Raw genomic sequence first — 288,358 nt, forward strand, 5'->3', positions numbered from 1 at the left:
GCAACTAACCCGCGGTGTTATTGACATTTCCTATCATAGTTTGGAGACTAGCTCACATAGAGTTTTGCCTTAGGTCTTCCTTGCTGCAAGATGGCGGGGCGACTAACCTGCCATGTTATTGGCATTCCCTATGACAATTTCACAACACCCTTTGGTTAACACAGAGAGTTGACCGTGAGATAGTGATAGAAATAACACGGTGTGTTATGCTATCCCTGCAATAATTTGCAACTAACATTCCCTGTAATTGCACGCGATGAACACTGTGTTAGCACAACTACAATTGCACTTTTTCTTGAGTCAAACCAGTTTTCTCAATGCCTTACCAACTCAAAGGCCTATGTTTTCTTGTCCAATTACAATTCCTAATAACACACTCCATGCTTGTCTTTAGTATCTTCTTGTGTGACTAACACAATGTGTTATGTTATCACGCAACAACACTTTTTCTGAGTCAAGTCAATTTACCCAATGCCTTACCAACTTCACGACCTTTGTCTTCTTTGTGCAATTACAAATCCAATAGCTAACTCCAATTATATTCTTTATCTTCTATGTGGCCTTTGACTACTTGGAAACTCATGATTGTTTAGCTTGCACACATACACATAAATCTGCTCACCTTTGCCAACCTAGGACAACACTATCTCTATTAATCTAATCTTTCTCTATAGCACTCATCCTCCTGCATCTTCTCAACTATTGACATCAATGACAATCTAATGCCAACATGCAATTCTTGCGGGACCACACAAATCAGTGTGTATCAACTCTAGTGGTTTCGTGCTTGAATATTCTTTTGATTTGAAGCTCCTTTGAGTTTGTTTTCCTAGTTGGCATTCTTTGCATACAATATCAAAGGTTTAGTGAGCCGAGGCATATCTCTAACCACTTCTTTTCTGTTGATTTGAATGAGACTATCAAAGTTCATGTGTTCCAATCTCCTGTGCCATAACTATGATTCATTAAGTTGACTCAAACAACAAGTTTCACTCTTAACGTCATCAAGAATGTACAAGTTATTTGTTGCCCTACTAGCATCAACAATGTGAACACCATCTTTATTGATTTTACAACAATCTGAACTAAGAATTAAACTATGTCCCTAATCACATAACTGACTAATACTCAACAAATTGTGTTTCAGACCAAGTTCTACAAATAACACATTCTTAACTTTCGTTTTGCCATCATTCGACATAAGTGTACCTTTACCTGCTATCTTTGTAGATGAATTGCCTCCGAACTTTACCTTGCCTTCATTATTTCTTGAGAGTGAAGAACTTACTCTCATCTCTAATCATATGTCTGGAGAAACCACTATCCACATACCAAATGTCTTTCTCATTTTGTGCAAGAAGGGTTGTTTTCATAATCAAAGATTTTATTTTCAGCTTGTTTCTCCTTCTTTCTCCAAACTTTGGTACTTTCCTTTGCATTCTTCTTTAAATCTTTCTTGGAAAAATCTGCCATACCACTTTTGTAAACTCTTGCATTGTGTCCAATATTATTACACTTATAACAAACAACATTGTAATTTCTCAAAGGAGCAAAAGAGTTCCTATTCACAGGTCTGAAATCATTTCTAGTAGACACTCTACAGTTCATTGCCTTGTATCCAAAATAATTACAAGCATAACAATAACCATAAAAGGTGTTGTTAAACCTGGTCATATGTGCTTGTCTAGAGGTAGGAGGCCATTTGGAAGCATTATTTCTAATTTTTGAAGGAGAACCCTTTGAGCTACCGCCATTTAATGTTTGTTCGTCTTCTTTTGATGATTTAGAACATTGACCTTCTTCAAGGCCAACTCCACCTTTATCAGAAGACTGATTTTGTGAGGCTAAGAGATCATCCAAAGATAGAGAACTTTTCTAATTTATCTTTTCATGGTTCAACAGTGTTGAAGATTTTCCTAACTTTTGGAGAAAAACAATCTCAACTTCCAATTTCTCACAATTTTCTTCTTTCAGCTTGATCTGATTTTTTAGTTCTTGAATTTTTTTAGCTTCTTCATTTTGGTTTTTTAGATCAACTAAGAGTTTTTCAACGTCCTCAAGAGCTTGATATTTTCTTGATTTTTCTTCACTCTCTTCTTGGAGCAACAATTTCAAATTCTGATTTTTCTTCTTTAGTTTCTTGATTTTAGCTAAGGCAACTATTAATTCTAACTCAAAATCAACTCTTTCTTCTTCATCATCAACACGTTCTTCATTCTCTTGAATGTGATTTTCAACAATGCTTCTTCCATGGCAATAAATATAATTTCTTCACTCTAATATTCTTCATTACTTCTTTATGATGAATCACTTTCTTCTTTTGACTATAGACTCCTTTTGGATTTTAGAGTCTTCTTTTCTTTTCCTTTATACTTCTTGATATTGTGTTTTGATTTCTTCTCATAGCTACTATCATCAACAAATGGACATTTAGCAACAAAATATCTCGCCTTTCCATAGTTAAAACACTTGAGAGACATCTTCTTCTTGTATTTGTAAGAATCCTTCTTCAACTTTCTCATGAACAATGCTTCTTCTAAATCAGAATTATCATCCGTACTGTCACTTGATACTTTCTTCTTTTGTTTTCCTTTCTTTGATGCCTTGAAGGCAGTCTCTGTCTTTAATGAAGACTAGGTGTTCGTCTCATCTCATAAGCTGTCAATATACCGTGAAGATTGTCAATAGACACTTTATCAAGGTCAACCATTTCTTCTATAGCTGAAATTTTTGTATGAAATCTTAAAGGTAGAGACCTTAAGATTTTTCAAATAACAACGTTGTCATCAATGTTTTCACCAAGACCCTTAAGAGAGTTTACAACTTCATCAACTCTCAAAAAGTAAGTAGCCACATTTTCATTTTGTTTCATCTTCAAACTTTCAAATTGCATTCTATGAGTTTGAAGTTTGGCTTTCTTAACTTTTTCATCTCCTTAATATGCGTTTTGGAGTTAGTCCCACCTGGCTTTAGCTGTATCACATTGCATAACCTTCATAAACTCTTGTCTTGAATAATCCATACAAGACTGCATTCATAACTTTGGCATTGCTTTCAAAAGCTTTCGTTCCATCAACATCACTTGGAGGATTTTGAGGGATAGTATAACTAGAAACCACGTTGTTCCAAACATCAAAACCAAGAGAAATAAGATAGGTTTTCATCCACACACACTAGAAAGCATAATTCGAGCCATCAAACATGGGTGCTCTATTAGTTGCAAGTCCTTCAAGAGTGTTCATCTTATGTGTTGACATGACCAACCTCCAAGATTTTAAGCTCTACTCTGAAGGTAACTTGGCTCTGATACCAATTGAGAAGCACACAGGAAATGCATAGAGGGGGGGGGGGGTGAATTAGCATTTCATATAACCACAGTACTTTATTGACACTGCTGCCTTGATAACATTCATGAGTAATTATACAACTATTGTACTTTATTAACATTATAGTCTCGATAATATTTAAAAGTAATTATATAATTGTGGTTTCTTTTTGTCTCTATTTTAAAAACCATGAACTGGAGCAAACTCAAGATTACTTTACACGTCTTCATCTAAAAATAACTTAAAAAAAAACCTCTCCATCAAGCATATAACTTAGGAGTGGATAGGAGCAAAAAAAGTTAAAACGTGAGTCATAAACGATATCACCCACCACAATCAATTAGCGCCAAAAATAGGATCCACAATAATTGTTGCACCCGATCTATGCCAATAAAAGACGTCACCATACCCTTGCATGTGGTATTAATTAGCACTTCCCTATTTAAGGGCTACACATAAATCAAATATAAGTCACGATTCCTCGTATTGGTAATCACTGCATGTGAAGTAGACAAGTTGGTAGGTCAAGTGGACAAGCAACCTGCTCAAGTTGACATCCAAATAAATCAAACACACAACCAAGTAGCTCAACCAAGCAAGGAAGTAGCTCAACTAGGCATACATGTAGGTCAAGCAAGAAGACAAGTAGCTCAAGCAAGTAGACAAGTAGCTCAACCAATTAGGCAAGTAGATCAAGCGACTCAAGCTAGCAACTGAGCAACTCAACCAATTAGGCAAGTAGATCAAGAAACTCAAGCTAGCAACTGAGCAACTCAACCTAGCAAGAAAGCAACTTAACCAACCAAGCAAGCAGCTCAGAAAATAATTGCTAGACAACCTTGATCATCATTCTTTGACATCAATGATAAATTATCCAACAAGATTCTCTTGTTGCAATTAATGGTTATTTTTCAGATGATTTGAATTTTGATGCCCTTGTTGCTCATCATCTGCTTCAATGGATCAAAATTTGGAACCCAATGTTTGATGAAAAGAACCAAACCATCCATTAGGTGAGGTTCACTAAGTAGTTCCCTTTTGCAGTTCAACATATATGAAAGAGTCATTAGGAAGAGCCCTAATTGACAATTTCCCCCCTCCTTTCTTCATCCACCAATCTATTATATTAGATCTCTTTAGTCTCCTTCCTACCCATTTAGTGAGAAAATATGTCTTTTAGTTGGTCCTTGATTGGGTCCAAAACATTTGAAGAGATGACTATTGTTTTTCTATTTGGCATCCTCAAATCTATGAACCCTTGCCTCTTCCTATTTTTCACAAAGTAAGCAAATTTTTGGAACCTCCCATCCCTATTTTTGATCCATTGTCGTTGCTTCATTTCATAAAAATGCTTTCCATCCTTCATTGTTGAATTACTCATGATCCCTAAAAGGATTCTATTGATTCTAATTACGAAGGGCGGTATACTATGATCCTATTAATCCCTTTTCTTTAAATCTTGATAGATCTAGCCTCAAGCACTACTGCCATCGCTCTTTGCCACCACGAGCTTCTCTTGCCTTGCTGCTTTCGTTGAGTTCTCCTCTGCACACCATTAACATTTTTTTATTCCTTGTTTCTCTATTAGTTTTTTAGTTTTAATTTTTTGCTTTAGAACTAATAATGCATCACTTTATGATATGAAAGTTCCTTTGAGACAAACATTTATCACTCGTTAATGTACAAATTTTCTTTGGTGAGGCTTTGGTTGTGTTTTTCTATAAATGACTATGGTTATGAGTGATTGTAGACACTTATGGCTAGGTGATTTCATTGATAGTTTGAGGCATGCGATTTAAATTCTATTGTATAATCCCCTATTTTTGATATACAAGTAAAGGCACTGAGGTAGATGACTCTTTAATCAAATGCCTTCATACAAGGTAGCAACTATTAAACTATATTGTTGCATTGCGAGGACCTATCAATGAGTTAATTATAAGATAGTTTTGTGGAGACATTTTTGAAATATTTTACATACATATATGTCATTACCACTTTCAACAATAACAATGTCGTCTTTAAGAAAATCCTATTTGCAAATCTTGAATTATTATTTCCCGAACTTATTGTTTATAAATTTCATGGCTTTTGAGAATTCAAAGACAAATGACTTAGGTATAACTTACTATTTAAGCTTTATCTTGGTCGACCGACATGGTTGTGCCATTTTTACTGTATGGTTTCAAATTATTTTGAAAATCTTTTAAACACCCATACTAAAAATTAAGTAGTTTATGTGGTTTGTTAACCAAAATTTTTAGTTGAATGGTTGTTAGTTTTGATATCTTTTTGTAAAACTGGTTATGAATAGATGGATGTATGTGTAAGCTTGGTTTTGTAAATATGTCTCTTCTCACCCAAAGATTGAACTGGTAAAAGGATTTTTTTCAAGCAAGATCATGACCTAGTGGGGAGTTTCACGTAGTTGTTTGAGTTTTAAATTTCACATATGTAACTTCACATTTTATTTTATTTTTAAATTTCTTATGCCCTATTTTGTGACATATTGTTCATTCCCTTTTATATTTTAAGTATATGATCCATTATGTAGAAAAGAAAAAATATGTGGCTTAAAAAACTAGGGATTATGATATAATCCAGTGAGTGTTTTAGTAATTGTTTCAAATATTCTACCATTTTGGATTTTAATGATTGTGCTGAAAAAATTTCTTTTTGTTAGAGCATAAATGTTGAGAACAAATTTTATTAGCTTGGCACATCTCTTAAGAATTTTCTCTTGAGATTTAGATCATTTGAGTTTGGACAGGTTTTGATTTCCATGTGTAAGATACAATTCATCAAAAGTAGTTTTTAATAGCTGGGTCTTCTTGTCGGGTAGACTTCTTATGGTAATTTATCTTATTAGCATTGTTCTTCAAATGTTTCATGGTAAATAAAGGAAATTAAAGATTCATTTTATGCTTATTATGATCATATAGGTTTTTTATTACTTGCCCAAACTTTCACATTTGTACCATGTAGGTATTGAATTGTTTTGTGGTATATTCTAGTAAAAAAGAAAAGGTGTAAATACAATAAGATATGGTCATCAAATTGAGCCTTTGCTAGGATCTCATAAGTGTAATCCAACATTATAGTGTTGCAAATTTCTGGTGGAGGGCATTGTATAGATTCTATTACAAAGATTGATTTTTGGATGAATGTGAACACATTGAAATTTTGATTCTTTTTTTTGTTTATTACTGAACAATACACATCCTCATTGTACTTTTATGTATAAATTTCTAATTATTTATTTTGACGTCAAGATTAAGATTTAAGATGGATTGTTGTGATTGGTGTATTATTGAATAATATTTAGGCTTCTAGTAACCATGAATCATTTACAATGGATGATGAAATCGATACATAAATATTTTAGAGAGAAGAAAGTGTTTTTTATTAGCCATTCAATTGGAGGCGTGATTGTCAAATGCTTTGTCTTTTTATAGTGATGTAAGCATAATGTGTATGCCATATGCTATTTTCTTCTCTTCTGAGTTGTATTGGGAAAAGATTGTATGTATGCTGTTTGTTTTGACATGAATTTATTTTAACAATATTATATCTTTGGCAACACTTGAGATGACTGCCAAAGAACGTTGTAACTTAAGAGCTTAGTTGGGATTTAGAAAAATTGCTTTTCAATATAAATATCTCTCGACATTTTTTACATAGAATTTTCTAAATATAGGTATGTTAGTTTATCTTTCTTACTCAAAATTCACATGGATCACAATGTGGTTGTCTTTAACAACTTGAGACCATGTAGTATCAACTTGTTTAGTTATTGAATATTTTTTCTTAATCTATTTGAGAGGCACCTAAACAACATCTTTGGAAGAAATTTTGTGCATCGGGTTTACATTTGTGGTGCTTTTGGGGGAAGAGGTTTTAAAACATTAAGAGTTATTTACTCAAAAGGGGTTGATTTGCATATTTGATAAATGTTGACCTCAATTTGACGATCTAAAATTATTAGATTTTTGAGCTGTGGAGGCTTATTATAGAAGGTAAAATTAAAATCCTACCTTGTGCCAAATTGTGTGAGTAAAAATGTGAGTGCAAATATAACCAGTTTGAAATAACAAATATAACAATCTAGAAAACACAAATCAATCAAACACTCGAGATAAGGACGCTAAAAGGAAATAAAGAAAACAAATGAAAGCAATAAAATTAACAAACTCTCTCTGAAATCCTTAATTTGGTTGTCCTTAGATTTGATGTGTGCTCAATCTGGTGCTTCCAAGGGTGCTAGATGTGCTCCATGATGATGATTGTGCAAATTAAGCTAAGATGAATACAAATGATAGATAGATGTGGTTGCAAATGAAAATGATGTCAGTAATTAATTTAGCATTACGACAGTATGATTGTGTAAACATCCAAATAACAAAGATTATTTTTTAAATATAAAAGATATTAGGAATGTGCACACATGTATGCGAGGGGGAGGTTGGAAGGGATAAGGTTGGTTAGAACCCATGGGTGAAGTAGTGGGTTGGATTAGAAGAAGGGTTAAATGAGGGTTTAGTTTAGGAGACATGTGAGGAAATATGATTAATTAATTTAATTAATTAATTCTATAATTAGAGGAAAAGGAGGAAAGTGAATGAAATAATAAAATCATGTATTTGATCTATTTAATAGAAGGAGGGGGAGCTCATTTAATTAATTAAATGATTTATGGTCATCAAGTAATTAATTAAAAGGGGACCATAACGTAATTACTAAAGTTAATTAGCTAGACACAGGGAACACTAATTAATTAAACAATGTGTAATTATTTAATTTAAAAGCATTCAGGATGGCTAAATTCAATTCATTAGACTAATCAAATTTAGGTGTCTACATTTTGCCCCTTTTTATGGTGGCGCTAAAATAGCGTCGGTGCAAAGACAATAAGACACTGGTGACTTGAAGAATAAGGTGCGAGAAACTAAATGCCCTAGGCAGATGAAGGAATAGTTAGTGATGCCCACTCGAGAGGGTGTACGAGAATCAAAAGCCTAGGTGATGTCTGGAAAGGACATTTGCCCTAGTAGAGGAAAAGGAGGGCAACAAGAAACATGACCAGTAGGTAAAAATGGCACACAAAAAGGATACAGCGGGAAGAAATGGGAGGAAAAATGATCCCAAAGGGACCGAGACAGTGAAAAATTGAGAGAATTAGAGAGCCCTTTGCATTTGCACAGTGCATTCTAGAGCATTGAGTGCTAAGGATGAGATGGCAGCTAGGGAGATCCTGAGGCACCGCGCGGACGTGGTCGTGAGTGTTAGGCGGAGTTGACAAATCGATCGCTAGGTATGATAAAAAACCGAGACCTTGCATTGAGTTTCCATGCATTTGTTATGCTTAGAAGGTGTAGAAAGAGCATTCCTGTTGGTTTGTGAACCGTAGGAATGTGCAACCGAAGTGGCAAGAACGCATTCTCACCGCTTGTACTAGGCAACGAGTTTGAGTTAGAATAGGTTAGAGTAGGGGGAAATGGGAATGTGATCCTGCGATAGCGGGTGCGCACACTGAAGTAGTGGAAAAGGATTCCCACGGTCTTCAGGCCAGCGGGATTGCAATCTTGCAACTAGGCAAGGGGAAAAGGGAATAGTGTAGAGCTGGAGACATGGGATCGCGTTCTCATGTTGGTGGGTTTATGGATCAGGATACTAGGAATGCATTCCCGCGATCCAAGGACCAGCGAGAATGCATTCTTGTGGTTAGGAAAAGGGAAAATTGCCAAAAATGGCAGGATTGGGAGATGAAAAGAAGAAAGCGCGAGATAGAGAGCCAATAAGAAAAAAAATAGATAGAGGAAATTAACCTAACATGCTAGTTTTGCGTGAATGCAGTGGCGTGTGGACATCTTATTTAGCTAGGAGAGGCAATCGTCGATTCTTCGGGTTGAAAAGGGATTTGGAGTTTTAGAGTGGGTGAGGATTGATGCTATCAAATTAGGACAACTGGTGCAGATGCCACAAATCAGGTTGCATATGGCCATGCTAACAACACTAGCAGAGAGGTGGAGCAACACCTCTACCTTTCATCTACCTATATGAGAGATGATAGTGACTGGGGAGGATGTGTACCGCAGCCTGCAATTATCGATCAAGTGTGTTTGGGTGATTGTGGAGTGGGCACCACCAGATGATGAAAACTAGAGATTAGCGGGGGCAGGAGTGTAGGTGCGACACAAGCAATTATCACTGGATTTGGCACTATAGCAGGCACCTCCAGACAAACAGATCTACTTTTTTGTGTGTGCGCTAGTGAGCGGCTTCATTTTTCTACATCGAGGTGGCCAATCAGTTGCACTAGAGATGATTCAGGTTTGCATAGATGCGGTGGACATAGGCCAACCTATGGCTTGGGGCACCCTAGTTTTGACAGAGCTGTACAAGGAGCTCCATGCAATATTCTACCATCAAGACCACAATTTTGGGTACGTGATTCTACTCTGGGTATGGGCGTGGGAGCACATTGTGGTGACTTAGCTAACAAGGAGGGTAGATCGAGTAGTGGACCTGCCAGTTGTGTACAATTACAAAGATGGGCTCCATTATGAGGATATAGAGGATGTCAACTATTGGAGAGTTGTTTTTGATAGGTTGGATGCTACACACATCACATGGAAGCCATATACATGGGTTTAATAGGTTGGTCAGAGGATTAGAGGCATATCCCCTATGTATATTATCGGCAGACGGGAGCATGTGATCGAGAGGTATAAATTTGATAAGGTCCGACGTCAGTTCGGTTTTGTACAAGATACATCAGAGGGTCCTCATAGATTTAGGAGGATTACCAAGGAGCGGGCTATAGAGTTTGGGCCATTTTTGGAGGATAGATAGGCTCTTATTGACCAGTGGAATTGACTGGCAACCACAACATGGGACCCTCAGGTAGGAGTAGTAGATCCCGGGGTGACAGATGCACAAACAACCTGGTGGATAGAGCATAGGCCCATAATGGTCGACAAAGTAGGGATAACACTGCTAGGGACATAAAGAAGGGTGGCACGTGCTAGGAGGGTTAGAATAGATGCATATCAATCGGTCTAGGGTAGAGCAAAGGCAACAATAGTGATAGTGCTTTGGAGGGTGAGGGGGATAGGTCGAAAGTGCCAGCTGCACTAGCCAGGAGAGGACAACAGAGGGTATGAGGAGGAAAGGAAGGGATAGGAGGGGATGGAGGGATAGGAGGGGAGGGTGCCCAGGCTATGGATGTGGATGCACTGAAACCAACATAGGTGCAGGGGCAGAGCACACTGAGATAGGTGTGCCCCAACAACAAATGAGGGAGGAGAGGGGAGAGGGCTCATCTACACCATCGGATCCAATTGCGCAAATTCCGTCCCTCGAGGAGACATGGCTAGAGCAAAGGCACAAATATAGGAGATCACTACTAAGAGGGAAAACCTCAGGCAAGAGTGGGACAAAGAAGAGTAGGACAAAGCGTAGCTCTAGGTAAAGAGGTATATATTAATCTAGAAGAGGGACACAACGAGAGCTGCAAGGGATGCCATGGAGAATGTACGACTTAAGAAAAAGGAGAGGGTCTCCCGCTATTAGAGGGAGAGGGATGAGGCATAACGCTTGGCCGATAGTGAAGGTAGAGGGGAGGTAGTCCTGGCAGGTATGGTGGAGAGGCAGCTAGTTGAGATCTAGGCACTGTCGCATTAGGAAAGATGGTATGGAGCACAATATGAGTGAGCCAACCCTCTCAAGAAGAAGGAGACCTACACAGTGCCACCCAGAGCCAGAGGAGCCAACTCATCACATTGTGGAGTATCCAGTGGGTGGAGAGGGAGATGCAATCGGAGTACTAGTGGATCAGGTAGGAGGACCCACACACAGAGCAGTTGGCATAGTACAGGATCAACATTAGGATTCACACAGGGGTCCTAGGGGTAGGATCAGGGACAGGGACCTGCAAGATAGGGACTGACCTAGTATTCCCTGAGAATTTTGACACAACTTGATGTAGATGAGATAATTATTTTTGGTATACCATACACAATATTATTGATTCAAATATATTGTATTGATTCTTTGCACCCCATGCAATTTTTTAAGCATGAGTGGTGATCTACATTCTTTCATTTACAATGATCCAAAGATGTACATTATTCTTTCATATCAGGTATACCATATGCTGTATACATTTACACACTTGCACATATATTATTTGATAGACATTTTGATATATATATGATGAAGATTGATTCGATCCCAATGCATGGTACTTTTATGTGTTTGATGTATGCATGTATGATGTATGGATTCACATGATATGGGACACTAACATGTTTGTGATGTAGGATGTGATGTGTGTGCATAGGGATTATACTATATGATGTTATTATGATATGATATGTATGTCATGTACTAAAAAAATTGTGATGTAGGATGCGATGGTTGCATGATGTATATGATGTGATGCATGTTTATGTGGATGATGTGTATTTATGCATGATGAAATTATGGATGTATGGATGCCATATGATATGACTACGACCCTATTATTATGATGTAGTATGAGATGTATGAATGTATATGAGATAATCATGTGATGGATGAATATGCATTATGGACTAAATGATCGATGATGCAAGATGCAATGTATATGAATGAGTAACGAGATGCGATGTATGGATTATTTGGTAACCTGGTTGTGATGTAGGATGAAATGTAGTGAAATGCAAATATAGTGGATGCATGACTACTATGACGATGAATGCAGAATGCTCCAGGGATGTTCGGTGAGGACAACAGGACAAACAGAAGAACCAGGGACGTACGCACATTCCAGCAAAAACTTTAAGAAACCCCCCCTCTAAAATGGTGAAAATAATGGCGAATGTTTTGCTAGTCGGAGATCGAAAAAAAAATTGTTGGCAATTTTTTCATTTTTCATGGAAACGTAATATAATTTTGGTTGGCGAATTTCTTGGAATCAGGAAAAATCAATAGAAAAAGTTGACAAATATTTATCTTAATTTTCCAATATATAATAATATTTATCTTACTTTGGCAAAAGAAACATTTGATATAAACCAAAAATTAATATTTATGGACGAAATTTTTGAAATATATAGAACTGTAAAGTTTATCTTAGCGAATCATGCTTCGAAAAAAAAAGATAAAATAATTTAACTGGTGAATTACATCACTATAATTATATTAATATTGAAAAACCTTGTACAAAGTAGATATTTCAAAACCACATTTATAGATGCCCATTAACAAAAATGGAAGCCTCGACTTCCCTAACGCAAAAGACAAAAAGAGTCATAGAAGAAAATAGTGACATATCCAGTCTCCATGTATTGTTCATTGGTATTGGGGCTCTACTCTTTTTGTAATAATACATAAACAATTTCCTTCCACTAATTGGGATGTAAGGATCCCCACAAGATGTTGCCCTGTCCACAAGTCTATCAGATACAATACCCGTAACCTGGGCATGCTTTCCCTGTTTCGAAGATCCGGGCAATTGAGAAATAATATCTTCATCGAGGGCCCTCTTATTATTATCTCTTTCTGAATTTCACCCCATCTTAATAAAAATTAGGGTTTTAAGAAAATGCAGAAACTAACCTTCTTGGGGAAATTGAATAGTCAAAATTTCTTTATACAATCTAATGAATCTCTAGCCTCTAGACTACACAATTTCAACAACTAAGCCATAGAAAAATGAGAAGATCCTTTAGCATCTAGAAATGAACAAACCCTATGGAAAATCAAAGTTCAAAACCTTGTAGTCACAGGTTACCTGTAAATTTGTAATTCGTCGCATTGCTTCAATTACAGTGTACACTCACTCTTCTTAATTCTTAGCTTTCTGATTAGTAATAGCAATGGAGATGATCATTAATGCGCGAAGCAACAACCACTAACTAAGTCATAGTTGTTCGAAGATTTAAAATTGAACTGTTTGATCTTCATCGACATTATTTCACATGATCGCATATTGTTTTGGATTAAAGCAAAAACAAGTTTTGAAGGGGCCCCAAAACCCTTTACAAAATGATTCTAAGAGGATTAGAATCAAATAGCAACTTCCAAAACAAAATGGGCTACAAGGATAGGCATAGAAATCGACAACCAAAGAGACAACAAAAGCCCAACCGGACACAAAAAGACAACAAAAAGATAAAACGTAGACACAGGAAGAACCAACAATAGAAAACAACTCAATTACATTAGGATTTTGAGGGTCTCAGCGACCTCAGCCTCTAGGGTTTTCATGGTGTCAACGACAACCTACATAGCATTATGATCCAAGTTTTGAAAGGCCACCTTCTTCTTCATGTTCCCTCGAGTTCTTTTGTAGGGTCCTTCACCACCTTGAGTTGCCTCAGCTTCCTCACCAATAACAACAACAACCTTATCCGGTTGGTTCAGATTTTTCACCATGGTATTCATAACCATTGCATATTGTTAATATGACCCACCATATGAATATGCGATAGACTAAAGCAATGTGATCTGATGGATATAAAAATGAAATTAAGTTGTTTTTAATAAACTTTAAAAAACTTTACTCCGAACTAGTGTCCACCTTGACATGTGCTTCCATTCTGGCTACACTTTGTACGGGTTTTGTTTAGTCAGATCTTAAACCTGAAAAATGGACCTAAAGGTTAGTCCCACATGTGAAAGGTCATCCACGGCTCACGACTCAACCAATAATAATTCATCGCTAAGGCTATCACGATATAATAGAAAGATGACAGTTGTCTAAGTTCCCGAAGATGTGGTGTATGGACTCCATTGAGGATGACAATGCACACTTGGACTAATAAACGAGCTTTCATAATTATAAAGTTCCGAAATAAAAGCTTAGTAATTGACAAAATGACCCACCATATTTTTGGAATACAAAGAACCCAAGAACACTGAGAGGGGGGGTGAATCAGTGTTCTGCCGGTAACACAAGATTTTAACCTTTTATAACATACAAATATAAACCGGTAAATGAAGAAACATATAACATGAACCAAATAAACCAGCCATATGAATGAACACCATAACGCACAAAATTTATACGTGGAAAACCTCAAAGAGGAAAAACCACGGTGGGATTTGTGACCCACAATATCAATTCACTGGCCATATGAAAGATATTACATAGCATGGAGGCCTGCACATGCAGGAAGGCACACTGCCTAGAGCACACTGCTTAACACAAAAAAGTCTCACCGACTACAAGCTTCTGCTGAAATAAAACAGTACTGGTGAACTCACAAAACGCATCTGCAATGCCAAAAATAGTTCTGGTTAAAGCTTTGTTCTATACCGGTTCATAAACCCTGAACCTTCTACCGGTATCTCCTCTTCCTCCAAGAATGATTTTCAAACTATCTACTTATATACCCAACAAACTGACTTATATGCACTTACAAACAATATGCCTTATGTTGGCTTACAATACAAAAGATACACAATGTCAGCCCAATACAATAATTACAAAATGATTTTACAATAGAACCTTTCAGATCCAGACTGATGTCGGCTTCACTAAAATACTAGATGCCGGTGTCGGTGATGACCCTGACTACTCAATGTTGGTATCCGTCGGTGTATTCCTCCAAGTGTCGGTATATGCCTTCAATAGAATCTTGTTCCCATCAATGAGTGTCAATTGCCAACACATATGAATATACGATAGACTAAAGCAATGCGATCCGATGGAAATAGAAATTAAAATAAATTCTTTTTAATGAACTTTAAAAAACTTGGGGTCCACCTTGACACGTGTCTCCATTCTAGCTACGCTTTGTACAAATTTTGTTTAGTCTAATCTTACGCCCAAAAATGGACCTAACGGCCAGTCCCACATGTGAAAGGACATCCATGACTAATGGTTCAACCAATAATAATTCATCACTAAGGCTATCATGATACAATAGAAAGATGACAGTTATCTAAGTTCATGCAGATGTGGCGTATGTTCCCCATTGAGGATGACAATGCACACATGAACTAATAAACAAGATTTCATAATTATAAAGTTCCAAAATAAAAGCTTACTAATTGATAAATTGACCAACCATATGAATATGCGATAGACTAAAGTAATGCGATCCGATGGAAATAGAAATTAAAATAAATTATTTTTAATGAACTTTAAAAAACTTTACTCCAAGTTGTGGTCCACCTTGACACGTGTCTCCATTCGAGCTACTCTTTGTACAAATTTTGTTTAGTTGGATCTTACACTCAGAAATGGACCTAAAGGTTGGTCCCACATGTGAAAGGACATCCACGTATTACGGCTCAACCAATAATAATTCATCAATAAGGCTATCACAATACAATTCAAAGATGATAGTTGTCTAAGTTCCCGCAGAAGTGGCATATGGGCCCCATCGAGGATGACGATGCACACTTGGACTAATAAACGAGCTTTGAGGTTATGTTTTATGCCTTCTGAAAAATTCTGAGCCAAATTTTTTCGTTTGTACAAATTACAAATTACATTCAATGCACCCGTTAAGGTTAGAAGATAAACCAAAATGTGTTGAAGCAACTCTAACCAGAATGTACACCAGGATCATGTTGTGGGCAAGGTGTGAGCATTGGTCAGAGGATCTAAAACAAATTGCTTATGCAGTAACTCTAACCAAGAATGGCGCCGATGATGGCGAGCATATGGTCAGAGGATCTTCTACCCTAAATACTGAAAGGGAACTCTACACCAAGTATGTGCTACCCAATCCAAAATGGAGTGAGGGGCGACCATATGGCGGAGTGATTACAAAACAATGCTTGAAAAGAAATGCGGAAGCTGGAAATACTCAACACCCAGAATGTGCTTGCTAACCCAGAATGGGAAAGTAGCTACCATAGGGCGGAGGTCAATTAAATACAATATCAAATGCTGAAAGTAAGAAGAGCATTACAATTTGATAAAGCAAGATTTTACTCTGCTATCAGTACTACTGCCAGCTTACACTATGAAAGATGAAATCTTGCAAACAATACGTATCAGCATATAAATAAAGAGGTACAATATTAATGAATTCCTTTGCTGAGAAGTAAGATTAATGGAAATGGCAATAAACAGATCCAACCTTTTCTCCAGACTTGAATAAATCTTCAATGAAGCATTCCCATCGCTTTCAAAGAACTTTCACCACCATCGAATAAAGATATTGCAGATTTCTCCAAACTGATTTAACAGACCTGCACCTTTCAACAAATAACCAGCAACATAGGATTCCTTTGAAATGCTCGGAACTCACTCTTTACTCATTCAAAATGCTTGATATCAATTGAAAAACTCTAATAGAAAGGAGGCACTCAGACTAAGAACAGAAAACAGACTTAAAAAGCATCTAACACTCAATGCACAATTCCCAAGACAACAAAGGTACAACCCAGCTGGAAAGGGCAATTTCTCTTTTAAAAATCTGATGCTTCACAAATAAATCTACAAATTGGCACAGATGGGCGCCTTTCCTATATGGAAGGGAATATGCAATACCCACAACGAATTACTTTGTCTTTTTTGATTTATGAATTAAACATCCAATCTGCTGAAGCTAACATGCAAAAACCAGGAACTTCTAATATGCAAAAATCAGAAACTAAGAACTACAATGCTGATTACAATGCACAAATTTCAAGGAACTCACAAACTAGACTAAAATCACCACTAGTTGTTGTCTTACAAACAAGAAGCGATGCCCGAGCTAGGAGGCCTTCATTCCTCGAAGCAAACCCAGAGCCAAACCGGCAACATAACAGTACTGTAGACCAAAGATGTGAAATGATGCTCAAAGTCTTCCTTTTATAACTTCCTGTTGACTTCACGAAACCCTAAAATCCACTTCAATATCCAAACCCTAATCCTTTCTCCAAGATGGCATCCTTTTCCTTTCAAGCTTAATATTGATATTTTAATTAAATTCAATACATTGATAAATGCACCCACATTAAGCTTGCTTTGACTTTGGAAATTAATAAAATAATCTTTAATGAAGGCGCCACCCTCAAAAAGCCCACTTTTCAAAACAACATAAAGTCAATAGACTAGGCCAAGGGGTCAACGTTCGAATATAATATTAAAAAGTGACCTTTTAATTAAATATATCAACTTAACTCTTCAATCATGCCCTGAAGCCAATAATGACCAAGTCAAAGATCAGGTCTGAGAAGGGGACATTACAGTCTGCCCTCCCCAAGATTGCTTGTCCTAAAGCAATCGCAAACCAGTATGCTGCAGAATCTCATCACTTTCCCAAGTCGCATCCTCCATAGGCAGGTTCTTCCACTTCACCAGGTATTCTCTGATAGTTCTTTTCCTCAAAGAACGTTCTCTGAAATCAAGTATCTCCTCTGGAATTAGAACTAACTGTCCCTCCTCATCCAAAGGCGGCAACTGTGATGAAGCAACCACATTATGTCCAAGTGCCTTCTTGAGATGAGACACGTGGAAAACATTATGCACTCGGCTATTAGAAGGTAGCTCTAACTCATAAGCTACTGCCCCAACTTTTCTGATGACCCTGAATGGCCCATAGAAACGAGGTTTGAGCTTCTCAGCTCCACTCTTCTTGAGAGTAGACTGTCTGTAAGGCTACAATCGGAGATAAACCATATCCCCAACCTCGAAAGAACGCTCAACATCTCTCTGATCAGCATACATCTTCTGCTGATTCTGTGCAATCTGTAGATTATCCTTCAAGGATTTCATGATGTCTTGACTTTGTTGCAACAAGTCCTTGGCTTGGGGTGCGCTGCTCTCACCAAACACCAAATCGACAAAGCTAGGTGCTTCATACCCATAAAGAGCCAAGAAAGGAGACATCTTAATCAACATATGAAAAGAAGAATTGTAGCAGTACTCGCCTATATGCAGTCACTTGACCCAAGCTCTCTACTGTTCTGACACATAGTTTCTCAAGTAGCCTTCCAACCACTTGTTCACTACTTCCGTTTGTCCATCAGTTTGGGGATGGTAACTAGTGCTTGGAGTGAGCATAGTACCACTCATTTTGAAGACTTCTTGCCAAAAAGTACTTAGGAACTTGCTGTCCCTATCACTCACAATGTTCTTTGGCAACCCATGCAGCCTAAACACCTCTCGAAAAAACAGATCTGCAACTTGGGCTGCAGAAAAAGTGCTGGTAATGGCAAAGAAATGAGCAAATTTGGTTAGCCTATCCACCACTACATAAATACAATCCTTCCCTTGGGCCTTGGGCAACCCTGTGATGAAATCCATCGAGATGCTTTCCCATTTTTGATTGGGAATAGGAAGTGGTTGCAGCAAACCAGCTGGTAATGTATGCTCATTCTTGTTCACTTGACAAACAGGACACTCCTGAATGTAGCGTTGTACTTCTCCTTTCAACCCTTTCCAAGAAAACCTTTCTCGAATCTGCCTATATGTCTTGAAAAAACCTTGGTGACCAGCAACCGGAATATCATGAAATGTCAAAAGAATCTTCTTCTTAAGCTTAGAATCAGCCACCAGAAAGATTCTTCCCTTATAGTGTATCAATCCCTCAACCACCTTGTACCTTTCATCATGAAAAGTACCCTCAAGAATGCTGGTTGCAAACTGATTTTGGGCATAATCAGCAAGCAATATGTCTCTCCAATCTGCAGTAAGCTCACACAATGAGCTAAGATGAGGTCTCCTGGATAAAGCATCAGCCACGATATTATTTTTCCCTTTGACATATTCAATGTCAAAGTCGTAAGCTTGAAGCTTACTCACCCATTTCTGTTGCCTCTCATTTAGGTCCTTCTAGTGCATGAAATGCTTGAGGCTATTGTGGTCAGTCTTAACCACAAACTTGTTCCCCACCAAGTACTGCCTGAACTTGGCTAATGCATGCATAATGGCAAGCATTTCCTTGTCATAAATTGAGTATGTTCTTTCCACACCCCTTAATTTTCAGCTCTCAAACACAATAGGGTGTTTGTCTTGCATCAGGACAACCCCAACTCCTTCACCTGATGCATCACACTACAGCTCGAATGGCTTGGAGAAATCCGGAATAGCCAGAACCGGGTACGAGCTCATGATCTTCTTAAACTTGTCAAAAACAATTTGAGCCTTTTTTGACCAACAAAAGGCTCCCTTTTTGGTGAGATCAGTAAGGGGAGCAGCATTATGTGAATACCCCTTTACGAATCTCCGATAAAAACCACAAAGACCCAGAAAACCTTTCAACTGAGTTAAGTTCTTAGGAGGTGGCCACTCAACTACTGCCTTGATCTTTTCAGGATCCACCTTTACTCCGTCAACACTGATTATGTGGCCAAGGTACAGTAACTCCTCCATTCCAAATTCACATTTGGATGCTTTTGCGAACAAACTCTCAGATTCCAGAATACTGAGCACTTCCTCCAAGTGCTTGAGATGATCCTCCCAAGTCTTGCTGTAAATCAGTATGTCATAAAAAAAAATCAACACAAATCTCCTTAACTGATTCTGAAAAACACGGTTCATGCAAGACTGAAAGGTAGCCGGAGCGTTAGTCAACCCAAATGGCATGACTAAGAATTCGAAATGGCCATAGTGACATCTGAAAGTTGTCTTCTCCACATCCGATCCTCTCATTCAAATCTGATGGTAACCCGATCTCAAATCGATCTTCGAGAAGAACTTGGCCCCATGTAGCTCATCAATGAGCTCATCTATCCTGGGAATGGGGTATCTATTTTTTATGGTGCTTTGATTCAAAGCACGATAGTCCACACACATGCGCATGGTACCATCCTTCTTCTTCACAAGAACCACGACAGATGCAAAGGGGCTCTTGCTTGGGCAAATGAAACCCATCTCCAAGAGTTCTTGAATATTCTTCTCAATCTCATCCTTTTGCCTCTTCGGGTACCGATATGGAGTTGTAATCACCGGTTTAGCTCCTTCCTTGAGCTCTATGATATGTTCTGAACCCCATTCAGGTGGTGGTCCAGGAGGCAAGTCTGCAAAGACCTTTCTCTTCTTCATGAGTAGAGACTGAACATCAGGAGGATGGTCTCGTTTAGTCTCAACTGGACTAGCAGGAAGGATCATGCACTCTGCAACCCACTCGGCTTGATCGTGATGGATCAGCCTTGCCATTCTTTTGAATGACACAACCCGAGGGCCCCCATTGGACATTCCTCTTAGAACTATCTTCTTCCCATCAGATTGAAACTTCAGCTCCATGGTCTGCAAATTCAAGGAGATCTCCCCAAGAGAACGTAGCCATTGAATGCCTAAGACAACATCACTATCTCCAATGTGGACTACATAGAAGTCATCCTTGACTTCGTAATTCCCCAATTGCATGGTCAGGTTCGAGATTTTCTTAGTACATGAAATATGGAATCCATCGGCAACCATGACCTTGAAGCCCTCAAACTCCTCTGTTTGCAGCCCCTTCTTTGCTACCACAACTTCATCAATGAAGTTATGTGTTTCTCCAGTGTCGATCAAGGCAACGATTCGCTGCCCTTTGATCATCTCTCGAACCTTGAATGATTCGTTTCTTTGGAAGCTCGAAAGCTGAGCCAAAACTCCACCACTTTCCTTCTCATCTCCGGACTCTTCTGGAGCTCTTTCTACCTCACTTTCTTCAAAATCAGATTGCTGGTCGGAAAAATCAGAACTACTTTCACCAGCAGAATAGCACTCAATCTGATTGAATTTAACTCCCTTAGGGCAAACATGATCTTGAGACCATTTTTCCCTACACCGGAAACACAACCCTTTTCTTCTGAGTTCATTTAGGGTTTCAGGATCCAACCTAGTGACATGGGGATTGTGATGTTTGAACTCCTTGTGCTGAGGTCTCAAAGGGGGTCTATGTTGAGGTCTTTTCCCTTTATCCCTTTTCTGGAAGGGGGAATTTGACTGAAATTTTGCCTTAGGAGCAGCCCACTCCATGTTTCTTGCCTTCTTCATGGCCTCCTGCAGGGTTGGTGGATCAAAGGCTTTAATCCAACCTTTGAGTGGTTCTGTCAACCCTTCACTGAAAAGGATCACCAATCTCCTCTCCATGATTCTAGTCACCATGACTGAGAGTCTCTGAAACTCCGCAATATAGGCATCAACAGTGCCATACTGTTTCAATTGTGCCAGTTCTCTGAAATGAATTTCAGGATCCTTCTTTTCAAACCTCTCGATGAGCCTAGTAGTGAACTCATCATAAGTTGTGATAGACCGATGACCCAGAGTAACTAGGCCATGGTACCACCATTCATGCGCCACCCCATCAAGGTGTAGCATAGCGAACTTGATTGCTTCCTCTTCTGCCATAGGTCTGAGAGCTAGATAGTTATCCAGCTTCTGAATCCAAGCTCGGGCTGAACTGGTATCACTCCCGTCAAAGTGTGGAAGTGTCACCTTGTTGACAGCTTGGTACAAGTCTCCTTGATTTGATGGTCTTCTTTGATCATAGTGTCTCCCTTGTCCTTTGTTTTTCCTTTTATGATCCATGAAATCGTTATAGGACATATCCATCTTGATGTCGTCAGGTAGAGAATCATACTCTGGACGACCAAGTCTCAACTACTTCACGAATGAAGCATTCTCTTCAGGCTCTGGCTGAGTGTTTTCAGGTGCCAAAAAGGTGGGTTTGAATGGCCTGGAAGAAATATAAGTGTTGTTTGACACAGTCCGGGCTGCATGTCCATCATGCTGGTTGGAGGCACTATGCTCTCCTCTATGCCCTGAGTTGTTTTGTGGAGTGGTATTTTGACCCACTTTCCCCATCATGAGAGATACCATGTCCATCAAGGCATCCATCTTTCTTTCAAATCTCTTTTCGGGACTCATAGATCTTTCTCTTCCTTTCCCACTGTCATCTCTGTTGTTGGTAACTCTCTCGTTACCCCCAACTGATCTCTCACCTTCTGCCATATTTGATTCCTGAGAAGACTCCCAATGAGCCCTCAAGATCTCTGAAGCTGTCTGACCTTCTGGAGCCTGATAAGGCTGGAACTGTTTTCCAACCTTCTTGTCTTCCCTTGCAATGTACCTCTTTTCTCTGTCACTCATAAATAGATTGTTCACAAGATGGCAAGATCTTGGCTCTGATACCACTGAAATATTTCGAGCCAAATTTTTTCGCTTGTACAAATTACAAATTACATTCAATGCACCCGTTAAGGTTAGAAGATAAACCAAAATGTGCTGAAGCAACTCTAACCAAAATGTACATTAGGATCCCGTTGTGGGCAAGGTGTGAGCATTGGTCAGAGGATCTAAAACAAATTGCTTATGCAGTAACTCTAACCAAGAATGGCGCCGATGATGGCGAGCATATGGTCAGAGGATCTTCTACCCTAAATACTGAAAGGGAACTCTACACCAAGTATGTGCTACCCAATCCAAAATGGAGTGAGGGACGACCATATGGCGGAGTGATTACAAAACAATGCTTGAAAAGAAATGCGGAAGCTGGAAATACTCAACACCCAGAATGTGCTTGCTAACCCAGAATGGGAAAGTAGCTACCATAGGGCGGAGGTCAATTAAATACAATATCAAATGCTGAAAGTAAGAAGAGCATTACAATTTGATAAAGCAAGATTTTACTCTGCTGTCAGTACTACTGCCAGCTTACACTATGAAAGATGAAATCTTGCAAACAATACGTATCAGCATATAAATAGAGAGGTACAATATTAATGAATTCCTTTGTTGAGAAGTAAGATTAATGGAAATGGAAATAAACAGATCCAACCTTTTCTCCAGACTTGAATAAATCTTCAATGAAGCATTCCCATCGCTTTCAAAGAACTTTCACCACCATCGAATAAAGATATTGCAGATTTCTCCAAACTGATTTAACAGACTTGCACCTTTCAACAAATAACCAGCAACATAGGATTCCTTTGAAATGCTCAGAACTCACTCTTTAGTCATTCAAAATGCTTGATATCAATTGCAAAACTCTAATACAAAGGAGGCGCTCAGACTAAGAATAGAAAAAAGACTTAAAAAGCATCTAACACTCAATGCACAATTCCCAAGACAACAAAGGTACGACCCAGCTGGAAAGGGCGATTTCTCTTTAAAAAATCTGATGCTTCACAAATAAATCTACAAATTGGCACACATGGCGCCTTTCCTATATGGAAGGGAATATGCAATACCCACAACGAATTTCTTTGTCTTTTTTGATTTATGAATTAAACATCCAATCTGCTGAAGCTAACATGCAAAAACCAGGAACTTCTAATATGCAAAAATCAGAAACTAAGAACTACAATGCTGATTACAATGCACAAATTTCAAGGAACTCACAAACTAGACTAAAATCACCACTAGTTGTTGTCTTACAAACAAGAAGCGATGCCCGAGCTAGGAGGCCTTCATTCCTCGAAGCAAACCCAGAGCCAAACCAGCAACATAACAGTACTGTAGACCAAAGATGTGAAATGATGCTCAAAGTCTTCCTTTTATAACTTCCTGTTGACTTCACAAAACCCTAAAATCCACTTCAATAGCCAAACCCTAATCCTTTCTCCAAGATGGCATCCTTTTCCTTTCAAGCTTAATATTGATATTTTAATTAAATTCAATACCTTGATAAATGCGCCCACATTAAGCTTGCTTTGACTTTGGAAATTAATAAAATAATCTTTAATGAAGGTGCCACCCTCAAAAAGCCCACTTTTCAAAACAACATAAAGTCAATAGACTAGGCCAAGGGGTCAACGTTCGAATATAATATTAAAACGTGACCTTTTACTTAAATATATCAACTTAACTCTTCAATCATGCCCTGAAGCCAATAATGACCAAGTCAAAGATCAGGTCTGAGAAGGGGACATTACACCTTCCCACATCACCCCGCAAAATTCATTTGGCACTTAAAGAAAGCATCGCGGGATAGCGAGATACACAGTAGCAAGTAAGAAAACATATCCCGCATGGTCCCTTCATCATGCAGTTATGTCTCGCGGGGTAGCAGGATGCCTATGTTCCTTTTACCAGACTACCAGTATCCATTGTTCAATGATATTAGGGAATAAGTATAATTTAGGGGAGAGATTAGTGTATACACGATGCACATTAGTTTCAGACAAATAAAAAAATTATGTTAAATAAATGAAATTTGAAGACAACTTTTATAATTTAAATTATGCATTGAATCATAAAAAAATTGAAAATTGCAGTTGCCTATAAACATTCATTTATACGATAAAAAGGTATAAAATATCATCAATTAGACAATTACAGTTTGCATTTTGCAATAGCCCATGAGATTCAATATGAATTGAAGTAAAAACTATAAATACCATGAAAATGTTGTTTTCTCAATCGTCAGTGCCAGCCAATTCAAAATTTGAATTGGAATCCAACTCCTCCTATTTTGCAGTTTCTTCTACACCCTCTAAATCATCTTGTTGCGTCTGCGTACCTCCGCTTAAAATAAAATCATCACTGTCATTCGATCTGCCACCATCAATTTATCCACCAAAAATAGTACCAGCCTTTGAAGTGTTGCACAACCCTCTCCTCTCATGAATAGAATTCCAGATTGTTGGTGCCCTTTCATAAGGAAAACTCTCAACATCATACTTACTTGTATACACCCTCAAACAATTTTCCAAATTCTTGTCTAGTTTCCTTCTTGTCTTTGATTTCAAGAACCCCAATGCACTGAAAACTATCTCATCCTCAACAGATCCCAATATCATGGTTTGACATAAATCAACAAGTTTGATGAATTCTAATAGTGCATCACACAATACTGCGCTCTGAGTTATTTTTTCCCAAACCGTTGTTATTGAGCTCAGTAGATGGGGAGTTTCCAATGCCTTATCCCGCTCCATAATTGTTATTGAATATTTGGATGATTGGTGTGAGAGATTATGCTTATCTAAAATTCCTTCAATTTTTATTTCCTTTCCATTGACATTGCATATGAATTTCTTATAAAAATGATCAATCATGCATTGTAACTTGTTGAAATAATCCTTTCTACTACAACTGACCTAATAATTAGGATACACAATAGACATGGCTTCTAGTAGATCATCTTGAGGGAATTGACTTACAATCTCATCTGAAACCTCTTTCATTGTACTCTTTAAAGTATCTTTTACATAACTGACGATTTGGTTAAATGCTTCCCTGGTAATAGGTACATCTCTCATTCTACTTGAGTGCCTGCAACCACTAGTGGTATACTGGTGCATTGGTACCTCATATACACGTACGCACATACATAACTCTCCGCTAGTGTCAAACTTTAAAAAATTGTCAAGATTTTCTAGATCTATCTTCAGATGCCAGCGAGCAAATTATTCCTTTACAAAAGGCTCTCATGATAGATACATATTATCAAGTGTCATTATTAACCTTTTACGAAGTCTAGTATATTCCTCAATATACAGAGTTCTTTCTTGAGCTCATTTCACAAGCTTGCTCATTTAATTCAAAAGGGGGAGAATACTAGCCAAAGTTAAGAGTGTCTCTACATCACTTAACCCATGTAAATACTCTGAAGCTTTGTCTACTGATGCTTGTTGTTCGTACATTAATCCAATCACGAATTTATATTCAGAGAAAATTCTTTCTGTTGGTCCCGACAAGAAGATCCATCTCATGTCAACATCCTTAAGAAGCTTGTTTCCATTAGTTATTCCCTCGGCAAATTTTGAAATTCTCCAAATCGTTTGGGACTTCGACAAAAAAATGAGTATAGCTTGCGAACGAGATTTACAACTCTAGCTATTGATTCAAATTTTCTGACAATTCTAAAAGCTAAATTCAGTCTGTGGGCCATGCAGTGAATGCAAATCACGTATGGTGAAATAGAAATTTGTAGATTTGCGCAAAGACCATTTCTATGACCTTGACACACTGCAGCTCCATCAACTCCTACACATACCAACTTTTCGGTAATTGATGTCATGCATACCGCCAAACTATTTTAAATATTTCTTAACTATCTCAAATATATTTTGCGTTGTGGAATTCTCCTTCATTTTAACAACACATAGTAAATCAGATGTGCGTTCATGTTTCATTACACTATACACAACCATAGGTATCCAATAAGTATTATCTACTATTGTAACTTCATCTAAAGATAATGCAATAAAGTTTGACTGTTTAATATTTTCCTTTATCCACTATTTTTTGACCAATGTGTCTGAGGATATTGTTATCACAAAATTTTGTATCCTTGATGATCCAAAAAAACTCAATCATGAATCATGTGAAACATTGAATAAACCTCTCGAGTGTGGGACCTTGCTAAATGTGAGGTGGAATCTTCGGAGAAGGCCGACTTCCTTTCCAATCTAAGTGCAGGTGTTGGACCAACCCAACACTGGTAAAACTAATCTATGATTTGACAGGTAAAAGGGAGAGAGAGAAGGGTTGCATAAAAGAAGGGAAATAAGCCTTGCGCCTAGACTTAAAGCTTATCTATCCCCACTTGTAACTGCATAAAACATCAATAAAACTACCTAGGTATGCACAATATTCTATTCTAATAGTTTCCTAAAGAAGGGTGAAGGTCGGAATTCTATAAGATGAAGAGAGGAAATGGGATAGTTCACAGTCAACATTGACAGAGGGACCAACACAATCACCTGCAACTAAAGAAAAACAAATGAGAACGCATTCAAGCAAGGAGGTAACATTACACAGATTGCTAAAACTAAATACAGGCAAGAAGACCAATTTTATTAATGTAAAGGAAAGGTAATTTACAATTGCAGAAGTCATAGATTAATGTACGAGCAAAAGAGGAGAAGATCCAAATAATATGTTACAATATTGCTTTTATAGTTTAAGTATAACTCAAATGGTTTCCATTTGAGAAAACCCTAACCCCACCCAGGTTAGGTTACAAAAATATCAGAGGGGAGAGAGAGACCAGATTGATAGATCTGATGGCATGGTGAAAATAGCTCTGAGAGCATTCTCTACCTCTAAAGAAACAAAAATCCCCACAAATCAGGGAAAACCCTGCATCTGAATGCGTCTTTGGGTACCTGCAAAGCCAAAAGTTTCTGAATTGCATTGAAGAGGCATGGGTAGAGTTTGGAATCGAATGTAGGCATCATGTATGAAGTTATGGTGGAGAAATCTAGTAGCGGGAGTGAGATTGGGTCCAAAATTGGGTGTCGAATGAGAAAAGAACAACCTCGACCATCGGGTCGACAACCACCCTGCACAGAGCATTCAAAACTTAAGGGCCATTGCAAAATCAAAAGTCCATCGTCGATCTGAGAGATTCGCGTGAGGATGGATGTGTGATATCTCTCCACATAAGCATTCAATAGGCCCAATAGAAGATTAAAACATGGTCGTCGGATCAAGACTTTATGAAGATCCGACGACCGTTGGTGGCTGACGTGGCACCCTAGGTCCACGTTTCATTCATTGTGTTTGACCACTAAATGACCCTACATACCATGCAAGATAAGGGGGAACAACCATCCCCTTTGGATTTTCTTTGTCTTCTTACCCCGCGAGGCCCTTTGCACTTCTTGCTTACCTCGTAGGATAAGCCTTCTTTGTTTCTATCTCGCTTTCTTATCCTATAGGCCTTTCATGACCTCAATTTTACCCTACGGGATAAGGTACTACATTAGCTGTAAGAATTAACAATATTAGATATCTTTTCATGTAATTCCTTTAACCTCTAATCTACATTGGTTGTAAGAATTTGTATATTACAAAAGATCCTGTATATGTTAGTACACTATTTCAAAGAATTTACAATGAGTACAAGTTTCTCTTCAACCTTCTTCTTCTCTATCTCAATAATCAGGGCAAGAGCTACTTTCTTGGCTAGAGCAAATATTTCATGTGCTTTCTTGTGTCTGAAATTTGCTGCAATGAATGAAAGTTTTTAGATATGTGTTATGTTAATACCTTAAGCTTGTCGGAAGGGCTTGCTTCATTTTCAATCATACAATCAAGAATCAATCTATGCAAAACTATTATTGATTGATCTATTATTTATTTGTCTATAGATCCCTCCTTCATTAGCTTCTGAGTAGCCATCGTCATTAGCTCTATGGGACTCATCTCTATAATTGATTTCTTCTCAACTTGAGAAGTGTCAATTTCCAAAGATTTTGCAGGGAAACAACTACCGGTTCAGTCTCCTTTTCATTATCTTCCTTATCCTCTATCGGTGAATCTCTTTTCTCCCCCTCTAATGCAACGGTGACTTCGCCACTTGGTGCAGTATCAGTTACTGTCGGTGGAGTATTGTCCATAATCTTATCTGTAACCTGTACATTATCTATATTATCTTGCCCAGACTACACAAATGTAGTCTTTGTTGGTTTAGTCTGTACACTCTCATCTGTTTTGGGTTTAATTATCGGTTCACTCAAAATTTGAATCAAACTTCCCAAAATTCCTTTCCCTTTAAACTTGTCCAGAATGGTGGGAGTTGTTGCCTTAGAAAATTCTTCTTGAGAGGTGAGAAAATCAAGATTCTTTTGGAAGAATTTGGTCTAACCATCTTTGGTCTCATTTACTATCTCATTTACTCTACCCATCATTAGGCCTATTTGCCAGTTTTTTCTACTAAAGACTGTTCTATTAGCAACATATATACATCTTTTTATTTCCTCATTATTTATAGAGCCACACATATTCAAAAGTTCAACTTCTTTGAATTCCCAGTCCCTTCTAATTGCATCTAATCTCCTTGCATCTAACTTATTGTACAATGAATTTCTTTCAAAATCTCTACCAAAGCCTTCTTATATATGTCTAGATATAACAAGATTGCTTCTTCTATTTGATTTTGCTCATTATCTTCTAAATCTTCATAGAATTTTGACACATTTTTCAACATTCCATCTTTAGTTATCTCATCAATTAACTCAACACAAGTTATTTTACCAGATTCAGTCGCTTCATCACTCTTTTTCTTCTTGTTGGGAGTTGCAGGAGCGGATGGAGCAGACTACCTCTTCTAAGTAGGTTTCCTTGCTGGAGGTGTGGGTGCAGTTGTTACCTTTCTAACTAGATTCCTCCTAGGTTCCACCTTCTTCTCCTCTACCGAAGGCTTGTCAATTTCCTTCCTTTGTACCCTTCTGAATGCAAGAGTTTGATTATCCTCTGGATCAGAATCATAAGTGATAGAAGAAATACAATTCTCAGGCTTCTTCACCTCAGGAGCACTAGCTGATGCCGATTGATCTACTGGTTTAGATCTAGAACCTAATTCTGTATCTATCCTGTGCATTACATCCTGAACAAATGCAAACATTTTGTCTATCTTCTTTTCTCTTCTTTTTTCTATTGAAACAAGTTTTAACTTCAAAAGTCTTTTCCTATGCAGTGCCAAAGTGTTCAACCTTATCATCCAAAGGAGAATCAATCAAGATTTTAGTATATAACTTCAAAATGATGTCATCTACCTCATAACCCAATTTAGTGACCCATATAGTTCTGGGTTCCACTGCTTCCATCGGTGTCTCATCTGTTTTGACCATAAAGTAGATATCAGTGAAGTATTTCTCCACAATGTGCTTGGAAATTTTTTCCTTCAGTCCATGTTCTCCTGAAAAGTTTTGAAATAGGCCCATAGCTTCTCATCCCTTTTACTACCAAGACTGGTGATTGCTTCTTTGATCTACATACCTATTGGTATGTCATGTGCCCAACACTTCTTTCCCAAACCCGGTAGCTCATTCATGAAGTATAACATCAAGGAGACAATAAGATTGCCAAACCTGAAAGTTCCTTTCTTAACCCCTTTAATTTTGCCTAGATTAATCATTAAATCACTCCTCAGCCGTTCACACAAATCATACTTTCCATTATTGTTTATCATCTAATAAGCAGCATGGATGCAAGAAATAGCAACAAAGTTCAATCAACTTGATTGAGTTACCTTGTAGCCGATCATCATGCTTGCAAATTTCACATTAGTGTCTTTGATGGTGCCGACCATCATAGATCTTCCATGATGGGTTGTGCCGGTGAGCTTCTCAACCGCAGTGGTGGAAATATTATTTCCTAGTTCCTGTCCAACTTTAGGTAAGTTGGTGACTGCTTGGATAGCTTCTTTTGTAATCATGTGGGGCCCGTCCAGCTAGATACATTCATTATGGACCCTTCTCAAAACATATCTGATCAGTTCATCCTTGAATTTTGGAATGTACAAGATTCCGGTTAACCCTAGATCCTTAATGATTCGATATTTTGGTTTGATAGTACCAGAGCTTCCTAGTATCACAGATTGATACATCCCCTTGATTTCCTCAGTACCTAAGTCCTCCAAGGTGCAGTGAATATAGGCTCTGACATCTTCTACATAAACCACACCATCGGGAACCCTTGAAAACGTGCTAGTAGAATCTTCCTTCATAGCAATTTGGGGAACTTCCTTGAAAATAGGCCTAAGCCTATCCTTGACCTCAACAATAGTGGGGTTCACAATGAAAGTAGGAGAAGATGATGATCCAGATGGCATTTCAAAGAAATACCTAGATAATAGTCGTCGGTTGAAGGGTTGTGATTACCTCTTAGATGACTGCTAGAAATTCTTTGGAATGCCTTTACTTTCTCTTGATCGCCTATGATTGGCCTTTGCTTTGCTCTGGTTTGCTCGAGTGCTGGGTGAGTGAAAATGAGTCCATTTTCCCTTTTTATCAGCGAGTAAACCCTAATTCATCATTGTCATAAATTCTTAGCAATGTTCCCTACCGGATGTTGGTTTCACAGTTTCATGCCGGATAAACCTCCATCAATGATCAATACCACTCTTCAGATCTCTTCTAGATCTCTTCTGAGGAATATGAAATATTTATAATAAATTTCCCAACCCCTGCTTAGTTACCAGTCGAATGCCCTGCCGGTGCAGAAGTGCTATGGTCTACCAGTGGAGTTATAGGTGTAGTTATCGGTGTAGTTGCATCTCCACATGGTTCTTTAGATTTTATAACCCATCTATTGGTGTGATCTTGTTGTATTTCATCTACTTTCTTCTTTCCTTTCTCATTTGCTTTATCATTGCTAACCGGTGTAGACTTGCTTCTGCAGTACTTAGCAATATGACCTATTTTCTTGCATGCATAACATATAAATTTTTTCTTTTGAATTGCTTTGACATATCCGGTGTCATTCCTTGACCTACATTTATTAGCCAAATGACCAAACTTTCCACATGCATGACATTTAACATTCATCCTGCAATCTTCTGACTGATGACCATACTTCTTCCAATTTATGTATTTATCGGGAACTGAATTATAGTTTTGATTTGCTCTATTTCTAAATTGTCTAGCCATATGCCCAAATTTAAAACAATTAAAACATATACCATTGAATTTGTAAGCATTAGATTGCCTTACCGGTTTCCTCTGGTCTGATGAGTTCTGCATACTGATTGTCTGATCTTCATTTGTAGTACCAAAGCTTTCACCTTGTACAAATCCAAGTCCTCTAGAATCTTCACTCTACCTTTGTCTTTTCAATAAATCACCCAACTGTGCAACACTAATCCTGAAGTTTTCTTTATACTCACTTGCAGTAGTAAGATAATCTCTCAGAGTTGTTATTTGTCTTTCAAGCTCTTCTTCATTATTCCAGGAGTGTACCAAATCAGTTCTCAACAGATTATTCTCATGAGTCAATCTACCACATTCATCAAATTTCTTCTTCAGAGATATAACAAGATTTTCTTCCTTTTTCTTTATGTCCTCAATATCTTTTGATAACCTCATAGTCAGGTCTTGCATTTCGTTCTTCATGAGCATGTTTGCTTGACTCAACTTCAGACATTGTTCCTTAAGTGAATTTTTCTCTTCATCATCCTAGTTTTGCAAAAGTTCCTTTCTCTTAGCTTGAGAAGCTGATAACCTTTCGCGCAGAATAAGAATAAATTCATTAGCACAATTCAGTTCATCCTGCAGTTTTAGGTTCTTCATCCGTTTAGCATCATAGTCCTCAAGTGCCATCTTAAGTTGCTTCTCCATAGCCATGTTCAATGATTTAAGTTTCAAGATCTTCCTCAAGCTGTTAAACTTCCTTCGAGGTACCAAGCTCTGATACTAATTGTTGGAATACAATGAACCCAAGAACACTGAGAGGGGTGTTGAATCAGTGTTCTGCCGGTAACACAAGATTTTAACCTTTTATAACATATACATATAAACCGGTAAATAAAGAAACATATAACATGAACCAAATAAACTAGCCACATGAATGAACACCATAACACACATAATTTATACGTGGAAAACCTCAAAGAGGAAAAACCACGGTGGGATTTGTGACCCACAAAATCAATTCACTGGCCATATGAAAGATATTACATAGCATGGAGGCCTGCACATGTAGGAAGGCACACTGCTCAACACAAAAGAGTCTCACTGACTACAAGCTTCTACTGAAATAAAATAGTACTTGTGAACTCACAAAATGCATCTGCAATGCCAAAAATAATTTTGGTTAAAGCTTTGTTCTGTACCGGTTCATAAACCCTGAACCTTCTACCAGTATCTCCTCTTCCTCCAAGAATTCTTTTCAAACTATCTACTGATCATAGCATGATATTACATTCACATACAAATGATCTACATACATATCCTTCACATCACACAATTATGCTATTATTCTCCTATATCACTTTTCCTCAAAATGACCTAACAAATTGACTTATATACCCTTACAAATAATATGCCTTATGTCGGCTTACAATACAAAAGATATACAATGTTGGCCCAATACAATAATTACAAAATGATTTTACAATAGAACCTTTCGGATCCAGACTGATGATAGCTTCACTAAAATGCTTGATGCCGGTGCCAGTGCCAGTGATCATCCCGAATACTCAATGCCGGTATCCGCCGATGTATGCCTCCAAGTGTTGGTATATGCCTTCAATAAAATCTTGTTGCCATCAATGAGTGTCAATTGCCAACACATATGAATATACGATAGACTAAAGCAATGCGATCCGATGGAATCATATGATTCCAATGAGTGTCAATTGCGAACACATATGAATATACGATAGACTAAAGCAATGCGATCCGATGGAAATAGAAATTAAAATGAATTATTTTTAGTGAACTTTACTTCAAACTGGGGTCCACCTTGACACGTGTCTCTATTCTGGCTACGCTTTGTATGAATTTTGTTTAGTCGAATCTTACACCCAAAAATGGACCTAAAGGATGGTCCCACATGTGAAAGGACATCCATGGCTCATGGTTCAACCAATAATAATTCATTGCTAAGGCTATCACGATACAATAGAAAGATGACTATTTTCTAAGTTCCTGCAGATGTGGCGTATGGGCCCCATCGAAGACGACGATGCACACATGGACTAATAAACGAGATTTCAGTATTATAAAGTTCCAAAATAAAAGCTTAGTAATTGATAAATTGATCCACCATATGAATATTCGATACACTAAAGAAATGCGATCCGATGGAAATAGAAATTAAAATAAAATGTTTTTAATGATCTTTAAAAAACTTTGCTCCAAGTTGTGGTCCATCTTGACACGTGTCTCCATTCTGGCTACACTTTGTAAATTTTTTGTTTAGTTGGATATTATGCCCGGAAATGGACCTAAAGGTTGGTCCCACATGTGAAAGGACATCCACGGATTATGGCTTAACCAATAATAATTTATCGCTAAGGCTATCGCGATACAATAGAAAGATGACAGTTATCTAAGTTTATGTAGATGTGGCATATGGGCCCCATTGAGGATGACAATGCACACATGGAATAATAAACGAGATTTCATAATTATAAAGTTCCAAAATAAAAGCTTAGTAATAGATAAATTGACCCACCATATGAATATGTGATAGACTAAAGCAATGTGATCCGATGGAAATAGAAATTAAAATAAATTGTTTTTAATGAACTTTAAAAAACTTTACTCCAAGTTGTGGTCCACCTGTTGGCATTTTGAGTTTGTTGGCATTTTGCATAGAGATAGCATTAATGATATGTTGTCATTGATGTCAATTGAACCAGTAATGGTATTCATGTTATTTCTTATATTGTTGTTTTTGATATTGGCTAGTAACTGGTAAGAAGAGCTTTGTCGAAGATGTTGTAAACTGGTATGTAAAGTTTGTGAGTTGAACCGGTGAACTAGTGTAAAGTGTTAAAACTTTCTATGTAATGAAACCGGTAAACCCTAACCAATCAATTTGTTGGTTTATTATCTGATAAGCGGTAATGATGGAGACACGTGTGATCATTGTATGAGGATATGTTCAAATTGTTTTGGTGCGTTTGTTTTTTGTCTAGGGAAGGAGAAAAGTGGATTGCATTTAATGCATAGCGCATGATGAGTTACAAAGTCCGATGAAGCGGTGATCATTGAGTGGTTGGAATTTTCTTGAAGAATGTGAAGAGATTGTCATGATTTCTAATGGTCAAGATTGTACCGACTTGTTTGTAATCTTGATGATGAGAATCAGGTTTTTGCTGTGTTACCGACCTAATTCATTTGTATTTAAGGTTGATGAAGTTGTTTGTAAAGGTTGTTGGAAAGATTGATAGAAATCTGTTGAGTGTGTAGTTGCCTAACCAGTGAATGGATCTGCACTTTGAGTGAAGGCAGATTGAATCTTAGAAGGATCTGATCAAGCAAATGTAGTGCTACTTAGACAGATCAAGAAAATATGATGTTTAACTAACAATTACAGCAGAAGTGAAATCCCTTAACCGGGTAAGCTCTAACAAGCTTGGTTACTCATTAAATCCTGTAACAAGGTGGTCCATTAGCTTGGATTCTTAAATCCTCCAGCGAGGTTACTCCTAATAGGGTATTGCACTTTTCATCAAGGCATATTTGTAAATCCCTTAACCGGAATTAGTTCTTAACATGACTTATTGTAAAGCTTTAACAGGCTTGGCTCCTAACAGGGCGAACTTCAAAAGAGTTCAGATAGCTACCCTTATGAGTCTCATCTCATCGTGGTTTTTACCTATTTGGGTTTTCCATGAATAAATATTTGTGTCAAGTGGTGAATGCTTTTGTGGTTGTGAGCTTATTTGTTGATTTGGTTAACTTCTAATAAGGCATGTTAAGTAAAATCTTTGAGAGATGAATATTTTGAGTTATGATTAAGCATTGTTGATGTTTACAAGATTGAAGTTGTTTACTATTAAAGTTGTCATAACAGTTAAACTGGTTGATGTCAATTATTCTTATAAATATTGATCTTGCTTGAGATATGTTTACTTTGTTTGATTGAGTTTGAGTTTGGGAAATTTGTATCAGTTTTTTAATATACCAATTCACCTCCCCTCTTAGAATTCTACCAGATACTTATTATTTCATCATACCATCAATTGGTATCAGAGCATCCCATGTCCTCTTCATCTAAAAGCCTAACAACTTGAGGAAAAGATATTGTAGATCACGATGAAGAAAGAAGGTCCAAAGTTCAACAAAGATAACTATAGAATATGGAGTGACAAAATGAAAATTTACATTAAGAGTCTTGGTAGTCAGTATTGGGATCATATAGGAACTAAGTATATTACACCTACTAGAATCTTGACTGATGATTAGAAGAAAGAACGACAAGAAAATCACCAAGCATTAGAGGCTATTATCAGTTCCATGTCTGATGCTGAATATGTAGATGTTCATGGTCTTGAAACTGCACATGGAGTATGAAAAAAACTTGAAGAGATTTATAGCGGTGATGAACATGTTAAGACTGCCAAAGAGGAGAGTTTAAGAGGAAAATTTGATGACATGAGAATGTCTGAAGGTGAGAATATCCAACAGTACGGTCAAAGTATTAAAGAGATAGTTGGTGAAATAAAGAGTGCAGGAGGGAAAGTGGAAGATGCCACAGTAACCAGTAAGGTATTGAGAACCCTGCTACCAGTCTATGCTATCCGAGTTGCAGCTTTTCAGGAGCTGAAATCCATTGACAATACAAAGGTAACTCTTGACTCTATTATTGGCAAACTTGCTGCTTTTGAACTAAATGGCTATGACGGTAGTGTACAAAAATTAGAATCTGCATTCAGAGCTTCTGTCTCTAACCCATCTGTGAGAAGAAGTAGAGATACCAGCCATAGCTATGAATCTAGATCCAACAGAGATGCTGAAGATGAAGACAACTTAGTGGAACTTGAAGCATTATTGGTAAAATGACTACTTAGAGGCATTGGTAAATATAGAGGTAAGCTACCTTTAAAATGTTTTGCATGCAACAAGATTGGTCATATAGCAGTAAATTGCCCTAATGGTGAAAATGAATACAAGAGAGACAAATTTAAGAAGTACAAGGGTAAAGGCAAGAGAGACTGTCTTGTAGCTATTGATAGTGGTGTTACTGATGAAGAATCTGATGATGATGCTAGTGAAGATATTGTGTTTGTAGCAATTAAGGAAAAAATATCATATCAAAAGGCACTAGTATCCAGAATGGATAACTCTGATGATTGGATCATTGATAGTGGTTGTTCTCATCACATGACCGGTGATCGGAGAAAATTTCTTTCCCTGAAAGGAATTTGATGGCAATGTTGTCAGATTTGACAATGACTCACGCTGTATGGTTAAAGGTAGGGGAGTTATTTCTCTTAATGGGAAGAGCAGTACTGACGATGTCTTTTGGGTTGAAGGCCTAAATCACAATCTTTTAAGTGTGGTACAACTTAATGACAGAGGATACCTACTAGAGTTTAGAAATGGAATTTGCAAAATCTTTGACAACAAATGTGAATTGATTGCAACCGGGAAACATACCAGAGGTAATCTATTTCATCTCAATCCTAAAGTTAGCAACTGTTTGATTGAAAAAATAGATGATAGCTAGCTTTGGCATAGGAGATTTTGTCATATAAATTTTGACAATATTGTCAAAGTAAGCAAGTCTAAGACAGTAAGAGGTTTGCCTCAACTAGACAAACCGGTTAATGCTCTTTGTAAAGAATTTCAGCTAGGAAATATGACTTATTCAACTTTCAAGAGAAAGTTCTTCTCAGCAGAGCACTTGTTAGATTTGGTTCATACAGATATATGTGGACCAATAAGAACAAGAAGTATTCAAGGTGACAGATACTTCATGATCTTCACTGATGATTGTTCAAGGATGACATGGGTCACATTTTTGAAGGATAAGAATGAAGCTTTTGGTAAATTCAAGGTATTCAGAGCCTTGGCTGAGAAAGAGAGTGGAAAAAAGATAAAATATCTAAGAATAGATCAAGGCGGTGAATTCACTTCTGTGGAGTTCACTAAGTATTGTGATGATAATGGTATCAAGCAGCAACTTTTTGCACTAAGGAAACCACAACAAAATGGTATAGTAGAGAGAAACAACCAGTAAGTGGTTGAAGCTACTAGGACTATGTTGATACAAGGAGGTGTAGCAAAATTTTTTTGGAAAGAAGCTATAAGTACAACTATCTACACAATGAACCGATTTTTGGTGAAAAGAGGTAAGGACAAGACCCCATATGAGTACTGGTATGGGAGATCACTGTATGTTAGCTATTTTAAGACATTTGGAAGCAAATGTTTTATTAAAAGAGCTGATTACATAAGCAAGTTTGAAGCTAAGAGTGATGAAGGCATATTTCTTAGCTATTCCACCAAGAGTAAGGCCTATAAATGCTTCAACAAACAAACACAGGGAATTGTTGAGAGTGCTGATGTTCATGTAGATGAATGTCCTGAAGCTTCAGAAGGAACTAGTTCTGAGAAGAAGGATGAAGATCCTTGCATTTTTCATTTGGAACCTGAAACTGCTAAATTAGAAACCGGTAAAGCAAATCCCGATGTACTTGTTCAATCGGAACAAATAAATTCAGAGGAAGATGATAATGAAGAAGCTGAACCTGATGAGAATGATCATGTTATTCCTAGGTATGTGAGACTGAATCACAATCCTGAATAGACAATTGGGGATAAGGATGTCGGTGAACTAACTAAAGGAGAATAAGAGAGAACTCTTGCATGATCTCCACCTTTGAGCCTAGAAGTTGTAAGGAGGAATTTGGTGATGATCATTGGGTGAAAGCTATGGAGGAGGAGTTGGATCAAATTGAGAAGAACAACACGTGGACCCTAGTACCTCGACCAGTAAAAAAGAATGTTATAGGTACTAAATGGGTGTTCAGAAACAAATTAAATAAAGATGGTGTTGTAGTTTGCAATAAGGAAAGATTAGTATGAAAAGGTTATCCACAAGAAGAAGGAGAAAATTATGGAGAAAATTTTGCACCAGTAGCTAGACTGGAAGGTGTCAGAACATTACTTGCATTTGAAGCTCATAAGAAGTTCAAGGTATACCAAATGGATGTTAAGTCTGCATTCTTGAATGGGATATTGGAAGAAGAGGTTTATATAGAGAAGCCTGATGGTTATGGATTGACTGATAAGGAAGAAATGGTATACAAATTGCATAAAGATTTGTATGGAATAAAGAAAGCACCCAAAGAATGGTATGAACAACTTCATACTCATCTGACGAAGATAGGCTTTTCTAGAACCAGTGATGACAACAACATTTATCTCAAGTCTAAAGGAGATGAAATACTGGTCAGTGAAGTATTTGTAGATGATATTATATTTGGAGGTAATGATGACATGAGTAATTGTTTTGCAGATGAAATGAAGAATGAATTTGAGATGTGATTAGTAGGGGAAATAAAAAATTTCATAGGCTTACACATACAACAAATGAAGAATGGCATTTTCATTACTCAATCCAAGTATGTGAAAGAGATTTTGAAGACTTTTGGTATGAGTGACTGTAAACCAGTTGGAACCCCAATGGTTATAGGTTGTAAATTGTCCAAGGAAGATGCATCTAAGTCTGTAGATGAAAAGGAATACATGTTAATGATTGGCAAATTACACTATATTGTCCACAGTCGATCGGATATTGCCCATGCAGTTGGTATTGTTGCTAGATTTCAGAAGAATCCAAAGAAGGCACATCTGATGGCAACCAAGAGAATTTTTAGATATTTGAAAGGTATTGTTGACTATGGGTTATGGTATCCATATGATGGAAATTTTTATTTGAAAGCATAGATAGATGCTGATTGGGCAAGAAATATTGATGACCGAAAGAGTACTACCAGTGGAGCATTCTTTCTAGGAGGAAGGCTAATTTCATGGAGTAGTAAAAAGTAGAGTTGCACTTCACAATCTACTATTGAAGCTGAGTATGTAGCAGCTTATATGAATTGCACACAAGATATGTGGATGAGGCACATTTTGGAAGGTTTGAAGATGGAAATCTCAAAACCAATAAAGATTTTGTGTGATAATACAAGTGCAATAAACATTTCTAAAAATCCTATTTTGCACGCAAGGACTAAACAAATTGAATTGAAATATCACTTCTTGAGGGAAAAAGTTTAAAGTAAAGATGTTATCTTGGAGCATGTTTCTATCAAGGAGAAACTTGTAGATATTTTTACCAAACCTCTAACTACGATCACTTTCGAGTATCTTAGAAGTCAATTGGGGGTCGTCCCTCTTCATGAATTTAGTTGAGCATGATGCTGATTGCATTAGTCCCTGAACCACTTGCAAAATTTTACATGGATTGATGAAGAAGTGGATGTATTCCACAGGGGGAGCATCAAGTTGCAGAATGATGTTGATGCACAATGAGAGAATAATTACATGTTTTACTTTCACTTTGGCATTGTTATCAAAGGGGGAGAAGAATTATGTGATTGAGGAGAAGAATTATGTGTTTGATTAGGTGAACCAACAACAGGTTGAAGAGAGACAAAGCAAGATGAATACTTAGTAATGTAAACTAGGATTCCTATTCACCACTCTCAACATCAATCAGAGGCGTTGATATTTGTATTGCCGTGAATGCCAAAGGGGGAGATTGTTGGCATTTTGAGTTTGTTGGCATTTTGCATAGAGATTGCATTAATGATATGTTGTCATTGATGTCAATTGAACCGACAATGGTATTCATGTTATTGTTGATATTGTTGTTTTTGATATTGGCTAGTAATCAATAAGAAGAGCTTTGTGGAAGATGTTGTAAACCGGTATGTAAAGTTTGTGAGTTGAACCGGTGAACCGGTGTAAAGGGTTAAACCTTTCTATGTAATGCAACTGGTAAACCCTATCAGCTGTTAAACCCTAACCAATCAAGTTTGTTGGTTTATTATCTGATAAGCGGTAATGATGGAGACACATGTGATCATTGTATGAGGATATGTTCAAATTGTTTTGGCACGTTTGTTTTTTGTCTAGGGAAGGAGAAAAGTGGATTGAATCTAATGCACAACACGTGATGAGTTACAAAGTCCGATGAAGCGGTGATCATGGAGTGGTTGGAATTTTCTTGAAGAATATGAAGAGATTATCATGATTTCTAACGGTCAAGATTGTATAGACTTGTTTGTAATCTTGATGATGAGAATTAGGTTTTTGTTGTGTTATCGACCTAATTTATTTGTATTTAAGGTCGATGAAGTTGTTTGTAAAGGTTACTGGCAAGATTGATAGAAATCTGTTGAGTGTGTAGTTGCCTAACCAGTGAATGGATCTACCCTTTGAGTGAAGGCAGATTGAAGCTTACAAGGATCTGATCAAGCAAATGTGGTGCTACTTTGACAGATCAAGAAAATCTATTATTTTCTAACAATTACAGCATAAGTGAAATCCCTTAACCAGGTAAGCTCTAACAAGATTTGTTACTCATTAGATCCTCTAACAAGGTGGTCCATTAGCTTGGATTCTTAAATCCTCCAGCGAGGTTACTCCTAATAGGGTATTGTGCTTTTCATCAAGGCATATTTGTAAATCCCTTAACTGGGTGATTCCTAACTAGAATTAGTTCTTAACATGACTTATTGTAAATCTTTAACAGTCTTGGCTCCTAACAGGGTGAACTTTAGAAGAGTTCAGATAGCTATCCTTGTGAGTCTCATCTCACCGTTGTTTTTACCTATTTGGGTTTTCCTTGTATAAACATTTGTGTCAAGTGGTGAATACTTTTGTGGTTGTGATCTTATTTGTTGATTTGGTTAACTTCTGATAAGGCATGTTAAGTAGAAGTATTGAGAGATGAATATGTTGAGTTATGATTAAGCATTGTTGATGTTTACAAGATTGAATTTGTTTACTGTTAAAGTTGTCATAACAGTTAAACTGGTTGATGTCAAGTATTCTTATGAATATTGATCTTGACTGAGATATGTTTACTTTGTTTGATTGGAGTTTGAGTTTGGGAGCTTTGTATTAGTTTTTCAATATACTGATTCACACCCCCTCTCAATATTCTATCAGATACTTATTCTTTCATCATACCATCACCACCTTGACATGTGTCTCCATTCTGGCTACACTTTGTACAAATTTTGTTTAGTTGGATATTACACTCGGAAATGGACCTAAAGCTTGGTCCCACATGTGAAAGGACATCCATGGATTATGGCTCAACCAATAATAATTCATTACTAAGGCTATCACAATACAATTTAAAGATGATAGTTGTCTAAGTTCCCGCAGATGTGGCGTATGGGCCCCATCAAGGATGATGATGCACACTTGGACTAATAAACAAGCTTTGAGGTTATGCTTTATGCCTTCCCACATCACCCCTCAAAGTTCATTTGGCACTTAAAGAAAGCACTGTGAGATAGCAGGATACACAGTAGCAAGTAATAAATCATATTCTGCACGGTCCCTTCATCATGCAGTTAATGCTCGCAGGGTAGCAGGATGTGTATGTTCCTTCTACCAGAGTACCAATATCCATTGTTCAATAATATTATGGAATAAGCATAATTTAGGGGAAAGATTAATGTATACACGATGCACATCTGTATCAGACAACTAAAAAAATTATGTTAAATAAATGAAATTTGAAGACAACTTTAATAATTTAAATTATGCAATGAATTATAAAAAATTTGAAACTTGCAATTGCCTATAAACATTCATTTATACGATAAAAAGGTATAAAATATCATCAATTAGACAATTACAGTTTGCATTTTGCAATAGCCCATGGGATTCAATATGAATTGAAGTAAAAACTATAAATACCATGAAAATGTTGTTTTCTCAATCGTCAGTGCCAGCCAATTCAAAATTTGAATTAGAATCCAACTCCTCCTATTTTGCAGTTTCTTCTACACCCTCTAAATCATCTTGTTGCATCTGCGTACCTCCCCTTAAAATAAAATCATCACTGTCATTCAATCCACCACCATCAATTTATCCACCAAAAATAGTACCAGCCTTTGAAGTGTTGCACAACCCTCTCCTCTCATGAATGGAATTACAGATTGTTAGTGCCCTTTCATAAGGAAAACTCTCAACATCATACTTACTTGTGTACACCCTCAAACAATTTTCCAAGTTCTTGTCTAGTTTCCTTCTTGTCTTTGATTTCAAGAACCCCAATGCACTGAAAACTCTCTCATCCTCAACAGATCCCAATATCATGGTTTGACATAAATCAACAAGTTTGATGAATTCTGATAGTGCATCACACAATATTGCACTCTGAGTTATTTTTTCCCAAACCGTTGTTATTGAGCTTAGTAGATGGGGACTTTCCAATGCCTTATCCCGCTTTATAATTGTTATTGAATATTAAGATGATTGGTGTGAGAGATTATGCTTATCTAAAATTCCTTCAATTTTTATTTCCTTTCCATCGACATTGCATATGAATTTCTTACAAAAATGATCAATCATGCACTCTAACTTGTTGAAATAATCCTTTCTACTACATCTGACCTAATAATTAGGATACATAATAGACATGGCTTCTAGTAGATCATCTCGAGGGAATTGACTTACAATCTCATCTAAAACCTCTTTCGTTGTACTGTTTAAAGTATCTTTTACATAAATGATGATTTGGTTAAATGCTTCCTTGGTAATAGGTACATCTCTCATTCTACTTGAGTGCCCACAACCACTAGTGGTATACTAGTGCATTGGTACCTCATATACACGTGCCCACATACATAACTCTCCGCTAGTGTTAAACTTAAAAAAATTGTCAAGATTTTCTAGATCTATCGTCAGATGCCAGCTAGCAAATTATTCCTTTCGAAAAGGCTCTCGTGTTAGATACATATTATCAAGGACCATTATTAGCCTTTACGCTATCTAGTATATTCCTCAATATACAGAGTTCTTTCTTGAGATACTTTCACAAGATTGCTCATTTCATTCAAAAGGGGGAGAATACCAACCAAAGTTAAGAGTGTCTCTACATCACTTAACCCATGTAAATTCTTTGAAGCTTTGCCTACTGACCCTTGTTGTTCGTACATTAGAACAATCATGGATTTATATTTAGAGAAAACTCTTTCTGCTAGTCCCCACAAGGAGATCCTTCTCGTATCAACATCCTTAAGAAGCTTGTTTCCATCGGTTATTCCCTCGACAAGTTTTGAAATTCTGCAAATTGTTTGGGACTTCAACAGAAAAATGAGTATAGCTTGCGAACCAGATTTTCAACTCTAGTTACTGATTCAAATTTGCTCATAATTCTAAAAGCTAAATTCAGTATGTGGGCCATGCAGTGAATTCCAATCATGTATGGCTAAATAGAAGTTTGTAGCTTTGCACAAAGACCATTTCTTTGACCTTGAAACACTGCAGCTCCATCAGCTCCTACACATACCAACTTTTTGGCAATTGATAAGTCATGAATACCGCCAAACTATTTTAAAGATTTCTTAACTATCTCAAATATATTTTGCGTTGTGGAATTCTCCTTCATTTTAACAACAAAAAGAAAATGAGATGTGCATTCATGTTTCATTACGGTATACACATGCATACATACCTAATAAGTATTATCTACTATTGTAACTTCATCTAAAGATAATGCGATAAAGTTTGTCTATTTAATATTTTCCTTTACATCATCTTTTTCCACATCAACAAGACAAGTTGCCCATTCCCATCCACTATTTTTTGACCAATGTGTCTGAGTATATTGTTATCACAAAAGTTTGTATCCTTGATGACCCAAGAAAAATCGATCATCAATCTTGTGAAATATTGAATCAACCTCTCAAATATGGGACCTTGATAAATGTGAGGTGGAATCTTTGGAGAAGGCATACTTCCTTTCCAATCTAAGTGTAGGTGTTGGACCAACCCAACACTGGTAAAACTAATCTATGATTTGACAGGGAAAAGGGAGAGAGAGAAGGGTTGCATAAAAGAAGGGAAATAAGCCTTGCACCTAGACTGAAAGCTTATCTACCCCCACCTATAACTGCACAAAACATCAATAAAACTACCCAGGTATGCACAATATTCTATTCTAATGATGTTCTTAAAGAAGGGTGAAGGTCGGAATTTTATAGGATGAAGAGAGGAAATGAGATAGTTCACAGTCAACATCCACAGAGGGACCAACACAATCACCTGCAACTAAAGAAAAACAAATAGGAACACATTCAAGCAAGAAGGTAACATTACACAGATTGCTAAAACTTAATATAGGAAAGAAGACCAATTTTATTAATGTAATGGAAAGGTAATTAAAAATTGCAGAAGTCATAGAACACTGTAAGAGAAAAAGAGGAGAAGATCCAAATAATATGTTACAATATTGCTTTTATAGTTTAAGCATAACTCAAATGGTTTCCATTTGAGAAAACCCTAACCCCTCCCGGGTTAGGTTACAAAAATATCAGAGGAGAGAGAGAGATCATATTGAAAGATTTGATGGCATGATGAAAATAGCTATGAGAGTGTTCTCTACCTCTAAAGAAATAAAAATCCCCACAAATTAGGGAAAACCCTGCATCTAAATGCATCTCTGGGTACCTGCAGAGCTAAAAGTCGCTGAACTGCATTGAAGAGGCATGGGTGACATCTGGAATCGGCTGCAGGCGTCATGTATGGAGTTATGGCAGATAAATCTAGCAATTGGAGTGAGATTGGGTCCAAAATTAGGCACCAACTGAGCAAAGAATGACCTCGACCATCGGGTCGACAACCACCCTGCATAGAGCATTCAAAACTCAAGGGCCATTGCAAAATCAAAAGTCCATCATCAATCTGAGAGATTCACACGAAGGTGGACATGTGAGATCTCTCCACATAAGCATTGACATGGCACCCCGGGTCCACATTTCATTCATTGTGTTTGATTGCTCAATGACCCTGCATACCTCGCGGGATAAGGTGGAACAACCATCCCCTTTGGATTTTCTTTGTCTTCTTATTTTGTGGGTCCCTTTGCACTTCCTGCTTACCTCACAGGATAAGCTGCCTCACTTTCTTACCCCGCAGGCATTTCATGACCTCAATTTTACCCTACAGGATAAGGCACTACATTGGCTGTAAGAATTAACAATATTAGCTATCTTTTCATGTAATTCCTTTAACCTCTAATCTATATTGGCTGTAAGAATTTGTATATTACAACAGACCCTATAGATGTTAGTACATTGTTTGAAAGAATTTGCAATGAGTACAAGCTTCTCTTCAACCTTCTTCTTCTCTGTCTCAATAATTAGGTCAAAAGCTACTTTCTTGGCCAGAGTAAATCTTTCAAGTGCTTTCTTGTCTGAAATTTGCTGCAATGACTGAAAGTTTTTAGATATGTGTTTTGTTAATACCTTAAGCTTTCCGAAAGGGCTTGCTTCATTTTCAATCATACAATCAAGAATCAATCTATGCAAAACTATTATTGATTGATCTATTATTCCTTTGTCTGCAGATCCCTCCTTCATTAGCTTCTGAGTTGCCATCATCCTTAGCTCTGTGGGACTCATCTCTGTAATTGATTTCTTCTCATCTTGAGAAGTGTCAATTGCCAAAGATTTTGCAGGGGAAACAACTGCCAGTTCAGTCTCCTTTTCATTATCTTCCTTATCCTCTATTGGTGAATCTCTTTTTTCCTCCTCTAATGCATCGGTGGCTTTGCCACTTGGTGCAGTCTCAGTTAATGCCAGTGGAGTATTGTCCACAATCTTATCTGTAACCTGTACATTATCTATATTATCTTGCCCAGATTGTATAAATGTAGTCTTTGTCGGTTTAGTCTATATGCTCTCATTAGTTTTGGGTTTAACTACCGGTTCACTCAAAATTTGAACTGAACTTCCCAAAATTCCTTTCCCTTTAAACTTCTCTGGAATGGTGGGAGCTGTTGCCTTACAAAATCCTTCTTGAGAGGTGAGAAAATCAGGATTCTTTTGGAAGAATTTGGTCTAACCATCTCTAGTCTCATTTACTATCTCATTTACTTTACCCATCATTAGGCCAATTTGCTGGTTATTTTACCAGATTCGGTCGCTTCATCACTCTTTTTCTTCTTGCTGGGAGTTGCAGGAGTGGATGGAGTAGGCTAGCTCTTCTGAGTAGGTTTCCTTGCCAGAGGTGTGGGTGCAGTTCTTACCTTTCTAACTAGATTCCTCCTAGGTTCCACCTTCTTCTCCTCTACCGGAGGCTTGTTAGTTTTCTTCCTTTGTACCCTTCTGAATGCAAGAAGTTGATTATCCTTTGGATCAGAATCATAAGTGATAGAAGAAATGGAAGTCTCAGGCTTCTTCACCTCAGGAGCACTAGTTGCTACTGGTTGATCTACAAGTTTAGATCCAGAACCTAATTCTGTATCTATCCCATGCATTACATCCTGAACAAATGTAGACATTTTGTCTATCTTCTTTTCTCTTCTTTTTCATTTGAAACTAGTTTTAACTTCAAAAGTATTTTCCTATGCAGTGCTAAAGTGTTCAACCTTATCATCCAAAGGAGCATCAATCAACATTTTATCATATAACTCCAAACTATTGTCATCTACCTCATAACCCAATTTAGTGACCCATATAGTTCTGGGTTCCACTTCTTCCATTAGTGTGTCATCTATTTTAACCATAAAGTGGATATCAGTGGAGTATTTCTCCACAATGTGCTTGGAAATTCTTTCCCTCAATCTCATGTTCTCCTGAAAAGTTTTGAAATAACCCCATAGCTTCTCATCTCTATTACTACCAATATCGGTGATTTCTTCTTTGATCTGCATACCTACCGATATGTCATGTGCCCAACGGTTCTTTCCCAAACTTGGTAGCTCATTCATGAAGTATACACAATGCACATCAATATTAGACAAATGAAAAAAATGTACATTAATCTTTCCAAAATCGGGCGCCGACTGAGCAAAGAATGACCTCGACCATTAGGTCGACAACCACCCTGCATAGAGCATTCAAAACTCAACGACCATTGCAAAATCAAAAGTCCATCATTGATATGAGAGATTCACATGAAGATGGATGCGCAAGATCTCTCCACATAAGCATTCAACATGCCCAATAGAAGATTAAAACATGGTAGTCGGATCGGGCCTTTATGAAGATCCGACAGCCGCTGGTTGCTGACATGGCACCCCAGGTACACGTTTCATTCATTGTGTTTGACCGCTAAATGACCCTGCATACCGCACGGGATAAGGGGGAACAACCATCCCCTTTGGATTTTCTTTGTCTTCTTATCCCGCGGGTCCCTTTGCACTTCCTTCTTACCTCATGAGATAAGCCTTCTTTGTTTCTGCCTCACTTTCTTATCTCGTAGGCCTTTCATGACCTCAATTTTACCCTATGGGATAAGGCTCCTTGAGTTTACCTTTATTTCCTTATCCCGTGAGAATGCGCGAGATAAAGAAGTCCTTCGTTCCCTTAGTTCTTTTATCTTAACGCATCATTTATCTCCACTTTTAACCCTGCAGGATAAGGGAAAAAGCCTATCATTATTCTTCTTATCCCGCGACCCTTTTCTCTTCTTGTGTTAACCTCGCGTGATAAGATTTTTGAGCTTTGCCATAACACTTTCGTATAATGCGGGACCTTTAGTGCCTTTGTTTTACCTCACGGGATAAGAAAGGCTGACCCTCTTCTTTTTTTGGATCTTATCCCGCGAGGCCTCCTTGTTTCTCTTTGATATACCAGGAGCTTGAAGATTGTCACTATGCAGGATAAGCTTTTGCTTATTTTATTCTATCCTCATTACCCCACGACCCTTTCTCGTTGATCTTTTCACCTTGCGAGATAAGAGAAAACACACATCCTACCTTTATGTTTCTTATCCCACGACGTCATTTGTGCCCTCGCTTTACCCTACGTAATAAGAATTTCCACTTTGCTTTGTTATTTATTATCCTGTGCCATCTTTAGAGTCTCAATTTTACCCTACAGGATAATGAGGAAACGACATTCCTAGCATCACTATTCCTTATCCTGAATGGTCTTTGTTACATCTGTTTTACTCCACGGGATAAGGGAGGCTGACCCTCCTCTTAGTTATTTCTTATCCTGAGTGGTCTGCCTGTTGCCTTTGAATGCATAAGGGATAAGGGAAAACCCCCCTTGCATCTGAGAGAAAACCGCCATCGACCGGTAAGAGGGAAAGGGGGAAACTAACCCGCTAATGACTAGGAGCCCTCCAGTCGGTAAAACTTAAGTGAGTTGACCGGCCAACCTGGTGAACTCAAAAATTAAATTGGAGCCCGAAAAGGATGCAAGGGCAAAAAGAGATCCCTTTGTTGCCTGTTGCTCTTATCCTATGCGACCACATGACTGCTTCCAATGTGCTATGGGCTAAGGGAGCAACCCTTAGCAGACTAAAATCCTTATCCCGTGCAACTTCTAAGGTTGGCACAAAACTTGCCAACATTTTTGGCAACTCGACGGGGATGGAAAGCCTGCTTGGCACATTGACCAGATGTCTTTGGGAGTCCATTGGGCATAGAGTCAAGGCCTAAAACCAAAAAATAATCTCTACCCCTGCAACCTAGATTACAAAATTTCTTCTACTCTATCAAGAGAAGAGTGAGCTCATGCACTTCTCAGAAAGCAGAAGAACATAAATGAAATACAATCTACCGAAGCACTTGGAGGAAAAGAAATCCTACACTACCCTACTCTAACCAATCAACTGGAAGCTGCTAAACAAAACCATTCACATATTGGTTAAAGTATCTTCCCGCCCTAAATAAGGAGGGGTGATTTACATGGCTCTCGAATTCAATACAAAGTTGGAAAAGTGAAGGCAAAACCATGAATAGTTGCAAGAAACCCTGCAACTTAGAAATAAAAATACATACCACAATTTGTTGATCAGACACACTGCTGGTCTGAGATACACCTTGGACCCGAGTATGTGGCTCTGCAAATTCTTTCTTGGCCCCAATCATGGAGAGATATCTAATTGGGAAGCCCCTTGATATGCCAAAGGTTGATCTCTCTCTGCTGGCCTACTCTTGCTCAACTGCCTTTACCATCAAAATTTGATCATGGTGACCAGATTGCCCCCTCTAAGGGGATGAACTCAACTTCACAGAGGTTGGCACAAGAAATGTCAATTATATTTGAGAACATGTGGAGATCAAGGTTAAGATCAACCTTGGCGTCTACCACATGTTCTACCTCAACCTCATCATAAAAATCAGAGAAAAGAAAATTTTCTCTCTCAATCAGCTTTGATTCTTGTTCTTGTTCACCTTGGACAACCACCTTATGCAAGTCATCATCTTGACTTTCCAAAAGCTGAAATTCCTTGATTTATTTCTCCTCAATCTGCATAGGACAAGGCAACAAAGTGTCCAAACCTGAACAAAAACCTTCCAAGTCATTCCAAAAAGAGTCCTCTTTCAACTCCTCCTCACTCTTAAAACATAACGGATTGACTTGGGTGTTATTGCAACTCTCTTGAGGGACTAAAAAAATGGGAGTGGGAGCGGAACTAATTTATCCCAATATCCCACCATCACTAGGACTAACCTCTTCAAGTGTAGGCCCCTCCTGCAGAGAATACACCACTGGATCGGTGTTGGCATGGTTGGCATAACTGATGCAAATGAGTTGATGACTGTACCAGTAGAGGAAGATGACATGATCAATTATTTATATTGTCATTGATGGAAACTAGGTTCAACTGATGCTTGATGATGGTTGCAGATGAAATTTGATGTCTGACTTGTTTGATAAGTAATTTGGTCTACCAAATTTAGAATTTTTAAGTATGACAGGGTTTACTGGTAGGACTGAGAATTAGGATTTCAATCAGAAAAAGAAAAGATTTTGATGAAATCGGTAAATTGGTGATGGTTGGAGACTTGTGGTTTGAGACATAAGCTTTTATGATGGATTTGTGTATGTGACCGAAACCGCAACCTATGTTGATTACCAAAAGGCATGTTTTGAATCTATGATGGAGTTTTGCTAGGGTTTTAGTAGGGTTTTAGGACCGGTCATGAATTCTCTCAACCGGTAATGATTTTTGGTTTGGCGGTGATCTACATCAAGTTGATGTGTTGATGATAATGTGGCACAAACTACGTTATGATTTTGAAAGATGTTTTGGCATGTTTGGAGAATGAATTTCATGGGAATCAATGAAACACTTAGTAGAGTGTTTTGAGGAAATAGATCTGATTTTCGTGATGGGTTACGATCAACCAATGATTGATATTGAATTGTAATTTGTTGTAATGATCTGGATATTGATTTGATATGATCTATATTGTAAATTCAAGATGTAATTAGGTTTTATTGCCGACTTCATTTTTATGGCTATTTAGGGCAAGACAACTGATGTTTCATATGTCTGTGGCATTAGGAGAATGAGTTAAGCCATCTCAGAGAAGATAGAGATCTGTCTGAGTGCTATAGACTGTGAAGCATAACTAGATCTGATTTAGCAAGCTGAAAGTGCAAAGTAACAAATCATTTTTCATTGTTGTTCTCTAACAATTACAACAACATAAATCCCTTAACTTGGTAGGTCCTAATAGGCCTTTTCCATCTAAGTCCCCTAACAGAGCAACTCACAAAAGAGTGTTTAAATCCTCTAACTAGGTTGATCCTAACAGATCATTAAGCTCCTAGCTAGAGTGATAGGCAAATCCCTTAACAAGGTGACTTCTAACATGGTATGCTCATAACTGGGCGTATTGTAGGCTCCTAATAGGGCAAAGATCCTTATAGAGCATACTTCAAAAGAGTACAAATTATTGTGGGTACCAATCTCCACCGTGGTTTTTCCCATTTGGGTTTCCACATCAAAAATCTTGGTGTTCATGTGTGGAATGTCTCTTCATAGTATTTATGTTTTCATGCATTATTTTTTATTACTGGTTATGATAAGTTTACTGTTGTTTGTCAAAAATTTGTAATTGGTTATCAGTAATGTTAATGAATTGATAGATGAAGTATTATGATCTGATAATAAGTCACTATGAGTATGTGTTGATCAGATATCTAGTTGGTGAATACTCTAATTAATAAGATTAAATAAGTGGGTAACAAGTGTATGAGATCTGCTAAAGGGATAGATTCATTGATTTCAGATCTGTTGTAAATGGCATTTTGATTTGAAGTTATAAATTGTCTTAATACTGATTCACCCCCCTCTCAGTATTAATTAAATCCTTATAGGATTAACAATTGGTATTAGAGTTGTGGTCCTCTATGTGCAGAAACCTTAACCGCTTGAGGAAAATATTCTGAGGAAGACAAGATGATGAAGAAAGAGGGTCTGAAATTCAACAAGGACAACCATAAAATCTGGAAAGACAGAATGAAGATATTGTTGGTATTTTGGTATGGTTTTGTCATTGATGTCAACACCTACTAAACACTTATCAACTCTGGCACTTTGGAGAATCAACAACATTCACTGGCAAGCAAGTGACTCATGCACAGTCACCAGTATCTGGTACATCAACGTGATATAAAGATCACCGACACTTTGAATGATATGGAAAACACTTGGTAATGTCAAAGACATCATGTGGACACTTTGTCTTGGAGTTTTGTTTATTGGTATATTCATATTTGCATATTTGTTGTTACCGGCAAATAGGTCCAGAGTTACACTGGCAGGATTATCTTTTCCAGATCACCATGGCACGCTATGGAGATGATTAATTATTATTGTAAATGCATCAAGCCGACATGTTGAATCAGTTATTGCATCGGATATTGTATTGTTTGTAAAATGTTTTTATTGTAATATCTTGTAGAGCCGACCTACTAAAATTGGTCTTAGGTTATGGTATAAATGTAAGATCTTATTTGTAAGATCAAGTGTGGGATATGAAAAAGGATTGTGTGAAGGTATATGTGAGAATAAGAAGAGCTATAGACACATACATCATTTGAAGATTGAAGGAGGGTTTTTGTGAAGACAATCAGAACTACATCGGTATTGAATCCAGCATATGAAGATGTTATTTTGTGCAGTACATTCTTATTGGATTTAACCATCCAACTGTAGTCAGTGTGACTCCCATTTTGTGATTGAGCAGTGAGCTCTAGGTGCTTGGCCTTTCTGCATGTGCAGACCCCATTTATGTACACTTACTATTTGTAGTAGTATCATCTGATTGTGGGTAAGGTTTCCCACCGTGGTTTTTCCCCTTATAGGGTTTCCACGTACAAATATTGGTGTTATGTGTTGTGGATGACTTTGTCTTTATGTTTCATGCACTAATTCTTACCGGTATAGCAATTAACTGTTAAAACTGTCTACCGACATATTAATCTAGTTTACCAGTATTAAGCATTAAGTTGGTTAAGTTGTATTTGGTTTGAATTTATTTGACAATTGATTTACCCCTCCGCCCCCTCTCAGTTGCCTCCGAGACCTAACAATTGGTATCGGAGCTTAGTCCTCTTTTGTAGAAGTTTAACAGCTTGAGGAGATCCAATGTCTACTAACTATTTCAGGAAGGACAATCCTAAACTTGATGGAACCAACTATGGCATATGGAAGATCAGAATGGAGACACATCTAAATTGCATTGGGAAGGACATCTGGGATGTTACAAAGAATGGTTATACTGCTGCTGTACAAGGTCATCCTAGTCTAGCTAACTTGACTAAAGATGAGGAAAATGATTGCAAAGCAAGAGAAGCACTTTTGAGTGCATTATCAGATCAACAAATCATGGGACTATCAGATAGGTCTACTGCTAAAGCTATTTGGGATCATTTGGAAACACTGAATGAAGGAGATTCCACAGTCAAAATTGCAAAACTTGAAAGCTTCCGGGTCAGGTATGAACATATGAAAATGGAAGAAGATGAAAGGATTTCTACTTTTATGCAAAGAGTAAATGAGTTTTTTTTGGGTATTAAATGTTGTAGAGGAACCTTAAGTGAAGATGAAATTGTTTCAAAAGTTTTAAGAGGATTGCCACCGGCATATAAAATGAAAGTCACTGCTATAAATGAGTTAAGAACAATGCCTAATACATCAGTTACTAGGGATACATTGATTGGGAAAGTTTTAGCTTTTGAAATTGAAGAATTTGGTCTTGTTGCTACTATAAAGACAGATTTGGCCTTTAAAGCATCAACATCATCAGCTCCATCATTTGACAAATCTGATTGGAAATCCTTTTATGCAAGAGAACTTGAAGAAAGCGGGAAAGAAAATGAAGAACTTGAAGCACTATTTGCAAGAAAAATGCCTAAAGGTCCAGTTGGAAGTAAGTATGAAGATAAAGCACCCTTTAAATGTTTTAACTGCAATAAGATTGGTCATATGGCTTAGAGATGCCTTGATAGACATGCTAGACTAAGAGAAGAAGATAGAAGAGCATACAAGCCTAACCCTAAATATCAGAGATACAAATTTAAGAAGAATAAAGACAAATCATGTTACATTGTTGATGAAGGTGTGACCGATGATTCTGATGAGGATCCAACAGACAATGGATGGGTTTTTGTTGCTATAACAGAAGATCAACCGACACCTACTACTCAACCGATAGTATAGGCCCTGGCAGCTAAAGTTGAAGTAAAGGATGAATGAATCATTGATTTAGGATGCTCACATCATATGACAGGAGACAAAGGTAAATTCTTGAACTTTCAAGAATACAATGGAGGCTTAGTGAGATTTGGAGATGACAAAGCTTGTTCAATCAAAGGTAAGGGTACAATATCTCTTGATGGTAAGCATAACACTGATAATGTTTACTATGTTGAAGGATTAAAGCACAATCTTTTGAGTGTTGGTCAATTAGTTGAGAAAGGATTTCAGTTACAATTTAAAAATGGAAAATGCAAAATCATGAACATAATTGGTTTGGAAATTGCAACCGGTAATCAGACTAGAGGTAATATCTTTCATTTGAATAACAGTGAAAAGACATGCTTGATTGCACATATAGATGAAAGTTGGTTATGGCATAAGAGACTCTATCATGTAAACTTTGATTGCATGGTGAAAATCAGTACTACTAAGGCAATTAGAGATTTAGCTAAAATTGTCAAACCTTAGAATACAATATGTAAGGAATGTCAATTTGGAAAACAAGTTAGAGCTAGTTTCAAAAGTATTCTAGAAAAATCCAATAATTCTCTTGATTTGATTCACACTGATTTATGTGGTCCAACTATAACTAAAATCTTACAAGGTGATAGATATTTCATGCTAATCATTGATGATTACTCTAGAATGTGTTGGGTTACTTTTCTTAGAGAAAAATCATAAGCACTTGGAAAGTTTAAACTATTCAAAGCAATGGTTGAAAATGAAACTGGTAAGAAAATCAAATTTCTAAGATCAGATCAAGGAGGAGAATTTACATCTAAGGAATTTAATACATTCTGTGAAGTGAATGGAATCAGAAGACAACTATCAGCACCTCAGACACCACAGCAGAATGGAGTTGTTGAAAGGAAAAACAAAACTATCTTGGATGCAGCAAGAAGTATGTTATCAGAAGCAAACCTACCACATGTATATTAGAGAGAATTAGTCAGTACAACGGTCTATACATTCAACAAAGTTCACATCAAAGGTGAAACCGGTAAGACCCCTCATGAACTATGGTTTGGTAATACTTCTACTCTTAAGTATTTTAGAATTTTTGGAAGTAAATGTTATATCAGAAGAGATGAGTATATTGACAAATTTGATCCTAGAAGTGATGAAGGAATATTTCTTGGTTATTCATCCAAGAGCAAGGCATATAGATTTTTTAATAAAAGATTGCAGAAAATTGTTGAAAGTACAAATGTAAAGATTGATGAACAATTCAGAGGAACTTCAAGGTATATAGACTTTGAATCGGCAACATAAATTTTTGCAAATGAACCTACTCTAAATCCATTGGTACAAAATGAAGATCTAGTTACCTCGGTATCATCTGAGGATTCCACAGTAACTGAGAAACCACAACAAACAAAGACACCCTGATATGTAAGACTGAATCATTCTGAAGATCAGATAATTGGAAACAAGTTTAAAGGAGTTATGACAAGAGGAAGATTGGAAAATGAAGAGGTATGCCTTATTTCTCAAATTGAACCATCATCTGTTAATGAGGCACGTGAAGATAAATTTTGGATTAAAGCTATGGAAGAAGAATTAGAACAAATTGAGAAAAATAACACTTGGACATTAGTTCCCCGGCCTAAAGATAAAAATGTAATTGGAACCAAATGGGTATTCAGAAACAAACTTAATGAAGATGGTAAGGTTGTCAGAAATAAAGCAAGACTAGTGTGTAAGGGATACTCTTAGAAGGAAGGAGTTGATTACAATGAAACCTTTGCACCGGTAGCTAGAATTGAGACAGTCAAATTATTTTTGGCTTTTGCAGCACACAAGAACTACAAAGTTTATCAAATGGATATTAAATATGCATTTTTGAATGGAGATCTTGAAGAGGAAGTCTACATTGAACAACCTGATGGATTTTCTTTGACAGATGACAATGATATGGTTTGAAGGTTAAGAAAAGCTCTGTATGGATTAAAGAAAGCTCCAAGAGCTTGGTATGCAAGATTGGATAAGTATCTTTTAAAGATTGGTTTTACTAAAGGAAATGCAGACAACAATTTATATTAGACTAGTTTCTTTCTTGGAAATAGACTAGTTTCTTGGTTTAGTAAGAAACAAAGTTGTACATCTTTATCAACAATAGAATCAGAATATGTTGTAGTAGCAATTAATTGTACATAGGTACTATGAATTAAGCAAATGTTGAAAGACATAAAGATAAAATGCAAGGAACCTATTACTATTTATTGTGACAACATTGCAACAATTGATATATCTAAGAATCCGGTATAACATTATAAAACCAAACATGTTTCTATCAAACTAAATTTTCTAAGGGAAAAAGTTGAAGCAAAGGAAATAAAATTGGTTTATGTGAATACTAAAGAACAGATTGCAGATATTTTTACTAAACCTTTGCCTAAGGAGACTTTTGAATATCTCAGAGATCATCTTGGGGCCATACTCCCATTGGTAGAGACTTAGGAAGTTGATGATTGTCATCAACCGACATAATTAATAGAGAAATCTTTTATTCCGGCTTTGATGGGAAGCTACTTCTCAGGGGGAGTAGTTGGTATACTAAATTAATTGGTATTTTTTATATGAATTTGGTTTTGTTGTAACTTTGGCATTTGATGTCAAAGGGGGAGAGATTGGTATGGAAAAACTTTGAAAAACACAAGGAAAACACATGTTGCTCCTAGGGGGAGAGATTGTTGTTTGGGAGAGATTATTACTCTCTGTATATCTCTTTTTGGAGATTGTTGGTTTTTGGTATTTGGCATTTTTGTTTTGGCACTTTGATGGTTTTTCCATCTTGTGTTGCCATCAATGCCAAAGGGGTAGATTGTTGGTATTTTGGTATGGTTTTTTCATTGATGTCAACACCTACTAAACACTTATCAACTTTGGCACTTTGGAGAATCAACGACATTCACTGGCAAGCAAGTGACTCATGCACAGTCACCAGTATCTGGTACACCGACATGATATAAAGATCACCGACACTTGGAATGATATGGAAAGCACTTGGTAATATCAAAGACATCATGTGGACACTTTGTCTTGGAGTTTTGTGTATTGGTATATTCATATTTGCATATTTGTTGTTACCGGAAAATAGGTCCAGGGTTACACTGGTAGGATTATCTTTTCCAGATCAGTACGACACACTATGGAGATGATTAATTATTATTGTAAATGCATCAAGCCAACATGTTGAATCAGGTATTGCATCGGATATTGTATTGTTTGTAAAATGTTTTTATTGTAATATCTTGTAGAGTCAACCTACTAAAATTGGTCTTAGGTTATGGTATAAATGTAAGATCTTATTTGTAAGATCAAGTGTGGGATGCGAAAAAGGATTGTGTGAAGGTATATGCGAGAATAAGCAGAGCTATACACGTAGATATCATTTGAAGATTGAAGGAGGGTCTTTGTGAAGACAATCAGAACTACACCGGTATTAAATCCAGCATATGAAGATGCTAATTTGTGCATTATATTCTTACTGGATTTAACCATCCAACTATAGTCAGTGTGACTCCCATTTTGTGATTGAGCAGTGAGCCCTAGGTGCTTGCCCTTTCTGCATGTGCATACCCCATTTATGTACACTTACTATCTGCAGTAGTATCATCTGATTGTGGGTAAGGTTTCCCACCGTGGTTTTTCCCCTTACAGGGTTTCCATGTACAAATATTGGTGTTATGTGTTGTGGATGACTTTGTCTTTATGTTTCATGCACTAATCCTTACCGGTATAGCAATTAACTGTTAAAACTATCTACTGACATATTAATCTGGTTTACCGGTATTAAGCATTAAGTTGGTTAAGTTGTTTTTGGTTTGAATTTATTTGACAACTGATTCACCCCCCCCCTTCTCAGTTGCCTCCTGGATCTAACAGATATATCTCAAAGGTCTTGGTACTCAATACTGGAAACTTTGTTGAAACTGCATATGTGGCTCCTACTAATGCCCCCTTGACACCAAATGAACTTAAAGATCAACAGGAGAACATGTAAGCCCTTGAAGGTATTGTAAGTACTTTATCTGATTCTGAATATATTGATGTTCAAGGATGGGAAACTGCGCATGAGGTTTGGGAAAAATTAGAAACAATTCATGGAGGAGATGAGCATGTACAAAGAGAAAAAGAGGAAAGATTGAGAGAAAAATTTGATGATATGAAAATGCAAGAGGGAGAAAACATTGCATAGTATGGTCAGAGAATTAAAGAAGTTGTTGGTAGTATAAAAGGTGCTGGTGGTAAAATTGATGATGATGTGGTGGTAAGAAAAATGCTCAGAACTCTTCAACCTCAGTATGCTATTAGAGTATCGATAATCCAAGAATTGGGATCCATTTCAAAGAATAAGGTTGTAGACGTATAAAAATGACCATATTCCTAAATGAATATTTTATGTTCATTTCTCTATTTGATTAAATCCAATTTAATTAAATTATCCACATTCCTCTATTTTATTAAATAAATTACTCAATTTATTTAAATTAAATTCACTATATCCATTTAATGAATAAATCATTTTATTCAATTAAATCCCCCCTATCCACTTTTAATTAAATTCAAATTTAATTAAATAGTTATCCTAAATTGAATAAATCTAATTTATTTAATTTCCCCAAATTGCAAACAAATTGAATTAAATTACTTTATTTCAATTAAATCCTATTATCTCTCCATCCACTTGCAAAATCCCACACCCCTTTCTAATCGCTTCTAATTAACCTAACCCCTCCTCTAAAATTTGTCACATCCCTAAGCAAAGGGAAGTCACTTCTCAAACCCTCAAAGTCTTTGATAACCATTAAAAGCTTTCAACCTTCAACCACTTAATTCCTCAAAGTCTTTGAAAACCATTGAAGGCTTCCAACCTTCAACCACTTAATCCCCAAAGTCTCCAATAACCATTAATGGTTAACTCAAACCCTCCTACATGGTTAAAACATTTGTTTTGACTCAACCTCTATCTAACCCAAGGGTCTCATCAGGCCTTTAATGCTTTGACCATGATTATCTCTTAATCATTTGCACAAAGGTTTATCCTTGGATTAACTCTTAATCCAGTGGGTAAGCCTAACTTAGACTTGACCCTTAGCCTTTAGATAACCATGAGGTCTTCTCAGGCCTTTAATGCCTCCAACCTCTTCTCTTAAGCCAACCCTATGTTGACACTTGTCACCATTTCATTGGTGCCAATTGTGCACATGGATCCCCAACTTTCAAACTCAACCCTTGATTAAACCATTCAATCTTGACCATCCATTGCCCTGTTTATGCTATAAATAGAGCTCTCATTCCTCCATTTTAATCAATCATCTTTCAAATTTGAAGCATTACACTTATGCTCAAATTCTTTCAAGCTTTCATATCATTTTTATGCTCATCATTTAGCCTCTTTTAGATCAGGAATTAGACTAATATGCATGTTTAGAATAATTTCTTTATCATTTTAGCTCAATCAGGGATTAAATATAGTATGCTAGGATAGTATTCATACTAATCTTGTCATCTTATCATTTAGTTTATTGCATTTCTAAGATCATACATAGCTTAACACATCTCATCCTACAAACTATCAGTGCATCTCTCGTTCTTACATTTGCCATCCCTAAACCATTTTTGCTCAGTGATCTGAGAGCAAAAACATTGGTTTGAGGGACATTGTGAGATAGAGAACCATGGGACCCTCCTTGGGAAGCTGAGTAATATGTTATTACTCCATAGCTTGCACCAAGAAGTCCTGTGTGTGTGTGTGGACAAGTCTTTTAGAATATTTTCACATATTGAGTTTTATCAGCCCACTTTTCCCGCATACAAAGGTAATTGTTGACTCTTTGATTGGTAAGCTTACAACCTTTGAGTTAAATAGTTTTGACAATAGTGTGGCAAATTCTACCGAATCTTCTTTTAAAGCTTCTATTAGTAGTTTGTCTACTAGAAAAGGAAAAAATGTATGTCAAAGTCATGAGTGCAGATCTAGTCATGGAGGTAACTGGGAAAGTGAAGAGAATGAAGATCAAGTAATGGAACTTGAAGCACTGCTAGCCAAAATATTTCCAAGAGGCACTGGTAAGTATAAAGGAAAGCTACCTTTAAAGTGTTTCTCTTGTAGTAATATTGGTCATATTGCTCTTAACTGCCCTAACACTGATAAGAAAGATAAGTTCAAGAGATTCAAAGGGAAAGGCAGAAAACATTGTTATGTTGCAGTGGATGAAGGTGTGAATGATGAAGAATTTGAAGATGAAGATGACAATGCAGAGATTATGTTTGTAGCTATAAAGGAGAAATTGTCTGATGAGAAGGCAGTAGTTTCTCGTGTAGAAAATAGTAATTAATGGATTATAGACAATGGTTGTTCACACCATATGACCAGAGATAAGAGTAAGTTCTTAACTCTTAATGAATTTGATGGAGGTGTTGTTAGATTTGGAAATGACTCTCCCTGTATGGTGAAAGGCAAAGGTTCTATTTATTTGAGTGGGAAGAATAATACTGATGATGTATTTTGGGTTGATGGTCTGAAACATAATCTGTTAAGTGTTTGACAACTAAAGGTTATTTGCTGGAGTTTAATGGTGGAATTTGCAGAATTCTTGGAGAAAATAGTGAACTGATTACTACCGGAAAACAAAAAAGAGGTAACTTATTTCATTTAAATGCTAATATCAATAGTTGTCTATTTGCAAAGATGGAAGATAGCTGGTTATGGTACAAAAGATGTTGTCATATAAATTTTGATAACTTGGTGAAGGTAAGCAAGTCTAGTGTTGTGAGAGGATTATCACAAATTGTTAAACCAGATAATGTGATTTGTAAAGAATGCCAAATTGGTAAGCTGACCTCTATTTCGTTTAAGAGAAAGAAGTGTACATCTAAAAATGTTTTGGATTTGGCTCATACTGATCTTTGTGGTCCTATGAGAATAAAAAGTTATTCTGGTGATAGATATTTCATGCTTTTTACTGATGATATGGGTTACATTCCTAAAGGAGAAATCTGAAGCCTTTAGTAAATTTAAAGCATTTAAAGCTCTAGTTTATAATGAGACCGATAAAAACTTGAAATGCTTAAGATCTGATCGAGGAGGAGAATTCACATCTGATGAGTTTGTCAAGTATTGTGATGAACATGGTATCAAAAGATAGATGTCTGCTCCAAGGACACCACAACAAAATGGTCTAGTAGAAAGGATGAACATACCAATTGTTGATGCTACTCGAACAATGTTATTACAAGGTAATATGCCTAAGATGTTTAAGAGAGAAGCGTTAAGTACTACAGTCTACACATTAAACTGGATACTTGTAAAGAAAGACAACAATAAGACACCTTATGAGCTATGGTATGGTAAAACTCCTTATGTTAGCTATTTCAAAATCTTTGGAAGTCAATGTTTTCTTAAAAAGGATAACTACACTAGAAAGTTTGATGCAAAATTTGATGAAAGAATATTTCTTGGTTATTCTTCTAAAAGAAAAGCATATAAATGCTATAATAAGAGAACTAAGAAAATAGTTGAAAGTGTTAATGTGAAGGTGGATTAGTTGTCAAATAAATTTGAAGGATCAAGCAAGTTTGAACTTGAAAAAGATGATAATGAAGAAAGACTGGCAATCTTTGAACAGGAAGCACCGAATAATGATCAACCGACAAATGCAGTACCAGTAAGTGAGGATAGTGAAGAAGAAAGTAGTGAATCGACTGGTGAATCAGACAAGGAAGATGCAAAACCAACATAGACTATACCTAGATATGTGAGATTAAATCACTCTCAGGACCAGATAATTGGTGATAAGAATGGAGGTGTGCCGACCAGGAGGAAGATTAGAGAAAATTATTGTTTGGTCTCTACAATGGAACCCAAGACATTTAAGGAAGCACTCAAAGATGATGACTGGGTGAAAGCAATGAATGAGGAATTAGATCAAATAGAGAAAAATCAGACATGGTCACTTGTTCCTAGATCAGAGGACAAGAATGTGATTGGAACCAAATGGGTCTTCAGGAATAAGTTAAATGAAGATGGAAAAGTGGTAAGAAATAAGGCAAGGCTAGTTTGCAAAGGGTATGCACAGGAAGAAGGTGAAGACTATGGTGAAACTTTTGCACCGGTTGCAAGATTGGAAGGAGTAAGGATGCTGCTGGCATTTGCTGTATATAAGGGATTCAAAGTCTACCAAATGGATGTCAAGTCAGCCTTTTTGAATGGAATTCTTGAAGAAGAAGTTTACATTGAACAACCGGATGGTTTTTCCTTGACCGATGATAAGGACATGGTATGTAAATTGCATAAATCTTTGTATGGTCTAAAGCAGGCACCAAGAGCATGGTATGAGAGATTACATTCACATTTGATCAAGATTGGATTCCAATGTACCAGTGAGGACAATAATATTTATCTAAAAATTGATGGAGACAAGATGCTAATAGATGAAGTGTTTGCAAATGACATAATTTTTGGTGGAGATGATATATGAGTATGGACTTTGCTGATGAGATGAAAAAGGAATTCGAGATGTCTCTAATCGATGAAATAAAGTTCTTTATTGGATTACAGACCCCACAACTAGATGGTGGTATTTTTATCTATCAAAGCAAGTATATTAAAGAGGTGTTGAAGACTTTTGGCATGGAAGACTACAAACCGGTAGGTACACCGATGGTAACAGGCTACAAGTTGACAAAGCATGATGATTCACCTGATGTCAGTGAAAAAGAATATAGGTCTATGATTGGTAAACTACATTATGTTGTACATAGAAGACTGGACATTGCTCATGCTATTGGGTTAGTTGCAAGATTCCAAAAAGATCCCAAAGAAAGTCACATGGTGGCTGTTAAGAGGATTTTTCGGTATCTTAAAGGAACATTAGACTATGGATTGTGGTATCCCTACAAAGGAAATTTCACTTTAGATGTTTTTACTAATGTAGATTGGGCATGCAATGTGGATAATAGGAAAAGCACAACCAGTGAAGCTTTTCTACTTGGAGGAAGACTTGTAGTATGGACAAGAAAGAAACAAACTTGTGTTTCTCAATCTACAGCTGAAGCTGAGTATGTTGCTGCATCCATGAATTGCACGCATGCCATGTGAATGAGATATGTGCTAGAAGGATTCAAGATAGATATGTTGAGACCATTGACTATCTATTGTGACAATACAAGTGCCATAAATATTTCCAAGAATCTCGTACTTCATGCAATAACCAAGCATATAGAATTGAAGTATCATTTCTTAAGGGAAAGAGTTCAGGAGAAGTATGTAAAGATGGAGTATGTGAAGAGTAAAGATTAGTTAGCTGATATCTTTACTAAACCATTGCCAAAGACTACTTTTGAGTTTCTCAGAAGTAAATTAGGGGTTAGACCCCTACACCAGAAGAACTAAGATGTTGGAGTTGCATAAATCCTGTGGATTTCATGTTTATTTTTCATTAAGGATTGATGAAGATGTGAGCTACTTCCTAGGGGGAGCGGCTCTAATGCAGTATGATATGATTTACAGCTCTAGTAAGATTGGAGTCAAGTGATGCATTTTTAACTTTGGCATTGCTATCAAAGGGGGATAAGAAAAATAAATTAGATAATCAATTATGGGAGAAGAAAAAGAAATCTGATGATCAAACTTGAGGAGAAGAAAAGACAGTGAAGACCGACAGATGCAGAGACCAACACTTATTGTGGTAAGATACAAATGATTGGCATATATGATTGTATAATTATTGTATAAATGATTCGTGTTGCCATCAATTACAAAGGGGGAGATTGTTGGCATGATTGGCATAACTGATGCAGATGAGTTGATGACTGTATCGGTAGAAGAAGATGACATGATCAGTTATTTATATTGTCATTAATGGCAACCAGGTTCAACTGATGTTTGATGATGGTTACAGATGAGCTTTGATGTCTGACTTGTTGGATAAGTAATTTGGTCTACTAGATTTAGAATTGTAAGTATGATAGGGTTTATCGGCAGGACTGAGAATTAGGACTTCAACAAGTAAAAGAAAAGATTTTGATGGAATCAGTAAATCAGTGATGGTTGGAGACTTATGGTTTAAGACATAAGATTTTCTGATGGATTTGTGTATGTGACCAGAACCACATCCTATGTTGATTACCAGAAGGCATGTTTTGAATTTATAATGGAGTTGTGCTAGGGTTTTAGGACCGGTGATGAATTTTCTCAACGAGTAATGATTTTTGGTTTCACAGTGATCTACATCAAGTTCACGTGTTGATGATAATGCGACACAAACTACGTGATGAGTTTGAAATATGTTTTGGCACATTTAGGACCGGTGGTGAATTCTCTCAACCAATGATGATTTTTGGTTTGGTGGTGATCTACTTCACATGTTGATGATAATACAACACAAACTGTGTGATGAGTTTGAAAGATGTTTTGGCACGTTTGGAACGAATTTCTTGGGAATCAACGAAATGCTTAGTAGAGTGTTTTGAGGATATAGATCAGATTTCCGTGATGGGTTACGATCAACCAATGGTTGATATTACATTGTAATTTGTTGTAATGATCTGTATATTGATATGATATGATATGTATTGTAAATTCATGATATAATTAGGTTTTATGGCCGACTTAGTTGTTATGGCTATTTAGGGTGACACAACTAATGTTTCATGTGTCGGTGGCATTAGGAGAATGAGTTAAGCCATCCCAGAGAAGATAGAGATCTGTCTGAGTGTTGCAGACTATGAAGCATATCTGGATCTGATTTAGCAAGATGAAAGTGCAAAGTAACAGATCATTTTTCACTATTATTCTCTAACAATTACAACAACATAAATCCCTTAATCGGGTTGGTCCCAACAAGCCCTTGCCATCTAAGTCCCCTAACAGGGCAGCTCACAAAAGAGTGTTTAAATCCTCTAACCAGGTTGATCCTAATAGATCATTAAGATCCTAGCTAGAGTGATAGGAAAATCCCTTAACCGGGTGACTCCTAACAAGGTCTTCTCCTAACCGGGTGTATTGTAAGCTCCTAACAAGGCTAAGGTCCTAAGAGGGCATACTTAGAAAGAGTACAAATTATTATGGGTACCAATCCCCACCGCAGTTTTTCCCATTTGGGTTTCCACGTGAAAAATCTTGGTGTTCATGTGTGGAATGTCTTTTCATAGTGTTTATGTTTTCATGCATTATTTTTTGTTACCTGTTCTGATAAGTTGACTATTGTTTGTCAGAAATCTGTAAGTGGTTCCCAGTAATGTTAATGAATTGATAGATGAAGTATTATGATCTAATAATAAGTCAGTATGATTATGTGTTGATTAGATATCTAGTTGGTGAATAGTCTGATTAATAAGATTGCATAAGTGGGTAACAAGTGTATGAGATCTACTAAAGGGATGGGTTCATTGATTTCAGATCTGTTGGAAATGGTATTTTGATTTGAAGTTATAAATTTTCTTAATACTGATTCACCCCCCCTCTCAGTATTAACCAGATCCTTATAGGATTAACACTCAGATGAAGAAAAAGTTTCTTCATCCTAAATGAAGGAAGGAAGATGATCAAAACAGATCAAAGCTTCCTCCTTGTTGCATTCTTCTTTCTTGGTGTCCAAATGATGCAAGTCGTCTTCTCTTTTCTCCTCCAGCACCTCAGGCTCCACCATGGAATCCTCCTGCAATATCACATACCCTTCAATGTCATCCTCATTAGCAATGGGATTCTTGGTATATATGTGGGGAGGATGAGTTCCATCTTCCCTCAAAACAATAGGTCCATCCTTACAAAGGCCAATCTCAACATGACCAGAGTACTGAGGGGCCTAAAAGATAGGTTCCTCCACATCCAAAGCTGGCATTCCCATGAAACTTGGGTCATTGAAATTAGAGCTCTCTTGGATAGGTTTAGTGTAAGGGTGGATATTCTCAAGGATAGGCTCCTCAACAGATCTAGGAGGGCTCCCGTATCTGAAACTTGGGAATTTTCTTTTAGGGGGGAAAGGAGCAGAGGCCTCTGCATGCATGATTTTGGCCTCTAGGGCCGCCAACTGCTTGATTTCTTCCTCTTGCCTTGCAGAAGCAAGTTGCTCTGGAAGGAAGGCCTCATGTAGTTGTTGAGCCTCAAACTCTTGTTGCTGATGTAGTTGAGCTTGGTAAGAAAGCTCCTCTTGTTGTTGTTGTTGTTGTTGGTAAAAGGCCTCCTCCTACTATTGTTCTCGAATATTTTGCTTGATTTCATCAAGCTTCCTTCTTTATTCCATCAAGGCGTTCTGCATCATATTTTCCATTTCGACCATAGTATATTCCACAAGAAGGGTTGCCTCACTCTTTTGAGGCTGATTAGGAGGTAGGTAAGGGGTGGGTGGGCGGTAAGCATTACAAAAATACCCACCTGCTACTGCAGAAAAAGCATTTGGATTAAAACTAGGAGCAATCCTAGTTTATTCATGTTGATAGAATGGGGGAGGCTGGTTGGTATTTTCAAAAAATGGGGGTGAATAGAAATTGTACCCATGGTAGGAGTTCATATTGAAATCATTTAAAAGAGATAATCTTTGTTACATGAAATGTTTAAAAGGAAAAGGATCTACGTTACCAGAGATCACCAAAATGGCTTTGAAGTCAGGTGCTTGAAGAATGATTGCCTCCAAAGGCTTGAAACTGAAGAACATACCAAGTCTTCAGTTGGTTTGAGCTTTGGACTACTTCACCAGTAGATTGTTGTAGAGAGTCGCCAGGTATGTATTTTTCTACCTCCAAAGGTTGAGTTACTGATGCACATACCAAGATTAGCAAAAATATGACTGGTGAGTAAGTGTTTGTACCCCAGATGGTCATTTATGAACTAAAAGTTCAACAGTCCCACCAGACATGCCAAAAAATATTGTCATAAAATTTTGCACCCTTGGTGACCCAAGAAACCTTGGTCATCAACCTTGTGAAACATTGAATCAACCTCTCAAGTGTGGGACTTTGCTAAATGTGAGGTCGAATATTTGGAAAAGGTCGGATTCCTTTTCAATCTGAGTGCAGGTGCTGGACCAACCCAACACTGGTAAAACTAATCTATGATTTGACAAGGAAAAGGAAGAGAGAGAAGGTATGCATGAAAGAAGGTAAATAAGGCTTGCACCTAGACTAAAAGTTGACCTACCCTCACCTGTAACTGCACAAAACATCAATAAAACTACCTAGGTATGCATAATATTCTATTCTAATTAGTTTCCTAAAGAAAGGTGAAGGTAAGAATTCTATAAGATGAAGAGAGGAACTAAGATAATTCACAGTCAACATCCACAGAGGGACCAACACAATCACCTGCAACTAAAGAAAAACAAATAAGAATGCATTCAAGCAAGGAGGTAACACTACGCAAATTGCTAAAACTTAATAGAGGCAAGAAGACTAATTTTATTAATGTAAAGGCATGGTAATTTACAATTGCAGAAGTCATAGACTACTATAAGAGAAAAAGAGGAGAAGATATGAACACTATTTTACAATATTGCTTTTATAGTTTAAGCATAACTCAGATGGTTGCCATTTGATAAAACTCTAACCCCACCTGGGTTAGGTTACAAAAATATCAGAGGAGAGAGAGAGAGAGATCAGATCGATAGGTCTGATGGCATGGTGAAAACAACTCTGAAAGTGTCCTCTGCCTCTCAAGAAATAAAAATCCCTACAAATCAGGGAAAATCTTGCATCTGAATGCGTCTCTGGGTACCTGCAGAGCCAAAAGTCTCTGAACTGCATTAAAGAGGCATGGGTTGCATCTGGAATTGGCTGCAAGCATCATGTCTGGAGTTATGGTAGAGAAATCTAGTAGCTGGAGTGAGATCAGGTCCAAAATTGGGTGATGACTGAGCAAAGATCAGCCTCGACCATCAGGTTATCAACCACCCTACACAGAGCATTCAAAACTCAATGGTCATTGCAAAGTCAAAAGTCCACCATTGATTTGATAGATTTGCATGAAGATGGATGCGTGAGATCTCTCCAAATAAGCATTCAATAGGCCCAATAGAAGATTAAAGCATGGTCATTGGATTGAGCCTTTTTGAAGATCCGACGACCATTGGTGGTTGACGTGGCATCCCAGGTCCATGTTTCATTCACTGTGTTTGACCGCTAAACGACCTTGCATATCGCGCGTGATAAGGGGAAACAACCATACCCTTTGGATTTTCTTTGTCTTCTTATCCTACTGGTCCCTTTTCATGTCTTGCTTACTTATCCTGCAGGCCCTTCTCTCTCTCCATTTTCCCTGTCAAATCATAGATAGTTTTACTAGTGTTGGGTTGGTCTAGCACCTGCACTCAAATTGAAAAGGAAGTCGGCCTTCTCCAAAGATTCGACCACACATTTATCAAAGTCCCACACTTGAGAGGCTGATTCAATGTTTCACAAGGTTGATGACCAAGGTTTCTTGGGTCATCAAGGGTGCAAACTTTTGTGACAATAGTTTTTTGAAAAATCACAGTTTAGGATTCTCAGAGATGGGCAGAGCCGATGGCAGCAACAACACCAATGGCAGAGTCAGAACTGCTGGCAGGGCTATGGTATCAGATTTTATTCAAAAAGACAAAGTGGATGGCAGAAAACTGATTGGGGTTCCCAGCATGGACTATGATAGAGTGGTCTCCCCAAACCAAGAAATAAGCAAGGCCACCTCCCCAAGTACAAATTCTCTAAACCAAATTGATTGACCTTTCATAGCTTCCCACACATAAACAGAAGGAAACATGAGATATTTGATATCTGTCAAGATGAAAAATATTTTTGGGGATATAATAGGCTCATTTCAAAGCATACATCAGATCTCATTTTCCTAACCTTTCCAAACAACATACCGCTTAGGTGGAAAGATCAAATACCATGCAATCAAGAGGCTTCATTTCAGAATAAGCAGGGCTTCCCTTTGTTCCCAAACAATGTTCCATTGGGATCTCCCTTCAAACCAAATAGAGCAATCCAAAATTCTTGAAAGCATGGTTCGAAGGGTTCTCAATATGCCAAATCCCAACCTCTTCACCATTATCCAAAATAATCTCATAATAAGAGGGAAATGATCAAAATATGGGTCAGAAAAAAGAGAGTTGATACCCAGAAGACGAAGCCTCCTCCTGAACATGCAAATGTTGGCAAAGGTGATCATGCGGGTTCTTTCAATATTGTAGTCCCGGAGGAGTATTTGTCTCCACAAATCAAGCTCATAAGAGAGACTTCCTTAATAGGAAAGCTATCTGTTAACCCTATTTCCATTTATGCTCTACGTAAATGGGCTCTTTAGACCTAGATAGGTTTACAAGATATTTTTTACATTGATAATGTCGAGGGGTTTTTTATTGCTATTTTTGTTTCTCAATATGACTGAGATAGGGTTCACAAATTCAAACACTGGTTCTGTGAAGGATTAGGATTCACAACTCTACCATGGGTGCCTAATTTCAACCCCACAGAGGAGGATATTAAGTTTGTTATGTTGGCTTGATGATGATTGTAATGAATGAATTCATATGTTATCATTGATGGAACATGTACACACACATATGTTCACATTGACTACCAGTATTACTTCTAAAGATTACTTTTATTGCAACCAATATTAGAAGTTTTTCTTATGATGGTGTCAAACCAGTACATGGAGACAACCAGTATATCCAAGAGATAACTTGACATCAAATTGAAGATCCAACAAAGATTATCAAAGAAGCAATGGAGGAAAATTGGTTTACATATTGACAGAGGTTAACTCTAACCGGTATCGGTGTTCCAATTGGTATTCATTGATTGTGTGATGAGTTATCACCGATTATGATGAGTTATCCTAACTAACAAATTTTGGCGGTAATTTGTGATGAGTTATGTTTGATTGTCCAGATACACTACACCTAGGAAATTGTGATATGATTTCCAAGCCCACATGAAATCTAAATGTCTATATAATGAGATTATGATGAACTATTTTAGAGATATGATATGAGATGATTTGATGCGAAGATAGAAGTGTTAAGTTGTAGAATATGTTGGTAATTCAATTTTGAGTGTGTAGAAGAGGATCTACTCAAGCAAGTTGTGCTACTTCTAGATCACACCACCTGTTGTTTTCTAATCATTACAATAGTCAAATCCCCTAACCGAGTAAGCTCTAACAAGCTTCACTATACAAATCCTCTAACCAGGTGATCCATTAGTTTGGATTTAGAATTCCTCTACTGAGGTTACTCCTAACAAGGTACTAACTTTAACAGGGTATAGCTCCTAACAGAGCTTTAAGATTTTTAACAGGATTTGCTCCTAGCAGAGCACTTTTGTAGACTTTAACTTGTCAGTTACCTATGACTGCAGATAGTTAACTTGTGACTCCCATCTCATCGTGGTTTTTCCCATTTGGGTTTTCCATGTATAAACACTTTTGTTATGGTGGATGTTTTTCTTATTGTGGATGCTTTAATATCATTTTGGATTGCATGCATAGTGTTGACTAAACTTGTTAAGTATATCGACCGGTTAGTGTTTAAAGTAGTATTGTTTTTGGTGTCACTGATTCACCCCCCCCTCTCAGTGCTTTATAAGTCTATCAATTGGTATCAGAGCCTAACTTATTTACGGCTTAATCACTTGGAAGGAAACCCTAAAGCCACCATGGGAGATATGAGATACTTTGAGATGGCTATAGTGCTTGAAGCTACTCAGGATGAGCTTGAAACCCTAAGGGTTAGATTCAAATCTTCACAAGTCAAAAGGAGAGAGATAAATAAACAACTATTGGAAATATCTGATAATAGTTCTTCAGATGAAGCTAACATTGATGCATTAGCTGAAGAAGTTGAAAAATTGAATTGTGAGAAGATAAATCTAAGAAGAGAGTTAGAATCCCTAACCATCCGTATGAGTCAAGAGCTGGAAGCTAGGAGGGCAGCTGAAGATCTTGTCAAAGAAAGAGATAATGAGATTGCTAAGATCAAACAAGAGAATGCATCTTTGTATGAGCATTGGCATGCTGAAAAAGAAGAAAAAGAGGCTTTGCGGATAGATCTTGAAATGGCATCATCACTAAGAGAGACTCTTTAAAAACACAATGAAGATCTTACCAAAGAACTCACTGAAGCTAATGGAAAGCTGGAAAAGTTCAACAAAGGTTCTACCATGCTGGATGAGCAGATTCAATCACAAAGGATGAAAGGTGATACATCTGGACTAGGCTTTAACACATCTAAGAAAGGAGAGTCTTCTGGTACAAAGAGCAACATTCATAAGAACAAATATGCTCCTAAGGCTAACAAGCCTACCGGTAAGAATTTTTTAAACCTGTTTGCTTTGTCTGTCATAAGCCTGGACATATTGCAAATGTGTGTAGAAACAAACCCAATGGAAATACAAGCTACAATGCAAATACTAGGTATGTATCTAAGAGATTTGAAGGTCATTATTTCACATGCAAAATGTATGGACATAGATCAGTTGAATGCAGATATGGAGCAAATAATCCAATACCTCACATAAATTCAAGACCTAATGGTAACTAGATGAGAACCTATGATAACTGAGGTAACATGAATTGGCAGAGACCCTATGTCAACCGATTTAGTCCATTTTAGATGGAAAAGGTAACTAATGTTATTTGCACCATTTGTAACAATTATGGTCATGTGGCTATGAATTGCAAAAGGAGAACTGGAAGAGGCAATGCAGGACCTTGGAGATCATCTAGAATGGCCTTCCATCATTGTCATAAATCGGGACACATGGCAAAGTTTTGTAGATCTAGAAAGAACAAACTGGTTAATCATTCTAAAGATTAGAAAGAAAAGCAGAAGGCAAATTTTGAGGAAACCAGAGAAGAGATGAACTGAATTTGGAAAAACAAGAGTGATGATATACTTGTAGAAGAACCTAATCCTTCACCCAGTGTGGAGAACCCTGCACCGATGAACTGAGCCTTTCAACAGGGCTAAGGGGAGCATAGTGGTAAATCTACTTCCAGACCCCTTCAAAGATAAGTGGTAAGAAAGTTTGAATTTTGAGTTGTTATGTGTGAAATCTTGATATCTTTTATGAATTGGTTTTCCAAAATTTTATCAACCAGTTTTTACACCTGTTAATATTGTATACATCGTAAAGCAGTGTATTAGGGTTTGTAACCCTAGTGGTCGAGTATTTAATGCAGTAGGTAAAAGGAATAAAAGAAAGTTTTACTATGTTAATTTTACCCTAAATACATTCGAAAGAGAATTCTTGAGCACTTGCAGAGTGAAGAGAGAATTGCTAGCTGGTTTTAGTCAAATTTGTGTCATGATTTACGTGATTGAAGTTGATTAAAAGGTTAGTGAAGGTTGAACTGGTGTGCATTTGAGTAATCAACCGGTAACCGAGCCAACACGTGATAATTAAGGTATTTCTTTTTAAATCCTGATTTGAATCTAGTTTATCTGAATGGCTTCATCTTCTAAGCAAGTAGAGAGGCTAATGATCACATCAGAACCTATGGAGGTTGTGGAGTCGGAAGGAATTGTGTCTTATAATGCTTTACCTCAGGTTCCTGATGGTGTCATTGTAAAAAGTGATTTGTCTAGCTACATTGATTGTAAAATTGAAGATTTAGGATCATTGTCAGTTTATTCTTAGTTGAAATCCCTTTGCGATAAGAGTGGAAAGATTCAACCCAAGTATATTAGGGTTAATGAGAAAGGTTTTCATAATGCAGCTTATTATCTTGAGGATTTTGAAGAGGAACACATCAAAATTATTCTTAGTCATGTTCATCGTGAAAATATGTATTTGGAAAGGACACACACTATAACCAAGGAAGATATCCAAGTTGTGACTGGTTCTTGGTCAAACGATGAAGTTCCTAAGCTGAGGCGAATTTCTAAAGAAACTGTAACTACTTTAACCTTGTCTACCTCTGATGGGCGTACATTTTATGTTAATAACATTAAGGACCCAGTGGTTAAATTGGCTACTATGGTTATAGGCTACCGTATATTCTATTCCAGTAGAATGAACAGTGTACCATCTGCAATAGTGCATACTGCCTATAAAATGATTGTTGAGAATGCAGATTATGACCTCTGCAAGGCCATAAGGAGTCAATTGATGTTGAATCTACAATTAATCAAGAAGGACAACAGTCATAAGTTAAAATTTGGTCAGTTATTGATTGGTTTATTCTTTTATTTTTAGAATTTCCTACCATGAATTGGTGATCTTGAATGGTCTAAAGACCTATCGATAATTGCTCAAATCAAGAACATCATTAAGGCTGATAAATAACACTTTCTCTATTGCAATGAGAAAATATTTCAATGAATTTTAGAAGAAAATTAGTATGAGGGTAAGGCTACCTAAGGATGTGGTGAAAAACTTTACTAAAGACATCATTTTCATAGTCGCCACTAATTTATGTTTGATGGAAGCTATTGAACCTAGAGAAGATGAAATGGAAGACATGAGCTATGAAGTCAATTATGACATTGATTGGTTATGCTAATAACCTATTGGCATCTCCAATCGACAAGAAGAAGAAAAGACTGATTACAGTTAAGGAGCAAACTGCAAAAGCTGAAACCAGTAGTGGTAAAGGAAAGAAGAAGAAGGTTGAGCAAGTGCCTCCATTGTCAAAAAGTACTAGAGTGACACGAAGTGTCAAAACTAAAAAGGAACCAGCACCTAAGGTATACATAAAGAAGCATACTGCAACAAAGAAAAGAGGTCGACATCTGATTCTTCAAGTAGAATCTGATGATACTGATACTGAGGAAGAACCAAAGAAGGTAAAGGCAACTGGAAATAAGTCCAAACCATTTGAAGCCACCTCTCAGCAGACTATTCCTATTAATTCTTTGTCTTACAAGCCTATGATTGATTTTGAGAGAATGGTAAAGACATTGGGAAGGAATAGATTTGATAATGTCAAGGAATGTTTTGATTCATTTGATGAAGATCAGAAGGAACAAATTGTTCAATAGGTAATCGACCATTTGTGTCATTATAGTCATTTACCTCATGATCTTAAGAAGGATATTTCTAATTCTTTATGTACTATTCTTTTGAATAAATGGGAAGAAGGTGTGAAGAAAGAAAAATAAATTATTGATAATGTGTTTATACAATATTTTCCTGATTTGTCAAAAGATGAGTTAATTGCATTGCTTGATAATTACAAAACTCAATTTCCTTTTAAGTCGAGGAGGTTAAGGCTATTAAGTGAAAAGGTGGAATCCATTGAATTTGAAACTCATCAGATAGCAAAGGAAATTCAGAATATGTGTAAATTGATAGAGTCCCAACAGGCTAATGAGAAAGATATTGTGGATATATCGGAAATGGATGAGGAAGAAATAGTGCAAGCTGATATTGTCTATCCTATCAAGGAGAAGGATGACACTACTTCCCAGCCGGTAATTTTTGTTGATGATATACATGATACAATAGATCTATCTAGAAACATCATTGCACCAGATATGCAGCCACCTAAAATTACTGATTCACAGGTTAATACAGTGGAGATACTGGCAACTCAACCAAGTGTGGATATTCCACCCCCACCGGTAAATGATCAACTAGTGAAATAACAACTCCCACCGGTTTCATAGGATACTCAAGAGGAACTTGCTGAAAAAGTTGTTGTACAAACCTCTGAACAGGAGAAGGAGAAAAAACAAAAGGAAGAGAAAATTGAGAGGAAGAATCTGCTGAACTGGAAAAGGTATTAGTCAAACAATAGAATGATGATGATGATGATGATGACTCATTTGGCATCAAAGGGCCTATAAATGTTGATAATATGAGTGCATCAGAATTGTTAGAGTTTGCAAATGTGATGCAATCTAGAGCTCAGAAGAAGAGGCTTAAGGAATAGAGAATGGAAGCTAAAACCATTCAAAATGATGTAGATATTTTGTCAAGCCTTCTATTAGAAACTGCTATAGGGAACTTGTCAGCTCCCATTGGTAAGCTTGGCTAGTTGTTTGTTGATGCCTCTAACCAACTTAAGTCCCTTGAGGAAGCAACACAAACCTATGCAGAGAAGAGCTACAGGAAGAAGTGAGGAGAACAGATCATGAAGGATATTGATACAGGGAGAATTGTCCTATCCTTGAATAAAGATTTGTTAAGTAAAGCTATTGAAACAGGAGGGAAAATTCTTGTATTTACATCCAATGTTTCATTCTTTTATACTGATCTCAATCAAAGGCAAACAAAGACTGAGCAAGAACTGGAAAAGATATGTAGTGCCTGCATACCTTTAAAGGAGCTAATCTTAGCTTTTGGCAAATCCATGGATGATTTGCAAAACCGGTTAGATGTCTATGATTTTGAACATGCGAAAAGACTCCAATCTCTGAAGGAGTTGAAAAATTTACTTAGACCAAAAGTGGACATGTTACAAAGAGCATACAAGAATGCAGAAGCAATTTTGGCTACTCCAAAGACGTGTACACTTGATTCAATGGAAGAATTTTGTACATAGGTCATGACTAAAATAGAGATCACTGAAACCTTGCTGGAGACATGGGAAAATGATTTTTCTCAATTGAAGCATACTTTTACTGACATTTTTCTGAGAATTGCAATGAATACTCCTTGATTCATATTTTCAAGTTTTTGCATATGTAAACTTTTGATACAAATTTTTCTATATATGTATATATTTTACTTTTCAATTTGGCATTGTTGTCAAAGGGGGAGTAGTAATATGTATGTGTGTTGTGAAAATTTTGTACATATTAAGGGGGAGCATGTATAGTGATATGTGTGGCATATTTTTTTTTATAAGCACACTTAGCTGTATCATTTGAAAATTTTCTAAGTGTTGCCATCAATGCCAAAGGGGGGATTGTTGGCTTGATGATGATTGTAATGAATGAATTCATATGTTGTCATTGATGGAACATGTACACACACATCTATTCACATTGACTACCAGTATTACTTCTAAAGATTACTTGTATTGCAACCGGTATTAGAAGTTTTGCTTATGATGGTGTCAAACTGGTACATGGAGACAACCGATATATGTAGGAGATAACTTGACATCAACTTGAAGATCCAGCAGAGATTATCAAAGAAGAAATGGAGGATAATTGGTTTACATGTTGACAGAGGTTAACTCTAACCAGTATCGGTGTTCCAACTAGTCTTTATTGATTGTGTGATGAGTTATCACCGATCGTGATGAGTTATCCTAACTGACAAATTTTGGTGGTAATTTGTGATGAGTTATGTTTGATTGTCCAGATACACTGCACCTAAGAAATTGTGATATGATCTCCAAGCCGACATGAAATATACATGTCTATATAATGAGATTATGATGAGCTATTTTAGAGATATGATATGAGATGATTTGATGCGAAGATAGAAGTGTTAAGTTGCAAAATATGTTGGTAATGCAGTTTTGAGTGCGCAAAAGATGATCTACTCAAGCAAGTTGTGCTACTTCTAGATCACACCACCTGTTGTTTTCTAATCACTACAACAGTTAAATCCCCTAACTGGGTAAGCTCTAACAAGCTTCACTGTACAAATCCTCTAACCAGGTGATCCATTAGTTTGTCTTTAGAAATCCTCTATCGAGGTTACTCCTAATAGGGTACTACCTTTAACAGGGTATAGCTCCTAACAGAGCTTTGGGATCTCTAATAGGATTCGCTCTTTGCAGAGCACTTTTGTAGACCTTAACCAGTCAGTTACCTATTACTGCAGATAGTTAACTTGTGAGTCCCATCTCACCGTGCTTTTTCCCATTTGTGTTTTCCACATATAAACACTTGTGTTATGATGGATGTTTTTCTCATTGTGGATGCTTTAATATCATTTTGGATTGCATGCATAGTCTTGAGTAAACTTGTTAAGTATATCTACCGGTCAGTGTTTAAAGTAGTATTGGTTTTGGTGTCACTGATTCACCCCCCCTCTTAGTGCTTTATAAGTCTATCATGTTCCTATTTGTATTTCCTTTCCATCATTTCCTCTTGAATACAAAGATCTAGGCCTAATAGAATCCTTTGCCAACCAAATGGGAATATTCATGCAACATGATCTAGTCTCGTATGAATACATAGATATGTAATGGTAACCAAAATGTAATGGTGGGTGAAAAATGTGTGAATGTGAGATCAAGAGGAAAGCTACCCTTTCCCTTGAAGGAGAGATGAGAGTTTCACTATTTATTTTGCTTCTAACACTTTTCAGGGATTACATTGGAAGAGGGGGGACAAAATTCACTAGATTCAACCTCCAAAGAAGAAGATAGAATTCTAAATGAAATGAGAATGATAAGCCAATCCCCACTTCTACTCAGAATGAAAAGGAATTGATTGAATTATGTATTAAGACTAAGTGAAATGAGATGAAGAACTAATTATAACTCAAGGTCAGAGTGTGGGATGAATTTGTGTACCTGAATTTGGCAGTAATATGCCGAGAAGAAGCCGCCCTGTGAATTTGAGGAAAAGTTGCCTAGACCATGGCAAAAGTGTACACAATCCTCTAAAAAATCCATGAAACAAAAAGGGTTTTTCCGCCTCTACAAATGGAGTCCAAAACCGAATGTACAAGTATGCACCTACAACCTACACATAGAAAAGAGAGGAAAAGGGGTTGGGATTGGGGGTTTGCCTTGAGGTCAAACCCCAATTTTGGAATTAACTAATTAATGAAAGAAAATACTTGCAAGTAAATGTAAATGGAAGACTGAAATGTAAATCACCTCAAGGGAGGTTGTTATAGAAATATTGATGGAAATGCTTGTATGAAGTTGAATGTTGAAATGGATCTCCTCTTCAATGGTTGAATCCTTGACTTGAATGCAACACCTAGCCTTGAAGGGAGACTTGAGATGATCAATGCTTGAAAGGGATGCTTGATCGCAAATTTTAACCTTATTAAAATTATGCAAATGAGAGGGAAAATGCAACTTTAATACTTATCAATTAGGTTTAATGAAACTTATTTTCGTCACAGGCCGACATCGAGGAAGTTTTCCCGCTCATTGCACAACCATCAATGCAGACTTAGGAAGGGTCCTACCCCAAAATAGGGTAGGGGACAGGGGTGCCACACCCCTGTCCTACCCTTTTTTATAGGACATGATGCAGGTTAGGTAATGTCGAGGGAAAGGGAGATTCAGTTTTGGGGGGTTGAGAAGTCTTTGGTCTCTGATCAGGCTAGGGGATTCAATTTCGCATGCGTGAGGACCCTAATGTGGTCAAAAATTTCTAGGGCCACAACTTTATGACACTACATTTAGCCCCCACTTTAGCGGGAGTATGAGCATACACTAATATTTCCGGTAAAGTACAAGGAAATAAGATTGAAAGAATTTTACCATGTCAAGGAGGCAAGATGTGTCAAGCCCCCAATGGACTTAGGATCTTATGAATTTGATTGACAAATTAAAAGTGAAGATCGAGAAGGGGAGAACCATGACTGCAAGTAGCAAAGTTCCCCTCACTATGAGTCATGAAAGCAAGGATACCAAAGATTACAAAAAAAACAAAGTTCACTAAGTAATTCTTAAGTATCAAGAAGGAGAATATGAGCAGAGTGTATGCCTGCACGTTAAAGCGATTGCACGCACCTTATCGGGAGTGATTTCTGTAAGGTAGGATACACCTAAGAGAGAGAGAAGAGAGGGCACATGTTATCGCAAGGATTTAGCCCCCAATCAAGGAATAAACCCAAAGATAATGAACACAAAACATGAGGTAGTTTCGCTTTCCTCGGGGACAATATGTTGTATGATAAATTATGTATATCATATATGTATGTGCATATAATAATCATCATTCCCCAAATAAAGGAAAATTCCTTGGAAGAAAGGGAAGATAAGAGTCTGTTGAGCCAACATGAAAGAGACCAAAAGATATCGCAATGCTTTGGATCATCCTCAAGTGGACAATAAGTGGATAATAGAAGAACAAGGATAGACATAGAAGAATAGTCACAAAAGAGCAAGAGAGGAGAGAGAGAGAGAGAAAATCTAAGGTGCCAATGTTTTTAATCTAGCATGACATCCACCTCCCGATCTTATTGGTCACTATTTCGAGAAGGTGAGCAACACGCCAGAGGAGCGACATCGAGCACAACAGATGGAGCTATCACAAGATCCAAACAAGGACTATGCTCATGTGGTAAGTCACTTTGTTCGGATCTAGGAGCTAGGATTAGGGATTTTGAAAATTCAGCTGATAAATGCTTGTCAACATCAACATATTCATAATCACTATCAAAAGCATTAGGAGTTGTATTTTCATCATGAATATCATATTCACTCATTTCCTCATCAAGATTTATAGAAATAGGAGCTCGCACATGAATAGAAGTAAAAACATCACTTGTTTTTTGAAACTTATGATTTGGAGATTTAGGTTCAATAGCTTGCTTAGGAGAAAAGGGAATCATGTCAACTGTTGGAGTTCTAGGAGATTGAATAGTTTGAGGGATAGCTTCACAAGCTTGAACACAACATCTTCATCAGTGTTCTCTCGTACAATGATTTCGTCGAGTCTTAGTAGAAGACTAAGAAGGAGGAGGAATATTTGGTGAAGGAGGAATATTCTCATCTTTGATAGTTGAAGGTTTAGGTTGAAGTCTTTTAGGTTGAATAAGGGGAGAAGCAGGCTTCTTCTCTCTATAAGAGGAAGGAGGTAGAATTGCGCCATACAAAGGAGGAATATTAGGTGTAGAAAGGAGACCAGGTCCATCATGAGGAGGAGGTATGGGTCTAAGCTTAGGAGGAATATTGTTTTGTTTCTTAGGAGAAGGCATAAACACATCCATAGGAATAGGTTGAGGATCTTCCTTAGGAAGAATATTAGTTCTATTCGTTAGGGGAAGAACTTCATCTTCAATAACGATAGGAATGTGAAGTGTTGGGGATCTAGGTTGACTTAAGGATAATATCATATCTTTCTTCCATTTTTGATAAGATTGAAAAAGAGCATTGCTCCTTGATGGAAGAGATTGAAATTGCTTAGGCCAAAAAAAATCAATAGGAACACCGGGGCTTCTTTCAGATGGTTTAAATAAGCTAAGGTTCACAGTTATGATTTTTCCATTGTGAGGAAATTTCAAAAACTTATGGATTGGAGAAGCAATAGCCTTTATGGAAGATAGCCAAGGATACCCCAGCTTCACACGGAATTGCTCAGAAGAAGGAATGATAAAAAGTTAACATCCAAAGATTTAGTATGAACTTCAACAGGAAGGGTGATAGAGACAATGGTAGGACAAGAGAATCCATCAAATAACTTCACAACCACATTAGAAGCATTATATATTGGTTTATGCAATCATAAAGTGAAAAGATACTCCTCAATGATGACATCAACCATGCAAGAGGGATCAATAAGGGCACCACAACAAGGTATATCCTTAACCTTTGCAACTATGTATAAAGGGCCATTGGGTACTCTAATGGTCTCACTAAGGTCAAATGTAATACAAGGGTCCTTAGGTGTATCTTATTTTTCTACCATATTTACCAAGTTCGGAGCCATAGAGGTGAATTATTCAGAAAAGAAAGAAGTAGGCACAATCTCAATCACGTTAGAGGTATGAGAAGGTAAGGGATCAGTGAAAATATTAAGATTTTGATTAGGAGGAGCTATTGATTTATTCCCTTTATCATTCACACCTGCCACATATATAGTATTATTATCAATCGAATCTTGAATCTTATTTTTCAATGCGAAACATTTCTCAGTATCATGACCAGGCTGACAATGAAATTGACAAAATGAATTGTTATCAAAATAAGGGGATGCAAGTTTAGATGGGTCAACTGGTTTTATAGGAGGAAGTTTGATAACATTTTTTTGCAACAAATGAGCCATAATACTATGTAAAGATTCATTCAAAGGAGTAAATTGTCTTTCTCTTTGGAAAAATTTAGAAATAGAAGGCACACCTGTTGTAGCATTCACATTGTTGTTGTTGATTGTATCATTGAACTTGATGAGATTTTTGTTGGTTTGAACTTTGCAAACGGTTGTTGAACACTCTCCCCCTGATCACTCAAAGCCATAGGAGTGGATTGCTCCATTTGACTCACAACTAGTTAAAACTTGTGGAGTGTTGTGCACAACTACGGAAAGGAAGCAAACTCATAAAAAATAAGTTTTTTCCTAATATCTTTTTGCAAATTAGAAATAAAAATTCTTTGAATATCATTATCCGGTATAGGAAAATAAATTTGAGCACACAAATGCTTATATCTACCAATGAAATCACTCATTTTTTCTTTAACAACTTGTTTACAATGCATTAAATCAGTCAAAGTGATTTTAGGAACAACGTTGTTTTGAAATTGTTGTATGAAAGCATTCGCCAGTTGTTGAAAAGAAGTGATAGAATAAGAAGGCAAAGAGAAATACAATTGTAAAGCCTCATCTCTTAGTGTTCTTGTAAACAATTTTGCAAGCAATCTTTGATCATAAGCAAATTCAGTACACAAGGTTTGGAATGTTTTGACATGCGTAGGAGGATCACCTTTTTTATTGTAGAGTTCGAATTGAGGGACCTCAATATGTTTAGGTGGCATGGCTTTAACAATATCAAGATAAAGTGGCTCGCAACATCAAAGGTGGGCACACTAAGCTTGGATTGACTCATAGAAGAAATTTGTTGTTGTAAGGAAGACACGGTTTGAGAAAGATTGTTCATTGTCTCTTCGGTAGAAGAATTGATAATAGACATTGTTGATTGAGAAGGTGGTGTGATGTTATTGAAATAAGCCATGGACTGAGAATAAGGTGGTGGGAAATTATGATAAGTAGGCATAGGTGATGATTGGGTAGGAAAAGGGACACCTAAAGGAGGAACAAAGTTGTTGAAGGAATTGCCCCCTTGTGTCACATCGATTGGTTGAGGCATAAGAGGAACACTTATTGAAGACATAGGTAAAGATGGAGGATTTAATGAAGAAGAGGGATTTCCCCCATGACTTATTGCTGTAGGGATGAAATTTTGAGTTGAAGTAGCCATGATGTTGGAGGTAAAGTAGGAATACTAGTCATAAGAGTAGTCAAAGGAATAGAAGGATTGACTTGTGTTGAAGGTTGTGAATAACCTAGGGTTTCGGCACAACTCTTGATAGGAATGACATTAGTATCAATAATATGTGCAATACCACACAATATATCAATATCATTCTTATCATTTTGAATCATGTGCTTAAGGCCTTCAATTAATGGAAGAGCTTCACTCTTAGGGTATTCTTGGGACATCCATTGTTGAAAGTCATCAAATTGATTGTCCAGTTTGGAAAGTTGATCTATAGAGACCCTAGTTAAAGTTTCTTCTTCATCATGCGATTCATCAATGGGGTAAATAGGCACATTATTAGGATAGGAAGAATTAGCATGATCCTCATTAAAGAAGTTACCCAAATTAGGCCCCATCTCCTCAGTAATTAAACCTTGGGAGGCCTTAATTCTAATGCTTCATCTAACAGGAATAGTATAGGTAGGACTTATAGTGGTAAAAATCATGCACTCGAGGGAAAATTTGAATTTTGAAGTATAGGAACAAAGCTTACAAAATTGAGTAATGCAAAATTTAAGAAAATAATGATTACATAATTTGAACTTTGTTGGAGAAAGAAAAAGACACAATTGGAATTTTAAAATTAGAGCCAAGGGGTTACCACTTAATTTTAAAATTAACAGAATTTTTTAAATTAGGGCAGACTATAATTAACCTCTTAATTTTAAAAAAATTCTTGAAATTTGAAATGTTGAATTTTGGAGGTATTTTCGATTCTAGAGGGATAAAAAATCAACAAAATCAGCCAATCTTATAGATTTAGGCTATTAAATATAGTCATTAATAGTCTCCCAAAATTTTGAGAAAAAAGCCGAGGACGGTGGCGGGAATGCACATGGTCGAACCAACTTTTTCCAAAATGTTCAAGGATGAATACTATGATGATTTCAAATCTAACCCCAAAAAATTGGCGAATTTACGATTTCTGGATAGGCGAAATTAAAGTTCAAATTTAAAAATAGAACCCTATAAAGGTTTTGAAGAAAAAGAGGAATTGAATTGCAAATTTGAAAAAGGTCAAACCTAATGGATAGGGACACCTTGGAAAATGTTTAGAAATCTGAATTTTAATGAAATTGATTGAAATTTGTACAGAATCCAATTAAATTTGAAAATTAGGTTTTTATGACCTAACCACTTAATTTTGAAATTTGAATTTTGGGAAAAGGGAGGGAAATTGAAATTTTGAATTGTAGGAATGAAAACAATTCTGAGAATAAACAAAAATCTCAAAATTAAATGGAAATCCAATTTTTGTACAAGTTCAAGATGATTTTTAAAAATTAGGGTTTTAACAAGTAACTGCTTAATTTTGTAAATTTGATTTGCAAATTGAACAAGATAATGAGGAAATTGAATTTGACAAACAAAACAGTTTTCAGATCTAAGATAACCACAAGCAATTTCTACAAATCACAAGGTCAATTCCATTTTTTTTAAAAACTAGGGTTTTGAATGAATGAACCACTAAGTTTGTAGAAAAATTAAACATGCAAATGAAAAATATGCAATTTTGTTCAAAGGAAAGCATGCAAGATGTCAGGTTCACCAGAATGTAATGGTGGGTGAAAAATGTGTGAATGAGATATCAAGAGGAAAGCTACCCTTTCCCTCCAAGGAGAGATGAGAGTTTCACTATGGATTTCCCTTCAAACACTTTTCATGCATTACACTGGAAGAGGGGGGGAGAAATTCACTAGATTCAACCTCTAAAGAAGAAGATAGAATTTTGAATCAAATGAGAATGATAAGTCAATCCCCTCTTCTACTCAGACTGGAAATGAATTGATTGAATTATGTATTAAGACTAAGAGAAAATAGATGAAGAACTGATAATAAACCAAGGTCAGAGCGTGGGATGAAGTTGTGCACCTAGATTTGGCAGTAATATGTCGAGACGAAGCTGCCTTGCAAATTTGAGGAAAAGTTGATCGGACCGTGGTGAAAGTGTACACGATCCTCCAAAGAATCCGCGAAATGAAAAGGGGTTTTCCACCTCTGGAAATGGAGTCCAAATTTGAAAGTACAGCTGCACACCTACAACATATACACAAAAAAGAGAGAAAAATGGGTTGGGATTGGGGGTTTGCCTTTAGGTCAAACCCCAGTTTTGGAATTAACCAAGTAATGAAAGAAAGTACTTGCAAGTAAATGTAAATGGAAGATTGAAATGTAAATCACCTCAAGGGAGGTTGTGATCGAAATATTGATGGAAATGCTTGTATGAAGTTGAATGTTGAAATCGATCTCCTCTTCAATAGTTAAATCCTTGGCTTGAATGCAACACCTAGCCTTGAAGGGAGACTTGAGATGCTCAATGCTTGAATTCTCTTGAATGTTTGATCACAAATTTTCACCTTATTGAACTTATGCAAATGAGAGGGAAAATGCAACTTTTATACTTGTTAATTAGGCTTAATGAAATTGATTTTCATCACAGGCCGACATCGGGGAATTTTTCCTTCTCACTGCACAACCTTCAAGGTAGACTTAGGAAGGATCCTACCCCAAAATAGGGTAGGGGAAAGGGGCGCCACACCCCTATCCTGCCCTTTTTTGCAAGACTAGATGCAGGTTAGGCAGTGTAGAGGGAAAGGGAGATGCAGTTTTTGGGGGTTGAGCAGTCTCCGATCTTCGATTAGCTAGGGGATTCAATTTTGCATGCGTGAGGACCCTAATGTGGTTGAAAATTGCTAGGGTCACAATTTTATGATACTACAAGATAGAACAGTCAGAGTATGTATTATGATGGATATCTCCAAACCAACTCCACAGAAGATCTCCATTGACTCAAAATTTGGGCTTTGTGAACAAGAGGTTGCAATAGATGAGCTTGATATGGTAAAGAAACACATCTCCATCCTAGGACATCTCACTTCTCAATGTAGACACACATATCATAATAGCATAAGGGCGTGTGAAGACCTTTGTTCAGATCCAGCTAACTATTGTAGGAATTCTGAGTTTTCATATTTTCTGGCAGCTCTCCCCTCCATGACTCTTGTTCAAAATTTGAACCTAGAGGTACTCTATTTTTCTTTATACTACATTTGTTGCATTGCTATGGAATATTTTCTCAACATCACACTACACTTGAGAAAGAAAAACCCAAATGTTTCTCCCCCATTTTAATTAGAAACAAGCAGTTCCCGTTGGGTTTTAAACAAGATTTTCTTATTGGTTCTTTAAATAGTATTATTGAAGATCAACTATTTCAGAGCTTGTGAGAAAATTTTAGCCGAAGAGGAAAATAGGATGTCCCTGGAATCTTTTCCATCCATCCAATGCCATGTATTGCCTCCACAAGATTCTAATTAGGAGAACAAACATCATTTTCTGGAGGTCCCTAATTTGAATAAACTTTGCATTATGAAGGACTCTAGATTGAATTGGTACTCCTTAACCAATTTCCTTAACTCTACACCCCTTCATAATCCACTTCGGGGGGTTCATCTGAGTTTTAGGCCACACAATTTTCTTATTACACTTACCTTTAACAGACTTCTCAACTTGCCTCCATCTATAGACCATTCTTCGGCCTGTGTTGCCTCCTCTACTAGGTGGGATCAACCTTCAAGGAACATGTTATTGGACTCACTTGAGGAAGATGCACCCCAACCAATGGCTTCTATTCTACAAACTCCCTCAACAAAGGTGAATATTCCTACTAAGACTAAGGGTATTGTAGGAAGACCTCCTAATAAAGTCAAGAGGAGCAAATAAACCAAGGAAGATATATTGGCAGGGACACAATCCACCCTAGATGAGAGGTTACGCCTGAGGAAAGTGTGTAACTCTTTAGGCCATAGATGAACATCATTACTTTTAATGTTAGGGGCTTGAATGCCACTAACAAGAGACACCTCATCAAATCTCAACTAGAGAGTTCTAGGGAAGACATCATTTTATTGCAAGAGAATTTTTAGAGGCAGTTCAAGATCAACCTTTCAAAAAATGGAATCAGTGGAAATATTTGGCCTCACAATCTATAGGTGCTTCAGGGGGGTTAGCAATAATTTGGAAAGAAAAAACTGCACAAAATTCACCAATCCTTTCAAAAGAAAATTTTATGCATGTAAAGGTTATAGTCTCTGATACATCTTTTCATATTGTTTCAGTTTATGGCCCAAATTCAACCATAGGAAAAAATATTTTGTGGGAGACCATTTCACAATCACTAGAATTTTTTTTTGATGTTCCAATGATAATAGTGGGAGATTTCAATACAATTCTCTCCCTAAAAGACAAGACGGGGGGCATAGTTCCCCCTTTGAAAGTCATGCTAGATTTCAATGAGTTTATTTCTAATAATGCTTTAAAAGATTGCATCCCTTCCAATGGACATGTTACTTGGACAAATAGAAGGTAGGGTTTCACACACATATTAGAAAGACTTGATAGATTCTTGGTTAACCCTATGTGGACTGCTAAGTTCAGCTCCCCCTCAATTGAAATATTAACACTAATAGGGTCAGATCATTTTTCCATACATGATTATATTTCTTTCTCTCCTTGGTTTCCAAAGACCAAGAGCCCTTTCAAATTTGAGAACATGTGGTTTAGAGATGTTTCCTTCTTGTCACTCCTTATGCAATGGTAGAAGAATGGTCCCTTCTTTCTAGGCTCTAGAATGTATCAGGTAGCCAAGAAATTACATTGGATCGAGTTAAACATTAAACACTAGATAAAACAAGTTTCAAAAACATCTTCAAATAGAAAACACAAGTGGAGGAAATAAAGGTCTTAAATGAGACTATTATTCAGTAGGGCATCAATGATTAGACCTACAAAATTCAAAAACTTGGAAATGCAGAATTGGAAGATTTTCTTTTGCGAGAGGATATTTTCTGGAGACAAAAATATAGAGAGCTATGGGTTCAAGAAGGTGACCGTAACACCAAATTATTCCATTCATTAGTAAAAATGAGGTCCTCTAATTTAATTATTCAGATTCATGACTCTTCAGGTACCATCATTACAGACAAAGAGGGGATTCAAAATGTGAGAGTTCAGTTCTTTGTTGATCTTTTCTCTAATACTTTAGATGTCAATGATGCCATTATGTCTCAGGAAAGTGTCTCAGTCCTAAATCATATACAACTACTCATCAACACCCAAGATAATACAGATTTATCAAAGCCCTTCACACTAATGGAAATAAAGCATGCAGTTTTCTCAATGCAGCCGTAGAAAGCTTGGGCCCAAATGGATTCACAACCCTTTTTTCTAAAAATATTGGGACTTTGTGGGGGATGATATATGGAAACTAATTGAGGAATGAAGGAAACATTGTAACATGCCAAAGAAATTCAACACTACCTATATAGAATTGAATCCAAATGTAGCAAGCCCATCCTCGTTTGCAGATTTCAGACCTATATCCCTTTGTAACACATGTTTTCAGGGGTAAAATAAGCGTAAATTGCATAATTAGATATCAAAGAGCGAATCACAACTCTAATATAATCAATATTACTCCTAAATTACAATAGAATAATGCAAAATCAATTGGATTATGAAATGAAACTAATTAAAATCTCCCTCAATTGACATAGCAAGGCTTCCATTGCTCTTCTCCATTGTTGTTGATGTAGGTGGCTCTTAGGTATTCCAATTGGTTTCCTGCATAGGATGAACAATAATTTTGAAGACTATGATTTTGTGATTCTAGCTTGAATTGAGAAAATGATGTTTAATTTCTATATTTTCAACACAAAGAGGGTTGAGAAATAGAACTCAAGTTTTGATTAATAGATAACTGAAATTGATTGATCAGTTAATAGAGTTGATTGATTTGTTAACTCAATAGATTGGAGAGTGAACTAAATAGATTGGCTAGTAAACTCAATTGATTGATCAATAGACTTAATTGATTAGGGAGATGATGGAACTGATGGATTAGTCAAAAAAAGGTGACTGAGAGTTAAAAGGGATGATTGATGAGTTAATTGAGTTAACTGATTAGACAACTGATTTGATCAATCAGTTCTGATTTTAGCATGTGCTGTAGGATTTTGAAATTGAATTTGATTTTAATTTTCAATTTGGATTTGAGTTTGGTCATTCGAATGCTGAAATGCAAATGAAGTTAATTGAAATTCAAATTTGGTGAAATGTGAATTTGGAAATGTGAAATTAGATGAAATTAGGTGAAATTCGAATTTGGGAGAAATGAATTCAAATTAGTGGGAATTAAATAGAATCATAATTTGGAGAATTGAAGGAATTTAATTAATTAATTTAAATAATTTAAATGAAATTATTTAAACTTAGGAGATTGAATTCATTAAATAATAAAGATGATTTAACTAAGGAAAAAGTCACAATTAATTAAATAATTGATATTTAATTAATAATTGAGATAGGGTTAATTGATTAAATGATGAAATGATAGAAATTCAATAATTAGAATTAATGTTGGATGTGATAATCAAAAGAAATATTGGATGAGACATTTTTAGGTGTCTACATTTGCCCCTCTTTGACACAATGTCAGAACGACATTATTTCAAAGAAAAACGAAAAGAAAACTGCCCCAGTATGCCCAAGTGACACTTAGGGTATAAATATGCCCCCTCAGAAAAAGTGGTCGGAAAATTGTGGAATGAAGACCATTTTTTCAGAAATGTGTTGGATAGTGATAATGTGAAGTTTGATAAGGTTTCGATCTCGTTTGATATGTCTACAACTGCATTGAAGTTTGAGGGTTCCATGAGCATTAGAGTGACAAAAAACCCATCTTTGAGCTATAAATTGAAAATTGGTATTGATTTGAGCTCATTTGCACTATTGTGCTTTGTAAGAAGTCCTTAAAGATATTAGTGCTTTTAGAATCCTTGGAGAGAGATGGTGGGTCACAGAGCGAGGTTGCATTTGTCCGAGCGAGTGCGGTCATATCAGAGACCTCCCGACACTGGTGGCATGGTGAGTTGTCATGATTTTTTGCTCATTTGTATCCGTTTTTTCTAATTTTTTCATCGATGTTTGATAGGTCGAATTTTATGCATTTTGCAATTGCATGTCAATTTTTTCGGATTTGATATTAATGATTCACATTTGCTTTTAGTTTTTCACATTTGATTTTTTAGCTCGCAATTGAAGTTAATGATTTGCATTTGTTGAAATCAGTTCGCATTTGAAAATTTTGATTCGCATTTGTTGAAATTAGTTCGCATTTGCTTGATTTAATTTGCACTTGTGAATATTATCTCACATTTGGTTTAAGTATTTCACAATTGAAGCTTTAAATTGATAATTGATAATGATAGTCATTTATGCTTGCGTCCTGATGATGCAAACGATGTAACTAATTCATTTTTTTTTTCAAATGCAGGAGCGTTGTCCAGTATTGCTTGCTAGACAGATAATGCCAGATGTTCTTGATCGACGTCATGAGTTAGATGCAGAGGATACCGCTCTATTACGACAGGTTGGATTGTATCACATAGTGCATTTGCTTGAGGTTACGACCAACAGGGCCATGACTACTGCTTTGATTGAGCGGTGGCATTTAGAGACATGTTCTTTTCATCTACTGACAGGTGAGGCTTCCATCACACTTGAGGACGTGTGGCATATCTTACACATTCTGATATTTGGTACACGAGTTACTTTTGATTGTCATGATGGTGTATCAGCTTGTTTTACACTGTTTGAGTGTTCGGAGGAGGATCTCCATATTCATGGTCGTTACAAGATTCGTTGAGATAATTTTGATTATGATGATCTCACCGTTGTTCTTGTTTTCACTATTGCTGGATTATTGATCCCTGATAGACATAACCATGGTTTCCCTGTTGGATGGGGATGAGTCATGCATGATATGATTATTGATAGATGGGTGTTTGCTTGGGGTCCCTGTCTTCTTGCCACTTTATATCATCGGATGCATGGGATTGTTTACTTGTGGGAGAAATCAATTGGATGTGGCATTAGTTTTCTCCAGACATGGGCTTGGGAGCACATAGCTATCTTTCATCCTACATTACATGCTGATTTAGAGCCAGATCAACCATATGCTTACAGGTACACTATTGGTATGAGACATAGGGCATCGGGTAACATATTGTATTGGCAACCATCAAATTGATATCTTACAGTATTTCTCATGGAGACCTTATCTTACCTACCCCGGTTGGGTTGATGATGCCCAACATATTCCTTTTTGTCGACAATAGAGATATCTTATTGGCCAAGACGTGGGTAGTCATAGGGTTATTGATATACATCTTCCTGGCCATGTACTCTGATAGTTCAGGGAGATACAGGGTATTCTGGATGTGACAACTTATTTTTCTCACACTACTCGAGAGGTTGGTGATTGGGGTGCTTGCGTACAGCCTCATGTTGCTATTGATGAGTTTGATGCTCTTGCTCCTGTTCAATGGGGATGATGGGTTAGTGTAGCAGATCTAGGTCCACAAAATAATAGTGTATGGTGGATACAACACAGGACTATACCTTTGACAGATCCAACAATTCTGATTGTTAACTAGTAGAATAGACATGGTAGGGGTCCCAAGGGGAGAGGGAGAGATGGTGGGAGAGATGGAGGTGGGATAGATTTGATAGAAGCAGTTGCAGAGTAGGTAGATAGTGGAGAGGAGGATGTGGATATTAGTGGAGAGACTGCATCTATGAGAAGTTTTGATAGGAGCGATAGTGAGGGTGATGAGTCAGCATCAGACTCATCGAACAATGATGGGGATGAGGGTGGGGATAGTGGACATGATGTTGAGATACCCTAGGCTACGAAGTTAGGAGGTGTAGAGAGAGGAGATGAGGAGGGATTGAGAGATCGGGTTAGGCATTTTGAGGAGTTGGTCGCTACTTTGCGGCAACGAAAAATGGAGGATAGAGATCGGTATCGGAAGACGATGGGCGAGTTGACTACAAAGAGGGATCAGATAGCCACTGAGAGAGATTGACTGCATAGGTAGAGGGATGAGGCAATTAGGAGAGGTTAGATCACCATGGATGCATACGATCAATTATTTGGGCCGGTGACAGAGGCACAGAGCCAGGAAAATAGATATTTTATGTTGCATAGGAGGCTATTTACTATAGACAAGCTTATGAGAGAGCCATTCCAGAGGGTCAGAGGGAGCCTAGTTTTAGTTCTTTCATGGGGAGAAGATCGAGTCAGTCTACCTATCAATAGAATAGTAGTGGAGGAGTGATGGGTCCACCTAGGGCGTCATTGGGACAGACTGGAGTTAGGTGAGATGCACCTATTGATAGAGGCAGTATAGGTTGAGAGATTTGATATTGATGTTGATGTTATAGATACAATGTATTTTGGCACATTGCTATATGATATATGATATGCATTCTTGATGAGATATTTGATGATGAATTTCATGGTCTAATGTTTCTTTGTTGTTTTTATGCTATTGTGATGATGATTGCAATGTGAATGTGATATCATGCAGTGATGTGATGTACCTTTATCTTGAGATGTATAATGGTTGATGAAATTATTATTATAATGCAAGGGACTAATATTATGAAGTGATGTATATGAAAATGTAATGTGATTATGTTTATTATTTTGTTGTGTCAAAATAGGTGTTGAAAATCATGAATTTGGAAGAATTGTTAGTTGTTAGACGTAGAATAGATATGAAATGATAAATCAATTGAATCAAGCTTTGTTTATTCCAGAAATTGATAAAAATTTGATGAGAAAGTCTTAATTGCTTTATTCGTAGCGCAATACATTATCATCATTGAGCCTTATTATTTAACAATGGAGCTTATTACACTAGGGTATGAGGAACCAAGATGTATAGATATCTTATTACAAAGAAACAAACATGTAGCAGACAAGGAATGAACCCTCCATTCTGGGAATTACGCTAGGGGTTGAGGTATGTGTGGAGTTCACAAGTTGAATGCTCCTATCATAGACACCCACTAGAGCAACTACCCCAGAACTTCATTGGTTCAAACTACAAATAGAAAACAAAGAAAAGGATCATGCCCATCACAACTTCTCTAGTCACTTTTTCGACATGCTTGAGTAGCTAAAAGCAACGATCTTCACCAATTTTATAAAAAGAGTCAACCAAAATAGACAAAACTTAGCAGTTGGATTGACTGCGCCTTTGCTTTGATATGTTTGATGTGATTTTGATAATGTCTGGTTTTAGAAGTTTTGGACCCCGTTTAAGACGGACCTGTCTGGTTTCAAGTGTATTGATTCTGTTTAAGACAAGATGTTGATCACGTTGATAGTTTGATAGTGATTTGATAGATTAGACAATTGATCAACTTGTTTGCAGATGTTTTGACAAGATAGTTGTATCCTTTGTTTAACTTCATGCGAAGTGTTTGATGGATATTTGCTAGGGTGTTGGATTCTTGCGAGACAATTTATTGCAAGTTTTTTATGTTTTTGGGTTTTTAGTTTGTTTTTGAAGAGCTTTTCGATGTTTAGGGTTTTTTGGCATTTTCTCAATGTTTTTATGCTTTTTTCAAGATCGATATCTGAATGTATTTGTTGTGATTTTGATATTTGAATGTTTTGGATTTGATTTTTTCAAGAATCTTTCTGATTTTTAAAAAAAATTCACTTATGCCCCCAGGTATGTAGCCCTATATAATTATATGCAACATGTATGTGGAGAAAATGAATTTTGACATGAGGTACTAATGTAATATGCAAGATGGAGATTTAGTTCCTATTCATACAAGGATGATTGTTTGTTTCCTTGATTTTGACATGTACTGATTGAATTGAAGGTGTGAAATATTTCAGAGATAGGAGTTCAATCTGTTCTCTAGAAAATCTTAGATCATCCAACCTAACATGCTATGTAACCAAGATTTATGAATGGAGGTGCAAAACAATTCTCCATCATTTCTTGAAACTTTGATCTTCTTTTGCCCATGTGTGTGCATTTGGATTCATTCTGACTCTTATGACCATCAAAGATCCTTGGAATTCTATGTGGCTAGCTACGTGATTTATTCTGACTTCAAAAGTATCCTGGATAGAGCCTTGCTGCCAGCAAGATTTTAGGTCCCCAACAAGGTTATACACCATAATCTCTTGAATATTTCTCCATTCCCAGCAGGCGTCCATAGCCCTGATAGAGTTATTTGCATGTTCCCATAGTCAAGATTTTTGCACTTTTTTTGTATGATATTTTGATATTGATTTAAATGGCATAGCATTTTTTTTTTCTTTTTTGTTCTTGCCTTGACTTGTAGTAATGAAACCTATGTAGGTATGACAAAAACAACGACGCTGAAGTAGAATCTAGATTTTTCACTAGCCACATGACCAGCTAGGTATTTGTAATGACTTAGAGCTATTGATTAATGTGTGAGATATAGCAATTGATAGATTTTGGGTAACAAGAATTGATAGTGAAACCTCTACCCAACCAATAATAAAGCTTAATCACAATGTGATGTTGAAGATGAATGACTAAAGACCTCCTAAAGACTTCATGAACAAGTATCTAGGAAATGAGACAACCTTCGTTCTTTTCAGTCCAGACAGGTGAATGACTCATACAATCCCCTTGATTTACTGATACAACTATATGAGAAAGCAATAATGATATGAAACTATATGTTGTGTAATGGAGATATTCAACTATATGAAACCCACATTTAACAATTTTTGTAGATCAATTTTGACTAACAAGGCTATGTGAGGGTGCATCTTCCTAAGCTTCTGCTTATATGGTTTTACTCCTGGAAGCAATGGAAAATGACGTAAGACCAATTCAAGATCTAATCGAGGCATATCTACATAAGACCATGCAAAATTGATTGGTCTTTGCTTGAAGAATTTGAGAAATTTATCTTTTTCTATTGGATTTAGGGATTTTGCTAGGTGAATGTTATGAACTTTCTCAGCATCACCGATGTTGATTTCCTTAATTTCTTCTACCAATAATGTTGATTGTTCTTTATCAATAGGTAGAGCATCCATTATGTTATGAGGAATGTGTTCTGCTTCATTATCACTGTCTTGATTAGGGGAGGAGCTTGCTTCTCCAAAATATGTAGTTTTGTCTAGATCTATTGCAAAGCCAGCCTTGTGATCATTATAAGGGAGTTTGCCCCTTGCACCCAAGAATTCAGCTATGGCTTCATCATTTTAAAACCAATCTAATTGTATCTTTCCTTTTTGTCCCTAGTCAATCAAATATGGATGTATAAGGGGTAATTCTTTGTTCCTTGTTGTCGTAGAAGATCCTGATACCATGCATATTTGGTTATGACCTGATATGTCCTCATCATAAATTGGTGGTGGGTTGTCTTCATTATCAGATGGAAATTCATAGTCATGAGAATCTGTGACACTGTCTATGTATGTTTCACTTTCTGATTCTATGTCACTCATCTACTCTTGTTCTTGTAACTCAGTTTGTTGTAGATTAGTGGATCTTCTTTGTATTGTGGATACCCTTCTTAAGCCTGGTATCAATCTTTGTAGTCTTTATTCATTTGATTCAAATGTAGGATCTCAAATTGTTTCCTTTGGCAAAAGTATTAAGAGAAACCACGGATTTGGTTCATTTGCTGGTGTTAAGCCTATATCTGCTACCATATCTGCTTGTGCAGATGTTTCGGGTACTGTACTGCTAGATGAATCTGTGCTAGTTTCTTGTAGAAGTTGCCTCATGTCTTCACCATCTGATTCCATAATAGGAGATATTGGTCCTCTCCTTCTTTCCTAAGATGAAGACGAATACATTCTTGTTGATGACTGATTTTTAGGTATGTATTCTGAGGGTAACCTAGGCTTGATCAGTATATCTAATGTACGTTGCTTGGCTTCTATTATTTGTGGTACATGTTTATATACCAAGCCTCAATTCTTTGGGTTTTCATGTGGCAAAATAGGCTCTAATATTCCTTGATTTTGTAGTCCCAATCCTATGGTGCCATCATACCCATAGTTTTGTAACATCTTGAAGTCATTGCCATATTGATGTAGAGGTAACTTGGGTACTGTCATGCCATCTTCTTCTCTATATATCCAGTGATTGACATTCTTATTGTAAGTCTCCCCATATAATGAAAGAGCATGAATCTGAGTACTTCACTATCTCTTTTCCTTTATCTTGCTTCATTGTTGTGTTTTGAGGCTTCCCAAAAGACTTGGGAGAAAAAGATGATTGTTTGCCATTTGAGGTACTCGAAATGGAATATTCTCCACAACCAACTTCCTTAATCTGCAAAGAAGATGTAGTTGGTGTATTTTTCTTTGTTTCTCCAATTGATAATGATTCCATTTGTAAGTGAAGTGGGGCCTCTTGGTTGTTTGGTACTTGACTGTCTATGCTTGCCCTTAAATAATTACAGTGCTGAAAAGGGTTTGGGTCACCATGGACAGTGATCTCTATGCCATTGTATGGGAACTTCACACATTGGTGAAAAGTTGATGGTACTGCTTGCATGGTATGTATCCATGGGTGACCTAATAGCATATTGTACCCCAATTCTCTATCTAGGACCTGAAAGGTGATGTCTGTTGTAATTGGTCCCACTTGTACTAGTAAAGTCACCACACCCTTAGAAGGGCATTCCTTATCATCGTAGGCTTTGATATTGATTCTCTTGGTAGAATCAATATAATGTTTGAAATATCCCAAAGATTTGATCAAATTTTGTGTGCATATATTAAGGCCATCTCCATCATCTATAAGTACTCTTCGAACCTTCTTTTGGTGAACCAAGGCTTCTAAGTGAAAGGGATAATTATGCATGGGTCGGTCTGTAGGTACATCTTGTTCATTGAATGGGACCTTTGAAGCTGCCAAGTTTCCAACCATAGATTGGAATGTGTTCTCATCAATATCTCTACCAACAACCAAATCTTGTAAGGCTTTGTCTATGAATGCCTTATGAGCCGACGAGATGTGCAGTAACTCAAATAATGAAATTTGGGATGGAGTTCACTTCAACTGATCCACCATATTATAGTTGCTAGTTATTGAAGGGGGATTTGAAGGCACCCCTTGTAATGTGACCTTTGATCTTCTAGTGATAACAACACAATCTCTATTTTTAGGATTCACTGTGATTGTAGCCACCATTTCATCTCCTACACTTATTGTGTTTATGGCATAGTCAAATGAGACATTGGTATAGTTGGCAGTATTGTTTTGTGCATTAGAACTAGAAGCCTTTCCTTTGTCATGTTTGATGAAAGGATCTTTAAAAATGGTATGATCTGTGTTTGGTGCCTTATTGGTATCCATAGTAATGTCACCTAGATCAATAAGATCTTGGATGAGGTTTCAACTTGTAGCAACTTGTTTTCTTGTGACCCTTATTGTGGTGATTCTCACATAAATCATTGTCATTCCACCAAGCGGGCTTGAATGGATCTGGTTCATATGACCTAGTTTCAGTAAATTTATGGCATTTCTCTATATCAAATTTTTTTCAATGCTGATTCAATAGGTTCACCGAGGGGTGTAAATTTTCTTTTGGGTGTGCCTATCCTTGGTGGCCCTGGATTGTTTGACTGTAGTGCATTGGTGTTGTTTGTATGAGATTGGTTCTTATTGGCAAAATCAACTGGTCCTTGTAGAGATAGTTTTGGCTGAGCTCTATTTACAACACATGCATCAACAACTCAATCATTTGTGACATTTTTGTTTCTAGGCCAAAATTTTGGCTTTTCATTGTTTGTACTAGTGGTCGGTCCACTATCCTTGTGGCGTTTTAGTATCCCTTGTTCTAATAGGCCTCTCTCATACTTGATGTCTTTTTCTATTATGTCTTTAAAATTGTTCAGGCATTGCATTTTAAATGAATACTTAATTGGAGGCACACGATTTTTATTGAAAATGTGTACTTGCTCAGCTTCAAGGATGTGACTAAGACATCTACAGTATAGGCCTCTCCATCTTTGCAAGAACGTGGTGAAATTTTCACTTTCTTTTTTCTTTCTTGCACATAAATCCATCAAGGTAATTGGATTATCTATGTTGAATGCAAAGTTTGATATGAATAACTCAACCTATTCTCCTCATGAAGTAATTTTGGGTGGAAGGTGTGAAAACCATTCCAATGTTATCCCTCCAAGACTTTTAGAAAATAGCCTCATTAAGTATGTATCATCGTGGGCTACTTCAATACATGTCGTGAAGAATTATCTGATATGATCTCGAGGATCACCTCTCCCTCTGTACTTGTCAAACTTTGGAGTTTCAAAATATGGGGGAAATGGTGGCATGTATAACTTTCTTTCAAAATGACACGGACGAAGGTCCTCTATTGTGTAGCTCTTTTTATCATTAATTTCTTGCATACTAGCCATTTGCTTTTCAAGATTCTCCATTTGTTGAGTCATGATCTCTGTTTGGGTCATGGTGTATTGACTTGATGAGTGTTTCCCACAAAAGGGATAGTATTGGAGTACCTTTGAGCTTTTTGGAATGTAGACTGACCATGTAATGGTGTACCATAAGTTCCACTAGGTAATGTAAATTATGCAAATTATGGACTGACATTTGGTTGAGCTGAGCTAGATGTCCCTTGGTTCACATTCTAGATATTGTAAGTGGAACCAACTAAAACTGAGGGTTGAGTTATATTTTCCAAAGTAGCGTTGTGAGCCATTGTATCTTGCATCATCACGTTGGGCATTGTCAGAGATTTAACATTGGTACTTGTTGATGCCACTGTTGACTATCTTGTGGTTGTAGCCATATGGGCACTTTGAGATATACCTTGTGTTGATGTAGCAACTACGGCTTGAGTTTGTGTAGCCATATTTTAATTCAATTTCACACCTTGCAGTAATATCGCTGAAATGTCTACTCCTGGAGGTAACTTGGCCCCATTCTAGACTAAGAGAGCGAGATATCTGTCTCTATCATTATTGATGAGAGCATTGAGAATCATAAGCATCATAGGATCTTATTGGGCTTCTTCCAACTCTTATTTTGTCAAACTATGTTGTATTTCATCAATGGAAGGAATCCTATTTGTGTTTGTTGACAATGTTGTAGGTGTGCGACCTTGTGTTTTTTGTTCTGTGGATAGATCCATATTCCATGTGGGGTTAACCAAGGGGTCATTGTTAGGATCCATCTGGTGTTTTTCCTTTTGAGCATGATTTAATGGCATGAATATTGTTCCAAAGTGATCTTGACTCTCTAATATGTGGATGCAAGACTCAATTAAATGCAGCTAAGTATGCTTCTATGACTTCCTAAAGACTAAAGTGCAGGCAATGAAATCTATGAATGATGAGTTGCTATCAAGGATTTCCCGAAATTCCGACACAATATTTTAGCGTATTTCTGAAAAGTTTCTAATTCTGCCTCTTCTTTGATTTGATTTTCGAGGTCTATGTCTACTTATACCGACTACCGAACTTCATCATCTATGACAGCTTGGACTATGTCGTATTGGTCTTAATCAACTATTAATTCCTCAGCAAGGATATTCAAACTGTTAATTATTTAGAATTGAACATTGTTTGGCCAAAGATCAAGTTTCTCAAATGGGAATTTATCATTTCCTTTTAGACCCATACATTGAAGAATACTATGTAGACTATGCAGACCCTAGAAATGATTAACACTTTTCTTTTTTAACAAAGCTTAAGCAATGTGGCGATGGTCTTTTCTACCAATTGCCTAATGGCTTCTTTTTGAGCTGCCCTTTGTATATTTTTCCTTAGTTTCTCATCAAGATGAACAGACTTCCAGATTTCATCATCTATGATGGCCTCAACTATGTCATACTAGGCACGATTGAATCTTACTTCCCAAGTGAGGTTATCCAAAACATGAATTATTGCTAATTGGTCATTGTTTGGCCCAAGATTAAGTTGTTTGAATAGAAATTATTCATCTCCTCTTATACCCTTGGACTTAGGTATGATTCCTATACTCTAATGCAACACTAAATTTTAAATGAGTGAATGAAAACTTGATGAAATGACTCATTCCAGGACCTTGTGTGATGATTCTAACAGGACTTCTACATGAATTGAATGTCTAGCATCTAAGATCACTTGAAAGTAACATGTATATCATCTTTGAATTTGTGCAAAGGTTTAGATTTGACGTTTGACGTTAATGTTGACACTTAACTTTGTTGAGGTTTGTTTTATCTTGTTGAACACTGAAACTTTGTTAAGGTTTTGATTGACCTTGTTGAACACTGAAACTTGACTTTGTTGAGGTTGTGATTTATTTCCTGAAATGTTTGAATTTGGTGAAGTGTAGCAAAGGACACAACAGTCAAATCAAAAGAATAAAACCATGAAAAGAACAATTGTTTAAGGAATATTTTCAAATTCCAATGAATGTTGGGATCTTTCTCAAGATCTCATTTTGATTTCGATATATTGGGGCAATTTGATATCATATCAGACAAACTCTCCTAAGGTCAAAAGGTCACAAGTATTGCCACAATCCACATCTTGATACTCCATCAGCTCAAACAACCCTGTCACACCCTAGGGTGTGCCCATTTTTTTGCCTTTTTCTAGAAATTAGACCAAAGAAGATTTCTCCTCAATTGGCCCATTATCCTGGGAGATATATGGTGAGTGTCTTGGGGGCGGATTCTTCCCCACCCTTGCATTGTGATAAAAAAAGTGTCTGGTTACTGACTCAGCTGAGCTTCTAGTTTCTATGATGTTTAGATAGGGTTCCATTCGAGTGGTCACAATCAGTAGTGTTTTACACTCCATTGAGGGAGGTCTCCTAGTCTGTAGAGGTACGCTCTATAGATTTTAACATACCATATAGGAACAGAGGGAGGTATAACATTGTTGTGACAACATTTAACACTCATCGCATATGATTTTTATCACATACGCATTTATTTATAGTGACTTGGATTACTTGGCTTTAGTTGTTGCCACTTAGGTCGTTCCCCTCTCACCGTCCTTAATTGTGCCCTAAGGGAAACTCGGGAGGGTAGGCCTTCTAAAGGATTTAATTGCAAAAAATAAATGAAAGCATGAAAGAAGAGAGTCTGGCTTTTTGATCACCCATTGAAGGGGAGAGCATAATACCTATCCCTTCGAAGACACAAAAAACAAGGGTTCTTTTTACCCTTTTATTACAATGATTCTCTAATCTGTTTGGAGATGTTGCTCCAAAAAAGCATGGGGTTCAATTTTAACTTTCATCGCAATTGTGAAAAAGAAGAAAAGTTTGTTTATGATTTATTTTATTAGCACCAAATTGAAGTGTTTCTAAGCTACCCCTATATAAAATGATGTTAGTAAGCACATGGTGGGCTATCCAGCCTAATTTTCCAATTACAAAGCTCTGTCTTTTTACAAATAGAAAGAAATTCTGATAAAAACCAGAACTGAACTAGGACGGAAAGAGAAAAATCTAATCTAACAATTGCAACCTACTTATAGAGAAAATGTGAATTGATGTAAGATCAATTGCGAATTGATATACCATCAATTGTGAATTACTATTTAAGCAATTGCAATGTGATGATTGATCAATTGCAAATTGATATAAGATCAATTGTTCATCAGTAAAAAAAATAAAAAATTGAATTTTAAAAAAAAAATAGCAAAAAAAGACAGAAGATAGAAGGATTATTCTGCAATGATATTATCCCACACCGCTTGAGCCATCACATCAATGTCATCGTAAAATTTGTACTTGGCTAAGAAATGGTGGATATTTCTATGATATTGAGCAATCTCCTCTTTTTATTCGGTTTCACGGAGCTCCCTTTCTGCCTTTAAGAGCCTTTGATACATCCTTTGTTGTCTCCTATGTTGTTTTGCCTTCCTTGTACCCGACATTCAAAATCTCACCTTTCTTGCCATTGAATTAGATACATTTTATATGCAGAAATTGAAATTTCTAGAATTTGATGAAATTTTTGGGTTAGGTGCGCAAGACCAAGGAATGACAAAACGACATAAGACAAATTAATTTTGCAAATTCCTAAGGCAATTGCAAATTTTTTTTGCAATTGTGATATAGGGGTTGATTAATTGTGGTATAATATGCTATCAATTGTGGTATAATATTGTCAAATGCAAATTTTTGCATAAACAAATGCGGTATTAGGATCTCCTTTTGAGTACGAACCTGCAAAATCAATTTAAACAGACAATTAAAGTTAGCATGTTTTCACATCAGGTTCACCAAATGTTTTCAGGGGTAAAATAAGCATTAATTGCATAATCAGATATCAAAGAGTGAATCACAACTCTAATCTAATCAATATTACTCCTAAATTGCAATGAAATAATGCAAAATCAATTGAATTGTGAAATGAAACTAATTAAAAGCTCCCTCAATTGACATAGAAAGGATTCCATTGCTCTTCTCCATTGTTGTTGATGTAGGTGGCTCTCAGATATTGCACTTGATTTCCTACATAAGATGAACAACAATTTTGAAGACTATGATTCTGTGATTCTAGCTTGAATTGAGAAAATGATGTCTAATTTATAGATTTTCAACACAAAGGGGGTGAGAAGTAGAACGCAAGTGTTAATTGATAGATAACTGAAATTAATTGATCAGTTAACAATGTTGATTGATTTGTTAACTCAATAGATTGGAGAGTGAACTAAATAGATTGGCTAGTAAACTCAATTGATTGATCAGTAGACTGAATTGATTAGGGAGATGACATAATTGAAGGATTAGTCAAAAAAATGTGATTGAGAGTTAAAAAGGATGATTGATGAGTTAACTGAGTAGACAACTGATTTGATCAATCAGTTCTGATTTTAGCATGTGTTGTAGGATTTTGATATTGAATTTGGATTTGGATTTGGTCATTCAAATGCTGAAATGCACATGAAATTAATTGAAATTCAAATTTGGTGAAATGTGAATTTGGAAATGTGAAATTAGATGAAATTCGAATTTTGGAGAAATGAAATGAAATTAATTGGAATTAATTGGAATTATAATTTGGGGAATTGGAGGAATTTAATTAATTAATTTAAATAATTTAAATGAAATTATTTAAACTTAGGAGATTGAATTCATTAAATAATAAAGATTATTTAACTAAGGAAAAAGTCACAATTAATTAAATAATTGATATTTAATTAATAATTGAGGTAGGGTTAATTGATTAAATGAATAAATGATAGAAATTCAATAATTAGAATTAATGTTGGATGTGATAATCAAAAGAAATATTTAATTTAATCAAATAATTAAATAATTACTTAATTAAATAGACGAATGATTAGTGTAAGATCAATGAGACATTTTTAGGTGTCTAGAACACCATATACAAAATTCTGACAAAAGCAATAGCAACAAGATTGGTAAATCTTCTTCCAAAAATCGTCTCACCAAACCAAGGTGGCTTTGTGCCTGGTAAAGAAAATTCAGAAGGAGCCCTCGTAGCTCATGAGATCATTCACTCAGCTTTGGTATATGGTAAGGAAGCCATGATTGTGAAACTGGATATGATGAAGGCTTATGACAAAGTCAACTGAAATTTTCTCCAGCATGTTCTTCTTAGAATGGGTTTTGACAAAAGATGGTGCAAGTGGATCCTATCATGCATAACAGGGGTGAAATTCTCGGTCCTCATTAATGGAAATCCAACTAGGTTATTTTTTGCAACTTAGGGTGTTAGACAAGGAGATCCAGTATCTCCTTCTCTCTTCATCATCATGGTTGAGGCTCTCAGTAGATTAATAACCTCTCATCATTCCTCGGGGATTTGGAAAGGTGTGGCTATACCCCACACTCAAATTGTTGTCACACACATCCTCTTTGAAGATGATACCATTCTATTTGGGGATCCCTCTTTGAAAGAAACCAAAATTATCAAGGAAGTATTGGACATGTATTGCTCAGTCTCAGGTCAGCAGATTAGTGCTTCTAAATTAAAAATCTTTCATAAATTGTCATCCAACATTGGCTTCCAAACTCTCTAGGGTTATGGGGTTTAAGCAGGATTCTCTCCCAAGAAAATATTTAGGTATCCCACTATTTGTGGGATGTATGAAAAAAGGATTTTTGGACAACATCATTTCCTCTATCAGAAACAAAATATCTTCTTGGAAAAACACATGGTTATCTCTAATAGGAAGAATCCTTTTAATAAGATCAATTCTAGCCACAATTCCAAACTACATGATGGTTGTGCTCCCTATGCCCAAGAAAGTAAAATAATACATTGAAACAATACTTAAAAACTTCTTATGGAAGGGTAATAAGAACCTCCAAAGAAAGATCCATTTATTAGTGTGGGAGAAGGTTTGCATGGATAAGGACAATGGTGGGGCTAGAATTCATCGCCTTGATCTTAGAAACAAAGCCCTTGGAGAAAAATTGCTCTAGAAATAATACTCCTCTAATGAATCTCTTTGGGGAACTATCATAAAGGCTAAATATTTGGATTCAGAAGACCCAAAAAAAATCTTTATAGTACTAGACCCCCCCAAAGGATCCCAAATGTGGAACTTCATGCCCTCTTGCAGGCAGATTTTCTTACCAAATCTCTCTTGGCTCATTCACAACGGAAGAAAGGCTCCTTTTTGGGAGGACTCATGGAATGATCACCCTCCTTTGAGTACCATAAATGGTCTTCAAGACTTTAAAAGACATCTTCAAACATCTTGGGGTACCAAAGTTAGAGACTATTTCCACCTCATTAAGGAAGAAGGATCGCATAGGACTGTGTGGAAAGATAGCTTTCAAATAGCAGCTTCACTTGCTTAGGAAAACCTTTGGTCCTTAGAATTAAGCAAGAGGACCATTCTTTATAGGGAGATTCTAGACACATTGCTATGGCTTCCATCCAAATCAGGATCCTATTGAGTCAAGGAAGGCTAGAAATGGCTAGACTCTAGAGAAAACATTGTTTCTCAATGAAGATTTATCTTTTGTTGGTCAGGAGATGGACTTCAAAAGGATAGAACATTTTCATGGATAGCTTTGCAAGGGAATATCTTAACCAATGACAAATTAGCACTTTTGCACATAGCTTGTCCTTTCAATTGTGTCATGTGTAATGAGATATTGGAGTCAGCAAACCACTTACTTTTAAACTGCCCCTTTGCTCAAGAATGTTGGAAATGGATCCAATCAAAACTTTGTTGGTCAGCTCCTCTCCAAGATGCCATTGGATCACTCTTGGATTCTTGGCCACTGTTATTCACAGATTCTTTTTTTGCCTGTATGTGGCTCATTTCTCTTTCTATCCTCATTTGGAATATCTAGTGGGAAAGGAATAAGAGAATTTTTAGGAAAGAATTTAGTAGTACTTCAGATCTCATCTATAGGATTGAATCCTCGATCTCAGAAGAAGTAAACTCACAAGTGCCTAAAAAGAAAAAAATTGAATTCAACATTTACTTCATGGGATAATCAAGTTCTTATAGATTGGACTTCTATATCCATTCCATTCAAGGGTAGTCTAATGTAAAATACACCAAAACACATCAATAGAAAAGAGATCAAATGGAAGCCTCCGGATAAGGGTTTCCATAAAATCAATTTTGATGGTGCCTCCAAAGGAAATCCAAGGGTTTCAGGGATAGGTTTTGTCATCAAAGATCATTAGGGATCAGTTCTAAAATGTGGCATGGCAAGACTAGTACATGGCACCAACAATGTTACTGAAGCATAGGCCATCTTACAAGGGATCAGGGTGGCCAGGAGTAGTAAGTTGAAGAAAATCCGAATTGAGGGGAACTCCATGGATACTATTTTGGCTCTTACAAACCCCAATACTGAAAAGGATAATCGGAAAATACTTTACATCATTCAAGAAGTTAAAGCACTCCTATTACAGTTTGATGACTTCTCATTCACCCACTGCTAGAGAGAAGCCAACTCACTTGCATATTTCTTGGCAAACCAAAGATGTTTATTGGAACAAGGAGAAAGAGTTTACACTCAAGAAGATCTACATACTCTCTGAGATTTGCAAGCTCTGATAAAAATGGAGGAGACCATCTAATACGACACCACACTATGATAATTTTCTAAATTGGAAGATAAAACTAATTGTTTTGCAGCATGGACCTTATCAGGGGTTTCTCAACATAAATGATAGTTGCCTTTCCAACATCATCACATTAATATTGCACATGATTACTTGTATCTTCATCATGGATGGGATTTTTTTATCATGTCTACACAAATTTAGCTGTAATCGGGAGTACATACTGTAATTCTTTTCCCAAAAGGATGACACGTTGGTGGCCTCCAATTCCAAGATATCATTCGATAATGGCTACACTCATGGCTCAAGATTTGAAACCTTCCTTATTTATTCCGACTTCAAAAAAAAAATTCTCAATACTGGAGCATTTTAATTAGCTTGTGTCTTCCCCATCAATGGCGTTCAAAATTGTGATGCAAGGTAGGTTTCATGAGATCTATCCTAATGGTGTGAACTAGGTCAAATTAAAGGAGATTCTTGTTATCCCTTTCTCAAGAGTGCAGAGAGCTTTCACTACATTTCTAGGTGAGGAGTGGTTACAGAATAACCGGTTTGCTCCACCATCATGAGTTATGTCCATACTAGCATCCATAGTCATGGACCTTTCTTAGTCCAATGAATTTACAAAATTAGTATTTATCTCTTTCATTCAACCTACCTTTTTCACCTAGCAAGAGCTGGATCAACAGAAATACTACCTACAATTTGCTCGATGGTAAGTTTCTTGATAGGGTTGAAATATTGCAAGACTCAATGGATATAGCAATATTTCTTTCCATTATCAATGGACTAAGGTACTCCTCTGCACCATTTCTAAATTGGCTCGAGGAAAATGTTGCAATTCTAGGTCAGTATCTAGTGTCAAATACTATCTCCAAATTTTGGGGGTTAAGGGTTATGTACAAACATGTCAATATAGACCCACATGGCAACATGGGGTCGTTTCCTATGCCTATGGAGACCAAACCCTTCATGGGTTCCACCAATGGAAAATAGGGTTAACAAATTTTGATGGAACATGAATCAATTTTGTTCGCTAAGTAAAAACCTGTTTCGGCCTATATAACAGTTTCAGTACATATGGTCCAAGATTTCACATTTTGGCTTGAATAGGGTTATGGTTCTCAAATAGGGTGTTGGTTTATAGATTGCACTTTACCAATTCTGGTTTCATGGTGAGTATGTTTTGCAGCAAGTATCTCTTGGCTCATCGATAGTGCTCCCTTCTCCCAATGGCAGATCAAACATCAACACAAGGTTTCGACTTCATAAATTTTTGAGTGTTTTTTGGGGGTCGATGCCACATAAGCTCATCTCTCTTGCACTTTTTGGCTAATTGTAGGGGTCCACAATGCCTATTACTGCATATTCTATTCCATGTAACCTTTCCTCGGGGAGCTCTCATCCGAGTCTCCTCTCGATCTTGGCTTTCAATGACTGGACCCATGGTCCCCTTTTTGTACAAGATCAACTATCTAATCTTGGGTTAGTTGTATCCTTCTAGGCCTTCCAATCATTCTGTGATTGGTATTTTGTTATTTAGCATTTACTATGTTATTCGGGCAAGCTCGAGATGAGCTTGATATTTAGACTGTATTAGGATATTTTGGGTATTATTTTAGGGTATTTATTTTGTAGTCTCGAGCTACACCAAAGGTTTTCTTAATGGTTCTTTCCTCCTGGTATGCTCTCTGAACTAGTTTTTTGTAATCCGTCTTATTATTATATTTTGCTAGCTTGCCACCTTTGCCTTTTTAAAAAAAAACTTCTTCATGTTTTTTGACTTCTTTTTTGGTATTTTAAGGATATCCTTTGATATATTTTCTCTTTGACATTGACAATAAGAAGGAAACTAGGTAAAATACATTGCATGTGATATGGTACAATAATCCCTAGGTTTATTCATTTGACACTATGCTTTCTTAGGTCTTTCAAAATTTAGAATGCCTTCAATCTCTTGTTCACAATGATTATGTAGTAGGGTTTTTGCTTTCACAAGCTTCCGCAAACCTCTATGCTCTTCCTCAAACATTTTTACGACCTCTTTCCTATATCATGACTCTATGGTTATCCTTATTGCTTCTTCCATGCTACTATATATGCCATCATTTGTCTGCTTCATTTCATTATGACTATCCACTTTTACACTATTCAGAGCAAATTGTTTCCTATTTTTACTACCATGATCATGTCTCTCAAACACTTTACTTTCTTCATGAACCAAACTTGATTGAAAATAAGCTTGATTTGTTGTTACCGTGACTTTATACTTTAATTGCAAGTCTTTGCCTAATATATCTTTGTCTTCTTGACATTGTTGATGCCTTGAATCACCACTATATGTTAATGCTCTGTGGATTATTTTCACTTTGAACGATGCACTTCATTCATGTCTAAGATTGTCTCCTTCTTGTTGTTCATTCTTTCTTTTTTCATGTTCTTTTTGTATCTCTCTATCCAATTTGTTGTGATCACACCACTTCCTTTTATGCTATACTATTGTGCTCTTCAAGTATGACTTCTATGAGAGTTTTTCAATTGTAAACTGTTTTATGGATCGGTGATGAGAAATGGTAAGAAAGGGTAAGACTTTTCCTCAATTTTCAAATACTTATAACCCATGCTTACATTCTTATCTAATACCATTTGGCCATTATATCATAGTTTCATATTTTGAAATGCACTCATTCATATTGGTTTGCATCATTGAACATCTTTTACAAGCTTAAAGATTGTTTTTTAAATTAAGATTTATATATATTCTCTCTTTTCCACCATTACTTATAGTATGCCCTTGACACATATCATACCGCATTCCCTCTTTACCTCTTGGCTTTTTTCTTTACATTATTAGGGGTTTGAGACTTGAATTTATTCCATGATAGTGTGTTATTCTTTTATTTTCCTTGAATGATTATTGTCCTTTATACCATTAAGTGTTGTCCCCTTTCACTTATTAGCAATAAACTTCTAGATGATAGCAACATAAAAAAGACTAGAACTAGGAATAACCAAACTGACGACACTAACATAACATTGTCCATACTAGGAGATAAAAATCGAATAATTGTTCTATGTTGTATCCTGTAAACCATTTGTTTAAACATGAAGAGATATTTAGAGTGGAAATGGCCTCTTCTCTTTACTATATACCACAAACCTATAGGAGTTTTCACATCCGGGCATTCCATAAGACAAGATCTCTTATGGCCTGGATAGGGATTTCAAATCTCTTTGTGACAACATTATGTGACTATTTTTTACAATTTGTCTTCTTGTTAATTCCCAAGAGTAATCATACATTGCTTGAAAGTCACAGTTTACTCATGAAGCACCATAGAAGGCTCAATGAAGAGGTTTGTATGAGGATGATGTGTGCTTATGTTATTCTTAATTGGCAAATGCAACATCTCTAGATATAGATAGAAAAGTTTGGATAAGAAAGTAAAAAACCTATCATACATCCCTTTTCAATGTGCGTGATGAAGAAAATGAACTAAAAATTTGCTCTTTAAAGACTCTTTTAACTTCCTCTAGAACATTACAGTTGCTCAACTGCCTCCTCAGACTCCTTGGTTGTCATTCTAGCTTCCTTGCAACTGCTTAAATATTTCATTTTGAAGGACTAGTGCATGAAAACTTGATGCTCATTCAAGAAACTAACTAGAGTTAGTTGATTTTCCAAATGAAACCAACCTCCTTATCTAAATCAATCTCTAAGTGACTGGTTAAGAAAAGTCAAGTTTACTTGAACAAAATAACTTTTCCTCCTTTTTTGTATATGTGGATACAAGCTACAATGACTTTTAAAACATCTTTTGAGAAGAATTAAACACTTATGACATATAATCTTGAAGACATTAAACCATTTCCTCTTTCTTTTTTGAAACTTCAAAGGACACTTTTGTCGTGTACCTGTGAAGCGTGGACCTGTGTACCTATAGCTACAACACAAAAACACTCAATAGATCATTAGAAGCATGATTAGAAAATATAAACAAAGACATATGAAATCATGGCTAATCGATCTATCACCTCTTAATAAATGCAAGTATGAATTTTTCTCTCAGATCTGGTTAGGCAAATTCCACTGACTTGACTACACCTAGATGGAGGATTTAAATGATAAATGATGCATTTAATCTAGCAATGATAATGATTAAGCTACATGATTCCATGATTATGCTAGAAAATATGCTAAAATGATGCAATTAAGCTATGATGACAATGCTCAACTGATAAACTAAGATTGAATATGCCTATAATAACAATGCCTAAAATGCAAATGAGATGGGATTCAGGATGAATGAGATAAATCAATCGGGTCTCCTTTGTGCTCCAAAATGGGGTCTATTTATAGGATTTCCAAGGCCAAGGGTGAGGTGGTAGGAATCAATAGTCAAGATTAAGTCTGAAGATATTAATGGTGATATTGGAGGAGGTTGGAAAATAGGTTGGATTAAAGGGAACAATTGGAGGTTGGTAGGAGAAGGGGCTAGATGAAAGGGGACAATGTCATCTCCATGGTGACAAGTGTCAAGAGGCTTCTAGAAGAGGTTGAATGAAAGGGAACATTTAGTGACAAGTGCCACAAAGCTTTTCTCATGAGAGGGAAAAGTGTTCAAGGAAAGGGGACATGGTGGTTAGGATGTGCAAGCTAGGATGGGGTTAGGCAAACTCGGGGTTAGATGGAATGGGTTAGGTTTAGGAGTGGTTAGGTTAGGTGGTTAGAAGTTAGGAGAATTTGAATTTAAAAATTCAGATAATAGGAAAAAGCTAATTAATTTCAACAACTCATGAATTGATTTGTTTTAATTAATTAGAAGATTAGAAGAAATGATTTTGATGGGGAAGAATTAATTAATTTGAATTAATTAATCAAAGGGGACTATTGAAATGAACCTATTAAATAAATCCTTAGATTTATTAATAAGTAGATGAAAAGGGGGGATTTAATAAAATTGTTGATGAATTCAATTAAATTGGAGAGGGAGATTAATTAAATAATTGCTTATTCAATTAATTATCTTCAGACCATTTTTAGGTGTATACATTTTGCCCCTCTTTGAAGTGAAGTGTGATGACGCGTTGCTTCAAAGAATAATTTCCTTTTGATGATGATATTGATTTGATAGGATGCCCTAGACTTTGATTGATAAATTTACGGTATGAGTATGCCCCCTCAGGAGATCAGTTGAGATAATTGATTTGTTGGAGTGATTAGATAATTGTGAAATTGATGTCCCGGTTAGAAATGATTTGATGTCTACAACTGTGTTTGATGAAAATACGAGTTCTTTGATCATGATGATTGATAGGGTTTGATAAATCTTGATTGATTATATTTGATAAGATCTAGATTTAGTCTGGTTTCAGGAAAGATACCTCCTGTATAAGACAAAGATGATCAGAAGCGTCTGGTTTTAGGAATGATATATCTTGTATAAGACTTGATTAGAAGCGTCTGGTTTCAGGAAAGATACATCCTGTATAAGACATGATAAAATAGATTAGATGTGATCAATTGATAGAATGGATAAGGTTGATTGGATAAAGAACTGACAGTTTGTTGATATCAGGTTGCAGGATGATTTAGATTTGCTGATGTTGGTACGTTTGAGGGGGTAGTATAAGATTTGCGTTGGGTTGACGATATCTAGAGAGAGATGAGTCATCATTCTAATTGTGTGTACACTTATGATAATACATTGATGATTCATGCGATAGATTTGACCTTGGATAAGATGAACTTTTGTGATCCCATGCAAGAATGAAATGTAAGCTAAATGCTAATGCGAATGTTAATGAAATGCAAAGCTATGATTGGACTAGTCACTGGATTATTGCTTTTTGTCATCATTGAGATTTTGGAATATGGGAAGTGAGTGAAAACATCAATGCTATAATTAAACCATGATGACTTGAGCACTGCTTTCCTGGATTTCAATATGGCAAGTTAGCACAAGCATCTAGGTATAATTGAACTGAGATGACCTAAGTGTTTCTTGTGTAAAACAGGCAATTTTAACCATTTCAATACGCAAATCAGAAATGTCTTCGATGATACTCCGATGATCATGTCCTGAGATAAATTTTCAGACAACAGACAAGAAAAATATCATGTTCCTTCCCTGTTTCTCTAGTCAAAGACATCCTGGAGTCACTCAGAAATCATGATAGTGAAAATCAATTATAGAAAAGTTGAACAATCATGTTAAAATAATTATCCAAAAGATATCATCCATTGAAAAGTGTGTGATGTACTTAGACTGACTTTTTGATAGTTTGATGGTTGATAATTTGATCTTGTGTTCAATGTTGATATGTCTCAGTTTTTGCTTGATAAGAGTTGTCTAACCGTTTGTTCTACCTATTTGATTAAGATCAGAATTGATCAAAAGTTTTGCCCCCAGCTAAGTGCAATATTTTGCCCCAAGCCTAGAAACAAATTCGTTATGATATACCCAATGATCCAAACCATGGTGAGAGATTTAGCTAGGATGACTGCGTATGTACAAAGGCATCATGATGCATATGAATAGCGTTGATGGAAAATAAATGCAAGTAGAAAGATGCATAAACTAATAGATGGAAGAGCTAGCTGACAGATAGCGCCTATTTGCCAGGATTTCACCATCTTTTTTTATTGCACTTTTTCTCATATTTGATTTTTTTTCATTGTTTTTCACTATTTTTTTATTTTCTGCTTTTTCACTATTTTTTGGATTTTTCTGCTTTTTCAGACAAAAAAATTCTTCAAATGCATGCTATTGATGGGTTCTTTGAGCTGATCCCCATCTTGTGTTGATAGTTGATATGCTCCTGACCCAAATATTGTTGTGACCACAAATGGACCTAACCAGTTTGGTTCAAACTTTCCTTTCTTTTCTCGATCTGCCTGGTTGCCTGGATTTTCCTTTAGTACTAGTTCCCCTACTTGAAAAATTCATGGTTTGACCCTGTGATTATAGCTCCGACACATTCTTTGCTGATATACCTTTAAATGATCAAAGACATTTTGTCTTTGTTCATGGATCAATTCTAACTCTTGCAGTCTAGATACTCATTGTTCTTCATCTGGGATGAGACCTTTTAATGATACTCATAGAGAAGGTATCTCTAATTCTATTGGTAGTATTGCTTCTGATCCATAAACAAGAGAGAAAGGTGTGGCACCTATTCATGTGCGAATATTGGTACGGTAGGCCCATAGAGCAGGGTTCAATTGAATATGCCAATCTTTTCCAACATCATTCACTGTCTTTTTGAGGATTTTCAAAATACTTTTGTTAGATACTTCTGCTTGCACATTTCCCTGTGGATAATAGGGTGTGGAGACCCTATGCTAGATTTTGAACTTCTCACATAGCTCTTGTACATCTTGATTCTGAATGGTTGCCCATTATCAGTGATAACGATCATTGGTATTCCGTAGCAACAGATGATGTAATTCAAGATAAATGCAACAATTTGTTTTCCTGTGATATTTATGAGAGGTATTGCCTCAATCCATTTTGTGAAATATTTTGTAGCTACAAGGATGAATTTGTGACCATTAGATGAAAAAGGATTTATCTTTCCTACGAGATCAAGACCCCATTGGTAGAAAGGCCAAGATGTTTCCAAAGGATGAAGTTCTTGTGCTGGTGCATGAATCAAATTCCCATGGATTTGACATTGTTTGTATGTTCTAACTATCTGAAAAGAATCGCGTTCCATAGTCAGCCAATAATAGCCCAAGCGTATGAGTTTTTTTGAAAGGGTAAGACCACTTGAATGAGTGCAACAAATGTTGTTATGGACTTCACGTAAGGCCTTCTTAGATTCTTCTTGTTCGAGACATCTTAAAAGAGTACCGTCTAGACCTCGTTTAAACAGGATATCCACGACGAGAGTAAAATAGGAGGATTGGTGAATAAAGTTTCTCTTTTGGTTTTTGATAAGTTAGGAGGTAGGGTGTTATCTTTCAGGTATGTGTAAGTTTGGCCATAGTGGGAGGAATCATGCCCGACAGGGTGACAGATAGTTTGGGAATCAGAACAATTATGAGCAAGGTAAAACAACTCTTCTACCAGGAATTCATAACGCTATTGATTTTCTTGTATTTGAAGGAGAGAAGCAAGTGTAGCCATGGCATCTGTTGCTTTGTTGTCATTCCTTGGAATTTGCTGAAAAGTTATTTCTACAAAGTATTTCTTGATATCATCAACCATCTTTTTATAAGGCATTATTTTTTCATCATTTGTTTGTGTGAGATTTTGCGAGGATCAAGAGGCAATGGAAAGCACAAATGATAGAGAACAAAATATATGATAGAAATAAACTGTATTCTATCAAGATGAAAATACTGATCAACTGGATCATCAATTGTTACATACAATAAATATGAGCCTGCTTATATAGGCAAGGCTATATGGATATGTGAGCACATAAACATGACATGTGGCTCAATAAGAAACAAGGGTAGGTAGGAAATAGGTGTGGGTAGGTAGGAGAAACAATATAAAATTCCACATGAGGTGGATCACCCACTGAATGTGGAGTGTAACAACAAGATCACACCATAAAAGGTGTAAATTCTCATACACACACTATCCCAATGTGACACAAACACCCAAGTGTCTCATACCAAAACTACTATGAAATGCATGTACCAAAGTAAACTTAAGTAAGGTGTAATAATATCCAAGATAAATAATTATTTACACCAACACCCCCCCTTAAGTGCAACTTAGGGGAATGCACTTAAGTCTACAATGCAACTAAGCAATGCAAGATGGGTCCCAGCTACGAGCCATGTTAGGTACCCATGTACAAATGAAAATGCATGAAAACCAATGCAAGGAAATCTCTCACAAAGTGGGGAAAGAGAGAAAAACCCAATGGGAAAAAACCCTCCCCCAAAAGAGAGATGAAAACTAGATACAAAGAACTCTCATAGAAGTATGTGAAGGACAAAACCCCATGTGAGGAAAAAGTCCCCCCCATATGAGAGAAGAAGAAGAGGGAATAGGAAGCCCCCCCTCAATCTGGAATCTACACCAATGATAGAAGCTCAAAGATGAATGAAGAAACTGCTCCATGAATGTCGAACAACATTCCTCCCCTTAGGAGAAACAAAACCAAAGGTGTATCCATGAATTCTCCCCAACCATGAAGGGAAGATGAAGCAAAAATACTCATGATGAAAGGAATCTCTGAAAACTGCTCAAGTGTCCCCATGTCGATGTTGAAAGGTACCCCCTCCAAAGGTGGTAAACTATGCCACATTGCTGAAAAAGGCACTCCAAGATCTAGTGGAGATGAATGTAGAACAATATCCAGAGATTCATATGTCTCCTCAAAAGATAAAGAGACCTCCTCCAAGTGTTGTACAAAAGTATCCACAATCATGTCAACCTCTAAAGATTGATCATGTAGAGAATGCACAAGAGGGTCAGAGTGATCCCTCACAACAATCAAAGAAGGATCATCTTCATCAAAGAGAAGATGAATGTCATCAATGGTGTCTCCCAAATCTGTAATGTAGGAGTCCACAAACAAACCTGCAATGTCTGTCAAGTAGGCATCCCAATCAACTGAAGCTGGAAGACATGAATTATCCTACTGCACTTAATCATAAGAAGGAAAAACTGCCACACTAGCTGCATCATCAGGTGCAATAGGTGGTGTGATATCAATAGAAGGAGATGAAATGCAAGGCTCAAGAATGGGGTCACATGTGAGAATCCCCAAGTTCAAATGCCCAAAGTTCTCCTCAAAATATGAATCATCAACATAGGAAGAACCAACCTTAACAATAGGACCAAAATCTGAAAAAGAGTACAACCGAGATGCATGATCAACCACCCCAGTCGCAATGATAGCTCCACTCTCCAAGTCTGTAATGATAACTGAATCAGGTGTGAACTCCACAGTTTTCCTAGTTGCCCCATGTGTGATTTGATAGATGGAAAGAAGATTATTTGTCAAGTGGGGTACACACAACACATCATTAAAGGAGTTATCCCCAATGGCAATAGATCCTTTCCCAATCACATCCATGTATGTATGATTGCCCATCAAAATTTGCGGCATGTGGCAAGGCTCAAACATAGAAAACATAGACTGCGAAGATGCCATATGATGAGAAGCCCCTGAATCTAGAAGCCAACTCCCTGAATCATGACTTGTAGTAGCACAAAGAGCTTGTCCCTTTCCTTTATCTGTCCCAAAAGAGTGATCCTTTCCTTTATCCTTGGAAGAAGAAGCCGATGTAGACATTCTAGAAGGTAGGTTGATTCTATTCTTCTCAAGAAGATTCTTCAACTCATCAATATCCTTCTTATAACAATGATGTTCATCATGTCCTGACTTCTTGCAATATCCACAAAAAAGATTGTCCTTGTATGGTTTCTTCTTAGGTGAGAATGGTGAATCACCTTGTTGCGGAGAGGAAGATTGTGCTTCATCTTGTTGTGGTCTAGTCTTAGGTTGCTTTTGATTCTTTCCTTTTCCTTGATTACTTTGATTCCCTTTGTTAGCCACCAAAGCTTGTGACTTTGAAGATTTGAGAATCCCCATTGTGGTCAACTTAGATTGCTCAAGTATCAACATCTCCATGAATGAATCAAATGACGGAGAAGTGTATGAGGAACCCTGAGCTAACCTATGGGTGTGAAAGATAGATAGAAAGGTTGCATACTCTGAAGGAAGCTTGTCCAACAAGTTGTAAACCAATTGAGCATCTTTTTTATCAATTCCACAATCCTTTAGCTTTGCTCTTAGCTAAGTTGCTTTTGTGACATAATCTTGGATTGTATCAAAATCCTTGGGATCCAAAGTTGTGAGTTCACTATCAAGCTTGTAGCCCTTAATTTCATCAACTTGACCATAAAATTTCTTAAAATATCCCAAGCCTCTTTAATTGTTGTACACTTATCAATGTGAAAAATGAGGTCATCTAATACATACTTTCTAAGAGTTCCAAGTGCCATAGCATGCTTAGTAAGCCATTCAATTTGAGCATTAGGATCAGCCTTAGGATCAGGTGGTGTTGTAATAGTTTCATTTACATAATGAATGAGTCCTTTTTCCATTAGTTTACTCCATGCCTTAATTTTCCATGATGCATGATTATGAGGAGTTAAAAGTGGAAATTTAGGAGAACCCATAGCACCAAAATGAAAAAACACAAGATAGAGAGAGAGGCACAATCACACAAGACACCCCCCCAAAATACTTAATCAAGAAATCCGCCCAAAATGGTGATTTTGGCACTTTATACTTAGTGCGTATACAATGGGCCACTTGCAAAACAAGGAAAAGTGGACTTCTGATTTCAATTTACAACTTCTCAAAATGAGATCTAAGAGACTTCAACAAATACTGCTAGTGATCTAAACTGAGATCCAAGCAAAATGCAAGTACCAAATATGTCAAAAATGGCCAAATACTAAAAGTACAATTTCTACTTAAAATCACTACAAACAGATGGCAGATTATGAAAGTAGATGAAAAAATATGCACTTTCAAAAAAATGGCACTTGAAAAGGAGTCCATATGAGCCCAAACGAAGCCTCCAAAGTTGTAAAAATCAGGATTTCACGATTTCCAAAAAATCTGTATCCGAAAATCAGAAAACTTCTACACCACTATATAGATCACAAAATTCTACCCCAAAACAAAAAAATTGCTCGAAAAAATGATTCCGGATGAGTGAGATGTCGCTATTTGAAAAATGCCTACAAAATTATAATTTTTGGAAAATTTCCGCCGCAACGTCAAACTTCAAATGAATCTAGATTTGGCCTCCGAAGTCCGATTTTGATGAAACAAAAGACAAAACTGACTTTCTTGGACCTCCTAAATCCAATGGTAACCTCAGATTTGACCCATCAAGCTTCAATAATAACCTATAATAGAAAGCTCCAAAATGCAAACCAATGGCACTCTAATGGCTCTGATACCATGTGAGATTTTGCCAAGATCAAGAGGAAATGGAAAGTACAAATGAGAGAGAACAAAATATATGATAGAAATAAACTATATTCTATCAAGACAAAAATACTGATCAACTAGATCATCAATCGTTACATACAATAAATGTGAGCCTACTTCTATAGGCAAGGCTATATGGATATGTGAGCACATAAACATGACATGTGGCTCAATAAGAAACAAGGGTAGGTAGGAAATAGGTGTGGGTAGGTAGGAGAAACAATATAATATTCCACATGAGGTGGATCACCCACTGAATGTGGAGTGTAACAACAAGATCACACCATAAAAGGTGTAAATTCTCCTACACACACTATCCCAATGTGACACAAACACCCAAGTGTCTCATACCCAAACTACTATGAAATGCATGTACCTAAGTAAACTTAAGTAAGGTGTAATAATATCCAAGATAAATAATTATTTACACCAACAGTTTGATACTCATCATTAATTTGATTAATGACGAGCTGAGAGTCTCCAAAGACTTGAAGTTGTGTAATGTTCCATTTTATAGTCATTTTGATACCTGTAACCAAAGCTTCATATTCTGTTGTGTTGTTGGTGCAGGGAAAGCTTAATTTGTATTCTTTTGGAATTGTATGACCTTGTGGTGTGATGAATAGAATGCCTACTCCTGATTAGTGTTGTGTATATGAACCATCAAAGTATAGTTGCAATGTTTTTGTTGTGACTATTAGGATATCAGCATCGAGAAACTCAGTCTGTAAAGGATGATCATCTTGAAGTGGTGCCTCAGCTAGTTGGTCTGCAATGACTTGTCCTTTTATAGTTTTTCTGTCAACATACTCAATATCAAACTCACTCAAAATCATGATCCATTTTGTTAGTTGTCCTGTTAATGTTGATTTGCTGAGTAAATATTTCAGAGGATCAATTTTAGCTATCAACTTGATGGAGTGAGATAGTAAATAATATCATAATTTTTGAGAAGCAAAAACTACTGCCAAGCATGCTTTTTCTATTGGTGAATAGTTGATCTTGTATCCTACTAGGGTTCTATTGATGTAGTAGATAGCTCGTTCTTTTTCTTCATTATCCTGTTGTGCAAGCAAAACTCCTAATGATGTTTCGGTGGTTGATACATAGAGTAACAATGGTTTTCCTGGAATTGGTGATATTAGGATGGGTGGTTGCATGAGATATGCCTTGATCTTATTGAATGCATCTTCACATTGATGGTCTCACTTGAAATGAACATTTTTATGCAATAGATGAGTAAATGGTTAACATTTATCTGCTAGTTGAGCAACAAATATTTTGATTGACTGGAATCTTCCTTGGAGTGATTTGAGTTGACTGATATTCTTGGGAGATTTGATTTCCATGATTGCTTTAACCTTAGCTAGATCCACTTTGATACCTCTAGTTGAAACAATGTTTCCCAATAGCTTTCATGAAGTGACACCAAAAACACATTTCTTAGGATTTAGTCATAGCTTGTATTGTTCTAATCGGTCAAAGATATTTTCCAGTATCTCTATATGTTCTTCTTTGTTGTATGATTTAGCCAATATGTCATCCACGTAGTCTTCCATGAATGTATGCATCATGTCATGAAATATAGTTGCCATAGCTCTTTGATATGTAGCACCTGCGTTCTTTAATCCAAAAGGCATGACATTCCAGAAAAAAGTACCCCATGGACATGTGAAAGTTGTCTTTTCTTGGTCTTCGGGTGCTATTTTGATCTGATTGTATCTGGAGAAACCATCCATTAAAGAGAACACGGAGTGTCCAACAGTTAAATCTACAATGATGTCAATGTTAGGCAAAGGAAAGTCATCCTTTGGACATGCAATATTAAGATCTTTGAAGTCTGTGCAGATTCTGATGCTTTTATCTGGTTTTGAAACAGGAATGATGTTAGATACCCATTGAGGATATGCTATAGGTCTGATGAATCCTACATCCAATAATTTCTTTAGTTCTACTTTGACTAGAAGGGCAATATGAGGATGCATTTTTCTTAACTTTTGTTTGATTGGTTTGGCTCCTGGACTAACATTCAAGTGATGCATAATAAGCTCTGGATCTAACCCTGGCATGTCTACATATGACTGGGCAAAATTGATTTTTCATCATTTGAAGAACTCTATATATTGTTGCATTTCTTCTTCTAATAGAGAATTCACTGGATGAAGAATCTTTGGTTGCTCTATTGTGTCAATGTTAACTGCTTCTATTGGTTCAATCAAAATGGATGACCTTTCTTGATAGTGCTCAGGTAAAGTATCAAATCTCCCATCTTCCGGCGCCTCAAGGAGGTTTTCACCGTTAGATGCGTCCTTTCTTTTTACTTTTTTGTTAATCTAATATTACCAATAAATGGTTTTCAACATTAGACTTGATATTCTTTTCGTTATTTTCACTTTTGCGACTAGGAGATTTGGCACCCACTTGACTGGAGGATGCGTTGTTGACATTCCTGGTGAGATTTGTTACAAGTTCAATTGCATTAAGATATATAGATATGGCATGTTCATTTGGAAAGATATTAATGGTGGTATGTCATTCATTTTCCCAATCAATAAGCTCGGGGTGGATTAGAGGTAGGGGATCTTTAGGTTGGGATGTTTCGAGGGTTTCAAGAGTCATGATGGATGCATCAAAGTTTTCAATATGTATGTCCATGTCTAGAATGGTACTCTCATCAGAATGACCTTGTGTAAGGAGTTCCTGATCGTCCTCGATTAAGTCCAAGTCAACCAAATGTGATTCTAATTCAAGTGAACTAGTTCCTAACATTTGTCCTGCATACATGTGAACTACATCGACTCCTACATCTCCTTCAAAGAATTTTACTTCAACTAATTCTTCAAAGTGAAAGGAATCTCATTCCCATTCATTAGAATCTATATCACTTGTAGCTTGTAATCTACAGATTTGATCATATAGTATTTGATTTGTTTCATCATCTCTTGTTGCTATATCTTTTTTTTTTTTATACTTGACTTCTTCTGGCCTGAGATTTGTTGGCATTTTGATGATGTTTTGATTGTCATTGATGGACACACACTTTCTTAATGAAGGAGTTATGCTCAACCAGTAATTGTTCTAACCGGTATTGTGTATTAGTGAATGTATAGTCTTTAGACTATCGATATTTTGCAGAAGATGTTTACCGGTCACAAATTGACTGAAGAGCTCAAATGGTATGGAGATCCCAAGCAGTTCGAGGATCACAAGCAGTACGAAGGACCCAAGCAGTAGTTAACTTTTGATAAGAACACTATGATATACCAGTCTTCATTTTTGACAATCGATATTCGGTATATTGTATTAAACGATATTATTTTGTGATGAGTTACCAACCTGTATTTCTGTAATGTGTGATGAGTTATCATCCACCGACACTTTGGCGGTGATTTTGTGTCATGTTACCAAATGTGTCTAGATGCACTGAACCTAGGAACTTGTAGTCTAATCCTATTGGACCGACATGAAATCAGTTTCCTTTATAAGGACATCATGTCTAGGGTTTGCATGTATGGTATGAGAGAGATATGTGATAGAAAAGGTTATGTGTGATCATTGTAGAGCAGATTAGGTCTATGTAGAGTGTGGAGATATTGAAGATTGAAGTAATGCTGAAATGCATTAACAATGAGATGTCAAGGATCTAACCAAGAATACTGTGCTAGTATCTAGATCATTCACTTGTTGATTACTAATATCTTCGACAAGTCTGAAACCCTTAACCAGGTAGGCCCAGCAAAGCCTTTGTAAATCCTCTAACAAGGTGGTTCACAACCGTGGATCTGAAATCCTTTGACAAGGTAGTCTTTAATAGGACTTATCTCCTAACAGAGATCTAGATTCCTAACAGGATCTGTTATGGTGAAGAACATTGTATGACCTTAACCAGTCTGACCTTAACTGGTCTAGTTTCTATTATGAAAATAGTTACTTGTGATTTTCTACTCACCGTGGTTTTCCCCATTTGGGTTTCCATGTCAAATATCTTATGTTATTGTGAATGTTCTCTTGTGGGTGAATGCTTTGTTTTCTATTTGGTTTGCATTTATCTTAACCGGTTTATTAGTGAATCTGTTGTACCAGTTATCTGCTAAACTGTCCAAAAGTTTGTTTACAGTATTTTTTGGTATACTAATTCACCCCCCTCTTAGTATTCATCAATTAGTATCAGAGCAAACCTTTCTATAAGTCTAACCACTTGGAAGGAGATATGGGGGAATACAGTGTGAGGGAACTTACTCATCATCTCACTCAAACTGAGAGAGCCTATGATGAACTCAAAGTCAAGTATAAAGCCTCTTTGGCCAAAAGAAGAGAGCATGATGAGAAACTAATGGAACTCACTGAAAATAGCTCTTTTGATGAAGCAGACATGGATGCCCTAGTTGAAGAAGTTGAAAAAATGAATGAATCTAAAGCCAACCGAAGAAGAGAGTTGGAAGGACTAACTATCAGAATGAGTTAGGAGCTTGAGAATAGGAGGAAAGCTGAAGATCTCCAAGCTGAAGCAAGAAATCAGTACCCTTACTGCTCATCTCCAAGAGAGTAAAGTGGAAAAAGAAGAAATGCAAGGTGAACTAAACATGGCTATATCTGAGAATGCAACCTTGATGGAATCTAATGCTGCTATTTCCAAGGAGCTTACTGAGTCAAAGGAGATACTTGCCAAATTCAATCAAAGTACTGCTAAGCTAGAGAAAAAGCTAGAATCGACAAAGCCAGTAAAGAATACCACTGGACTTGGTTTCTCTAGATATGAGGAAGGTGAGACCTCTGGAACAAAAGAGAAAGCATCAAAGAAGCAACCGACATCCAAAGGAAAAGGTAAGCAAAAATTTAAACCGGTTTTTCTTTAATTGTCTCAAAGAAGGACATACTGCTAATGTGCATAGAAGCAAGGCCTACAACAATTTTCCTTATTTTCAAAACAATATGCCTAGATCCAATAGATTCAATGGAAACTGTTATGCATGCAACAAGTTTGAGCATAGTGCATTTGAATGCAGGACTATTTTGCAAAACACTGGGAGATATCTTAGGACTCAAGGAGTTATCCCAGAACCCTCTGTGAACCGGAATCCCAACCGATACAATACCTATGACCATCGGCCAGGCGGTTATCAAGCGGCAACTGGTTGGAGAGAAACTTGTTTGATCTGTCATGGTAGTGGTCACACTGTTGCAACATGCAGAAGGAAGAATGAATAATGGACCATGGAGAACACCTGGAATGGTATGTTATCATTGCAACAAACTAGGACACACTACCAGAACCTGCAAACTAAGAAAGAACCTATTGGATGATATACCGATCACTCTAGAAGGGAAGATTGATGTTGAAACCGTTCAAACAAAAATGAAGAAAACTTGGAAAAAGAAATCAAAAGAAGTGTCACAAGATGAACCGGTTTCTACACCTAGTGTGGAACTCTCTGAACCGTCAATCTAAGCTTCAGAAAAGCTTAGGGGGAACATATCGGTGAAATATTTTGAACCCTTGGTTTATATTGATAAAGACCTTAAACTGGTATATGTTACCTGTCAATCGACAGAAGACTTGAAGTAGTAAAAGGCAAAATTAGGGTTTGTACCCTAGCAGTGATGCATTTATTATGGTAGGTGAGAATTTGTTTAAAAGGGTTTTCGTCGCTATTTTTCACTTATCTATTTTCGAGAGAAGAATTTTCAAGAGCAAAGCGACAAAGAGCGATTCGTCTAGCGATTCAAAGTAAATTCAAAAATCTTGAAGAGGAATCCAGAGATCTTTTTCAATCTATCAAGTGAAGAACACTAAGCAGTAATCTAGAAATCGAAGTGATGTATTGTGGATGACATTGGAAAATCCTAAATTTTGGATTGTGAAGGTATTTCTCGAATTTCTTTCTTATCATGGCTTTTGCATTGCACTCTAGTTCTAGTGCACCTGTAGATTCAGCTGAATTTCTTCAAAAGAAAATGAAATACAATGCCCTATCCCAAATACCCGTTGGAGTTATTGTTGAGGAAGATATTTCAGGGTATATTGATTGTAAATTGGAAGACCTAGGATCCCTAGTGATTCATTCCCAGCTAAGCTTATTCTATGGGGATGATAAGAAGATCAAACCTGAGTACAGTGTCCTTGAGAAGATGAAACTGCATAATGCAGTATATTTTCTAGAAGAGTTCACAGAAGATCATATCCGCATCATCCTCAACAGAGTACATGGTGATAAGATGTATCTCGAGTGGACACATGACATCACACCGGAGGCAATTCATGTCGTCACCATTTTCTGCAATATTGGAGAGGTACTAGCTCTATGAAAGGTCAACAAAACTCAAATGACTAAGCTCACCGGTTCTGTGAGTGACCAACGGGCGATGACCGTCAACACCATCTTTGATGATCTGGTGAAATATGCTTGCATGGTGATTGGTTACCGAATGTTTTATGCCAATAGAATGAACTCTGTCCCTGTTGCTGTGGTGAATGCCGCTTATAGAATGATCAAGGAAGACACTACATTTGACCTATGTACCTATCTACAAAAGCAATTGTTGTTAAATCTAAAGTCCATCAAACAAGACAATTCTCTAAGGTTCAGATTTGGCCAACTTTTGGTCGGCTTATTCTTCTACTTTCAAGGTTATTTCCCTAGAGTAGATGATGTAAAATGGTCTGCTGATTTACAGGTTTCCAGGAAAATCAAGGAAAGTCTACAAATAGTGGGAATTGGATATCCTGAGGTTCTTAACAAGTATTTTGATGAATTCAAGTGGAAAATGAGCCAAAGAATGAGGATATTTGATGATATTGTGAAGAAGTATGAAGATGACATTTGCTTCACAATAAGAATAGATGATTGCATAATGGAAGTGGTGGAACCAAGAAAGGAAATAGTTGAGCCAATGGGGTATGATGTAATGAATGACATGTTGATCGGGTATGCCTCTACCCTACTTGCCTCACCATTGGATGCTAAGAAAAAGAGAACCGATACCTATGTGGAAAGGGTCACACCGATTGAAGAAAAAAAATAGAAAAAGGACAAAGCAGTGCCATCGGTATCTGCACCAGTTGCCTCTGCCTGTCCGAAAGTGACCAAGCAGTCACCAGCTAAAAAGAAACCTGAGGTTATTCCAGCAAAGGTATTTGAGAGGAAGTGAAAAACCAAAACCAACTCACCGGAGTCAGAGGACACTGAACCAGAAATTCAACCAAAAAGGACAAGGCAATCAAGCAAGAAGGCGAAGTCTACCGGTAATGTACCTGCAACTTCAACACCGGTAAATATAGACATTTCCTCTTATAAACCAATGACACATTGTCAGAGGACAATTAAGAATATTATGAGAAAAGTGCTTCATGATCTAAAGGAGTATTTTGATGATTTTAATGATAATGAAAAAGAAGAAGTAGAATAGGAAGTCATTAAATATTTATGTGTTAATGACTGGTCGCCATCTGAGATTAGATCAGTTGCAACGGATTATTTCTATATTTTTTTAGATAACAAATGGTGCATTTCCATTGAGAAAGAACAGGAGATCAGAGAAAATTTTTGCACAATATTTTCCTGATGTTTCTAATTCTAAATTATTTGAAATAATGGATAAGAACAAAGGCATCTTCTTCATGAGAAGGAGAAGACTTGGGCTACTTGAAGGAAAAAATTCTAAAGTGGATAAGGATACTCACATACATGTGAAAGCTGTTGTCAGTATGCATCGAGTATCTAAAGCCAATAAGAAGGCTGAACAAGAACCTAACCTATCCTTAAGCAAACCGGATGAGGCATTTGACAGTGAAGGTGAAAGAGTGATAGTAAATTGACACTATTGATGTTGATGCCTTAGATAGTGAGAATGTCACTCCAGACAAAGAGAAAGAGAAACGGGATAAAGAAAAAGCAAAAAAAGAGAAACAGGACAAAGCAGAGAAAGAGAAATAGGAAAAGGAAAAAGTTGAAAAAGAAAAACAGAAGAAAGAGGAGAAGAGAAAAGAAGAGGAGAAAAGAAGAGGAGAAAAGAAGAGGAGAAGAGGAAAGAAGAGGAGAAGAGGAAATAAGAGGAGAAGAGGAAAGAAGAAGACAAGAAGAAAGAAGAAGACAAGAAGAAAGAAGAAGACAAGAAGAAAGAAGAAGACAAGAGGAAGGAAGAAGAAAGGAAGAAGGAGGAAGATAAGAAAAAAGAAGAGGAGAAGTAAGTAGAGAAGAACAACCAAGCTAAGACTCCTAAGGCAACCAGTGATCAAACCAAACCAGTTGATACCACTAGTCATATTGATATAACTCTTGCAGATGAGTCTGAGCTATTGCATAGCATCAAACTTGCACAGGAAAGACTGGAAGAATTACGAAGGAAGAAGGAAAAGGATGTCATACAAACTGCGGTTGACACCCTTACCAGTCTGATTCCTGGTACCAACCTCCCCAGTACCAATTCCTCTCTGTCCAAGCTTAAACTTCTGTGTACCGTAGTGGAGGACCAGGTACAATGCTTGGAAGATGTTGTTGAAGCAACTACAAAGAAGAACCATGAAAAGGCACTCAACACTGCCTTAGTCAAGGAAATGATTGAGCTCCAGACACAATTACTAAAACAACAAAAGGATATCAGTGTTACTATGGATGAGGGAAAATTACTTTTGAGTAAAATCTACCAATGCCATCTATTTTGTGATGATGTGCTTAAACAAAAAGATAAACTCCAATCGGAGTTCCAGGCCTATATCAGCACCTTCAAGATGCCCTATGATCTCTTCACTACATATGGGCAAACGGTTCATCACTTTCAACATCAGACAACCAAGATGGACTCAAAGATCAGCAATTGGACTAAAGATTTGCAGGAACTTCAATTGCTCTTATTGCCAACATTGCAGATTCTTTAGAAATGTTTTCTCAATCTGGAAGCTATCACAGTAACTCAAGAGATGAGTACCATTGATGTAATGGAAGAACTGGTATTCCAGATGAATACAGAAAGTGAGGTTGCTACCTCATTACTTGAGTCATGGACATTGGCCATGAAAACTTTTATGCAGGACTTTAAATCTGTTTTTGATAAATTTGATTCCTTATTGTCATGAACATTTACTCTATTTTTATTGTATAAGGAAATAGGGGTTATTCTGAATTACTTTGTCATTTTTGGCAAAGGGAGAGTAGTGTACATTAAAATTTTGGTGAATGTTACCATTTCATGTACTTTCATGTTACCACTTTGGGGAATAGTGTATATTGTAATTTCTGCAAAAGGGATAGTGTATATGCTTAGGGGGAGTAATTTTGATTGTTGGCATTTTGATGATGTTTTGATTGTCATTGATGGACACACACTTTCTTAATGTATGAGTTATGCTCAACCGGTAATTGTTCCAACCGGTATTATGTATTAGTGAATGTATAGTCTTTAGACTATCGATATTTTGCAGAAGATATTTACCGATCACAGATTGACTGAAGAGATCAAGCAGTATGGAGAGCCCAAGCAGCTCGAGGATCACAAGCAGTACAAAAGACCCAAGCGGTAGTTAACTTTTGATCGAAACACTATGACCTACCAGTCTTCATTTTTGACAACCAGTAATCGGTATATTATATTAACCGGTATTACTCTGTGATGAGTTACCAACTTGTATTTATGTAATGTGTGATGAGTTATCATCCATCGACACTTTGGCGGTGATTTTGTGTCGTGTTACCAAATGTGTCTAGATGCACTGAACCTAGGAACTTATAGTCTAATCCTATTGGACCGACATAAAATCACTTTCCTTTATAAGGACATCATGTCTAAGGTTTGCATGTATGGTATGAGAGAGATATGTGATAGAAAAGGTTCTGTGTGATCATTGTAGAGCAGATTAGGTCTGTGTAGAGTGTGGACATATTGAAGACTGAAGTAATGCTGAAATGCATTAACAATGAGCTGTCAAGGATCTAACCAAGAATATTGTGCTAGTATCTAGATCATTCACTTGTTGATTACTAATATCTTCGACAAGTCTAAAACTCTTAACCGAGTAGGCCCAACAAAGCCTTTGTAAATCCTCTAACAAGGTGGTTCACAACTGTGGATTTGAAATCCTTTCACAAGGTAGTCTTTAACAGGACTTCTCTCCTAACAGAGATCTAGATTCCTAACAGGATCTATGCTGGTGAAGAATATTGTATGACCTTAACCGGTCTGGTTTCTATTCTGCAGATAGTTACTTGTGAGTTTCTGCTCACCATGGTTTTTCCCATTTGGGTTTCCACGTCAAATATCTTTTGTTATGGTGAATGTGCTCTTGTGGGTGAATGCTTTGTTTTCTATTTGGTTTGCATTTATCTTAACCGGTTTATTAGTGAATCTATTGTACCGATTATCTGCTAAACTATCCAAAAGTTTGTTTACAGTATTTTTTGGTATACTAATTCAGCCCCCCTCTTAGTATTCATCAAGATTGAGTTCTACCAACCTTTCTATGATCTCTACTTGACTTGTATTAGCTTCTTTCTTGTTTTGATTAAGAGTTAATGTTGCTTGGGAGATATAATTGGTTTGTTTCTCTTGTTGATTTGAAGCTTGATTCTTTTCCCATTTCATGTTTGCTTGTGTTTGTTTCTCCCTTTCAATTGCAATTTGTTCTTGTCTGTTTTCATCTTCCTCTTTTTGTTGGCTAGAAGATGTGGCTTCTGATAGAGTAATTTGTCCATACCCTAAGCCTATTTTGTCTATATTCTACTGAGTGTAAGGTTGGATAGGTTCTGAGATACCTTCTTTTCTTTTTCCTATAGGACCTGTTCCAGTGTATCCCATTCTTTGAAGAATGTTGAATCCTTTTCCATATTTTTCTATAGGTATTCTGACATTGTTGACCTTTTGTTGAACTTCTTCATCTTTGTATAGCCATTGTAGCACATATTTGTTTTTCGTTTCCTCTGATAAGGTTCCAACACTAATGAATGCTCGATCAAATATCGGAAGATGTTTCACAATTGGTTGTTGTTTACAGTTTGATGGTTTTCCAAAGGATTTAGGAGAAAGTGGTAATTGTGATATTGAACATTCTTCGTTCCCTCGATCTCTTAGATGCATTTGTTTTTCCATACTTGATAAAATAGAGGCAAAGGATTGTTCCTTGGATTGTGTGTTTGAAGGTTTTATGAGGATAATGACATCTTGAGCCATTTTTAGATTGTTGCAGTATTGAAATGGATTTGAGTCTCCAGAGATTGTGATTTCTTGTCCATTGTAGGGAAATTTGACACACTGATGATATGTTGATGGGACAACTTGCAATTCATGTATCCATGGTCTCCCCAGGAGTACATTATATGATAAGTCTAAGTCTTGAACTTGGCATGTTTTGTCTTTTTGCAAAGGTCCCACTCTGATGGGTAGTATCACAACTCCCTTAGAGGAACGATCTTCTTCATCATAGGCTTTTATGGTGATCTTTTTCTGGACATCAACTGCATCTTCTAATATCCTAAGGCATGAACAAGACTCAATAAACAAATATTTAGGCTAGCACCACCATCTATTAGAACACATTTAACGCATTGTGGGGATGTTGCAAGGACATGTCATCTTCTTCAGTGAATTATAAGCAATGAGGGGTTGTGAGGTGTCCCACCATGGTTTGGAATTGATCGATATCAAGATCTTTGGATACTGTTGTATCAATTAATGCTCTTTCTAGAATTTCTTTGTGTGCAGGTGAACGATTTAAAAGTTCTAAGATGGATATTTGTGCGGGTGTTTTTTGCAATTGTTCCACTAGATTGTATTGTTTTGTAGTGGATGATGTGTTTTTCATCGGACCCGGCAAAATAACTTTAGCTTTGCTTCTTGTGATAGCATGAGCAGGTTATTGATGTTGTTTTTCTTTAACTACAAATACATTTACCGTGTTATCATATGTATGAGCATAGTTTACTTTTGCTTTACCCTTACTATTATTTGTTGTTGATGATTCACCTTTCTCATAGTTTGGAAGCAGAGTTTTAAAAACTGTATGAGATTCATTTTTTGTATGTCCATCCACAGTTATTACTCCATTATCAATCAAATCTTGGATGACATGTTTCAACCGCCAACAATTATATGTGTGATGACCCTTGTTTTGATGGAAATCGCAATAATGGTTATCATTCCACCAAGGTCATTTTATTTGAGGTTCGTAATTCCTTTCTTCTGGCAAAGTGATCAATTTGTTTGTGAGAACTATCTTTAGTGCTGACCCAAGGGGCTCACCAATGTTTGTGAATTGCCTTTGAAAGAAATTTTTAATAGTTTCTTTTTGGTGATGGTTGTTTTGCTGAGCTGCCACTGAGTGAGTGAATAAATTAAAAACTAGTTGCTTTGGTTTCATATTGTTGTTATCCACTATTCCATCGTTGATGACATTTCGATTTCTATTCCAAAATTTTGGTTTATCATTGTGGTTGTTGTTATTGTTGTTGTTGTTAGGACGATGAACTCCTTCTTTGTATATTTTTAACTCACCTTTCTTTATCATGGCTTCCTGCATTCTGATTCCATTATCAATCATTTTTCCAAAACTTTGATTTCCTTGCATTTTTAAATAACAACTGATTTGATCATTTAAGTTGTTAATGAATATGTTCATTTTTTCATACTTTGGCACTGTACGAGGATACTGTGAGGCTAACTGTCTCCATCATTGTAAAAATGTCATGAAAGGTTCTCCAGCTTTTTGTTTGGTGTTACATAGGTCTAGCATTGTTACTTCATGTTGTATGTTGTAATAGTATTGTGAAACAAACTTATCCACTAACTCTTAGAATGATCTGATTCCAGGTGGAAGTTTGGAGAACCATTCCATAGCTAGTCTAGTTAAGCTTTTCGGAAATAATCTCATTAAGTAGGTATCCTCATGTGCAAACTCCATACTCATTGTGCAAAATTCTTGTATATGATCTTGAGGGTCAGTGCTTCCATCATATTTTTTGTATCTAGGAGTGTCACAACCTAAAGGAAATGGTATCATGTTTAGATTTATGTCGAATGGATAAGGACATATTTCTTGAAGTCAGTATCTTCTAACATTTCCTCTCTGCATATCTTGATTTTGTGTTTGCAATGTTTGTAGTTGTTGTGTGAGAGTTGTGATAGGATTATCAACATGATTTGTTCTTGCATAACCATGATTTTTCATTATAGGAGGATCTAGATCTCTTCTTGTATCTTCGAATGGAATGTTATTTAGAATTTCTACTTCCTCTCTTTGGGGTATGTAAGTTTCTTCATTAGTTCTGTTGTTACTAGGAATTGATGTGTCATTCATTTTGAGACCAAAAATATCCTCATATTTTTTCCTATTAGGGGGAGGGTCATTTTTCTTTTGTGTCAATTTATTCACATCAAAATCTTGGGGGAGTGTAGCACCGGATTTTGCTAACATTAGGAAATATTTTTCTTTTTCTTCCTACAATATTTTCTTCATATATTTATCGACTTGAGGATCCCTTTTGATGGCTCGGACATGTTGTTCTATTATTTCTTCCTCAACTTGTATTTCATCTTCGTGTTCCATGTTTCTATGATCTTCAGTTATTTCTAATGTTTCTATTTTTGTCTCTGTGATTCTTCGTCTCTGAGCCCTAGTTAAAACGAGCATACACTTGTGTTTGATATTGTGCTAGGATTTGGTTGTCTAAAGGTTGTTTTGATAAGTGATCAACTATCAAGGTAGATACGATAGAGTGATATGACACTAAACATGGATTCAAGTGTTCAAAGGTTTGCAAGTTTTTTGATCTTCGGTTTCAGAGTGCAATGATGATGATTTGATAAGAACCAAGTCCAGTAGGAATGATATATCTTACGATGTGGGACAAGATTGTCCTGACCAAATGTTTTAGTTTCATGATAGAGGATGATAGATCATGATGAGAAACTATGTTTGAGTGATCAGTTTATCAAATAGGGTTATAATGCACTTTAAGATGTTTAGATCTTGAACTTGTTGAGGGTGAGCACTTTAAAATCTTGAGGTGTATATGTTCTAAAGTCTGATTTCGACGGATGCTAACTTTGACCAAGAAAACCAAAAAGACAGTCTAAGCACAAATTGACAGATAACAGGTGTTTATGCTTACTACAAATTCACCAAGTAGAAATGACAAATCTGAAAAAGGCATGTAGGACAGAGCTCTGGATTGACAGAAACAGAGTTTCGTACGACAGATTACACAGTCCCAAACGACAAAAGATACAAGACCAAACGAAAAATAAAAAATTTCTTTTGAAAAAGCATAGACTCGTATGACAAAAATTTATGAACCATATAATAAAATAGATTCCTCATACGACAAATCACCTAACTCATATGACAGAGAACCTGACTCGTACGACAGATAACAGAGCAAAGATAAAAATGTTTGTTTTGTCAAATTTTGATTAGTGAATTTTGATGTTTTGCTTATGTTTTCCAGTTTTAGATGTCTGATTTTTCAATTTAGGGATGAATACATAGAAAACACGATGTGATAAGTGACTCCAAGCATGCTAAACCCTAAGGAAGTTGGCTAAGGAGAGAAAACCTTTTCTTGCAAACTTTGGTACACACCTAATAGCTAATCAGACTATGATCGATGAGTCTCACACAATGGATTCTCAACGCTGTATTATCTGACTCCAAATGCTAATGGGGGCATGATATGGCAAGTATCTTGTGAGAGTTACTATCTCTCTTGCACAAAGATTATCATCCTTTCGAAGGTGAATTGGGTAGCTTCTAATTTTAACCAAAACTAGTAAGGGATCTGTTCGGTGTGTCGGGGTATAATACTCAATTAAGAGGTCTCCTGGCCTTGAAAATCAAGGTTTGATATACCCGAAGGTATGGAGGAGAGCTATTCCCGAGCACTGTCATTGACTTGATTTTCATCAAATCACATTTATTTTATAGTGGGTTGGATTACTTGGCGTTAGGCGTTCCCACTTAGGTTGTTCCCCTCTGACCGGTCGTAATGGCTTTAAGAGTTATTAGCTCCTTGGGAGGGCAAGCCTGCTAAAGATATGCACTAATGAAAGCAAATGATGAGTCTAGCTTTCTGATCACCTAAGAAAGGTGAGAGCATACTCACCTATCATCAAAAACACAAAATACATGATTGTTCCTTCCTTTAGCAAAATCAAGTGTGCCTAGAAAAAAACTTTAAGGAATACACAATTTTTTGTTGAATTCTTTTTAGGCAACCTACAAAATAGATACATTAGTAGTCATGATGTGTTTTGTTGAAACGAGTCTTTGGCTAGAGTATCTTCGATAATCATTCTGCAAAAAACTAGTTAGGCTGCCAAAAATCTCACAAACAGACTAGGGTTAGCATTAGTAATAATCAATTAAAGCATCAAACCCTTAAAATGCAATCAACTTTAAAATCATAGAAGTAGAGTTTCGTACGACACACTTTACCAGCTCGTATGATAGAACTTTAGATCTCATGTAAAAGCATAAATAGGCTCGTACGACAATTTAGAAGCTCATACAAGTCAAGATGGATTGTCGTCTCGGATCACAAAGAAGCTCGTACGAGCTAGGATCTCTTGTCGCTCTAGCTCACAAAGTATGTTGTAATAGGCCAGAAAGGGACTCGTATGACATTCTGATTCAGACCCGGTAGAGATGAATGTTGATGAAACTTGAGAGGCCAAAAATGATAATTCGGCCCCATGGTGGGCACCAAAATGTCATGTCTGTGAAGTGCATACCTACAGCTACAACACAAAAACACTCAATAGATCATTACAAGCATGATTAGAAAATATAAACAAAGACATATGAAATCATGGCTAATCAATCTATAACCTCCTAATAAATGCGAGTATGAATTTTGCTCTCATATCTGGTTAGGAAAATTCTAGTGACTTGACTACACCTAGATGGAGGATTTAAATGATAAATGATACATTTAAGCTAGCAATGATAATGATTAAGCTACATGATTCCATGATTATGCTAGAAAATATGCTAAAATGATGCAATTAAGCTATGATGACTATGCTCAAATGATAAACTACAATTGCATATGCCTATAATAACAATGCCTGAAATGCAAATGAGATGAGATTCGGGATGAATGAGATGAATCAATCAGGTCTCCTTTGTGCTCCAAAAGGGGGTCTATTTATAGGATTTCCAAGGTCAGGGGTGAGGTGGTAGGAATCAACGGTCAAGATTAAGTCTAAAGATATCAATGGTAATATTGGAGGAGGTTGGCAAAGAGGTTAGATTAAAGGGAAAAATTTGAGGTTGGTAGGAGAAGGGGTTGGATGAAAGGGGACAATGGCATCTCCATGCTGACAAGTGTCAAGAGGCTTCTAGAAGAGGTTGAATGAAAGGGAACATTTAGTGACAAGTGTCACAAAGCTTTTCTCATGAGAGGGCAAAGTGTTCAAGGAAAGGGGACATGGTGGTTAGGATGTGCAAGCTAGGATGGGGTTAGGCAAACCTGGGGTTAGATGGAATGGGTTAGGTTTAGGAGTGTTTAATTAGGTTAGGTGGTTAGAAGTTAGGAGAATTTGAATTTAAAAATTCAAATAATAGGAAAAGGCTAATTAATTTCAACAACTCATGAATTGATTTGTTTTAATTAATCTGAAGATTAGAAGAAATGATTTTGATGGAGAAGAATTAATTAATTTGAATTAATTAATCAAAGGGGAATGTTGAAATGAACCTATTAAATAAATCCTTAGATTTATTAATAAGTAGATGAAAAGGGGGGATTTAATCAAATTGTTGATGAATTCAATTAAATTGGGGAGGGAGATTAATTAAATAATTTCTTATTCAATTAATTATCTTCAGACCATTAATAAAGATAGTTTGTCGGTGGGACCTTCGGTTGAAGGATGTGTAAATGTCTCTTCACATAAATTGGTAGAAATAGGTCACAATAATCTTGAAAACAATCCATTGTGTCGTAGTTTTGGGAAACCAAATGATCACACTTCGGGTTCGGTCTCACTTTCATCTTTTCTGAAGACATTTTCTAATAATGGGGGTATAGTGATGGATGGTAATCCCCTGATAAATGAAGTAGATCATTCATTGACAATAGATTGCCCTAAGATGCCAAATAATCACATAAAAGGTAAGGATGACAATTTTCCTTCATGCACTCATAAAGAGGTTTTTGATTCTTCAAAGAATGTGAATTTAGATAAAAATGTAGTGATTGATATGGAAACTATTAAACAGGTACCTACCATAGGTCTTCCTAATGATGCTTCTTTAGTTCAGGAAATTAAGAATTTGGTGTCTAATAATTCCCCTCTGAATGTTGAAATTAATATGGCTAATGAATCTTCCTTAGGAAATAGTAATCCGTCAGAGGTTGTCCCAGTTATTATGCCAGATGAGAATCTGGTTCAGCAGGTAAATGATATTTTTAACAATCATGCACATCAGATGGATGAGGGTATTACTGATAGAGTTCTTTGTTCAATTGAGAATGATTTGGGGGGTATAAACTCGACCCTTCCAATTTTGGAATCTGTTAATCCTTTTGCGGTTTTGGCTGCAACAGAATTGGGTTTTGAAGATAATCCAATTACCCTGGCTTCTCCAAAGTCATGCAAGAGTTTACCAATTGTCCAAACAACTCTAGTTTTTTCACCATCAGTGGTTTCTCCTGGGAGAGGTAGGCCTCCAAATAGTCTTAAGACTCAAATGGAAATTGATGTTGGAATTCAAAAGACTTTGTCCCTTCCTCTTGCTAGTGGGAAAGGGAGGCGTTCAGTCTCTCTTGGTAGGCCTAAGAAAACATGCCTAACTCCTATAAGTGTAAAAAGAAAGAGGAGTAAAACATCTATGACTAGTCCTCCTGTGACAAGGTCAGGGGCTGTGAAACGTAATTTGCAAGGTTGCTTTGGGGAAAGCAAAAATTCTCCGACTAATGGGAAGAGGGGAGCTTCAGCCTCCCCTCGAGGACAATGAGAATTATTTCTTGGAATATTAGGGGCTTAAATACCCCTAACAAGAGACACTTAATTAAGTCCCAGATGGACTTATTTAAGTGTGATATTTTTATGTTGCAAGAAACAAAGTTGTCAAAGGAGTCGGCTGATTTGGTTTTTTGATCTTGGAGAAGGTGGAATTTTATTTCTTCTCCTTCTTGTGGTGCTTCAAGAGGTTTGGCACTGCTTTGGAATACTTATAATATTGAGGTACAGTTAGTGGCATCTGCGACAAATTGGATGTTGACTTTAGCTATAAGCAAGATTTCGAAGGTTAAATTTTGGCTTTTTAATATTTATGCTCCATCAGGAATTCAAGGGAAGAGTATGTTATGGGGTGAATTAAAGAGGATTTCTTCTCCCTTAAGACATGGTTCCTTTATTATCTTTGGGGGTGATTTTAATGCTATCACTGATATAGATGAGAAAAGAGGAGGTGTTTTCCCTAATAAAAAGATTATGGATGACTTTGGGGATTTCATTTCTCATATGAGCCTTTTTTATTGTAAGTCTCAGAATGGGGTTTTCACATGGACAAACATGAGAAGGAATTTTTCTCAGATTGCTGAGAGATTAGATTAGTTTTTGTTATCTGAGAATTGGATTGATTCAGATTTTGAATTCTTTTCCTATATTTTGCCAGTCTCGGGTTCTGATCACTTTCCAATTTCCCTATCAGTTATTGAGGACAGGGATTCTTTTAAGTCTCCATTTAAATTTGAGCCCATGTGGTTTAGGGATTCTTCCTTTTTGCCTCTACTTATGAAATGATGGAATTCTGCTCCTTTCTGTTTTGGGTCCCGTATGTTTCAGATTTCTAAGAAGTTAAGTTATTTGAAATTGAATATTAGGGAATGGAATATCTCACATTTTAAGAACATTTTTCAGAAGAAACAAAGGATTCAAGATATGATTGAGTATCTTTGGAAGACAATAAGATGTTGATGTCTCCATTTTCCTTAGAAGAAGTTAAGAGTGTTGTCTTTGCCATGAATCCGAATAAAGCTCCGGGACCAGATGGTTTTACTCCTTTATTTTTTCAGAAATGTTGGGATTTTGTGGGAAATGATGTTTTATTGGCTCTCGAGGAAGCTAGGAGAAATAGGTTTGTTTTAAAAGAACTTAATACTACAATGATTGCAATTATTCCTAAAAAAGAGGATACTAAGACTTTTGCTGACTTCCGCCCCATTTCTTTATGTAACACTTTGTATAAGATATTTACGAAGGCAATTTCCCTTAGGTTGGCAAAAATTCTACCTAGGATCATTTCATTGGAGCAAGGTGGTTTTGTTCCCGGAAGGGAGACGACAGAGGGTGCAATTGTAGCACATGAGGTGCTTCATTCTATTTCCACCCAAAGAACATCGGCCATGATACTTAAACTAGACATGATGAAGGCTTATGATAGAGTAGAGTGGGGGGCTTTATGTGTTGTTCTTGAGAAGTTAGGTTTTTCCAAACCCTGGGTCAAATGGATTTGTGCATGTATTTCTTCTGCAAGATTCTCAGTTTTAATTAATGGTTCTCCTTGTGGTTTTTTCTCTTCCACCAGGGGTTTGAGACAGGGAGATCCCCTTTCTCCCTTTTTGTTTATTCTCCTAGTTGAAACCTTTAGTTGGGCTATTAGGGCTGCTAAAGTGGGGGGGCTTTGGAAAGGTATAAGGATTCATAATATTCCCCAAAGTATTTCTAATTATCTCTTTGTAGATGATACTTTGTTATTTGGACATGCTTCGTTAGTTGAGGTAAAAGTGATTAAAGGAATAATACAAAATTATGCATCATTTTCTGGTCAGAAAGTGAATGGTGATAAATCAAAGATTTTCTTCTTTAATAAATCACAACTGGTTCAACATAGGTTGCAATCCTTTTGGGGATTTGAGACTGGAAATCTTCCATGTACTTACCTTGGGATTCCTTTCTTTGTTAAACTGGATAAGATTGGTTTTTGGGATAAGATTATTTCGGTCATTTCTAAAAGAATTCTCTCATGGAACCATAGATGGTTAACTTTGGCGGGTAAAATTGTTCTCATCAAGTCTATTTTGAATATTGTTCCCATATATCTCATGTCTATTTTGAAGTCTCCAAAAATAGTTATTGTTAGTTTATAGGATACCCTTAGAGATTTTCTTTGGAACAATAATAAAGATGGCAAGAAAAAATTCCCTTTAGTTGTGTGGGATAAGGTATGTTTGCCTAAAGAACTTGGGGGAACAAGAATTTAGAGTCTAGAGAATCATAATTTAGCCTTAGGTGCTAAGTTGGTTTGGAATTTATATGACAAGCCTAGCTCCTTATGGGCACAGATTATGTTTGCCAAATATTTAAATAATGGACCGAGAGAGTACATTTTTAAAGTCTCAAATTTGCCTTCGGGTTATGCCATTTGGAATTTCCTTTGTAAATGTAGATCAGTTATTTTGCCTCATCTCTCATGGATTGTTCACAATGGTGGACAGGTCAAATTTTGGGATGAAGTATGGAATGGATACACACCTTTGGTGAATATTAGGGATTGGTATCCTCTGATCACTATTCTTTCCTCCCTTTGGGGTATTTTTGTAAAAGATTATTTTGAAATTGTGACTAGTGGACCCTTAAGCTAGCTAGATGGAAGTCGATTGATTTATTAGATGTTGATCAAAGTATGAAATTATATTTTGAGAAGATTTTGGGGGATAGAATTGTATTTCTTTCTGATTTTGAGGATGAACTTATTTGGAAAAAGAATATTTCTAGTAAGTACACTGTTAAAGATGGTTACAACTCTCTTATGGTTGCTAAAGATTTATCATCCTGGCCTTATAAGTTGTTTTGGAATTCGGCTTGTCTTCCTAAAGGTGGAGCTTTTTCTTGGTTGGCAGTTTAGGATAGAGTCCTTACAGGTATGAGACTTGATAGGCTTGGTATTACTGTCGTTTTCCCTTGTGTCCTTTGTTACAAAAATTTGGAATCTTCTTCACACTTGTTCCAACATTGTGATTATGCTTATGAATGTTGGCAGTGGTTGTTTGAGTAGTTAAATATATCCTTTTTTATTGGTAAGGATCTCATTTCCCATTTTAGATCTTGGCCCTTTATGTTTGCCTCATCTTTTTATGCATGCCTTTGGATCATATCTCCATCTATTGTGATTTGGAATATTTGGCTAGAGCGAAACAATAGGATATTTAAAAAAACAAGTTCTCCTGTGTCTGAGGTTCTATTAAAAATTGAGTCTTCAATCTCTGAGGTTGGCTTGTCATTTATTTATAAGAATATGGACAATCTTACTTCTTTTTTGCACTAGGATAGTAGAGTTACTAGAGCTTGGAAGATGTTGTCGGTTTTACCCTCTCATGGTTCAATTTTAAAAAAGAATGATGCAATAGGTAAGATATTCTCTACTAGATGGAAACCTCCTCCACATGGGCACTTTAAATTGAATTTTGATGGGGCCTCTCATGGTAACCCTGGGCCGGCTAGGGTAGGCATGGTAATTTATGATCACAATGCAAATTTTATTCGAGCTAAGTGTCATGCTATTGGTTTTAAAACTAACAATTATGTGGAATTTCATGCTTTGTATTTTGGATTGGATATGGCAATCTCTTTGGGAATTAAGGACTTAATAATTGAAGGTGATTCTATGGTGATTATTTGATGTGTTATGAAAAAGAAATCAAATTGTTGGAATTTGTAGTATATACTTGATCTAATTTTACAAAAATTAGAATTGTTTGAATCTTTCTTGTTATCCCATTGTTACAGAGAAGTTAATAAGATTGCAAATTATTTGGCAAATTTAGCCATTGATAGCAATGCTAATCAGCGAGAGGTGGGTTTTGAGGAAATTCCTTCTAGGGTATGGGAAGGTTTGTAGCAATAGTTATGTGATTTTCTTGAGTAATGTTGATGTAAAATTTTATGATGATAATTATTCCCGCTTTCCCCTTTCATTTCAAGTATTCATGTTCGTTGTCTGGAGGAGTGTTCGAGCTCATGGTATTTGATACAATAGTGTTTTTCCAAAGGTTTTTTGATACTTTCTTTTTTGGCAGGAAGGTTTTTGGCTCATGGGATTTGGCATAGGGCTTTGGAAAATTCTGTCTTCTTCCATTGAAAGAAACCGTGGAGTCTACATTTGAAAATTATATGGGCTCTATGTAAAACTGATATTAAATGTGTTGTGACTACATTTTGTATGTGGTTTTGCACGGGGTGTATAAACTGATCTGCTAGATACTATAGGTTTATTTTATGAGCTGTGACCAGAGGTTTTCTTCCCAGGGTTCTTTTCTTTGGTATGCTCTTTGAATTCTGTATAAAAAATACAAAAAAAATATTAATAAAAAAGTTTAGTGGAATAATCCACTTTTATTGAAAAAAAAATTATCTTCAAACCATTTTTAGGTGTATACAACTTTGAAAAACCATTTTAATTGAAAACGAAAATAGGCTAATAGTATTAGTTTACAATTTGTCTAAATTGGCCATCTTTCTAGCATCAATATGTTGATGGGCATTTTTTTACTCAATAACTCAAATAAAATACACTAAGTATCTTACCTCTCTCTAAAGTAAATCACATCCTAACAACTCAGAATACAACTACCCCAAGGTTCTTTTAGCTAGGACTTGACTATCCAAGCATAACACAATGTTTGTGATTGTTGTAATACCCTAAAAATGGTCATCTAAACCATGGGCCCCTAATCTCGACAACATTACCAAGGTCCTAACCAAAGACAATTAAATAAATCTTGAGCACACAATTAATTCTTTAATCATTAAATGTCGTATGGCAAATCAATACCTCAATATTAATTAAATATTTATTTAATTAATCAATCATTCCAAGTAAATTATTTTAAACAATTATCTTATTTATTTTAATTGAATATCCTAGCATATTTAATTAAATAAATCAATTTGCCATCAAATCTTCAAAAAATGAAATAAATCAAAAAAGGAATTAATTGACCAAGAAAGAATTAAAAATTTGAGAAAAGAAATCAATTGGAAATAATCTTGAAAAATAAATTAAAAATTGAATAATCTCAAAGAAAGCAATTAAAACAATTAAATATTAAAATTGAATAAAATAGAGAATAAATCAGTTTTTTCTGATTTAATCTTAAATTTAGTTCAATTTCCTTTAAAAACTGAGAAAAGCATCCAATCACATCAATTCACCTGGATTGTGCTTCCTCTTGGAAAATCTTGACCGCTCATCATCTTTTGATCTCAGCCGTTGGTTTCTTTCTGAATTTTTTATAAATTCAGGCTCTCATCTCTCATTCAAAAGATCCTGGAGGCTGGAGAATACATCATTATTATACTATTTTTTCTCTAGACTCATTGATATATTGCATATTAATTATTTCATATTGATTAAATCATTTATCTTAATATTGCCAAAAATCTTGTTAGATTAATATTGCATCCATCTAACATTCATCATATTCATATAGATAAAATCCTTCGTCTTGATGTTGTCTAGTCACTGGTATTGCTTATAATCTGAGAGCAATCATATACTTGCATCTTTTAGAAGGCAATGGGTCGATTTGTTATGATTTATTATTCATTGATTACATGTGATTAACCATGCATGTAATGACTTGATTGAAGTGTTGTGTATTGCAGATACAGGTCCACTTTTCACACACACATTTCTGGTGCCCACCGTGGGGTAGAAAACTATTTTTTTGGCCTCAATCATTTTTTTTTATCCTGTAGGTTTTATCCGTACAGCCTCTGCGAAATATTGTACGAGCAGTTTCACTGCATCGTACAACATTATATTGACACTTGTAGTTTATCATATGAAACAACATATTCTTTAAATTATCGTACGAATCGGAATATGGACTCATATGACATATTGATTTTCTTATAGTTTGTCATTCTATGTTGATTTCTAACTCGTACAACATACTGCTTATGCTATCTTGTTGTCATTCTATACTGATTTCTAACTCGTACGATAAAACTATTATGTCGTTCTGTTTTATGAATATTGTCGTACGATTCTTTTTTCTGATAGATTAAAAATAGATTACCTTTCAGGATTTTTGCTTAAATTTTGATGATGCTAATGCTGACCCTGGATTGTCTTTTGTCTGCTTGATATTTTTACACCCTGACCAATTTCTTGCAGAACGCTTGTCAAAGAATCTATCAAATCAAACATACACCTGTCAAAGAATAAAAAACAACATGACTACTGATGCGTTGTTTGTAGAGGTTGCCTAAAGAAAATAGACCAAAAATGGTGTATTCTTTAAATTCATTTTTTTTAGGCACTTAAATTGCTATCTGGTTAATGAACAAATCTGTCTTTCATGTTTTCAAAAAAACCTAAGAGGTAGGAGAGTATGCTCTTGTCTTTTATAGAAAATCAGAAATCTAGACCCTCAAAGTTTTTTTCTAAGTTTTGAGATTTGTGTACCTTTAGCGGGCCTGTCACAGTGGGAAAAAGTAATCACCCTGTGAGAATGACCCAAGTGAGTACAGCTAGACTTGAGCATTCCAACTCACTATAATAAATAGGTCTTTGATGATTAAAGTCTCAGAGGATGGGATTATTTGAGTTTTCTCTTTGAGATCTCTCATATCAGGCATTTTGTAGGGCCTCACGGTCTCAATCGCGTTTACGCGACTACAGCTTGTTTCGGTACCTTATCGGGCTATAGGCCTCAATCATGCTTGCATGACTTAAAGGGGTAATTTCAAACGGAATTCCTGATTAAGAACTATAAAATAGAAGCTACCTGATTCACCTCCGAAAGGTTGATAATCTTTGTGCAAGAGAGATAGTAACTCTCCCAAGACACTTGCCATTTTGTGCCCCCATTAGCATTTGGAGTTGGCTAATACGGCTTTGAGAATCCATTGCATGAGACTCAGTGGTCATATTGTGATTAGCTATTGGGTGTGTACCTAAGTTAGCAAGCAAAGGTTTTCTTCTCTAAGCCAACTTCCATAGGGTTAGTGTGTTGTGCTTGAAATATTACATTATCTCGCATGTTTTTTTTGTGTTTTCATCCTTGGAATTAAAAATAAAATACTGAAACTGGAGAAAATAAATCAAATAGATCAAACAACTCAGTGGTAAGCTCCGTCAGTGTCAAAACTGGCCTATCCCTGTCAAAAATCAATCCATCTCAGAAATTGGTTGTACTCAGTTGTCATACTCAGTCATTGAAAAACTCATAATTTTAGTCTCTGCTCTGTGATCAGTCGTATGAGTCTATTGAATTGTTGTCCTTCACCAAATCCTATGTCATATGAGTATACTAAATTGTCATCCTTTGTCCAATATTATGTCGTATGAAACCAAACAGTCTGTTGTTTAAGCTAAATCCTGTGTCGTATGAAACAGGACCAAATAGAATCATTTGTCATCCGAGACCTACCTGTATATGGTGAAAATGGATAACAATAATAACAATATTGAAAGGCTAAATGAATTCAACCACAAAACCCTAGCCTAACAACAACAAAGATCCACCATAACATATGAATATTACCTAAGACAATGCAAATCACATGAAATCACAAAGATTATACCATCACATGTCCAATAGGGTTTTGATCTCCATTCTTCCTATCTCCATTGATCTTGCTTGATATATTTGCTCTCAGATTTTATATGCACAAGAGCTCAACAAAGAACGGAATGTGGTTGCAAGTAGGATCGTAGTGTAGTCAATTGATCAAGTAGTTAGCTCATTAGGGTTTGATAATGAAGGAAGCATCTCCTTATATAGAAGACACAATAAGAAATGGAGGGATAAGATTGAGAGGTGTAAAAGGAGGTCGGCTATGATTAGAGGGTAGGTAGAAGAAATAATAAAATAATGAGAGGGGTAGGTAGTGTATGAATTAAGAGATGAATGACATGTGTCATAGGTAGAAAAGGTTAATGAATTAATTAAATAAATAAAGATTTATTTAATTAATAGAAGAAGTGGGATCAATTAAATAAATAAGATATTTATTTAATTTAGGAAAAGGATAATTTAAATAAATAAATGTATTTATTTAAATGAGAAATAAGGCTAGAAGAGGATAAATGAATTAATTAAATAAATAAATATTTATTTAATTAATAGAAGAATTAAGCTTAGATAATTAAATAAATAAAATATTTATTTAATTAGACATGACAATTTTAGGTGTCTACACTACCCATTTGTCATACGGTACTAGGCAGCAACTCGTATGAAACATAATTGTTGTCGTCATGAACTTGTTGAACTGTTGTACGAGTCTTTGATTTTGCCAGTCCAGAACAGTTAAACCTATCCAAAATAGTCTACAGCGAGCCTAAAACTGGTTATCGTCCTCATAAGCATAAACAACCTTGATAGTGTACCTCTGCAGTTGCGTTGCATGGTTTTGTCGATCATTTCTCAGCTAGTTCAAACAAACATTTTATCAAACCTGAGTAAACTTGGATAACATCTTACACAGGATAGATTGTTCCTAAAACTAGACCAGATCTTAAGTTACTTCTCTTAATTACTACGTTAAACGAACTACTAGCTACAATTTGATCTTGACTTCTACAACACATCTCGCTCTTGGTCCTATTGGTTAGAAATGCCTGTTCAAACTAGAAGCTATCGCAGCAAAATAGACAAAGTAAAAGAGACACCCTTTTCAACCAACGACAATCCATATTACAAAGAAAATCCTTTTCACAATAAACCGTCCTCATCATAGATACCAGTTTACGATTTACCAATCTTTGGTTAGCCCTTATCTCCCACCATGTCTGGAGAAAGGCAAGAAAGAAAAGCTAGTAAACGAAACACTCACAAAGATTTCAGCAATCATGCCGCTGACAACGATTCATCAACTGAATCTGAGCTTCCTGAACCTCCTAAAGATGAAGTACATAGATGTCAGAATGATAAAGAATTCTGGAAAATGATGAAGGTCATCATGGCTAGGGAAAAAGAAGACTATTTCCTAGAATTAGCAAAACAAGGTGCCAAACTCCCTACTGGTTATAATGTGGAGGCCCTCGTTGCTAAAGAGGAAGAGACACCATGGGGAAAAATGAGCAAACAAATGCAAGCATTACAAACTGTAGTCACAAGAATAGAAAACAAAGATAAAACGCCAAAACAATATTCTCTAGACACAATATGCCCATTCCCATTTGACAAAAATGTTTACATGTCTCTATTTCCTTCACGAGTTGAGATCCCAAAATTTGATAAATACGATGGTACCTCAGATCCTCAAGATCATGTCAAAGAGTTTTGTGCCGCTTGTATGGAGTTTATGCATGATCAAACGTACCTCATGCACCTTTTCCCAAGGAGTTTAGGGGGTCAAGCAATGGAATGGTTCGCAAGCCTACCCAAAGGAATTAAAATGTTTGAAGAACTAATCCAACTATTTTTACAACAATACTCATACAATATTCATCACCCAATCACTATGATAGAGCTTTGCAATACCAGACAAAAGATAGGAGAACCCTTTCTCACTTTCCTCCAACGATGGAGAAAGATGTTCTCTAGATATTCACAAACCATCCCAGATCTTGAGAAAATGGATATCTTTGTCAACAACTTAGTCCCTAAATTGAAATATAGTGTCCAGATGCAAGTACACCCTTCATTCAACAAAATGGTAGATAACGCCCTCAGAATGGAAGACGTGCTTATTAAAAAGGGAGATATATCACTTTGGAAAGAAACATCGCAAGGTTCTAGCTCTAAAGAAAAGAGCAAATACTAGAAATATGGCAAAGATAGCAACAAGAACATCATTAGTGATGGAGTGGTAGTTATTGTCCAAGCAAAAACAAAATCCACAATATTTAACTTGGCCAGTGGCACACAAGCACTCAAGGTAGCTGAAACTACAATCGAAAATCCTCCAAAGAAAACAAGAGAGTGGTTTAAAGACAAGCCTTGGGTCTCAAAACCTAAGCATGATTTTACTCCTCTAGATGAATCATATAAATTGGCTTTTAAAATTTTATTGGCAAATAATCTGATAACATTGCCATACAATTCCAGACCATATGACCCAGAAATTAGACCCAGATGGTGGAGAGAAAATGAATACTGCAACTATCATCGGAACAAGGGACACAACATAAACAACTGCATGAAACTTCGGCGTGAAATCCAAGATCTCATTGACGTAGGCAAGATCATTGTTGGAATTCACATGGCTAATGCTGATCATAAGGCTTTTAAAGATCCCTTACCCAATTATGAACAAGGAGAATCCTCAAAATCCAAGGGAGGAGCTAGAGTCAATTATACTTACACTAATCACGATAATGTGATCAACATGATTGAATCTGTTCAACCTGAATATTGCAATGTGATCATAGTCCAGGATCATCAAAGTTAAACATAGATTGCTAATGTTGTGACTCGTGCTCAAAGGAAGATTTCTCTCCCAGGAGCTAGTCCCCCAACTTTTGATCAAACGACATCAAAACTGCCAAATAGACAAATAGACACAATCATGGCTAAATCGAAACAACCAACTTCATCGTCTTCTCCTGGTTATAGTATTGTCAAACAATTGAAGAGAACCAATTCTCAAATCTCCATTTTAGAACTGCTTAAGATCTCTTTTGCTCATAAAGAGGTCCTAGACAAGGCTCTACTTACTACCAGTGTCCCAAAATATTTAGATGTAGATCGGTTTCAATCTATGGTAGGTCACCTGACCTCACCCCATTATCTCACATTCTCTGAAGAAGATGATAATTCACTGAGTCACCCACATAACCAGCCATTACACATTGAAGCCATGATTCATAAACACTGCATTAAACATGTTTTGATAGATGGAGGCACTGGGTTGAATATTTGTACCTACAATCCATTGACATAGCTGGGATTTTCAGAGAATGTCATTGATCCAACAAAGAAGATAACAATCAAGGCTTATGATGAAGAGGAAAGAACTTCTAAGGGATTGGTATCATTACCAATCAGAGTAGGACCTATGGAAAGAGAAGTCATTTTTCAAGTCCTGGATCTTCATCTTTCATACAACATCTTACTGGTTAGGCCATGGATTTATGAAATGAAGGTAGTACCATCTACGTATCATCAATGCCTGAAATTTCCCTATAATGGATTTGAAGTCAGTATTCCTGCCGATACAAGTTATACCTATAATGCATTAACATAGGGTGATGATGCTTTTGTTCCTAATAATAGAGAAGCTTCTGCAGCTAAAAGTTCAGAATCTTTGCTGAAAGATTTGGAAAAGAAACTATGAATCACAAACACTAGCATGGATGGTTACAAGATAGAGCCTATACTCTCACTAACATCTCTTCCTCCATCACCAAGACAATCGGGAAAACCATCAAAGGGTATGAGGCCACAAACTTCAACCCCAATAGTCATTTATGATGGCACCTTTATATAGTCCTCTACTTCTCTTGCAAGTGAAATAGAAGGGGATGATGTCCTTAAATCGCTCTTCAAAGAAGACAGTATAGATAAAGAAATACGACATTGTGAGATTTCTCCAACACAATATGGTCCAGGCTATAAGATGCTTCAACGTATGGGATATTCAGGTACTGGTCCTCTTGGAAAACATCAAAAGGGTATTGTTGAACCTATTCAGTTACAAACTAAGTCTATCAATGATAAAGCTGGACTGGGATATGATCCAAGAAAGCAGTCAAATCAAAAGCACATACCTCACCATCAACATAAGTGGAAGAAAAAGGTATTACATTTAACAATACAAGAGATTAGTACTCACCAAACTCAGGAAGAGTGTGATGCTAAACAACAAGAATTGCCCACCCAGAGAGAAGAAACAGATGGAAATCAAGTTCCACTCCTATCAGCTATCATACCATAGGAAGTAGAAGTCCCAAAGGATATGAGAGATGAGGTATACAGGATCAGAGAATTGTTTGCACCACTAAACATCCCAGTCACATATACTGATAGACAACAAGTAGATGACTCAGAAACTGATTCAAATGAGTATGAATGGGGTCCAAATCACATCTCAGATACATCTAATACAAAAACACTTGAAGAACTCAGGGATACCGCAGATGACTCACAAGAGCTGATACGCCTAAGAATGCAAAAGGAAATAGAAGAAATTAGATTAAAATGACAAGAAGACTATGATCGACAGCTGGAGAAAGAAAGGACACAAACAAGTCCTTCACCCACAAATCCTCCTAATGAGATAAGACAAATCAATTACGGAATCGCACAAGAAGAACTAGAAGCTACAGCAAGTGAACCAATTATCAGTCCAAAAGAAGCTGAATGGAATAGACGACAAGGATTAACAGAACCGTCAAAGTCATGTCCACAAGTGTGTCAAATGCAAGCAATCAATAAACCAAATCATGAAGGAACTTGCAACATCAAGGATGTGGGTGTTGATACTATATATACCTTTACTAAGACACTTGAAGATGAGTCAGCAACTTCATCCTATGACTCTGATGACTCAGACAGGAGCTCTATCTATGACAACAACTATTCAACAACGCATTATGACTACTCTGTCATGAATGATGAGATATTGTCTACTGTTATGCCACAGTATGTAGCCTAGTCTAAAGTAGGTGGCGATGCTAGAAGTAGGTCAGTTGAATTAGGTCCAATAAATACTAACATGAATGACGATAATCATGTCGTAACTCTTCTTGGTCTTGAGACACATACACAAGGTAGTCTTCTGGAACTCGACTGGTCGGTCCAAAACAATGATGATAGTATCGTGAACTCCCTTGAGCCTGTTCCAACCTTATCCTTAATGCATCCAAAACTGATTGATTGCACTCTTTATAACCAACCCTTGAGCGTACCTACTTTTGTCAATGACTATACACTAGCCTACTATCTCAATGCAGTTGAACCCGTGTACTCTTCCACCAGCGAATAGAATGAAAACATGATTGAAGCGGATATCAAGTATCTTAGTCGCAAAAACAAGAAAAATAAGAATAAAAGATCTGATGGTGAAAACCACAATGTGGCAGTGTCAGACTCTAAAAAAGAGAAAATAAGGGATGAACTTAAAGGTGAAAACCTCTCTGAGGCACCTGAAGGTGAGATACTTGATATACTGCTGAGTCACTTCCAGGAGAGATCTTCCATATTGATCGAGCCAACTCAGCCAATGAACATTGGGAGTCAAGAGATACCACATATCATTCATTTAGCTCAATCACTATCAGCAGAAGAGTTAAAAGATTTCAGCAATCTATTTTTAGAAAAGAGGATCAACTTTGCATGGACATACTCAGATATGCCAGGACTAGATCCTGATCTCATCATGCATCATCTCTCTATTATGCCAGGAGTTAAACCAATCAAACAAAAACTCCAAAAGATGCATCCTCATGTGGCACTACTAGTCAAGGCTGAACTAGAGAAATTGCTAAAAGCTGGATTTATCAGATCTATAGACTACACATAATGGATATCCAACATAGTACCTATATCAAAAGCAAACAAATCTATTAGTGTTTGCACAGATTTTAGGGATCTCAACAAGGCATGTCCAAAAAATGATTTTCCATTGCCCAACATTGACATGATAGTAGATATGACTGCTGGATATGAGATGTATTCATTAATGGATGGATTCTCTGGTTACAATCAGATCAAGATAGCACCTGAAGATCAAGAGAAGACAACTTTCACATGTGCATGGGGAACTTTCTGCTAGAATGTTATGCCATTTGGTCTAAAGAATGCAGGAGCAACTTACCAAAGAGCAGTAACCACTATTTTCCATGATATGATGCATAAAAACATGGAAGATTATGTTGATGACACCCTGGTAAAGACTATGAAGAGATCTACACATTCAAGAGCTAGGCCTCATATTAGATTGAATGGAAAGATTCAAGCTCCGCTTATATCCAAATAAATGTGCATTTGGGGTAACATCAGGAAAATTGCTTGGGTACATAATATCCTGAAAAGGAATTGAGGTTGACCCTGAAAAGGTCCAAGCTATAATGGAAATGCCTCCACCAAAGAATATCAGTCAGATGAGAGGTCTACAAGGCCGTCTTCAGTCCATAAGGTATTTTATATCTCAGCTAGCTGACAAAGCTCAACCCTTCATGAAGGTTTTAAGGAAAGGGATTCAATACAACTGGGATGAAGATTGTGAATGACATTTACAACAAATCAAAGAATATCTTTTTAATCCACCCATATTAATGCCACTGATTCAAGGTAAGCCACTGATCCTATACATATCAGCTATGGATACTTCACTAGGGGCACTTCTAGCACAATAGGATGACAATAAAAAGGAATGAGCTATCTACTACATCAGCAGAACTTTGGTGTCGTATGAAATGAATTATACTATAATAGAGAAATCATGCTTAGCTTTGGTCTTTGCATCACAAAACTTAAGGCATTATATTTTGGCACACTCTATTAAGCTGGTAGCCAAGATTGATCCACTCAAGTATCTTCTCATTAAAGCAACGCTTACAGGAAGACTGGCCAAATGGGTCATGGTCCTTACAAAATTTGACATTGAATATGTGGAACGTACAACCATCAAAGGATAGGTTATTGTAGACCAACTTGTCGAAGCTCCACTGGAAGACGATCAACCTCTGCATATAGAGTTCCCAGATGAATCAATCATGCACCTTACTGAACAATCATGGAATATTTTCTTTGATGGGTCTTTCACTCAACATGGTTCTGGTGCCGGGATACTATTTATTACTCCCTAGAAATACTCAATTCCAAAAGCTTACAAGATTCTCTTCCCTTGCACAAACAACATTTCAAAATATGAAGCTTTGGTAAATGGGATCAAGCTGGCCATCAAGTGGAAGATCGTGGAATTACACATCTATGGATATTTTCAACTCATTATCAACCAAATCAATGATCTATATCAGACAAGAGATGAGGAAATGGTGTCTTAAAAGAGAATGGTGGATGATCTCAAGCAATATTTTACCTCCATATCATTTCAGCAGATCCCGAGAACAGCAAATAGAGCAGCAAATGCAATGGCCACTTTGGCATCTATATCGTAGCTACAGGAGTCTAATTTTCACTTTGAATTCATGGTGGAAGAGTTACGTTACCATGCCAATGATTCTCCCGAGTCCCAGGTAGTCTGTTCTATTATTGGACATGACTCATCTCGTTATAGCCACATTTACTCTTACCTGCGTGACCAAGTTGTCCCTGCCAATCTTTCTTGAAATGAAAAACAAAACCTAATCTGAAACGCGTCATGATACGTGATCATTGCTAATGACCTATTTAGGCGAGGTTTAGATAATACTTTGCTTAGATTTCTAGAAACTGAGGAGTCCCAACATGCATTATCCAAGGTTCATGGAGGAGTTTGTGGATCCCATTCGAACAGTCTGACTTTAGCATGAAAACTACTAAGGGCAGGCTACTACTGGCCAGACATGGAGAAGGAAGCCATAAAATTTGCTAAAACCTGTGAAAAGTTTCAGTTACATGGGCACCTTATCCATGCTCCTGCAAGGGATCTTATACCATTTGTAACACATTGGCCCTTCCAACAGTGGGCGTTTGATCTGATAGGCCAAATATATCCTACATCATCTAATGGACATAAATTTATTATCACGGCCACTGAGTACTTCACTAAGTGGGTAGAAGCGGTTCTGCTCATCAAGGCAACTGACAAACAAGTGGCTCTCTTTATTCTTAATTATATCATCTGCAGGTATGGTATACCTTCATGAATTATAATGGACAATGGAGGACAATTTAAGAACAAAGATCTAGACGAACTATGTGAGAAGTTTAAAATCAAACAAAACTGGTCCTCAGTATATTACCCTCAAGGTAATGGACAAGCAAAGGCATCTAACAAAAACCTACTAACTATCTTGCACAGAATAGTGAACAAATCTGGGAAGGATTGGCATCTGCAGCTCAATCCTGCACTGTGGGCTTATAGAACAAGTATCAGAACACCTACTGGGGCTACACCTTTTTCTTTGGTGTATGGGTCCGAAGTAGTATTACCTATTGAAGTAGAAATACCATCTCTAAGAGTTTCCTTGCAAGGTCTTGTTACTGATGAAGACTATAGAATATCTAGATTGCAAGAGCTCGAATTGCTGGATGAGCGTCGGCAAGTGGCGTTTGATCATCTCAGAGTGTATCAAAAGAGAATGTCCAAAGGATATAACAAGAAAGTTTGACACCAAGAATTTCAGGTTGGTGACTTAGTTCGAAGAGAGAATCCTAAAAATCAACAGTTTTGAGATAACAAAGGGAAGTTTGAACCCAACTGGATGGGTCCCTATATCGTTACTGCAACTTCTGGCTCTGGTGCTTATCAACTTTTAAAATCGGAAGGAGAATAGCTCCGTGAACTGATTAACACCATCCATCTGAAGAAATTCTTCACCTAAATATTCTCTGCTCCAGCATCTTTTACAGCAAAAAAAGTCCTGAAAAAAATCCTAAAAATCAGAAAAAGTCTTGAAGAAATTCAAAAAAAAAAAAATAGAAGAAAGAAAAGAAAAAAAGAGAGAAAAATGCCTTGGTGAAAACCTGGTAAACAGGCACCTTGGTTAAAAAAAAAATGAATCTCTGCCAAGCAGGTGAAAACCTAGTAAATAGGTGCCTCTTGTACTCAAGTGCTCCATCTATCAACGCAACGTTGGCATTCCTGCTTTCATGCATCTTTGCTTTCACTTGTACATATTTCAGTCACTTTTGTGACATCCTGGTTTGTTGGAACCCTCATGGCTTGAAACCGATTAATGTCCTAGTCTTAGGTAATCAATAGAGCACATTACACATCCTAAGCAGTATCAGCCAAGTAAATCTTACGTCAGTGAAACCTGGTCATCCACTCCGAGTCAGTTAGCTGTCTCCTGACTACTGGAGAGTTTTATCACTGAGTTAACAAGAAAAACAATGGAAAACAATCACTAAACAATTTGAGCTATGCATGAAAATTTTATTTGTGTGTTGTCTTTTATATTGGTTTTTGATTATTATCCCTCTGAGTAACTTGAGGAAGTCTATCTTGACTAAGAGGAGCAAGGATTGGGGGCATAATATTTTCTTCATTTTCTGCTTGAAGGAATGATTCCAATGATCTAGAAACATCTAAATTAGTTGGGTGTCTGTGATAAGATCCTTCACATCAAGGTGAAATCACCTCACATGCCTCGAATCCACTTATTTGAATGCTACGGGGAGGTTCCCATCATTTCTTTGTCTATTTTGAGGGAATTTCTTTATTGTGAAAACCAGGTTCCTGCAAAATTTGTCCAAGGATATGAACGAAAAAAGGGTCATTGCAGACAAGATCATTAACACTGCACAGGAACTCTACTCTGCCTGCTATAATTGTAAAACGCTCATTGATGAAAATTAAGCTTTTCAAAGTCCAATGACTAGGTTTAGGTTGCATATCATCTTGCATTTCATCCTGCATTTTGTGAATTTGGAGTGATTTCGGTATAATAACAATGATCTCTTTATCTTTTGAACAAGAGTCGAGAGCGTCATCATTTCTTAGCTAAGTGGTCTCTTTTCATCATTTCTCTGATCGAGTACTTGTGTTTTGAGATGTTAGTTGCATACATGAGCATCTTATATAGATTCATACATTCACTATCATTCATTTGCATTCATCTTATTGCATAGAAAAATGAAGAAAAATTGCATTACTCATTCTCATTACTCATTTACATCATCATTTATTTGCATATGAAAAGAAACAAAAATAGACATCCATGATCATTTGCATTCATACATTCATGCTGAAAAGAAATGCATAAATATAGAATAAAGCATATAAAAGACATCTCATAAGAAAATCAACACAAGTATGATGAAGTCAAATTGGATCTTGTATATATATCATGTCTAGTCTCAAGGTACAAAAATGATGTCAAAAGACATATATAAACTCCCATCGGAGCAAGAATCGCATAGGCTACAAAAAATGGATGTGTCTACAAAAAAATATATATCCGAGCTACAAAAAAAGAAATCATCTAGCTCGCTCCCTCTCCCTCATCACCTGGTGGTGGACGAGGAGCCTGATGTTTGGGATCCTGACAAGGCACCCGCTCTCCCTCTGACCATGCCATGTACTGTGAGTAGGCTATCACCTGTTGCACAACAAGAACTCCAACACTATACGCTACAACATAGTAAGATGCCCTACTAGACTAGTGAAGGACCTCCTGTCGCAGGGGCTCTATCTCTGCTCTCATCTCCACTCTCAGCACTGCAATCTGATAATCACGCTCAGTCCTCACCTTGGCGATCTGGCGATCACGCTCAGTCCTCATCTTGTCCAGCTCTCGGTCTCACTCCACCAGCTGAGTCTGAGCCACTAGCAACTGTGACTGCAGCTCTGCAAGATGTTCCCTCACCGACCATCCAGCGTCTGTCCCCTGCTCTCTCGCAGGCTCTCCACCCCCATCTCCACCACCTCCAGCTCCACCCTGCTCCTCTCTCCACTGCCCAACTTGCCTAGGTGCTACTCGCACCTCCTCCATCCCACCCAATCTCACACCCACTCCTCCTAGGGATCCACCCTCACCCCTATGTTGTCCTCCCTCAACTGGCACCCTGCTACTGCTAGTACCTGGATCACCACTACCCCGTCGTGAAGCCTCAGCTCCCTGTGCCTAACCCTGCCTCTGGCCCTGTCTCTGGCCCTGTCCCTATGCCAGTGTGGGGGCATCATTCTCAACATCCTTAATATGAGGAGCCTGCTCACCTGGATCTGTAAAACGTGGAAATGGATGTTGCTAAAAATGATCTCTATATTGGGGAAATACCCTTGCATCTGCTACATCGTCCAAGTAATCCCACCTCAAGTGGTGTAACCCTGTCAACTCCTGCATCGCCAAAGCATATGATAACCATGGAGACCATCCCTATCTCTCCTCATCAGCATACCAAGCATAAGTTGTATACTCCTGTGAGATCCCTTGAGGCCGGCCATACTGCCTCATCACTCGAGAAATGATGAATCACTCCACAATGGTTTGTGACCTCCCAATCAATGGGCGTGTAACAAACAGGTCCCTGCGAACTAGCCGTCAGTCATCCCATGGCTCCAAACCTCTATATGGTCTCCATACAACAGCTATTAGGTCATCGAGCTGCCATCTCTAGAAATTTGTCTTGCCTAGATGGGGCTGTGTAATATATCCGGCATACCTATAAATGATCGGCTTCCCAAGCTCTCTACTATTAGCTACTATCTGCCAACACACGGGAAGATGCTCCCAAGCCCACACCTACAAAATATACACACCAACGGCCATGCTACGTCCCTCTCTATATATGATCTCATGCGTCTCTTGATACATGTGGGCCAATAAACAAGAGCCCCAACCAAGTCTCTGAGGGGTCTCTATCAACCTCTTTAACATCCGGCCCCATCCGCACTGGAAGCCCTACTACCCTCTGTCTGGCATAAGAAAACAACCTATGAATCCCACTAGGATGCATGCCAGAGGATACTCCTCACTATACCTGCTTATAAGAATATCCCAACTCATGGACCGAGTCAAAATGTCATGATCACCAAAGACATGCCTGACTGCCTGCAATCCTGGAAGGCCCTGAATCATAATCCACCTTATCCCCAACAAAAGGGATACGAAGGATCCTGTATACATCCTCAGGAGTGATCGTCAACTCCCCCACCGGCAAATGAAATGTGTTATGCTCCGAATGAAACCGCTCTACCAATGTCGTGAGCATCCCGTGGTTCACACGGATATCAAGTACTCTCAACAAATGAGTCAAGCCGCACAAATCAACATGAGCCTGCTCAACCTCAGATAAATCTTGCACTAATGTCATCATGGGAGGATACACGCATCTAAATAAGATAGGAGGTAATTGAACTTGCAAAAAACCCAACAACGAAGCATCAGAAAACATTCCAAATGAGCCTACAAGAGAAGTAAAACATCACGTAAATCCAACTAAGTCAAATGCAAAATCAAAATTTCACGTTTACACCCTCAAAAATGCTCACTGTCTCTCAAACGGCAAAACACAGATAAACAACATCTCATACGAGCCAGGAATAGCTCTAGTACGACAAACCAAGCTCAAACGACAAACTTTTAGACTCCGCACAACAAAATGGTCTTTTTACAGACCTGTCGTACGACACATGGGTGGCCCTAGAATGAAAAATCTAATGGTCTGAAATGACAAAACAAATTTTGCTAGTTTCTTGTACGAGACAGGATCCTGTCTCGCAGGATAAAACGTGATGCCCGACTTCAAACATGCGGAAAACTTGAAACATGAACAAAAAAAATTCAAATTTGAAAACACAAACAGGCTTAAGATCGATCACTTACCACTGGATCATAGTTTCGGGGTCGATTATGTCTCCTCTGGTGCTCGAATCGATGCTGACGAGTAGGGACCACCATTTTCTCTACAGAAGGCTTTTTGAATTTTCAAATTTGGAGGGTTAAAATGAATTGAAAATGACACTTTTGTCCCATATATAGCCAAAAACCTAATTTTTCAACTTGCTCCGATGGACACGAAAATTGTACCCTTAGCTAATTTGACCTTCTTGAGTCCATTTTCAGGATCAAAATTGAAAATCAAGATCATTTTGCTAGTCAATTTCAGAATTTGGACCACTTAGTGCTCTTTTCATTAGATGCTCATTCTTTCTTCTAAATTGCGCTCAATTCTCGTTAATCAACGCTGAATCTCAATTTAATTTCTACAAATCAACTTTGTGCTCAATTTCTCGCTAAATTTTCAAAAAATCCTCTGAATCAATTTGTGCTCAAAACAACTTATCATTGCTCAAAATTGCCTATAATCATGAACCATCGCTATCTTTCAATTTCGCTCCCGAGGGGGCATACTCGTGACCTTATGACCTCACATTCTTCAATGTCAAGAAAATTTTCAAATCTTCATCAAAATTCGAGCAAAAAAAATATTTTTCAACTAAAGAAAATCAAAAAAGACCTCTTTGCTAGGGGCATCTCAACTTCATCACTTTATATCAAGTTGAGATTTCTTGACCATCTGAATCAATCTCTTAACGTTAATCAGTTTCATCGCTTTTCATCAAGCTGATTATTCGTTTAAACTCAATCAAGGGTTTAAAGAGTTTCTTTGATCACACTAAATCTAAGCAAGTGTTCAGTATTCGTTTCTTGATCAAGCTGAACAGTTTATCTTCATCGTATCTTGATCAATCAAGTTCAAGATCGATTTTTATCATCACTCACTATGTCTAGATCAATCAAGTTCTAGATCAGTAAGATCCGCTTCTTGATCAATCAAGTTCAAGTTCAGTATCTTTTGTTTTCTATCGTTCCTAAGTTCAATCAAGTTCAGGATCGGTATCTCTTTAATCAGACTTCATTTAGCTTCGTCGCTTCGAATCAAGCTAAACACCCCGCTTTCATCAAGTTCGTGATCAATCAAGTTCAAAACCGGTATCTCCTAGACATCAAATTTTCTTTGAACCAACGCGCTACTCGCACATTAATTCAAAGAGGGGAAAATGTAATACCCTAAAAATGGTCATCTAAACCATGGCCCCCTAATCTCGACAACATTACCAAGGTTCTAACCAAAGACAATTAAATAAATCTTGAGCACACAATTAATTCTTTAATCATCAAATGTCGCATGACAAATCAATAACTCAATATTAATTAAATATTTATTTAATTAATCGATCATTCCAAGTAAATCATTTTAAACAATTATCTTATTTATTTTAATTGAATATCCTAGCATATTTAATTAAATAAATCAATTTGCCATCAAATCTTCAAAAGAGGAAATAAATCAAAAAAGGAATTAATTGACCAAGAAAGAATTAAAAATTTGAGAAAAGAAATCAATTGGAAATAATCTTGAAAAACAAATTAAAAATTGATGAATAATCCAAAGAAAGCAATTAAAACAATTAAATATTAAAATTGAATAAAATAGAGAATAAATCAGTTTTTTCTGATTTAATCTTAAATTTAGTTCAATTTCCTTTAAAAACTGAGAAAAGCATCCAATCACATCAATTCACTTGGATTGTGCTTCCTCTTGGAAAATCTTGACTACTCATCATCTTTTGATCTCGGTCGTTGGTTTCTTTCTGAATTTTCTATAAATTCAGGCTCTCATCTCTCATTCAAAAGATCCTGGAGGCTGGAGAATACATCATTATTATACTATTTTTTCTCTAGACTCATTGATATATTGCATATTAATTATTTCATATTGATTAAATCATTTAGCTTAATATTGCAAAAAATCTTGTTAGATTAATATTGCATCCATCTAGCATTCCTTATATTCATATAGATAAAATCCTTCGTCTTGATGTTGTCTAGTCACTGGTATTGCTTATAATTTGAGAGCAATCATATACTCGCATCTTTTAGAAGCCAATGGGTCGATTTGTTATGGTTTATTATTCATTGATTATATGTGATTAACCATGCATGTAATGACTTGATTGAAGTGTTATGTATTGCAGATACAGGTCCACTTTTCACACACACAATTGTTGTTTGCAATAAAGGGTCATAGTTTAGCTCACTAGAAACTAAACAAGGGATTTGGATTGATTTGAATAAAATATGTAAAACCTAAGTAAATTTTTAGATATGATATCTCAAAATGATGTTCATCATCAGATTTAGCATTTATATTGATGATTTTCTTCTAAAACACTTATAGATTTTTAAAAAAGCTTCAAAACTAAAGGTTATAAAAATAAATTTGAAACCCTAAAAAATAATTGTAGAAACACTTCAATGTTGTAGATATATAGATAGATTCTTTAATAAAATAAATTCTTGTTTTGCCAAAAAAATTAATAGCTATATAGAAATTATGCAATCTTCAATGAAGATAAAGATTTCAAACTACAAATACTCATTACAATATCCATATATGACAAAAAAAATTAACAAACATCAATAAATAAAAATAAATAAAGTAAAGGTTTGGACTAACTATGTAAAATAACTTATAGTTAGTAGGCCAATAATGGTTTAGACCAAGAATTCATCAAATATATTAACATCTTGTATTTACTATAATTGAGCTCCATCTAATCTTGGAAGGGGTAACCATGTGAACAATTTAAAATAATTTGAAAAACACTCGTATTAATGTTTATCTTTGTACTAATTCAAGAGAAATGAGCTTCCTTGGCTAAGAGCCTAAAAACTTGTATTCAGTTTTCATATAGTGAGATAGCTCTCACCATGGCTTTCCCACATTGGGTTTTCCACATAAAAATCTTGGATGTGTCCCATGTTGTTCCCTTATGAGATCTCAATTGTTTCATGTTTAACTAGGACATATCTTTCTTCATGTGGTTCTTCTAGTATTGTGTTCCTTGAAGTTTGTCACAACTTTGTGCAATGTTAGACTAACCTTTTTGTTCCTTGAGTCAATCCCCTACACTAGATATAAAATCACCTTGGTTCCTTATAGCCTAGTGCCTCATAGACAATGCTAAATCAAAATAAGTTCTCAATACATGGTGCTCAATCTCAAGCTTAATCATTTCATCATCCTACTTCATTTGCATTATTCAAATCATGCCCATCCTAGGCATCTTTTGGGTCCTCCCCCCTAACCTCTATGGTTAGGGGTGTGTACATGTCTATTGTGTTTTCATTTTCAAAAGTCTACTTACAACAATTCTTGATTAATCTTTACAAAGGAGACAATGTTGCCTTTTATAGGCAAGAACAATAAACTAAGGGCATAATCAATGGTGGAGGATGTCTCAACACTAATGACTCAAATTGCAAAAGAATAAATTAGTTAGGTGGCACTATTTTCTAATATCTGTTAGCAGGGTGATCCCACATGAGACCCATTTTTTGGCCAAAATGGGACATTGAAATCAATATTTTTAATTAAATCTTCACTTTCTAACACTTATAACAACTAAATTATTAAGAATTTGAAGATGATGCGAACTACTGATTTATGATATTATAGGTGTGGATTCTAAATACACTTTTAAAAAAATTTTAAAAAAATTATCATTTTTTACGTAACTTCTAATAACTTATTTTTATAGAAAATAACATTTGTTTTACGTAGCTTCTAATAAATTATTTTTATAGAAAATAACATTTGTAAAAATTAATGTTTATCTCATAACACATAACATTTATAATTGAAAGGATACATTTCTAATTAAATTAAATATAAATCTGTAACACAAATAGAGTGCATAGATATTTTTTCATGATTTTTTGTTATGTATTTTTTTTAAATTAATTTTCGAAGTCAAAGTAATTATAATTTGGACATAGGTATATCTTGTAACACATAACTTGTTTGGTTTGTATCAAAATCCATTTTTTCTTTTTTGTTGAAGAAAGAGCATCAATACCTAGTGCACAAATGTTTTGAAGATTTTTTTTCACTATTTACCTATTTTTCATGTGTAGAATAGAGAACTTGATCTTCAGTGAAAAACCTATGTTCGATAGAGCATAGAAAATAATATATAATAAAATCAAACTATATTAAACTATACTTGTTAAGCTTGTTTCAAGGGCTAAAATCATGCAAATTTTATTGTTAAGTTCATTCCATTTCAATGTCTAGCCTAAGGTTTGAAACTGAAATATTTGAGTAAAATTTGAGGTAGGGAGTGAAAGTGGCTAACCAAGCACCTTTGTTTGAAGGTATTCAAGGACATTTTTTCAAAGGTATGTCATGCCCACAAAATAAGATTTTAAAAAAGAAACATTTGAAAGAAAGTAATTTCCAAAAATAGAAAAAAGGGACCTTCGTTCGAAGGTCCTTTTATAGCAATTTTCGTAAAGGGAATAAAAAGGGACCTTTGAATGAAGATCATTTTTTACATTTTTGGGTAGTTTCCATAAAAATATTAAAAAGGGACCTTCAAACAAAGGTTAGTTTTTCTCCATTTGGGAAATTACCTTCATTTGAAGGTTTTCAACCTTTAAAAGAAAGTACTTTATGTCATACCTTCAAATGAAAGTATTTTTATGTTTTCACCTCCATATGAGTTCAAAAATATGATTTCATAAGTGTGAGACTCATTATTATGGGATCACCTTCCACTAAAAAAAATTAAAATCGCATTTTATGAAGTACTTTGAAATTGGACAAGCAACATGGGTGGAATATACTTGGCATGACCTAGGGAGAAGGACAACTTGATTTGTGATTTGAATTTAAAGTTATAACTTTAGCGTCATAAATTTTACTCACAATTTCATCCTCACCTAGGCCTCACTTTGGAATTTTGACTTTTTATTCCTAATTGCAATGCTACTTCGGCTCACGCCACGTTCCAAACTCACAGTTTCATCACCTTTCCATCTCCCACCTCATTTTGGAGTCCTAATTTTTAGAACCAGGACGTTGGACACCCTGCTCTTAAATCAGGACCAAGGAATCCCACACCCTAGTCCTCCTAATTAGGCCCTAAGTTGGGGCCTCACAATGGTCACATCAGTTGAGCGAGAAATTTGATCTCGTGTCAACCTGTTCTGAAAATTCAAAAAAAAAATCAGACAATCAAGAATAGAAGGAGGTTTACCCCTCTCATTTGAAACCTAACATTTTTCAAGAGGCAAACTTATAATCCTAATTCAAATCAAGTGAGCAAGCAATTAGTCACACATCAAGCATTGGAGAAAAAGCGAAGTCAAGTTCAAGTATTGAATATGGGGTCCATGATCAATGTTTTATGAAGATATCCTATATGAAACCCTAAAAACTTTGTGTGAAGGTCAAACAAAACTTCATCAAGGTGTATAGATTATTATTTCAATAATTTCAGCCTTCCCTCAAAAGGAAATTATTTTATTACAATATTTCATTACATTTATCAATTCAATTTCATGGTTAATTCAAAAACTAGGGTTTGACCTAAGGAAAACCCCTATTCCAACATCTTTCCCTCTTTGTGTTCAAGAAACAAGTGTGAGAGCTATACTTGAGAATTTGGTAGATTCAACAGTGACGAATAGGTTCATCTTTTGACGATGAAAAATTCAAATGACCGAGGCAGATCTGTGTTGCCTGATCCCAAAAAATCAGGTTGAACTTCTCAAAATAGGTTCTAAAGAATTAGTTTATGGCTCCGTGGGATATCTGTAGTAGTATGTTTTTGACAATTTACTTCAATTATTCATACTTTTACCCTAATTTCATAATTACGTTCCAAATTCAACTAAGAAAGAGGATAACCAATTCTCACTAGTGAATCCAACCAAAATCTCAACCCTTTCCTCATTGGGATTGAGTATAGATCTATCGGGTTTAATCCTCTTTCAATGTATGTTGTGTTAATTGGGTTATATAGTGGATTTATTTAGTGAAACCCTAATTCCTAATTTTCACATGCATTACATTTTGGTGAACCTGACGTATTCATGATTAATTCTAATTTATTGTCTTAGATCTAATTTTGTATGCATTTTAAAATTCAAATTTGCACTCGTAGTTTTTATTTTCAATTGAATTACATAAATTTAAAGGTTAAATTCACAAAAACCCTAATTTATTATTCTAGAATTAACTTGTGGGTTGCATAATTTTTAAGTGTATTTTTAGATCTAATTATTATGACATGTTAAATTATGATTTAAAAATGTTTATTGTTCAAATTCATGATTCACATTGTTTAAATTCTTGGTTAATCAATCATTGTTATAACTGTGTATGCCAAAATGTGAGTTTCAAAGCATAAACAATAATAAAAATACCCAAAAATACAAATCAACAAAACATCAAGATTGGACAAAGAGAGATGAAAAACAACACAAAACTAAGAGATAAGCCAAAAACCCTAGTGCTATTAAACCTTCCTTTTGAGGCAATGATGTGTCCTTTGATTCTTGATTAGATGTATACTGAAAAATTCAGCAGCATAATAGTATGAAGCTCCAAATTTTCTCAAGATTGCTTGGTGATAGTGTGAGTGCTTAAAAAGATTCAAGTGTCTTACATTGCATAATACATGAATGATGAAGTGTTTTTTGGTAAGTGTAGGAGTTTTGGAATGAAGGACTAGGATCAAAAGTTGAGATCTAAGGGAAGATATGGCTTGAGGTCCTCACCCTAAATGTAAAGTTAACAAATGTCAAATTTTGTGGAGATGAAGGACCAGGTGGTTGGGAGAAGAGTGTAAGGAAGATTTTCCATAAAGGCATTTCTTGTCCCCATACTCCAAGATACTTGGGAGAGGGGAATAAAGGAATCTTTTATTCCTTGGAGAGGACAAAGGTGTAAGGGATGGTACTCAACATGTAAGGCTGAGGTGGACATGGGTTGGCTTTGGGAGGACAATCCTTTTAATTAGGAATGTGCACATGATTATGGGGAATGATTATGAATATAATCATGGATTAGGAGGAAAGTGACAAAAGTAGGAGGATGTGATGGGTGGAGAGAGAATGAGTGGAGGGAATTAAAAATTCCAAATTATTCTAGGTGGAGAAGGGGATTAAATTAAATTAATAAGGAGGTTGATTTAATTTAATGGGGGATTATGAATTTAATTAATTCATCTTGAAAGAAAAGTGAAAAAGGAAATATTTCATTAAATAAATACTAGATTTATTTAATCAAGCTAGATCAATAGGTTGGCTAGCCAAATTAATTGAATTAATTTGGCTTAGGTGGAAGAGGAAAAGGGGACGTAATTAAATAAATGAATTATTTAATTAGCGACTAGGTTTGTGGCAAGGGTAAATTATAGCAATTAATTGGATCAAATAATGATGATCAAATTTAGGTGTCTATAATAACAAATTGTATTTCTCAATCATAATTTTCAATTGCGGCATTCAAATTTCCCTCCTTTCTGCATGAGTTTTGTTACCATTAGTCCTACATTAAATATTCCATTGAGAAGAAGTTGTAGACTTAAGGCTTCCCAAGGTTTAAACACTAAGGATATGGAGCCTCAGTTGGATCACTTGTTCTATGAGAATGTTAGTGTTTCCTCTAATCCAACAAATGACATCATTTATCCCCATTCTCCTCATAATTCTCATGATGTGGATGAATCATTAACTATGTTTACTATTTACCAATTGGAGAATATTGGCAATGAATTTGAAAATATTCAAAAATGGATGAATCAACAATGCCAAGAAAGTGAGTCAATCCCTTTTCTTGAAGGATTAAAAAGAATGGTTTAAAGTGATAAAATTGGTGTTGATTTGTTGTGTGGCCTTGCTCAAATTTTTGACACTAATATCATCCCTATCAAAATGTGTGCCAAAGCCCTTGATTACTCTCAACCCACTAGTTAAGTCAATCATTTCATTCATATGCTTACATCCTTGCTTATTGTTCCTACATTTACATATTCTATCATTACTACTTCAACACAAAATGTTAATCCTACACATGTTAGTCATGGGGACAATCTCGTTAATCAATATTCTTACATACCTCCTTCTATGAGTCTTTCGTTTGTTTTACAATCATCTCCCATACCCACATACCACAATGTTTCACCTCCTTATTCTCAACCTCCACCTACATATAACAATGTTACTCCTCCATCACAATCCGACATTTCTATTTTTAATCCATCCACCGAAGCAGCCATCAATAACCTTGCCCAAACTATTACATCCCTACAACATCAATTGGATTCCATTGCTCAATCCAACTTTAATGCTCCCACATTTGATGTAGTGAGCCCACTATCTAATGACATTGTTTGTGCGATTCCCCCTAAACATATGGAAGTCCCTCAATTGGAGTTATATAATGTAAAAGGTGACCCCTTGACTCATGTCAAGACATTTCAAATTTTGTGTAGTGATTTTTCTCATGAGCAAAGACTTATTGGCTAAATTGTTTACTAGAACTTTGAGGGAGAAAGCTTTGCAATGGTATCATTCTTTGTCTCCTTATTCTATTACTTCATTTCAACAGTTGGCTAATGCTTTCATTCATAAATTTCAAAATAATATTGGTCATAAAATTACTTTGAATAATTTAATTCATTGTAAGCAAGGAGTTAAAGAAAAAGTAACCGATTTTGTTGGAAATTTGCATTCTCAAATTGTTTATCAAGTGCCTAATCATTATTTTCAAAGAATTTTTATTAAAAGACATTAGAGATGAGCTTCTATTTTTTGAGTTTACTTCCTTTACACAATTGTGTACAGTGCTTCATAATTATCAACTTCAAGTGAGTCAATTTGAATCATCCTCTTCATGGGCTTTGGTTGATAAGAATGAGGGTGCTCAACAATCGTTTATAAATTTTAAACCCAACAAAGGTTACATCAAGATACATCAACACCCAAGTGGCAGCCATAACATCAAGTGTGGCTCCTTTATCCAAATACTATAAAAAAAGAATAAATTCATCTTTCTAAGTCTTTGCATAGTATAATGTTGAGGTTGATAAATTCTAATGTGTTGAAACCTCCTCCCATCAAGCCAATTGACACTTCTAAACCATTACCATCCTACCATGATCCCAAATCCTTTTTTCAATATCACTGTCAACCTGGTCATGATACTAAGAAATCATATGCATTGAGTAATAAGATCCAAGACTTTATTGATAATATTACTATATCCGTAACAGGTGTGAATGCTAAAGGAAACAAGTTTGTAGCTCCTCCTAATCAAAATATCCAAATCTTCACCATTCCTTTTCCTTCTCACTCTACCAATATTGTTGATTTTGAGCCCCTTTCCTTTTCTCCTGATGACCTTGGTATGGAATCTAATAGTTTCATGAATCTTGTCGATAAACCTAGACCTCCTAAAGACTTGTGCATTACTTTTCATCCTAGTGAGAATATTGTTACACTTGATGGCCTATTATATTTCACTACAACTATCAAAGACAAACTCTCATGAGGGGTGCTCATTAATCCAATGTGTATGGTAAATGTGATTATTGAATCTAATATATTTATATATCATATATGCATCAAGTAACATATGACAAATATGATGTTATGGTTAAGGTGTATGATGGTTTCTCTTACTCTATTATTGGTTCCATGACTCTCCCTATTGAGGTTGGTACTAAGTTCTTACATGTCACTTTTGCTATTATTCCTACATCAGATCAATTTCATGTGAAGTTGGGACATCCTTGACTCTCTTCCATGAAATTTATCTCTTTTGCAATCCATAAAATTTTGAAATTCCCTCATAATGGAACTATCATATTTCTCACTACAAACTAACAAATAGTAGGTAGCCTTTTGGGGGCATATCACCGATGAGAGACTTGTCAATATCTTCATTTATGAGGAGTAAACATTCATCACCAGAGTGACGATAGTGCTCGGGGAGGAGTACCTAAATAGTGAGTTTACATACTACACCAATGCAAACATTGCATCAATGTTCATGGTGTGGTGTCTGGAACTAGAACCTAGAAACTCGGTGGTGGAGATAATGCATACATGTGTGAGGAAAGAATGGCTAGAAGGAATGAATTTTTTGTTGGCTCTGGTGCATGAAAAGGGAGGGTTTGCATGTCCTAGAGGGGTATGGATACATGTGAGTGAATTTGTCCCTCCTCTTTGGCTATTCCTCCTGTGGAGTACGCATTACAATAAGTAAGGAGGGAAACGACCCAAATTGGGATGCAGGGAGTGAAGCAATACAATGCCTCTGTAATTTCTTGGGAGAACCATCTGGAGAAAGCAAAATGAGGGCCCTATGAGAATTATCAGGCTTTGAAAACCAAACATGCTCCTCCCAAATAAAAACATGGGTGACCAACAGGAAGGAAGAGGTCAAAGATGATTTGAGTCCTACTGGAAGGGGAGTCAACCCGAATATCATGAACTAGAGCATGACGATGATGGTAGTGGAGAATGAAAAAGGTAAGACAGTAGTGTAGGAGGGATAGGATGTGGTGGAATCTGCCTTTTAGTTTTTGATCTTTTTTGTTTGTCGATATGCCAAAGATGTAATCGGGGAAGGGGATTACATATTTTTTTAAATTTTTGTATGTAAGGGGTTAATTTGAATTTGCCTAGATAGTTAAATTCGAGGGCACAATACCTAGAATGTACATCTTTTTTTTGAATCAATACAATACATGAATTACCGATAATAAAAAAAAGCATACCCTTTACCAACTCACAACGAAGCATGGAAATTTCACCCCTAATTAATTTTGACCTAAACAACCTAAACCTCTTAGCCTTGAAGTGACATCCTTTTCTTATCTTATCAAAACTGGAAAAATGATATGATCGTGTTCTTGAGAAAGCCTAGAGATCCTATACCTATCTATATTCCTTCTCCTCACAATGGACCTAGTATGCTTCATGCTCTTATTCCTCCTATATATACCTCAATCTCTCCTCCTATGTCTTACAAAGGAAAGCACTTGGCATATTATATATCTCAACCTAGTGGGGTTCCTTTCGTTGCTCCCTCTTTAAGGGAAGAAAATAATCCTATGTCCATCGACCCTCAACCTTCACAACCCTTGGCTAAAACTAAAAGGAACCATTGTGTGAGGGAATGCCAATGAAGACATCATGTCAAAGCTCATGAGCTTTCTTCCCAAACCATTTCCTCCCTAAAGAAGACAAATGTTGACTTGATCCCATTTGTTCAATCTTCACCTAACCCTAGGAAGGAATTTCAACTCAAATCACCAAGATTAAAAATGCTTAAAAATTGATGGTTCAAGTTCTTTTCGTATTAGAGATCCTATTTTTATTAACCTAGATGATGATATGGATGATGATGCCATTCATGCTAATAATGTTGATTCTAATGATTCTGATGATATGTATGAGCTTAATAATGTTAATCATGATTTGTCTTCACATTTTTCAAAAGCATTAACCCTAGCTCCTAGTGACAAATAAAGTGACTCATCATTAAAACATGGGTCCTTGTTTGAACTTGCATTAGCTCCATCTACCATGCTTGAGGTGGATATTCTTGCACCTTTTCCACAATCCCTAAATGATATTCAATAAGATTGAGAGGCAAAAATAATTTTCTTGAGTAACTTCATTCGTGTTGTAGATTCTCTTTTGTGTGTTTGCTTGTTCGTAATGTGTTGCTTGATATGTTTTTGTGTTATGTTAAGTTCTCTTTGGATGACCCTTGTTACTTCACTAGTGCAAGCTAATAAAGAGGCCAAATCTTTTTTATATTCTTTTATTTGTATCCCCTTTCTACTATATGTTTTGCCTTGTGTTGTCTACTTGGGGACAATGCAAAGCGTTGAGATATGTTTTTCATCTCTTCCATGTCAACTAAAAAAGACACTTGTGCTCTTCTTCCATTGTGTTTATAGTTCTACTACCTATGGGGCATGAGGTCAATTTAATACAAATATTATTGATATACATTATTTATCATAAGAGCATATTGACCCCAGAGTTAGTGGATCCCTTATGTGTTTTTTCCTATATGTTTTATGGCCATTATCCTTTGATTTATCCTTTCTTGGGGACATCTCATTGTGGTAACATGCTTGAATTTTGGATGCATGCTACCTTAAATAAATTGCTCCTGATAAGCCATTTATAATTTCTTTAAAGTGGGGGCATACACTTCGCTCAATGTTACACTTTATGCACACACTATATATTTTTGACACTCAAGTTACTTTGCAAACTGAGCCTTTGATTTGCAATTTGGAATTTTTTTCATGACTCGTAGTAGCCAAATATTACTAGGCTAGTGTGGTCATGTGTTCTCTCTCTTCTCCTTTCTTATTTTGCCCCTTTTATCTCAATATTGTAGTGGTAAGATCCTAAAGTCTTTGGGGGCTTAGTGTATCTCATCTCTTTAATATCCTTGTGAAATTTTTTCAATGCAACTTTGTACTTTACCATGAGTATGCTTAGTCTCATACTCATGCTAAAGTGGGGGCTAATTGTAGAATCATAAATTGTACTCAGTACAATTTGATCCTCACCTAAGCATCACTTTGGCATTTTGAATTTTGATGCCTAATTACAATGGTGATTTTGTTCATACCACATTCCAAACTCACAATTTCATCATCTTTCCATCTCCCCCCTCATCTTGGAGTCCTAATTTTCAAGACCAGGGAAGCCCACGCCTTGGTCCTAAATCAGAATTAGCGCATCCCACACCTTGGTCCTCCTAATTAGGCCCTAAATTGGGGCGTCACAATGATCATTCCATTTGAGTGGGAAATTTGATTATGTTGGAACTCATAAAAATTTGAGTTAATTCTTGAGGCCCATTTCAAAGAAGGGTAAAATGAAGTCGGCATTCTCCTCGCAATCCTGAGAAAGGTAAAGGCATTTAAAAAAAAACTTCCAAGCAAATGCGATTGTCAGGTGTAAAACCAAATCTCAGAGTAGCCTAATTTTGCAGCAAAAGGAGTGAGCGGCAAAGACCAATTCGAGACCTCGTGACTTAAACCCAATCTCCAGCTCACTAGCATAAAATGCTAATACCCAAAAGACTAGAGACCTTGCGAGCGAGCAGATCTGCAGATGATCCAATGGTGGTTGCTAGGTTGTGGTGAGAAACTGGTAGTTGGTATATCGCTCGCGACCCTATGACAAAGAAGAGAACCATTCTGGCAGTGAGTCCAAGCCGTGATGAGGTGGCAGACAAGTGGCAAACACGTGGTGACAATGTGGCATAGGATGTAGCCACTCAGAGGGACTAAGGATCAAGCAGGTTGAGAAAGATCCAAGGATTGGCTGAGTTGATCGGACAGTGGTCGCTATACCTCGATTGGAAGACGTGTGATGTTTATTCACCGTGACTTGGCAACGGAGTATTAAGGCCCACTAAGAGAGCAAATAAAGGTTGATCGGATGTTCGTGGTTTCATTTTGGTTGTGAATCTGGGCCATGCTATGGTGGTAGGATATGGGCCCTGGAATGAACTAGATGGTGCCACATGTTGGTCTCATCAAAAGGAAGAGTGATAGAGGGAACCGCTCAGGTGAAGTAAAGGTCGGGCAAGTCAAGGCAGATCAATGGTGATCCAAGGGAGATCACTGGTTGCCGCCAAGTCACAAAAAAAAATTGCTCGGTGGCTAATAGTCGTGACTTGGTGACCAAGCTGTGGGGCTCGATAGAGAAGAAGAGTAGTCTAGAGGAAGTAAAGAAAAGAAGAGCCAAGAAAGAAACAAAGGGCTTCATTCTGGCGGTAAACCCAAGAGGTGCTAAGGTGGAAGGACATGGGGCCCCAGAATGAACCAGACGATGCCACATGGTGGAGATGCATGGTAGATGTCTACGTAGAAAGATTCAAAGATTTAAATATGAATTCAGACTGTGGTAACAGGTAGAAAATTAAACGACTAACCTGCAGAGGGATTAATGCACCTGAAGGATTTGTTTTGCCCGATATATAAGTGTTATATATCGTTGGAAAGCTCTCGATCCAAGGAATCTGATTTTGTAGTCAAGTATAACCCACGATAAATATTTTTGGTGCAGTTACCTCTAGATCTCAGAATTTATGTTTCAGTCAGAGAGATTGGATTTTCTGCAAGCCAAGTATGTGGGCAGTTATTGCTGAAGGATAGGGTAGTTACTATTGTCAGAGGATGAGATCTGATTTTATCCTCCCTTTCCTTCTTATTCAAGAGTCTTCTCATTTTGTAGGGGTTCCAGATTTTTGTGAGTGAGGCTCCATAATATCGATTTCCATATTCTGAGTTTTTTGCCAAATTTGTAATACAATGTCCCTTTTCAAGTAATAGAGCATCTTCTTCTTGTAAATTTTTTCTGTTGCAGGTCACATATATGTAAGGCATATATATAGTTTATTGGATTGTCTCTAGGCCTTCTCTTGTTTTCAATAAATCCAATCTTCAAGGGAGTTTGGGTTTATCTTCTCAAAGTGGGAGTGTAATGGCTTTTCTTAGGTACTCTTCAAGGAAGGGTTTAAATTCTATGAGCAATCATTTTGGATTCAGGATAATGTCTAGATATGTATGATCCTCTATTTAAAGTTTAGAATGTATTAATGTCAAGCATTAATACAGGGATATCTTTCTCAATAAATTAGATTTGTAATAGAAGTCTTCATTTGCAGGGGTATGTATGAATCCATGCCCCTGGATAAGGCACTGGTCTTGCAGATTTTGGGGATTCTCAGAGATTCTAAAGTATCAAGTATCCATTTTGCTTTTGTGTTTGTATTTTTAAGTGTTCCATCTATCTCATGATCCAATCTTGTTGAGATGTCAATGTAGATCTAGCTCATATGTAGTAACCTCCTTGTTGTTGAGCCCTATGAGATTAATTTGCTTTTATTTATGCCATATGTCTCTAACTGGTTATATCTTTGTGTATCAAAGGGTGTCCCCCCCTAGGTCTTGCAGAACCTGAAGTGTAGGAGGATCATTAGGATCCTATATGTTGTCCAAGCCCTGAAGCATTTCATTGATTGAGATTGGCTATTTCATATATAGTTTGCAGGTGAGGTTGGGTGTCGTTTTTGAGACCAACAGATTCTGTGTCGACCTGTTCTAGAAATTCAATTTGTTTTTAGATAGTCAAGTATAAAAGGAGGTATACCCCTTAGTTGAAACCTAAATTTTTCAAGAGGTAAAATTATGATCATAGTTCAATTTAAATGAGTAATAAATTAGTCATTCATCAGGCATTGGAGCAGAAGTGAAGTCAAGTTCAAGTATTGAAGATGGCCTTTATGATCAATGTTTTATGAAGACATCTTACATGAAACCCTAAAACCTTTATGTGAAGGTCAAACGAAACTTCATCAAGGTATACATTATTGTTTCAAGCATTTCAACCTTTCCCTCAAAAGGAAAGTATTTTATTACAGTCTTTCATTACATTTAACAATTCAATTTCATGGTTAATTTCATAACCGGGGTTTGACCTAAGGCAAACCCCTATTCCTATCATCTTTCCCTCTCTTTTTGTGTGTAGGAAACAAGTGCAAGAGTTCTACTTAGGAATTTTGGTAGATTCTATAGTGACGAATAGGTTTAGCTTTTAATGGCAAAAAATTTAAATGACTAGGGCAAATCTTTGCTACCTGGTCTCAAAAAATCAAGCCAAACTTCTGGGAACAAGTTCTACACATCTTTTTCCCAAATCTTAGTTTGTGGCTCTATGGGATATCTATAGTGGATTGTTTTCAACAATTTACTCTAATTATTCATACTTTTACCCTAATTTCAAAATTATATTCCAAATTCAACTAAGAAAGAGGATAACCAATTCCCACCAATGAATCCAATCAAAATCTCAACCCTTTCCCATTATGATTAAGCCTAGATCTATTGGGTTTAATCCTCTTTCAATGTATGTTCTGTCAGTTGGGTTATTTAGTGGATTTACTTGGTGCAACCCTAATTTCTAATTCACATACATTACAATGACAAATCGCTACTGATTCAACTTATCCCTTTTACTTTTACTTGTCGAACATACTCAATGAATGCAACAATAACTAGAGTAATAATTTAATACTTAGGACATGGTGCAACATGAAATCTAAAGTAATAATCATCATATTCATTAATAATATAATCATAAGACCATTCTTAATTACCTTATGTTTCTTGAAAACTCCTTATTGCTAACAAAAAAGTGGTAGCTATTATCCAATCTTTTTCCTTGATATGAATAGTTACACCTTAATGCTTAATAGGACTTGTTAGTCATTTTTTAAATTCACTCCATATCACAATGGCTTAGGTTGTGATCATAAGTTTTTTCTTTAAGATCTTCCAAAGAGCATTATTTTTTATAAATATTGCCATGGTGTCTACATTTCACCCCTCTTTGAGATGATCAAATTTAGGTGTCTACATTTCTCCCTATTCGATATGACTTTAGAATAACGTTGTTTCAAAGAAAATATAAAAGACCATTGACAAGAGGACATGCCCCAAATGGAATGAGAGTGAAGTGAGATTAGGTGGGATGGATGCCCCCTTGAGATGATGGACAGGAAGAGAGAGAAGGGGCCCAAGAAACATCTTGAAAGAAAAAGGGGATAGAAACAACGGATGAAGAGGCAAAAGCCAAAGGTTCTAAGGGGACAAGCAGGAGAGATAGAAAGAAATAGGAGGAAAAAAAGAAGTGGGGTGTGAATGAGATTAAAAATAGAGCTTGAAGGAGGAAAATGGGAGAAAATTAGGGTTATGGGGACCCTATATAAGGAAAAGTAAAAAATTACCCTCATTTGCACCTTTAATTAAGAAAATTAGAGCTAGTTAGAGAGAAAAAGAGCACGAGCAAAAAATGACCGCATTAGGAGGACTGAGGCACTAGGTGGACATTATGAGGAGCATGGTGAGATGATGACATCTAGATCCTGAGGTATGTATGACTAGACCTTGCTTGTACTTTCAGTTTGATGCTTTTAATGCCTAGAAGGGTAATTTTTTGCAAATCTGTCAAACCATGTTCGGTGGATGTTAGGATTCTCAAAGATACTGAGAGGGGGGTGAATTAGTATCTAACCGATATATAAATTTGCTTGACTTAGAACATGAAAAACATATTAAAACTATGTACCGGTAAACCAGAAATAATACAGTAAACAAGAATAGCAGTATCCACATGAGAAGCACACCATAACACAATATTTTAATGAGAAAACCCGGTGTGGGAAAAACCTTGGTGGGATTTGTGACCCACAATATTTGCTTACTGGCCAATAAGAGAATATTACTCTTATAATAGGGGCCTGCACATGCAGGAAGGCCAAGTGCCTAGAACTCACTGCTCAATTACAAAAGAAGTCACACTGACTTACAAAAATGGATTATACTAATCCAATGTCTTGTACTGCTTCAAATCACCATCTGCTATGCCAGATTCAGTACCGGTTTAAGCTCTGCTACAACATAAATCCTTAACCAATATTTTGCATATTAGGTATGCTTATCTCACATCCTATCACATCATATTTCCTATTACAAAATGATCTCATACATATATGAGTCATATTACAACTCGCCATGTCGGCTTACAATGATTTTACAATTAATTACAAAATACATTTCAAACAAAATTGAAGTCGGCCAAGGTGTCAGTATCCTTCCTTTTACTGTCGATGTCCTGTGTGCCGGTGTAGAGTTTGTTGGTGTCGGTGTCGGTATCTTGTCCTATCGGTGTTCTATGTGTTAGGGTTTCAAGCAAATCTGAAGCAAATATGAACTAACAATTATATGCAGATTTAAATACAAAAGATAAAGAAATAAAATACGACACAGATAACACAGAGATTTAACGTGGTTCACCCAGAATGGGTTACGTCCACCATACACAGTCGTCCAATCTTTCTTATTATCCAGCAAAAATAGTACATCAACCTTACAATGCCTTAAGCATCCCAGCCGCTTATAACATGTGTTTTTAGGGCAACAAACAAAGTCGGCCTTTTTAGGGTTTTATTACAATGTCGGTTTTCATCAACGAAAAATGGCAAAAAAAAAAAAAAATTCTCAGGGGCTCCTGCCCCCGAACCCCCGCTTTTCTCAGGGGTAACCGCCCCCAAACCCCTGCCCGGGGCCCAGCCCGACCCCGGACCCCAGCAAGGATACGTGCTGAGTGTATAGTACTTTGCTGATCAGTCACCACATTTCAACAATCTCCCACTTGGAGACTGATTAGGCTCCACACCGAACAATCTCCCACTTGGAGACTGATACTACACGACACCACTGTACATGCAACATCTGCTGGATAAAACACTAGGACTCGACTGGTATAAATTCCACGATTATCAATCAAGAAGACCAACAGAAACTGATGAAGAAATCAGCTTCTCCTGTGGAACTGCCTTCGTGAACATATCGGCAAGATTCTCACTTGTGTGAATCTTCTCAAGCCGTAACTGACCCTCCTCCAAAACAGTCCGAATGAAGTGGTACCTGAGCTGAATGTGCTTTGTCCTTGAATGAAAAGCAGAGTTCTTCACAAGATGAATGGCACTTTGGCTATCAGTATACAATGGGCTATCCTCTTGTGTCTAACCCAATTCCTCCAAAAAACATTGCAACCAAATCATCTCCTTGCTGGCTTCTGTAGCAGCAACATACTCGGCTTCAGTGGTTGAAAGTGCAACAACCTTTTGCAGCCTAGAAATCCAACTGACTGTAGTTCCCCCTATAATAAAAACATACCCTGTAGTACTCCTCTGTGAATCAATATCACCCGCCAGATCAGAGTCAACAAATCCACTTAGAGCAGCATTAGATCCTTTGAAACATAATGCCTTCATAGTAGTTCCTTTCAAATACCGAAGAATCCATTTCACAACATTCCAATGTTCCATACCCGGATTACTCATAAACTTGCTCACAACTCCCACTGCATGTGCAATATCTAGCCTTGTGCATACCATTGCATACATCAGACTGCCAACAGCTGATGAATACGGGATGTTAGACATTTTATTAACCTCTTCCTGTGCCTTTGGGCACATCTCCTTAGTCAATTTGAAATGACTAGCCAAAGGTGTACTAACTGCTTTTGCATCCTGCATGTTAAATCTTTTCAACACCTTCTTTATATACTCACTTTGGGACAAATTCAAGGTTCTATTTTTCCTGTCCTGTGTAATCCTCATACCGAGAATTTGCTTAGCTGCACCCAAATCCTTCATAGCAAATGACCTGGCTAATTTCTATTTAAGATCATTTATATGTTGCAAGTTAGACCCAGCAACAAGCATGTCATCAACATAAAGCAACAGGATAATATAACTGCCATTATCAAATCTCTTAAAATATACACAATGATCAGAATGACATCTATGATAATCGTGTTCAGCCATGAAACTATCAAATTTTAAATACCATTGTCGGGGTGCTTGCTTTAGGCCATACAGACTTTTCTTCAACCTGCACACCAAGTTCTCCTTACCTTTGACCTCATATCCCTGTGGTTGCAACATGTAAATTTCCTCCTCCAAATCTCCGTGGAGAAAAGTTGTTTTGACATCTAATTGTTCAAGATGTAAATCATTTGCAACCACAAGACTAAGTACAGTTCTAATTGAAGTCATTTTTACAACTGAAGAAAATATTTCATCATAATCTATACCCTTTTTTTGTGCAAAACCTTTTACCACAAGTCTGGCCTTATATCTTTTCTGACCTCCTTCCTCCTCCTTTAGCCGATAAATCCATTTGTTAGGCAAGGCTCTTTTTTCTGTAGGTAAAGGGACTAAGTCCCAAGTCTTATTTTTCATCAAGGAGTCCATCTCCTCTTTCATGCCTAGCTCCCACTGTTGTTTGGCATCTACCTGCATTGCTTCTTCATATTCTTCTAGTTCACCAGAATTTGTTAATAAAATAGGATACAAAGAAGGAGAAAATCTTTCAAGGGGTCTACTTGTCCTCGTAGAACGTCTAAAACTTGTAGGAGTTTGTGGGACAATCTGTTGTTGCAGAGCATCAGGTACCTATGGCATTTCATTTTCAGGAATCTCATCCAACACCACATATTCTTGTCTGCCCTATTCATGCTTCTTTTCCTGCATCTGTTCTTTATACATAACCTTCTCATTGAATATAACATCTCTACTTCTAATTGTTTTCTTATTTTCAAAATCTCATAACCGATAGCCATATTCATCTATCCCATATCCAATGAAGCTACATTTCTGAGATTTAGCATCAAGCTTGGTTCTGTTTTCTTTATCAACATGGACAAAAGCTTCGCAACCAAAAGTTTTTAGAAAAGAATAATTTACCTTTTTACCAGTCCATGCCTCCTCTAGAATACCACCATCCAAAGGGGTTGAAGGTCCTCTATTTATCAAATAGACAGCAGTATGTACAGCATCTGCCCAAAAATGTAAGGGCAATCCAACATGCAATCTCATGCTCCTCGCACGTTCCATGATAGTCCTATTCATTCTCTCTGACACAGCATTTTCCTATGGAGTTCTTGGAACTATCTTCTACTTTCGAATCCCATTTAAGGAGAAGTAATCTTCAAATTCTTTGCTACAATACTCACCTCCATTATCTGATCTGAGACACTTCAACTTTTTTCCTGTCTCATTCTTAACCAAAGCTTTCCATTTCTTAAAAGTTTCAAAAACATCTGATTTTTGTTTTAGGAAATATACCCATGTTTTTCTAGTTGAGTCATCAATAAAAATAACATAATAGCAAGAGCCACCAAGAGATGATACCTGAGTCAGTCCCCATACATCTGAATGTACAAGCTCTAACTTCTCACTCTTCTTCTCTTTCCCAACCTTGAGAAATCTGACTCTTTTCTGTTTACCATAAACACAGTTTCCACAGAACTCTAAATCAATCTTCTTTAGTCCTGGCAATAGATTTTTGGAGTGAAGGGTTTTCATCCCTTTCTCACTCATGTGCCCAAGCCTATGGTGCCACATTATCGAATCTGTTCTTGCAACATTTATTGTTGTTGTCCCTGCAGTGACTTTATCTGTAGCAGCTAAGGTAGAGTAAGTGTTACCAGTACACAGATATAATGTGCCTACCTTCACACCTTTAGCTACTACTAATGATCCTTTAGTGACCTTCCACATACTATCTAAGAAGGTAACTATGCAACCTTCACTACCTAGTTGCCCTACAGAAATTAAATTTCTTCTTAAATTAGGAACATGTCTTACCTCCTGCAGAAACTAGTCATTACCATTCTACAACTTGATCTTTATCTATCCTTTTCCAATAATTTGACAGGGCTCATCATCACCCAAATATACCTGTCCAAAATCACCTTGAACATGATCTAGAAAATATTTTCTATGGGGTGTAGCATGAAATGAAGCCCCAGAATCTATTACCCAGGAATCATTAACAATATCCAAACATAAGATTAAAGCATCTTGTAAAGTATTACTTGCAATATTAGCTTCCTTACTGTCATTTTCATTTTTGTCTCCTTCTTTGTTTTTCTGAGACCAACAGTCTTTCTTTAGATGACCAGGCTTTCCGCAATACCAGCAATCTTTCTTTCCTCTAGATTGAGAGCGTCCTTTCTTTGACTTCCCTCATGACTTCTCATTCCCAAGGCCTTTTCCTCTTTCCTTTGATCTTCCTCTGTTCTCCACATTCAAAACACTACCCGATGATGTTGGAGTCTCACTTGTGCTTTTCCTTCGCATTTCCTCGCTTAAGATAACACCAACAATATCATCAAATACCAAAGTATTTTTACCAGAGACAGAGTTACTTACAGCCATAACCAAGCTATTCCATCTTTCTGGCAAATAACATAAAATCAAGAGAGCCCTAACCTCTTCTGCAAAGGTAATTTTTACCAAAGACAATTGACTGGTAATTGTATTAAATTCATTTAAGTGCTCCGCTACAGATCCTCTCTCACTCATTTTCAAATTAAACAAATGCTTCATAAGAAATACCTTATTTGAAGCCGAGAGTTTCTCGTACAACTTAGCCAATTTTGCCATCAAATCTACAGCCATTTTTGCTTCTGTTATATTGAATGCTATAGACGACGCAAGGAACAATTGAATGGATCCTAGTGCCTTTCTATCTAAAATGTCCCACTCTTCATTTGACATTGTGGTCGGTTTATTTGCCTTTCCTTCCAATGGCCGCCACAAATCCTTTTGATACAGGTAATCCTCCATCTGCATTTTCCATAACTGATAATTTTGGTCGTTAAACTTTTTGACTTTGAATTTGGATTCCTCCATTGCTCCCACTCAAATCTGAAAGTCCTACCAATTTACAGAAAACCTCGCTCTGATACCAATTGTTAGGGTTTCAAGCAGATCTGAAGCAAATATGAACTAACAATTATATGCAGATTTAAATACAAAAGATAAAGAAATAAAATAGGACACAGATAACACAAAGATTTAACGTGGTTCACCCAGAATGGGTTACGTCCACCATACACAGTCATCCAATCTTTCTTATTATCCAGCAAAAACAGTACATCAACCTTATAATGCCTTAAGCATCCCAGCCGCTTATAACATGCGTTTTTAGGGCAACAAACAAAGTCGGCCTTTTTAGGGTTTTATTACAATGTCAGTTTTCATCAATGAAAAAACGGCAAAAAAAAAAAATTCTCAGGGGCTCCCGCCCCCGAACCCCTACCCGGGGTCTAGCCCAGCCCTGGACCCCGGTGAGGATACGTGCTGAGTGTACAGTACTTTGTTGATCAGTCACCACATTTCAACACTATGATTGCAAGGTTGCCATCAATGACAAAACCTTCAATCACTTATAATTTCTCATTGGAGTGTGCATTTGCCAACAGTGGATTCGTGCATGGATTGGCAGATACGCAAGTCCACAAGTCCCACAAGAGGGAAAGGAATGGGTTATGAGCAAATATGCCCAAGAAAGGGAAAATTCAACAAATCCACTGAAAGGGTTGAGGATGAACCAACATATGTAACCCAAAAAGGGCAAATCCACCAAAATAGAAATGAATTCAAATAATCCACCGAGGGGAGATCATGAATTAGTGGATGCATCCCGAAAAGGGCAGATCCACCAAAAAAGCAGTAGATGCAAGGAATCTGTCAATTGGGTAAAAGAGAAATTGGTAGATTTGCATATTCACCAAAATAGGAAAGGGAACAAAAATAGATGGGTGGAATTGAGGATATGCAGATCCGCCAGTGTGGTCCAAGGGGCCAAGAGGGAAAATAGGAGAAAGCACAAATAGAGCAGTGGATGCACTCTATGAAAGAGAAGATCCACCAAATAGATCAGCGAAATCATTGGTTTGTAAGAGAAAAGTAGTTTTTTGGCTAAGGTGAGATTAAGACTGACAAGTAGTTGTGATGATGTAGGGGAGCATAGACATGCTTCAGGTGCAAGAGCAAACGTATGAGGTACCAAGGCTTGTGGAGTTCTTTGGGGATTGAGTGGGAGATCCTAGACCAGATCAGTTTGCAGTATTTGGTGCATACCCTATATTCAAATGCATATTATAATGTTGATTGTATTGGTGGAGAGATGGAGATCAGAGATAGCCACCTTCCATCTACTGATAAGGGAGGTCATCATGGAAATTGAGGATGTGTATAGGATTCTGCAGCTACCAATCAAGAGGCCACGAGTTGTGATGAGGGGTGTTGGGCACACACCAACATTATAGATGTTGGTCCAGACTATAGAGGTGTCAGTACAAAGGGGCACAGTAGTGCTTGCAGCAATGCAAGAGGCAACTATACTAAAAATATATATGTATGTCTATGTATGTGCCCTCATGAGTGGATACTTGACACTAGATAGGGGGGACGAACATTCTCACTCGAGATGGCACAAATAATGGTTGATGTGATTGACCGATGGAGACCCTATGCATGGGAGACATTAGTGCTACCAAAGCTCTACAAAGAGCTTTGTATGGTATGCTATCATGATGAGAGGAGTTTATGGTTTTCTACTTTTCTATTTGTGTGGGCATGGGAGCACATATTGGTTCCATGGCTAGTAGAGTAGAGGATGGATAGGGGGCAGAGGAGCCAGTGGTATTTACCTGGAGGGGTACCCTACTTTATGTAGGGAATACAATTGATTATTAGAGAGTCTTATTTGATCAGATAGAAAAGATATGCATTGTGTGGAGGCCGTATAGAGATATAGTCAAATGGGAAAAGGACAGGGAGCACCTACTATACATGTTGACACCTTCATATATCATAGGGCATTGAGTGTTGGCAAATGTACACTCCAATGAGACATTGTAGGTGATTGAAGGGTTTGTCATTGATGGAAACCTTACAATCATATGACACTAGCAAGGCAATCCACCAGCACCAGCAACGTCAGATTCTACACCGGCACACAGACCACCGGCAGTAAAAGAAAGCATACCGACACAGAAGCCAACAGGAATTTTGATTGTAATTTATTTTGTTTATTATTATAAAATCATTGTAAGCCGACTTGGCAAATTGTAAAATGACTCATATATATAAGAGATCATTGTAGAACAATTATGTAAGTAAGGAGGAATGTAATTAGGCGAAATAAGGTAGACCTATTATGTGAATTATAGGTTAAGGGTTTATGTATGAAGCAGAGCTATAAACCGGTACTGGATTTGGCATAGTAGATGCTATTTTGAAGCAGTACAAGACATTGGATTTATATGATCCATTTTGTAAGTCAGTGAGACTTCCCATTTTGTATTTGAGCAGTGAGCTCTAGGTACTTGGCCTTCCTACATGTGCAGGCCCCTCTTGTAGCAGTAATATTCTCTTATTGGCCAGTAAGTGAATATTGTGGGTCACAAATCCCACAGAGGTTTTTTCCACACCGGGTTTCCTTGTTAAACTACTATGTTATGGTTTGTTTCTCATGTGGTTGTTGTTATCTTTGTTTACTGCATTATTTCTTGTTTATCGGTATACAGTATTAATATGCTTTACATGTTTTAAGTCAAGAAAATATTATAACCAGTTAGATACTGATTCACCCCCCCCCCTCTCAGTATCTGTGGGAATCCCAACAATTGGTATCACAGCTTGGTCCTTTATTTTCAGAAGCCTAATAGCTTGAGGAAGATCTTGACACCGGTAGAGATGGAAAACTTGATGAAGCAATTAGAAGGATCTCTCTCAGACTATGATGCAGAAAAATTGAAAAATATCAAACTTGAAGATGATCTAAAAGCTGCACAGGATATTATTCAAGCACTTCAAGAAAATCTTACCATTTCAAGAAACAAGAGAAGAGAACTTTGTGAAAAGATGCAAAATGAGAATGATGAAAAGGAAACTCTTAGTGATCTGATGAATAAGCTAAAACAAGAAAACATGACAACAAAGAATGAGATGCAGGATATGACTATGGGATTTTGTAAGGAAATTGAAGATAGAAAGAAGAATGAAGAAGACTTGACTAGAAGACTGAATGAAGCTGCAAATGAAAACACAAGACTTAGTTATGAAAATGATATGTTGAAGGTAGATCTGATGCATACACAGAATGAATCAAATGAACTCATGAGACAAAAAGGTATCTTGGAAGGAGAACTGGTTGCTGCAAATCAACATAAAGAAAAATTCAAGAAAAGCTCAGAAGAACTTGGTGACTTGTTGAAGAATCAAAAACCTAATGGTGACACTAATGGTCTTGGCTTTGAAACTGGTGAAAGCTCCGGTACTGCAAACACACAAGATCATGGAAAACCGGTAAGACAGCCTACTACTTATAAATTCAATGGCAAATGACTGAACTATAACAAGTATGGTCATAGAGAAAATCAATGTAGATCTAGAAATTATCAGAATACCAATACACCCACCGATCATTGTTCAAAATGCAACAAAGTTGGTCATAATTCTAAAAATTGTAGAATGAATGTAAGATGTTATGTTTGTGGAAGATCTAATCAATGCAGAACACAAACCGGCATAGGTTATGGGGAAAGCTATTCAGAAAAACAATGTGACTTGTTATGCCTGTAACAAAATTGGACACATTGCAAATTTTTGTAGAAGCAAGTCCTCACCGGTAAATAACAAAGGTCCTAGTTTGAAAGGTAAAGAAAAGGTTGAAGAAGTAAAGAAAGAATTCTCAAAATAATGGATCAGGAAAATAGAACTAAATGTTGGTAGGAATACTCCTCCACGGGCAGAACAGAGTAACATTCCACTGGCAGGAGAGTCTTCATCTAACTGAAGAAACTTTCCTTGAGGGTTTAGCAATCAAATGTGAAACATGCTATTATTCCCTCGGTTGATGGTAAGAAGTTGAAATTACTTCTATACTGGCAGATAAGTTAAGTCATTACTTAACCGGCAAGCATTAAATGTGGTGGTTGGCAAAATCAACATTATAAATTAGTGTTTTTTGATCCATTCTACTTCACCATGCATTCAAACATTCGAAGAGCGCGAAAATTCCAAGCAAAGACATTTCGACCAAAGTAGCAAAGCAATTCAGCAATCAATCATTCCTAAGGCAGAGAAAGGTATTTATAATCATGGCATCTTCTTTTGTACCTGAATTCATAGCAAACCCTACTATAGTCGAAGTAATCAAATGCCCTAGGCCCGTATTTCAGTTAGTTCCTGAAATAGCTAAGAAGGATGATAATGTTGGTGCATTTTCTCAAATTCCCAAAGGAGTAGTTTTTGCAGAAGATCCTAGAATGTACATTCATTGTCACATAGATGAATTAGGTGATGAGGAAATTATGAACATGTATAAGACTGTAATTTGTGATGATTCCAGTAATGTGAAACCTGAACACTAAATAGTCAAAACCCTAAGATTCACTGAAATCCTCAGCATTCTGGAATACCCTAAGGATGTTATAAGGATAGTTTTAAGAAGGGTTCATGGTGAATTTTTCTGGTTAGACTCTGTTCACAAAATAACTAAAGAGGTAGTAAAGGCTGTGACAGGGTTACCCTCCACCGGTAATAGACCTGATAAGACAAAGAAGGTCTCAAATGACCTAGTGACTAACCTAATAGGTGCAACATCCGACAAGAGATCTTTAAGAGTGAATGATGTGACTGACATCAATGTCAGATTCATTAGCATGATTCTAGGCTACAAAACAACACATGCAAATAGGTTAAATTCAGTTTCTAGTTTATGCATAAAGAGTGCTTATGATATGATCAAGGATAATGCAAAAATAGATGTGTGTGAATGGTTAAAGGATGAACTGATTGATAATCTTGGAAAGATCAAGAAAGACAAAAAGGGGACATTTAGATTTGGTAACCTACTTGTCTATTTAATGTTGCACATAACAAAACAGGTGCCCGGTATTGGCAACAAAAATCTAGGTTTTGACATACCGATAGGCAAACAACTATCTGATTTACTGCACAATATGGGTGAAAATAGAAAAAAGAATATAAATGAGTACTTTCAGGCATTAAAGGCCCGGATGAATACTAGAGTTAGACTTTCACAAGCAATTGTAAATAAGTATAAGGATAAAATATGCTTTGTTATTAAGAAGGATGAGATTTGGATGGAGGCAGTCGTCCCAAGAACCATTTGGATTACTGAAATGGGTTATGAAACTGATGACAACATAATTGAAACATATGCAAAAGCTCTTCTAGAAGCACCTAAGGAACCAAAAGAAGAGGTATTTGGCAGTGCTGAGACTATTGAGAATCAAATTCAATCAAAGAAAAGAGTAAAGAAGGTAGAAGCAACTGTGAGAAGAGGGTGTAGGCAAGCAAAGGCTATCAAAGAAGATGTACTTAAACAAACTGGTATCACTGAAGATGAGTTACAAGCACAACAGCCAGAAACTCGCCTTTCACCGGTAGCAACTTCTGTGAAAAGTGGCATGCCAGCTGCATTTAAAAGAGTTGTGAGGAAAAGAGAACCTTCATCGGTATCCACCCCTTCGCCTAGAAAAACTAGACAAAAACAACAGGTAGTAAGGCCCCCGGCTAAGAAGATAACTCCAAAGAAGAAAAAGTTTACACCCAAAAAGAAGACTCAACAAAATATTGCTCCAATTGACAAACTTTTAGATGAAATAATAGAGGATGGATAGCTGAAAAACATCAATAAATTATATGATACATTATTAGTTGATGACAAGGAGAAAGTTGAAAACAATGTAATTCTACACTTGGATATCCATAAGAAATTTTTGATGCAAGTTGTAGATGAATTACCGGTAGAACTGTTTAAGAGACTTGAAGCTAGAAGGCAAGCTATTGTAGAGCTTGACAAGAAAATAAAAATTGAGAAACTACTTGTTGTTTATCCTGTTAACTCACCAAAGGAGATAGAGGATGTGATCTCAGAGGCTAACTGGACAGTATTCTCAACTGCACACCGGCATGTAGCACTTATGGTTGGTAGAGTAAATGAGGTTGTAGACGAAACTAATAATGCATGGGATATATTCCTTGTTGAGAAAGAAAAGCGGGAAGAGTATAGAAATCCTAAACCTATCAAAGTATATCAAAAAGATAAGGATAAGGGTAAAGGCAAGGTTGGTGGACCTCCGAGCATAGAAATAAAAGACAACTTATCCCCACCACCTCTGAATACTCCACTGGTAGTTACAACTGAAAGTCAACCGGCTAATGAGAGTATGGAGATACCACAAGAGGACACAAATCCAAACTCTGAGGTGTTATACACAGTTGACATTGATACTCAGAAAGTTAACATTGTGGTAGATAAGGACATAACTGGAAAGACAGATATGGCTAGTGAGGCACCAGTAACAGATAACACAGAAGGTAAACCGGCAGATGGTAACACAGAACAACAAGCAGAGAAAAAGGCTCCATCACAGCAACAGGTTCATACAAAGTCAGTACCACCGGCATCAGCTGAGCAAGACAAACCTTTGCTTAAGGAAATGGAAACACAAACTGACCTGCCAGAGGTCACCACAAGCAAGGATATTGCTCCCACCAGTGGGATACAGAGTGTTGGCACTTCAACTACAGGATTCAAATCAACTAATGTAACAAAAGTTCTTTTGGCCTCCTTAAAGAAAATAATAGATTGTAGCTCACAAGCATACAAGGCTATAGATGATACAGTTCCAATTCTGAAGATGATAGCTCCAAAATTTAATGTAGATAATAAATATTCTTTGAGTCAACTTGATACTTTGTCTAAGTATATTACTGAAAACATTGTGGCACTTGAACAAATAAAAGAGGAAGCATTCAGGAGATATTAGAGAAGGAAAAACACAAATTCCTTGAGGAAGAAATAAAGAAGTGTACAAGGCAGTTTGACACACTTCTACCGGAATTATGTAGCACATTAAAGGAATTCAAAACTTTGTATAGATATACTTGTAAGACCAACTTTTTGACAGTTGATATAGACAAGAAGATCAGCAAGATACAGGAGGAAATAAATCAACTAGCTGACAATTTCATTCACTCATCTGATTCACTATTAGTTTTTGAGCAGAAGATAACAGGTTTTGAGGAAGAACTATTAAAGCTGGAAAGAGAAAAGGAAAGAATAAAAGGTAAGGCTAAGGATCTTAAATGGAGACTAAGTCCAAAACTGGACTACCTCACCACCTTAAGGAAAGAAATATGTAATGCCCTGGTTCAAGGATAGAAAACACCGGCAGAGCAAATGCAACACCTCACTAGTACAGTTCAAAGGACAGAGGCCGCAATAAAAGACAACAAAAAGTTCATTGAGAGCTTGAATTTAGTTTTGGCAGATCTTTTTCAGATTGTAACCAACCGGTTACAAGGATGAAGCTGGAAACCACACTCAATTGACACTTTGACAACCTTTGTCATTGATGCCAAAGGGGGAGTAGTGGTATGAGAAAAATCAAATAACTTAAGGATCATCTGCTCAGGGGGAGCAAACATTTTTGGTAAACAATTTTTGGACTTCAATTTTTGGATACACTTCTGAATTTTTCTCACAAGTGTTGCCATCAATGCCAAAGGGGGAGATTGTTGGCAAATGCACACTCCAATGAGACATTGTAGGTGATTGAAGTTTTTGTCATTGATGGCAACCTTACAATCCTATGACACCAGCAAGGCAATCCACCGGCACCAGCAAAGTCAGATTCTACATCGGCACACAGACCACCGACACCAGCAGTAAAAGAAAGCATATCGGCACAGAAGCCGACAGGAATTTTGATTGTAATTTATTTTTTTTATTATTGTAAAATCATTGTAAGCCGACTTGGAAAATTATAAAATGACTCATATATATAAGAGATCATTGTAGAACAATTATGTAAGTAAGGAGGAATGTAATTAGGTGAAATAAGGCAGACCTATTATGCGAATTATAGGTTAAGGGTTTATGTATGAAGCAGAGCTATAAACCAGTACTGGATCTAGCATAGTAGATGCTATTTTAAAGTAGTACAAGATATTGGATTTATATAATCCATTTTGTAAGTCAATGAGACTTCCCATTTTGTATTTGAGCAATGAGCCCTAGGCACTTGGCCTTCCTGCATGTGCAGGCCCCTCTTGTAGCAGTAATATTCTCTTATTGGCCAGTAAGTGAATATTGTGGGTCACAAATCCCACCAAGGTTTTTCCCACACCGAGTTTCCTTGTTAAACTACTATGTTATGGTTTGTTTCTCATGTGGTTGTTGTTATCTTTGTTTACTGCATTATTTCTTGTTTACCAGTATACAGTATTAATATGCTTTACATGTTTTAAGTCAAGAAAATATTATAACCAGTTAGATACTAATTCACCCCCCCTCTCAATATCTATAGGAATCCTAACATTGAGCACATGCGATTGAGAGGTACAGGCCAGATAGGGTGTAGAGATAGTTTGGCATATGATAGGACATTCTGAGGTTGCTACATTAGATGGCATGAATAGCACGGGAGGGGAGGAGTTAGGGGAGGCTGGTGGATAGGGAGCTAGCTAGGACCAAGTGGCTAAAGATGTAGGAGGTGATGTGGGACCCCATTGGAGGAGTCGACGATGCAGAGATTACAGCCAGATATCTAGCCGGGTGGGATAGCATCAGACTAGCATGGGTGGGAGCATCAGGTTTACTAGCAACCAATGTGAGGAGGAGTTTAGCATTAGGTGGGCATAGGAGAGGAGGGAGAGTAGGATGATTGTTGAGGATAGTAGTAGGGAGAGTGGGAGAGGGGGAGATGGGGAGATGGGGAGAGAGGATTGAGTTCGTGGTGGAGGTTAAGGTGGAGCTAGAGGGAGAAGGGGGAGGAGAGACAAGGAGAAGGGGGAGAGGTGATAAATATGGATGAGCCCAAGATGGAGGACAAGAGGCCGAGGAGATGGGGAAGGTAGTAGTAGCACCTGTCACCATACAACCTAGAGGAGTAGGGGGTGACAGAGAACAGAGATGGAGGAGTTTGTAGAGAAACATGCCCGAGACATTGAGAACAACCAACAACATATAGAGTACCTAATTAAGCAACTAGATAGGGCATTTTGCCAGGGAGAGAGATTAGTGGAGGGGGAAACCTAAAGTAGGAGAAAGAAGGACTTGGATGCCACATTGTAATGATTGTGGGGACTATATGATGAGATGATGGTGGAGAGGGACATGGCCATGGAGGAGAGGGATAGAGTATGATAGGACTGCAAGGATAGGTGGAGAGGTTGAAAGGGGAGTTGGAAAGCTTTGGGAGAGAGAGAGATGGAGATAAAGACAAAGAGACAAAGAGATAGAGAGAGAGGGAGGAACACAGACCGCATTTGATGCACTAGAGGTAGCCTGTTAGTGAGGGGTAGAGGAGATGAGGAGATTGCGGAGAGAGAGGGATGAGGCTAGGAGGGAGAGAGATGAGGTTGGAGAGGAGGAAAAGGAGGAGGAGTTAGTGAGAGTGTGTTGGAATAAGTGGTACAACAACAAGGCCTACATATTTAGTAGCTATAGCAGTAGGTCACGACCTAGAAGGACAAGGCTATGTTTTACAGGACTATTTATGAGGTTGTGATACCAACAGTATAACAACAGACATACAAGCCACTTCAAGCCATGAGTACCTCCTCTCTATCAACATCATGTAGTCAGGGCTCATCTAGGGAGAGGAATGGGGGATGCTTGTGGCACAACAACCAAAGTTGAGGGAGCTAGATATCAAAGAGGAGTAGCTCCTCTTAGAGCCAAGTAGGGTCAGTGATGGTGCCTCCATAGGTACCAACAAGGGAAAGGAGGGAGTGTTAGTCTATGATGGCACAAATGAGAAGGATGGGTAGGGTGGAGAGAAGATAACACCATAGATAGGTGCATAGTGAGGAGATGCCCCAAAATTATAGAGACCATAAGGGATAGGTGAGTGGCTATTTGGGACCCCATAGTCATGGTCAGGCACTAAGCAACTTTTTGAGCTCATACTAGAGATTCTTATTGTATTTTTATCATGATGCATTGTATTAATTATTATTGGGACTCATGAACATTATATATTTCTTGGACATTTTAGACATTTATTGATGAGAGACATTGATGGAAGCCTACATGTCATGGTGTTATGATGTTATTAATATTGAGATGTATGTGTTGATGATTATATATGATTATGTTGATGGTTTGTGATGTAGGATGATTATGCACATAGGATGGTGATTGTATAATATGCTATGCAATGTGATATATATGTGACTGACTTGTGTGATGCAGGATGATGTATGATATGAGAAAATGAATGATATTTGATTTGATTATGATCCTATATATGATGTTATGGATGATGTACAATATATTGTTTTTGAATCATGAGATGCATATGTAATGTTATGGGATGTATGATTTCATGTTATATATGTATGAGATGCATGTGATGGAATTGATGTAATCATGTATGTGATGATTTTTTTGATGTTTATTCAATAGATGACACAATAACTCAAAGAATGTAAATGTGCCTAGTAAACGACATGGAAACTAAAATCCAAACTATTGAAATGAACCTAAGAAATAAGGCTCATAAATAATGAATGAATATAAAAAAAAATGCAAACTAATAATGAAAATGGAAATGTAATGAATCTAAGAAATAAGGCTCATAAATTATAATGAATTAATATGAAAATGAATGATGAATGCAAACTAATAATGAAAATGGAAAGAAATGAACCTAAGAAATAAGACTCGTAAATGATAATGAATGAATGCAAACTAATAATGAAAATGGAAATGCAATGAACCTAAGAAATAAGGCTCACAAATGATAATGAATGAATATGAAAATGAATGAAAACTAATAAAGAAAATGGAAATGCGATGAACCTAAAAAATAAGGCTCATAAATGATAATGAATGAATATGAAAATGATCTCAACAAGCCACGTATAGTCAAACCAAGACTTGGGGTCACATGTGCACATTCCTAATTGACAGGGACTAGGGGAAAGAAAAGGGGAAGCGAATGAGGAGAAGATGGACATGATATGGAATGAGGGGGAACTTCAAACAACCTTGAACAGGAGCATCATTTAAAGGAGCTGCCATGTAGTGAGAACTGATTTTGATTTACCATTGTCTATGAGGCACCAGGGTATGAGGAACCAAGTTTATTTCACAGTCAATGTATAGGACCGACTCAACAAACAAAAAGGTTAGTCTAGCATCTCACAAAGCTATAGTGAACCTCGAGGGAAAACATGCTAGAAAAACCACAAATAGAAGGTATGCCCTAGTGTAACATGCGATAACCAAGACTGCATGATGAGACAACATGGGACACACCAAGAAACAAAATTCAAATAGAAAAAGCAAGACCATGACTCTAGTTTCACCATTCATAGCGCACCATGATATAAGGGATCATGATGACCATGAAGAGGTAAAAATAGGAAGCTCAATATAAATAAACAAAGATCCAAAAGAACCAAAGAAATAATAAATATCTCAAGTACTTTTTTTATAGGAAGGATGATGGATGATGATTGATTAATTGATCTGATATGAGAAAGGATACGTCCTGCAAAGACTGATAATGGATATTGAACTAGGATTTTGATGAAAAGAGACAAGTAAGACACATGAAACTTCTAAGGAAGCAGTGGGGAATTATTGAAGAACCAACCAGATAGGGACATAGTCTTGATGATACACGACCAACCGATGCAAAATATGGGACCTAAGGACAGGCATATACAAATGAACCTAGGTGAAGACACATGACCAACTAACGATATGTACAAGAACATTTGTATATACAGGGATGAATCCATGGATTGAACATGTGAAAATCTTAGGAATTGGGAAAGAAATATACAAAGCTCGGGAATTGGGATAGAGATACTTACCAATACGTAGTAAAGAATGGAACACCTGAATAATCGATAATGAGTGGGGATGCGATGTAGGCGAAGATGCAAAGAGCGAGTGAGTGACATGGGGTGGTGAAATGCGTAAGTAAAAAGCTATAAAACATGAGGGATAATGATGCAAGTATGAAGGATAATGGCAAGGCCCTCTTACACATGGTGCTTGTTTGCCAAGTTTTCACAACATGTACTTGTCCAAGGTGCCTGTTTACCAAGTTTTTGCCATTGGGTGGATTTTACTATGCCTTTTTTTTTTCAAATGTATATATGTGTGTGTGTGTGTGTGTGTGTGTGTGTGTGTGTGTGTGTGTGTGTGTGTGTGTGTGTGTGTGTATACATATACATATATATACACACACACACACACATATATATATACATATATATAGATATACATATATATACATATATATATATATATGTATATATATGTATGTATATATATGTATATATACATATGTATGTATATGTATGTATATATATATACATATACATATATGTATACATACACATATACATATATATGTATATATATGTATATATATACATATACATATACATATACATATACATATACATTATGTATATATATACATATATGTATATGTATATGTATATGTATATGTATACATATGTGTTGGCATTGTGTTGTCATTGATGTCAACCGGTATGAGATGACCACTGGTAGATGAGATGTATGTGCAACACTGATATGGAGGAGTACAGTATGTGATAGCTTGGATATCACCTTGTGTTGTTGAACACCGGTAAAGGTAAAGAAGATGATCATAGAGGTCAATAGTACACAAGTTAGCGCCTGACTTGTGTGATGAGATGGAGAAGTGTTTTGAGTAGTTGCTTGTGATGAAGAGGCAAAATGTTATCTGAATCACTTCAACTCTGAAAGAGTAGAATGAACCGGTACGTTGTAAGGTTGCAGAATAACAGGACTCTCACCGTGTGAAGAAGCAGTCATCATGCATAGAAATGATTGACAGTAAATGTGCTCACACCAGATCACATGAAGAGCATTTCAGGATGCAGAAGACAAGGTGTTACCTCATCGAGTAGGTAGAGCTTATCTCCTATTATGCTTTGAATGCATCTTAGTTTGGAGAGATAAGATTGAAGAGGTAAAGGCGAGCACTAGAAGGATCACACCAGATCCATCGATGAATTGAAGGAATGTCCTAAGTGCATGTGATCAGGGTTATGCACTAGACTGGAAGAAGAGGTATGTGGAGTTGCCAATGCAGAGGAAGTGTGAAGTGTGTGTATGTCACCATGACAAACTAGTAGAGGAAGGAACAACATCAAGTAGAAATATCTGATTGAAGATGGATCCTAGAGGAGATTGATGACACAGTGCCATCAGGAGTGGTAACCAATATATGAGTCCATCTGTTGTATAAGCAAGGAGAAGTAGCAGAAGATATCTTGGACTTATCTGTCTGGAGACCGGTTTGAGAGTTCCATCGACACTTCAAGATGAGAGCAGATATGACAAGGTAACCGGTAGAATGGTTAAGACCGGAAGGGTTAACAAACTAGCCGAAGTAAGGAACCGGTAGGGTGGTTGGTCGGTGATCCTACTTGGACCGACTTAAAGTGCCTAGATGACAGATAGTCAACATGGAGTCAACATGGCAAACCCGTAGTTGGATAAAGATAGAATGTACAATGATAGGGTTGTTGCAGGGTTGGTCAGCTTTAATGAAAGATCCCACAAATCACGGACTTGTTGCAAAGAAATTGTAGGGGTTTGAGGCTCAAGGTCTAGAAGACAACTACAAGCTAGCTAAGAGATATTGAGATGATCGAGGTGATGAAGGAAACAGCCCGACAAATATTTCGTGACTAACAGAAGGATTTTCTATGAAGGTAAAAAGAAAATCGCCAGGAATGAAGGGCGTGATCGAGGAGATGTGACTATGGCAAAGATGTGCATTCAGATGTTAGAAAGATCAGATCATGCAAGATCTGATTGGATTTGGTTTGCCTCAGGGATGGAGAGGAAACCCTAACCACCTAAATTTTGAATTAGTGTTTGGCGGGAAATCTGGGCTATAAGTAAAAAGGCCTAAGACATTGTTTGGTGCAACTAAAGAGGTGAATATTATGTTGTTGTAGAGTGGAAGACTTCTACAAGTAAGAACAATATCAGTCGAGTGTTTAATGAGCATCTAAGAAGAGAGTGAGAGTGAACCTGGTTGAAGCCTTCAACCGGTTGGAGAGAAGAACCGGTAGTTCTAACACCGACATAGTGTGATTCCGGTGATGTGCAAAGAGTGAGTTGTAGATCTAGCAGAGAAGTAGCAGGTGCAAAGTAGGAAGAAGAGTGAGTCGGTAATGGAGAGAAGATACTTCACCGACAGAGTAAGACATTTGATAAGGTTGCAAGATTCACTTGTAACATGATAACAACTTATGTATTTGAAGTTTGCATTGTGAACACTGAGTTGTAGCTCGGTGCAGGGGTTGATGCTCCTTTGGGTTGTAGCCCATAAAATTGACAAGGGTTGTAGCTCCTTGGGTTGGTGCTCCTTGGGTTGGTGCCCTAAACTTTGTAACTGTGTTTTACTGTGAGGTTGGATTGGAGCAGTAACATTGTTCACTGAGGTTTTTCCCATCTTGGGTTTTCCTCATATATACTGATGTTATGTGATGTCTCCTTGTGTGTGTGTGTGTGTGTGTATTTGAGTTAGTCTCATTACTAATCGGTAAGTCTTCTTTGTGCTTGATTCACAAATCGGTGCTGCTCACAAAGGAAAGCCAAAAAGGAAAGTTTTGAGAGCCACTGATTCACCCCCTCCCCCTCTCAGTGGTTCATTGTGTCTAACAATATATATGTGTGTGTGTGGGTGTGTGTGTGTGTGTGTGTGTGTGTGTGTGTGTGTGTGTGTGTGTGTGTGTGTGTGTGTATGTATATGTATATGTATATGTATATGTATATGTATATGTATATGTATATGTATATGTATATGTATATGTATATGTATATGTATATGTATATGTATATGTATATGTATACATATATAATTTATTTTTTTGTTTTTTTAAATAGTGGGGCACACTACAAAAAAAAAAGCATAGAATCTCCTCAAATGGATGATGTTGGGAGGATTTCTCAAAGGCTATCCTTCTGGAGTAGAAAACTATCATATTTTATTGTGATAACATAGGGCCCTAGCCAATTTGGCTTAAACTTTTCCCTAGTCTTACAATCCTTCTGTATTTTTTGGTTCTCCTTGAGGACTAGATCACCAGCTTGGAACTAATAGGGTTGTATTTTCTTATCATAATGCCTCTTAAGATGATTCTGGTAGAACAACATGTGATCATAAGCTTGTTTTCACTTTTCAAATAATAGATCCAATTGGGTGAGTTGTGCCACACAATAATATTCATCAATGACCAGATACTTGATTGACACACACAAAGTTGGAAGTTTGACCTCTATCGACAAGACTACTTTAGTGCCATATACTAGAAAATATTGAGTGAAACCCATAGGGGTACAAATGCTAGAGTGGTATGCCCAAAGGGAGGGCTAAGGTGGAGGTGTCAATCATGACCAGTGTTATGGACAACTAGCTTCTTAAGTATTTTAAGGAGAGTTTTGTTGGTTTCATCTGCTTGGCCATTTCCTTGAGGGTAATGGGGAGTGAAAAGTGGTGTTGGATATGGTAGACATCACAAAGTTCCTTGATGAACTTTTTCTTGAAGGGAGTTCCATTATCAATGATGATGATGGAGGGAACGTTGTAATGACAAATGATGTGGTAAAGAATGAATTTAGATATTTGGGCACATGTAGTGAGGGTGAGTGGGATTGCTTCAACCCACTTGGTGAAATATTTAGTGACAGGTAATGATGAATTTATGGCCATCAAATTAAGGAGGGGAACTCTTGTCGACAAGGTCAAAACCCCAGTGTGAAAAGGTCCATAGTGTGACGATTGGTTACAATATTTGAGTTGGTGTATGTATGAGATTTGTGTGCTATTGAAATGGGAGGCATTTTTTTATGAACTCACAAGCATCATGTTTCATAGTAGGCCAATAATAACCTTCTCATAGAAACTATTTAGCTAAGACAATACCACTCATATGAGCACCGCAAACATTGAGGTGTACTTCTTGTAATGCAATTTTTGATTCTATAGCATATAGAGAGGACATCGTGATAACCTTGGGAATATTGAGTATCTCCTCAGATACTAAAATGAGAGACATGACGATTAAGGTTTTGGCATTGATTGCAAGTGAGGTCAGTGGAAATGATACCATCTTTAAGGTAGGCATAAATGTCTTGGTACCAAGGGGATTGAGGGCCAATAATTTGGCACACCATTTCCATTTTGGTACCTTCATAAGAGGGTAAACAAAGTTGTTCAACCAAGAATTCATATTTTGTTGAGTCATGGGGAGCATCAAGGAGGGAACCAATAGTGGCCATGGCATCAATTGCTTTATTTTGCACTCTTGGGACTTGCTCAAATTGGATGGATTGGAAATACTTTTTGGAATCATCCACCATTTTTTTGTAAGAAATAAACTTATCATCTTTTGTCTACAACTCATCATTGACTTATTTAATAATAAGCTAGGAGTCACTAAAGACATTGAGGTTTGTGACATTCCATTGTATGGTCATATTAAGCCCCATGACAAGAGCTTCATATTCAGCGATATTGTTAGTGTATCAAAAGGCCAATTTAAATTCCTTAGGGATGTAATCACCTTAAGGAGTGGCAAATAAACTCCCTACTACTGATCTATGTGATGTAAAATAATTTTCAAAGTATAATTTTCAACTTTTTTATTCAATAATGTTGCAAAGATGCTCATTAGGAAATTATGTGAGTAAAGAATGTGCATCTATTAAGGGTGCCTTGGCCAACTGACCTGTGATGACTTGACCCTTAATTGACTTGCAGTCTACATACTGTATGTAGAACTCACTAAGAAACATAACCCATTTAGCCATGCATCCTATAAGTGTTGTCTTGGAGATAAGATACTTGAGGGGATTTATTTTGCATATAAGTTTGATTGTGTGATTGAGCATGTGGTGCCTAAGTTTATGAGAGAAAAAGCCAATTGCAATGCATGCCTTTTCCATATGAGCATAATTGATCTTGTAAAAAACCAATGTGTGGCTAATGTAATAGACTTCTTGTTCTTTACCATTCTCATCTAGTTTTTCCAAGAGTTCCCCTGGTGCCATTGTGGTAGTTGAGATGTATAAAATGAGTAGCTTGCCTAGATTTGGAGGAATCCAAAAAGGGGGATTGTTGAGATATTATTTGATATTTTCAAAGCCGTATTGATATTTGGGGCTCCACTTAAAGGTAGACTCTTTTCATAGAAGATGGGTGAAAAATTGACACTTGTCTGTTGGTTGTGTGATGAAGCAACAGATAGATTGTAGCTTGCCTGGTAGGCTCCTTAACTATTTAATGTTGCAGGGAGGAAGCATGTCCATGATTGCTTTAACATTTTTTGGATCTACTTTAATGCCTCATCTGGAAACAATGAAGCCTAGCAACTTGCCTAATGTGACACCAAAGACACATTTCTTGGGATTTAGCCAAAGTTGATATTTTGCTAATATGTTAAATGTGTGTTCCAACACATCTAGATTCTCTATTCTTGTCTTTGATCTCCCAAGAAGATCATTCAAATAGTCTTCTAGAGTGATATAAATCATATCATGAAAGGTGACCATCATTGCATGTTGATATGTTGCTCCTACATTTTTTAGACCAAAGGGCATGACACAATAGAAGAAGGTTCCCCGTTGTGTTGTAAACATTATTTTATGTTGGTCTTATTGGGCTATTATAATCTAATTGTACTTAGAGAAACCATCCATGAGGGAGAGCATCTCATGTCCTGCAGTAAGGTCTACTAAAATGTCAATGTTTGGCAGCACAAAGTCATCTTTTAAACACACTTTGTTCAAATCTTTGAAATCCAGGTAGATACATTTATCTTCATTTGGTTTCAAGATAGGTACTATGTTGGAGATCCATTTTGAATAGTCAATAGGGTGTATGAAAGCCACTTCTAGGAGCTTTTCCAATTCTACTTTGACCAATAAATCCACTTTGGAATGCATTTTTCTTAACTTATGTTTCACAATTTTGGCATCTAGATTGACAGCTAGATGGAGAACTACCAAAGCAGGATCTAAGTGTATCATATGAGCATATGACCAAGAAAAGTTTATTGATGCCTCATAATGGAGGGCATGGAAATCACCTCTTTCTGTGTCAAATAAAGAAGCTACCACATATGTGATATAAGGATAATTAGGTGTACCTAGATTGATTTCTTTGATGTATTCTATAAGGATGGAAGACTCGTCTAATCTGATTGTATCCATAAGGAGAAGAGGAGACTCCTCATCCTCTAGCACCTCATGGAGATTTTCACTAGAAGATATATCCTTTATTTTTACTATTTTATGATCTGAAAGTTCCTCAAAGAGGTTTTTAGTAGGATACCTTTAATTTTTTGTTTTATTTTTACTTTTGTGACTAAGGAGTTCCTCTTCCTCAAAATAGGCTTGAGGATCAAGCTTGTAGAAGCATGCAAAATCTTGTCCCCGATTAGATGAAGTCTTTGTAGCACCCATGAATTCTAAGATTACTTCATCACTTTGAAAAACGTCAAGGTGTGTGACTATTTGTTGGTACCAATCAATAAGTTCAAGATGATTGAGGGTAAGCTCAATGGTCATGATGGAATTTTCAAAAAGGAAGGGGAGATATCTACATCATCATAGGCTCTCTTAATCTCCTCTTTAGGAATGTCTTCAATAGTTATGAAATCATGCTTGTCATCATAGAAAATGCATTCAGAATGTGCGAGCTCATGGTGAGTAACATTGTCAAATCCTAATCCCTGATGTTTAGGATGAATTATAGGTTCCAAGGGATCTTTTACTCCATTCTCTTCATGTCCTAAGCCACCACCTTGGTAATTCCATTTCTAAGTGACTAGCTTATGCGAGAGAAGATATTTTTATTTGAAATAATTGAGAAGCTTATCATTGGTTTCAAGATGGTCTTGATATAACCATTTGTTGACATCCTCCTTAAGTTATTCATCATCCAAACTGCCCGTTGACTGAAAAGTGGTGATACCCATTTGTCTAACAAGAGGATCTTTTAATTTTTGTTGATGAATAGGTTTTCCACATGTGTGTGGATCAAGGGGCATTTCTCTCACTACAATTGCATATGTGAGAGAGTATTCATCACATCCTTTCTTGTTGATCTTGACCTAGGTTAGTGTAGTGGCAAGTGTGGTTTCATTGGTGGTGGAGGAATTCAAGTTGTCAGGATCTACATACAATGATGAGGAGCTCGCTTTCACGATACCTAATTTTATTTCAGGGCAATAATTAGAATTAGGGAATGAAGCTTCAAGATAATGACACTACTCGAAAGGTTGGGAATCCACATGTATGGTGACTTTAGTGCCTTTGAATGGGAATTTCAGACATTGATGGTATGTAGAGGGAACAACTTGCATGGCATGGATCTATGGTCACCCAAGGAGGATGTTGTAGGGTAATTCAAGATCAACAACATGAAAAGTTGTATGACACAAGGCAAGTCCCACTTAAATGTGTAGGGAAATAGTGCCTTCTAAAGTACGATCTAGGTTGTCATATGCTTTTATGGTGATGATATGTTTCTGGATATATATTGCAATGTACCCCACTTGTTTAACAAATTTTTAGAGTGCATAGATTAAGGGTCAAGCCATTATCCAACATGATGTGTTTCTCAATGAACTTATTGACAATGACAGTGATGTGAAGTGAGAGATAATGATTAGGTTAGATGGATGACATATCAGTATGCAAAAAGGAGAGGTTATGTGAGGATGTCAAGTGTCCTACAAGGGCTTGGAATTGTGTAGCATATATGTTGTTACAGACACAACCATCTTATGAAATCTTTTGTGAGGATATCTTGTTGGATTGGTGACATGCAAAGGAAATCCAAGATGGAGATTTATGTTGGGGTATTACCTAGGTGTTCCAAGATATTGTACTGCACATTGGAGGATGCAACAAGTGCTCCTACAATAGATATTCTTCCCCTATGAGTGGTAATAGTACATTGGGAATCTTTTCCTTTTATGCAGATCATGTCAATTTGATTTTCAACTTGAGTTATGCAACCAACTATATTACCAAAGTCAAGTGTTATGGTTGTGTTGTTAGTATTATTATGATTGGTCTGATTTTTATTATTGTTAGTGGCATTTGAAGAGCTATCACCTTGGGTGTGCTTAGGGAAGGCATTCTGATAGAATTTCATATTAGTGTTAGGTGAGGCATGATTAGAAGGATCAATTGTTATATCCTTCTTATCAATATGATATTGGATGTAGTGCCTTATCTTTGTGCATTTAGTTGTTGTGTGCCCCTTGACTCAGTGGTAGTCACAATACTCATTATCCTTATACCATGTTGGATTTGGAGTTGAGGGATCTAATAGTTATGTTTGAGGATAAACAACCAGGTTTGCATTGACCATTTTCTGAAAGACAACCTCCAGGGGTTCGCCCAAAGGCGTGAAATTACGATTTTGTTTACCATGGTTTCTTTGCTTAGGTTGACCTTGTGGGATCAAAATTGTAGTAGTTTTACAAGCTGCTTGTGGAACAACAGGTGGTGGTGGAGGTATCACAACTATGAATTGAACATGTTTGGTATCAGTATCCCTATCACTAGTGGAACAATAGGTGGTGGTGGAGGTATCACAACTATGAATTGAACATGTGATGACACTATTTACTATACTATTTCCTTAAAAACTATTAACTTTTGGGTTTAAGTTTGACCTTGAAACAATTCATGATACTAATGCATATGCTATGCAATTATCTATTAAATGTGCATGTGTTGAAAAGAATGTTGTTTCAAGATTATTTGGGAAATGTAGTTGTTTGTGGGTCTGTACTAAGAAAGTGGTGTTATAACGATGCTTACAACAAGGAGCAGGACTCTTACCAGCTGACCGGTTGTTGAAGAAATCAAGGAGTAACCATCGTAGAGGAGCTTTTTCTATTTAATGTTGCAACTACCTTTTAACTAATCATGTACAAAAGTTGAGTCTATTTAAGGGCATGTTGCGCTATATCTCTGTTGAGGAAGTCCTATCTAACTTGTCTAAGCGCGTGCATGAGCTTTCCTTTCCTCTTTTCATGCTTTCAATAAATGGTACCCTCCTTATGTTGTGGAGCTGGTCACCTACTTAGTTAGGATTAGTTGATAGTTTTTTTTCTATAAATAATGATTTGGATGATCTCTTGTGGAAATTGAATATTTTGATGTTGTAAGTTTACTTTTAATTTTGGAATACAGTTTAAGAAAATGTTGGTACATCTTGTGTACTTCTATTTTGATGAATAAAGTGATATTATGAGTTTCCAACACTTGTGTTAATCTGGGAAGTCTCACTCAAGGGGACCCACTTGGTGAGAACTCTTCTTAGCTAGCGTAATACTTATTCTCCATTCAGTACCTAGCATTGTTCCAGCAGATGATTGTTCCTGTAGCCACTGAACTTTGTTATGTGTTTGTTCCTACAGCCAAAGTGGAAAGATTAGTTTTATGTCTGTTTGCTTGGAATTTCATTCATGTGGTTGTGTGAATTCAAGATTTGCATGTTCAGATTAGTTGTTAATCTAAGTTTATTTTCTTTCATTAGTTATTTACAACATTTCAAATTTCAGCATTGTTCTTTCCTTAAGTTATCATGGCCATAACAGAGTCTTAGTGCACATACAGTGTTGACCCATTTCAAGTTCATGTCTCAGGGTTGATAAGTTAAATGAACCTTCATAATGAGTCTAATAGCTACTTAGTATATATGTGCAATCTCTCTAAGTTATAGCTTTAAGGGCTTAGTTATTGAACCATTGAAGAAGGTGAACATTTTTTGCATCGTTTTCAGGGATGGTGTCAAACTAAAAAAAAAATTAGGGTCATTTCTAGTTTATTCTTGTTTAAATACTTCTGCAAGTTACTCTTAGAATATTCTCTCACTTCAATAGGTTATGCCCATAATTCTTTCACAATTTTTTTGTGTAGAATTGGTTGATACTGAGTTGATCTTGTATGCATAGAAGAAGATATGCTTTTGGGAGATTTCCTAATGACCCTTATCCTACAACCATTTTGAGGAAGCCTACAATTAGCCCGAAGAAGAAAACCAAGAGATAAATCCTTTGGCTGATATATTTGCCAACTTTAATAATCCAGAAGATCTAGCTGACCAAGAACCTGTTGATAACCCATTTGCCTTGATACTTCATCAAGAAAGAATGGTTGTTGTTGCTACACAAATCAACCTAACCAAACCACTTTTGAATTTCCCATCACTAATCAGCATGATAATAATAATAATCTCAAGAATATCCCTGATTTGGTCCTCCCTAAGTTTTATAGACTTGTAAAAAAGGATCTAGATACCTTTTTGTTTGAATTTGACATCATTTGTAGAAGCTATGACTACACCACTGAGGCTCATAGGCTCAAGTTATTCCCTGCTACTTTGAAGGAAGTAGTCTTAAGATGGTTTATGAGTTTGGGGAGAGATGTTATCAACAATTGGGATGTCATGAAAAAAAAATTCTTGAGAAGTACAAAGAATATTGTAGAAGTGGTAATATGAGGGTGGATGACATCTTTAGGATGCAGCAAAGGGAAGATGAAATTTTGGAGGACTATATTTTAAGGTTCTTGTTCTGCCTGCAGAAATCCTCAGATCATACTCTTAACCAAGAATCTCAAAAGTTACTTTTCCTCAGGGGAATCAGTGAAAATTGTACTGATGCCCTGGATCTAATTAGAGGAGGAGACATTTCTAAAGTTCCTTGGCATGACATTAAGAAGATATGTCAGAACTAATCCCGAGCAGTTGTCAAGAAGGGAAGAGGTTACCGAATGGGAAAAATCATCTGCTAATGGGGTCTCAAGGATGGAGATCACTAATTTTCTTTCAAATTTTTAGCAGGATATCGTAAATGATATGGCCACTCAGCTAGATACCCTACAAGTAAAGAGGAAACAAGGGGAGGCAGAAGCAATGTTGGCAAAATACTGCCCTCACTATAGGCAAAAGAAGAAGGACTGCAAATGTAAAATGGTAGCCAATTTTGATAGCAATAAAATTCCACCTGAGTTTAAGCTGATTGAGGGAGATGAAGAACAAGTCTTCTATGTTGCACAAAGAAGACCATGGCCTCCAAGACAAGGTATTCCACCTAATCCATTATCTTTTAATGGACCTTATATGAATTCTTATGCATCTAATAACCAGTGGCAGCACTAATATCCATCCAATTTTGGGGGGTATCCACCATAGTCTTGGAATAACCCTCTGACTACTTGACCTAATTACCAAAATACTCCACCTCAATGGAAACCTTCTCAGGGTAATTGGAAGCAGCCCCAAGGGAATTGGAAACAAACATCACAGTGGATGGGTGGACAACAATGGCCAAACTAGGCAACTAGTTACATGCAACCACCTTCATAGCCTCAACAACAAGCTATCATGCCCCCTCCTAATCCTAATGTAAATACACCTAGACCTACTCAATTTCCATCTCAACCCACACCTAATCCAAATAATAAACTACAGCAGCAACAGGTTTATTCTGTTGATCCAAATTTGTACCCTGCATATGTTGTGGGTTTAGGTGATATTCACCTACGTTCAAGAACTACACTGCCTACTCCTTCCACTCCTCTCTTAATTGAGCTCCCTGAGGAGGAAGAGGAGCATCTAAATCTGGCTGAGGCACCTGCTCAGTAAGAACAATTCAAGGATCCTGAACTAGCCCCCTATCTAATCCAGAACGACCATTTCCTCAAATGTTGGAAATTGTCAAGCAAAAGGAAGAGACCACCTTTGACATTCTGGATCAATTGAAACACATATGTGTCAAGATACCTTTGTTTCAGGCTATTAAGGATATCCTAATTTATGGAAAAGCAATAAAGGAGGCATGTCTCAAAAAGACAGGATGAAAGGTGAAAGATCCCGCTACTGTACATGTGGTAGGCCAATAGGCAGACATCATACTTGAGAAAGTAACTATCCCCAAGTACGCTGATCCAAGTAGCCCAATAGTTGTAGTCATCATCAATAGTATGCAAATAAAGAATTCCTTAATAGACATAAGTGCATAAATAAATGTGATGACTAAGGATATCATGTTGTAGACGTCTAAAAATGATCAACGCTTGCGGAGTCATACTTTAACATCTGTGCATTGCCTTATTTTTAGGGTTCTTGCGTCGCATTAACATTTCTTCTATGTTGCACACTTGGTCTTTATCATTTGGGAGCATCGAGTCATTCTTCTACATTCCTCATTTTTCTCGCTTTCAAATTTGGTCTTGTCGATAACAATCTTCAGTTATGATTTTGGTCGATCTTATCCTATCGCATCAATGTGCGTGCTCATTTGTCATATTTTGGACATCGTCAATCCTAATCAATGATGGAATTAGGGTTTTTTTCCTCTTGTCAATCTTGTCATCTTGAGATCGATTTGTCATCGATTCTCATTCTTGTCAATCTTGTTATTTTGCGATCGATTTGTCATCGATCCTTGTCCTCTTGTCAATCTTGTCATCTTGCAATCGATTCGTCATCGATCCTTGTCCTCTTCAATCATGTCAATTGGTGCCTATCAATTTGATCTCTTTATCAATCTCAATCATTTATCAACATTGGTCCTTTGTCAGTCAGAATCATGATCAAATCGACCCTGCATCAATTATCTTTTGTCAAGACCTAATTGTCGTCCTTGCATTTCTAATTCATCTTCTAGGGTTTTATGATTTATTCATTTAATCTTGTTTATCATTTTCCCTCTAGGTTAAATAATTTATTTATTTATCCTAAGTCTTCTTGTCACAATTAAATATTTATTTAATTGGCTAATTAATCCCCCCTCTTTTTGTGAATTAATTAATGAATGAAAAATTATTAATTAATTTACCTAATTTTCATCAATTTCCTAATTTCCAATTCATCTAATTTTCTATTTTCTCCTATTTTTCTAATATTTCCCCTAATTTCATGGGAATGACATAGCAATTTGTCATAATTTGTCATAATTTGTCAATCAATCAATCTTGCATGTCATAATTTGTCATAATTTGTCAATCAATCAATCTTGCATAGAAAGTGTCAATCTTGTCATAATTTGTCATATTTGTCATTCTTGATTTGAAATTTCCTTTCAAATCTCTTCATGCTAATCTTGTCATCTCTCCAATTTGTCTATAAATTGGATGAGTTTCTTCAATCAAGGATCCTAATGAATGACATTTTCAAATCGATCTAATCACATTTTTCAGAGAATCAATCATGCTTCTAGTATCCTTACGCTGCCATTTCATCTTGCTTTCATACTATGCCTTTGCATTTGTAGGTGAGATCCACAAACAAAGCAATTTGAAGGAGAAAGAAGGACAATGGAGAATTATGGAGGAGATATTCGTGTTTGTAATGGTTTGCATTTGATTTGAATGTCTTGTTTTCATATCTCTATTGAATGTTTTTAGGATTTCTTATCATTGCAATCTAGTTTTTGTGATTGAGCTAGTTAATGTTTATATTGCTTTGATGAATTTCCAAATTCCTATCTACACATGCAACAACTAAATATTGTTAATCCAAGACCCACTACTACAATCCTACAGCTTGCTGATAGTTCTACTATCAAACCAGATGATATAGTGAAAGATATAATGGTTACTCTTGATTCATGGGAGTATCCAGCGGATTTGATGATCATTTCCCCTAAATCCACAATAGGAGGATATCCTATTATATTGGGAAGCCCATGATTAGCCATAGCATATGCTTATATAGGATGTTGTTAAGAAGATATGACAATCTCTTATGGTAGGAATAGTAAAAAGGTGCTAATCTATCTGCCTGCTCAACCAACCCAAGATATAGACAATCCTATTTGGCCAAATGTTGGAGAGGAAGCTAAAGATATTAATTCAGTGGCTAACTAATCATGATAGACAGAAGCCATTTCTTGCAATAGTATGATGAAGATGAAATTTTATCCCAGATAATCCAAAATCATTATGAGGCTCATGCAAAATCATCCAATCATGCATCTAGTTTAGGAAGCCCTTTGCCAATTCTTCTCCCAGTTGCTCCTATTGTAGCAACAGATATTATGCCCACATTGTTACCTAAAGAATTGAAACTGACAAATGTTAGTGAGATAGCCATGATAGAATTGACTACACAAGTACCAGCTTCAGAAGGAAAATATCTTAACATTAATAGTCATCTTAGCCAAGAGCAACAATTATCTTTGACAAACCTGTTAAAGAAGCATAAGCATACATTTACTTGGAGTTACCATGACACGAAGGGTCTTGATCCTAAATTATGCACTCACGGGATATATATCAGTGATGATTGTGCACTAGTGAGGTAGCCACAAAGAAGAATTAACCCTACATTAAGAGAGATAGTGAAGGAAGAGTTGTAGAAGCTCTTGGATGTAATATTTATCTACCAAATCTCAGATATCCAATGGGTATCTCCTTTGGTTGTTGTGTGTGTGAAGTAGGGTACCTGCAGCTGCAACACAAATACTCAATAGATCATTACAAGCATGGTTAGAAAATTAAAATTAAACGGAAGATAAACCATGACAAAGCGACCTATCACCTCCTAAAAGATGGGAGTGTGGATTTGCTCTCAAATCTAGATGATCAATCCCAGTGACTTGACTATGCCAAGACAGAGGATTTAAAATGATATGATGTGCAAGCTAGATGAATGCATGATTAAACTAGATTGATCCAAGAAACTAATTATACTAATGATATGCATTGAATATGCTAAATGAAGATGCAATTAAGCTAGATGAGAGATTGATTAGGCTATATGATTCAACAATTATGTTAGAATATGATCAAATTAAGCTAGATATAAGATGGAATTGCCTATATTAACAATGCTAGAAATGATATGCCTATAATAACAATGCTTGAGATGAAAATGAGATGGGGATCTACCTATAATAACAATGCTTAAATGATATGAGATGGGATCTTCCTATAGTAACAATTCTTAAATCATATGAGATGGGGATTTGCCTATAATAACAATGCCTAAAATGATATGAGATGGGATCCTTTGTGCTCCAAAAGGGGTATATTTATAGGATTTCCAAGGCTAGGGGTGAGGTGGCAGGAATTAATGGTCAAGATTTAATCTAAAGATATCAAGGGTCAAATTGGAGGAGGTTGGAGAAGAGGTTGGATGGAGGGACACTTGTCATCTTTGTGGTGACAAGTGTCAAGGATCCTTTCTCATAAGAGGGAAAGTGTCCAAGGGAGAAGACATGTGGCATAAGTGTCATGTGTCTCAAGGGGATAATATCCAACCCATAGGAGGTTAGGATAAGGAGGTTAGGATGTGCAAGATAGGATAGGGTTAGCTAAACCCTGGATTAGGTGGAATGGGTTAGGCTAGGTGGTTAGAAGTTAGGAGGCATGTGAGTAATTTGAATTTAAAAATTCAAAAAATAGGAAAAGGCTTATTAACTTTCAACAACTCATAAATTGATTTGTTTTAATTAATTAGGGGATTAGAAGAAATGAATTAAATGGGGGGGATTAATTAATTCAGATTAATTAATCAAAGGGGACTATTGAAATGAACCTATTAAATAAATCCTTAGATTTATTAATAAGCAGGTGAATGGGGAATTTAATCAAATTGCTAATGAATTCAATTAAATTGGGAAGGAGGATTAATTAAATAATTTCTTATTTACTTAATTATCTTCAAACCATTTTTAGGTGTATACATTTTTCCGCTCTTTGAAGCGAGGTGTGATGACACGTTGATTCAAAGAATAATCTCATTTTGATGATGATATTGATTCGATAGGATGCCCTAGACATTGATTGATAAATTGCAATATGATTATGCCCCCTCGAGAGATCAATTGAGATGATTGACTTTTGGACTGTTTGATTTTTTTGCGAAATTGATTTTCTGATTAGAAATTATTTGATTTCTGCAACATTGATTGATGAAAGTGTGAGTTCTTCGATCACTATGATGTGGTTCTTGGTGTGATGATTGATAGAGTTTGATTGAATTGATAAGATTGATTAGATTGATGAGATCAAGATCTAGTTTGGTTTCAGGAATGACACCTCCTGTATAAGACAAAGATGATCAAAGCGTATGGTTTCGGGAAAGATATATCCTGTATAAGACATGATCAAAATAGTTGGTTCTAGGAAAGATACATCCTGTATAAGATATGATAGAATGGATCAGATGAGATCAATTGATAAAATTGATAAGATTGATTGGAGTGATATCCTGTTGCAGGAAGATTCAAATGTGCTAATGTTGGTACATTTGAGGGAATAGCATAAGATTTGTGTTGGGTCGACAATATTTAGAGAGAGAGGAGTCATCGGTCTGATTGTGTATACACCTATGATAATACATTGATGATTTTTCTGATAGATTTGGCCTTGGATAAGATGAGATTTTGTGATTCTATTGAAGAATGAAATGCAAGCTAAATACAAATGCAAAATGCAAATAAAATGCAAAGCTGCGAATCAGACCAGTCACTGGGTTATTGCTTTGTGTTGTCATTGAGCTTTTTAAAATGTAGGAAGTGAGTGCAAACATCGATGGTATAATTAAACCATGATGACCTGAGCACTACTTTCCTGGATTTTGATATTGCAAGTTAGCACAAGTATCGAGGTAGAATCAAACCAAGATGACCTGACTGTTGCTTGCATAAAATAGGTAGTATTAACCATTGCTATATGCAAATCAGAAATGTCTTCGATGATACTCGAATGATCATGTCCTGAGACAAATTTACACATATTAATGATTAATTTACAGACAGCAGATAAGAAAAATATCATGTTCCTTCTTTGTTCCTCTAGTCAAAGACATCTTGGAGTTAATCAGAAATCATGATAGTGAAAATCAAGATATAAAAGTTGAACCAAAGTGTTAAAATCATTATCCAAAAGATACCAGCCATTGAAAAGTGTGTGTCGTGCTTAGACTGACATGTGATAGGTTGATTCTTGATAATGTGATCTTGTGTTCAACGTTGAATGTGTCTTAGTTTCACTTGACAAGAGTTGTCTAACTATTGTTCTACATGTTTGATTAAGCTCAAAATGATCAAAAACATTTCCACCAACTAGGTGTAGGATTTTGTCCCATGCCTAGAAACAAACTTATTATGATAAACCCAATGATCCAAACCATGGTGAGAAATCAATTGCGGTGTTTGCATATGTATAAAGGCTTATTTGTGGATATGGACATCATTGATGGGAAATGAAATGCAAGTGGAAGAATGCATGAACTAATAGATGGAAGAGCTAGCTGACAGATAGCGCCTGTTGCCAGGTTTTTACCATCTGTTTTTATTGCACTTTATCTCATATTTGATTTTTTTTCTCTGTTTTCGTTGTTTTTGTATTTTTTGATTTTCAATTATTTTTTTTCTTCTTTTTCACTATTTTTTGGTTTTTTCACTCTTTTTTTTTTTTTTTTGCTTTTTTCACTCTTTTTTTTTTCTTTTGCACTTTTTTTTTGAATTTTTTTGTTTTGCACTATTTTTTTTTTTGCTTATTTAGACATAAAACTTCTTCAGATGCATGTTATTGATGGGTTCCTTGAGCTGATCCTCGTCCTATGTTGATAGTTGATATGCTTCTGATCTAAATATTGTTGTGACCACAAATGGACCTAACCAGTTTGGTTCAAACTTCCCTTTATTTTTTCGAGTTGCCTAGTTGCGTGGATTTTCCTTTAGTACTAGTTCTCCAACTTGAAAGGCTCTTGGTTTGACCTTGTGATTATAACTTCGGCACATTCTTTGTTGATATACCTTTAAATGATCAAAGACATTTTGTCTTCGTTCATGGATCAATTTTAACTCTTGCAATCTAGATACTCGTTGTTCTTCATATGGGATAAGGCCTTTTAAGGATACTTGTAGAGAAGGTATCTCTACTTCTATTGGCGGTATTGCTTCTGATCCATAGACAAGAGAGAAATGTGTGGTGCTTGTTGGTGTGCGGATACTGGTATGGTAGGCCCATAGAGTAGGGTTCAATTGAATATGCCAATCTCTGCCAACATCATTCATTGTCTTTTTAAAGATTTTCATAATAGTTTTGTTTGATGATTCTACTTGCCCATTCCCTTGTGGATAGTGAGGTGTGGAGAATCTGTGTTTGATCTTGAATTTATCACATAGCTCTTGTACATCCTAATTCTTGAACGGTCGCCCATTTTCAGTGATAATGGTCATGGGCATGCCATAGTGACATATGATGTAGTTTAAGATAAATGCAACAATTTTGTTTCCTGTGATATTGATGAGAGGTACAGCCTTAATCCATTTTGTAAAATATTTTGTAGCTACAAGGATGAATTGTGACCATTGGATGAAGGAGGATGTATCTTTCCTACTAGATCAAGACCCCATTGGCAAAAAAGCCAAGATGTTGTCAAAGCATGAAGCTCTTGTGATGGTGCATGAATTAAATTTCTATGGATCTGACATTGTTTGCATGTTTTAGCTATTTGAAAAGAATCTCATTCCATAGTTGGCCAATAATAGCCCAAGTATATGAGTTTTTTTGAAAGGGTAAGACCACTTAAATGAGTGCCAAAAATGTCATTATGGACTTCATTTAAGGCCTTCTTAGATTCCTCTTGCTTGAGACATCTTAAGAGAGTATCGTCCAAACCTCATTTAAAAAGGGTATTCGCGACAAGAGTATAATGGGAGGATTGGCAAATAAAGTTTCTCTTTTGGTTCTTTGACAATTCAAGAGGGAGGATATTATCTTTCAGTTATGTATAAGTTTGGCCATAGCGGGAGGAATCATGCCCAACAAGGTGACAGATAGTTTGGGAATCGGGACAATTATGAGCAGGGTAAAACAACTCTTCCACAAGGAATTCATAACGCTCTTGATTTTCCTGTGTCTGTAATAGAGAAGCAAGTGTTGCCATGACATCTACTGCTTTGTTGTCATTCCTCAGAATTTGCTGAAAAATTATTTCGTCAAAGTATTTCTTGACATCATCAACCATCTTTTTATAAGGCATTAGCTTTTCATCCTTTCTTTGATAATCGTCATTGATTTGATTGATGATGAGATGAGAGTCTCCAAAGACCTGTAGTTGTGTAATGTTTCATTCTATGGCCATTTTGATTCATGTGACCAAAGCTTCATATTCTATTGTATTGTTGGTGTATGGAAAACTTAATTTGTACGCTTTGGGAATTGTATAACCTTGTGGTGTGACGAATAGAATGTCTGCTCCTAATCCATGTTGTGTTCCATTATTGATGCCTGCTCCTAGACTGATATTTGGGAGATGTATTATAAGATATGGATCTAACCCTAGAATGTCTACATATGGCAAGGAAAAATTAATTTGCCATCTTTTCAAGGGTTCCAAATATTTTTGCCTTTCTAGTTCTGATAGAGAATTTGTTGGATATAGATCAATTGTGCCAATGTTAACTGCCTTTGTCGGTTCTATCAGGATAGATGACCTCTCTTGATAGTATTTAGTTAAGGTGTCAAATCTCCCATCTTTCGGTGCCTCGAGGAGGTTTTTACCGTTAGATGCGTCCTTTCTTTTTACTTTTTATGGGTAGAGTGTTGCCAATAAATGGTTTTCAACGGGAAACTTGATATTGTTTTCTTTATTTTCACTTTTGCGACTAGGAGATTTGGCACCCTCTTGACTCGAAGATATGTTAGCAAAATTCCTGGTGGAAGTTGTTGTGGGTTCGATTGCATTAAGATATAAGGATATGGCATGGTCATTAGGAAAGGTGTCAATGGTGGTATGTCTTTCATTTTCCCAGTCCATAAGTTCAGGATGGATTAAGGGTAAAGGATCCTCAGTTTGAATTGTTTCAAAGATATTAGGGGTCATGATAGAGATGTCAGAGCTTTCGATATGTATTTCAATGTCTAGAATGATACTCTCGTCAAAATGACCTCGCACAAGTCACTCCTAATCATCCTTGATTAAGTCCAAGTCAGCCGAATGTGATTCTAGTTCAAGTGAGCTAGTTCTTAACGTTTGCCTCGCATATGCATGAACTGCATCGATACCTACATCTTCTTCTTCCCTTTCAATTTCAAATTGCTCTTGTCTGTTATCATATTCATCTTTTTGTTGCTTAGAAGATGTGTCCTCATGTAGAGTAATTTGTCCATACCCTAAGCCTGATTTGTCTGTAGTCTACGAAGTATGAGGTTGTATAGGTTATGAGATACCTTCTTTTCTTTTCTTTTTCTATAGCACATCTTTGTCTTCTATTTCTTCTAATATTGTCCCAACATTGATAAATGCTCCATCAAATATAGGAAGATTTTTTACAATGGGTTGTTGTTTAGAGTTTAATGGTTTTTCATAAGACTTAGGAGAAAGTGGTATCTGTGATAGTGAATATTCTTCCTTCCCTAGATCTCTTAGCTACATTTATTTCTCCATGCTTGACAAAATCAAGGAAAATAATTTTTCCTTGGATTGTGTGCTTGAAGATGATGCCTCTTTGTTATGTGGAACAATAACCTTTGGGGTTGGTTTCAAACTACTACAACACTATAATGGATTTGAGTCTATTGAGATCGTGATTTCCTGCCCATTGTATGGAAACTTCAGGCACTGATGATATGTTGATGGAATAGCCTATATGTCATGTATCCATGGTTTTCCCAAAAGTATGTTGTATGATAAACCCAAGTCTAGGACTTCACATGCTGTGTCTTTCTGTAAAGGTTCCACTCTAATGGATAATATCACAATTCCTTTAGAGGAACGCTCTTCCTCATCATATGCTTTGATTGTGATCTTTTTTCGAGGATCAACTGCATCTTCAAAATAACCTAGAGCACAAACAAGACTTTTTGAGAAAAAATTTAAGCCAGCTCCCCCATCTATTAGGACACGTTTAACGAGTGTTCTATGAATGAGGACTTCAATTTTCAAGGGAGCGTTATGGGGATGTTGCAAGGAATCAATGCTTAGATATGAGCAAGATGGGATTTGAATATGATCCTCTGAAATGGGTTTGATGGCAATTATGGATATCCCTTAGGGAACTTTATCCTTGAATGTATTGTTTGGTGAGGATGCTATGGTTGGTTCTTGCAAGTTTTCAAGAGGTGTAGGAATAGATGCCTTTGGAGAGACAATTTTCTTATGGGGGGATGAGCCATTGCTAAACATAGGTGCATGATTTTGATCTTCCTTGACAAAATCCCTTAGGGATCTCTTTAAGAGTTCTATAAAAGAGCCACCTTTCTTTGGAGATGTATTTGAATCCTTGTGAGGTTTTGACATAGTTGGCTTTTCATTTTTGACTTGTTTGATTTCTCTGATATGTTGACCTATTATGGCTTCTTCTTGTATTTTGCTATGGTATTCCATGTTTCTATGATATTCAACTATTTCGAACGTTTAATTATGATGCCATTTGTATTATTACTTATTCATCATGGGTCCAACTTAGATACTTGAAGGAAAAAATTCTTCTTCCTCCTAAAATTTTTTTAAAATGCCTCTCGTCGGTGTCCCGCCTATTGATCTTGCCCGATCCCCTACTACCTTTCTCCCTATCAAATTTGTGACCCAGTCTGCTGTAGTGGATGTTGGTCCCTCTTGGGCGAGGGTGGTAGCAGATACCCCTCACATCGGTATTGCTCAAGATTTGTCAACATTTTTTTGCAGAGGGGGGGGAAGGGGGTTTATCCCCATATCCTGTGAGGCCTTTGTTAATGTGAACAAGGATTCGGATAGGGAAATAGAGAATAATGTGAAGGTTTTTACAGAGCATGGTGTTATTTGAAGATTCAAGGGTTTTTGGCCCAACCTCCCAAAGCTGCATAAATGGATCTCTCATCACTGGGAACCACTCATTTCTGGTACTGTTCATATATACCCTATAGCTAAAAGTTTATTTGTAGCTAAATTTGAAGATTCTAAGGATAGAAGAAAAAAAACCTGTGTGAAAGTTTTTTCTATGAGAAAGATAAAATGTCTCTTTTGGCCAAACCCTGGCACTCTGATTTTAACCCCCTTTCTGAGAAGTTCAACCAAATCCCAGTTTGAGTTTGACTTCCTTATCTTCCTATCCATTTGTGTTTTGATTCTCTCTTTGAGGAAATTGCTGATGCTATTGGGATTTTCATCATGGTGGATAACGAATCCTTTGAGCTTTACCACACTACTTTCGCTCGCATTCTAGTGGAGCTAGATGTGTCTATGGGACTTCCAGCTAAGATTTCCATCAACTCCTCTTTTGGCAATTGTGTACAAACTTTGGATTATGAAGGTATTTTGTTCACGTGTCATAAATGCTTCAAAATCGGCCATGCGGCTGGGAATTGTGGGCTCAAGAAGAAAAATCTTGTGGCTTCATGGTGGTTGGGGGCCTCTTACTTGCATTATTCTATTAAGAAATCTTTCGACTCTTCCAATGAATCATTGGATGCTGGGATTTTGAAGGCTGGTTTGGATTCTTTAATGTAGAAGAATGTTTCTTCGAATGTCACTAAGGATGGCTCAGTGATTAAAATTGTTGGAATTCAGGATGTTGTTGTCTCTTCTACTGAAAATGGTTTGTTGTCTCTTACCCTACTTGTTGGATCTTCTTCTTTGGTGGATGACCTTCCCACTTCCCAGATTGCTACTGGATCTTTGTCTAATCCTTTTGATTCTCAGCTTTTTATTGTCCCTGCCTCTCTGGATGTTTCCTTTGTTCCTCCTAGTGGTGAGAGGTCCTCTATTCTGGACTCATCTTCTTTGCAAAGGACTACTGCTAGGGTCGAGGAGGGATGGTTGACTGTTAAAAGTAAGAAATCTAAATCATCTCAGGCCTCTTTTGATATGACCCTTTGATCTCACAAGTGTAGATCAAATACTTGACTTGTCCTGGTTGGGTTGGGGCTGCTTGCTAGTCTTTGTTGCAGCCAGTTGGTTCTTATTGGGGGCCCTTCTTGTGCTTTCCCCAATCTTTTGTCTAGTTTTGTCATTTCTCTCTTGTGTTATGTCTCATTGAGTGGACTTTCAGGCTTATCTTAAGGTTTGAGTTTTAGGTCCTTCCAAAACCTATTTTGTATAGGGTTTCAGGTCCCTTCAAAACTTGTTTTCCCTTAATCAAAAACTTTTTTGAATGTTTCCATTTCCATTTTTGCAATCTTACGTCTCTGCACTCTAGTTAAAATAGGCATACATGTGTGTTGAATGTTGTGTAAGGATTCGATTGTCTAAGAGGTGTTTTGATAAGTGACCAACTATCAACGTAGATATGATAGAGTGATATCACATGAAAAGATAAGTCAAGTATTTGTAGATTTGTAAGTTTTTCGATCTCAGTTTGGAGTGCAATGATGATGATTTTTTGATAAAAATCAAGTCCAATAGGAACGATATATCATATGATGTGGGACAAGGTTATCCTGACCAAACATTGTAGTTTCATGATGGAGGATGATAGATCTTGATGAGAAACTATGTTTTGAGTGATCAATTTATCAAAGAGAGTGATAATGCACTTTGAGATATTAGATCTTGAACTTGTTTAAGGTGAATACTTGAAGATATTGAGGTGTCGAGTTCTAGAATCCGATTTTACAAAGGATAACTTGACTGAGCGAACCAAGAAGACAACCTAAGCACAGAATGACAGATATCAGGTGTATATGCTCATTGTAAATTGACCAAGCAAACATGATAGATCTGAAAAAGACATGCAAGAAGACAACTCTAGACTAACAAAGACAGAAATTCATATGACAGTTTAGACAGTTCCAGATGACAATTCATATAGACCCATATGATAAACTAGGAATCCCATACGAAACTTCCTACAGAACCATACGACAAATGATAACAAATAATCTTCTGCAAATTTGACTCGTATGACAATTAACACTGAACAAGATGATAAACTATCTTTCTCGTTCGACAAACTAGAAAACTCGTATGACTGAGGATGGAGAAGAGACAAAATTATGACTTTGACATATTTTTTATTAATTATGTTTGATGTTTTGATTATATTTTCTAGTTTTAGATGTCTGAGTTTCTGTTTCAGGGATGAAAACACAACAAACACGTGATATGATAAGTGACATCAAGCACAACACGCTAACTCCTAAGGAAGTTGGCTGAGAGAGAAAACCTTTTCTTGCAAACTTAGGTACACACCCAATAACTAATCAGAATACGGTCGCTGAGTCTCACGTAATGGATTCTCAATGTCATATTATCTGACTCCAAACACTAATGGGGGCACGACATGGCAAGTGTCTTGGGAGAGTTACTATCTCTTTTGCACAAAGATTTTCCCCCTTTTGGAGGTGAATCAAGTAACTTCTATCTTAGGGTTCTTAGTAAGGATTTATGTTTGGAATTACCCCTTGCAGTTGTGCAAGCATGATCGAGGCCTATATCCCAACAAGGTACCAAAATAAGAAGTAGTCACGCAAGCATGACTGAGACCGGAAGGCCCTACTAAATGTTTGATATGAGAGATCTCAAAAGAGAAGACTCAAATAACCCCATCCTCTGAGACTTTAATCCTGAGAGACCTATTTTTTAGAGTGATTTGGAAAGCTTAGGTCTATCTATACTCACTTGGGTCATTCTCATAGGGTGATTACTTTTTCCCACTATGACAGGCCCGCTAAAGGCATTCAAATCTCAAACATGGAAGCGCTTCAAGGGTCAGGATTTATGATTGTCCAAATGGATAAGAGCATACTCTCCTACCTTTTAGACAACTTCTCAAGCATAGAAAACAAGATGTTCGTTAACCAATAGAAAATTAAGTGTGTCTAGAAAACTTTAAGAAAACACAAAGTTTGGTTGAGTTCTCTTAGGCAACCTGCAAAACAAATACATTAGTAATCATGTTGTTTTGATGAATTGAATTTCTTTGACAACCGTAATCGTTGACAAATAATCCTGCAAAAACCAGTTAGGCTGCTAGAAAACTCACAAATAGACTAGGGTTAGCATTAGTAATAGCCAAATTGGAGCATACAAAACCCTTAAATGCAAACTATTTTGAAAACATAGAAGCAGAAAATCGTACGAGTATTCTCACCTGCTAGTATGATTATTCCCACATACCCGTACGAGTGCACAAAGAAACTCATACAGTACTGTAAAGGTACTCGTATGAGATTCTGAAATAGGCCTGGCCAAAAACCCATGAGATTTGAAGATTTGATGATGGGAGAAGCCAAAAAATTAGATTTTGTGCCCCACAGTTGGCACCAAAATGTCATGTGTGTGAAGTAGGGTACTTGCAATTGCAACACAAACACTTAATAGATCATTACAAGCATGGTTAGCAAATTGAAATTAAACAAAAGATAAACCATGACAAAATGACCTATCACCTCCTAAAAGATGCGAGTGTGGATTTTCTCTCAGATCTAGATGAGCAATCCCAGTGACTTGACTACACCAAGACAGAGGATTTAAAATGATATGATGTGCAAGCTAGATGAATACATAATTAAAATAGATTGGTCCAATAAGCTAATTATGCTAATGATATGCATTGAATGTGCTAAATGAAGATGCAATTAAGCTAGATGAGAGATTGATTAGGCTATATGATTCAACAATTATGTTAGAATATGATCAAATTAAGGTAGATCTAAGATGCAATTGCCTATAATAACAATGCTTGAAACTAGAGTGCTAGAAATGATATGCCTATAATAACAATGTTTGAGATGAAAATGAGATGGGGATCTACCTATAATAACAATGCTTAAATGATATGAGATGGGATCTATCTATAGTAACAATGCTTAAATGATATGAGATGGGGATCTGCCTATAATAACAATGCCTAAAATGATATAAGATGGGATCCTTTGTGCTCCAAAATGAGGTATATTTATAGGATTTCCAAGGCCAGGGGTGAGGTGGCAGGAATCAATGGTCTAGATTGAATCTGAAGATATCAAAGGACAAATTAGAGGAGGTTGGAGAAGAGGTTGGAGGGAGGGACACTTGTCATCTCGGTGGTGACAAGTGTTAAGGAGCCTTTCTCATAAGAGGGAAAGTGTCCAAGGGATGAGACATGTGGCATAAGTTCCATGTGTCTCAAAGGGAGAATATCGTTGGCATAATTAATGGTGTTGGCACAACCGGTTCATCAATTAGTATTTTCATTGATGACCAACACTTACTGATGAATAAGGCCAAGCTCATAGGCAAGAAGATGTGGTAAACCTCAATGATTTACTCATGCCTACAAATAGTATGGAGGATTCAGTGCTTCCCAAATATGCATCATTGACACAGTTCAGCAGTGTGTTGTTAGAAGGCTAATCAGTTAAAGGAAAAACAAAGTAGTCGATCGGTCAGTCAAGCACCCAATAAATATTGAGATAATTTTATCCAAACTAGCAGATGAAATGATGATGTAGTCACAAGAGGTGACTCAGATTGTAGTTTAGTAGTCTTATGCACGATCGGAACGCTCTGGACAGATAGGTGATTAGTCTAATTGATGATCAATGACTGCTGATACAGATTGAAGAATGAGATCCTCCTGGAATCTCAGAGCGGTGACCAGTAAGATGGATACGATGAACAAAGGTGAGTCAATCATGGTGAGATATCATTAAACAAATAGATAGTGAAGTTTACTACATTCAACAATCAATTAAGGTGAGATTTGTGCAAATTTTTTTCTTCACAATTAAAAAGATAGAACGCGACCCAGAGATTGGTGAAATTATGAGTTGCAGAGGCAGTTAAGGATGAGCCATTGGCAAAATTGATGGAGACCATGCAGAGAGAGTGCGGGAAGATTTGGAAAGTTTTGAATTTCAAATCTACTGAGTTTTGTATATAGGTTTTTGGCAAAAACCAAAAAGATTGATCGTAAAATTTGCAAAGTGCAATTCTAAGGAGAGGCGATCCAGCAAGATGAGAAGAGGGCAGAACTGCTAAGTGAATAGCAGAGTGGTGAAGAGTGTGTAGAGCTCAGATAGTGTAAAGAGAAGAGAAATAATGTAGAGCACCAGAAGAGTGCAGAGCAAGTGTGATATAGAACACTTGGTAGAGTGCAGAGCAAGGGTAACCGGTGGTCAAACTGAAGAGCTTCATTTGGATCTAATTAAGCTAAGAGTAGCTTTTATAGAAGATCATTCTCTTTGTTGTTTTCTAATAACTAAAATAGTAAAATCCCTTAACCAGGTGGACTTTAACAGGCCCCTTTGTAAAATCCCATAACCGGCTGACATCTAAAATGATGATTCTAAGTCTTTTAACAAGGCTACCTCTAACAAGGTAACGGTTCTAACTGGCCTTAAAGAAAATCCCTTAACTAAGTGGCACCTAACAATGTCTTAGTAATCTCCTAACAGGGATGGCTCCTCACTAGGCATACTCTAGAAGAGTGCAGATTTTGTGAGTTTCTGCTCACACCGTGGTTTTCTCCCTTTTGGGTTTCCACGTGATACATCTTGGTTTTCTTGTGTGTTACATTTTTTTTTGCATGTTTCTTATCAATACTACTTACTGATAAGTGTTAAGTTTGATTGATAATTTTTTATTAAGGTTAAATCTATAATAATTGATATAGTGTTGATTCGCCCCTCCCCTCTCAGCACTGATTGGGACCAATAATTGGTATCAGAGCCCTGGTCCTTAGATTCAAAAGAGCTTAATAGCTTAAGGAAAGATCCAAGATGATGTGAAAGGAGGGCCCCAAGTTCTTTAAGGAGAATTACATATCATGGTGTGGTAGAATGAAGCTCTACCTAAGAAATCTAGGAGATCATTATTGGAATCATGTAATCATAGAATACAATGAACCTACAGGGGTTCTCACTGTAGATCAGATCCAAGAGAAGCAAGATAACATTGCAACTATGGATATGATTGCTAGTACTCTATTTGATAATGAGTATGTTGAGGTTCAATATCTAAAAATAGCTTATGAGAGGTGGAATAAGTTGAATACTATCTATAGAGGAGATCCTCATGTACAAAAGGCTAAGGTGGACAATCTGATAGGCAAATTTGATGAGATGAGGATGCAAGAAGGAGAAAATGTAGAATAGTACAACAAAATAATAAAGGATGTGGTAAATTCCATCAGAAGTGTTGGAGGAAAACTCGAAGAAGATTATGTGGTTAGCCAGATCCTAAGAACCTTTCTATCACAATATGTCGTAAGCATTTCTGCAATTCAAGAACTCGGATCTTTGGGAACAGTCAATGTTACACTTGACTCTCTAATCGGTAGGCTAACTACCTTTGAACTTAGCAACTATGATAATAGTATGCCTAAGATTGATGTTGGCTTCAAATCTTCCATGACACTTGCTCCAACAATGAGAAGAAAAGAAACTAGAAGTAGATCTATTGCAAGAACCGGTCATTCTCATGAACATGTCAACTTGTTATCTGAAGAACAGGAATAAGATGAGCGTGAGACCTTAATAGCAAGCAGGTTGCCAAGAGGAAAAGGAAAGTACATAGGTAAACTACCCCTGAAGTGTTTCTCATGCAATAAAATAGGTCATATTGCATCCATATATCCTAACAATTATAGGAAGGATAACTTAAGAAGATGCAAAGAGAAGAGCAAGGAGTGATATCTTGTAGAAGAAGGAGTTATCGATGAAGAATCAGAAGGATCTGATGGAGAAGGGATTGCATTTGTAGTGGTAAAGGAAGATAGCATAGAGGAAACTGATATGGAACTAATTTCTAGTTCAAACCGGTGTGGAGATTGGGTAATTGATAGTGGTTGCACTCACCACATGACTGGTGACATGAACAAATTCCTCAGCATGGAGGACTAGTGAGATTCAGCAATGATGCTCCTTGTGTGGTAAAAGGTAAGCTATCTATTGCCTTAAATGACAAAACCAATTGTGAAGATGTTTACTAGGTAGAAGGGATAAAGTATAGTTTGTTAAGTGTTGTACAACTTAACGATAAGGGTTACCGGTTGGAGTTTAACAAAGGAATATGCAAAATAAGTGATAAATCAGGAGGTGTGATTGCTACCCATAAACAAACCAAAGGTAATATGTTCTAGCTAGACACCACTATAGGAATTTTCCTAATGGAAAAGGTAGAAGATAGTTTGTTGTGGCACAAAAGATTGTGTCATGTTAATTTTGATAGCATAGCAAAGGTTAGTAGAATGAAGTCTGTAAGAGGTATGCCTAACATTATGAAACCTGAGAATGCTATGTGTAAAGATTGTCATCTAGGAAAGTTGATTGGATCTAGTTTCAGCGGAAAATATTATTCATCTAAGAATGTGTTGGACCTAGTGCATACAGATTTGTGTGGTCCTATGAGGACTAAGAGTTTCTATGAGGATCGGTACTTCATGTTGTTTGTAGATGATTTCTCAAGAATAATGTGAGTTGTATTCTTGAAAGAAAAATCTGAAGCCTTTCACATGTTCAAGGTCTTCAAGGCTAGAGTGGAGAGCGGAACCGGGAAGAGTCTGAAATTCTTGAGATCGGATAGAGGAGGAGAATTCACCTCTCAAGAGTTCATAAATTACTGTGAAGACCAAGGGATTATGAGGCAGATGTCTGCACTTACAAAACCTCAACAGAATGGAGTTGTTGAAAGAAGAAACATAACTCTAATTGATTGTGCAAGGACTATGATGATACATAAGGATATTCCACATGTAATCAAGAGAGAAGCAGTGAGTATTGTTGTGTATACCTTGAACTGGATTCAAGTGAATAAGGGGACAAATAAGACTCCCTGTAAATTATGGTGTGGATACTCACCCAATGTTAGTTACTTCAATATATTACGAAGCAGGTGCTACATCAAGAGGGATGAGTACTCTGGAAAGTTTGATCCTAAGAGTGATGAAGTAACCTTCTTAGGTTACTCCACAAAGAGTAAATCATACCGATGTTTGAACAAAAAGATTGGTAAAATTGTGGAGAGTGCAAATGTCAGAGTGGATGAGTTCTCTGAGAAAAAAGAACAGGACAACAAGAATGAACCAGAGGACTATCAAGGATTTGTTTACACTATACCAGACGAACCTACTATAGAGAATCCTAATGTAGCTACAAATGAGGAAACATGTGAAGTAGAACCTGCACAACTGGTAGTAGATGCCCCAAGAAATGAACTAGTACAACCAAGGTATGTTAGAAACAATCATCCTGCTGATAATATTATTGGTGACAAAAATGCAGGAGTATTGACTAGAAGAAAATAAAGGGAGAGTACATTTTTGCTCTCTAAAATTGAGCCCAAAATAGCAAAGGAGGCTCTAAAAGATGAAGACTGGATCAAAGCTATGGATGAAGAACTAGAGTAGATTGAGAAAAATGAAACTTGGATCCTTGTACCCTGACCGGAGAACAAAAATGTAATAGGCACCAAGTGGGTGTTTAGAAACAAAATGGATGAAATCGGTCAAGTAGTAAGAAACAAAGCAGGATTAGTCTGCATAGGGTACACATAGGAAGAAGGTTTGGACTATGGAGAAACCTTTGCACCAGTGGCTAGACTGGAAGGAGATAGAATCTTTCTTGCTTATGTTTCCTATAGGAAGTCAAAGTCTACCAAATGGATGTCAAATCAACATTCTTGAATGGTTTTCTAGAGGAAGAAGTGTACATTGAGCAACCGAAAGGGTTTTCTTCAGAAGATGGAAGAGACATGGTCTGCAAGATGAAAAAGGCTCTATATGGGCTAAAACAAGCACCAAGAGCTTGGTATGAGAGGTTGCACTCATACCTGATAAGTATAGGGTTCATGAGAACCAGTGACAACAATAACTTATATTTGAAGGCTGGATAAGAAGGAAAACAACTGATTGCAGAAATTTTTGTAGATGATATCATCTTTGGAGGAGATGATGAAATGAGTAGAGGTTTTGCAAAAGAAATGAAGAAAGAGTTTGAAATGTTCATGATTGGTCAAATAAAATTCTTCATCGTCTTGCAAGTATCTCAGGTAAAGAATGGCATATTCATTAGCCAAACCAAATATATAAAGGAAATATTGAAGACCTTTGGAATGGAAGATTCCAAACTTGTTGGAACTCTGATGGTTACAGGTTGCAAGCTCTCCAAAAATGATGAGGCCAATGAAGTGAATGTGATACTATATCGATCCATAATCGGTAAGTTGCAGTATGCAGTGCACAGTAGACTGGATATAGGACAAGCAGTTGGCTTGGTTGCTAGATTTGTTGCAAATCCAAAAGAGACACATGTGGTGGTGGTTAAGAGGATATTTAGATATCTTAAGGGGACATATGAGTATGGTCTTTGGTATCCACATAAGGGAAACTTCAACTTAAGTCTCTTCACTGATGTAGATTGGGCAGGGAATATTGATGACAGAAAGAGTACCAGTGAAGGTGCATTCTTTCTTGGAGATAGGATTGTGTCATGGATGAGCAAGAAATAGAATTGTATCTCTCAATCCATAGCTGAGGTGGAGTATGTGGCTACTGCAATCAACTGTACACAGGTAGTATGGATTAAGCATATCTTGGAAGGTATCCAAGAAAAGGTGACTGAACTGGTGGTGATACACTATGACAATACAAGTGCCATTAACATATCAAAAAGCTCGGTAATGCACTCTAAGACCAAGCATATTGCAATAAAATATCATTATCATATAGAACAGGTGCAGGAAAAAGAAGTTAGACTATAATATGTGCAAACCAAGGAACAGGTTGCAGGCATATTCACCAAGTCGCTACCTAAGGATGCTTTTGAGTATCTCAGAGGTAGGCTAGGGGTAATTCCCTTGCATACTCTAAGGTGAGTGAAGATCGGAACAACATCAATCTGGTATGATTTTTCGTAAGATTCTATGTATTTGGATTGATGATTATGGACTAGTCCTATTAGGGGGAGAAGTCATTGTAGTATGTGCATTAGGTTGTCTTGAACATACCTTTTGTATTGTTGTCAAAGGGGGAGTGAAGTCAGATGGAACATGAAGGAAGATGAAGTCGGATGTGATATGAATGGAAGCCAGTGAAAGGGGGAGTGAGATTTTTACTCAAGTACCACAAAAGCAGATGTGGTTGTTTTCTAAAAGAGAAGTTCTAAGTGTTGTCATCAATGCCAAAGGGAAAGATTGTTGGCATAACTAATGGTGTCGGCACAACCGGTTCATTAGTTAGTATTGTTATTGATGATGAACACTTAACGGTGAATAAGGCCAAGCGCATAGGAAAGAAGATGTGGTAAACCTTAATGATTTACTCATGGCTGGAAACAGTATGGAGGATTCAGTGCTTCCCAAATATACATCATTGACACACTTAAGAGGTGTGTTGTTAGAAGGCTAATTGGTTAAAGGGAAAACAAAGTAGTCGACCGGTCAGTCAAGCACCCAATAGATATTGAGATCAGTTTCTCTAAACAAGTAGATGAAATGATGATGCAGTCACAAGAGGTGACTCGGATTGCAATTTAGTAGTCTTATGCATGACCGAAACACCCTAGACAGACAGGTGATCAGTCTAATTGATGATCAGTGACCGGTGGCAAACGGTGAAGAGTTACACTGGTGAACCGGTTATACAGGTTGAAGGATGATATCCTCCGAGAATCTCAAAGCGGTGACCGGTAAGCTGGATACGATGACCAAAGGTGAGTCAGTCATGGTGAGATATCATTAAACAAACAGATAGTGAATTTTACTACAATCACAAATCAATTAAGGTGAGATTTATGCAGATTTTCTGATTTGCAATTAAAAAGATAGAACACAACCCAGAGGTTGGTGAAATTATGAGTTGCAAAGGCAATTAAGGATGATTCGTAGGCGAAATTGATGGAGAGTGCACAAAGAGAGTGTAGGAAGATTTGGAAATTTTTGAATTTCAAATCTACTGAGTTTTGTATAAAGGTTTCTAGCGAAAACCAAAAAGATTGATCGTAAAAATTGCAAAGTGCAATTCTGAGGAGAGGTGATCCAGCAAGATGAGAAGATGGCATAACTGCTAAATGAATAGAAAAGTGGTGAAGAGAGTGTGCAAATATCGGATAGTGTGAAGAGAAAAGAAAGAATGCAGAGCACCAGAAGAGTGCAGAGCAAGTGTGATATAGAACACCGGTAGAGTACAAAGCAAGGGTAACCGGTGGTCAAACTGAAGAGCTTCATTTGGATCTGATTAAGCTAAGAGTAGATTTTATAGCAAATCATTCTCTTTGTTGTTTTCTAATAACTACAATAGTAAAATCCCTTAACCAGGAGGACTTTAACAGGTCCCTTTGTAAAATCCCTTAACTGGGTGACATCTTAAATGATGATTCTAAGTCTTTTAACAAGGCCACCTCTAATAGGGTAAAGGTTCTAACTAGCCTTAAATAAAATCCCTTAACTGAGTGGCACCTAATAGTGTCTTCATAATATCCTAACAGGGATGGCTCCTCACCAGGCGTACTCCAGAAGAGTGCAAATTTTTTGAGTTTTTGCTCACACCATAGTTTTCTCCCTTTTGGGTTTCCACTTGATAAATATTGGTAGTCTTGTGTGTTACATTTTTTTTTTGCATGTTTCTTATCAATAGTGCTTACTGATAAGTGTTAAGTTTGATTGAGAAGTTTTGATTAAGGTTAAATCTGTAATAATTGATAAAGTGTTGATTCACCCCTCCCCTCTCGGCATCGATTGGGACCAACATATCCACCCCATAGGAGGTTAGGATGTGCAAGATAGGATAGGGTTAGCTAAACCCAGGATTAGGTGGAATGGGTTAGGTTGTTAGAAGTTAGGAGACATGTGGGTAACTTGAATTTAAAAATTCAAATAATAGGAAAAGGCTAATTAACTTTCAACAACTCATAAATTGATTTGTTTAAATTAATTAGGGGATTAGAATAAATGAATTAAATGGGGGAGGATTAATTAATTTTTATTAATTAATCAAAGGGAACTATTGAAATGAACCTATTAAATAAATCCTTAGATTTATTAACAAGAAGGTGAATGGGGAATTTAATCAAATTGCTAATGAATTCAACTAAATTGGGAAGGAGGATTAATTAAATAATTGCTTATTTAATTAATTATCTTAAGACTATTTTTAGGTGTATACATTTGTAATTGTGCCTAAAAAGGGAGGTAAATGGAGAGTTTGTATTTGTTATAGGGAACTCAACGCTGCAACTAAGAAAGATCATTTTCCACTTCCTTTCATAGATCAAGTATTGGATTCACTAGCAAGAAAATAATACGTTTGCTTCCTAGATGGTTTGAGTGGCTAAAATCAAATACAAATTGCACCAAAAGATAACTTTCACCTACCCATGGGGTACCTATGCCTATTCGGTGCTTCCATTTGGTCTTTGCAATGCACCTGCAACCTTTCAAAGAGTAGTATTAAGTATATTTTCAAACATTTCACATGAATGTATGGAAATTTATATGGATTATTTTACTACTTATGGCACTAATTTTGTTGAAGCATTACAAATACTAGAAATAGTGTTGCAAAGATGTGAAGATCATAATTTGTCTCTGAATAATGAAAAGTGTTTCATGATGATCCAACAAGGAGTGGTCCTTGGCCACTACATATCTAAAAAATGTAGATCCAACTAAGATTGTATTCATTTCTAGTCTTCCTACACCTACAAAGCAAAAGAATGTCAGGAGTTTGCTAGGACATGCATAGTATTATAGGCACTTCATAAAAGACATTAGCAAAATTGCAACACCACTTTATAGTCTTTTGACTAAAGGTGCATAATTTCATTGGATAGAGGATTGTGATAAAGCATTCTCTACTCTCAAAGAATCATTAACACAAGCACCTGTTCTCAAGGGTCCTAATTGGGAACTTCCATTCCACATTCATATAGATGCATTTGATTATGCAATAGGACTTGTCTTGGGCCAGAAAGAGGCATCAGTTGAGCATGCAATCTATTTTGTCAGCAAGAACCTACAAGGGGTTGAGTTTAACTACACAGTCACAGAGAAAGAAATGTTGGCAGTCATATATTCCCTCAACAAATTTAGGCATTATATCACAGGATATCAGATCTTTATCCATACTGATCATGTAGCAATCAAATAGCTTATGAATAAACCATTGATCATAAGACGATTGGCAATATGGTTACTGTTGATGTAAGAATTTGATATCACCATAATTGACAAGCTTGGTAAAGCAAATGTTGTAGTAGATTTCTTATCTAGATTCACCAAATCAAAAGATGCTCAATTAATTGATGACGCATTCCCTGATGAGTACTTGTTTTCAATCAACTTGCATACACCTTGGTATGCAGACATAGAAAACTATTTGGTTGCAGAGAAGGTGCCTTCTCACTTCTCTCCAAAAGAGAGGAGAACTCTCATAGAGAAAACTTTTACTTTCTCATGGATTGAAGGATGTTTGTTCTATACTGGACGAGATCATGTGATGAGGAGATGTGTTCAAGAAGATGAAACCTATGATATTTTTCATACATGTCATGATGAACCCTGTGGAGGACACTTTGCTGCCAAAAGGACAACAATGAAAATTCTCAACACAAGTTATTATTGGCTAGCACTTCATATAGATGCAAACAAGTATACAAGGAAGTGTGATAGATGTTAGAGGATGGGACGACCAACAAAATTAGATGACATGCCCCTTTACCCTCAAGTCGTTATCGTACCATTTCACAAATGGGGCTAGGATTTTATGGGTCCAATTGATCCATCATCCAATGGTAAGTATTATATCCTAGTATGTATTGACTATGTCATTAAATGGGTTGAAGCTAAGGAAATGGAACATGCAAGGGATACTAAAGTTGCAGAAATTATTTATGAGGAAATCTTCACAAGATATGGAGTTCCTAGTGAGAGATCAAGGAGCTCAATTTACATCAACCCTTATTACAACACTAGTTATTGAATGCAATATTAGGCATCAGAAATCTACCCCTTATCATCCTCAAGAAAATGGGCAAGATGAGGTAACCAATTATGAAATTGAAGCAATTCTGATAAAAACAATGGGCATTCATAGGAAATATTGGGCCAACAGATTGCCACAAGCTATCTGGGCATACAGAACCACGTGAAAAACAAAAACTGGTTTCACACCATTTGAATTATTGTATGGAAAAACAACCATGATACCCATTGAGTTTAAACATAAAACTCTACGAACTACATTGAATTTGCATATAAGCATATCAGAAGAACAAAAATAAAGGATCATGCAGCCCAATAACTTAGATGAAATGATGAAAATAACCCTTCATCACACAGAAGTTGTGCAAGCTCAGCGGATCAAGTGGCAAGATAAATAAATTAAAGAAAAACAGTTCCAACTAGGTGACTAGGCTCTTCTTTATGACTTTCGGTATCAGGAAGGTGCAGGCAAGTTGTAAACTAGATGGCTAGGGTCATATGAGGTAGCAAAAGTCTTTTCAAATGGAGTTGTTCAACTTACCACAATTGACCCTGTTAGATTCAAATTGCTAGTCAACGGTCATCACTTGCGTTTATATCACAAACAAACTTCAAAATCAAAGTTCCTCCAGTAATTCGTTGACTTTCCTTCTGTATAATACACATACATAAAATCATAATAAATATTTCCACTTGAATGGAAAACCATCTTCAATCATTCCATACATCCACTTTCACTCTATAATTCTCTCTCTTCCAACACTCTCGCCATCATTACACTCCATCTCATACTTTGTTTATTACTTAACTAATTGATTGACTGGAATTGTGCACGCCATATATCTTGGACATGAAAATCCACTTTATCAGGTATGTGTGAACGAATACTTCTTCTATAATTATCTTAAATGGCATTACTTTTAATCATGTTCATTAATTTTGATATAAGTATACCATATTTTTCACACAAACTCCAGCCTGTGCGGACATATGCTTTCATTTAGGTTGGGGGGAGGAAGCATATGCCATTAGTTGTCCTTTAGTTGATTTGACATAATGATATGATATTTGAGAAGTGACAAGAGCTATCACAGCACCATTTTTCTTAAAATCCTTTTCAAAACCCTCATTAATGATTTTTCCCCTGTCTTAATCGACAAATTTAACAAAAAAAAAGGTAAGTTGTAGGGTTTGAAAAATTAGAAAAGATCAAATTCACAAACATAAGCAAACTTAACTCTTTTAGTGAAGATAGAACAAGAGGGAGTGTTTTAGAGAGTGATTCTAGGAAAGATGGGTGGGCATCTAATTAGGAATGAACCCACTGTTCATGATTTAATTCTACAGGATGATGTTTTTCTAGCAGAATTTCAAAATTATGGCTGGCTAGACTACTTCTTGAAGTTGAAAAGTTTCAATGAAGACATTGCTAAAAAATTTGCATAGAAATGGTAAAAGGATTGGAAGCGGTATTCACAAGGTTGCCCATTGATGGGGAACCATACCCTGTATCTCAAGATGCAAGAACTAGCAAGGGCAGAATTCACTGAACCTAGTGACCCACCACTTGTTGTGGATAAACAGGGAACAAGAAGAACATCATTGCCAAACAAGAGGATGCATGCAACTATTTACATTTTTAAATATATTACTTGTGAGGGTCATCAATCTTGTCTACACTCCATTCATTTCAATCTTTTAAACCACTTAAGTCATGGGAGAAGAATGAACGTGCCTAATATGCTCTGTAAAATTACTAGAGATCATGTCGACTGAAACCCAAAAAGGTAGGACTAACTCTGTGTCTCACCACTGTTTGATTAAATTGCTTGTTTAAAAATATTTACAATAATTTTATGGTATGACATAGGAAGAATTTGAAAATGTGCATCAGTTTAGACCAAAAAATGTGGAATGGAGGAATCAGTCTCATAGGTTTAGCAGAAGAAGGAAGATTGCTATAGCCACTTCTGAGGTGTCTACCTCTGTTGTAAGACCTAGAGCAAGCCCTCCTACAGCTAGTGCGGCTATAGTAGTTCATTCCTCTGAATCAAAGGAAGAAGGAACTCCTTCTTTAAGCCATGATGGTGATACTTCGCATCAAACCCAATGTAGTCTCCCTCCTAGACTTGCATGTTGATTTATGTTCTGATAGACTTATATAGACTTATGATGGATACTTGGATGGTTATTTATGACTCTATTGCTATCTTAGATGGTATCATTGATATTAGGACTTTATATGGACTTATGATTATTCGATATGACTCATTATGTTTTGGAGATGCATGTGATTGATGATGCTAGACATATTATATGATATATGGCATTTTGATGACTCTTATGGATGTTAGTGCATAGTACCACCTTGATGGATGGATTTATATGACTCATGGATTTACATGTGATCATTGCTCATGTGGGTTGTATGATTTATGATGGTACTAACCCTATTTTATGATTATGATTCTATCCAATGTTTGATGTTAATATGTGTTATTGTCTTCGTGAGTAGAGACGATGTCATATTACTCATTGTGAGCATGATATGTCGTCGCGATTCTCTATCACTTGTTTGTTTATCATGATGTATATGTTGTTTTTAGTGTTTGATGCAAGTTTGCAGGTACCAGACATCGACTCCACCTAGCTTCATAGGTCTGAGCATGTCTTTATCCCAATGGCAAGTTGTCAGAGATGACATAGTTTCCCTCACACACTCTAGGTCTAAGTTGTGTACCTTGTCAATTATGCCACGGTGTAGGTTGAAGTTAAAGTTTTGTGTTGTGTGTTCTTCCTTTGGCGTTAAATGTTTAGAGTTATGATTATTTATTTGAAGATGTGAGGTTATTTAATTATTTATAATTAACTTTGATGGTTATTTGATTAAATTAATTATTCAATTTAATTATTAATTGCGATTTGATTGTCTATGGTTTATTTATTGATTTAAGTTTATTATTTATTAATTATGTGTTTCGTTATTTGATTATTGCTTGATTGATTTAATATAGTTTAATTTATTTGAATTATTGTTTGTTTATTTAATTGATATTTATTTTTAATTATCTTTTTTATATTTATTGAATTATTATTATTTGGGATTGATATTTATTCTATTTATTTAATGGCTTTAATTTATTTCATAACCCTTGGGCTATTTTATTTTATTGGGCTTGGTTATTGTTTGATTTTATAATATTTAATTTATATCCTCTTGTTACATGAGTAAATAGATTCAATGTAATAGTTTCCTACCCTTTATTACTATTGGGTAAGATTGCATTGGGAAATAGAATATAAGATATAGTTTGGGTAGGTAGGTTATATTGTTTTTGGGGATATTTTGATTGGCTGACGTTTGGCCATAGTTTTGAATAATTTTTCTATTTATTTTTCTTTCTGGAATGGTTGTCAGGTCAATCATCCGTCAAATTTTGGAATTGATCTTGGAATTCAGTTGAATATTTGGCTTGAGGATTTGGGATTGCTTGTGGATTGCTCAACTTCAGATTTCTATATTCTTTGGATTGTGTTACTAGGTTGGAGTTCTTGAATCTTCACTCTCTACAATTTTACTTTTGAAAAGATTGTCTTCAATGGTGTTTGCTGAAAGATTGATTTGGGAATTTCTATTTGGTTGTAAAATCTAATTGCATTCTGAAAGGAAATTGGGAAGGGGATCCTTTATTGAATTGATTTTCTAGAAATTTTGGACTGGTGCTGCCGGGAATGATTTCCCTAAGTTTTCTCCTTTGTTTTTTCTTGTGTTGGACTTTCGCATTTCCTTGCATTCTTAGTGTTTTGGAGTGTATTATCAGATATCTTAATGATTGTTTGCTTCTCAGGAATTCTGAGAGTGAGTTTCTTTGTATTTAAGATTCTGGGTGTTGTCGAGGGTTACCTTTGATCACCTGTGAATGTTATTTTCAAATTATTTTTCCTTTCATCTATTTTAATACATATGGGAGGCTTGGAGAGTCTTTTTTTTTGTGTTAGGTATCCTTTTGTTTCACCTTTCCATCTATTTTGTGTGTCTCTTTGTGATTGTGGAAGTTAGGCACTTTTCTGTGCATACTGTGTGTATGATTGATCATGTAAATTTTCATAAATCTCATAGGAGGCTATGTTATTGGTTTATATGTAATGAATGCATTATTTTTACCTTTTGTACCTTCTGGGAATGATCTTTAGTCAATTTGTGAGTCGGGGACCAAGCTAGGCAATGTTGTCAAGTTTTGGTTCCGCACTTTGCATTTTTTATTCTCTGAGTCATATGCATCACAGAACATGTCATATGCACCATAGAACATGTCATATTTGCTATGTCATTGATCAAATGCACCAGTTCAGGTTTTGAATGCGCCAGTCTGTGGGGATTTGTAGTTTTTGAAGTTTCTGTCATATGGGTTTTTGTAGGCTGATTTTGGGGTCCTTCCAGAGGTTGAGTATGATTTACTTGAGCTTCTTAGAGTTGTTTATGATTTAATGTTTATGTTATCTATGATTATTTGTGCTCCGGTGTGTGGGATTGTACCCTACCGTTGAGGTGTTTCATATGTATTGCATTGCTCCGGCAAGAGGATATATGCCTTGTTATTGAGGGTTATTATATTGCTCCAGTGAAATGTGTTTTTCCTCACTGTAGAGGATTTGACATGGATTTGGATTCATCCTTGTTTTATATTTATGCTTGGCTCTTCATAGTATTGATTTGGTGAAGGCTCTTTCGATGTGTGTGGTCATATGTGCTTCATTATGTTCAGTTTATTCTCATTATAATGTGACTGTTTCTATAACTTTTGTGGGCCTTCATGATGTTGTTATGATGTCTTTTTTATGTGAATTTACCCTATGATTATGGTCCATGGTTGGGGGAGTGGGCTCTTTCATGTGTAGGACCAAGGTCATGAGCAATAGACCGCTTATACAGGGTCTAGACCGATTGGAAGCACATGAAGAGTTTTCTATTTGTAATTGCAAGTGATAACATTAATAATAATTGATTAGTGGGTTTGGGTAATTAGGAATTCACCTAATCAAGATAATGAAATTGAGGATTATGATCTTGTGCCCCAATGATGCCCAAGGAGGTAGTTTTGGGATCTTGCATTGGGAAGACCGCTGAAGCGGTGTACCGTTCTCTCTTGATTGGCTCCAATATTGAGGTGGATTCCACATGAGGAAATCATTCGATGACACTCTACCCCACCATATGTGTCCATTATTCATATGCCCTTGTTGGTTATTTTGCCTCTAGAGGTTGATTTATTTGATTTAGCCATGTGATACATTTTGATGTTGTATTCTCATGTCGGAGTATTGTGAAGTCATGTTGTATCCTTTAGTCGTTAGGTGTTAGCTTAGGTCCTAAATGTGAGTTGGAACTCTATGTCATCTCCTACTACAGGGGGTGGTTCCTATTTGGTTCCACATGGTCAGGTGGTTTGATGCCTTCTTCCATTGGGATATTTCTCTTCTTGGATGCTAGCATGCATAGATCGGATTCTTAGATTCTTCATATGATTATTCTTCAGAGCTGATTTCTATGTACATGAGAAAGAAGACATTGTATCATAATGATTTTCATATGTAAAGAAATTATGTATCTTGTATCAAGTATCTTTATGTATTTGTGGACGATATTGTAATAGGACTTGATGTAGAGATTAGGGAGAAGTTCCTTGATGTAATGGATATTCTTTATGTAATATAAGTCATGAATTCTATGTGGAAGAGAAATGAGATAGCTTATATGTGTATGCATTGCATTTGTGTTTGAGAAATGGTTTATGCTTTGTTAACCTGTAGAATGAATGATAAAAAGGATAGAATAGTTGCCTTAAATCTTTTTGAGTAGATAGGTATTAATTAGATGATATGGTTTAATGGATCTAATATATTTTTAATAGAAAGTAGAATGTGAATGGGATTATGAATGTATGTTAATGCTATGCAAGTTACATGAAAAGAAAATGGTTAGTTGAATAATAGAATATAATGTTCTAGATGGATAAGTGTTATGTTAGAATGATGTCAAGTAGTGACGTTAAGATACCCTAGGGAATGGTTATGTTGCAAGAGTAAAATAAGAGATAAGTTGATGTTCTAAATGTTTTAATTCCACTTGCGTAATGTAGATTCATGGTTATGTTCATGTGGTTTATGAGAAATTGCAAATAGTTAATGTTGCATGGATGTGTATTTTTATTACGGTAAAAGCAGGTTTTGAAGGGGCCTCGAAACCCTTTACAAAAGATCCTTAAGAAAAAAGAGCATTAAGAAACAAGAAGGAACATACATCTTAAAAATCAGCATAGCAACTAGCAAAATCCAGCAAAAAAGCCCCACAAAACCAGCAACGACCAGCCAAAACAGACAAAGCACAGAAAAGGAACTACTTTATGTTTTTCAGGGCATTAGCCAAGTTTCCACTAATCCCATATAGTTCTTTAATATTATCCCTAAGTTTAGGGATTTCCTTAGAAGAGGCCGCAACAACTTTCTTCATGCTCACCCTTGTTCTCTTTGTCGCTCCACCAGGAGTACTTTCTGCAATCCCAGTCTCGATTGCATCTTCATCAATGTCATGGTCCACGACTGATTTGGGAGAGTTGGAGCTTTCTAGGACCTTAGAGATTTCCTCTAGGTTCTTAGTGATAGCTGTCAAGATATCTGAAATCATTCCCAACAGATTTTTCATTGCATCTTTTCCTTCCTCCAGATTATCAATCTGAGCTTCCATCTTCTTAGCTTTTTCCTCCATGTCCTGCTTCCATTGCTTCTGGTACCTTTCATCTTCCTTCCTTTTCTCTTCCAACTACTTCCCATTTTTTTCCAGATTCTTTATAAATTCATAAGTCCACCTATCAAAACCCAATCTAGCCTCAGTTAGGTTTTTGAGATTATCCAGAAATAACCCTTCTCCAGCACACTCCTTATCCTTGCTCAGATTCTCCTTGACTGTTTCCTACTCGGGTTCCTTATTCTTCTCCTTCTCAATATCCATTTCTTTTTCCTCATTAATCTTATCATCCTTCTTCTCCATTGGTTGGTTGTTGTCATTGCCTAAGCTAGCACTGTGAGTAGGACTATCATGGTCGGACACATCCTCAACTTCACCTTCCTCTTCCCCCACGTCCTCATCTTTCTAACTTTCCTCCCCTCCAGACTCAATTGTTTCCTTCTCACTACCATCTTTTCTGGTATCCTTTGAATTATTCTTGTCCTCTTGGATTTTCATCCCAGTAGCACTTATTCTCTTTTTTCTCTGAGTCGACTCTTCCTTGTTGGGTCGGCCTTCCTCCACCTTTCTCTTGCCTTTCCCTGGAGACGCAGACAATCTCTTATTTTCCTACATAGCGAGGATTTTGCAGTGCTCATATATGAGCAAAATGAGGCCACAATGAAGCACCGAATTCGAAGGATTCTTGTTGTGCTTATTAAGAGACCTCGACAGAGACCTGAAGAGGTAGTAGGGAAGGGAAACCCTTTTTTCATGCTTGAAATGATTTAACAACACAAAATGGTATGTGTGGGCCCTAGTAAAATGACCCTCCACTGTAATGTATTCCATGATAGCATTCAACACATAGCCCCAAATTTTATTAATGTTGGAAGCATCATAATAACCCCCCGTTGCTTAACCAACTTTTGCCCTCTCCTTCTCCTTGTGCGGAAAAAGCTTAACCGCGTTATTAGAAATTTTCAAATCTCTAAAAAAATTGAGACTTGAGTGGGGCATACCTATTATAGTCGCTATGAGGCCCGCATCCAATTTAAACCTCACACCATGAATTTTAAATGACCCGTTACTCCAGTTTTCAGTAATTTTAGAGACTGCAAGATTAACCCTACCTTTATCGTAATCGACCAGCTTCTCCATGAAATTCGTCATAAACCCTTTTTCCAACTTAGTCCATACCTTTGGCATTTCCTTCCATCTGGAGACATTATCTGGTTCCTCCCTCCTTATATCCCCTCCCATATTCAAGTTCAAAATACCAACTCTGTTCTTCTGCAATTTCAGAGCTTCCTTCCTGTTGTCTCTCAAAATTTTGAAAATGTTAACCCACAAAGTGTGTGGAGGATTAATATCTTTGATTAGGATTTTGCCACTTTTCCAAGTAATCATTACCTTTCTATACATGTGTAGATTACTCATAACAACTATCATAATTGATTGTGTGGTCCCTCTTTCTCCATGAATCTATCGTTTCTTAGAAGATCTTTAATATTAAAATTAATATTACCTTCCCCGTAACAAATGCTTTGAGCTTTGAAATTAACGCCTAGGTTCACCAGGCCATCCACAACCAAACTTTTTTCTCTAAAGGCATGTTCAATTATAATAACTTTAAAGCTAGCAATAATTTCTCTAGCTTTAAAAATTATGTTTTCTATAGACCACGGTGGCTTAGTTTCCCCCTTCAAGCACTTGATAATATTTAGTGAGTCTCCCTCCAGCCATAAGTTATCATGATTAAGATTCTTAGCAATAATCAAAGTATTCAAAGCTACAGATGCTTATGCATAATGACTAGTTTGACAACCCAGGGGGCCAGCGACTGCCACAAGGCAACTTCCAGCAAAATTCCTGACAATGCCCCCATATCTAGCTTTACCCGGATTCCCCTTCGACGCCCCATCAAAGTTGGCCTTTATCCATCTCTAAGATGGAAAGAACCACACCAGACCATCCCTACCCTTATCCTTACTTGATTTGATAATAGAAAGGTTCCATCTATCATTAAAGTCTTCTTTAGCCGCTAAACCATGATCAATTCCATTTAAACATTCAAATATACCTCTATAGATTTTATCCACCACAACTTCAGGGTTAGCACTTTTATCCCTAAAAATCCTATTGTTGTGCTCCTTCCAAATGTTTCAGATAACATTAGGGAGAGTAAGTTTCCATAGCTCAACATTCTTAGGGTTGGAATTAGGACAGTACCATTGCTGCCAGGACTCCCCCAGAGAGTTCGGGAAAACCCAGCTCAACTTCCACCTACTAAAAATAATTTTCCAAAATTCCTAGTTGAAAGTACACTGGTAGAGAATGTGACAAGCAGACTCCTCTTCCCTGCAACAAAGAGAACACCTGTTAGGAAAAAAAATCCATGCTTTTGGAGGTTATCAAGAGTCAATACCTTATTTTGGATAAAAATCCAAAAAAAGATATTAACTTTAGGAATTAACTTCTTATTCTACACTTTAGCCCAAATAGGAATCTCTTCCAAAACTTTGTTGTGGATAGCCACAGCCGAAGACACAGAGTAATTCCCATCCAAGGTCTCCCTCCAAATCAAACTATCCTCTTTATTGTCCCTCAAAATTTTAGAAGAAAGCAGAATCTCAAGAAACTTTAATCCCGGACATTGCTAGCTAAACTCAGTCCATTTCCCATTTCTCCAATAGTCTCTAACCAAACCACCATACCTATTTTTGAACCAATATTTCCAATCTTTGAGGATTGGAATATCCTCCAAAGGTTTATCCAGAAGCCATCTATCTTCCCAAAATCTGATAATTCTTCCATTCCCCAATTTCTACATTCTTCCAGCAGCAGCCCAACTTTTAGCCGTTTGAACTACATTCCAAATTGCATAACCTTCAACAATAAAAGAGTTATCCAAAAATTATTCCTGAGAAGGTTGCATATAAATATATTTCTTTTTCCAGATTAAATTCCATTCTCTTTCCTCCCCTTTCATTCTCCAGATTTGTTTTGCTAACAAGGCATTATTCATAGAACTAATATTCCTTAAACCCAACCCCCCATAAGCCTTAGGAGAACAGATTTTGTTCTAGGCAATAAGGGGAATTATATTCTTGTCTTCCACTCCTGACCAAAGAAACTTTTTTTGGATTCTTTCAATTGCCTCCGCAAACTTTCTAGGGATTTTAAACAGACTAAGGGCATAAATAGGCAAGTTTTGGAGAGTAGCTTTAAGCAACGTAACCTTGCCCGCTTGACTAAGGATAGCTCTTTTCCAACCAGCCAACTTAGAGTTGAATCTGTCAACCAGCTTCATCCATAAATTCTCCAAAGGCTTAATACAAAGGGGAAGCCCCAAGTAAGTAGAGGGAAACTCAGCAATTTTACATCCAAGGATTCTTTCAATCCTTATTTGTCTTTCAACAGGGGTATTGACGAAGAACAGCGAGCTCTTATCCCAATTAATTTTTTGGCCAGAAGCAGATTCATAAGTATCCATAACATTCTTCATATTTCTTACTTCCCTAATAGTAGCTTCCCCCATAGTAATCGAATCATCAACAAATTGTTCATGAGTACAAGTTACATTGGAAGACGAAGGTTTCGGGCCTTTGAGATTACCTTCTTCCACATTTTTAATTATAAATCTACCCAAACTTTCAGCTAAAATAGTAAACAAGATAGGGGAAATGGGATCCCCCTGTCTTAGACCTCTAGTGCTTTTGAAGAAACTGGAAGGGGATCCATTAACAATAACATCAGAGGAGGAAGTTTCCATCAACTGAGAGCAAAGCTGAATAACTTTTTCCCCAAACCCAAAAGCTTTCTTAATTCTGAAAAGAAATTGCCAATTCACTCTATCATAGGCTTTAGACATATCTAGCTTAAGAAAAAAAAAACCCTGATTTTTAGCAGCCATTAGAGTGAATATTTTCATGAATTGAAATAATGGAATCCAGAATCTATCTACCAGGGACGAAACCATTCTACTGAGCTGAAATAATTTTGGGAAGAATATCCAGCATTCTAGAAGTAAGAACCTTAGACAAAATCTTGTAAACAGAATTACAAAGGCTAATAGGTTTGAACTTATTAAGGGAGTCAGCTCCTAAAATCTTCAGAATTAGAACAATGAAGGTCACATTCAGTTCTTTTAAAAGCCTTCTAGAATCAAAGAATTCTTTAACTCCATTACAGATATCAGTCTCCACAATGTGCCAGAAGGATTGGAAGAAGAACATTGGAAATCCATCCGGACCAGGAGACTTATCTCCCTAAAAAGAAAACATCGCCTTTTTGATTTCCTGAATAGAAGGTATCCAAGAGATATTTTTGATGTCATCCTCATTCAAGATGGGAGGGATAGCCTACAAAAGAAGGTCTTGATTACTGAAATCTAGATCATCCACTTCTCCTAGGAGATTGCTAAAAAAATTCAGAGCTTCCTTTCTTATGTCATTTTCATCCGATAAAATCTCCCTATTACAGGATAACCTGGAAATCCTGTTAACCGCCTTGTGCTTTAGAGCAGTTAAGTGAAAAAATTGGGTATTTTTATCACCTTCCTTCAAATACAAGGCTCTTGATCTTTGTCTCCAAAACGTCTCTTCATTAGAGATAATTGTGTGGTATTTAGACAACAAACCATTTTCAACAGATCTCAAATCCTCTGAAAGCCCTTCCTCTTGGATTTTATCTTGGACTTTCTTAATTTCAATCTTAATTTGGGCTTTACTTTTGAAGATATCACCAAATATCTCTTTGTTCCAAATTTTGATTTTGGCCTTTATAATGTTGAGTTGTTTGGCTATTCTAAATAAAGAAGTTCCCTCAACCTCAGAGCTCCACCAATCAGCAACACAAACTTCCGGAGACGGGTGGGATAACCACGCTTTTTCAAATCTAAAAGGGAAATTTTTCTTAGCAGAAAAAGAATTAGTGGTAAACTAAATAGGGAAATGATCATATCCAATCTTAATAATAGACACCAAAGAACAACTATACTTAGATAACCACTTAAGAGAAATCAAGGATCTATCTAACCTTACTTGAATAAGATCAGCTCTAGTTCTACGATTGGTCCAGGTATAATTAATCCCTTGGAGATCCACATCCATAAGAGCTTGATCATTAATAAAGTCCATGAGACCTTGTTTTCCTTCTAACTGCAAGGGAAGGCCTCCCATCTTCTCATCCTCTTTAAGCGGTGTATTGAAATCTCCCATTATTATCTAGCTTTTATCAGCAAAATTTAATCTATCTTTAGCAAAGGCTCCTCCAATATTTAGATCTCCCAGCTTTAGTGTTAGGCGCATAGACATTAGTGATATCCCAAACAAAGTTATCCTTAATATGCTCGAGCAGAACTGAGGTCCTATTGACATCTAAAATGATTTCCTTACCTATAATAGTATTTTGGTTCCAAAAAATCATTGTTCCTCTAGAGGCACCCTCCGAACTGGTTCCTATTGTATATGGTGAAAATGGATAACAATAATAACAAGATTGAAAGGCTAAATGAATTCAACCACAAAACCCTAGCCTAACAACAACAAAGATCCACCATAACATATGAAGATTACCTAAGACAATGCAAATCACCAGAAATCACAAAGATTATACCATCACATGTCCAATAGGGTTTTGATCTCCATTCTTCCTATCTCCATTGATCTTGCTTGATATATTTGCTCTCAGATTTTATGTGCACAAGAGCTCAACAAAGAACAGAATGTGGTTGCAAGTAGAATCGTAGTGTAGTCAAGTCCTTAAGATGATTCATTAGGGTTTGATAATGAAGAAGGCATCTTCTTAAATAGAAGACACAATATGAAATGGAGGGATAAGATTGAGAGGTGTAAAAGGAGGTCGGCTATGATTAGAGGGTAGGTAAAAGAAATAATAAAATAATGAAAGGGGTAGGTAGTGTAGGAATTAAGAGATGAATGACATGTGTCATGTGTAGAAAAGGATAATGAATTAATTAAATAAATAAAGATTTATTTAATTAATAGAAGAAGTGGGATCAATTAAATAAATAAAATATTTATTTAATTTAGGAAAGGGATAATTTAAATAAATAAATGTATTTATTTAAATGAGAAATAAGGCTAGAAGAGGATAAATGAATTAATTAAATAAATAAGGATTTATTTAATTAACAGAAGAATTAGGCTTAGATAATTAAATAAATAAAATATTTATTTAATTAGACATGACAATTTTGGGTGTCTACACCTATAACTCCATTATTTTTTAATATTCTAATCCTTTCCACTTTATCCTTACACGTCTTAGTTTCGTAAACAAGGACAACATCCGGTTTATGATCTCTTATAATATTACGTAACACATCCTGCTTATGGGGAGCATTCAGCCCTCTTATGTTCTAAGAAATTATCTTCATACTTTAACCGGGGATAAGGCTAACTCGATGGATCTCTGTGTTCCATCAGCACGGTTCTTCCAACTTTCCTGTTCCCTTTAATTTTTTAGAGAAGGTCTCCCCTACTTTTTGTTGTGGCTTCCAACATCTGCCATTTTCTTATTCTTGCTTCTAGTTGAGATACCTCCATTGGGTCCTCCATTATTCGATTTCCCTTCTTTAGTACTGAGAATCCTAAGATTTTCTTCCAGATTCATCGTTTCCAAGCTATTAGATGGGGTTTTGCATTGAGACGGCTTAGGGCTTCCATTGGTTGATAACAAAAGAGGCTCAAAATCTGAAATGTTATAGTCATGCGCTTCATTGAAGTCTCCCCCATTTGCTTTTGTATTAGATGAGGTAGATGCATCATCATTGGAACTTTCCTCAACTTTATCCTGGCCGACAAGCCCTCCCTTCTGGTCCTCTGAATCAGATTTTTGAGCATTTTCCTCTATCCTTTGCTCTTCCTCTTTGATACTTTCTATTTGATTATTAGAGCAGGCACAAACAGATTTTTCATTACTACTTCTCATATCCTTCTTATCCTCATTTTCCAACTCAATCACTTCCTTATCAGGAACACACTCTGCTGGTGGGTCTTCTCTCTTACCTTTCGTTTGCCATTTTTTCTTCGAACTAATGTCACTCTTACCACTATTACTCTTCTTGAGCGGGCAAGATTTTGCCCAATGACCCAAATTTTTACAATTAAAACAAGCAAACGGGAGAGATTCATATTCAATCACTTGGGTCCATTTCCCCAATTTAGATATAATCTCAATAGATTGAGGCATATCTGTCATTTGATTAAAATTAACACAGATACGAGCAAAAACCAACCTTGATTTTTTTGCAGTCATCGGATCGATCGAGAGAAGTTCTCCAAATGAACTCGCTATCCCCTTGAAGACTTCCTCATTCCAGAACTTCAGCGGGAGGCCAGGGAGACGCGTCCACACAGGGGCCGACACAAAAAAAAACTCGTCAAGAGAGAGGTTTGGAGCCCATTTCTATAAAGCCAAGGTTGACTTGCCGAACATCCATGGACCTTCACATAGAGCTTTATTCATGTCTTCTTCAGAATTAAAAGCAAAGGTAAAAAAACCCTAGGCAAAGCTGCCACATCCACTTGACCTTTAAGAACCCATTTCCTCATAAAATTCCTAACAACATCAATGTTAGGCCTAAAACTAGCAAACCTTCCAACTAAGGTCATAGCTAATCCAGACACAATGAGATCCACCAGCTTATCCGGAACAGAAATAGCAACAACCCGTGTCGCAGGATTAGATATATTTTTAACTTCGCGAAGCCCAGATTTCACCAGTGGCCTCACTCCAAAAAGCGAAGACCATTTTTCTTCCTTACCTGTATCATGTGGGTCCCCATTTTTGGAATCTTTGTCTTCCACCAATTTGACTGTCGTCTTGTCCCCTTCAGTACCCTGAGATGCTTGGAAACCAGCCTGATTACCAATTCCACCCGCAGAAAGACTGCCATCCCCAAGAAATCTGCCATTCCTAGATTTTAAATTTAAATTTCCCGCTTGTCGCTCCCCTTGCCTCTCCTCTCCCATTGAATGTTATGCTGAATGATGACTTAGAGTAATGATCCCCATTGATGTATGTTGATGATGACTTAGAGTAATGGTTTTTTTTTTTTTTTAAATTATCTCTATTTGTTAGTATATTTTGGTTTATTTCTCTAGGTTATTGTGGCGGTCATTACACCCCACACTGAACTCGGGCAGCTACTAGAAAAGCAAACAAAATAGAAGAAAGAAAAAAAGGGGAAAGAAAAGGTTAGGGTTCAAACTCCTAAAACAACAAAACCTAGCCCTAGAAAACAAAAAATTGGAGACATTGTTGCTCCTGCAGCAGCGGAAAATAGAAAAAGCCCTAGGATTAAAAAAGCAGCTGGAAAAGTGCCAGTAGTCTCTGAGGAAGAGATACATGATGAAGAGAAGAGAACTTTTGAAGAGCATGTATCTAAGGAATATGCAAAAATGGGGTTATATCAACTTTTTGATGTTGCAGAGCAAGCAGAAGAAGAGGAAGTACCACATCAAGAGTAGGATAAACCCTTTCAGGAGGAATTCGAGCAACCACCAACACTGCAATCAAAGCATGTTGCCCAGAAAATTTTGGTAGGTATTCATAGACCCCCTATATCTTCATGGCATAGTTTAGTGATGAAATTATTGGATGAAATAGAAAAGAGGGGTGAAGAACACCTTAGATTGCAAAAACAAATTGAGAAAAAGGATAATGAAATTAGGGAGAAAGATGAGGAGATTGTTAAATTGAAGAAACAAGTGGATGATGTGGTAGAATTAGTGCCACAACTAATGCAATGCAGGATCCCTCCAAGGGTTTATACATTGCATTTAAGAGAGAGGTATCTAAAATTCCAACTTTATAGGGTATAATCAAGATTAAATACTTCCATCAAAACCACTAAGGAATTCTTTCAAACCTACCGAGAATCTCCAATAGAGGTTAAGAATTTACTTTGTGACTTGTACCTACATAATTATGTTGTCCCAGATGACCATCAATGGAACCCACTTATGTATATTGGAGATATCCATTTGAGGGTATTTATGGTCTGGATTTAGAATGAAAATAGTTGGGGTGTGCAGTTTAGAGCTTACAGAGAGAAGGAATTACGAGAACCCTTGCCTCTTAGGGTTGAATCTCGTGATCCTGTAGCAAAATTTTATGAATGGCACCAACTTCTATATAGGTAGGATATTAAGGACAGAGTGTTGCCTCTGCAAGAAGAAGCCTATACAGAATATGAACAAGTGGAAAATACTACAAGAAAAATAGTAGCAGGGTACCTTTCATAGAGATGGGATAGCTTGATTGATCAGCTATGGCAAGTCGAGCCACATTCACTATAGAATTATTATGCAACAAAGAAAATATGTACTAGATATATACAACTCTGTAGAACACAGAAACATTACTAGTTCCCATTAATATATCAGCCACCCATCCTGTTATGGTCAGTGCCAGACTACAGATACTATCAGTATGATATAGCAAAAGAAAGGCCAAAATGGAATGGGTTGGAACATAGGCATGGATTTTATTGGGATCCTAATTCAAAAGATGTAGTCAATGTTGTAGGACAATTAGTAGTTGGTTATATGAAAACCCTGACCTAACAAAGGAATAATGTTGTTGGAGGACCAGCAAGACCTTAGGTTGGGGGGAATGATGAGACAAGTTTATAGTCTTTTTTTCTAAGAGTTTATTATGTTGTTTATGATAATACTTTAGACTTTGATATTGTGATGACACTATTTACTATACTATTTCCTTAAAAACTATTACCTTTTGGGCTTAAGTTTAACCTTGAGACAATTCATGATACTAATGCATATGCTATAGAATTATCTATTAAATGTGCATGTATTGAAAAGAATATTGTTTCAAGATGGTTGGGTAAATGTTGTTGTTTGTATGCTAACATGTTTTGTAGGTATCTACTAAGAAAGTGGTGTTATAATGAAGCTTGCAACAAGGAGCAATACTCTTACCAATTGGCCGGTTGTTGAATAAGTCAAGGAGTAACCAACGTAGAGGAGATTTTTTTATTTAATGTTGCAACTACCTTTTAACTAATCATGTACAAAACTTGAGTCTATTTAGGGGCATGTTGCGCTATATCTCCATTGAGTAAGTCTTACTTGTCTAAGCGCATGCATGAGATTTCCTTTCCTCTTTTCATGCTGTCAATAAATGGCACCCTCCTTATGTTGTGGAGTTGGTCGCCCAGTTAGTTAAGATTAGTTGGTAGTTTTTATTCTATAAATAATGATTTAGATGATCTCTTGTGGAGATTGAATAATCTGATGTTGTAAGTTTACTTTTAGTTTTAGAATACAATTTAAGAGCATGTTGTTACATCTTGTGTACTTCTGTTTTCATGAATAAAGTGATATTCTGAGTTTCCAGCACTTGTGTTAATCTAGGAAGTCTCACTCAAGGGGGCCCACTTGGTGAGAACTTTGTTCAGTTAGCGTAGTAGTTATTCTTCATTCAATAGCTAACATTGTTCCAGCAGTTGGTGTTTCCTATAGCCACTTAACTCTATTATGTGTTTGTTCTTGCAGCCAAAGCGGGCAGAGTATTTTTCTATCTGTTTGTTTGGAATTTCATTCCTGTGGTTTGTGTGAACTCAAGATTTGCATTTTCAGATTAATTGTTAGTCTAAGTTTAGTTTCTTTCATTAGTTATTTACAACATTTCAAATTCCCACATTGTTCTTCACTTAAGTTATGATGGTCATAACAGAGTCTTAGTGCACATACAATGCTAACCCATTTCAAGTTCACGTCTCTCGGTTGATAAGTTAAATGAACCTTCATAATGAGTCTGATAGCTACTTAGTATAGATGTGTAATCTTTGAGTTATAGCTTTAAGGGCTTAGTTATTGAACCATTGAAGAAGGTGATAAATTATTAGGCTTTTCATTGTATTCTTTGTAAGGCTTGATGACCCCTTCTGATACCAGAGCTTTCTCTATACTAGCCCCTTTTTCACTAATGTCTTTGAAAGAATTGATGCAATTCATGCGCATATTATAAGCTATCTTAGGATATAAATTATCAATGAAGATGATCGCAAGATGTCTTTCAAGGGGTTTATAGGAAAGTCTGGTGGAGAGAGCCTACCGCCACTGCAAATAGTCTGCAAGACTCTCTCCTACCTTTTGTTTGGAGTTGCATAAATCCAATAATGTAATCTCACTTTTGACAATGTATGAGTATTGAGCTACAAACTTTTCAGATAGGTCCGCAAAAGTATTTATTGTGCCGTAAGGGATTCTTAAGAACCATTCCAAGGCAGGGCCTTCTAGACTCCTAGGAAACAATCATAAGAGGTAGTCGTCATTGTAGACCACTTCTTGAAAATCCATATAGAACTCTTTTATGTGGTTGATGGGGTCACCTTTCCCTTTGTATTTATCAAATTTTTGAATTTCAAAGTGCTTGGGAAAAGGTACTGCAGCAATGGAATTGTCAAACAGATATGGACAAAGGTCCTCGAACTTAAAGGTCTTTTCAAAAGCTCCTGCACATAGTTCCTTAAGATCCATTTTCATTTCTTCCCACTCAAGATTGACAGGTTTTGGAGGGGGTACAACATTGACACTAGATCCTGGTATGATGAAGGGATTAGATTTGGGCAATGGATAAATAGTTGACTGATGTTGGGGATGCATGAAGGTGAATACCTACTGCTGAGGGGGAGGTACATGTTGATAGGAAAGAGGTGTTTGTGATGTGTATGTAGTTTGTTGTTGATGATGAGATGGTAATTATTGGTAGAAAAATGTTGGTTGAGAAAGATGTTGCGAGTAAGAGGGTTAATGATGTGATGTAGTTTGATGATAGGTGAGTTGTGATGGTGGCATGGTATGTGTTTGTTGCATAGGAGGCTAGTATTGAACTAGATGGGAAGTTGGTTGTGGCTAGACTTGATAATGTTGAGGAGAAACCTATGCAAATGCAGGTTGGGGATGGTACATTTATGGGTTAAGTATCTGAAGCAAGGCTTGGTACATGGTAGTAATACCTTGAGGGGTGTATGTGTTTTGGGTAGTAGTCAAAGTGGTGGGCATAGCCAACTAGTTGACATAAGCAGACACAAAGGAAGATTGAGTTTGAGGCTAACTGACTAAAGGAGGAATAATAACAGTTTGTGGAGGTTGTGATGGAATGATTGTAGGTTGATCGACTAGCTGATGAGTGGGGACTTCATGATCTTGAAGTGTGGCTTGAAAAAAGTGAAAGGTGGTAGGCTGAGATGTTAGGGCTAAATGTGAAATATGCAATGGAGAAGGAAGTGTAGTGACTAGTTGTGTGATTAACTGGGATGTAGCAATGTGTTGTGGCATTAGACTTTGAATGATGGACATAGGGGGTGGTGGAATGGTAGAAAATGATGAAGGGATAATCGAGAGCGACTAATAGGGAATAATGGGTGCAATATAAGTAGGCCATGTGGAATTCATACCATATAGTAATGGGGACCCTAAGGTTAATGAGAGACTATGTAGGATAGTCTACATGGTTTTCTATGATGCAGGATGTGGTAAAGCACCAACAATGACTAGGGGCATGTGAGAATGTTGCGGGGTGGTATGGACAATTTGTGCACTTGTTGGCTGGGTAGACTAAGGTAATCTCATGGGTATATGAGTGGAGGAAGTACCAAGATCCAGTATCTATTGAATGGAAAGTTCTTCAAATCGAGGATTGGGGATCGTCATTGTAGCCTAAGGGGGGAATAACCCAACAATAGTGGTGTACCTTGTTGTAATGGACTAACCAGAATTGCCTCATAGTTGTTGCCAAGTATTTGATTGATCACAACAACATTGTTAGTTTGGAAGTCTTCAAGAGACTGTGATGTGGGAATCTCAGGGTGGTCTGCCTAGACTTCTTTAGTCTGAGGAGGTTTAGATACAACTATTGTAGGCATGGCACTTGACGAGGGGTAGATGTAAGGTTGTTGATCTATCTTTATTATTTGTGAATGGGTTTGACTATGGGACATGAAAGGATTGGGTGATGCTAGAGTGATGGGTAATGAAGTCCAAAGATGAATGTGAAGTCAAGAAGCACCTAATTTAGGATTGTGATGGATGAAAAAATATCACCTATGACAGACTAATGGACTTTGGTGATGAGAGAGTTGATACTAGCCTAACCTCTAGACCGAGGTGATATGAAAAAAGAACAAGCTAAAAGGATGCTAACTCCTAGACCATGATTATCCAAACAAGGAAACAAGATAATGATGATGGATAAAGATGTAAGTTCTAACCAATTAGGAAACTCTACGTCAAATAGGATGAGGATGGTGCAATTATGTTGAAGCAGCAATCGAATGAAGTGTCGGTGGAAGTCCTATAAGATGTCTAGTGAATGATTGCCAAAAAGGCAAGATATATTTGTGAAAGAATTGTCTAGATTAGGATTGAGCTATCTACAAAATATTGGGTGCTTTTGACCTATTGGTTCCATTGGAGAATAGAGAAGGCCCACTCAAACACAGGATGTATCCATGGGACTATGGAAAAACTAAGACATCGCACGGATCCACCAATCGACAAAGTGAATCTACCAAACCACAGAGCGAGTCCGATGGACAAATATGCTTAAAAAATGGACAAAAAGGAAGAATGACTATGCTAAGTATGTTCAAATCCAACAACATTGGACACAAATCCACCAAAAGTGGATACGCTATGTAGATCCGCTAGGATACAACTATTAGGAAAATACGAATCTGTTATGAAATAGGTTGAGTCCAATGAACCTCAATAGGTGACTGTGACTTAACGAATCTGCCAGACTACTAAGAAGATTTGCTAGATGAGGACTTATAAGAAAATTTGTGGATCCACCAAACAAAAAACTAAATCCACTGGAATGATGATTATGGGCAAAACTAGAGGTTTTGTTGATTGATAGAGCAAGTCCATTAAATTAACGACTAGATAAAATTGCAGTTTTGTCGAATGATAGAGTGGGTCTACTGAACTAAGGTTTGGATAAAAATGTAGTTTTTTCGAACAACAAAGTGGGTCCACTGAACTAAGGACTGGATAAAATCGCGGTTTTGTGAAACAACATAACAAGTTTGCTAAACTAAGGACTAGGAATAGATAGAATTGTGCTTTCACCAAATGACAGAGTAGTTTCGTTGGATTGACTTTTGGAAAAAGGACTAAAGACTCAAAATGCTAAAAGCATTGAATTCAAATAAGTTTAGCTTGATTGGACTAAAGTATGGGATTCACTGGATATCCATAAAAATACACACCAAAAACACCAACAACTTAGCTAGACAAGTAGGAATACCTATTACACTAGGCCCACAGTGCAAGCGCTAACACCTCAGAGGGTGGATAGTTATAATTCCAAGCCTATAAAGAGATTTCCCTTTACTCTCTCTCAAGGAGGATAGATAAGCCCAACCAAGAGAGTCATGTATCAACCCAAGGAAGTACATCGTGAGTAACTTTGGTGTACGATCTATATCCCCTACACCAATATAGTGGTGGGCAAAGTATTCTATATAGGTTAATACAAACATCTAAGGGTGTCTTGTATATACTTGAGGTACGTGAGGCACAATCCATGAACACCACTCCATCACAAGCATGAGTTGGGAAGGTTAGTTAAGCCCTTTGGTCCAGCCCTACACCCCTATCTTGGTATCACCAAAGCTTCGGGATTTTGCTAAACAAGACATGAGAGGATTGGTCTACAACTTTAGTTCTCATCCTTTATATACCCCATCGAAACATGTGTTGAGTTCATCCTTTAGGGTGATGAAAACCCAAAACATGCCTCTTAATAAAAATAAACTTAGAAATTAGTGTGTGTTTCTCTTACACCCAAGATCTGTGAAGGCGAGGGGAGAGGGTACGTGCATACTTATTCGAGAAACAGACGTGCAAGAACACCAAAGATAGTAGACAGTCATATATTCCCTTGAGAAATTTAAGTGTTCCTAAATTAGTGGGAGATACTCCTCTTTGGTCGTGTCTTGCAGAAAAATATCAATAGTTTGGTTTGCTACCTTCCTTTTTTGCAATTTGGTCTTGCAAATACAAATGTGTTAGTAGTTTTGTTTGGTCTTTTGAGGGGTCTTTAGCAAGTAGAGAAAGATGCACAAAAAGCTCACTATATTACATAGTCAAACATTAGCAGATTATTATAATCCAATTAGAAACATAAACAGCTTATGAGTCCATGAAACGATAAACCTTATCCGTTGAAATATCACAGATCCGTTGATATACAGAGTGTATCCACCAAGGCTCAAAGAGAACATGCTAGACTAGATATATAATATTCTTAGCTATTGGTTAACAGAGTGGATCCGCTGACCTATGTGCAAATTCAGTGGAATGATATGCGTATCTACTAAAGTTTCATGAATTTGCTAGAGCGTTAAGTGTATCCACCAATTCATTAGGAGACATTGATTACACGAATTTTTTAGCAGGTCTGCTAGATTATAATAGTCACATCCACCCAATATCATATGCTTCCACACAAATATTTAGATGCTTTTGTTACAATACAAATTGTATCTGCCAATCTGTAGAATGGATCCATCGGTCAACTATTGATTATGCACGGGTGTAGGAATAACAAATCCACCAATCTGTGTGCAGATTCACTAGTGCGTGTGAACGTCTACCAATTCACAAGCTGCAAACTACGAAAAACTTAAAATAGCCAAAAATGATTAGAAAGAGACCCGTGACATGGGTCCCATGGGGTATGCCAGAATGTGTACGCCAAAATTTGAGTTTAAAAGAGCATAAACAATAATAAAAATAACTAAAAACCAAAAATCAACAAAACATTAAGATTGGACAAAAAGAGAAGCAAAACAACACAAACTAAGAGATAAGAAAAAAGCCCTAGTGTTATTAAACCTTCTCTTTAATGCAACAATGTGTCCTTTGATTCTTGATTAGATGTATACTCAAAAAAATTGACAACCTAACGGTATGAAGCTCCAATTTTTCTCAAGATTGCTTGGTGATAATATGAGTGCTAAAAAAGATTCAAGTGTGTTACATTGCATAATAGATGAATGAGGAAGTATTTTTGGTTAAGTGTAGGAGTTTTGGAATAAAGGGCTAGGATAAAAAATTGAGATCCAAAGGAGGATATTGCTTGAGGTCCTCACCCTCAATGTGAAGCTGACAAGTGTAAACTTGTGAGGAGATGAGAGGACTAGGTGGTCGAGATAATAATTTAAGGAAGATTTGCCATAAAGGCATTTCTTGTTGTCATACTCTAAGGTACTTGGGAGAGGGGAATAAAGGAATATTTTATTCCTTGGAGAGGACAAAGTTGTAAGGGATGGTACTCAGTATTCAAGGCTGAAGTGGACATGGGTTGACTTTGGGAGGATAATCATTGTAATTAGAAATGTGCACATGATTAAGGGGAATGATTATGAATATAATCATGGATTAGGAGGCAAGTGGAAAATGTAGGAGGATGTGATGGGTGGAGACAGAATGAGTGGAAGGAATTAAAATTTCCAATTTATTCCAAGTGGAGAAGGGGATTAAAATAAATAAATAAGGAGGTTTATTTAATTTGATGAGGGATTATGAATTAAATTAATTCATCTTGGAAGAAAAGGGAAAAAGGAAATAGTTGATTAAATAAATACCAAATATATTTAATCAGGCTAGATCAAAAGGTTAGCTAGCAAAATTAATTGAATTAATTTGGTTGAGGTTGTAGAGGAAAATGGGATGCAATTAAATAAATGAATTATTTAATTAGTGATTAGGTTTGGGACAAGGGGAAATTATATGAATTAATTGGATCAAATAATGATGATCAAATTTAGGTGTCTACAATAACAAATTGCATTGCATAATAATAATTTTTGTGGCAATTACATTTTCCTCCTTTGTGCATGATTTTTGTTACCATTAGTCCTACATATAATATACCATTGAGAAGAAGTTGTAGACTTAAGGCTTCCCAAGGTTTAAACACTAAGGTTATGCAGTTTCAGCTAGATCACTTGTTCCATGAGAATGTTGTTGTTTTTTCTAATCCAAAAAATGACATCATTTATCCCCATTCTCCTCATAATTCTCATGATGTGGATGAATCACTAACTATGGTTACTATTTACCAATTGGAGAAGATTGACATTGAATTTAAAAATATTCAACTATGGATGAGTTAACAATACCTAGAAAGTGAGCTAATCCCTTTGCTTAAAGGATTAAAAGGAATGGTGCAAGGTGATAAAATTGGTGTTGATTTGTTGTGTGCCCTTTCTCATATTGTTGACACTAATATCATGCCTATAAAAATTTGTGCCAAAGTCCTTGATTACTCTCAACCCACTAGTTAAGTCAATCATTGCATTCCCATGCCTGCATCCTTGCCTAGTGTTCCAACATTTACATCTTCTATCATATGTACTTCTACACAAAATGTTAATCCCACACATGTTAGTCATGGGGGCAATCTCATTAATCAATATTATTACATACCTCCTTTCATGAGTCCTCCATTTGTTTCACAATCATCTCCCATACCCACATACTACAATGTTCCACCTCCTTATTCTCAACCTCCACCTACATATAACAATGTTACTCCTCCATCACAATCCAACTCATCCAATTTCAATCCATCCACTGAATCGACCATCAATAACATTTCCCAAACTGTTACATCCCTATAACATCAATTGTCTTCCATTACTCAATCCAAGTTTAACGTTCCTATATTTGATGTAGTGAGCCCACTATCCAATGACATTGTTCTTGTGATTCCCCCTAAACATATGGAAGTCCCTCAATTGGATTTATATAATGGAAAAGGTGACGCCTTGACTTATGTGAAGACATTTTAAACTTTGTGTAGTGATTTTTCTCATGACCAAATACTTATGAATAAATTGTTTACTAGAACCTTTAAGGATAAAGCTTTTCAATTGTAGTGTTCTTTGTCTTCTTATTCTATTACTTCATTTCAACAATTGGCTAATGCTTTCATTCAACAATTTCAAAATAATATTGGTCCTAAAATTACTTTGAATGATTTAATTCATTGTAAGCAAGGAGTTAAAGAAAAAGTAATTAATTTCATTGGCAGATATAAATATTTATATTCTTAAATTGTTTATCAAGTTCCTGATCATGATGTTCATAGAACCTTTATTGATAATTTACAAAAAGACATTAGAGATGGGCTTCTATTTTTTGAGTTTACTTCCATTACACAATTATGTGCAGTGCTTCATAATTATCAACTTCAAGTGAATCAATTTGAATCATCCTCCTCAATGGCTCTAGTTGATCAGAATGAGGGTGCTCAATGATTGTTTGTGAATTTTAAACCCAACAAAGGTTACATCAAGATAAATGACAACAACACTCAAGTGGCAGCCATGACATTAGGTGTGGCCTCTTTATCCAAATACTTTAGAAAAGAATTAACTCCTCTTTCTAAGTCTTTGCATACTATAATGTCGAGGTTGATAAATTCTAATGTGTTGAAACTTCCTCCCATCAAGAGAATTCACACTTCTAAACCATTTCCACCCTACCATGATCCCAAATCCTTTTGTCAATATCACCATCAACCTAGTCATGATACTGAGAAATGTTATACATTAAGGAATAAGATTCAAGACTTCATTGATAATAATACTATATATGTAGTTGGTGTGAATGACAAAGGAAACAATTCCACAATTCCTAATCAAAATCTCCAAAAACTTCACCAATCCTTTGCATTCTCACTCTACCAATCTCGTTGAGTTTGAGTCTCTTGACCTTGGTATGCAATCTAACAATTTTGTGAATCTTGTCGATAAACCTACACCTCCTAAAGACCTATGAATTACTTTTAATCCTAGTGAGAGTATTATTACACTTGATGGACCATTCCATTTCACTGCAAAGATCATGGAAAAACTCTCGTGAGGGGTGCTCATTAATCTAGTGTGTATGGTAGATGTGATTACTTAAGAATACCTTTATATCTTACAATTGCATCAAGTAACATATGATAAATTTGATGTTATGGTTATGATGTATGATGGTTTCTCTTTCTCTACTATTGGTTCTATTACTCTCCCTATTGAGGTTGGTACTAAGCGCTTATATGTCACTTTTATTATTATTCCTACATAGGATCAATCTCATTTGAATTTGGGATATCCTTGGCTCTCGTCCATGAAATCGATCCCTTCTAGAATCCATAAATATTGGAAATTCCCTCATAATGGCACTATCATAATAATTAATCATAGCCTTTACCAACCCACAATGAAGCATGGAAATTCCACCCTTGATTAATTTTGACCTAAACAACCTCAACCTCTTAAGCCTCCAAGTGACATCCTTTTCTTATCTTATCAAAAGTGGAGAAATGAGATGATCATGTCCTTGAGTAAGCCTAGAGATCCTATACATATGGATATTCCTCCTCACAATGAACTTGATATTCTTCCTACTCCTTCTATTACTCATATATATGCATCAGTCTCACCTCCTACATCTTACAAAGAAAAGCGCTTGGTATATTCTATATCTCAACCTAGTGGGGTTCCTTTCATTCCTCCCCCTTTAAGGGAATAAAATAAGCCTATGTCCATCAATCCTCAACCTTCACAACTCTTGGCTAAAAGTAAAAGGAAAAATTGTGCGAGAGAACGTCGATGAAGACATTGTTGACTTGATCCCATTTGTTCAACCTTTGCCTAACATATGGAGGAAGTTCAACTCAAATCACCAAGATTAAAAATTCTTAAGAAAAATGATGGTTCAATTTATTTTTGTATTAGAGATCCTATTTTTAATAATCTAGATGATGATATGGATGATGATGATATTGTTCATGCTAAAAATTTTGATTCTAATGAATTTGATGATATGTATGGGCTTATTGATGTTAATCATGATTTATCTTCACATTTTTATAAAGCATTAACCCTAGCTCCTAGTGACAAACAAAGTGACTCATCATTATAGCATGATCCTTGTTGGGAATTTCCAGTAGCTCCATATTCCATGATTGAATTGGATCCTCTTGCATCTTCTCCACCATCACTAAATCATGTTCAACAAGATTGAGAGGCAAATTATTTGTTTGACTATCTTCATCTGTGTCGTATATTCTCTTTTGTGTGTTTGCTTGTTTGTAATGTGCTTCCATTGTAATGTGTTGCTGATATGTTTTTGTGTTATGTTATCTTTGGATGAACCTTGTTACTTCCTTGGTGGAAGGTAATAAAGAGGCCAAATCCATTGTGACATTCTTTCATTTGTATCTCCTTTCTTCTATATGTTTTTCCTTGTGTTGTCTACTTGGGGATGATGCAAGGCGTTGAGATCTCTTTTTGGTCTCTTCTATGTTGAGTCAAAAAGACACTTGTGCTCTTCTTCCATTACGTTTGTAGTTCGGCTACCTATGGGGAATGAGGTTAATTTAATACAAATATTCTTGATATACGTTATTTATCATAAGAGCATATTGACCCTGGAGTTAGTGTATCCCTTATGTTCTTTTTCCTATATGTTTTGTGGCCATTATCCTTTGATTTGTCCTTTGTTGGGGGCATCTCATTGTGGTAACATGCTTTTCTTCTGGATGCATGCTACCTTAATGAGATTTCTCCTAATAAGGTATTTTACAATTTCTTTAATGTGGGGGCATACTCTTCACTCAATGTTACACTCTATGCACACACCATGACATATTTTTGATACTCAATTTACTTTACAAACTAAGCCTTTGCTTTGTAATTTGGTATTTTTTTCACGACTCATAGTAAGAGAATATTAGTAGGCTAATGCAGTCATGTGTTCTCTCTCTTGTCCTTTCTTATGTTGTCCCTTTTATCTCAATATTAGAGTGGTAAGATCCTAAAGTCCTTTGGGGCTTAGTGTTTCTTGTCTCTTTGATATTTTTGTGAAATTTTTTCAATGCAACTTTGTACTTTACCATGAGTATGCCTAGTCTCATACTCTCGCTAAAGAGGGAGCTAAATGTTGCATCATAAATTATACTTTCTTACAATTCTATCCTTACCTAGGCCTCACTTTTTCATTTTGTCTTTTGATGCCCAGTTACAGTGTTGATTCTACTCATAACACATTCCAAACTCACAATTTCATCACCTTTCCATATCCTCCTCAATCTGGAGTCCTGATTTTCAAGACTAGAGTGGTCCAGGCTCTAGTACTAAATCAAAACCAAGGTATCACACACCCTCATCCTCCTAATCAACCACTAAATTGGGGTCTCATACCAGTCATTTCATTTCAGCAGGAAATTTGATCTCATCTCAGCCTATTCTGTAAATTCAATTTCTTTTTGGATAGTCAAGTATAAAAGGATCTCTACCCCTCTCATTTGAAACCTGACATTTTTCAAGAGGAAAAATTTTGATCCTAATTCAATTCAAGTGAGAAAGAAATCATTCATTCATCAAGAATTGGAGTAGAAGTGAAGTCAAGTCCAAGTATTGAAGATGGCATCCATGATCAATGTTTTATGGAGACATCATTAATGAAACCCTAAAACCTTTGTGTGAAGGTCAAACAAAAATTTGTCAAGGTATACATTATTTTTTCAAGCATTTCATCCTTTCACTCAAAAGGAAAGTATTTTACTACAGTATTTCATTACATTTATCAATTCAATTTCATGGTTAATTCCAAAATTGGGGTTTGACCTAAGGTAAACCCCTATTCCCAACATCTTTCCCTTTAAAACTATGTATAGGAAACAGGTGCAAGAGTTGTACTTGGGAATTTTGGTAGATTCGACAATGACGAACAGGTTTAGCTTTTAATGACAAAAAATTCAAAGGACCAAGTCAGATCTATGCTACCTAGTCCCGAAAAAATAGGCCAAACTTATGGGAACATGTTCTAAATATCTTCTCTTTCCTAGATCTCACTTTGTGGCTTTGTGGGATATTTGTAAAAGTTTATTTTCAACAATTTACTTCAATTATTCATAATTTTACCCTAATTTCACATTTATATTCCAAAATAAAATAAGAAAGAGGATACAAAATTAGAATCTAATTATAATCTCATTAGAATCTCAACCCTCTCCCCATTGTGATTGAGCCTAGATTATTGGGTTTAATTATCTTTCAATATATGTTGTGTTAATTGGGTTATTTAGTGGATTTGGTAAAACTCTAATTCCTAATTTTCACATATATTACAATAATAAATCATCACTGGTTAGACTTGTTCCTTTTACTTTCACTTGCCAAACCTACTTGGTGAATGCAACAATAACTAGAGTAATACTTTTAAGGCTTATGACATGGTGCAACATGAACTCTAAAGTAATAATCATCATATTCATTAATAACAAGACCATTCTTAATTACCTTGTATTTCTAACAAAAAAGTGGTAGTTGTTATCCAATATTTTCCCTTGATACGAATAGTTACACATGAATGCTTAATAGTACCTGTAGACACCTAAAATTGTCTTGTCTAATTAAATAAATATTTTTATTTATTTAATTATTTAAGCCTAATTCTTCTATTAATTAAATGAATCTTTATTTATTCAATTTTCATTTAGCCTCTTCTAAACCTTTTTTAAATACATTTATTTATTTAAATTATTCTTTTCTTAAATTAAATAAATATCTTATTTATTTAATTGATCCCACTTCCTCTATTAATTAAATAAATTTTTATTTATTTAATTAATTCATTAACCTTTCCTACTCATGACACATGTCATTCATCTCTTAATTCCTACACTACCTAACCTCTCATTGTTTCCTTATTTTCTCTACCTACCCTCTAATCCTAGCCGACCATTTATCTTTTACACCTCTTAATCTTATCCCTCCATTTCTTATAGTGTCTTCTATATAAGGAGATGCTTCCTTCATTATCAACCCTCAACTACGCTTTTGAACTTTCATATGCGATCAAGCCTACTTACAACCACATTTCCATTCTTTGTTGAGCTCTTGTGCACACATAAAATCTGAGACCAAATATATCAAGCAAGATCAATGGAGATCCAAACCCTATTGGACATGTGATGGTATAATCTTTGTGATTTTATTTGATTTGCATTGTCTTAGGTAATCTTCATATGTTATGGTGAATCTTTGTTGTTGTTAGGCTAGGGTTTTGTGGTTGAATCCATTTCAGTCTTTCAATGTTGTTGTTTCCATTTTTACCATAAAAATTTTGGCACGCCCGGTGGGACTCTTGTCCCTTTTGCATTTAACATCTTTTGTTGTAGATTTTGTGTTTTTGAAGTTGCAGATCTGACATTTCCGACAACATTTCGACATTTTCGCGTCTGCGCATCTTGGAATAATGTTTTTTATTTTTTGCCGCATTTGTGACCTTCATAATCATGTCTGCGTTCGACACTATTTTATTTTATTTTGCAGATCGCAGGGTGCGTCTTTGTTTCCAAATCGTGTATGTGCACCTTTCAGACGCATCTGTGTTTGGGAGTCGCGTCTGCATTATCCAGGCGCGTCTACGAAGAATTTAAGCATGTTTGTGATTTTTTGTCACGTCTTCGTTAGGTGAAATCGCGTATGTACTTCGGATTTTACATTTTTTTATTTTTATCCAGTTTTGAGGCTTTATTTCATCATTTGGATTTCAGATATGGTTTATTTGAGCTAATATCTTGTGATCTAGATAACAAATTGGTGCAGCTTATCTTTGAAGTGAATCGCATTGTCGAAGGCCCCTATTTCACAAAGTCTTTTGGATCTAACACTTACCTAACTTGTGTGCTTGCGGGAAGGGGTAATCATTTGAAACGACCCAAACTACTAACAAATCTTCGTTGCAGGATCTTGACAAGGGTTTTCTTTTTATCTTTATTATGTGCCTTGTTTTCATAGATTACTAAACACTTAAATTGGTGCACTAAAATTGAACCAATGTCTTTTGTGTCTTGAGCAATAGGCTCTTTTTGTTTAATCTCTAGAGGGCATGTCTCCCCGTGTGGTCATTAAGACTACTAGTGAGGAGAGAACGACCCAAGTGGTAGCGAGGAAAACCCACCTCTTTCAAACCACTATAAATAACTGTATCCATGGTGAAAGCCATGGGTAATGTGTGTTGATTAGTTCATACTGACACTATGTCTCCCTATAAACCCATTTGATCAAATTTATTTGATCAGTTGTAGGGCGTAACCCCTACCAGCTGGTAGCCTTCTGTATTTACAGAGCTAAAAGTGTTGCATGTATGGCCACATGAACAGATGCCCTTACCAGTACCTTTTTGTTTTAGAAAGCCAAAATCCCTCTAGTTGTTGGGGCAGGAGGTCAGACCTCTAAAGCGGCCTACACACATACGGTTCTTAGTAGAGATACAAAGTTCACCACGGGGAGTTTTCATGGGGAGTGATGCTTGGCTGCCCTGAAGAAGTGAGTGTCGAGGGTGGAGCCAATAGGGTCAAGCATCTAAGTATCCGCCCTGAATAGCGTAGCCTCGGGGGAAACCCCATGTGGGATCAACAACTATTGTCTTGGTCAGCCATAAGAATTGTGCTTGTCTTCTTTTTAACATTCAAACATTCAAGATCAAACATCAAAACATTGTGTCTTTTGTGTCTTCAAGTGTATGCAAAACATTTTTACATCAAACAAGACACTTTCTTTTGAGTCATTTTTTTTTTGAGTCTACACACTTGCAAACATTGAGTCCTCATCAACATTGTGTTCTCTTGTCATGAAAAATGGACAAAAATTTAGATTTGGTCACAACAAACAACTTTACACATTGGAAAAATTGCACTTAGTTTCTGGAAACATATATGTGTCTAATAGAACCACGTCTGTGTCATTTAGTCACATTTGTGAAGGGTAGAAACACGTCTGTGTTCTTTTAAGCAACATTACATTCATAAAATCTCATAAACGTGTATGTGCAGTGTTAAAAAGCGTATGTGTCATTTAACCGCGTATGTGAAGTATACAGGCACGTCTGTGTTCAAAATTGGAAAAACTTACAGTCCAACAAAAACAAGAACAGTCAGTTTTAGACTTATTGAGCTTCCTAGGTTATCTCTTCAGGTTTTCATTTAGCATTCAACCTATTTCTGGGTCTCACAAAGTTCATCATCGCTTTACATATTGCATTACATTCACATTTGTCTGAACTTGAGTCAAAAGGTCACTTGCTTGTCCTCATCTTGCTTTATCAACACACTACATACAACAACATTTTGCTAAGTGGTCCCTCATCAAGGTCTATCACCTTTGGGTCTCATTTGATCTTACTTAGAGTCAAGGTCAACTTATCTCATCAAGAGAAACTATCATCTCTTTGGAAGCCACACCTACTCTACTACATACATACTTGGTCTTACAATTTGGACATTGCAAGTACACTTCAGATTCATTTACATTCCACCCAACTCTTGGTCTTCCATACTCTTTTCATTTTCATCTAGTTTCACACATCTTGATCAATACCTAGTTCATGGTTGAAACTCGTTCCCAAAAATCTAGGAGAGAAGCTAAAGAGGCTCAAGAGTCTGCAAACATGAGTGCCTATGAGTATGACAATGATGTCTTTTTCAATTCTGATCATACCACATTACCTAACATGGATGCCTATATAAATATTCCAAATGTTGAGAACATGGACACTACAAAAAACAATGATACACAATGAAAATATGGACAAATTTTCCGTACATTCAGTAGAAGTGGAAGACTCCATTGCGGATCCTCGTTTTAATCGATTGGTTGAGGAAATATTGAGGCGAGATAGACAATATTTCTTACAAGTGATGGCACAAAGTGGAGCCAAGATCCCTCATGATTTTGACATGTCTCAAATAATGAAAAATCAACCTTTGCAAGAACCTCAACTCAACATGGATCAAAGGAGGCCTAATAGTGGAGGCAATAGAGGACCACATCTTGTGCCTGAATCACCATCATCTTTGTTTCAAAAACCTGAGGCCCCACATACACATGGTCAAGCATGTGATACTCACCTTCGCAGACCATTATGGAAGTCTTATGCAGAAAAATATACTCAATCACATACCAATGCTAAGGACCAACCATCAAAGCAATTGGATATCCAAAGGCATGCTCAAAATTTGGACACAAGGAAACCCCATGTCAAATTTGGAGGCAACACACTAGAACAAACTCATGACATGCTTGTAGAGTATGGTATACATGGACAAAACATATATTTTATTCCTCATCATAACTCTATACCAAGTGGTCCCTATACACAACATTATTATAGACCTCCTCCATATGAACATGTGTATGATCAATACCATCCATATATGAAACATACTCCTCCTCCACTCAGTGGCTCGGGTATGGGATATGATCCAAGAAGTCGGTCTCCACCTAAGAACAATTTGGAATAGCAAATAAAGGACTTACAAAAGAAAATGGAGGACATAAATACACTGAATCCAACTTACACAATGAGAGACATATGTCCCTATCCATTTGACAAAAGAATTCCAATGCCTCTTTTTCCTACACATTTCGTGACACCAAAGTTAGATAAGTACAGAGGCAAAGGAGACCCTAAGGCACATATAAGATAGTTTTTCATGGCTTGCATTGAGGTAGCAGCAAAAGAGACATATTTGATGAGACTATTCCCACAAAACTTAGGTGATCAAGCTATGGAATGGTTCTCCCAACTCCCACCTGGAATTAAGCCTTGGGGTGATCTAGCAAAGGTTTTTATCCAACATTTCTCATACAACATAGAGACAGATATATCAGTCACTACTTTGTGCAACATCAAGCAAAAGGATGGAGAATCTTTTTCATCATTTTTACAAAGATGGAGAAATCTAGCAAGCAGATGCTCTTGTGAAATTCCACAAAAACAAATGGTAGAGATGGTCACACAGAATGTTCATAGAGAAATTGGTTATGATCTAAGGAAATCTTGCTTGTCCACCTTCAAGGATGTCATAGAGAAAGGCTTAGCGATAGAGAAGGTCCTAATTGAACAAGGAGTAATTAATATATTCAAGGAAAACAAAGAGGACTTTAAAGGAAAAGACAAGCCAAGATTTTGGAACAAAAACAAGAACACAGTCAATGATGGTGTTGTTGATGCTAATACAGTGCGACCCAAAATCATTCTTTCTGGATCAAGTTCTACAAATAACCAAGTGAATACTCAAACAACTTCAAAAGCACAGAGGAAGTACACCCCATTGGGAGAACCATTTGAGTCAGCTTTCAAGAAGCTAGTGGCAAACAAGATAATAACAATTCCAGATATGCCTCCATATGAACCAAAGGTCAAACCAAATTGGTGGAAAGATGATGAATACTATGAGTATCACAAGAGAAAGGGACATAAAATAGGAAATTGTCATCGGTTGAAGAACATCATACAAGATCTTATTAATAGAGGTGACATTGAGATCGAAGGACATTCATCCAATCAAGAACATGAGATGTTTAAGGAACCATCCCCAAAACATGACAAGGGAAAATCCAAAGCCATAGATGAGTAGACCAACTATACCAGAGAATCCTATAACTATGATTCAACTATCAATCACATTTTAATGGATAATCATGTCTCTACCATCATCATAGCGGACAAAACGCCTGAAAAATTCCACCCAAAGACCTAAAATTGTCCTAAAAGGAATTGGATCTTCTTCTGAACCTACCTCTGAATGTAATGTTACACTTGTTAAGGTAAATTCACTTTGCAAGGTACACCAGCTAAAAACACCACTTCCTCGTCAGCCAAACCTGAGTATGATTTGGTAGAATAGTTAGGGAAGACACCCACACTTATCTCCATCCTTGAGCTTTTACACATATCTCCTGTGCATAAAGTCATTCTTGACAAAAATTTGAGAGACACTACTATCCCCACTGATCTAAATGTGGACTAGTTTTCAAGCCATGGTGGGATACCTTTTTGTTCCACACTCCCTTCTATTCATAGAAGCTGACGATGCCTCTGTGAGCCAACCGCATAATGCACCTTTACACATTAAAGCCTTCCTACACAAACATCGAATCAAACAAGTCCTGATAGATGGAGGAGTTGGTCTCAATATATGCACTTTGAGCATAATAATACAATTGGGATATTCAGATAAAGTTGTGATTGCTACAAACAAAATTACCATCAGGGCATATGATGACGAAGAGCAGTCATCCAAAGGCACAGTCACCTTACCTCTCAGATTTGGGCCAGTTACGAAGGATGTGGTTTGTCAAGTCCTAGACCTGGATCTCACATACAACATATTGCTAGGGAGTTCATGGATTCATGAGATGAGAGCAGCCCCATCTACATACCACCAATGCATTAAGTTTCCTCACAATGGAGTTGAAGTAATAGTTAATGGTGATCCTAATCCATTTATATACTGCAATAACTTGAGACCAAAAGCTGATACAATCAGTCCAATTAATAGAGAAGCTATCCTTTCTTCTGTATACATTGACCCTGAATCATTAAAACCTTCAACATCAAAGCAAGGTGAGCTTAAAGGGAAATATTAGGACAAAGGCATGGGTGAATACACTTTGAATCAAACCATGTGCTTTCAGCAGGTCATGAGTTCACCGAAAGAATATGGACGACCGCATCCTTCTAAATGGGTATCTATAATTACATTAAAATGAGATCCTACTATATTCAAAAAGTGGGGTGAGATGGAAGAAGAAGACTTACACAAAATGCCTTACAAAGACCCTGAAGATGGTACATAGGATCACATCAACATACCATGTGAAAAATATGGCAAAGGATTCAAGATCCTGCAAAAGTTTGGGTATGATGGCAAAAGTCCTCTTGGCTTAAGAAAAGAAGGTATCACTCAACCTTTGCAACTAGGATTGACATTTAAGAATCAGTGCTCGAAAGGGCTTGGTTTCATCTCTTCCAGGGTAAACACTCACAAATCGGAAGAAGCATTATAAATAATGATGTCCAATGATCAACAAGAGAACCGCTATTCCACCGACTCTAATGAATGGGAATGGGGTTCGGAAAAATCCTCCAGTGACTATGAACTCACCGAGACATTCAAAGAACCAGGTGAACCCATAGAAGAAGAGGAATTCCACAGAAAATTCAAAATTGGTCAAGAAGAAACCCCTGAGGATCCCACATAGTCTTTATCTCTAGGTTCTAGATCGAAATCACGAAGGATGAGGATACCAGTTCCGAAATGCACTTTTAGTAATGACAATTTGGACTCATTCACGATCGAGATAGATGAGGAGAGTGCCAATGATGATATCAACAACTACCTTGACATACCTGAATATAACTACATTTTCACCCTAACACCCACTGACTTCAAAAACATTGAAGGCCTTCCCCTTGTTCACCACCAACTTATTGGCTGGGACCATGAAGGACCTATACAATTTGACACATTTCAAAATGATGAAGCCTTTATCGACTATCTAGGCATACGAGATGATCTTCCACTTGGGGACCATAAGGTAGGATACACTATAGAACTCAACAACGTGGCATATTTTGGTGAGGGTGTTGGGCCTTCCAATTGCAAAAATGTCAAAATAAAAAAAAATCATGGGTTTTACGGTGAAAACCACCTTCTGGCACTGTCTGACCCCAAAAAAGTAAAAAGAAACGATGTATCTGAGGGTGAAAACCTCTCTGAGGTGCCTGAATATGGAAGGCTCGACATTCTCCTAGCATAATATGAAGAAAAATCATCTATGTTAGTAGAGGAGACCATCAAAACAAACATTGGTACAGAAGAGATTCCACATAACATATTCCTAGCACAATCTCTGACAGAGGGAGAAAGATCAAAGTTCATAAGTTTCTTCATAGAGAGACAAAACAATTTTGCATGGTCATATGCCTATATGCCTGGACTGGATCCAGATTTAGTAATGTATCATTTGATAGTCAAACCGGGGGCAAAACTAGTAAAATGGAAATTAAGAAAGATGCATCCACAAGTGGCATTATTAGTCAAGGTAGAGCTTGAGAAATTATTGGATGTCAGATTCATATGGCAATTGATTATCCTGAATGGATCTCCAACTTGGTACCAGTCAGTAAGTCGGATCGCAACATCAGAATATGCACAAATTTCAGAGACATTAACAAAGCTTGTCCTAAAGATGACCTTCCATTACCCAACAAAGACCTGATCGTAGATCTCATAGTAGGTCATGCAATGTTATCTTTGATGGACAGATTCTCTGGCTACAATCAAATCAAAATTGCATCCGAAGATCAGCATTTTACTTGTCTCTGGGGAACTTTCTGCTAGAATGTCATGCCCTTTGGGCTAAAGAATGCAAGCGCTACATATCAAAGAGCCATGACTACTATCTTTCATGATATCACGCATATAACTGTAGAAGATTATGTTGATGACCACTTGGGAAAATCAATAGACAGAGATACACATTTGGACATCCTTTCAGTCATTTTTGATCGGTTGGAAAAATACAAAGTAAGATTAAACCCCAAGAAATATGTTGTTGGAGTAACCTCCAGGAAGCTCTTGGGATTCATTGTTTCAAAAAGAGGGATTGAAGCCAAGCTAGCAAAAGTCAAAGCGATCCTAGAAATGCCACCACCAAGAAATATCAGTCAACTTTGATCTTTGCAAGGAAGACTCCAATCCATACGACGATTCATAGCACAACTTGTAGATAAATCTCATCCTTTTCAACATTTGCTACACAAAAACATCAAATTCAAATGGGATGATAACTGTCAACGGGATTTTTAGATACTCAAAGATTATCTTCTGAATCCACCAGTCTTGATGCCACCAATCCCAGAACAACCCCTATTACTCTACATATCAGCTACATCAACAGCACTGAGGGCACTCTTAGCACAACAAGATGTTGAGGGAAAAGAAAATGCAGTCTATTACATCAGTCGTACTTTGATTGGTTATGAGATAAACTACACACCAATTGAGTGTGTGTGTCTCACTGTGGTTTTTGCTTCACAAAAATTACAACATTACATGTTAACTCATAAAACTAAGCTAGTCGCAAGGATTGATCCATTAAAATAACTTCTCAATAAGGCGACGCTTACTAGCAGACTAGCCAAATGCGTGATGCTCTTAAGTGAATTCGACATTGAATATGTGGACAGAAAAGAAATAAAAGGAAAAGCTATTGCAGATCAATTAGCAGATGCACCCATGATAGATGATGCTCCTCTAATTTTAGAATTTCCAGATAAATCCATCTCGACGGTATCACACACAAAGCCTTGGCAGCTATACTTTGACGGCTCGTACATGCAGCATGGTGTAGAATTTGGCATCCTCTTTATCACACCTCAAGGGGATTTCATTCCAAAATCATATCGATTGTCATTTCCTTGCACTAATAACATAGTAGAATATGAGGCATTAACAACTGGATTACAGATTGCGGTTCAGTGGAAGATCTAGGAACTTCATGTTTTTGGGGACTCTCAACTGGCAATTTGTCAAGCAACTAATGACTACCAAACAAAGGATGAAAAATTAATGCCTTGCAAGAAAATGGTAGATGACTTCAAGCAACACTTCATGAAGTTAACCTTTGAGCAAATACCACAAGAGTAGAATTGAGTCACAGATGTCATGGCTACTATTGCTTCACTGATTGATCTACCACAGAATGAAACCCATTATGAGTTCTTAGTGGATAACCTTTTGGTTCCCTCATATGAGATCACTCCTACTAAGATGATATGTGTTGTTGGTCCTGATTCTCAGTTATACGGTTCCATTTTCACATACCTTCATAACAATACCCTTCCTCCTGACTTATCCAACAACCAATGTCGCACTTTCATTTGCCAATCTTCCCGATACGTCATTTTAGCCGATATCCTATACCATCGAGGACTATATGGAACTCTCCTTAGATGTTTAGAAAGGGACAAAGCTCAGATTGTGTTATGTGAAGTTCATGAAGGAATATGTGGTCCACATTATAGTGGTCCTACCTTAGCCAAGAAACTCATCAAGTCTAGATACTACTGGCCCAATATGGAAAAATATTCATATCAGTTTGTCAAGAAATGTAAGCAATGTCAAATTCATGGAGACCTTATTCATGCACCAGCACAAGAACTTCAACCGATTGCGACTCCTTGGCCCTTTTGTCAGTGGGGACTCAATCTCATAGGCAAGATTCACCCTCCTTCTTCCAATGGCCACAAATTCATTATCACTACCATAGAGTATTTCACCAAGTGGATTGAAGTCGTGCCTCTTACACAAGTCACTAGAAAATAGATTGCTACATTCATTCTCAACTATATCATTTGTCGGTACGATATTCCTCTTTCCATCATCACTGACAACGGACGTCCCTTCAAAAACCAAGATGTTCATGAACTTTGTGATCACTTCCATATTACTCATTGTTTCTCCACTCCCTATTACCCCCAAGGTAATGGTCAAGTTGAGGTGTCTAATAAAACTATTCTTAAAATCCTCAAAAAGGCAGTCAATGATGTTGGCCGAAATTGGCATATTTAACTTAATCCCACACTTTGGGCTTATTGCACAAGTTTTTGCACACCTACAGGAGCCACACCTTATTCACTTGTCTATGGCATTGAAGATATCTTGCCTATTGAGGTTGAGATACCATCTTTACAAGTCTCTTTGCACAATATTATTAATGATAAAGACTACAGGGTCTCTCGCTTACAAGAACTAGAACTATTGGATGAACGAAGACAAACTGTTTTTAAACATCTCAAGGATTATCAACAACGAATGAGTCACAGTTACAATCACAAGGTAAAGCCTCAAACATTTGAGTTAGGTGACTTAGTTCTCAAAGAAAACCCCAAAAATCAGCAAGACAGAGAGAAGGGAAAGTTTGAATCAAATTGGCTTGGTCCTTACATCATCACGACAGTCTATGGATCCAGTGCCTATCAGCTCTCGACCATAGAGGGTGAACCTTTGGAGGATCCTATCAACAGCATGCACCTTCGCAGGTTTTACACATAGCTCTTCAGAATATCCTAATTCAAAAATACAAAAAAATTTAAAAAAAATTAAAAAATTCAAAAAAAAAAAGTAAAGAAAAAACATTCGTCCAACAATGAAAACCACTTCGGTGGTGCCTTGGGAAAGTACCATGGTGAAAACCGGGTCACCGACACCATGTGTAGTAACATTGATCCTCCCTCCTTCAGGATTCACTTTCATCCTTTCACTTTGCACACACTCACAACTTTCCATTCATAATAAACTTACCCATTCCCATCATGGCTTGTTATTGATCTACCAAAGATTGGTTAGCCATTCATAATAATCCCTCCTTTTCCTCCCTTTCCATCCATAATAAATCAACTCCTATCTATGGCTAAGGCAAATCCTACATCTAGTGATGGGTGTGGAACTGAGAGCATCACACATTCTGAGGAGTACAGTCTCTTCCGGCTTTCTTCAATCTATTTGCGCACAATCCACAATAAAGAAACACTTGCATTGCCAATCTGCAATAAAGTTCTATCTTCTCCGCAATAAAGTATCAGTTTCATGGATTCAGTAAGTTTCAGATGAGACAAAAGTAGGAATGGGCTTCAACAAATCAAATCTTTTGACAGACTCAGACAACATTATGGTTCAATGCTATCTATCCTTTTGTGAAAGTAAACATTATGACCACAATCAAATCAACTTATACAAGTGAAAAGAGACACTAAAATTGAGGACTACAGTGGATGTTGGTGTCGATTCTTTGTTTTCTTTTTTATTTTATCTTTTTGGTGACATGTCTTTTAGCTTTTTTGGGATGTCTCTGACTAGAGATTCTATCTCCAGGATGTCTTTGACTAGAAAGGCAAGGATGGGGTATCGTCACCTATTTTCTTTGTTGTTTGTGGATTGTCTCTTAGTAATGCTATGACTTGTCCAAGGATATGAGGACACTATGAGTCTAGTACGAACTGGGGCATTCTTTGTTTGCAACTGTCTGATCTCCATGAAAATGGGTACAATGACTTTCTGGGTCGAACATATATCTGGATTGTCATAACCTATTTGACATAATAAAGATCAATCATGATAAACGCACAAGAAGATCTTTCACTTCCATATCTTCTATCTTCCATCCCTCTTTCTTGATTGACCTCCATCATCCTTCTCGAGTCCGTGTAGCTTGCTATCACATGACTGAGTATACTGACACACCAAAAATATCTGCATTTCATGTAACTTGCACCTGCATTATCACATGTTAGCATTTCATACATACATATAGATATCACAATTAAATCACATCCCGCAAACAACCATGTTAGCACATTTTACATTTTCATCATGTAAATAGCTATTTGCATTATAATATTCATCGGTATTTCATACATTCACATTTACATTTGCATAAACATATAAAACATAAAAGAACAAAAACATAGTGCATTTCATCATGTACATATTTGCATCCATATCATAAGCATCACATAGAAATCATGCATTAATATATAGAAGCATCACATAGGTACACATGCATATAGCTACCACAAGGATGACTCATCTCATATATATAATCATAAGTATCATGATATAATGATGTCAAAATCATATGGCTACAATCACCCGAAGGTGTCATCATACAAAATGGTACAAAACTGATACATAGGGAGCCCTCTAAGGCTATGACTAACTCCCTCCCTCAGAGTTGGCTGGCCTCAACGGAGTCTGAGCCCTGGAAGGACCCGCCTTAGGATCATCTCTCCTACCCCCTCTATCTGGTGGTGGTGGAGGACCCATGACCCCACCACTAGATGCATGTCTCATGTCTCTCCCTCCTGTCGTCGTTGCACTTTGCAATGGTCTCCGGAAGCTCCTAGCCCGTTGATCTGGTGGTACCACTCCATAGTATAGGTCTCGCCACTAGGCTATCTCCTCCCCTGCCCATAGAATGTAGGCGTATCTGGCCCCTGTGTCCTCTGTTGTGTCCCTCCCTGCCCTTGGTGCTATCTCAGTCTCTGTATAACGTTGAATAGCCTGGTCCCTCTCCCACTCAGTATCCCTCAGTTATCTCTTGAGCCTCATTGTATCCCTCTCCAGATCCTGGATCTCATATGCCTATCCATGGGAGATCTCCCTCAAGGATAGTAGCTCATCCTCCTCCTCTCCCTCCTCACCCTGTCCCTATGGCTACTCATGTCCCTGTCCATGTCCTCGTCCCTGTACCTGTCTAGGATCTTGTACTTGTCTGGGAACAAGTGTTGTTGGCACCTGTAATGACAATCCACCTCTACCCCTCACTACATGAGCCTACTAAGCCTATCTCTCCTCTCTTCCCTCTCTCCTCAGAGATACTCTCCTCTCTACCATTGCGCCCCACCTCCATTGTCAGGCTCTACCTCCACCATCTCCACTATCATCTCCATCACCTCCATCGTATCCCTCTATCGGCTCTCCCGGATCCGTCAGTCGTGGAAACAGATGCTCTGCCCAATATGTAGTGTACTCTGCATCCATCCCTGCATCCTCCACATCTGCCCAAATATCCCAAGGCATGGGAACCATCTCCTGCAGTTGTGTCACTTCCTGACCATACGACAATAGCAGACCCAAATGCACCTGATCCTTCACTGTTTGTGCATACATCCCTAAACCCCATGGAATTTGTTGTATCCTATCGAACTGCCTGCATATCCTATCTATCAACTATCGCTCAATAACATATGGTGTTCGACCAATCAGATATCTACTCTGGAACAGAGAGTTTTTCAGTGGTGAATCTTCGCCAATTGGTGAATTCCGCGTATTTTTGCATTTTGTTTTTTAAGAAATGGTGAATAGTCTAGGGCAACATCATGGTCAAATCGCTTGGAATTTGGGGGTTAATGGTACACTGTATTCTGGCTTCGCCATTGACCACACACTATTTGATGTGCATGCCCATAATATTTGCCTGGAATCACTCGGACGTGGGTATTAGATCACCTCCATTATTCGCCAGCAATAGTAAAATGACCATGTACCCAGGACCTAATTCGTCAATGGTAAATTAAATGTTCATTGCACGCGTCGACCAAATTCACCAATATCAATTAAAACATTATAAGCATTCGAGGACCCATTTCACCCCGCTTAAATTAAATGTTTATTGCATGCCCATGCAATTCGCCAAAAATGCAATTAAATTAAATATTCATTGCACGCCCGTGTAATTTCACCAAAACTGCAATCATGGATTGATATAAATACACTCTTTCTTACAATTTGTTCGTGTTTGATTAGTAAATTTGGGAGCTCTCAATTCACATTCCGCAATTTGAGTTGGAGCGTCAAAGTTCATTGTAGGTCAGAGGGCTAGAGTTACAATCCTGCAACATAGGCCCAGCATTCTTGATTCCCGATTCAAAGAATTGAGAAGGCATAAAGGTGAGTAATCATTTCTTCATACTTGATAGTATTAGTTTTAACTTTTAATTCGTAGTGAGAGGTCAAGACTCAAGATGTCACAGTTAGACATGGGTGAGACACCTCAGGGTGGTGAAGGGATTGAGATGTCAGACAAGGGTGAGACTGAGACTCCTCAGGGTGGTGAAGGGATTGGGATGTCAGACAAGGGTAAGACTCCTCAGGGCAGTGAAACTGAAGGGATTGGGAGGCCATCAAAATGCCCAAAACTTAAACTTAAAGATACTACCATAAAGTCTTTCTTTGGAATTGGCAAAGTTTATGGTCCATCAACTTCTGCAGTTCCAGAAGCCATTCACCATATCTCACCACCACCAAAAGGTGGGATTGTCATTGAGTTAAATGCATCAAATGAGGATGGCAATACCGAAACGGTAGAAGATGTTCTAAGGGATACACACAATGAGATAATTCACTCGGATGCAAATGCTAGTACTAAATATGATGTTGGTAGGAAGAAAAGAAAAAGGAAAGTAAAACTGGGGTGAGAGTGGGAGGTGACAAGTAGTTTTAAGATTGATTGGGTAGAAAAGTACCCATTCATTAAACCAGTCCCAAACAATGATGAACGACCAACAGAATGCAAGTGTAAGATTTGTAGCTGGAAAACTAAAAGAGAGAAGAAGATGCAGCTAAAGCTTGACACCATAGAAAAGTATATTGGTAAGGTTTATGAAAAACATATCATAGACGAAAAGGAAACAACAGTAGTAAGATGGAAATCCAAGGAAGAATGCCTTTATGTTAAGTATGTCGTGGAATATGAAGAGCATAATCACAAAATGACACTGATTGGTAATAGTGGATTTGGAAATACAATCAAGGTTGGGCTTGAACATGCAGCGAAAGATGCAAACTTGGCAAAGACTGTTCAGATGAGTGTTATTTTTCATATTCTATTGAGAGGGCGTCCTATGGAAGATTTCTTAGAATTTAGTAATTTATTATCTTTTTTGAATGTTCCTCACTATCCTATGTCACATTGGTCAATAAACGCTGGATAGGAAATGACAAACTATCTCACTGAGGTGGAAAATAAAAATTTATAAGAGAGTGTAAAAGAGTCAAATTTCATTTCATTATCCATAGATGAAGTTACTGTGGTAGATAACACTGCTTGGGTTTGTATGCATGTGTATACCATAAAATAACATGTCCGTTGAGCTCATCTACTCTGTGTTCATAAAATGAGGGGCAATTCAACAGCAGAAAAATTATATTTGGAAGTTAAGAAAGCTTTGAATGAAATTGTTGGTATAGATGACTTGACAATTGCCAAGAATTTGGTGTGTGTTGGAGCCAATGGAGTTGCAGTAATGCAAGGTCAAAGGACCGATCTTTGTGCAAGATTACAAACTAGTATTGCACCATACATGGTTGGAATTCACTACATGGCCCATCGAATGAATTTAGAATATATAATTGTAATAAATTTCCCTACAATGTTAAAAGTTGAAGATCTAGACCACGAGCTCCACTCATACTTCTGCCGAAGTCCTAAACATTTTGCAGAATTTCAAATTTTTGTTGAGGGAGTAACAACAGAAAACAAGCTTCTCGGGGATGTTGAGACCAGATGGATCTCCTTGCATGGACCAGTGGAACCAGTTCTAATAGAATATCAATCCTTGATCGGACTAATGTATGAACAATGCCTCACAGTAGACAAAAATCCTCATCTCTTACATAAGTTAAGTGATATAAAGAGTCTATTAACTTTAGCTAGTCTTCTCCCCATGTTGGATTCAATGAACAAACTTGTTAATAAATCCCAAGATAGAACTATGTATATCAATGAGTATAACACTCTATGTAAAATGACATGCTTGAGCCTGGATGGTCTATATTCAGATCTAACATGGTGAAGCCCAAATTTTTTTAGGTGGTAGATAATTACAGATTTGAATCATGCTGAAAAATTTTTACATTTCAATACAAAAAATGAGTTATGTGTCTTTGTAAAAGGATTTCAGATACCAATGCACCAATCTAAGATGGGCAAGCGAGACAGAGCACTACCAGTTAAAAAGGAAGATTTTGATAGGATTGTTAAATCTGTTAGTGATAATTTGTAGTCTATTGCATATGAACTTTCAATTGAGACTCGTGAAAGATTCCCTCGAGAATAAATACTTGAAGCCATGGGTTGTGTGTATCCTCAATTTTGGCACTCAATTGGAGATAATCTAAATGACGTAAAGATGTTTCATAAAAAACTAGAGGAATTGATATTGACATTTTCAAAAGATGCATATTGCAATGGATAGCCAATAGAAGGATTTTTAAATTTAGATCATCTTAAAAAATAATGTAAACTCTTTACATTGTGTATAAAACAACAGTTGGTTAACTTGGAGAATCCATTTGAACCTGGATCAATCACAAGGCTTTGGAAAAGGATAGATCAAAGTGAAGCATTGTGTACTGCAATACTAGAATATTTGAAACTTGTTGATTTATGTCAAACAATGATATTGGAATCGGTGGAAGATGAGAGATTTTTTAGTGCATTAGAGCTTTTGAAATCAAAGATCAGAAATAAATTAGACAAAAATTTGGAAACTTGCTTGAGGTTGTTTGTAACTCGATATAATGTTAGAGATTTTCCATATGATAGGGCACTGGCAATCTGGAATTCCATGCGTGAAAGATGAGGGTTGTGCAACACTTTAAAAGCTGGTGGTGCTACTGCTAGTTCTAGTGCTGAGACAAATCATGGATTGCAGACTCAGAGTCAGCATGAAGATGAAGAAATTATTGAATACCCAACTCATAATGAAGATGAACCTGTTAGTACTAGTCATTTTCCGGATCTTGAGTCCATTTGGGATATAGAAGCCTCGGACAAAGTCACTGAAGTGAATTAGAAGTCAGTTTATAGGTGTTTATAATTATACTACAATTCTTGAGTCATATTACAATTTCAATTTGTAATACTATAGTTGTCATTGATGATTTTTGATATTGTATTCCTTGAATTTATCAATCAGAATGGATACTTATTTCATATTTTTAATTGTGAATTTGAATTATTAGTAAACAATTAGAATTTATTTTCTGAATTATTAGTAAACAATTGAATTATTAGTAAATTGGTTCCACATTATGTTGAACATGAAATGCAGCAATTTGTGTCACAAGATCCATAAAATTATTCATATTGCATAACTGTTAGAACCTTTCTGTTGTTCTACATTAAATGCTTAACATGATGTTCATGGCGATTAGGGTTTTGTGTTTGTTTTTTGTCTTAGTTGGCTAGTAAACCGAAGTTGTCATGTGTTGAAAATCTAAGTTGTCCTCTCTTTATTTGTCCATGTCAACATCAAGTGTGTTCAAACAGTTGGTCAGACAATGAGACATGTTTAATGTTTCATCTCTAACTCGCAGATAAATTTCATGTTTAACAATTTAAGTGGCGAGTTAGCGAGTGTTGGTTTGGGTTTAAATTGCGAGGTCACTAGTTTTTTGAGTGTTAGCATTTTATGTTAGCGAGCTGGAGATTGTTAATGAAATTGCTTTGGTCGCGAGTTCTCGAATTGGTTTGATGCCATGCATTATAGCCGCGAGAGTTAGCGAGTAAGTCATTAATGGTCTATGTGCCACTGCTCGTGCCTGTTTATGATGGTAATTAACATAAAACATCGATTTTTGTTGGTACTTGCCGGGTCGTTGCGGTCAAGAGATAAAAAGTTTTGAGATTTTATGGTTATCGCTAGCTCGCAAGTCCTTTATCATCAAGTCAATTTAAGTCGCGAGCTTGCAATTACTGGGAGATTTTAGTATTCACTACCTCGCAAGATGTTTTGCACTTGACCATTTTATGCTGCGAGGTTGCGACTAGGTGTGATTTTATGTTATCGCAAGGTCGCGAGGTGTTCGCGGTTAAGTCATTTTAATTTGCGATCATGCGATGTGGTTGGTATCGCAACTTAGTTGGTTTTGTCACTTGCTTGTAGGTTTTGAAGTTGTTTAGAATTTTATGTTGTGATCTGGCGACAAGTAAGTTTTGGTCTGATTTTGTGGTCATCGCATGCTCACGGGTTTGTAAGTCTTAAGTCAAAAAGTGTTGCGAGCATGCGATGGTGGTTAAGTGTCTTGTTGTCACGGGATCGCAAGGGTTTAACTCAACTTAAGTTTCAAGTTGTGAGCTTGCGATGAAATAAATTGTTTCATTAGATCAGCAGTGGTCGCCAGCTCGCAGGTAAAAAAAGGATATTACAAATGTTGTTGTGAGGTTGCAAATGAAGGGCTTGATGAAGATCAATGGTTGTCACTCACTCATGAGATTCTTTGAGGATTCGTAAAAGGGGTTGCGAGCTTGCGATTAAGAGGATTTGGTAGCATTGTCGCTAACTCGCCGGTTACTTTCAAAATTATTATAACAAGTTACAAGTGTGCTATTAAAGATGGGGATTGACACGTGGACTTGTTTTTCCGGTTCTGTAAAAGTTTTGAATGGAAATCGCCAATCAAATAGAAGGGCATGAATTCAAATTTCACTCGAGTACTTCACCTTTGAATTAATGCCACAATAGCTAGTTCATGCAAGTGTGGCAATTAATGAGACTTGAGAGAAGTGACGGCGCCCAAATACCATAAATTGCATGATCGAGTCGAGATTTTGTATAATTGCATTAATGCATTCTATCTTCGAGGTAATCTAGTGAATTGAACTCTGCAACAACGTTGGAGAATTCAGAGTGTTGGGTGTGAGAAAATTTCATAAAATTGGATAAGTTTTTCTCCTGCAGCTAAAATGAGCAAGGCGACGAGTGGAATTGGAGGTTCCAAGCCTAAGGCCACGATAAGTGGAGGACCTGGAGGTTCCAAATCCAAGCCCAAGGCCACTGAGGAAAAGACGGTTAAGAAATACAAAGAAGAATTTGTAGATTTGTTGCTAGGGACTTCCATTGCTTTGAATACAAATGATTTGGCATGGAAAGATTTATGGAGCCAATGCAGAAACCCGACCATGCTTCATATAACTAGTTCTATTATGTTTCATTATTTATCGAATAATAGGGTTAAGGGTGTCCCGATGTCAAACCCTTGGGATATAAATATGGCAAAGTTAATTGTGCCAGATGTGTATGTTGATGTGGATTTGATCAAAAGAGTTGGCCAAACACTATTGCCCAGTATCTAGGGTAATCAGAAGAAAGAACCAGTCTGCCCTAGTTTCAATTAACAGAGCTAGCTTTGTTGAAGCTTTGCAGATTACTGGTGTTGCATGTACAGATATAGATTTGGAGTAGATTGCAGAGGATTATGACAGATACAAAGGTGTTATCAAGAAGCATGCAATGCCCAGATACATGCCTAGGGTGAATAGGAAACTGGTTATAATTCCAGATAGTATTGAACCACCATTTGTCATCACACCTTTCCACCATTATATGCATTGTACAATCTATGGATTATGCAGAGTATTGGGTTTTGATGGAGATTCAACAGTGTCAACTGAATTATTGATGATGGCTATGGACATTCAACACCCAAATGTTAACAAAGATTATGATTATGTGGGCTATGTGGTTGAACACATTCATAATGCTCTAGTGGAAATTCAAAGTGGTGCACCCAGCCCTACATTCAAGCATTATTCATTGTTGCTGCATTTAATCTTGTTCTATAATGTTGAGTTCACTGATAAAGAATTGGAGCTTTTCAAAAAAGAATTGGGTGTCCTAATGCCAATACAAAGATGGACCCAGGTTTGGGATAGTAGTTCTCCCCATTCTTCTTTCCTTTTCTTTGAAAATTGGATTGTTTTGTCAATTATGAAAATGCTAGGAATAAATAGGGAATGATTATAAATTAATGTTAGGAGAGTTTTGAGACCTTACCAGTATGTTCCAAACTGGTCTATTTCACATAATTGGGGGGGCTTTTTCTTTTTTGATAACTTTACTGTGGTTAGAGTCTATGGGTGTCCTCAGCCTCCCCATATTTTACCAAATTTTGTTCCAATTAGGATTGCTTTTATGGATTTTATTTGGTAATTAACCCTAGTTGAAAAAGAATACCGTGACAAACACAAGAAGGGTTCTCTTCTTCCTAGGCTTTGGGTTGTGTTTGATTTTACCATTGGTAGGAGTTCCTTTGATGAAGTAAACAAATTCCTTAAACAATATAGGTTGGTTAATGTTGTGTCTAGATTCTGTGATTGAAGCAGAATTGAAGGTTGTTGACCCTAGTTTCTCAAGTTTTTGCCTTGATAACCCGTACCTAGAGAGGATTAACAGAATGTTGAGTTTATATGAAACTCTGATGGAACAAATACCTCAAATTCCAGAAGTGGCTACTCAACAACAAGAGCCCCAAGATGGACATTCTTCACATGGCAAGAGGCCACTTAGTGTGTTTGTTGATGATGTAGAGAGTGGGGATGAAGTTCAATCTACCCGAGTACCAGCTGCAAAGAAACAAAAAACTAAAGAGGTCAGTTCAATTGTGAGGAGGGACCCTGCTAGAGAAATTGTTATAGAACAAGGACACTACTTTCATCAAATAAGGACACATCTCATAGAAGCAGGGAAGAATGAAGAACAGGGAGAAACAAATGAAGCCCTTACTCAAGGCTTTGATGAGCGTGTGATGTTGTCAAATGAGTTCATGAAAGATGATGACTTTATTAAGTCAAATGAATTTAAAAGTTTTTTGACAAGGTTGAAACAAAATCAATTAAGACAAAATCTTATCATAGAGGAAGGAAATGTAGAAAAGAAAGAGGAGATCATCAAGGCACTGCAGGAATATGATCCTGACATGGAGAAAATATCTGTGGAACGAGAAAGACAATTGATTAAGAGTACTCGTATGATTATGATGCCTGACTGGGATATCCAATCTATTTTTATTATTGATTCGATTAGGAAGCAAGAGGACCCAATGTTTAAAACTAAATTTGAAATTGGAGATGTAATAAGAGGATCAAGATTTAATCCTAAGTCAAAGACACTTGCTACTTGGTTTTTGGCCCCTTCCACTCAAAAGACCCACCTTCTAAATATCCAAGTAGAAAAGAAAGCTGACAGAGTGATCTAGAATTTGCATAACACAACTGACACGGAGATTGCCTCATTTTTTACTCAAGTTTCTTTCATGAATTTATCAAAAATAGAGGATTTGTTAAGAAGATACATAAAAACATATAGCAAATTGATTGCATAATCTAAAAAATATGAAGAGACACTAATGAAGAAGGGTGCTCTGGAGGAAGAGTTAGTGGAGTTGAAAGAAAAAATTACAAATGAGCCCCCTCCAATACAGATTACATAACAAGTACAAGAAATACCAGCTGATGTGACAGCAAAAATGGAGGAATACATAAAGAAAATTGAAAAGCTTGAAAAGGAACAAAATGTCAAGGCTATCTCTGTTGTGTTAGGAATTCTGAAACATAGGATTAATGTATTGAAAGGAAAATTGATGGTAGTGCATGATTTGCACATTTCTTTGAAAGAGGCAAGTAAAACATCCTCTGAGGTTGTCGCTTTTCTTGGATCTTTGTTCAATTTTTTGTCAAGAAGAAGCAAATTAATGGATAAGATAGATACTGCAATGATGTATAGTGACGAGTTCCCTCCCAAGATCAGTGACACTAAAGACATGGTGGAGGTAATGAATGCAGCTTATGCATTTTTCACAGGGAAGGATGTGCTTATAAATGAAAAATTGCAAACATTTAGGGAAGGTTATAGTAAATTGGTGCCTTCAATTTATGGTAGTAGTGGATATTTGAAATCAGTTTCTAATTGGACAAGTGAATTTGATTTGATTCTGGAGCAAGAAGAAATAATCAAGCATATAGATGAACAAGTTGTTGTTGATTTCCTTAACGGTATGCTTGATTCACTGTTCAAGGTTGAGGTTGATCATGCAAAGTTTATTATTGAGGCAAGGGCAGTTACAGATGCTAGATGGATAGATTCAGTTGCAAAGTTGGAAGAGGTAAAGGCATTCAATTGGCCAACAGACAAAGAGATGGACAGGTGGCAAGCCATGCTAAAGCAAAAGAAGAAATGTTAGGTTGCTACCCAAGATTTCTCACAGTAATTCTAAGCTTGTTGAATCCTCATCTTATAAAAGGATTCCAAGATTAATTTGAGAGGGATGGCCACTTTTTCTTTTTGATCGGTAGAGAGGGATTGCCAGTTGGCCACTTTTATTGATGTTGAAAACTCTGATATAGTTATAATAGTTCAATTGATCAACAATTTGATAAGTGCATAGATGAATCACATTTTGAATTTACTTTCTAATATCATTATGAATATAATATCAATATCATTTGCAGTTTGAGATCTTCACATAATTGTCTTTGTGTTGAATTTATGTTTTCAATGTGAATTGAATAGTCAATGGTTTTTCAATTTACATATGAATATGGGTTGTGTATGTAATGGTATATTCATTCCTATTTATCTGCAAATGAATCTTATTGAAGTTTATTATCAGGTTGTGTTTGAATTGTAAGTGACTTTATGCCCTAGGATAAGGCACTGGTCTATTGTCTTGATGTTGACTTGGTGAAGTGACCTTCCAATTATAATAGTTGATTCATTGTGGGTGAATATGTTTTCTTGTTTGCCTTTGATTATGAAAATGTGATTTGTCTATAAAATCTATCATGGAATTGGATCCTCAAAAGATATTCCCTTTAATTGAGTTGCATGCATGTTTTACTAATTATGTTGTATTCCTATCTATTGTGGTGTTTGATACTTTCATTATTAATACTCTTATGATTTTATATGCTATGGATGTTTATGTAATATATATGGAGGTGTTCTATGACTATCATGTACATGTTTTCCCTCCTCCATAAAGTTGGCATTTATTCATGCCTATAATCCGCCCACCCATCACAATGAGATAAATCCTTAATATGATTCCAGACTAACAAAAATTTTGCATTCCTGGGCATAATACAAAGCATTAAATGAAAAATTACATACACCATAACAATACAACAAATGAAAAAAGTTAAAACTCATGATTCTGATCAATTGAAAGAGATAGAATTGTACACCAAAGAGAAATAGATTAGAATTTAATTTCTATTGAAAAAAATTACTACTTCTATTGACCATCACAAAATAAATTTATATATAACTCCTTCAAGAACTTGCACAAAGCTTGACACTAAATGCTTTTGATTTGCTCTCTAAATGACTATACAACTTTCTCCCTTCACCTAGAGTCTAGAATCACTACTAGAACTAGAGAAGGAACCCCAATGACTATACAACTTGCAAAATTGTTTGAGCCATGCCATTATCACCCTGATGCCTTTGGATGGAATGTGAGATGTTACGTTATGTCCAACAGATCATTTCCAAATAGAGGAGGAAGCCTTCATGCCCAGGAACAGAGAAAATGGAAAGAGGAGCTCAAGCCTTCATGCCCACGATCAGGAAAAGTGGAAAGAGGAGCTTTAGGGTAAATGTAATATGTTGGGGAGGGGTTGAAGCTTTCATGTCATCACAAAGATGACTTTCTACCACTCCCCACCCAAACAAATCCTTCTTTCATTCCTCTGTTGGCTCCTTCTTCAAACCCCCTGCCATTCTGTGGCAGAGTAGAAGCAGAGGATGTGCCATGCTTGGCCTTTCTTGATAAGAAAAGGCTTTCACACCCCCTCTAGCAATCCTTCTCACTTTCACAACCCCTTTGACAATAAACAAACTCACATAGGAAAAACAAAAAAACACCCATCTGGTATCACAAAGCACACATCAACTCCATGCACGATCCTAATCAAACATCATCTTCCTTTCTGAGGAAAAAACCACTCTAAGAAAATGAAAAAGGTTTATTTTCTCTTCTACCAATTAAGTCACCACTCCACTGTATTTATAACCTTTTAACACTTCATTTGGTGATGCTCATTCACATGAAAAATCATCATTTTGGTGTTTTTCAACATGATTGTAGACTCTAGAAGTCATGCCTATCAAATCCATTGCATCCTGCTAAGGCTCATCTATTGTGAACGATTTTGTTCTGATTTTATTCCTCCTTGATTGGACAAATTCTGCTTTAGAATCCCTGACAACAAGCAACCTCGGCTCTGATTTCTCAAAGAAATCCGTGATCTCCCATCTCTAACTCAGAAGTTGTCCAATCTTTTTATACCTCTAAAACCATCATCCTCGATTGTCTAATCAACCTCGACTCAGGAGAAACCTACAAACTAGCCCCTTAGGAATGAGTCAGCATCCAAGCCTTAATTATTCCTTGTACATATTAGCTTGCCACCACAGTTGTCGCTAGCTCTCATGTTTGTTTAATGTTAACATTTTTAGGTTGCGAGCTAGCAACTAGCTAGTTTGTGGTTAAGTTTTAAGGTTATCTCCATCTCACGAGGTAAAAGGTCTGAAGACATGACAAAGTCTCAAGCTGGTGAAAAGTTGGTTTGGGTTTACATTGCGAGGTCTCTAGCTTTTTGGGTGCTAGTGTTTTATGTTACCGAGCTAGAGATTGTTAATGAAAATTCTTTGGTCGCGAGGTCTCGAGTTGGTCTGATGTCATACATTATAGCCACAAGAGTTAGCGAGTAACTCATTTCATACAGTTGTCACTGGCTCTCATGTTTGTTTTATGTTAGCATTTTTAGGTCGTGAGCTAGCGAATAGACAGTTTGTGGTTAAGTTTTATGGTTATCACCAGCTCATGAAGTTAAATGTCTGAAGACCTAATCAAGTCATGAGCTTGTGAGTGAAGTGCTAGTGGTTAAGAGATAAACAGTTTTATGTTGGTGAGTACACGACAAGGGTGAAAGTTACCACTATATCCAAGTCACTGCGGTGATGAGGACTTAACATTTTGTGGTCGAGAATTGGCGAGTGGCAATTCAATTTCCCTCAGTCACTAAAGCTCGAGGTTATGAAGGCTTATCATTTTCATCTTGCGAGTTGGAGATAGAGTTGTAAGGGCTTGTCGCTAGGTTGCGATATTTTCTAATGGGTAGTCATTCAGGTAGAGAGTTGACGACTATGTGCCACGTGTTTTAATGACTTAATATCTTGAAATCGTCAATATATTTTTTTATGGTTTGAAAATAGCTTGAAATCACCAATATTTTATTATTATGGTTTGAAAATAGGTTGAAATCACCAATATTTTTTTTAATGGTTTGAAAATAGGTTGAAATCGCCAATGCAAATATTTTTTTGGTTTTAAAAACATTACAATTCTCCCATGCAAAAAAAAATTGGTTTTAAAAACATCACAATTCACCAGGATTTTTCACAAACTTTGAGCGATCATGGCTAATTCGCCAATGGCGATTATTATTTTTTCTCCGTAAACCGCAAAAATTTACTAGTAAAATTAAAATTGTCCTCAGGAATTATACCACTTTCACCAGGTTTTTACACCTTTTCCAAGGGGGGGGTTTCTTAAAGTTTTCCCTGATCTGGAATACATATGGCAGCTCTACTGCATCATCCTCCCACTCCTCACAGTCATGATACGACTTCCATACCACACTACCTATCTCGTCCATAACCCGACGCCAATACTCCATTCTCCCAATTTGTGGTTGTGACATAATCATATCATACAAATGAACATAGCTATGCCCATGTCCTCTGCCTCTAAAATGTATCAGTTGTGTAACTGACAGATGCTCATATGTGCATACCTGCAATAGTGTCACTCCACACCCCAATCCTATTGATCCGTCATATACAAACTGATGCAGCTCATAGTACAAGTGTGCTAGCAGACATGACCCCAATGCAAACCTGGTGTGCTTAGTCACCAATGTCTCCAGTGTCCTCCCCCATCCCACTACCAACCCTCATGTCTCCCTATCCAGACAGAGGAAACCACTGATCACTCCTGCCACCACCATTGGTAGTGGCAATCTTGTCTATGTCATGGTATCCCAAGCCACATGTCCAGCCCTCATCTCCAGTCCTAGATCTTGAAACACTCATCTCAGTGCATCCATGTCTCCCTCTCGATCGTAAGGAACTAACTCCCCATCGATTGGTATCCGCAATATCCTATATACATCCTCCAAGGTGACTGTCATCTCACCCATCAGCAAATGAAACATGCAAGTCTCTAAGTTCCATCTCTCAGCTAGCGCAGTCAGCAATCCTATGTTCACCCGAAACTCAGGCACATACAGAATATATCGCAATCCCATGACCTCAACTATTTCTCTATCCTCAAAGGTCAGCTCAGGTCGTACTCTGAGTCAAAGAGAATCTCTCTCATGACTCTAGCATTGGTAGGTCCTCTTGCAGTCAACAAAAATTAACTGTGTCAATCTTAGTGGTACTCCCTGTTCACCACAAAGTGTTGCTTCCTATCCTAGTGGTACACCCTATTCATCACAAAGTGTTGCTTCCTATCTTAGTGGTACTCCCTATTCATCACAAAATGTTGCTTCCTCTCCTAGTGGTACTCCATGTTCATCACAAAGTACTATTTTCTATCCTAGTAGCATTCCTCGTTCATCACAAAGTGTTGCTTTTATCCTATCTTTAGGGCACCTGCTTGAGTGTATCCACTTGAGTGGCTTATCCAATTGACAACATATATTCTATCACAAAATTGTTAATTTCAGCTTGATCCAATTGGCAACGTATGTTCAATCATAGAATTGTCAATTTATTTGGTACTCCCTGTTCATCACAAAGTTCCTTGATCTATCATATCCTAGGGCCTTTGCTTGAGTGTATCCTCTTGAGTAGTTTCCTAATTGGCAACGTATGTTCTATCATAGAATTGTCAATCCTAGCCCCATTTGCTACCCTAGTCTTCCCTAGAGGACCTGCTTGAGTGTATCCTCTCAACAACTTATCCAATCGATAGCGTATGTTTATCACAGAACTGTCGATTTGTCCTTAAAGACATAAATGCTCCTTTTTGACACAAACGTGCTTGCATCCTTCCTAAATGTGTCTGCTCTGCACAGACGTGCCTGACACACATAGATGTGCCTCTGCTCTGCAAAGACGTGCATGTCCTACACAAACGTGCCTACACAACTCAGACATGCTCACATAGGACATAGACGCCTTTGAAATCATAGATGCACCTGGAACAAACACAGACATGCCTATCCTACCCAGACGCACCTGGCACCAATGCAGACGCGCCTTAATGTTTTTGTCCCGCTCGATATTTCCTAGAGTGCATTTATTACTCTACTTGACAGACATTTATGATAATAATTAATGCAACAAAAGTATAAGGAGGTTTTGTGGTACTCACCGGCTCTCCTGCATCTGCTAGCCTTTGAAATCGGTGAACGCGATCGAATCTATGCACCAATGCCATCGCTTCTAACTGTTGAGTTCTCTCTGCACTCTGATCTCTTAAGTGTGTGGATGATAATGAGGATGTTTCCCCTCATATTCTATCTTATAGACTACCCTAGCCCTCATTTCTTGAGTCAGTCTTCTTTATCCCATGACTCTGTCACTCTATCATATCTTGTCAGTACATTCTAGCCTTTATTTCTTATCAAGAGATTGTCTGCGATCCTTTCAGACATTTTCATCCAATCTCTCGACGGGGCATATCATTCCCATCTTGGGGCAGCTTTGTATCAGTTCATCTTATCTTCTTTGAAACAATGCGACAAGTTGTATTGTCTCAAAGAGGAGAAAAATGTAGACACCTAAAATTGTCCTGTCTAATTAAATAAATATTTTTATTTATTTAATTATTTAAGCCTAATTCTTCTATTAATTAAATGAATCTTTATTTATTTAATTAATTCATTTAGCCTCTTCTAAACCTTTTTTAAATACATTTATTTATTTAAATTGTTATTTTCTGAAATTAAATAAATATCTTATTTATTTAATTGGTCCCACTTCCTCTATTAATTAAATAAATCTTTATTTATTTAATTAATTCATTAACCTTTTCTACCCATGACACATGTCATTCATCTCTTAATTCCTACACTACCTACCATCTCATTATTTCCTTATTTTCTCTACCTACCCTCTAATCCTAGCCAGCCATTTATCTTTTACACCTCTTAATCTTATCCCTCCATTTCTTATAGTGTCTTCTATAGAAGGAGATGCTTCCTTCATTATCAACCCCCAACTACGCTTTCGAACTTTCATATGCGATCAAGCCTACTTACAACCACATTTCCGTTCTTTGTTGAGCTCTTGTGCACACATAAAATATGAGAGAAAATATATCAAGCAAGATCAATGGAGATAGGAAGAATGGAGATCCAAACCCTATTGGACATGTGATGGTATAATCTTTGTGATTTTATTTTATTTGCATCATCTTAGGTAATCTTCATTGTTATGGTGGATCTTTGTTGTTGTTAGGCTAGGGTTTTGTTGTTAAATCTATTTCAGTCTTTCAATGTTGTTGTTTCCATTTTTACCATAAATAGTACCTATTATTCATTTTTCAAAGTAACTCACATCTTGCAATGGCTTAGGTTGTGGTCATAAGTTTTGTATGTAGGATTTTCCAAAGATTATAATTTTTCATAAATATTGCCAAGGGTAAGGACTTCTAAATACATGATTTCCCACATATACATGTGAAGGAGGTATATTTTGAAAAATTCAAGGCTTTTCAGAAAAATATTTTCTAGTGTTTTAGATAAATGCAAACCACATTCAAAGATAGAAGATAGGAAATCAAGCACATTGTATGAGCAAAGAGGAGATGAATGGAATATGACATTTAAAGACATGGATTCTAGGAGTTTGTAACAAATTATATGCATGTATTTAGAGCCTTTCAAGGTTTAACTTTTGCATGGATTCATGCATTTTAAAAGATAGTTAAAAATGTCTAGAGCGATATTATTAAATCATTCATTGAGACATCCAAACATTGTTAGATTCAAAGATCAAATATTGATACCAAAACACTTAGTAATTGTTATGGAGTATACACTTGGTGGTGAGTTTTTTGAGCATATATGTAATATTAGTGCTTTAGTTAGAAGTCATTTTTTTCTTCCAACTTATCTAAGGCGTAGATATATTTTTTAAAGTTGGAAAACATGCTTTTGGATGGAAGCTTGGTTTGATGTCTAAACATGTTATTCAAAGTCTCCCTTGCTTCAGTCACAACCTAAGTCAACCATTAGTATACCTGATTATATTTCTCTTGAATTGATTATTAAAATAAAAAATAATACAATGGGAAGATATTGAGTGTGAAATCTATTTGCCTTGATTTAGAGGTTTTGACATGGTATCAACGTAGTGTAGGTTGTTACTTGTGAGAGGGAGGTTTGGGAGGTTTAAAATAAATTGAGATGCTAATAATCTGTTCTTGAGAAAATCATAGTGGACTTGTGGTAAAGTTTCTATTGTTGTTCTTGGGTTATTGTGTAGTAGTATGAATGTTCGAGATTGTCGTTAGCATGATCTTGTATTGTTGTCATTGATTTCAAACCTAGTTATCTGGATGGATGTTGGTTTGGATATGCTATTAGTTGTTGTAGAATTATGTTTTATGTTTTAGTTAATGTTTTTGGTGTTGGTTGTCTCATCCTATATTCAAGGTGGTCCGAAAATATTTTGGTGCCCTTTGAATATGTTGCTAATTGTGTTGTGGAAATTTGGAACAAGTTGTGTTTTGCATATGAAGATGATCCAAAGACCTAGCAAGAAAGACTTTTGAACCCGAAGAAAAAATTTAAAGGTTTTAGGTTGGCTAATGGTGAAAGTGTTAAGAGCTACATAGATAGAGTAAATGATACCACGAAGACTATCCAAGATGTTGGTGGAATGCTAGAACAAAGTGATGTCATCAGAAAGATCTTTTTTACATTGATCAAACCCTACAAACCGAATAAGTGTGCTATTGAAGAATGTCATGACCCAAACAATTACACAATTGATTAGCTTATTGAAACATTGTTTGCCTATGAAATTGGAGAGAGGGAAGATATAAAATCCTATCAAAGATAAGTTGCATTTAACATTTTAAGGATATCAGGAGATGAACCAAAAACAAGTGAGAACCTAGATGAGATTGAAGTAAACTTTGTAAGAAGACTAAAGAGAGGAATTAGAAAGTACAAAGGTAAGTTTCCCTTGAGATGCTTTAATTATGGAAGAATTGGTCACTATGCTTCTAAATGTATATATAAAGTTGACTATAGAAAATATGATGATGATGAAAATAAAAGTACAAATGATATAGATAAAGGGAAAAAGATTTTTTGCTCTATGGAGGCTCATTCGTCTGAAGAAGATGTTAAAGACTCAAATGAATAATCTTTATTCCTAGCTATAGAAGAGAAGAATTAGGATCAGTCTGAAAGACCAGAAGAGAAGACTGCACTACATGATAAAGTTGAACCAAGATCATGTATCATTGATTTCAAATGCTCAAATCACAAGACCAGAGATAAAGACAAGTTTATCACTCTGAATAAGTATGATGGTGGATCATTGAAATTTGTAGGAGAGGAAATTGCACTAATTTGTGGAGTAGGAAGTATCTTGATTGTTGGTAAGCATAGAACTGATGGTATTCATTATGTAGAAGGTTTGACACACAGTTTGTTGAGTGTTAATCAGATGTGCAATAGAGGTTATGAAGTTGTGTTCACCGATACTAGATGTATGATCAAAAAACATAAAACTAGAGAGTTGGTAGCAGAAGGAATTAGGACAAGTGGAAATGTTTATTATAGAAAGGATAGAAGTGGAAATAGATGTTTCCTGAGTCAGAACAATGAATTCTAGTTATGGCATAAGAGGATGGGATATGTTAACTTTGATAACATGATAAAGATTAGTAATTTTAAGGCAATAAGAGGTTTACCCAAGATTATCAAGCCTATTGACTTTGTGTGCAAAGAATGTCAGTTAAGGAACCAAACAAAGAGAAGTTTCAAGAACAAGGAGTATTCTACAAAATATTCATTGGAGACAATTCATATAATCTATGTGGCTCTATAAGGACAATCAAAATTGTTAAAGGTATTTTATGTTACTCAATGATGATTATTCTAAAATGACATGGATTATATTTTTTAGAGAAAAATCAAAATCTTTTGAAAGATTTAAAGTTTTCAAGTCAATGATAGAAAATCAATTTGATGCTAGAGTCAAGTGTTTGAGATCTGATAGAGGTGGAGAATTCACTTCAAATGAATTTGACAATTTTTGTGAGAAATATGGTATTAGGAGACATATTTCTGCTCTGAAAACTCCTCAGTTGAATGGTGTCATAGAAAGGAAGAATAAAATTGTTATTGAGATGGCTAAAACTATGATGAAATATACTAACATGGCTAATATGTACAAGAAGCTATGCATATTATTGTTTACATTCTTAACAGGGTTCAAATAAGAATAAATCATACTAAGACACCTTATGAGTTGTGGTATGGAAGTCCACATACTGTAAAAATTTTCAAAATCTTTGGGAGTAAATGTTATATCATAACAGATTAGAATGATCTCAAAAATTTTGATACCAAATCAGATGAAGGAATATTCTTGGGATATGCTACGAATAGAAAATCATACTAGTGTTACAATAAGAGATTAAACGAGATAGTGGAGAGTACAAATGTGAAAGTATGTGAGGTATGGGATATGACTACCCTTGAACCTGTTCAAGAGATCAAATTTGAGATTATTCCTATTGTTGTAGTAGAATAGATAGGATCCATAAGGAAACAATGAAGAAAAAATAGATGAAACAGAAGAAGATAAGAAGAATAAGAGAAAGAAATCAAGACCCCAGAATATGTGCAGAGGAATCATTCAGAAGATCAGATAATCAGAGACAAGAACAAAGGAGTTCAGAAAAGAAGTGTTGTAGAGGTAAATGAGAAAACTAATTGTTGTTTTATTTCACTCATTGAACCTAAATCATATGAAGAAGTGAGCAAAGAACAAAGTTGGGTAAAAGTAATGGAAGAAGAATTGAATTAGATACAAAAGAATCAGACTTGGGAGCTAGTACCTAGACTGGTGGATAAAAATGTGATAGGAACTAAGTGGGTTTTCCATACCAAACTGAATGAAAAAAAAACAAATCATAAGGGACAAGGAAAGATTACTATGTAAACGCTATTCTCAGGTAGAAGGTATTGATTTTAAAGAAAAAAAAATCTACTTTCAAGGATGGAAGCTATTAGAATGTGTAGTGTCATAAAATTGCAACCCTAGCAATTTTTGATTGCATTAGGGTCCTCACGCATGCGAGATCGAATCCTCTAGCCTAATCAAAGACCAAAGATTGCTCAACCCCTAACCCCCTTGGACAGGGGCGTGGCATCATTGTCCTCCCAAGATAGGGGTGTGGCACCCTTTTCCTCCCAGGACAGGGGTGTGACTCCCCTATCCCTACCTTTATTTTGGGGTAGGACCCTTCCTAGGGTTGCATTGTTGGTTGTGCATCGAGCGGGAAACTCCCCCAATGGCGGCCCATGATGAAATTCAAATCCACTAACATGTATTTAAGGGGCATTTGTCCTCTCATTTGCATAAGTTGGATAGATTCAAGTTGCATAAGCGATCAAGCATTCAAGCATTTTTTTCTAGCATTGAGTATTCTCAAGTCTCCCTTCAAGGCTAGGTGTTGCATTCAAGTCAAGGATTCAACCATTGAAGAGGAGATTGATTTCAACATACAATTTCATACAAGAATTTCTATCAACATTGCTAATACAACCTCCCTTGACGTGATTTACAATTTAGTCTTTCACTTACATCTACTTGGAAGTACTTTCTTTCATTACTTGGTTAATTCCAAAATAGGGGTTTGACCTAAAGGAAAACCCCCAATCCCAACCCATTTTCCTCTCTTTTATGTGTGTAGGTTGCAGGTGCTCGGTTGTACTTTCGGATTCAGGCTTCATTTGCAAAGGAAGAAAAACCCTTTTTATTTCGCGGATTTTTCAAAGGACCATGTACATTCCCACCACGGTCCGGGAAACTTTTCCTCAAATTCGCAGAGCGACTTCATTTCAACATATCACTATCAGATCCAGGTGCACAACTTCATCCCATATTCTGATCTCAAGTTATAATCAGTTATTTGTCACTTTTGCTTTACACAATTCAATCAATTTCCTTTCCATTTCAAACAAGGAAGAGGGGGTCAACTTAACATTCCCAATTCATTCAGAATTCAATCTACCATCTTCATGTGGAGAGATAGAATCTAGTGAATTAGCCTCTCCTCTTTCTAATGTAACATGGTGAAAATGCTTGAATGGTAATCAATAGTGAAACTCTCATCTCTCTTTGAGGGAAAGGGTAGTTTCTTTCTTGATCTATCATTCACCATTTTTCCCCATTACAGAATGTTTCTCATTTTTCTACCTGTATGAACTTTAGAGTATATTAGATGGATGTTAAGTTAGCATTTATGAACGGAGAACTAGAAGAAGAAGTATACATTGAAGAAGTATACATTGAATAACTAGATGGATTTAGATTGTCAGAAGATCCGATCATGGTTTATGGATTAAAGAAGGCATTGTATAGACTCAAATAAGCACCTAGAGTGTGTTATGCAAGATCAAACAAATATTTATTAGAA

The sequence above is a fragment of the Cryptomeria japonica genome, chromosome 5 (assembly GCF_030272615.1).
Source record: "Cryptomeria japonica chromosome 5, Sugi_1.0, whole genome shotgun sequence".
Lineage (NCBI taxonomy): Eukaryota > Viridiplantae > Streptophyta > Pinopsida > Cupressales > Cupressaceae > Cryptomeria > Cryptomeria japonica.